This window comes from Vulpes vulpes, chromosome 15, assembly GCF_048418805.1.
Source record: "Vulpes vulpes isolate BD-2025 chromosome 15, VulVul3, whole genome shotgun sequence".
Taxonomy (NCBI): Eukaryota; Metazoa; Chordata; class Mammalia; order Carnivora; family Canidae; genus Vulpes; species Vulpes vulpes.
In genome coordinates this window covers 117441715-117657740 of record NC_132794.1, presented here as the reverse complement: position 1 = coordinate 117657740, position 216026 = coordinate 117441715, and the positions used below count along the sequence as shown (strand labels likewise).

Here is a 216026-nt window from a genome sequence, read left to right as displayed (position 1 = left end):
GTGATGGCTGCTCATCCACCTGCCCCAGAGTGACGTTCCCGCAGGAAAAGGTGACACGGCCAAATGCAGAGATCTCTGAATCCCACGTGCACCCGAGAAACGAGACATGGACGTGTGAGTTTAGGCCTGGGTCTGCCTGTGGGTGGGCAGTGCAGGACGGAGTGGCGGGACGGGGTGAGTCCTCCCCCTCTGACAAGCCCGGGTGACATCACGTGGGGCCCGTTGCAGGAATTCCTGGGAGTTACACGGGCTGTGCCTGCGGGGGGCGGGGGCCGTGCTCGCCGCCTCACCTCCACGGGTCTGGGACACGGCCCGTGTGAAGATCGGTGTGAGCGGCGGCCGGACCCCAGCCGCCAGGTGGAGGGTGAGTGCGGCCCCGTGTAGGACGCCACCTCGGGCTCTCCCCTTGTTAGCGGGCGCCGGGTCGGTCACAGTAACTAGACAGACGTAATTCAGGGCGATCTAACTCAGATCTAATTGTTTAAAGGGTTTTTTTTTTTAAAGCAGAAATAGAAAAAGACGGGTGAATAGAGTGCCCCTTGCCTCCTAACAAGACGGTCCCAAAGCCATTTCTGCCACCTGGGGGTGCTCCCCTGGTGACACCCTGGGGGTTACAGATGAGGAACTCCAGGTCAGGGCAGTTAGGGACGTGCCGGGGCCGCGCAGCTCTCGGCGAGGGAGCTGGGCTTCGTCTCCCGATCGTCAGTCACCAAAGTGCTGAGGTCCCGACAACACAGGCCATTTTTAAAACGTGGAAAAGGAAAGGACAAGGACTGTATCCAGTCACAGAGGACAAGGATGAGCGAAGGGCAGCAGCAGGTGCCACGGAGCACGGTGCACGGCTCTCCCGCAGCCCGACCACGGGGCGCCCCCGAGCCGTGTGCAGCTGCATCGTGTCGTGTGCTGGCTCTGTCTCGGGCCCTCCCAGCCAACCCTCGGTGGCTGTGACCCCAGCTCTGACAGCGTGTGGCCGCGGAGACGTCTGCGCACCAGGGCTGTCACGGAAGTGCCGTCAGCCGTCCACCCTGCCCCGTCCTCCCCATTCCCTCGTGTCCAGGCGGCCAGCAGCCCCTCACCCTGGCACCGTGCGTATGCTGTTCCTCACCCCGCAACACAGGTCTTCCCGACGTCCCCCACTATGTGAGCAGGTGGGGTGCGGGCCGAGTCCCGAAGGCCCTCGCGGACTTTGACCTCTTGCTCCCTTGTGTCCATGTGGGAAAGGCATGAGTGGCCTGCTGGTCCCAGAAGAATAGAGGCTGCAGGACACACCTGGCCCGAGTCCGTGGTCCACAGCCAGGCCTGGTGACACCTGCCAAGCCACAGCCAGCCCTGAGATGCACGAGTTAGATGCGGATTGTTGGCAGTAAAGTTAAAGTTGGGGGTGGTTTGTTATGCAGAATCATCATGGGAATAGGCAGCAGGTACAGGGTCACTCTGTCCTTCTATGTAGCCCTCGGGGACGATGACCAAGATGGCCCTGGGCCAGCTCCATCTAGTGGGCAAGCTGCGTCCAGCGTGTTCCCCTGTCCTACCCAAGGGGCCGCTTCACCCACCCTGGCCTGCAGTCTCTTTATTTATTTATTTATAAAGATTTTATTTACTTATTTCAGGGAGAGAGAGAAGAAGCAGGGGTGGGGGCAGAGGGAAACAGAGAAGCGGACTCCCCACCGAGCAGGGAGACCGACACAGGGCTTGACCCCAGGACCCCGGGATCAGGACCTGAGCTGAAGGCAGACGCTTCACCCACAGAGCCCCCCAGGCACCTGCAGCCTCCCTTAAACCCGGCCTTCCGAGGCAGCCCGGGCGAATTTTGCAGCGTGTCAGTTAGACTTTCATAAAAATGTAAAGAGAACAAACAGAAACGACAACAAGACCCTGGCGCAGCCCATCCTACAGACACAACTCAATGACTTTCAGAAAATCTCTAGGCTGGTGCGACCGGCAGCGCACTGTGGCTTGAGCACGCCTCTGTCACCCCTTCCCGCCCGCAGCCTCAGGACAGCTCTGCTGTGCCTCTGCCTCCACCAAGTTGCCTCTTTCTGGACGTTCCGTGGAAACAGAATCGTGCCACGTGCAGTTGTCCACCTGGCCTTTCCCACCCGTCCGTGTTCCAGAAGACGCCAGGGTCTGCTCCTTCCTGCTGCTGAACAGTCTCCCGTCAGGTGAATACAGCATTGGGGCACCCACTGGCCTGCGATGCTCGCTGGCCCCGCGGGAGAGGAGCAGTGACGCAGCTCTGAACACTCAGGCGCATGCGTTTGGGTTGCGACACGTTGCACGTTCTGGGGTGGAGTCCTAGGAGTGGGGTGCGGGCCCCGTGGTGAGTGTATGCCTGAACTGGGAAGGGGTCGCCTGCTTTCCACTGTAGCTTCTATCAGCAGAATGTGGGGGTTCCAGCTCTGCGGTGTCCTTGGAACCATGGGGGACGTCGGGGGGTGAGGAGCGCCCGCAGATGAGAGGCTGGTCCCAGGGGAGGGCAGCTGAGCGACCCTCCCTCTCCCTCCCGCACCCTCTGGTGCCCGGGGCAGGGCCACAGCCCCGGCCAGGAGCCTTCCTGCGTCAGCTCGTCTTCCAGGGCTCTCCCCGTCCACTCCCGATGTTCCCCGGAGCCCGCAGCACCTGTCCCTCGAGAGTCCCGCCTCTACAATCTCCTGCCTTTGGGGAAACAGTATCTAAACCCAGGACCCAACGGCTTTTTGAGCTTGTCACATCTTCTCTGTGGCACCTCCCTTGTGCAGAGAAAATAAACATTTCTCCTGTGCTCCGTGTCCTGTCCTGTGGGTCTAGTTCACAAGCCCCAGAAACTGGTCTAAGAAGGTGGGGGGACGTCCCTGCGCCCCGCCGCAGTGCTGAGCCTCTCCTACCAGCCCGGCTAGCGAGCTCAGGGTGGCTGAAACGGGCACCTGCTGACGATGAAGGCGCTGAGCGCGTTGAGGTGTGTCGTAGCCGGCCGGTGAGATGCTCAGACGCCCACCTCGTAACTGGCTTGTTTTCTTATCCCTGGGCCGTCGGAGTCCGTTGTGCATTCTGAGCACGAGCCCTTGGCCAGAAGGCCGGTTGCCAGCGCTGCTTCCAGGCTGTGCTTCCTCCCTGTCTGCTTTTTTTTTTTTTTTAAGATTTTATTTATTTATTCATGAGAGACCCAGAGAGAGAGGCAGAGACACAGGCAGAGGGAGAAGCAGGCTCCATGCAGGGAGCCCGACGTGGGACTCGATCCGGGGTCTCCAGGATCACACCCTGGGCTGCAGGCGGCGCTGAACTGCTGCGCCACCGGGGCTGCCCTTAGTGGAATCTTCAGAAGCACAGACGTCTATAAATCTAGCGAAGACAGATTTAGAGATTTTTTTTAATGGCTCGAGCTTTTGGTGCCTCACACAAAGTCGTGGAGGTTCCCTGCGTTTTCTCGCAGACCTCTCATGGTGTCAGTTCTCACCCTGACGCCTGTGACCCGATCCGAGTTGGGATTCATGTAGGAGTCGGGGTTTATTGTTCCCATATGGATATTCAGTTGTCTCAGCAAAGGCGCTTTTCTTTGTGGGAATGTTTTTAGTTATAAATTCAACTTTGCACATACATATAGGCCTATCCATATTCTCTATTCCATCAATTTTGATAAATTGTATTTTTTAAAGGGCTTCTCCATTTTATTTGAGTTGTGAATTCATGATGCAAAATTTGTGCAATATTCCCTGATTATTCTTTTTTATTATTTTATTTTTTAAAGATTTTATTTATTTATTTGAGAGAGAAAGAGCATGAGCAGAGGCAGAGGGAGAAGCAGACTCCCCACTGAGCAGGGAGCCGAATGCAGGACTCAATCTCAGGGCCCCAGGACCATGAGTCAAAGGCAGACGCTTCACTGACTGAGCCACCAGGTGCCCCATTCTGAGTATTCTTTTAGTCTTTTTTTTTTTTTTAAAGATTTTATTTATTTATTCATGAATTCATGAGAGACACAGAGAGAGAGGGAGAGGCAGAGGCACAGGCAGAGGCAGAAGCAGGCTCCATGCAGGGAGCCCGAGGCGGGACTCGATCCCGGGACTCCAGGATCAGGCCCTAGGCTGAAGGCGGTGCTAAACCGCTGGGCCCCCCAGGGATCCCCTGATTATTCTTTCAGTCTTGTCAGGCTCTGTACTGATAGCCGCTTTTCCATTTCTGATATGGCAATTTTCCCCTCTTTTTTTCTTATAAAATAATGCTAGGGTTTAAAAAAAAATCAATTTTAGTGATTATTTTCAAAGGAACAATGATTTGCTTTGTTGATTTTTTTTCTCTCACTTATCATGTTCTGTTTCACGGATTTCTGCTCCTGTGTCTTTTCTTTCCTTCTACTCGTGCTGAATTTAAATTACTCTTCGTTTTTTTAGCCTCTTGAGATAGAATTTAGATCATTAATTTTAAACCTGTCTGATTTTTTTCATATATGCTCTTAAAAATAGCTGTAACCCAAAAATGTTATTATGTTGGCTTTTATAGTCATTCAGTTTTAAATATGTCTTAACCTTCTTTGTGATTTGTTGTTTGGTCCGTGGATTATTTCAAGTTCGTTGCTTCATTTCCAAATGTGCATAGACTTTTAGGACATCTGTTATCACTGATGCCTTATTTAATTCGTTGTATTCAGTCAACATATTTTGTATGATTTAAAAACTTTGAAATTTACTGAAAATCTTTTTTTTTTTTTTTTGGCTCTGGGATACAACTTATCTCCAGGAATACCCCTTGCACGCTTGAAAGTGATGTCTACTATGTGGGGGATTTTATAGCGTTCTCCAGATGTTGGTTAGGGCACCGTGCAAGATGGTTTCCCCCAAACATCTGCATCCTCAGTAATTTTGCACGTGTGGGTGTTTATTCTGCCAATTGCTGAGAAAGGAGGATTCGAGTCTCCTACCACAGTTGGGGTTTCTCTGGTTTTTCCTTGGGCTGTCATGTGAATCGGGGTTTCCCAGAGAAACAGAACCAACAGGATCTATATACTTCAACATTTTCTTATTAGATGCACATACAGAACCGTGATGTCTTCTTACAGATCCTCTTATCACTATGGTAGGTCTCTATCTCCGGCAAGACTTCTTGTCTTGAGGTCTACTTTGCCAAATACAAATATAGTTACATCACCTTTCTTATGATTCGTAATTGTACAGTGTATCATTTTCCATCCTTTTAATCTCTTAATTTGCACATTTAATACCATTTTTATATTTAAGATACATCTTTTAAAAAAAATATTTTATTTATTTGAGAGAGAGAGAACGAGTGGGGGAAGAGGGAGGGAAAGAAGCAGACTCCCTAGAGGAGGGAGGATGACACGGGCCTCGATCCCAGGACCCTGAGATCGTGACCTGAGCCGAAGGCAGAAGCTTCACCCACTGAGCCGCCCAGGCGCCCCTAACTATACTACTTTTAAAAGTGATCGCTACACATATATGTACATATACCCCATCCTCTTTATCCTTTCATCGGTTGATGGACTCTTGGGCTGCTTCCACATCTTAGCTGTTGGAAATACGGCTGCAGAGAACATAGAGGTGCACGTATCTCTTCGAATTGGTATTTTTCTTTTCTTTAAATACCCAGAAGTGGAATGGCTGGATCACATAGCAGATCTATTTTTTAAAAAGATTTTATTTATTTATTTATTCATGATAGAGAGAGAGAGAGAGAGAAAGGCAGAGACACAGGCAGAGGGAGAAGCAGGCTCCATGCTGGGAGCCTGACGTGGGACTCGATCCTGGGTCTCCAGGATCACACCCTGGGCCAAAGGCAGGCGCCAAACCACTGAGCCACCCAGGGATCCCCTAGATCTATTTTTAATTTTTTGTGGAACCTCCGTAGTGTTTTCCATAGCGGCCACACCAATCAACTTTAAAGATAAAATTTCCAAGTAGTAGGATTTCCATTTATCTTGAACAACTTACTTTTTCATTTCTCATGGTGCTCAGTTGCTGGTGACAAATTCTCTCTGTTGTTTGTTTCTCTCAAAGAGTCTTTTTTAGCCTGTATTTTCGAAGAGTAGTCTCCTTTGTTTTTTTTTTTTAATTAATTAATTAATTTATTTTTTTATTATGATAGTCACACAGAGAGAGAGAGAGGCAGAGACATAGGCAGAGGGAGAAGCAGGCTCCATGCACCGGGAGCCTGATGTGGGATTCGATCCCGGGTCTCCAGGATCACACCCTGGGCCAAAGGCAAGCACCAAACCACTGCGCCACCCAGGGATCCCGAGTATTCTCCTTTGATACAGAATTCTATGATGGAGTTTTTTCCTTTTGGCAAAGTTAAGATGTGCTCCGTTGTCTTCTGGCCTTCATTTCTCCTGTTGAGAAGCTGCCTGCCACCTTCCATTTTACAAGAACCCATTTTATTCCAATTTTTCTACATACATAATTGATAATTTCTGTCGACCTGTCTACATGTTTACTGATTCTTTTAATTTTTCCAATAGAATATTATGGCTGTTGAAAACAATTTAAATCTCAGATATTATATCTTTCAATTCTAGACTTTCCATGTCTCACCTGAGATTACCTGTCTCCTCACCCATCACATCCATCTTTTCCTGTGAATTCTCTAACATAGTTGCGTTTCCTCCAGCAAACCTAGAATGTCCAGCTACACCGTCAAGCCCATTTCTAGGGACTCTGCGGTCCACCAAGTGAGCGTCACCATCGATCCCTGTGGTCCAATGTCCGCTTGCATCTCTGTCCTGGGCCGATGGTGGTGGCCTCACCACCTGGAGCTACTGGCTGACCCCACCCCTGGTCTCACTGTTACTGCTGAGACCTGGAGCCCAAGTCCTTTGCAGCACCCCCACGGCATCTCCAGGCATCTGACAGACGCACCTCGCCACAATGTTAGGGAATGAAGGGAGTGGGGAGGTGTCCTCACCGGGGACGGGGGCGGGGTTGGGGTCCATCCACTCCACCCTTCCTGTCTCCCTGAGCCTGTAGCCTCCTTCTTTAGGCCATGCTTCTTAAACTTTAATGTGAAAACATTCACATTTAAAAATGCATATTTTTAAAGTGTGTTTTCTGGCTCAGCAGGTTCAGGGTGGGGCCTGAGATTCTCCATTTCTAAAACACTCCAAGGGGCTCCTGCTGTTGGCCTTGCACTTTGTGGTGAGGAGTGAGGACCTGCAGGAAGCCAGGGAAGTTGTCTCATTACCTGCCACCTACCACTGAGTCCTGTGTCCTGCCTTATCCAACCTGGCTGGTGATTATTGCTGCCTCCAGGTGCTCAAATCAATATATTAAATCTGGTGCATGCAGACTGATCAATGGATTTGGCCCTCGTCAGCCCTATTTCCTCCCTCCTGGGCTGACGCCTCTAGACTCCACTTTGACGGCTGCTCCTGGCTACAGGTAGGTGAGGTTTTGTATCTCTTTGCATAAAGGCCGCCTCTTCCCAGAGCAGTCTTTGTTCTCGGCCATCTATGCTCTAGTGTCCCCTGACCATATGACCATCCGACTCTTATGGGCCTTTGGGCAATGGGGGTGCTAAGGGTGCGTCCTGAAAATAATTGGCATCAGCTCGAGAGGTACCTGCCCCAGGTACAATGGCTGAGAAGCTTCAGGGCACAGGGGAGAGAAGGGTTGGTCCTGCCAGCAAGGAAGGCCTCAGGGACATTTGGGGGTCCGATGTTCTCCACCTCACCTATGTCTGCCCAGATGTCCCCATCTGACTCTCAAGGTCCCCTTCTTTCCCACACATGTTCTACGCTGACACAGGTGTCACGGTTAGTTTTATGCATCAGCTACGCTTGGAGCTGTTGAACCAGACACTAAACCAGGTGTTGCTGGGAAGGTGTGCTATGGTCTGTGCTATGAAGGTGTGGTCAACATCTGCCATCAGTTGAGTTTAAGTCAAGTAGATGCCCCTTGATAATCTGGGTGGGTCTCACTGATGAGTTGAAATGCTCTGAACAGATATTTGATAGAAATATGGCCCCTGGGCGGGCTGGTGAGTGCTCAGAAGGAAGGAAGAGGGGCTCTCTTGGAGGGCACACACGTCACCACGCCCAGAGAGCTGGTGGAAGTGTGAGTGTTAAAGGTGGTGGCGCGTCAGTTGGAAACGTGGAAACACGTTACAGAAACCGGAGGAAAAGTGACCCTGGTTATAAAGCGGCAGGAAACTTGACTGAACGGCGCTGTGATGTTGGGCCGAACGCCTTATAAGTGACGATGAACTTGGCTGTTGGCCGAGGAGACCTAGAAGCCAAGTGTTGGGGCGTGGGTTGCTTTCCTCTTGCTGCTCATAGTGAACTGTGAGAGCACAGATACGTTGAGGGAAGTCTCTTAAGCAAAAACGAAACAGCACTTAATGGTTTGCGAGGTTCTCGGCCTACACTGAAATCGGGAAACGGACCGTTGGAAAAGCAAGTTGTGCCCGGAGGCCAAGGCTGTGGCTGCAGAGCCGCTTGCGGGAGCCCTTAGCTCGGCGAATCTGAATCCGCTTGGCCGTCTCAGCAGACCCAGGGGTACAGCTGGGGCCATGCAGGGGAGATCCAAGGAGGGCCTTCCTGTGTGATGGATTCCCCGCCCACCGCACCGGCCGCCCCTCGTGACACACGCGGGACACTAACTGGGCCTCTGAGAACCCAGCAAGTGTCCTTCAGCAGAAGGAACAGATTCAGGACACGGGGAACGAGGCTTCGGGACTCACAGCTCCACGAGCAGGACAGGGGCTGATAGGGCCGCCCGTGGGAAGAAGGAAGGATGGCCCGAGGGTGGGTGAGTGGTGACAGAGGAGTCTCCTCGGGCCTTGGAGCTCCCACCACCCTTGGGAAGGGGGCTCCTTCATTCCTTCAGCTTCTGTTCCGGGATGGAAACGTCTGTCCCAGCACCCTCGGCCCTCGGGGAGCAGATCACTTGTTTTCTAGCTGCAGGGGAGCGGCCACACCCAGAGTCTCACTCGCACCTGGTCACATGGTGACACCTGGGGCTTGTGAGCGCCTCACACTTGGGAGTGTCCCGCCGCAGTGCTGAGGCTTCGGGGGCGCTGGGGTGCCCTGGTTGTATTCCGCACAAGGGGTGGACCATGGCGGGTGTAACACTGGGCTCCCCAAAAGGTGTGTCCACCCAGAACCTACAAGCAGGGTTACAGGTTGTTTGGAACGAGGGCCTTCGCAGACGTAATCGAGGCAAGGATCTCGAGTTGCTATCATCCTGCGCCAAGGTGGGCCCGAAGTCCTACGGCAAACGTCCTTGTAGGGGAAGAACAGGGAAGGACACACAGATGAAACGTGGTGTCCCGATGGAGGGACGCCTCTGCAAGCCAAGGGACACCAAGGAATGCCGGGAGATGGGACGGCTTCTGTCTCAGGACCTCCAGAGGGAGCCCACCCTGCTAACGCCTCCATTTCAGACTCCGGGCCCCAGAGCCGAGCGAGACTCCGTTCCTGCCTCCCCTGGCGCTGCTTTGTGCTGCTCCCTCCTGGCAGCCCCGACGCTCTGGGACCGACGGGGTAAAGCACGAGTTTGTGCTTCAGACCTGGTACCACCACGCGGTGGGGTTCCCTCCAGGACCCTGTGAGGCTCTGCTTGTCGGCGGTGCATCCTCCTCTCTGGGGTCATCAGAGGACAGGCAGCCGCCACCTCCACAACCAGTACTGTCACGAGGCAACCACCCTCCCAGCACGTGAATTCCCAAGGCCCCGCCTTCCTGGTGCCCCTGGCCCCTTGTCCCAGCATGGCCGGGCCTGTTCTGCACTCCCTGCCAGGAAGGAGCGGGCCGAGACCCTCCGCCCAGGGGAGCGACCCAGGGTCGAACCCCGTCTGAGCAGTGCACACCCGTGCTTGGGCTTCAGAGGCTGAGCCTTGAACATGACATCGACCACCAGCCGTTCCGCACGTGCCCTGTCTCACCGGGCACTCACTGTCCCCCCAGAGGCACGGGCCCCTCTCTGTCCTCGTCCTGGAGCTTGTCTCTACCTCGGGGCCAGCGTCCCAGGCCCTGGGACACAGGCCTCCGAGGCTGCTAGTGCACGCTCAAGCCTCAGCGATGGTCAGGCTCAGAGCCCTGCCTGACCGCCCCATAAAGCGGCCCCGTGATCATACACCGCCCAAGACGCCGTGCGCTCCCGCGTGCTTGACGTGGCACGTGGTTACCGGGTCATTCATGGACTCCTGTCACCGGAACAGGACAGATGACACTTCCACTCTGGGCTGGCTGATGTTCCTGACCAGTGTGGGCAGCTGCCGGGGCCCCCGTGTAGGCAGCTGGGACACTGTTGGCCTCACTGCCCCCTTTCCACTCCAGTTGGCCCTGTTCCAGCCTTACTCCCTCCCAGCCTCCCCTGCACTCCAGTCACCTTTGTGGCTGCGGTGACCTGGTGGGCTCCCCGGGGGAGGCAGCCCCCAGCTTTTCTGTCTCCTGCCCGCCCCATGCACCTGCTCCAGCTTGCACACCCAGTCCTCGGGCCTCCCGGGACCCTGTGCCATGGCCAGGCACATGGGGTCTCCCGGACAGGGCCAGCCCTGAGCCCAGGGGCCAGCTGTAGGCCCATCTGCCCTGCTGGCTCCTGTTCTTTTCTGCTGGACCCTGGGAAGGACCCACAACCCTAGGGCCCTGGGGTCTTCGGAGAGGTGCTCAGTGTCCCCAGAGGAGACTCGTCCTGTGTCCTGACCCTGGGCAGGTGACTGGCCCCCAGGTCAGTGCAGACATCCTCACTCATCCCTGCAGGTCCCCTGTCTTCTGTTGGCCTGGTGCCCCTGAGGCAGGAGCCCTGGTCGCTTTCAGAGAAGGACTAGCTGTGCCCACCTGCCCTGCGCTGGGGGTCACCCTGGGCTCCACTGCCCCCCCCGCCCCTTGGCAGCCCTGCCTGCAGTATCCCCTGTTACCTCCAAGCCCCCGGGCCCCCTGTTACCTCCAAACCCTCTGTTTCTCTGACTAGGATTCCAGTAACTTTTTCAGCCCCTTTCTGAATCCATTAACATTTTTTTTCTTTCTAAAGTCTTTTTTTCTTTGTTCCTTCTCTGGCGGGGGAGGGGAGGTAATACCTCTTTACACCCCCCCCCCCCCCCCCCCCCCCCCCCCCCCCCCCGATTTAGAGGCGCTGGAAAGGAGAGCAGATAAAGAAGGCTGGTCTGCTGCACTGGACAATCCGAGGCTGCTGTGGGTTTGGGGAATTCTGATGTGCAGCCCCGGGCGACAGCAGCCGAGCATAACCTGCCGGAGCCTCCCCCCCTTCGGAAACATTCCCCGCTCCCCCCTGCGCCATGAATTCCTACAGGGCCCCTGTGCTTGGCCAGGTGCTAGGTGCCTTCTCCATGCTCCTGGCAGAGAGCAGTTGTGTGGGGGGCCTGGGACAGCGCTGCTGGGTGGAGCTCAAGGGACAGACGCTGAGCCCGTCTGGGAGGCCTGGGACTTGTTTCAGTGCCATCAAGGTCAAGTCCAGACGGGATGCTCAGGTCAGCCAGGTGGAGAGACCTGCAGTGGGTAGATGGTCAGTGGGACTAACCCAGCAGCCAGGAGTAAAAGTAACTCCCCCCATCTCAGGCGGGGCACAGGCTGGTCTGCAGGTGGTCCCGAGGGATGGGGGCGCCCTGTCAGCCAGGCCCGCACTGACCCAGGAATAACACCCGTCACCTCTGCAAGCGGGTCAAGGAGCCACACTGGGTCTCAGAGGTGCGGGTGGGTCATGCGCAGCCTACGTGGAAAGCCCCCAGGCCTGAGCACCACCCTGGGGTGGGGTGGAGCCAGGAGAGGCGCTGGGGGTCAGGGCAGAGCCCAGGGCGCTGGGGGGGTCCGCAGGGGCCAGGGGGCGGTTCCGCTGTCGCCGTGGGGAGCAGAAGGCGAGCAGAGGGGCTCCCGCTGTGACCTGGCTCCGGGGCAGAGCCCGGGGCTTCCCCAAGCCACCCCGTCCCCGGATTCCCCGCCACCAGGTCCACGCGCAGGCGCCCGCGGTACCCACGCGCCTCTCGGGGCTTTCCGCGCGGCCAGACGCGCGTCCCGGCCCCCAGCGCCCCGCCAAGGCCGTGGCGACCCCGGGGCGAGCGCCGAGGCCGCGGTCCGACCGGGCAGGGCGGGGGCGGGGGGGCAGGGACCCGGCGAGGCGACCCCGAGGCCGCGGGTGCAGGAGCGCGGGGCTGGCGGCCAAGCTCCCCGCCGAGCGCCCGCCCCTCCCCGGGGCGCAGCCGCAGGGCCCGCTGGGCTCCCGCCCGCCTCGGCCCCCGCGCGCCGTGTCCCTGCGCCCCGCCCGGTCCCGCCTCGCGACGCGCAGGGCCGCGGGGTGAAGTGTAAGACCGCCCCGCCCCGGGCGGCCGGCTGGGGGGAGGCCGCGGCGAGGGGCGCCCGCGGGCCCGGGTCCCCGCGCCCTGCAGAGCAGAGCAGGGCAGGGCAGGGCAGGGCAGGGCAGGGCAGGGCAGGGCAGGGCTCTCCCCAGCCCCTGGGGCCCCGCGCCCTCCCCCGCGCCCTCCCCGCTCCTGTCCCCGCCTCCTCCTGCCTGCGCGGCTGCAGGGTCCGGGCGGGCCACCCCCTCGGGTGCGCGGTGGGTCCTCGGCGTGACCCCCCCGCCCCGCCCCGGCCCCGCCCCCGCGCTCGCCCCGCCCCGCTCGCCCCGCCCCGGCCCCGCCCCCCGCGCTCACTCCTCCCCGCTCGCTCCGCCCTGGCCCCGCCCCGGCCCCGCCCCCGAGCTCGCCCCGCCCCGCTCGCCCCGCCCCGGCCCCGCCCCCGCGCACGGCAGTCGGCGGAGCCGGCCCCGCCGCAGGAGCCGCCAGCCCGGGCCGGGCGCTCGGGGCACCGCCGGCCGCTCCCGCTCCCGCTGCCGCTGCGGCTCCGGCTCCCGCTGCCGCTCCCGCTCCCGCTCCCGCTGCCGCCCGCGGGCGGGCCATGTCTCCGGCCCCGGCAGCCGCGCGCACCCAGGCCCGGCGATGAGGAGCGGCGCGGAGCGCAGGGGCAGCAGCGCCTTGGCGCCCCCCGGCTCGCCGCCCCCCGGCCGCGCGCGCCCCTCCGGCCCCGACGCGCCCCCCGCGCCGCCGCCGCCCGCCACCGGCCAGCCCCGGGCCCGGGACGCGGGCGATGTCCGCGCGCAGCCGCGCCCCCTGTTCCCGTGGAGCAAGTGGAAGAAGAGGATGGGCTCGTCCATGTCGGCGGCCACGGCGCGGAGGCCGGTGTTTGACGACAAGGAGGACGGTGAGCGCGGCCGCTGCGGGCGGGACGGGCGCGGGCCCTGGGCTTGCCCGCGTGGGGACACGGCGGGGGGGGGGCGTCCCGGGCCCGGTTTCCCGGGAAACTCGCGGAGGGAGGGAGCCCGAGGTGCCCACGCGCCTGCCGGGCTCCCGCCTGCGCCCCCGTGTCCAGGGCTGCAGGTTCTCCTTTTCCTTTTAGGGGCGATGTGCAGGCTCCGTGGACTCTGCACCTGTGCGTGCGCCCTGGCGAAGGAAGATGCCCGCCCCACAGGTGGCGGGGGCCAGGCCCTGGGAGCCCGGTGGCCCGGTGGCCGGGTGGCCGAGTGGCCGGCGCCGCGGGCCCAACCTTTGCGTTCGGATGTGCAGCAGAGGTGGCTTTGCCTTTGTGCCAAGACCTGCCCTCTGGGGACCCCCTTGGAGGGTTTCCCCTCAGGTCCCCTTGCAGGTGACACTGCTGGTCCGGGGGACCCGTATCTCCTGAGTGGCCATGCCGAGGCAGGTGCGCTGGGGAAACAGGTGATCGGCCACCTTTGACTCGGCGCCGACCTGTGGCACCGTGGTACAGTCACGGCTCTTTTCTACAGATGTCATGCGGATAATTTAAATGGTACGAGGATGACACATTTGATGTTTTTTTGACATTTTCTTAAAATAGTCGAAATATGCATTTTGCATTTTGTAGGCAGCCTGCAGAGGTAGGATGGGTCTTTTATAATTTTAGAGCACAGCTCAGCACAAGAGCCCAAGCTATTTATTCTGATAAATAATTTAAGCATTAGAGGAAATTACCGGAGTACGACCTCAGGCCAGTGGGGATGAATGTGCAGGCCGCGTGCAGGCGGTCACCAGGGCGATGGAGAGGCCGCTGTGGCTGCAGGGCGGGGGGTGCTGGCTCCGCAGAGCCTGGCCTGAGCATGGCCACGGCCAGCGGGCGGCGGCGGGGGGGGGGGGGCACGGGTGCTGGACTCGCCGAGGTGCCTCCCCGGCTGCCACATCGGCACGGCGTGTTCCCGGTCTGCCCGTCATCGTGTTCCGCACTCTGGGGCCGCGGAAGTCACTGCTGTGAACGTTCCCCTATGTTCCACACTTTTGTTTTTGACGTGGATATTCCGAGCAGCGACAGTGCAGGGTGAATCAGGAGCCGGTCAGGAGGCAGATTGACGTCTCGCTCCTCCGGCTGCGGGATGAGAGAATGTCTGAGAGGCGCGTGTGGGTTCGGCGCTGGCCGGTGTAGCCAAGAGCTGGCCGCCCTGGTCGTGCCTTCGCCTTGGGCTCCCCAAGGCGGAGGACGCGGAAGGAGAGAGACTGCTGTCGCCCCAGGGCCGCCTTGAGCGCTTTCGCGGAGGGTTCTTCTGTGTGTTCACAGTATGTCACGTCTCAGATTTCAAGGATCATTAAAAAGGCAAAAAGAGCACAGGATCTGTTTCCGCTGCTCACGGTCTGATTTGAGGATCCTCTCAGTCACCCCTTTACCTGCCCGGAGGAGGCCGCCGCCGCTGGAGCAGCTGCTGCGGGCGGGTGGGAGGTGGCTGCCTTGGCTACAGGTGCTTGCTCCTTAGGACACGTGACTGTCGGGGACAGGCTCATCACTCGGCACAGCGGCCACGTCCCCGGATCGCACGCACCTCGGGACTTACCTGGGCTTTGTTTGGTGAGATTGGGAGGCTGAGCCTGGCCTGGGCTCGGCCGCCCCCGGTTACCTGTGTCTCGCGTTTGCGCGGCATCGCCAGGGCACGTACAGCTCAGGCGTCAGGGCACACGCTCGCGGAGAGGGCCGCAGGTGTATCTAGAGGCGAGGACTGGGGTTTGGAAGGGAGGGGGGTCAGGGGGCGGGCCATGGCGCCTGAACCCCCAAGGTCTCCCAGGCCGGGGTGCGAAGTCACCCCTCCTCGCCCCTCCAGACAGGGCTCGCCTTACTTTGTCGGCCCCGCTGCCAGGCGGGCTTGAAGAGGCGGCGGTGTTGTGCTGCAGACGTGCATTTACTGTGACTGCACGGTTGCCATGGCGACGGAAGTCCTTCGGATGGATTTTTTGGATTAAAACTCCCAATTAATGTATCAAGTTTGGTATGCAGAGAGCAGGGAAAAAGGGAAACGGGGGCACTTTAACGCAGTGCCAGGTAAATCCCTGTGGTTGTGATGTCAAAGAGATGTCCCGGTCCCCGCCGGTCCCCGCCAGTCCCGCGGAGTGGAGTCTACAGCCCCCGGGCTGGCGCGGCAGGTGCCGGGCGCATGTCCAAGTTCTCGGTGCCTCTGCCTCACGCAGGAGCTGGGGCACCTTTCCCTCCCCCCCGCCAGCCCCGCGCCTCTGCCACGCGACCCCTCGCTGGGGACTTCAGGGGCTGAACCCGCCAGGGCACCCCAGGGCACCTGCCTTTCCTGAGGCCCTGCCCCAGAGCTGCGCCAGTGCGGCTTGGCGACCCCGCATGCGGTGAGGTTGCCAAGGGGGCTCCGGTGCCGCCTGCGGAGCAGGTGCGTGACCAGGGGGAGAGGGAGGGCCTCTCCTCCACAGTCGTGGCCAGCGCCCGAGCCCCATGTGACAGCAGCTTACTAGCGGGGAGTCACTAACCGGATGCATGTTTGCTCCCCGCAGAGCAGCCTGGGAGGGAGGGAGCCCTTGAAGGCAGAGGACAACGGCCCCGGCCAGGTGGGGGTGGGGGTGGGGGGCGCGCCAGGGCAGGAGGCCGCCAGATGCTCAAGTCACCCCCCTTGGAACTTAAAAAAAGCCTTTGTCTTTTTCTGATTATGGAAGCATCAAAATATATAAATGCATGTGCTTTCCTGTTTTTCTTGAAATTGTCCTAAATAGAAGAATCCCGACGCACGTAGGTTCAGCACCGAGGCTCTGCACAGTGAACGGCGCCGCGCCTCTCCCGCAGCCTGGTTCTAGGAATGTTCTCACACTTCCAGCGCCAGAGAAACACTGTCTTTTCCCTTCACGCAGAAATGGGATCGCGATCCATATATGGCTTGGTCGTAACCTGCTCTCTTGCTCAGCGGGGTGTCGCCCACGTGAGGGATCTACAGCAGCGTGTGGGCGCCTCACGGCCGGGCGCAGTCCTCCAGCCTGGCTGGGCGCTGGCCTCCCCGGCGCCTGGTCCCCGCCCCCTGGAAGTTGCCGTGGCAGCGCGGCACCCGGCCGGTCAGGCCCTGCTGGGGCTCCCACGGGCGGCGGGCGGGTCGCTGCCCTTCGCCGCCTCTGCGCATGTACCCTGTTCCCGTCACGTCATCTCCCACTATAGGACGCCGCGCTGTCTGCCTCCCTTCAGTATCACAAGCGGCCTGGCAGTGGGCATGTCCGCGGGTCCACGTTCCCGCACTGGGGAACGAGCTTGCTGCCCCAGGGCTGTGTCCCCGTCGTCTGACCCTCCGGCTTCCGCAGGAGCCGTCATCTGAGAGCCCACTGCTGCCCTGGGCGCTGCTTCCAAGGCGGCCACCAAGGATGTGGCTGCTGAGTGCGGGGTGACCGGACCGACGGGGCAGCAGACGGGGAGGGGCCGGGGAGGGGCAGCAGGGCCGAGACGTCCACGGAGCCTCCTGGACGGGCGGCCAGCCATCGCTTGCTCTGGGCATGCTCAGCAGTCCTCTTGCCCCGAATACTCTCCAACCCTGGCTGCTAGTGGGGTTTTAAGTTATTTTTTTTTAAGATTTTATTTATTTATTCATGAAAGACACAAAGAGAGAGAGAGGCAGAGACAAAGGGAGAAGCAGGCTCCATGCAGGGAGCCCAATGCAGGACTCGATCCCAGGACCCAGGGTCACGACCTGAGCCAAAGGCAGGCGCTAAACTGCCGAGCTGCCTGGCTGCCCATGTTTTAAGTTTTTGTAAGTTTTTGATGTATTAACGCGTTGAGCTCGTCTGCTTGCTGGTGGGATTGGTCACCTGTGTGCTTTCGGCGCTGGGGGCGTCCGTGTCCTGTGAATTGGTGGCAGCTCCCGAGCCCGGGCTCCTGCCAGGACCGTGGCTGCCGTGTCTTGGGCCGTCCCTGCCCACAAGGCCTTACCCTTGCACGGCCCCCTACATGCGCCTGTGCCATTTACCTTGCAGCACCTCTACGGGCGGGTTTTTTTTTGGTACGGATGTGTTTAATTTTTCTGTGGCCGGATCCATCAATAGCTTCCTTTCTGGCAGTTTCTGGCTTTGGTGTCGTGTTACTACCGTTGACAAACGTGCGTCGGGGCTTCCTTAGGTGTGGACGTGGAAGCTTCCAGTCGGTCGGGAGTGCCGTGTGACGCGGCCGTGAGGTCTCCCCCTGGGGCCCTCTGCTTTCTGAAGTCGAGCGCACTGGGGCTGTTTCTAAGTTTAAACCGTCCTTTGTCGCGTGCTGGCTGTGAGCGGCATCTCCGCGCCGTACTCCGCGCCGCTTAGCGCTCGGTGCAGCAGGGCTCGTCCTGGAGCGGCCGCGCCGCCGAGACCCTGGCGGGTTCCCAGAGCTGTCGGGTTGCGCTCGGCGTGGGCTTTCTCGTGCTCGCTCATGTCACCCGTCCCTTCACGGAGCTTGTGCCCTACTTTTCATCCGCATCCCGAGAGCTCGCGGGGCGGAGGAGAGCAGCTGGGTGCACGCGGGGCTGGCCCGACACTGCTACGAGGCCGTAGATTGGGGGTCAGGCCCCTGTTTGTGGGGAGCCTGTTTCCAGGGGCACGGCCTGGGGCGTCAGGAGTGGCGCGGGGCGGGGCGGCGGGCTGACCGGGGTTCCCACCCCTCCCTGCGCGCAGGCCTCCCTTGCTGGCTGCAGACCCTGGGGCCCTACCGGCCGGTGGAACCGCGCCGAGTCCCGTGAGGTGGGTGTTTGGGTTCAGGTTGGGCAGGAGGGCACGCAGGCCCCTTGGGAGCCCCCTTGCACGTCCGTTCCTGGGCTTCGGGGCTCCCGGGCCACACCCCAGCTTCCCCGAGGGCCTGTGGGCAGCCACGAGCTCGCTCGCTGTGTTTCTCCCCGCGTGGCTCACAAGGCTGGTCCTAGAATGGACTTGGGACCTACTGTCACGTCAGCTCTGCCTACCTATCCATCTGGTTGTGTGTTTTAAGGTGCTAAAAATAAGCCGATTTTCTTTTAAAAATTTAACCACCCAGCTCTCCAGCCGAGAAGTAACGTGGGAATGCGACGGGCGTGTTTGCTCGGGCTTCTCCCTGGGGGTGGCGGTCCCAGGGGAGCGAAGCACGGAGAGCGCTGACTGTGCCCAGGGTCAGGGCAGCCCAAGAGGGGTCCCCGCCCCCCCCCCCCCCCCCCCCCCGTGAGCCCGGGACTGCAGATTCCCACCCCGCAGGTCTGCGTGGGGCCCAGGAGCCTGCAGCTCCCACCAGCTCCCCCGCGACGCTGCTGCGCCCGAGCTTGGATCCACTCTGGGTGGGGAGGGCTGAGCAGGTGTGCGGCAGGGGTGGCGGTGGAGGCCGCTCTGGCCCCCGGGGCTCGGGTGGGGACCCCACGCTGCTCCCCCTCTAGGGTCATGCTGGCTCTCACCGTGAAGCCGCCGGGGAGGGCTGGCCCCGTGGCTCGGGTGCTCGTATTTCCACGTCACTCCTCCCAGGGACGGCCCGTTACACACGGAACCGCATGTTTCCACGGCCTCCCTTTATTGTGCGTGGGGACTTGGCATCGTTCCTCTGACCCCTTCTCAGGGCTGTGGTGCGAATGCCGCCAGCTGGGGCGTGTTGATGCTCCCTCCCAGAGCTGGCTGCCGGGAGCCACTTGGCTTCCCACCTGGGTGCGTGGGGAGCATGGCGGGTGGGGCCCCGCGCCCGCAGCCTCCCGGGGCGGATGGTGCTGTCTGCCCTCCTGGGGACCCGGGCAGCCGCTCTGGCCCCCTTTAAGCCACTTGGTTCCTGTTTCAAGGGCTGGTACCCAGGTCCCCGTCCGCGGGAAGCGTTGGGCAGCACCGGCCCAGCTGGCACTTTCCCCTGCCTGGCAGACACATGCGCGGCCCGGGCCTCCCCAAACCTGCCCACTCCACGGCCGCGGGTGTCGCCCTTCCTGCTGGCAGCTGTGCCCACGAGCACTCAGCCCTCCCTGCCCCTGCCCCCCTGTCTCCCCATCCCTGCCCCGTTCCTGCTCCCTCTCCCTGCCCCATCCCTGCCCCATCCCTGTCCTGTCCCTGCCCCGTCCATGACTGTCCCTGCCCCGTCCCTGCTCCCCATCCCTGTCCCACCCCTGCCCCATCCTTGCTCCCTGTCCCCGCCCCGTCCCTGCCCTGTCTCCGCCCTGTCCCTGCCCCATCCCTGCTCCCCGTCCCCATCCCGCCCCTGCCCCGTCCACTGGGTGGGATCACTGTCCCCCCAGAGCTCCTCGCGCGCGGCCTGCCCCCCGGGCTGTGAGCTGGCTGTGCGCCCGCAGGACGTGCTGGGCTACTTTTCTCGTCTCCGAACACCGGCTGGATCCAGACGCTGAATGATTTTAATGATCAGGATTTGAGACAATTTGGAAGAAGCTGTAATTAATAAAATTATTGTTATTTTTAAAATCTGGGATGCCTGCTTCATCAAAAAAAAAAAGTTTCTTTCACTGACCTACAATCTATTATTTTAAAAACCAAGGCGAGGACCGCGTGGCCGAGGGCGGAGAGCAGCCTGGGGCTCGTCCCGCGTGGCTCCGCTAGCGGCGACGGGGGCCGCCTCTCTGTCCCCGCTGCCCCCCCGCGGTATGACACGGACGGTCCCCAGCTCGACGGCTCAGGCGCAGGCCCGTGTCGCCCCTGTGAGAACCCTGTGCGTGTTATTTAGGTTCCGAACAAGGAGATGGTGTGGGTGGGAGTCAGTGTCGCCCCCAATTTATTAAAAATAGGAGCTGAGTACATTCACTTTCTCACAGCGATTTTGAAAGTTGACTTCAGAAAGGTCTCTGCTTTCAGAATTCACATCATGACTCCTCGTGCTTTGTATGCAGAAGGCACAACTTGTGGCAAAAGCAAGAAATAGGCGACTTTGTCATTTCTTTGTGAGCGTCAGGCGGGGTGCGGACGCGCGCGCCTTCTCCAGGGCGACCCCGCGGGCGAGGAGGGGGCTGCTGGGTGCTTGGTGCATCGGGCCCCCCCCCCCGGCACCCGCTGGCCACTGTCCTTCCCCGGGGCCCGGGCCGGGTCTCCGCACCCGTTTACTGCTGGGGACAAGCTGCCCTGCAACCTGGTGACGCGGCGACACCTGTTCTCGTTATTTGTCATGACTGGTCAGGGCCACCGGGGCCGGGCCGGGTCCCCCCGCCACTCCTGCCGACGCGGGGCCTGGTTCGCAGCTGGAACGCAGGCAGGTCACGTCCTGGGGTGTCGGGTCTTGGGCCCGTCGCTATTTGTTACCTTCCTGTCGCCTGTTACCTAACACATCGCCTCAAAACTTGGCGGCTCAGAGCGGTCCCCTCGGCTCCGTTTCTGCAGCCGGCGGGTGGGGAGTGGCCCTTCCTGTGCACGTGGCTCGGGGCCCCGTGGGGTTGCCGTGCAGCTGTCGCCGTGGCTGTGCCGCCCGCAGCTCGAGGGGCTGCTCCCCACACGTGGGCTTCCCCTGGGGCCGCTCACGTGGCTGTGCACCAGGCCACTGGCCTCTCCAGGAGGAAGCCGCAGTGCTGTCCGGGACACAGGTTGGCGGCCACAGCCTGTCGCCTCCCCCTTATGCTGTTGGGCCCACGTCGCTGTGTCCCGCCCACCCTCAGGGCGTATCCTAAACCACCACTTGCCCTCTGTGGTCTCAGGGCTTCTCCGTGTCCACTGGTCACGGGCGAGCGGGCCGTCCTCCCCACACCGGGCGCGCTGAGGCTGAGGCTGGGGCACGGGGTTGGCGGGGACAGGCACCGTGTCGCTTCCGCCGCACTCCGCGGTCCGGCTCTGGTCCAGGAGGGGGGTGCACGGGGCCAAGGCTCTGCACCTGGGGCGGCCGGGTGGGGGGGCTGCCAGAGAGCTGGACGGGGCGGGAGGGGGAGCAAGGGGGGGGGCTGGGGGTTGGGGACGAGCGGAAGCCCCGGCCCGGCTGTGTCACCCGTCTTCCCAGCGTTGGGCGAGTTCCCTCTTGGCCGCGTGAGGACCCGGCACCTCCCAGCACCTGTGGCTGCTGATTCGAGCCCCCGGGGACCCTGGGACATGCTGAGCTCAGTCCGGGCCTCCGAGGGGAGGTGCTGTGAGCCTGAGACCCAGGAGGCCGTGCACCTGCCGCTCCCTGGGTCCCCACCCGCTCATAGGTGCTCCCCCGGGAAGGTGGCCGTGGCCTGGCTTCAGAGTCCCCTTTGCTGCCCCGGGGACCTGCCTGTGGCCCCACAGGGTCACGTTTATCCTTTGGCGTCTCCTTCTCTTCAAGAATCAAGGTCCCCTTGTGTTCCTGACGTCATAGTTGAGCTCCGCGGGCAGCAAGGATCTGCAAAGTCAGCGCGTGACGGGGACAGTGGGGCGCAGGGACCCGGGGAGGAAGGCAGCCGCCGAGCAGGGCCCATCCCCACATGTGTGCCCGGCGCGGGCCTGGGCTGGGGGCCGTGTGGCCGCGTGTGCCGGGGGGGAACCCTGGGCCTCCTGCCTGTCCTGCCAGGTGCTTCGGGCGGCGAGCGGAGCCGAGGGGGTGCTTGCGGGCACAGGGGGGCTGTGAGGGCTTATGGGGCACGTTGACGGAGACCCCGGACCACCAGGGGCGCGTTTCTTGGGCCCGGGAGTCGGCCAGTGGAAGCCCCCGTCGGTGGCACCATGACAGCCTTTGCCCCGAGCCCACGGCGGTTAGAGTGCGTGGAGGTCAGGCCCAGTCCATGAGCGCCCCCGGCGGCAGGTTGGCACAACACTGAGCTAGACGCTGTGGGGACGGGGACAAGCCCGAGAGGGGACCCTGTCCCCGTGGCCTCCCCGCCGCTCCCCACCTGCCCCCCCGACCCAGCTCCTTCCCGGGCCCCGGTGCGCGGGGGACGCGTTCGTGATCGGGCGCGATGATTAACGGCCTCCCCGTCACCCTCAGACGTGTCCTGCTTTGGGTGACGGATTACGAGGCTGCTCATCTAGCGCCAGACACACCGCCAGGATGATCCTTTTTTTTTTTTTTAACTTTATAGCTTTTTATTATATAACCAAAAGTGACAAGAAAAAATATGAGGAAATCCAGCGTCTTATGTAACCTCAGCCCGGATACCACAGCCTCGAGCGTTCCTCGTGCCGCCCCCCCGGCCCCCGTCCACGCTCCGTGCGCACAAAGCACGTATGACTCTTTAGAAACTTTTTCCTTGATCTTTTAGATTTACAGCAAAGCCGGGAAGGCGGCGCAGCGAGTCCCCACGCCTTGTTTCCGTGCACGTCGAAGTCGGCGCGGCGCGTACGTGGGGAGCCCTCAGGGACGTGACCCCGTCCTGGCCGGGGCCGTCTGGGGACACGGATGTGCAGAACGGGTGTGTGCGGTGTGCACGCGTGTGCGGGTGTCCGTGTGCACGTGCGTGCGTGTCGGGGGAGGTATCTAGGGGCGCAGACTCGCACAGCCGAGGAGGCCAGGCGGGCGCGTGGGCTGCGGGCCTGGGAACCCGCGAGGCGATGCGCAGTCCCGGGCCTAGGGCAGGACCCGAGCTGCGCCGACCCGGGCGGCGAGGCAGGAACAAGGGGAGAAGCCCCCCTTCGTCCGTTAGGGCCCCGCTGGCTGCGCACCTGCTGCGGCGAGTCCACGGATCCCGGCGCCCACGCCACCCGGAAGCACCCCAGGCAGGGCAGGACGGCGTGGTCGGGCACCCTGGGCAGTCACGCTGACCCGGGGATTGAGGGCTGAGTACCCCAGGGCCACGGTCCAGTCCGGCTTCCTGGGTCCTCACGCACCGTGTCCGGCCACGGGCTTGCTCCTGGCGGTCCTCAGCCGCTCCCTATGTGGTGACCCGACGTTTGGGCGAGGACGGGCCGGACAGGTGCTTCGTAGGATTTGCGTGCGGTCTCCGCGTGGATACACGGGGATGGCCACGGGCTGGCGCCCTCGGGTCCTGCCCTCGGCCGGGGCATGTCTGCTGCCTGCACGTGCTGACCCTGCCCCCCGGCTGAGCCCGCGCCGCAGGGGCCTCCACGGCTGGGGGACCGCGCTGTCCCCTCCACGCTGACCTATGGGGAGGAGCCTGCACTTCCAGGTGGGCATCCTGCTCCACGCCCTTGAGGGAGGCGGCGTGTGCGTGATCGGGGACGCTGCACGGGTCCGTGTCTCCTGCCCCTTGGGACGGTGCTTGTTCTGTGCTTCGGGCCATAAGCCAACGTGGCCTCGTCCCTGTGTCTCCTGTGAGCCCAGCAGTGGCTCCTGCGTCCCGGGCACGTGCCCAGGCTGTGCTTTGTCCCCGCAGCCCTGGGTCAGCCAGCCGTCCGGGAGCTCGTGTCAGGGAGGGAGCCGGGTCCCCAGGCCCGGGTGCAGGGCCAACGAGTGTTCCCAGGAAGCCCAGGCCGACCTCACGATGGTCCCGTCGCCCCCCCCCCCCGCAGGGCACCTGGTCTGCACGCCGCAGGCAGAAGGCGTGTGATGTGACGTGGAAACTACTCGGGGGCCTCTGGGGGCCGCACACGGCCAGGCCTGGCGCTCGCGTGTCGCACGTACACGAGTCCGCAGAGCACCGGTGTCGGACGAGGCCCCGTGGCCATGATGGCTCGAGACGAGAACGAGATCCCTCCGTGATCCACCTGAACGTGACAAGGTCACGAGTGTGGTCCAAGCCCTCAGGTCAGGCGCCCCTGCCCTGGCCGCTGCTCCGCCAGCCACGCTCCCGCCCGCCCCGGCCGTCTGGAGGCGCTGCCACGACGCCCCCTCGCAAAGTCGCCTTCGCGGCCCGAACCTGCCTCCCCGTCCCCTGGGGCGCCTGCTGCTGCGATGCCCCGGTGCCCCCCGCGGAGCAGGAATCCGTGCACCCGGCGCCGTCAGCCTTTCGCCGGAGCTGGGGCTCTTTGGTGGGGGCGCCGACGCCTGCGGCCCGGGTGCGGATCCCAGGTGTGGGCCCACAAAGCGTGTGCAGCCCTGCGGCCTGCCCCGGGGCATCTCGGGGGCCGCTGAGCCCGGGCCACAGCCTGTGCTTAGGTCACGTTCGCAGCTGTTGGCTGGTTAGGCCGCGAGCTCGTTCCGGAGGGTGGACGGGGCCGGGCACAGGGCTGAGTCCCAGGGGCACGGGGTGCCAGCGTCCCTAGGGCCTGCCGCGTGTGCCCGCCGAGTGGCAACAGGCTCTACTTGTCCCTGCTGCTCTGCTCCCCTCATCCCACGAGACTCCTCGAGACCCCGTTGTCCTTGCGGGTGTCCAGCCCCCCGTGGCCCACGGCCCACGCTCCGGGGAAGGTCCCCTCCACGCGGCTGAGAGTAGTGCCGGGCCCGGCGTCCTCGTCCCTGAGCCGCAGCAGCACCCGCCCCGACCCCCCCTGGACCCCCTGCCTGAGGCTTCGGGCCGCCGCCACCGGGCCCCGGCCGGCCCTTCTCTCCCGGCTCCGTCTCGCTACACTCACGCACCGGCCGCCTCAAATGTCATCCATATGCCGACTCCCAAATTTATATCTCCAGCCGGGACCTGCCTCCCACGTTCCAGACTTTTCTGTCCAGCCTCTGACTCGACACCACCACTCGTGTGTCTCATACACTCAAATCTGGCCCCTCCCAACTCCAGTTCTGTTGCCCCTGAGCCTCGACCCCCCCCTGGGGCCGCGTGTCCTCACCCGGCCCTGGGGTCCCCCGCTCCTGCTGCTCGGCCCCCTGCACGGCCCTGCCTGCCCTCTGCCACCGTCTGCTCCCGCTGGGCGGCCACCCTCCGAGCACTGCCCTCTCTGTCCTGCCTTGCAGGCGTCCAAGCTAGTGGGATGGCTCGTCTGCTGCTCCTGGAGAGCTCGCCCCTCAGCCCCGTCAGACGAAGCGGCCCTGGCCTGGGGGTCTGGGCATGGGGGGGACCAGACACGGGGCGGGGCATGCACAGGGGGACCGGGCATGGGGGGGCCTGGGCACAGAGAGACCGGCCCCACCTCCCCAGCCGGCAGCAGCAGGGCGCGCTGGGCGGCTGGGCTCTGGCTCCTCTCCGGACGACTCTGTTCCAGCTTCTCTAGCAGGTGCTTTCTGGGCCGGGTTGTCCGCGCGGTTAGGCCAAGCCGCCTGGTCACTGGGAAAAGCCGCCCCAGGAAGCTGGGTTCTAGGGCGCGTCGGGGCCAGGGCTGCGCTGCCCCGGCTGTCGGGGAGACGGACTGCTCTTGCCTTGGGGCCACGTGTGATGGATGAGTCTCGGCAGATGCAGGTGCAAGTGTCCCGAAAGCTCCTTCCCCGAATTAGGTTGGAAAGTGCGTGTGGGCTGGTTATGAAACGCACGTCTGACAGGAGCCGGGAGTCCGCTGATGAGCAGGTGTGTGCCTCGTGTCCTGGGCCGGGGCCGCGTCCCTCCCAGGACCTCCCAGGTCCTGGCACCTCCTGGGGCCGTCACCGTGCTGGGGCGGCTTTGGGGCCTGCGCCGGGATTGGCTCGGACCACAGGAGCCCTGGGATCCCATAGGCTGGGCCGCCGGCCGCTGCCCTGCGAGAGCTGGAGCCGGGCCACCGACCCCAGGCTGGCTCCGCAGCGTGGACATCCAGGCCCAGACCATTCCAGGTCTGGGGGCCAGTCCCCTGCACTGCTATGCCCGCGGCATGCCCCCCTCCACACCCGTGACAGGCGCACAGCCAGGCTCTGCCACGTGTCCCCAGGGCTGAGAACCATGTGCTAACCCCCGGGAGCACCGAGCCACCGGGAAGTGCCACTGAGGCAAGGCCGAAGGTCTGGGGGCGCGGGTGTCGCTTCCACAGTATCCCCAGCCTGGCAGCGTGAGTGTGTGTGAGAGCCCAGCTGGCCGGGTGACGCCTGCGCCGTCCGCGTCCGGGAGGGGCCCCCGCTGGGCACACGAGCGTGCTGGGGAGTGCGTGCCCCACCGTCCCCTCCATGTGACACCTCGTCCCTGCAAGGTGGGAGGTGCCGTGCTCGGTGTGCAGGACCCTCGGTGCAGCCTTCGTGGGCCGCTGCCCGGGCGCTGCTCGCTCCTCGTGACTTTAAGAAGCAGCTGGGCTCGAGGGCTCAGGGGCAGTTGCACGTCTGCGCAGGGGGCCTTGGATCCGAGAGACGCCCAGTCCTCGGGAGTTGGGACCACGGGGAGGGCGAGGCCCGCTGGCCTGCCGCGGCGTCTGTCTGTCCAGGCCGGGAGGTTAGGAGAGATGGTCGGGCGCCCACAGCGGACACGGAGCCCGTGCTGACTGCGTCCAGCGGCGCTGCAGGCCGAGATCCCCGGGCCGAGCGCAGGGTCGCAGGGCTGCACCAGGGGGCCGGGAAGTGAGGTTTGTGCAGCGCGGCCTAACCGAGGGGGAAGGGGCTGCTGGGTCCTTGGAAGGCTGAGCCCCCTGCCCCCCGCCCAGTGGGGGACGTGCATCTTCAGACTCCGAGTGCAGAGCTGTAGAGTGACAGTGCTGCAAGCCGAGAACGCGGAGGGGACCCGGGTCACCTGGCTTCGGCCGCGCGGGGCGGTCCAGTGGAATCCAAGAAACCTTTACAAGATGATCTCAAATTCCTCTTAAAAAAAAAAAAAAAAAGAGCAATGCTCCAGGGAACAGGAGTTTGCTCATCTGCAGGCCGAGTTAATTGAAAGGCCCCAAAGGCTCCGTTAATTACCCGATGTGCCGTGTCTCAGCTTCCGACGCGGTTGCCACGGACGTCACCTTAGCGAGCGGAGGACGGCAGCAGAGCGGTCCCATGAGCGCCCTCTGACCGGTGGGGCCTTGGCCCCCGGGACACCGTGCGGGACGTGGGCAGGGCCTTGGGCTGAAGCCTCGAGGGGGCTTGCGGTTCCTGGGGCCTCGTGGAAGCCAGCCTCACAGACGGCAGCGCAGCGACCCGGCCAAGAAGACTGGCCTTCGGCCCGGAGACCATGCTCTTGCACGTGAGTGTGCATCCGTGTCCGTGTAGATGGACAGACATCGTCCCCGATGTCTGGGGAGTCTCCTGTCGCGGGAACATGCATCTCTCTCTGGCTCTCAGAGTGCACGAGGACAAGGCCATGTTGTGTCCACCCTGGGCTCCCTAGGGCCTTGCACATAGTAGGTGCTCAATAAATGCTTGTTGCGTGTCACCAAGCTGGGTGGAAGGAAGAAATGCATGAGTTGATGTGGACGTGGTCTTTCTGGCCACTTGGGTGTCACACATGCCAGGTCTCCTTCGGGGAATATTCTGGAGTGTGCAGGGGTCGAGGCCCAGACCTGCTCTCCTTTCTGGCTGGGCCCTGGGGGTGCTCGTGGGGCCTGGGGTGGAGGCCCCTGCTGGCCCACGGGGCGGCCGGCTGGTCTCAGAGGCTCTGCAGGGTCTCTCCAGCAGGAGACCCGGGGATCACGCCCTGAGCTGAAGGTGAGCCACCCAGGAGCCCGTCTGTTCATTTTTATTTAAGCTCCATTTCAAGTTGATTTTTGTGTTGATATGAAGGAAGGGTCAAGGTTCCCGCCACCCGTCCCTGCCTTCTTATCTTCCTCCCTCCCTCCCTCTCCCCACCTTCCCCGTCTCCCCTCTTCCTCCTCCTTCTGCAGAAGGGACGTCTGTTTGATCTTTAAGCCAATACCAGACCGTATTGATTATTGTAGCTTTATGATACGTCTTGGAAGCAGATGTGTTTGCCGTCCAACTTCGTTCTTTTTTAAAAAAGTTGTTTTAAAGATTTTATGTATTTATTCATGAGAAACACAGAGAGAGAGAGAGAGAGAGAGAGGCAGAGACACAGGCAGAGGGAGAAGCAGGCTCCAGGCAGGGAGCCCGATGCGGGACTCGATCCTGGGTCTCTAGGATCACGCCCTGGGCTGAAGGCAGCTCAACCGCTGAGCCGCCCGGGTGCTCCTGTTCTTTTTTCAGAATTATTGTGACGATTCCAGAGTCTTTGCCTTTCCACCTCTATGTTGGAATCACCTTGCCAGTTCCTAAGCTCTGCTGGCCGAGACACTGGTTGGGATGGCATCCGGAGACAACGGACCTCTTAAAAATCTCGAGTCTTCCAGCCACGAACATGGCAAATCACGCTGCTCACTCGGGCCCTTACTCTCGCTCTGCTTTGTTTCGTCCTGTCAGCGCGGAGCTTGCACACGTTTTGTTGAATTTATCCCCACACATTGAATATTTAGAGGCAGGCGCAGCACAGAGGAGTCAGCACTGACCTGGGAGTGCAGCCGCTGCACCGTGAGCCTCTTCCACGAGCCCAAGAGTGCGGTGACCCCAGGGGAGCCAGAGAAGGGGGAGGAGGGAGTGTGACACGGGTCGCCTCTGTGCTCACGCAGTCAGTCGAGAACAACAGCCTAGTGCTCGTCCACGGCCCCCGCAGTAAGAAGACTCTGGGTCGCGTGGAGGCCTCCGACAGGCGCTGCTACGTGGTGCTGGGGGACGCGAAGGAGACGTGGACGGAGGTCCCCGAGGGCAGCAAGGGCAGGAGGAAGACCGAGCCAGTCACAAGGACGCCATCTCCAAGATGTTCCTGCGTGGGCGCTTGGTCCTCGTGGTCCTGCAGGCCCCGCTCATCCCTGGCGAGTACAGCCTCCTCCCGGTCAGAATTCTCTCCCTCATCCTGCGAGGACCTGCCCTTTGTAATGGGAATAATAAAGCCCTGTGTTTTTTCTAAAAAAAAAAAAAAGATAGTAAAAAAAAAAATAATAGTAAAATTTAGAAAGATGAATTGTTGGGACACCTTGAGGGGCTCAGAGGTTGAGCACCTGCCTTCTGCTCAGGGTGTGACCCTGGGGTCCCGGGATCAAGTCCCCCATCGGGCTCCCTGCATGGAACCTGCTTCTCCCTCTGCCTGTGTCTCTGCCTCTCTCTCTCTCTCTCTCTGTGACTCTCATAAAAAAAAAAAATAAAAATAAATAAATAATTCTGACGCCCGTGCTCACTGGGGATATCGGTCTAGATCTTATTTTCTCGTAAAGCTCTCGTCTGGCTTTGGTATTAGGTTTATGCTGGTCTCACGATATGGGTTGGAGGGGCTCCCTCCTCCGTTCTCTGAAGTATTGGCTGGAGTCCACCCGCGAAGCCGTTTGAGCCTAGTGTTTTCTTCGTGGGAAGATTATACTTTATTTTAAAAGATTTTATGTATTTATTCATGAGAGACACAGAGAGAGAGAGAGAGAGGCAAACACACAGGCAGAGGGAGAAGCAGGCTCCACTCAGGGAGCCCGACGTGGGACTCGATCCCGGGACCCCAGCGTCACGCCCTGGGCTGAAGGCAGATGCTCGACCCAGGAGTCCCACCGTGGGAAGACTTAATTACACATTCAGTTTCTTAACTGGAGACGACGTATTTGGATTTTCCATTTCTTCCCATGTTAGTTTTGGTGATTTGTATCTTTCAAGGACTGGAAGTTGCCCGTTTTGGCTAAGTTGTCGGCTTCATTGGCATAAAATCTTCATTTTCCTTCTAACATCCGTAGTGATGCCTCCCTTCCGTTCCTGAGGTTGACGTTTTCTCTGTGACCAGGAATGATTAAACCTCCGACCCTTCCTTCCGTTGTGTCTGGGTTTGCCTCACAGCTCCTGGTCTGCTGCTGGGTGCGTGCATCGCTGGCGCTGACGCGGGTGTTCGGTGTCTGTAACCCGTGGCCGTTACGAGATGCCTCTCCTTACGCCCCTTGGCTTCAAGTCTACTTTTTAAAAAAATGTTTTACTTATTCATGAGAAAACGAGAGAGAGAGAGAGGGAGAGAGAGAGAGAGAGACACAGGCAGAGGGAGAAGCAGGCTCCATGCAGGGAGCCCGACGCGGGACTCGATCCCGGGTCCCCAGGGTCAGGCCTTGGGCTGAAGGCGCCGCTAACCCGCTGAGCCTGTATGTTTGCGTTTAAGCCTACAATTGTGCCGTTTGTCCTGTTTTTCCTTTATCCCCATGTGTTACTGGTTTGTCGATTGTTTATCAATTTCCACACGTCAGGACCTAAGGGGAGGGGAGTCTTGGTGGCCGCGGACGCCAGCACCTGAGACCTGTGACCTGAACATGTCCCTGGTCTTCGGGACATGGGCACAGGCGGCAGCGCTAGGACCATGTGTCTGGACGGTCAGCGTGGTGCCTGCGTGGGACGGCGCTGCAGCTGCCTCTTCCTGTGCCCTCTGCCGCGAGTCCCCACCCCCGTCCCGCAAGCCTGTGCTCCCGGCTCCCCCTGCGGCCTGGGGGCCCCCGTGTGCGGTCTGGGTGGTCCCAGGCCTCGTTGGTCCTGGTCCTCTCGGGAAGGCCACATGCCTGTGTCCGGGGGATGCCTCCCTCGTTGGCGGCGGAGGCCTCAGCAGCACGTCCCAGAACGTGGAGAATCCACGGCGAAGAGCGGCCCCTTCTGCGCCCGTCAGGCTCCGACTGTGCCTTGCTCTTCGTCCGTCCCGCCCCCGGTCTCTCGGGCGTTCGGGGGATGGCTGTGCCCCGTGTTTCCCTCGGGCCCCCTGGCCTCCCGGTGCGGTGGGGGCTGGGCAGGGCCTGCCGGGACAGCCCGGGAGTGCGTGGGGAGAAGTGGGAGCCATCTGGGCCCGTGGGGGCGGAGGGGTGGGAGGTGACAGCTGGCGGTTTCCATGCAGTCGCTGCCACAGAGCAGCCTGCGGGCGCCAGCGGCTCATGCCAGTCGCTGTGGCGCTGGGTCATCTCCATGGCAGCCTCCGTGGGCACCCCTCTCCCCTCGGGGCTCCCGGCCTCTGCAGCTGCCGGGAGACCGTCCCCACCCCCCGGGCGCCGCTCCGATGGCTCCAGTAGCAAACTGTGCCTTTGCCTGCATCCGGCCTCAGGCCACAGCCCCGGCCCAGGAGATGGGGGGTCTGGGTCGCCCGGCCAGGAAAGGCCGCCCGAGCCGCGGCTTCACTCGCAGGGTGGGATCTTCACCCCGTGTGCTCAGGACACTTGCGGCTTCCTTGAAACGCCCACCACAGCCTGCTGTGCTGCGGCCCCCGGCGGGCACTGCCCCTTGGGGTCGCTCGGCCAGCGGGCCCCGGGTGCTGAGCGCGGGGAGGGAAGGCCTTTCCGGGGCCGCCGGGGACGGCTTACACACCCAGCAGCAGGCTCCGGCGGGGCGACAGGTGCAGCCCCGGTCCTCCCGGCCCGCCCCCTCCCAGTCACGGCTGGGCCCCCTGTCCGGCCGCGGTGGCAGTAGCCCTTTGCGGGGGAGCCACCTCCTCAGGCCTCAGCCTCCCGGGGCCCGGGAAGGTCCGTCCTCCTCTCCTGGGCCAGCGGAGTGGTCGCTGCACCAGTCCTGGCATCCCCCGGGCGCCGTGCCCTCCCCTCCCTCTGGTGACCCCTCCACAGGATGCAGCAGGATCACGTCCACTGGTGAGCTCCGCGGAGGAGTGGCAGCTGGTGGCCGGGGCGTTTCAGTGATGCCCCGTCTCCTGAGGGCGGCTGAGAGGTTGCAAGGCCCTTTGCTGCGTCTTCCTGGCCGCCCCTGACTTTGCTGTTTCTTTCCTCAAGGCGGGGGGGGGGGGCGGGGGCTTCCCCGACGAAGCCGAGGCCCGGCCGTGAGGGCAGCATGGGCTCATGGCCGGGGGGCACCGACGGCGGCCGGCACCCAGCACCGGGGGGAGCCCGGGAGCCTCCCCGAGAGGACGCCGTGCTGCGGGCAGCGGGGCCGGCGCCTGGAGCCTCTCTGGTCCCGGCTGGCTCTCTGCTGTGCCAGGCACGTGTGGCCCAGGGAGGGGGCGGCCTGAGTCTGCTGCTCTCTCGAGCACGGCAGTGGGTGGTTCTGCAACGCCCGCGGGTGCACGGCGTCGGCGCCCCCGGAGCTCTGGCTGGATGTCCGGGGCGGCCCGAGCTCTTTGCAAGCACGTGTGGCTGGGGGGGGTGGGGCTGCAGGTGCCCGGAGCCCCCTCTGCGGGACAAGGCACAGACACGCGGGCGGAGCGTCTGCCCCTCCGGGCGGCTCCTGTCTCAGCCACGGGCCACGCAGTGGGGTTGCCGAGACTCGCGTGGGAGGAGCCCCCGGGGAACGGCCTCCCCAGCAGCAGAGGCTCCTGACCTGGCTCTGGGTCCTGGTTCCCACGGAGCTAGTGGCCCACCTCGGGCCCGGTTCTGCACCCTCCAAAGCCAGCGAAATGGGTTTCTTGCACCCGTGGGAGGGGCCGGCAGAGTAAGTTAGGGAGAGCTGTGCAGGACTTATTTTCAAGTCACATGTGACGGGGTGTGGTTTTTTTTTTTTTTTTTTGATAAATACAGAAGCATAAAGAAGAAAAGAAACCCGTAATCTCACACCCAGATAATCCCTATTGGCACGAAACTGCCCTTCTGGAGGAGGGTGTAAACGTTTCAGCCGCACAGAGACGCAGGGACGGGAGGTCCTGCACACGCGTGTGCCTCTGGGTGGAGTCGCGCGTTTACCGGCAGAAGCGGACACGTGCAGGTGCTCGTGGTTTCATGGAAACTTTACACGGTCTCTTCGGGACGTCTTCGTACAGGCTCAGAAGCCTGCCTGGGCTCTCACATCCACACAATGCTCCACTCCGCGGCTCTGCACACCCGGGGTGTCGGGGACCCTTGGGTTTTGGAATTGTGAGTTGTGAACACGGTGCTCGATGGGCCTCTGTGAGCTGAGCGGCCGTGGAACCCGATGGCGGGGGCGGTATTGCCTGGAGGAGCAGGTGTGCCCGACGGCGGGTCCCCTAGGCTGGCCTTACCCCCCCAACCCCGCCGCCACGCCGCGCCGCCTCCAGCCCTGGGGGGAACCGAAACTTGCCCTTTGGCAGGTCAAGGCACCATCTTCCTCCTCGCTGACGCTTTTCTGTCGAGAATGAGGCGGCCACGGTCTCCTGTCTGACCCGCCTGTCGGGCCTCTTTTCCCATCCGGGTGGGTTTCTCACTAATTTCTACAGGTTCATTTGCAACATGAGGAAATTAGCCCCAATTTGTCATGTTTATTGCAAATACCCTTTCCCAGTTTGTAGTATTTTGACCTGAAAAGTGTTTATTTTTTTCTCTGTATAGAAGTTTCAGTATTTTACATATAATTAAACTGATGCTTTTGGTAGTCTTTACCTTATGGTTTCTGGGGTTTGTCTCTCCTGCTGCAGAATTATGAATAAATTCACTATAACTTTCATAGAGCTCTTAGGGGTTCAGCCTGTGCACGTGTGTGTGCGTGCATGTATGTGTGTGCACGTACATGTGCATGTGTGCATGTGGATATGGGTGTGCGTGCTGTGTGTCCCTGTGTCTGCATGTGTGCATGTATGTGTACATATACACGTGCACGTGTGTGCATATGGGTGTGTGCATGCAGTGTGTGTATATGTATATATGTGTGTGCATATGTGTGCGTGTGGGTATGAACATGTGTGCCTGTGTGTGTTGTGCACGTGCACTGCATGTGTGTATATACCTGTGTGTGCATGTGGATATGGGTATGTGTGCATGTATATGTGCATGTGTGCATGAACGTGCATGTGTGCCCATATGTGTGTGTGTACATGTGGATGAGTGTGGGTGCATGTACATGTGCATGTGTGCATGTGGATATGGGTGTGCGTGCTGTATGTGTGTCCCTGTGTCTGCATGTGTGCATGTGTGTGTACATATACACGTGCACGTGTGTGCATGCAGTGTGTGTATATGTATATATGTGTGTGCATGTGTGTGCGTGTGGATATGAACATGTGTGCCCGTGTGTGTGTCGTGCATGTGCACTGCATGTGTGTATATACCTATGTGTGCATGTGGATATGGGTGTGTGTGCATGTATATGTCATGTGTGCATGAACGTGCATGTGTGCCCATATGTGTGTGTACATGTGGATGAGTGTGGGTGCATGTATGTGTGCATGTATGTGCATGTGTGCATATGAGTGTGCACACATGTATGTGTGTACCTGTGTGTCTATGTGTGCATTCACGTGCATGTGTGCGTATACGTGTGCATGTGTGTGCATATGGGTGTGTGTGCATGCATGTGTTTACCCGTGTGTGTATATGGGTGTGTGTATGTGTGCATATACGTGTGTCTGCATGTGGATATGAGCATCTGTGCCCCCTGTGCATGTGTGTGCACTGCATGTGTGCATGTACCTGTGATGCATGTGGATATGGGTGTACGTGCATGTACATGTGTGCCCGTGTGCATATATGCATGTGTGTGTGTGTGCACGTATGTGTGAACACACAGACGCCCACCTTGGCTGTTTGGATCTTATTTTGTTGTGAGGTCTGAGAAGGATCGAGCTCCGTGTCTTCCCTCTTCACGTGCTGACTTCACCCACCCGTGTCCCGCACACAGCTCTGGACTCTCGGGGTCTCTGTCCACGCACTCGGGTGGGTGACCTGGCTCTGGTTCTGCCGCAAACTACGCCCCTTGCAGGCCCCCCGCCCCCTGCAAAGACAGTTGAAAGTCGTGTCAGAGGGCAGGATCTGCGGTGAGGGTGGTGGGAGACGGGGTCCCAGGGAATCTTCCTGTGAGCGGTCGGCCCCTCGGGGACCCCCACCCCGTCTCTCCCGCAGCGTGAATGTCCGTGGCTGCGTGACTCCAGCGGTGAAGGAAGAGCCCCCACGGGTCAGAGTGCGGGCCGGCCCCAGGTGACAGGCGAGGACGGGGCCGAGGGAGTGTTGTGTTGAGGCCCCGGGTGAGAAGCCAGTTGGAAAGCAGTGTGTGCGCACACACGTGTGCAAGGGGCACGGAGGAGAAACCTGTTCCATCTGAACCTTGTCCCGTGCAGCCCCCTCCAGGTGGCGAACAGTGCCTGTGGGTGGCCCCAGGGGTCACAGGCCGGCAGGTGTTCGGGTGCTTGGGCTCCGGGACGCCCCATGTGCCGTCGGGGGAGGCGGTGGGCACGGCCCCGAGGCTGGCTGTCCCAGCGCCCCCCTCGAGGAGAAGCCGGCTCACGTTGCCGAGCCGACGACCCGCTGCCCCGGGGCCTGCATGCGGTCATGGCACAGCCCACCCGCCACCTCCGGCCCCGGGGACCACGGGGCTGACGCTGTGCCGCCCGGGCCCTTGCCCCGCAGGCTCTCGGGCACCTCGGAGGCCGGCCACCCTCGCCCGCCTCCCCTCGCTTCCCGTCCGGCCAGCACTGCGTCCTGGAGGCCGTAGCTGCAGCCCCCACGGGAACGCAGGCTCCTGGCGCCGCTCGGTTCTCCTGACTCTTATTTTTGGAAACACGAGGGAGAAAGAAGTCTTATGGTCTGTCTAGAAATAATGCCTTGCCTTAGTTCTATTCAGTTTAGCCCAAATTAGACCCAGCCTTTCCCGGATGACACTCCAACCTCTTGAGCCGCGGTGGGGGGCGGGGGGGCGGGGCTTGGGGGGCAGCGTGTCGGCTGCTGGGAGCGCGGCTGGTGGGCCTGAGGCTGCGCCCAGGCCCTGACCCCGCATCTGGCCCTCCTGGACGCCCAGGGCAGCTCAGGGTGGCCGTCCCGACCCTGCACCTGCCCCGGGACCCACGGGTGGCTGTCTGCGGGGCCAGCTGCTTGGCCTTGGGCCCTGCTTGCGGTTCACCATCCTGCGTCCTCCCATGAACGCCTTCCCTGCTGTCCTGCTGTCCTGCTGCTGCACATCTGCCGTCTGGTGTCCTGTGGCCCGGACACGTGTGCCCAGCCTGGGGGCCGTGTGGGGAGGCCCAGCGCAGCCCGTGCCGGGGCTCTTCCTGGCGGCTCCAGGCTCCCACCCTCTGCCGCCAGCTCTGTCTCCACTGCTCCCCCCGCAGTAGGAGGCCCCGAGAGGCTGGGACCCGGATTTCGCAGACAGATGGGACTTCCCTGTAAACTCCCCTTCCCCACTGGGAGCATCTCTGCTTCCTCAGAGAGGTGCTGGGCTGGGGGGAGGCGCCGTGCCTCCAACGGAGAGGGGTTGTGTGAGGGGTCAGGAGGGGTGGCCTGTGGCAGAGGAGGGCAGGCGGGCGAGCTCCAGGGGGCAGGTGTGGGGTCCGGCGGCCCTGAACCCCTGGCTGGTCAATTTAAAATCACAGGTGTAGGGGCGCCTGGCTCAGTCGGCGGAGTGTCCGAGTCTTGATTTCAGCTGAGGTCGTGATCTCAGGGTCGTGGGATCGAGCCCCACATCCTGCTCCACGCTTAGCGGAGAGTCTGCTTGAGAGTCTCTCTCCCTCTGCCCCTCCCCCCAAATCAGTAAATATATCTTTAAAATCACGGACGTGGATGGTTAGCTCTGGGCTGCGTGGGGCTGGCCACGCTGCGGTCTGTCCGTCAGCGCCGGGAAATCTCGTTGCTGGAGGAAGCGTGTGAAGGAAGCAGGTGGAGAGTCCAGGACGGACGCTGGACTCGGGGGCGGCCCCGGGCTGTGCTGGGGCCTGAGCTCACGGCGCCCGCCAGCCTCTCCGACAAGCACGGGCGCCTTCCCTGTTGCTCACCTGTCTCTCTACTGCCCGTGGGCACCAGCCTGTCCTGCAGGTCACCCCCTGCCCCAAGGGCTTGCACGAGCGCCTGCGGCCGAGGCCGGTGGGCATGCGGGGAGTGGGACCTGCCCTGGCGGCTGTAGGGCAGAGCCAGTGGCGGCGTGGCAGGTGCTGGGACCGCTCCCTGGGCCCGGGCCCCCTTTAGGGCCTCAGGGATGCCCTATTGTGTTCGGGGCTCGCGGGCCGTAGGCTGGTTCCTCGGGGTCCTCTCCCTGCAGTGGGAATGTCCTGCAGAGCGTGGAGGAGGGAGTGCCTCAGCCCCCACCAGTGCCCCTGGGTGGGGAAGGCTGGTGCTGGCCAGCGGGTGGCTCTGAGCTGCCGAGGGGGCATCACGCCGGGAGACGCAAGGCCCTTCCTGCGCTGGGCCCGTGATGCTCAGGGTCCTTGGGTGGACAGGCCAGTGGCCCGACGACTGGCCGAGCCTCCCCCTAGACACGGGGCAGGAGACAGCTGCATGGCCAGGCTCCCTCGGGTGCCCAAGCCTTGGGTAAATGTCAGCCTGGCAGGAGGGCCTCTGGAGCCTGGTAAAAGGCTTTGTCAACACTCATTTCCTGTAAAACAAACAACCATGTGGTTTATTAATCTTTAAATCCCGACTTTCCATCAAAACCATGTGCAAATTTCCTTGCAAAGAAAAGGCCTGACATAAAACCACGCACTTACTGCGAGACGGAATTTAAAATAGCATCTTTGCCTTAACGATGCTGCGTTGCTTCTGTTGATGTGAACGCAGCGTGGGCTCGGCGTCACTGGGGCTGGGCCGCCCTCCCCGGAGCCCCGGGCCAGGCCTGGCTGTCGGCCGCTTCCACACCTCGGGCCCGGGGAGGCGGGTCCCAGCTCACCCCCTGGCCCCGGGGACGGACTGTAGCTGCGGCCAGGCAGGCTGTGCTGGGGAAGCCGGCCCCGGGACCCCCGGCAGAGACGTGCCTCCCACTCACCCGCTCACGGTTCCTTCCACCATTCACTCCGCAAGCCTCTTGGTGCAGGGGACCGGGCTGGGCGCTGTGGGATAACTTGCTGGTGGCACCAGAGTCACCCCTGGATCCGCCAGGGCCGTGGAGCAGAACCTCGCAGCCCCTTTGGGACAAGCTGCTCCTGTCTTGGCTGGAGGCTGCCCTCTGGGTGAGGCCGTGTGGTGCCCACGGAAATCGCCGTCGAAATCCCACCGGACTGTTTGAAAGCCTGGGAAGGCCGGCTGGCCGCTGATTCTTGGGGAGGCTTAAGCAAGTCGTAGGATGCTGACGGGAGTGACCCAGGGCAGCCCCACCTCGGCCTGGGGATGGCTCGGCACCCCCAGGAGATGGGCCCGGGGGCAGCCTGGGCAGCTCCTACCGTGTAAGCAGACGCATGGGCCTGCGACTCGTGAGCCTTGGGGATAAATCCGACCTCGGCCAGCCGGAGGCTCACAGCTCATTAGCGCGCGGCGGGGGTGATAAACGGCCGCGAGGCCTCAAGCTCCCTCCAAGTTCCCCAGGCCCCGCCCTCCCCGCTGCGGCTCCAAGGGCTTCCCGAGCTCCCGGCTCCGGCTCCAGCAGGTCTGGCTCCGCGGGGTCTGGCTCCACCAGCATCTTCATCCTTCGTCTCCTTCCCACCGCGGAGAACAGGCGTCGCCAGGATCCCAGTGCAGCTGCAGGCTCGGGTGCATGTGTCAGACCTGGGGCCAGCTGCTCAGTAGAGCCACACTCAGAGCTTGTGCGGGGCCTCCATGCACGCACATGCACACCCACACGTACACAGGTGCATGCATGCAGGGAGCCGTATCCACAGACACACGCATGCCTGCATGCATGCACACCCAGACACGAGCACACACATACACTCGTGCAGAGAGCCATAGCCACAGGCATGCGCATGCCTATGTGCATGCACACCCAGACACGAGCACACATGCACACACACATGCAGAGAGCTGTATCCACAGACACACGCATGCCTGCATGCATGCACACCCAGACACGAGCACACATGCACGCACACATGCAGAGAGCCATAGCCACAGACACACGCATGCCTGCATGCATGCACACCCAGACACAGGCACACACACGTTCAGAGAGCCATACCCAGAGGCACGTGTACACACAGGTGTGATCTGAGGTTCATCATTGGGCTCCAGAATAAAAATGAATTCTGTGCTGTGCAGACTTCTCCCATTTGGCCAGCTTTCAAAGAACCTCTAAAGGAGACCAGCAGCCTGCACCCAGCACCCCGCTTCTGGAGAGGCAGCCCCTGGTGCGCGGGGGGAGCTCTGTCCAAGCCGGGCCGGGCACATTCTGTGGGCACAGCCCCCGGGGGAGTGGCTCTGTGCCGCCTGCTGCTCCCAGGGCTGGGGGGTTTGCCCCGGCCACCGCTGACTGCGCAGTCTCCGGAGTAACCGCCCCGCCGAGGCCCTGCAGCCAGCTGGTCTAGCTGTGCCTGCTGCACGCCAGGGGGGTCGGGGAGGGCGTCCCGCACAGCGGCCCCCACCCAGCCCCCTCAGAGAGGGCCTCGCCCCCAGCGCCCTCCTGGGCTCCCACCTCCGCCCCAGGCCCCAGGGCAGGCAGCCAGTCTTCCTGGTTCACCCTCTGGGGCCACCCCACCACCCCTGCTCCCATGCCGTGGCCTCCCGTCGCCACCCTCCTTGGAGCCCCTCCCCACCAGCTGAGCCCACTCCAAATTCCCGAGTCCTCCAGGAAGCCTTTCTGATCCCCTCCCCACCCTCTGCTCGGTGTCCTGGGTTTGGCCCAACCCGTCTGCCCCCGGGCACAGGTGCATGTGGCTCCTGGAGACTGGACTCTGACCCACTGCCCCGTCTGCGGCTGTGACCGTGGCCAGGTCACTTAACGTCTCTGACCCCGTTCCCTGCACTCCACGCGGCGAGCGGTTCTCTCCTGCAGCAGAGCGGCCTGGATACCTAAAGCACCTCTGCAAACCAGCCATCGGCGCTTCCTCGCGGGTTTATGTAAATCCAGAGACCGGAAGGTTTGACAGACGTGTGCGCCGTGTAACCAGGACCCCAGAGGTCGGGGCCCGCTGCCGTCACCGGGAAAGCTGCGTCCCGGACTGCTCGGGGTCGCCCCCTCCAGCCCGGAGGCCGAGCCGGTTCTGTCCCCCTGGACTAGCTTTGCCGGTGCTTGGCCTTGCGTGATGCCTCCACACGGTGCGCGCTCTTTGCCATCTGGCTTCCTCGTTGAACGCGGGGCTTTGAGAACCATCCACGTTACGTATCAGTAGTTGGTTCTTCTTACACGAAAGCCTCGGAGGAGCGCTCGGTTGTACGGACATAACACAGTGTCTCCATCGCTCTCCTCTGGTGGGCGTGGGGTTGCCCCCAGTGCGTGGCCGTCCGCGATACGGCTGCAGGGGACGGTGCCGTGTGGACACCTGTTCGGTTTCTCCCGGGAGGCGTCTGGGAAGGCGGCGTCAGGCGGCGCAGGAGGTGCACATTTGGGGCTGTGAGGGGCGGCCGAAGCGACCTGGCCGTGTTCCATCCACACCCGCCGTGGGCCCGCCGCGCCGCCTGCACGCGTGCCGACACTTGGCGCTGTCAGTCTAGCGCCCGGGCTGTGGAGTGGACCTCGTTGGGTCGGACGTGCGTCCCCCAGCCCCGGCGACTGCTGACGCTGACCGTCGTCCCCTGTGCTGGCTGGCCTCTCCGACGTCCTCCTTCTACCTGCCTGTCCAAGACTTCTCGTTTTTCCAATTAGTATTTATTCTAATGACTCTGATTGATTCGCGGGCGTCCTCTGTGTAATCCGCTTACAGGTCCTCGGTCGGATCTGGCCCGTGTGTATCTGGACGTGGTTCACTCTTCAGCTTTTCAAGGTGTCTGTTGAAGAGTGAAGAGCAGACATTTTTTATTTGGATGAAGCACAATTTTTAAATTTCATGTTTAACATTTCTGGCATCGCTTCTGAGAAATCTTTGCCTGCCTTCAGGTTGCAAAAATATGTTTTTTTCTTCCAGGAATTTTTTTTAGGAGTATGTTTGCAATCCAGCTAGCATTAGTTGTTGGTATGACATGGGGTGCAGCCACGGTTAGCGTTGGCTGAAGGCCCCCGTCGCCGCGTACACTTGTGTCTGTGCCCTTGTGAAACCCAGCAAGAGACGTGGGCCCATTTGTGGATGGCCTGTGTGTCGCACGGCCCTGTGCCTGTCCCCACGCTGCACAACACCACGCGGTCCTGATCACTGAACCCTTATATTAAGTTAAAATCAGGTACTGCAAGTCCTCCAACTTCACTCTTTTTTGGGGGGTTATATTTTTTACCATTCCAGGTCATTTACATTCCCATATACATTTGAGTGTGTGCCCACCCATTTCTAGCAAAAAAAAAAAAAAAAAAAAAAAATCCACATAGGGCTTTGGCTACAGCCAAAAAAATCAATTTTGCATTGATTCTACGGATACCTTTGGGAAGATGTAGCAGCTTCCTGTTCACTGTCCCCACCTGGGGACCAGGTGTACCTCCCACTCACCTGGGTCCTTCTTCCTCCCTGTGTTCTGCAGTGTAAGGTGGATGGGCCTTGCACCCGTACGTGTTCCTACAAAGGTGATGCCTTTGGTATAAGTGGGATTTGGAAAAATCTCATTTTTCAGTAGTTTGTTGATACTATGTTAGAAATCCAAAACACTTCGTGTGTAGACCACGTGTCATGCGACCTCACCTAATTCACGTGTGGGCTCTGGGAGTGGTTCCTAGAGTCCTCAGGACCTTCTCCAGAGACCCTGTGCCATCTTTCCTGTTTATTTTTAGCTGCTGCTGCTGCGTCGCCGGCCAGGGCAGCATAGCGTCAGGCAGGATGCTGAGCGTGCACAGCCTCACCTTGCTCCCCACGCGGAGGGAGAGTGTTCCCTGCACACAGTTACACGTGGCCTGAGCCGCAGGCTCTGTCGGGGCCCCTAGGACAGGGGAGAGGTTCTGTTCCTGTTTGCAGGGAGGTCTCACTGCAGGGTTGCCCTTTGTCGTCCAGTTAGGGAAGTCTTCACGGTTAAGCCAACCTTGCCTTCCTGGCAGGGACCGCCCTCATCAGTCGTGGCGATTAGCTGCTTACGATGCTGCTAACCTGCTAATACTTTGTTTAGGAATTTTGCATCCATGCTCGTGGGAAATACCGGTCTGTCCTTGCCCTTTGTAACGGCCTGATCAGGCTCTGCTCTCAGGCAGACGCTGACCTCACAAAACAAGTTAGAAGGTGCTCGGTATCTGTTTCCTAAATGAGTGTGTGTGAGATTGGTACTGTTTCCTCCTTTAAAAATTCGATAGAATTCACCAGTGTAGCCGTCTGGGCTAGAGATCTTTTTTATACGGTGGTTTTTAAAATTATTATTATGGGGATCCCTGGGTGGCGCAGCGGTTCGGCGCCTGCCTTTGGCCCAGGGCGCGATCCTGGAGACCCGGGATCGAATCCCACGTCGGGCTCCCGGTGCATGGAGCCTGCTTCTCCCTCTGCCTGTGTCTCTGCCTCTCTCTCTCTGTGTGACTATCATAAATTTAAAAAAATAAAAATAAAATAAAATAAAATAAAATTATTATTATGAATGCATTATTACTGAAAAACGTACCTGAGACTGTTCGGGTGGTGCATTTCTGTTTGTGTCAGTTTGGTGGTTTGCGTACTTCAAGGAATCTCTCCATTTCATCCACATACTGTAATTTGTTGACATAAAGGCAGTTGTTCATGATTTTTCTAAATTATTATTTAGATGCCGGTAGGAAAAATGATTCCTATGATGAAATACTGAGATTGTGTTTCTGAAATTCTTAATGTTTGTGTTTTCTCTTTTTTAAAAAAGTTGGTCTCGGGGCTCCTGGGTACCTCAGTTTGTTGTGCATCTGACTCTTGATCGGCTCAGGTCATGGTCTCGGGTTACGGGATCTCGCTGTGGGGCGCCGTGCTTGGCTGGCGGGGAGCCTGCTGGAGTCGGCCTCCCTCTGGCCCTCCCCACTGTGCGCTCTTGCTTGCTCGCTCGCTCTCAATAATAGATAAACGAGTTTTTTTTTAATTTTTTTAAATTTTTATTTATTTATGATAGTCACAGAGAAAGAGAGGCAGAGACACAGGCAGAGGGAGAAGCAGGCTCCATGCACCGGGAGCCCGACGTGGGATTCGATCCTGGGTCTCCAGGATCGCGCCCTGGGCCAAAGGCAGGCGCTAAACCGCTGCGCCACCCAGGGATCCCGATAAACGAGTTTTTTAAAAACAATTGGTCTTCCAAAGGTTTGTCAACGTTACAGTCACAAAAATGACGTTCTGTTTTGACGACGATCCTCTATTACGGGTCTTTATTACTTTCTTCTTCCTACTTTAGAGACACTTTGTTCTCGCCTGTCATCTCGACTCCTGATATAAGTACTTAGAGCTGGAAACCTCCCTCCTCCGACGCTGTGGCCCCATCATCCTCGGTAGGCCTTGTCCTCAAGTGGGAATGCCCCCAACGAAACAGCCTCGGGAGCCATGGACGGCGCAGAGAGCAGTAGATAGATCCAGGGCCGTGGCAGGGGTTTCCATCTGTCTGTCCCTGTGGGGCAGGGGGACCCACCCAGCCAGGGAACAAGAGACGTGAACTTTAGGGCGAGCGGTGGACACGTGCACAGTTCTGCTGCCAGTAATTGAAAAATGCACGTTTCTTAAAACAAGGAATGTCTACTAAAGTTTAGCTTCACGTAAGTGAAATCGTAGAGCATCTGCTGCTCTGCGACCGGCCCCTCTCTCTCGACGTGTCGAGTCTGCGAGATTGGTCCAGGCCGCGGCTGGAACGCACGCATCCTCGCTGCCTGGAGCTTTGTGTGGACAGATCTGTCACCTGTTCTGCGCGTCCGAGCGTCTGGGGTGCTTCCAGTTAGTGGCCGCGCCACATTTCCTGTGCACGTCTTTGGGGGCGCGTGTTTGTACTTGTCGGTGTGGACTGGCCCGCGTGCAGTGTCGTGGACGCGAACTCCAGCTGTTCGCATCCCAGCCAGCTTTCTGGTCGATCATTCTAGTGGACATGGACCAATTCCTGCTCCTCTGAGTTCGTTTCCCTGGTCACCGAGACCTTGAGCTCGCTCCCGCATCTCGGTTCCACGTCTCGGCACTTGGGCATCTCTTCCGAGGTGCCTCTTCACGAACTTGACCGCTCTCTGTTTTCTCTCTCTTTTCCTTATTGGCCTGTAGTCGTTCACCGCCCCGGGTGTCTGTCGTCTGTGTCCCAGACGTCCCCTGACGGGGTGCTGTGGCGAGCGGCGCCTGGCTGTGGGGACGAGCGCGGGCGCAGACGTCACAACCCATCCGGTCCTACGCTTTCCCGTTGTTCGCCTTCACCACGTGCCGCTTATGCCTCGATGAAGCTGTTAAAACACCTTGTAGGGTTAGCAGGTGCGCAACATCCAGGTGGAGAATGTCCGACGTGGGTGAGCACACAGCAGTTCAGCGGATGCAGGTGTCCTCAAAGTGTCAGTTTTCTCAAGGGAGCGAACAGCCCTGCAGGGATTCTGTGGGACCGGACGGACCCGTCGACGTGGGTGCAGAAGAACGAGGCCCCTGGCACCGGTGTCCACCGTGACGCCTCGTGGGGGCAGAAACGCAGGACGCCGGAAGGCATGGACGGGGGTGGGGGGCTCTGGTCCGAGAGGCAGCCTTGCCTGGGAACCCAAACTCGGGGGGGACTTTAGTAGGAAGAGACTCTGTCAACCAGAGGAACAGAGGCTCTGGGGGTGTGACGGGAGCAGGCTCGGGTGCGGCCGGCCTGGACCCCGCCCTCTCCGCTGGCTTCCTGTCCCCGCCTGCCCCTCCTGGCTGCTGTCCCCACCCCCTGCCCCCGCCACTGTGGTGGACACTCCTCCCGAGCTCCAGAAGCCCCCGGCTGGCTGCGGTCGATGACCAGGGCGGATGCCCAGGGAGCCAGGGTCCCCGCAGACGGGGGCAGAGGCCACCTGGCCGCCCAGGCTCCTTGCAGAGGCTCTCCTGTCCCCCCAGACACCCCGCGGCTCTGCTGCCCTGCTGGCCAAGGAAATGCGGCGCTGCCTGGAATCCTTTTTTCGAAACTGGGCTGAATATAAATAAAATACAGATTTGATGGTGGGGCTTGGGTTTGCATGAATTTAATGTAGTCTAATGTGGTTTGGAAGCAAAGGGGTCAAGACGGAGCTGCCTTAGCTGTGCACATGGTTTCGTCGTCTCCCGTGAGCGGAGATAGGATTAACGACCGTCCCTCCCTCTGCCTCCCACGGGGTGGGGGTCGCCTTGAAATAGCAAACTGGCTGTGCCCGTTCACATCTGACTGGTCCCCCGGCCAGCTGTGCCCCCGCGTCCTCTCCCTCCCTCCCTCCTCGGGCCCCCCCACCCATGAGTCGGGCTCTCCCGGGTGCCCCTCCCTTGCACAGGCCTGCCCTGACCGCCGACCCCCACCGCGGGGGCATCCGCATGGGGCCAGGCGACGGCGGCCCCCTCCCATCTGGCCCCAGCCCACATGCTAGTGGCTCACTTTCGAAAATTATTATTATTGCTACTTATTGAAGCCAAATTCACATAACAGAAAATTCTCCACTTTAAGGTGAGCCGTCGGCAGCACCACTGCAGCCTCTGTCCAGTCCCAGGACGTCTTCCCAAGGACGCGCGGTACCCCTGGAGGCCCCTGGCCACCACCGCCCGTGTCCTGGGTGTCCCTGGGCCTCGCCACCGCGGTGTGGGCTGTTTGTGTCGGGAGGAGCACCAGGGTTTCCAGGTCTGGCCTTGGTGCCGCGGGTGTCAGAGCGCTGCTTGCTCCGTGGCGCGGTGGCATGTGTCGTGCAGCACAGTGTCCTGCGATCCCGCGCGTGGGCTGCGGGGCTCCGCGTGTCTCCACCTCTTGGCTGCATCGAGGGTCCCCTGTGCGTGGTGCGCCTCCCCGGAGGGTGCCCCCAGCCGCTCCCACCGCCCCCGCCCGGCAGCATCCTGACCCCCCCGCCCCCGGGGCCGCACCGTTGCCTCGGGTGAGGGCGACCTCCTGAGGTGCATCTCCTGGTTTTCCCCGTGCCTCGCCCACACTGTGGGCCCTGCCCCGGGTGACCCCCTCCTGTGCTGCTCTCGAGGTGGCCGCGGCTGGACTCCGTGGGCTTTTAGACACGCTTCCCCGCCCACGTGCCTGCGGGCTGCAGCCCGTGCGCCTCGCCGTTGAGCTCTACAAGGAGACGGTCTGCACTGCCTCGTGGGCTCGCTTCAGCGGGCTCTGGGGGCCCCTTGGCTTGTGGGGTGGGGTGGGGTGGGGCCAGCCCAGGGGATCCCGTCCGGGGCCTGCGCCTGCCCCACACCCTGCGCACAGACCCCTGCAGGGTCTGTGGCCGGCCTCAGGGTCGGGGTGTGGGGTGGCCTTGTGTGGGGCTGACCTGCTGACACCAGCCAAGCACCGGGACCCCCACGGCCCTCTTTCTCTATCAGTTTAAACAATAGGACTTTGTAAGCAGAAGCTTCTGGAACATTGTGGGTGGGGTGACAGGCTGTTCTTGAGGTGGATGGGTGGGCTGGGGAGCCGACAGGGACCTTGTGTGCAGTGTCCTCTCAGAAGACCCCGGACCCCTCCGGCAGCCCTGTTTCCTTCATTCAGGTGCCTGGATATTCGGGAAGTGGCCTGCGTGGGCTCCGGGTCAGCCATGGGCCGGCTCTGGCCTGGGGGGCCTGCGGCAGGTGTGGGCCCCAGCGTGGGCGGAGGCCAAGGGCAGATGGTCGCGCCCCAGGAGGCTCCCCAGGACCGGTGCTCCCATCCTCGGGGGCTGTCAGTGTGGCCACGTAGGTGCCAGGCTGGCCTGCCGGCTCCCAGAGGGCGGGGGGCCCTGACCGTAGTTTCAGGGTGTGTGTGTGGTGCCCCGAGGCCGCAGTGGTCTCTGGGGTCATGTGCGGCTGAGCCTGCCTCCCGTCCCCCACGTGATGCCGAGCCCCGGGTCCCGGCTTGAGCTGTGCCCCTGCATGTCCCGCGGGCTCCCGTGGCGCCCTAGCAGCGGGCCTGGCCCTTCCGTGACACGTGGTCCCGGCTGAGGGCTTGGGAAGTGGACCCCACAGCAGCCCCGGGGACTGGCCAGCGGGGGGCCCTGCGCCCACCTGAGCCTCACACACACCCCGTGTGACCTCCTGGTTCTGGAAAGGCTTGGGCTCCTGTGCGCTGGGGTTCGGCCTTGCCCGTGGCACGGGAGCCTGTGTTCACGTGTGGGGGGGTGGGAGTGGGGGGTGGAGCCAGGGGGCAATGGCAGGGGGGATGATGGGGGGTGATGGTGGGGGGCGATGGGGGGGATGAAAGGCGGTGATGGTGGGGGGATGGCCGGGCGGATGGCGGGGGGAGGGAGGGGGGATGGCCAGAGGATGACGGGGCCGGGCTGCGAGTAGAGACAGGCCGCCCGCCCCTCCCAGGTGGTCGGCAGCGCTGGGCCGGGAGCCCTGCTGGGGCCAGTGGCCATGCCTGCAGCACGGGCCGCGGAGGACGTGCCTCCGTCAGAAGGCCATTTCCGGGGGTGCCTCTGATGCGGGAACCCCCGCCCCGCCTGTGACCCCGTCTTTTCCGGCACCAGTCCTGTGCTTTCTTCCTTGAATCAGACTTAATGCTGTTCGTGTGGCGACGAGCGCGGCCCTGGGCCGTGGGGACGTGGGCCCCGCCCTGGTCCAGGCGTCCCCAGGCCGGCGGGCAGGCTGGTGGCTAACCGGCTGCCACCGAGTCGGACGCTCTTCGGTGCCGGAAGGTGCTCGGCTCGCTCGCTGAGGGGGCCGTGTCCCAAGCCCACAGGGAGCATCTCAGGGAAACTGCGGGAAGCGCCCCGTGTGCCTCCAGCTTGGCGCAGGGAGGGACGCGCAGGGAGGGACACAGGGCCGGTGTCCCCCCCGCGCCAGGGGCGTCTGGGGGGCTGGCTGGGAACGGGGCCTCCTCAGTTCATGGCTCCGTGGCCGGAGTCCCCCGTGGGCTTCTCCGGCGAGGCTGGGTGGGCCGCCTGCCCGGATCGTGTGCCAGGGGTGCCGCTTGGCAGCTCCGGGTGCAGCTGGGTGAGCAGCGGGGTTAGCGCCCCATCAACCTGTGTGGCCTCAGCCTGTGACCAGGGGCCCCGCGTCCTCAGGGCAGCTGACAGATACCCCAGGGCCGGGGGCCATGACTTGGGGGCCTCTCCTGGCACCGGAGGAGGAGCTGGGTTGACGACGGCTGGGGGTGGGGGGTCGGGGGCCTGCGTTGCTGTCCCAGCTCACGCTGGGAGCCCCAGGGACCGAGGTGGGGGTGGGCCGGGCGGTGGACAGGAAGGGACCTGACACCTCCCGCCACCCTCTGCTCCGTCCAGCGCCGGGGAGAATTCTCACCGGGGCAGTTGCAGGCGGGTGTGCTGGCTAAGGCAGCGCCTCACCTCCACCCCCGCCCTCACTCTTGCTCCCTCCCCGGGACCCCCTGGGCCTGCAGACCCCTTCTTGGCACTGCTGCCTGGGGGCCGGGGGCTCCCGCCTCTGAGGTCCACCGCCTCCTGGGAGAGCCCTGTCTGCGGGGGAGCGCGGGGGCTTGGCGGGGCTGCACCCGGACAGCGGGACGGGGCTTTCTCGCGCCCTCAGCCTCTTCGAGCATCTCCCACCAGGTGTTCACCTTGTATCCATGGAACCCCTCGTCCTCTGGGGGACTTGGGACCCCCCTCATGCCTCCCCTAGGACCGACCTCCTGGTAGGCTCCCCGCGTGCGGTCCGGGCCCCTCGAGTGCAGCTGCCGCCCGAGGACGCGGGGCTGGCCCTGACCGTCAGCTGGGGCCTCTCCCTGGCTGGGTTGGACGTGGCCAGCACCACCCGGGGGGCTCCTTGTCCTCCAGAGCTGGCCTCCCTCTGCGCCTTGCCCCCGCCCCCTCCGAGCAGCCGGAGGCACAGGCGTCCCCACCCCGGGGCTCCTGCACGCTGTGGGTCCCGACAGGGCCGAGGAGGCAGAGGTGCTCAGAGGACAGAGCCCGGGCGGCGGCTGGAGTGTCGGTCCGCTCTGCTGGGTGGACCTGCGGGGGCTGCGGGTCAGGCGCCCCCAAGGTCTGCCTCTGCCCTTCCACGTCCCCCAGCCTGAGCCAGCGCGGCCTCACCCAGGCCCTGGGCCCTGCAGCCGAGCGGGGAGCCCCCGTGTGTTTCCGAGGGGCCGGAGTGGTGGGTGCAGAGGCGTCCCGGGCGGAAGGAGGGGCGGGCTCCGAGGCCTGGGTCTTAGGGTTGGGGTGCTGGCCGCCTTTCTCTCCGGCCCCGAGCGGCCCTGTGTCTGCCGGGATGCTCAGCGGTTTCCTCGCCTGTGAAAGGGGAGTGTCCGTCCCCTACCAGGTGGCGGCTCAGAGCTTGCAGGCGTCAGGACCGGGAGGGCCAGGCAGCGTCCAGCTCGAGGCGTGTGCTGCCCCTGTCGGCCCCGCAGAGCTGGCGGCCTGGGCGGACGGGGCCCCAGTGCCGCCTTTAGGTGCCCACCTGGTGACCGCTGATGTGGGCCGGTCTGTGTGCCCTGAGGAGCGCGGTGGGGGCCGGGCCGGGGCTCCCCCAGAGGCCACGCAACCTGCAGGGCAGCCGCCTAAGCTGGACCCCGTGGTTCTCTTCGGGAGTTTTCTGGGTCGTAGATTTGACAAAATGCCATCCGCTTCTGAGTGGATTTCGGCAACTGTGACGTGTGACTTAGGGCCACAGCTTTCCAGGTAATCCCCACTTCTGGTGTGGGGCTCACCCGGAGCTCGGGGGGCTGGGCCTCCCCTGGGTGCTGGAAGGCGGGCTGGGGAGGGGGCTCATCCCATGGCCGTGGGCCTGTCACCCTCCACGCGGGGCCCATGTCCCGGGCCCTGAGGGCGTGGAGACCTGGGCTGGGGCGTCAGGAGCAGGCTGGCCTCCCCCTCCCCCACCATGGCGTGGGCATCCCTCCCCCCAGTGACTCAGGCACCCCCCCACCCCCACCCCGTGGCGCGGGCACCGTGTCACCAGTAACAACCGCGGTGACTCAGGCTCTATTTTTACGTTCCCAGGGCTCACCTCCTCTCTTGCTCTCCCGGCCGGGGCGCCGGCTGGTGGAAGGGCTGCGTTTTCAGCCCGAATCTCACGGGACTCACGGGTCCCCTACGAACTTGCTGTCGGGCGCGCTCCTCTGCCCACGGAGGGCGAGCGCTGAGTTCAAATCAGCAGACCGTTGTTTTATTTTTAGGGGAAAAGTTCAAATATTACCTGACCTGGGCTCTGGATTCTGGGGCGTCTGCACAAGCGCCACCTGTTGGCTTCTCGCCGCCTTGTCCTGCGCGAGGCCAGCGTGGGGATCTGGGAGTGACGCCGGGCAGCCCCACGGTGGCCAGAGGGTCGGGTGGGGTCGGGTTGCGGGGAGATCAGGGCAGTGTGCCTGCCTGCGTGTCGCCGGCACTCCCGGAGGAGAGCTCCTGGCTTCTCCCGGCGATGGTCCGGCTCCCGGGGAAGCCGTGAGAACCTCGGAGAAGGTGCGAGAGCCCCCGGGGAGTTCTGTCCGGTGCTGGGGTTCCCGCCTGGGCGAGTGGGGAAAATCCCTCCAGGACCCCGTAGGTGGGGCCCGGGCACCCGCAGCCCTGGGAAGGACCCTGCCAGCTCCTGCACCTTCCTGGCCCCTCGGCGTCAAGGTGACCTATTTTCGTAGCCGGCTGTGCTGTGATTGCCGGCTCCGTGGAATAAAAGTCTTCCTTGAAGAATAAATATTCTTAATCCTTTGTGTTTTATTTTTTTTTATTTATTTTTTTTTTAATTTTTATTTATTTATGATAGTCACACAGAGAGAGAGAGAGGCAGAGACACAGGCAGAGGGAGAAGCAGGCTCCATGCACCGGGAGCCCGATGTGGGATTCGATCCCGGGTCTCCAGGATCGCGCCCTGGGCCAAAGGCAGGCGCCAAACCGCTGCGCCACCCAGGGATCCCAATCCTTTGTGTTTTAAATATTCATCCGTCCCAGGGAGAGCCTGTGCCTGTGTTGCCCGCGCCTCAGGAGGGCCCTGGGGACGGGTCGGGGTGGCCCAGCCCAGAGCGGCGCCTCCCGGGCACAGCTCCCTCCCTCCGGCTGCGCTCAGCTTCCGGACCAGGAGCCACAGAGACCACAGGACCCTGGGGCCACGTTACCTTTCCTTCTCCTGGTGACGTGGCGGTGTCTCCTGGGGGAAGTGGGCTGATGGTGTCCCTCGGCCACGGAAACCCCGTGCAGGGCCTCCGCGGCCTGGCGTAGGTCAACCAGCATCCTCCCCCACGGAGCTGGGCCCCACCCGTGTCAGCAGGCCCCCGGGGCCCACGCCCTGGGTGAGGACCAGCCTGGCCCCCTGCCCCTCCCACCTGCTGGCCCCACCTCGTTGCTGTCGCTGAGGGGTGGGTGTTGGGGGGCAGGGGTGGAACTTTACCCAGAAGTGGGGCCGAATTCTGTGCAGCAGCTGGGGATTTGGGAGGAAAGTGCAGGCAGCTACGTCAGGACCCCCGCGCCCACCTGGGCCCCGTGGCCAAGCCCTGGGCACTGTGCTCGTGGACCCGCCCCCCCGCCTCCCCCCCCCACCCCAAGCCTCCCTGCGGCTGGCTCAGAACCCAGTCTGCGGTCGTGCCCCCCCAGCCCTGGGGTCTCAGAACCACAGTGGGGTGCACGTGCAGCGGGTACATGTCCTCCCTCCCCTCCCCGGGAAGCAGCCCAGGAAAGGCCACAGGGCCAGCCAGCGTGGACGAGGCCGCAGCTCCCTACTTCCGTGCCCGGCAGACCTCCGAGTGTCCCTTTCCCTCGGACCTTCCGTCCGTGACATCCTGGCTTCTCAGGGTGTGAACGTGGGGTGAGGCACATGGTGCGCGTGTCCTGTGCTTCTGACCCGTTGTCCGGTACACCCTCCGTTGCCACCCTCCCTGCCCCGCAAAGACCTGCAGTCCGGCCTCCAGCCGGGCCCCGGGCCCACTTCCAGGGCACAGAGTGTGGCTGGAGGGCTGCCGGGGGGCGGGGGGGCTCCCTGCAGTGGTGGAGGCGGCTCCCGGGCGGCTACTCCAGCTGGGGGCTTGTGGAGGGTCCAGGGTCTTGCTGCCACCTCACCTGACGTCCCTCTATTTCTTCCGCAGTGAACTTTGACCACTTCCAGATCCTTCGAGCCATCGGAAAGGGCAGCTTTGGCAAGGTAAGGTGGAGCCAGGAGGGCGGCCGTGGCGGGAGCGTCCCCGTGGCCCCCAGCTCTGAGGAGGCCAGCCCCACCTGTGCCTGGGGGGCTGGTGATGGGGGGTCACAGTGGGCCATCAGCCTGCTCGGGAGCGCTAGGGTCTTCAGTCCAGGTCTCTGGGGGTCCCTAACTCAGCTGGGAGCCTCGGGTGCAGATGGCACAGCTGCTGGGCTTTGCGGGACCACGACCCCAACACCCACCCACTGGAGACACTGGTGCCCGCTCAAGTCCTCGGAGGGAAGTGTCTCATGGCGGGGAAGGGGTGGCAGCGGACATTCAGTGTGCGGGGTCGCTGTGACACTCGGAGCCCAGAGGGCAGGCTGCCCCTGGTGCATGTGGGTGGCAGGGCCGCGGTGCAGCTGAGCGGGCGTCCTCATCCCGGCACCGCGCTGCTCCGGACCGTCACCGTCCCGCTCCTACAGGCTCCTTCTATCTCTCCCATCCACATCTAACTTCCTGATTGCTGCCTTGTAGTGTCTAGAGACTGGGGGTAATTATAACTCAAAGAGGCTTAACGAGCACTCTGAGGAGGTTAAAATTAGCTCCGGGGCGCTGCCTTGAGGGGTCGGCTGGAGATGGATCACTTCTGAATGGAGAGTTTCTCCTGAACAGAGAAGAGGCCGGAGGGGGGGTGGAGCTTTGCTCCTGCTCCCTACAGCTGTCAGGATGCCGGGATGCTGGGACACGGTGCCTCAGCTCCCCTGAGGCTTGGGGACATTCTAAACCGGAGCAATTAGCGCCTTTGCAAGAACTCCCTCCAGCACCCTTTAGTTAAGGAGAGTATTAACATCTGCGAGTTGCTGCCCTCTGCCCTCCCTGCCTGTCCGGGCTGAGGGTGAATTCTGTCCCTAGGGCCACAGAGGGTGTGGGCAAGGTCTGGGGCAGAGAGGGTGGGGCTTAGGGTTCGGGTCGGCACCGGAGGGCACCAGCCCTGCCCTGGCTTCAGGAGGAGTGGCTTGGATGGGCAGCCAAGGACGCCACCCAGACGGTCGGAAACAGGCCGAGGAGCAGTGCTGGGGCTGAGCTGGGGCAGACACTTCACTGTCCCCTGCCTCCTCCCCATCCCCACCGTCCCCCTCTTGCTCCTCACGCCCTGCTGGGCAGCACAGCCCCCCTGCCCCACCCCCCCAACGTCTGCAGAACTCCAGGGTTCTGGCTCCTCTGACCAGTTCTTAGCTTTAAAAAGCCAGCTGGCCACAGGGGCCCGGAAGCAGAGCTCCGCACGGTGGGGTGACCGTCAGGTCCTGCTGGGACTTTATCCTCGGATGCAGGCTGCCTTGTAACTGCTCCTAACGAGGCCGCCTAATTAGGCCTGCGGGGCCTCCGGGCTGGGGCTGCAGTTGCGGTGTCTGGACCGTGGAGGCGCCAAGGGCCTGCCACAGAGCCCGCTCCCGTGCGTGGGGCCGAGCCCAGAGGTGCCTCTGCCCAGGGCCTCACTGCAGGAGCGGGCGCGGGCGCGGGCGCGGGCAGGCTCTGGAAGAACGTGAACCCCGCTCGGTGCGGCGGCCGCGCAGCCGGAGCCCACGGACGCCCCCACCTCCCGAGGGGCCGAGTGCCCCGGGCGCCAGCGCCGGCTGTTGACCAAGTGGCCGCTCACCCCAGGGCCAGCAGCGCCTGGAAGCGGTTTCTGGTCCTTGGGCATGAAGGCTGCTGACTGGTTGGTTTTTTTTCCCCAATTTTTTTTTTATTGTGATGCAAGTACCCAAGCCCTTGTGATCCCCTGTCGGTGCGCTGCTCGGGCCCAGGACGTCCCGCAGCTGCTGCCCACGCCCGGGGGGGAGGGGAGGGGGAGGGGGCGTGGGGAGGGCGGGGGCGGCCCGGGATCCCGGGGCCTGCGTCACCAGCCCGGGCGGCCCCGCCCCCGCGCGCGCGCCGCCCTCTGATTGGCTGGGGGCGACCGCGGGCTCCCGCCCCCCGCCAATCACGCGGGGTGCCGCCCCCTGATTGGCCCGGGCGGGTCACGTAGTCGGGGCGGGCGGGGCGGGGCTCACCGCGGCTGCGGAGGTTCCCCCGGGTCCGCGCCCCTCTGCGGAGGCTCGGTCGGCGCCCTCCTCCGCCCTCCTGCGGGGCCCGGCGGGGCGCGACCGGCTTCCCCGCTGTGCCTCCCGCGGGCGCCGTGAGAGGCGGGGCCGGGCGCTCCGCCCAACGCGGGGGGGGCTGCGGGACCCCGGGCCTCCTCCCTGCCCCCTCTCCCCGCCCCCCACCTCCTCCCCGCCCCCTCCCTGCTCCCCGGACCTCCTCCCCGCCCCCTCTCCCCGCCCCCCCCCGCCCCCGGGCCTCCTCCCCGCCCCCTCTCCCCGCTCCCCACCTCCTCCCCGCCCCCTCCCTGCTCCCCGGACCTCCTCCCCGCCCCCTCTCCCCGCCCCCCACCTCCTCCCCGCCCCCTCCCTGCTCCCCGGACCTCCTCCCCGCCCCCTCTCCCCGCCCCCCCGCCCCCGGGCCTCCTCCCCGCCCCCTCTCCCCGCCCCCCACCTCCTCCCCGGACCTCCTCCCTGCCTGGCTGCCCCCTCTCCCTATCCCCTCCCTGTCCCCAGGCACCCCCTCCCTGTCCTCAGCTGCCCTCCCCCTGTCCGTCCCCAAGTGCCCCCTCCCTGCCCCCTCCCTGTCCCTGCCGCCCTGTCGGCCTCAGCTCCTTGCGCCCTTGTAGGACCAGGAGCCTCCCCACCAGCGCGGTCACCGCCAGAACAGAGCAGGGAGGGAGGGGGGGGAGGAATCCTTTAGCGCCTGGAATTGCGCCCCGCGTGGGCAAGCCCGCTGCGCCCCCCACCCCGCGGCCACCCCGCGTCCTGCCCCCGCGCCCCCCACGCCCTTCCAAGCTGCTGGCTGTCCTCACGTTTATTTTTTCACTTGAACTTTCAATGAATGTTGTCAAGACCAGAATAAACTCACGGAGTTTGGGTAGGAATCACACTTAAAGGTTAAGAGAAACTGGACATCTTACCCAACTAGGGACCTAGTACTATTTTATTCAAATATTATATTTTCGCATTACTCCTTAACGTTTTATGTGTATTATAGTTACTACTCGTTAAACTGTCGTGCACGTTAGCGGTTTCTGTTATTGCGAATAGCAGATTTTATTCTCTGGTTTTCCAATTTATTAGGAACTGTGACGTCTGTCACCCTGTGCCCCCACCCCCCAGCCCCTGCTGACCCCTGTCTGTGTTCCCACCGCCACTGTGGCCCATGCGGCCCAAGGACCTGGGCATCAGCCCGGCAGGGAGCAGTGCTGCAGCGGGTGTGGCCGGAGGGTGGGGATCAATCCAGCTTTGCCGACCTGAATGTCCTTCCTGCTGGAAGATCCAGGCCCCAGGGGATGCTGTCCCCGGGGCAGAGGCGGGGTCTCCCCTGGGGACTGGGGTCTGCAGAGCCTCCCCAGGTGGGCACCAGCTCAGGCTGCCAGAGCATCAGGAAGTGAAGGTTGAGGCAATAGAAGGTCACAGCCCTGGAGGAAGCAAAGGCCTGAGCCTTGGGGCTGTGGTGTCCCCCTGTGGGTCCAGAGTCCCCTGACCCACGTGCATTTTCAGAGACGTGAGTGGCTTTTGCAAAGGGGGCGCGATTTGGTGATAGAGTGGGACCGTCCTGACCCTGGTCCTCCACCTCAGCTCCTCTTGGCCTCTGTGGCCCCATTTGACGCTGGGTGGGTCTCTGCTTGTCACTGGCCAGGCCTCCCGCCACTGCCCTGCATGCCCTGCCCCCCAGGGCACCCTCTTCGCCTCTGCACCTATGGAAAGGCGCGGCCGGAGGTCCCACGGAGGCTTCTGGGCGCGCCTGCTGCTGCCGACTTGCAGGTGGGCAGGCGTGTTCCCCTTCCGTCCACTAGCTGGCCCGGACCCATCAGGAGGCCATGGGGTCCGAGTCAGGGCGCTGCTGTGAAATCCGGCAGGGATGGGGGCTCCTACAGCTGTGCAGCCCGGGGACCCCCCCTTCCCCCAGGTCCAGCTCTCGGGGGCTTATCTGTGGAGACGAGGAGAGCACCGGCCAGCCGCCGGGGATGAAGCGCCCAGACCAGCCTGTCTTGCTTCTCTCCAGTTCACGGGGAAAGGACCGGGGTGATGGAGTACAGCGCGCCTTGCCACAGACCCCGACAGCCCTGAGCACTCGTGACCCCACTGCCACCAGCGGATCCTCACATGGACCCTGGAGACGAGGCGGGAGTGGGGAGGTGGGGGCCAGTGCGGGAAGTGCGGGCCTGGGGCTGGGGGCCGTGCGTCTTCCCTGGTGGGCCCCGTGTGCGGGGACGCCCAGCGACGGCCGCGGCCACACCTCAGGACGCAAGTGACCAGCACCCGCAGCTGCACCAGAGCCCGTGCACGGCCCCCTCCCCTGAGACGCCCGGGGCACCGGATCTGACTCTGGATCTAGAAATCCGGGTCCATGCGCTCTGTTCCCATCGCGTGCTCAGGTGTGACCCGACCACGCCGCCGGCCTTGGGGAACCTCGGGAAGCACTGCTGAAGGCAGCCTAGCAGCGGCGCCAGGACTCCGCGTGTCCAGCAGTGTCTGTGGGAGCCGGCGGCCTGGCACCGGCCACCCTTGGGCAGAGCCACTTGTCCCCACATGTGCCCAAGCCCACAGGGCTCCACCCTCAGAGCCACACAGGTGACACCAGGACCCGCGGCGGTGAAGAGCCTCATCCCATCCCAGAGAAGCCGGCGCTCGAGTCTGCGCACTCACACTCGCACACTCACAGGCACACTCGCGCACACAATGGCCCAAATCAGCAAAACCCCAAACGAGACCAAGCAAAGTAGAAAATCATCCAAGCTGATGATAGAAGTTGAAATCCTGGATAGCCCAATGCACAGAAGAGATTTTTTTTTTACATTAAAACTGTGCCATTAAAATATGACAAGGTACCGTACGGTCTGTCCATCCCACCGCCGGGCCCCCCAGGACGGGGCAGGGCTGCATCACACACTCACAGGCGCCCAGAGGGGGCGGGGACCCGAGTGTCCCGCACGGACGGACAGACAGAGGAACACGGCGGGTCCGGCCACGCAGCAGAGCATCTCACAGCAGGGAGAGGAGGTGTGGACGTGCCCCGAGGGCCCTGAGGACTCGAGGACCCTGAGCGCGGCCTCCGTCTGGCCCGGGGTCCCGGGCGTGCTTGTGCTCCAGCCCTGAGCACCCGACACGGGGGGCGGCCTGGCCCGGCGTCAGCCTCCCTCGGGGAAGCGGGGGGCTCACAGCTCTTGCTCCCTGCGCTGCTGCCCCGCCCCCCGCCGGCTCACGGTCACGTTTTGCTTGCACGAGCGACCTTGCACGCAGCTCCTCCTTGGGCCGCCCTGATGGGAGGCATTTGGCCACAGAGCCAGCAGTCACGTGGGGGCCTCTACCCAGCTGACCCGTGTCCATCCCCTGTCACAGAAGGGGCCCTGCTGGGCGGGGGCTCCCACAGCGAAGGTTTGGGGGCACAAGACGCTGGCCGGAGAGCCAGAGGGGCACGTGCATGCCGCAGCAGAGGTCAGCGCCTGGCTACAAGGGGCTGGACGGCAGCAGCCAGGGCAGGGCTGAGGGCACAGTGCCCCCCCCGACCCACCACGGGGAGCCCACTGGGGGAGGGGTCTGCCCTGGACGCCGCCAGGCAGGGGGCCGAAGCGAGATGGGACCCACAGGTGCCCGGTGCTCTCCCAGCGGTCGCCGTCTCCTGCGGACGTGCAGACCCAAGGACGTCCAGGGTGACGGCCTCCGGGAGCAGCGGCTGGCAGATGGCTCATCACCAGCTCCGAAGTGGCCCGGGGCGCCGCGTGACCTCGCTGGGTTGGTCACTGGGTCCCCGGGCTTTGCTTCTGTGCCTCTAGATAGCCGTCTCCCTAGGGAGTGATTCCCGAGGAGCACGCCCGCACCCACTGGCTCGTTCTTGCCCCTGGACGGCGTTGGGCGTTGGTGTTGGGCGGACGGCCGAGGGGGCCCTGCAGCCCCCACAAGTGTCCCAGCTGAGAAGGAGGCTTCCTCTGCGCGGCCGGAGGCGGCCTTCAGGGCTGGGGGCAGGGGTGCTGCCCTGGGAGCCCCGAGGGTCCATCTCCAGCCAGGGTATCCGCCAGCCTGTCGGTTCTCAGCCCACCCTCAGCCCCCAGGATCCCCCCTCCAGGCACCCCAAGCACTGGCACTGACCTGGGCCCTCAGGGGTCCCCGGGGGCTGCAGGGCTGCTGCCCTCCCCCCCAGGCTCCACACTTGGGGGGGCGGCCTCGCATCTTCTTTCACTTTTAATGTCGGGAAACTTCAGGCATAAACACCCGTTCCCAGTGGCCAGCCACCGTGTCTCCGCCGCTGCCCACGCGGGGGGGCTGACCTGCACCCCCAAGGCTCCCGTGGTACCTGCGAACGTTTCCGAGTGTGCTCCCACAGCGCCGGTACCAACCCCCCCGGGGTCGTGGGCGCGGGTGGTTCGTGCAGCAGGTATCTGGTGGGACACACACCTGCCCACGGGCTCACAGATGTCTGGTGACAGTTTACACAGAGGCTCAGAAGGGAGCCTGGTGCGGTCAGTCTGGCGCCGTCCGGCGGGCCCCTGCCCCTTCTCCCTGCGTGTCCGTCCTCCGCTGACCGTCCAGGTCGTGATGTGTTGGTTGCAGACGGGCCCCACCTGCCCTGCCCTCGTGCAAGCTGGCCGTGGTGTAGACCTGCGGGGTGGACGGGGTTCCACGAGCCGTGGCCATGGTCCCCGTCGGAGTCGGGCGGCCGGTGAGGACGCCGCTCCCCTGATGCGCCGTGAGGCTCACATGCCAAGCGGTTTGGTGCCAGTGCCCCCATGTGACCTTCCTCTTGGACAAGCGGGTCTTGTCTGCGTGGGCTGAGGGCAGCTGGGGGAGGATCCGGGCCTCGCTCCCCTCCCCGGGCAGCTGACTCCCTGCCGTCCTCCCGCGGCTCGCAAGGCAGTTCCCTCGCCAGGCTGTGACCCCGGTGAAGACACTTCCACTGTCCTCCATCCTCGGCGCCCCCCCGACCCCCCGTTGGCCACATCACACTGGCTCCTGGGCCCTCTCGACGCGGTCGCTGTCCTGAGGGGTGTCATTGTTTGCAGCTGTGACGTGACGCTCAAGCCCCCAGGGGCACGGCCTCAGTTTCCCGTGGGACCCCCTGCTCCTCCCGGCGGAGGTGACACCTACAAGCCACAGCCTGGGCACTCGGGCCGCTCGCTGTTCCTGCACTTGGCCACTCCCGACAGGCCTTGTTGTGTCCAGAGCCGGGAGGGCCACGCGGGGCATCCCCTCGGGGTCCCTTGATGTCGTTCCTCTGTGATGAGGGTCCTGCCTCCTGGATACACACCTAGTTTTTTTTTTTAAGATTTTATTTATTCATGACAGAGAGAGAGAGCGCGAGAGAGAGACACAGGCAGAGGCAGAAGCAGGCTCCATGCAGGGAGCCCGACGCGGGACTCGATCCCGGGTCTCCAGGATCACGCCCTGGGCTGAAGGTGGCGCCAAACCGCTGGGCCACTGGGGCTGCCCCACACCTTGTTTTATAGTTTATTTTGCTCCCAACTTTTACGGATTTCCCTTTGCATTGACTGTAATGCTCGTGGAGGTGACTGGCGTGGGGCCGGGTGGAAATCTGTCAAGTGGTCGCTCCGGAAGGAGGGGCCTCTCCTGCTCGTCACCCCGTTTCCTCTTCCTCCTGTAACTATCCCGTTGGGAATAGTTGGGTGTGTACGTCCATGCGTGTCTCTGACCCGTCCACACGACCTGCGTCCGAGGTCAGCGCTCAGGTCCCTGAGCCGCCCGCCGAGCCTTCGTGCTTCGCCCCTTCACTCACCGGGTTTCAAAACGTGACGCCCTGCCCGCCGACCCTGCACCAACGCCCCGTTTCATGGCAGCAGGACGCTGGGCGGACGTGCCGCGGCGAGTCCTGTGGCCACACACGCATGTGTGTCGTGACTCTGGTGCTGGGAACGTATTTGGTGGCCGTGTGGGTGGCGGGAAGCCCGATGCGGGGAGCCTTGGGCCGGGCAGGCCGAGGGCAGGCTGGCTCCTGCCGGGGGCTTCGGGGGCAAGTGCCCACCTTCCAGGGGAGCCCGCAGGCCTGGAGGCTTGGCCCGCGGCCCCGGCTCCCCCAGAGCCTCCTCCCCCCTCCCTCGTAAGGCCCCTGGTGATGACTCGGGCCCGCCCCGTGCTCGTGGACGGTCCCCCATCTCCGCATCTTTCACTGAATCTCACCCTCGAAGCCCCTTTGCCAGAGGAGGTGACGTGAGCGTCAGCCTGTGGGTTCCGCTGACCGTCCTGGCTCGTGGGGAGCGGGAGGCTGTCCCCAGCCCCGTGCCTTACCCGCGGGGCCGTTTGCACATGAGCCTCCGCGTAGCTCTGCCCGCGTGACCTTGGCTTAGTTCCGGGGCGTGGACGCGGGGGCCGGAAGCTGAGTAAACGCTCCTGTGAGTGAGTGGCTGGACGCGGCCGCCCCGGGCCGGCCACCACTCCGTTGGCCTCCGCAGCGCCCGCTACTCAATACGCAGCCAGAATTTGGACTCGCACCGGCCGACGAGCCCCGGCGTCTCGGGGGGCCTCCCTCTGCCTCCTGCGCTGAGCAAGGGGGTGGGTGCATCATGTTACGTGTTAGGAGGCCGTTTGCACATCCTCTGCCTGTTTTTCTGGGGGCTTTTAATTTTTTATTTTTAGCGGCTCGTTAGGAATCCGGGATTCTAACGTCTTGTTTCTGATATAAATTGCAAATATCTTCCGCTGGGTTGTCTTTAGACCTTAGGTGTTTTTTTCCATGTAAAATATTTTTTGTGTATAGTGTCTTGGTTATCGATCTTTGCCCTTGTCGCCGGGGGTGTCATGTCACAGGACTGTCATCCGGCCTCGGGTCACGGAGGCCCCCGTCACGTTGTCTGTGATCACATCGGCGTGTCAGCTCTCAGGGTAGACCTCGTGCGCCCGCGGTCTGTCCTGGCTTGTCACTGTCGTCGATGGATCCAGCTATACCTTTTATTGTCAAGCCATTCGGTGATCCCAACATCGCTTGTTAAAAAGTGCATCTTCCCAGGAATTTGAGATGCGGCCTTTAGGATACATCCTCGCCTGCTGGGCCTGTTCCTGGATTTTCTCCCCGTTTCCCGCGGCCTGCCGTCTGTCCTGCCCCAGGACCACGTTCCCCGAGGAAGCTCCCGTGCCCGACGGGCAAACTCACTCCTTGCTCTGCTTCTGCGGGACTTTTGCTGCCCGCTTGTGCTTGAGCATCTTCCCAGATGACCGACTCGTCAGCTCCAGGAGGAGGCAGACACAACACAGCAAAGAACCAGAACCACAGTGAACCGCGCCGGTGGTGTTCCCGCTGCGCTGATAACCGCGTGGGGAGGCCCGCGGGCCGGTGAGGCGCAGTCGCTGGTCGGGGCCTGGTGCCGCCACCTGCCCGCCCACGCGCGTGCTCGCTCGCTCCCCGGGGCTGACGCTTACCCGACTCTCAAATCCAGAGGAGAAGCGCGTCGTCTGGCAGCCGAGGCGGTGTCATGTCTCGTGTCTCATTGTGGTTCTGGCCCCGACCCCGGGCTCCGTTGCTGGCCGGGATGGGGGCTTCGGGGCCGCCGCTCTCTCATCCCGCCTCCTCGTCCACAGTCCTCCTCCGTGAGGCGGGGCCGTGGTGGACCTGCCGCGGGGTCGCTGGAGGGATGGGACGAGCCAATGGATGTGAACCCCACCCGACCCCGGTGCGCAGGGCCTGCACGATGGCCTGTGGCGGGCGGTCGGGGGGGAGGCTTGTGCACACGTCTCCCCGCGGTTGGCTCGCTGAGCATCCTGGGGCCCTGGTGGTCCTTCTGCCTGGAAGGAGGCTCCTCTGGGTGGCACTGGGACCCTCCTGCTTCAAACGTCTACTAAAATACTCATGACCGTGAGCCAGTCCTGCTCACGCGCTGGCGGGGCATCTGGCAGACAAATCCCTGAATCCCGGGGCCAAGGGGCTGCTGGAAGAGTGGCCGGGGCCGGGCAGTGAGGCAAATGGTGAGCAGGACGAGGGGTGGGGCTGAGGGACGTCGGACCCCGGGGCCCGGGGCGCGCAGGTCCGCTGCCTCCACCTCTCGCACACTCACTGCGTGGACCGGCCGCTTGGCCTGGGAGACAGCGCCCCCAGCTCCCCGGGGCCCTGGAGGGCGGCCCCACCGCGGCCGGATAGCGAGGGAAGGCGGTGCCGTGGCCCCTGATCTCCCCTCCCTCCGAGGGCGCCCGCCTGCCCTCCCAGGCTCCAGACCTTCCCAGGGGGCCCAGGAGGCACTTGCCTTATAGGCTGGAGGCTTTAAGTACCTGCTGTCAGGCATTTGCTTTCTGGGGAACAGAAATTACTTGGGAAGGAACAGAGCTTGGGGTGAATCACTAAATCTGCCAAACACGCCCACGGCGTCGAATCCAAATGGCAGCCACCACGCGTCACCCAGCACGCTCCTGGGCCGCCCCTGGGTGCCCCCTCCCGCCCGCGGAACCCCAGCCGCCCTGGCGCCGGGTCACAGACCTCGTTCCTGTCCCTGCTTCACCTCGAGATTGGGGGAAGTGGCTCAGGAAGCCGAGAGCAGGGCGCTGGGGGAACCGGCGGGGTGGACAGCCTGCTTCCCGCCTGGGGGTCCGAGTCCTAAGAGGCTGAAGCACTTCTACTCCCCCGTGTACACGCCGCCGCCTAAGCAGGGCTGGGGAGGCTGGGAGGGAGCTGGGGGGCTGTGGGAGCTGGGGGCGCTGAGAGGCTGGGGGGCTGATGGGGCTGGGGGGGCTAGGGGGCTGGGGAGAGCTGGGGGGCTGTAGGAGCTGGGGAGGCTGGGGGGCTGATGGGGCTGATGGGGCTGGGGGGAGCTGGGGGGCTGTAGGAGCTGGGGGGGCTGAGGGGCTGGGGGGCTGATGGGGCTGGTGGGGCTGGGGGGGCTGGGGGGCTGGGGGGCTGTAGGAGCTGGGGGGCTGTAGGAGCTGAGGAGGCTGAGGGGCTGGGGGACTGATGGGGCTGATGGGACTGGCTGGGCTGGGGGGAGCTGGGGGGCTGTAGGAGCTGGGGGGGCTGAGGGGCTGGGGGGCTAATGGGGCTGATGGGGCTGGTGGGGCTGGGGGGAGCTGGGGGTTCTGGGAGGACTGGGGCACTGGCTGGCTATGGGAGCTGGGGGACTAGGGGGACTGTGGGGGCTGGGGGACCTGGGAGGCCTGGGGGACTGGGGGGAGCTGGCAGGGCTGGCAGGGGCTGTGGGGGCTGTGGGGGAGCTGGGGGTTCTGGGAGGACTGAGGGGGCTGGGGGTGCTGGCAGGGCTGGGGGGCCGGGGAGAGCTGGGGGGCTGTAGGAGCTGGGGAGGCTGAGGGGCTGGGGGGCTGATGGGGCTGATGGGGCTGGGGGGAGCTAGGGGGAGCTGGGGGGCTGTAGGAGCTGGGGGTGCTGAGGGGCTGGGGGGCTGATGGGGCTGGTGGGGCTGGGGGGGCTGGGGGGAGCTGGGGCACTGTAGGAGCTGGGGGTGCTGAGGGGCTGGGGGGCTGGGGAGAGCTGGGGGGCTGTAGGAGCTGGGGAGGCTGAGGGGCTGGGGGACTGATGGGGCTGATGGGACTGGCTGGGCTGGGGGGACCTGGGGGGCTGTAGGAGCTGGGGGGGCTGAGGGGCTGGGGGGCTGATGGGGCTGGTGGGGCTGGGGGGTCTGGGGGGAGCTGGGGGGCTGTAGGAGCTGGGGGTGCTGAGGGGCTGGGGGGCTGATGGGGCTGATGGGGCTGATGGGGCTGGCGGGGCTGGGGGGAGCTGGGGGTTCTGGGAGGACTGGGGCACTGGCTGGCTATGGGAGCTGGGGGACTAGGGGGACTGTGGGGGCTGGGAGACCTGGGAGGCCTGGGGGACTGGGGGGAGCTGGCAGGGCTGGCAGGGGCTGTGGGGGCTGTGGGGGCCTGGGGGACTAGGGGACTGGGGGAGCTGGGGGTTCTGGGAGGACTGAGGGGGCTGGGGGTGCTGGCAGGGCTGGGGGGCCGATGGGGCCGGAGGGGCTGTGGGTGCTGGGGGTGCTGGCAGGGCTGGGGGTTCTGGGGGCGCTGGGGGTTCTGGGGGAGCCAGGGGGCTCGGGTGCTGGTGCCTGTCCACAGCTGCAGACCCCGCCCCCCCCCCCCCCCCCCGAGCTCTCTGGTCAGGGGCCGAAGCGGAGCCTTTCCACCTGCCGGGGCCTCCAGCCCTCTGTGCCCCCCACTGCCTCCGCGGGAATCCTGGCGCCCCGCCCCGCAGCCCTCGGGCCTCCCAGAGTGGCATGGTCAGGCGGCCTGGGTTAGGGGACGAGGGGAGCAGGAGGCTGGGCTCTCCGAGGAGGGGCGGCGGGCGGCGGGCGGCCGAGGCAGGGGCGGGCAGGCCGGGGCTGTGCGCAGCCTGCTTCGCTGGAGCCCTCACCCGGGATCTCAGATCAGATGCGGCCCCTTGAGGCCCAGATGCCGGGTCGGGAACTGGTCTCGGGCTGGGCATCAGGACCTTCATGTCGGGGTGGACCCCTCTTGCCAGGGGCGCACGGCCTCCTGTGATTCCGGGCCCGCCGGGAAGGGGCCTTCCCTTGTCTGCAGGGCCCGGAGCCCCGAGCGCGGGCACCCGGCTGGCACGTCCTTGGGCCGCACGGGCTCCCTGCTCAGCGGCCGTCCGAGGCACACCGGGTGTCTTACGTCCGGGAACCCAAACGGCGGAGAGCCAGCAGTGCTCCCAGCCCAAGGTGGCAGGAGTGGGTCTTACCCACGAGGTCACCCAGTGCCACGCGATCGAAGCCGTCGGCTTCTCCCTCAGTGTTGGAAGGTCTGGTCTGGCTCCGCGACGCGATTTCAGCGACCCCGACACCTCCCCAGGTCCCCGCGGAAGCGCTCCCCTGCCCGTGGGCGGCCGAGGATGAGCTCGCTTGTCCCCTGGCTCCGAAGACATTTCAGCGAAGCGTGGGAGGGCGACAGTCGCCGGCTCCGAGGGGCGAAAACCGAAACAGCTAAAGAGCCGGTGAGAGTTTATTGCAAAAATGACGCAGCCGACAAGGAAATTTGGTTATTTCTGCAGCACGTGGCATTTTATGACCATCGTCGGCATGATTCTGATTCTACGGACGCTAAGGATGTTGACGCTTCTGGCCGTTTTACACGATTTCCGAAACACGCGTGTCAGTAGCCTGTGTGCGGACCGTACCGGGGCAGCGTAAAGAAGATTTAGCGAACTTGTAACTTCACCGTTTCCCCTGGAACGTGACGTGTCAGAGAAGCCTGATTAGTTTAACGTCTGTGTTTTTATAATGAGAAATGACAAATCTTACCCCCCGCCCCGACCCCAGGACCCTCTGAAAACCCCAGAGTTCGTTTGAGGTCAAAAAGACTGTATTAAATTTGACTTGGGGAAGTTTGTAAAACATGTCAGAAGGTTTAAAACCCTCGATTAAATAAGATTGCAGATCACAACGCTTTTATGCAATATACTTAACCAAAGGAACAAAGATTTAGGAAAATCTTTGAGGGGGAAAAATACTTTGTTCTTTGAATACTGAAAAAGCTGTTTTTAAAGTAATCTAAGACCTGATCAAGACAATGTGAAACACGGGAAATTATTTTGCTAAGTCACAGAATCTTTGTTCTCTAGGTAGATTACTCAAAAGGTATTTAAATTTAAAAAAAAAAACCTTTTATGACCTTTTTTCATGAATATGCCATTTCAGAATTTTTAGAGATCTGGTTTTTTTTCATAGCACCGTTTTTCTTAATGTGGCAAATGCAGGTCTCGTAACAGACCCAAGTCTCTTCAGCCTCTCTACATCCAGACATAAGCCAAACTAATACAAACCTAAACTTACATATAATAATGAACATTTCAGTACTTTATCTAATTTGGAAATGATCTAGATTTTTAACAAATATGTATTAGTTAACGTGACTTACTATAATTCTAAGGCTTCGAGTTACCTAGAAAACTATTTCTAAGTTCATTTACTTTTATCCTACTTATATCTATTGAATTTGGGTGTTTTTTTTTCTTTTTAACAATTATGCTTAGATCACTTCCGAAAATTTCATGAGACATTAAACAGCTACCCGTCATCTTTTTTTTTTTTTTTTTTTTTTTATTTATTTATGATAGTCATACAGAGAGAAAGAGAGAGAGGCAGAGACACAGGCAGAGGGAGAAGCAGGCTCCATGCACCGGGAGCCCAACGTGGGATTCGATCCCGGGTCTCCAGGATCGCGCCCTGGGCCAAAGGCAGGCGCCAAACCGCTGCGCCACCCAGGGATCCCTCTACCCGTCATCTTAAGTCATTTTTTTTTTCTGGTGCATTTGGGAGGATGGAGATAAAATGAGCTTATTTGACTAGTAAACCCGGGGAGAAAGCTGTCCGTGTGGACGACTCTGAGGACTCCCCGTTCTAACTAAGCAGCGAACTTAGACCAGCTCGTGTCTCCCGAGGACGATCCTCCATCAGAGGACTTGGGACACGCACGATTCGGGTCCGTGTTTCTGGGAGATTCACAAAAATACGTTATGCAACACCCGCTTCCCGGGCCCACGACGCAGCGCTGAGCACGGGCAGCCCCTCGGAGGCGGGGGGGCGGGGGGGAGGTCAGCGGGAGCAGAGTGCGTCCCTGGGGCGTGAGGTCCCCTGTCCCGTGTCCCCCCAGCACCGTCTACCGGTCCCTGTGGGAAGTGCTCCTCAGGGTGTCCCTTGTCCGCGGTTCCCATTGCTCCTTCAGGAGTCCAGTGTCCCCCGAGGTTCGCGTGGCAGTGAGCGCGCCCTCAGAAGGAACCTGCATTTTCTTCAAGGAGTTTGGGACGTATTTTCCTATTTTCGGGGATTTGGGATCATTTTTAAGTTCTTCTTTTCCCTTTTTCTCCTTAACCACCTTTTTGTGGTGGGGACCCAAATAACGGGGCGTGAGGGGGCCTGGTCACAGGGAGCCGGGCCATGCACCCAGCCTGCACCACCTCCAGCACCAGGGTCGGGGGCACGGGGTCAGGTGCACTTTGTCGGGGGGCACAGGGTCAGGGGCACAGGGTTGGGGCACAGGGTCTGGGGGGCACAGGGTTGGGGACACAGAGTTGGGGGCACGGGGTCAGGGACACAAGGTCAGGGGGCACAGGGTTGGGGGAGCACAGGGTTGGGGGAGCACAGGGTCAGGGAGCACAGGGTCAGGGACATACGGTCGGGGGCACAGGGTAGGGGGCACAGGGTCAGGGACACAGAGTTGGGGGCACAGGGTCAGGGACATAGGGTGGGGGGCACAGGGTTGGGGGGCACGGGGTTGGGGCATGGGTCCAGGTCGGGGCACAGGTCAGGGCAGGTTTACCCCGGGCCTGGCCCTCACCCTCGTCTCCGTCTTACTGAGGCGGCTCTAGGAGCAGAGACATGCTCCGTGGCCTCTGGTGGGTTCACCCCTCGCAGGGGCTCCGGCGGGACGTTGTCTGGGACGAGAGCTCCCTCGACAGTCCTTCTAGGTGGAAAGTCTGAATCTCAAGGTGCACCCGTCTTGACGGACTGGACATCAACCACCCATTTTATGAGCCTGAGGGCAGAGCCTGCTTGGCTGGACTCAGTGTCCCCCCAGGCCCCCGACCCTGCGCTGAGCTCCCCGCAGACGGGCAGGAGGGACCGGCGCCCCCGCCTCCCAGCCCCCAGCGACCGCGAGCCCTTCGGAGCCGCTTCAGGTGCGCGGGGCGGGAGGACGGTCGCTCCCCGCAGGTTCTGCGCACAGACCGCGCCCCGTGGCGGCGTCATGGGCTTTCCCTGCCTCCCGCGCTGGAAGCCTGTCTGTGGGATGTCACGGTTGCTTGGAACCTGTTAAAAGCTGTTTGCTCGGCTGCGATGAACGTCTTCTGGGAAATCACCTTCATTTCTTCGGACGCGTCCGCGGGTGCGGGGACGTGGGCTTCACCCAGCAGGGCTGCATCCGCGGGTTTGGCCCAGACTCCGATGCTCATTGAGACTTCTGGTCGGGCCCAGGCCCCGGGACTGTCTCCCGCCCACCTCGCGTTCCAGAATCTTCCACCTTCACCCCCCCGCCCCACTTCCTTTCGGAGACCTGTGTCCTTGGTCGCGAGCGATGCCCGTCGGCCCCTGGGGCCTGCCCCAGCCGGGTCTGTGCTGCTTCTGTGCGTCTGTGTCCCTCCAGCCTGACGCAGACGCTTAGCCAGCTGAGCCCTCCAGGCGGCCCCCTCTGAGCACTTTTAGCCAAATCAGACTTCTATGCATATTGGTGAGATTTTTATTGAATATTGTATTTTCATGCATAATTCCAAGTATGAATTTTGAGTTTTTTAGCCAACTATTTTGAAAAACTAGCGTGAGCTCCGCCGGCATCGCTAATGGACGTTGCAGGGTGGTGTCCCAGGGGATTGGCACGGAAGCGCCGAGCAGGGACCCTGTCATCACTGGAGGGGCCCCGTTGCGAAGGGGACGGTGGCCCGGGGTTGTTGAGGACAGCAGCTCTCACACACGGGGCCTTCCCGGGTGCAGGGCTCTGGCTGAGGGGTCTTCCTCTGCCCCCCAGCAGCCCTCCCAGTCAGCTGCTGCTCCGAGCCCCGGGAAGGGGTGCCAGGTCATCGCGGCTGAGGGGCCTGGGCCCCCGCGCCATGCTCTCGGCTGGGTCCTGCCTGCTTACGAAGGCGCCTTGCACCAGGCCTTGCAGTCCTTTCCGAGTCACGTCTGCGCGGCCAGGGTGGGGGGCCGGCGTGCTGGCACCTACGCTGAGTTCCCTGTGCCCTCCAGGTGTGCATCGTGCAGAAGAGGGACACAGAGAAGATGTACGCCATGAAGTACATGAACAAACAGCAGTGCATTGAGCGGGACGAGGTGCGCAACGTGTTCCGGGAGCTGGAGATCCTGCAGGAGATCGAGCATGTCTTCCTGGTGAACCTATGGTGGGTGACCCGCCGCCCTTCCTGCCCCTGGCCCCCCTCGTGCTCCCTCCTCCCTTGCCTCCGGGACGCCCACAACCTGTCCCCGACTCCCCAGCCACTCACCTCCGGTTCCCGGGGCCAGAGCTGCCGGGTGTGCAGGGCGCCCTGTGAGTGCAGGTCTGCCCACGCACAGGGAGGCCGGGCGTCCCCACAAAGGAGGCCTGTGGCCCTTGGGGAGGGTTTTGGGGCCTGAGCTCCTCCATGCAGTGGGCCCCACGACCACCCCTGGAGAGGAAGGACCCCATAAGCTGCAGTGAGATCACCGTCCTCCTTCCTCCCTGGGATCCTGCTATGCAGGGTCCTCCCTGAATCCTCCCTGACAGCGTCCCGTCCTGGGCTCTGGGCTCCCTGATGGGCTCCCAGACTAGGGGGCGTTCACAGGGGCCCGAGGTGGGCACAGCGGTGCAGGCAGCTGGGGAGGCATGTGACAGACGTGTCTGGTCCTGGTGGTGCCGCCTCAGGAAGACTTAAACATCCCCAGGATGAGCCGAGGGTCCATTAGCCGAACACGGAGGGAGAGGCGGCCCAACCAGCATGTGGGGACGGACGCGTGGGACAGGCCGTTGTGGAGAGTGACCTGGTGCCAGCTCCTCCAAGGGACACACTTGGGGCTGAAGGTCCCCCTTGGGTCATTTACCTGGGGCCACCACAGGTGCGGGAGGCACTTCACCGCGGCAGCTCAGCTCTGTTCATGGGGACGTGGTCCTGCCTGGTTGTGCAGGAGGAAGGAGCTGGGGGGTGGGCCCTGCCCGGGGAGTAGAGGGAAGGGAGCGAGGCGCTGAGCCAGGCCTGCAGGGCAGTGGAGCCCGGGGCTGCCCAGGCCTCCTCCTCCTCCTCACCCCTGCACGCAGCTCCTGGCCTCCCTCACTGGCCCCAGGGCCCTCCGGTTGTCCAGGCCCCACGCAAGCAGACTGGCAGGGCCACACCCCGTCCCTGAGCTCCATGGGGTGTGCTCAGCATCCTGGGACTGTGGTTCTAACACTGGGGGCATCCAAGCACCCCTTACACCTGCCCCCTCCGCCCGACAGCCAGGGTGGGTCAGAGCCCTCGTCCTCAACAGCGGTGACTGCCTCCCGGGGTGGTAGTTCAGTGGGTGGGGGAGAAACGGCCTCACCGAAGCGGGGCCTGCTTGCAGCCTCACGGGAGCGGGCTGCCTTCTGTGGTTGACCCTCAGCCATGGCACTGGCACGGGGCTGGCCAAGAAGGAAGGCCCAGGATTTCCCACCTTGGGGGCCTCAACTCCCCCCAGTTCCTCTGCCTGGCGGCCCCCAGCCCCCCCAGTGCTCCACGCTGCTACACAGGGGTAGAGCGGCCCCCAGTGCAAACTACAGATGCGTCTATACCCGCAAAGCGCTCCACATAGGCGACTCGGGCTGTGAGGCATCGTTAGAGTCAACGTCTTCCCGTCGTCCTGCAGCCAGTACCGCCCCCCAGGCTGACCTGCCCCCACCGGCCCGGGAGCCGGGCAGTCCGGGCTGCTGCAGCCTCGCCTCCCAGTGTGACAGGCCATCTGCTCCCGTCCACTGCTCCCCAGCACTCCTCCGGGTCCTCGGGCCTGGCGGGCCAAGTCTCTGCTCTCCGGCCCCATATTCCACTCCCCCGGCCACCGGCTCCTGAGATGAGGGGCAGGGAGGCTTCTGGTGGGCAGGAAGGGGAACACCACATGAAAGAGTAAATCCTTTGTAACGTTATTCCTAAAAGAGTCAGTTGCTTAACAATGAGCATTACCTCGGAGAGCTCACACAAGACGTTACTAAGTGGAAGGAGGTCTTTATTTTATTTTATTTTATTTTTTAAATTTATTCATTCATGAAAGACAGAGAGAGAGAGAGAGAGAGAGGCAGAGACACAGGCAGAGGGAGAAGCAAGCTCCCTGCTGGGAGTCTGATGTGGGACTCGATCCCGGGACCCTAGAATCACACCCTGGGCCGAAGGCGGCATTAAACCGCTGAGCCACCCTGGGATCCCCAGAAGGAGGTCTTTAAACTGTTGTTTCATTACTGCCGTCGTCATCATCATCATCACTGTCATCTTCATCATCTTCATCACCATCACCATCATCACCATCACCACCATCATCGTCGTCATCACCACCACCATAACCACCTTCACCTCCATCATCACCGTCACCATCACCATCACCGTCACCATCATCACCACCATCATCATCGTCATCACCACCACCATAACCACCATCACCATCACCGTCACCGTCACCGTCACCGTCACCACTGTTGCTGGAAGCCGGCCCCTTGCCCAGCACTGCCTGAACATTTTGCCTTGTGGCCTCCATTCCTTAACACCCCTCCACGGCAGATGTTTTTATCCCTTTCTAGAGAAGAGGAGCAGCAGGGAAATGGCCAAAGGCAATGCTGTGTCCTCTCCCCACTGGCCGCTCCTGCATCTCGGCCCCTCGCTGGGCTGCCTCCCATCAGGACAGGCTGCTCTGTCTTTCCTGACGGTCCTGGCTTAGAGCAGCTCCTGAGCAGCGGTAGAGTCAGTGCCTTGGGCAGGGCCCTGCTCCCGGGGAGTGACCGTGGGAGGCGAGGAGGGTGCCCAGGCTCTTAGATGGGGGGGGGGGGTCATCGGGTGTGACAGGAGCTGTGACCCCGGCTCCCTAGCACGCATGTGCCATGTTCTCCCCTGGCACCCATAGGTACTCCTTCCAGGATGAGGAGGACATGTTCATGGTGGTGGACCTGCTTCTGGGCGGAGACCTGCGCTACCACCTGCAGCAGAACGTCCAGTTCTCTGAGGACACGGTGAGGCTGTACATCTGCGAGATGGCGCTGGCCCTCGACTACCTGCGCAGTCAGCACATTATCCACAGGTGTGTGCACACCTGCCGGTGGGGCGCCTGCCTGGGCCAGTCCACTTGCAAGGCGGCCACACTCCTGCAGAACCCGGACAGGCTCCTGCGTGCTCTGCCCCCCCCTTGCCTACACACCTGCCCCCAGGTGTGGCACCTGGGCCAGTCAGTGCCCCACAGCTGAGCACCCGATGTCCACCGGGGGGTGGATCCCGTGTGAGCAGCCCCAGGTGGGCCAGGATGGGGTCCCTGGTCTGTCCAGCCTCTGAGCCCTGCCGCCCCCGGCAGAGTCCATCTGCTCCTCTGCCACGCTCCAGGGGAACTGAAGTAAACTTAACATTAGCCAAGAGCAGATGAAATTAGGATAAAGTTGTATCTGCAGAACCACAGGTAAACAGGTGTATCATCAAGTCCAATAGGTGGGCTCTGTGTGTTTGTGCCCCGGGGGAATCTGCTACGTGGCCTCGGCTCAGGCACCGAACAGTCACTGAGCACCTCCGGGTGAGGCCAGGTGAGGCCCAAGGCCAGGTGGTGGACGGCAGGGACCCAAATGGTCAATCCTGCGCAGCCCCAGGGCTCTGGGGGAGGGGCCAGCCTGCAGGTCCCGGCGAGGGGGCTCGGGCCCCGCGTGTCCAGCACGTTCTCCCGTCTGGCCTCAGCAGGTGGGGGGTGAGAGGCGGCCGCGACCCCAGGAGCAGAGTAGCTGCCTTCACCTGGCTCCGTCAGAATGTTGCCGGGTGGCACCTTCTCAAGGCCCACGCGGGTCTCTGGGGCCTCCGCCTTGAGTGGGGAGGGGCCCTCGGGGGACCCCCGCCCTGCCAGGGACCACGAGGGATGACCGGGGCTCCCGGACCATGTCCCCGCTTCCTGCTTCCTCAACAGGGACGTCAAGCCTGACAACATCCTGCTGGATGAGCAAGGTGAGCCGAGGCCGCGTGAGGCTGGAAGTGGCTGCGCCCCGCCCGCGGCACGTGTCTCCGGGCCTCGGGACACGAGCAGTGTCTTCTCTTCTCGCAGGACACGCGCACCTGACCGACTTCAACATCGCCACCATCATAAAGGACGGGGAGAGAGCCACCGCGCTGGCCGGGACCAAGCCGTACATGGGTGAGCCGCGGCCGCCGCCTGCTGCGGGGTCAGGCCTGGGGGCCCAGGCGGTGTGGGGCGGGGCGGGCTGCTGAGAAAGCCGGTGTGACCCCACTGCCCACACCAGTGGAGGGGGACCCCCGAGGGTCAGGGGGGTCATGGGGGAGGAGGGGCCCCAGGGGTCTGCAAGGGAGGGTCATGGGGAGGAGGGGCCCCAGGGGTCAGCGGGGGAGGGTCATGAGGAGGAGGGGCCCCAGGGGTCAGCAGGGGAGGGTCATGGGGAGGAGGGGCCCCAGGGGTCAGTGGGGGAGGGCCATGAGGAGGAGGGGCCCCAGGGGTCAGCAGGGGAGGGTCATGGGGGAGGAGGGGCCCCAGGGGTCTGCAGGGGAGGGTCGTGGGGGGAGGGGCCCCAGGGGTCTGCAGGGGAGGGTCACGGGGGAGGAGGGCCCCCAGGGGTCAGTGGGGGAGGGTCACGGGTGAGGAGGGGCCCCAGGGGTCAGTGGGGGAGGGTCACAGGGGAGGAGGGGCCCCAGGAGTCCGCAGGGGGGCGTCGCCGGGGCCTGTGCGCCGGGGTTCTCAGCTGCCCGTCCCTCCCTGCGCAGCGCCCGAGATCTTCCAGTCCTTCGTCAGCGGTGGCAGCGGCTATTCCTTTGAGGTGGACTGGTGGTCAGTGGGGGTGCTGGCCTACGAGCTGCTGCGAGGATGGGTACGGAGCTCCCGGGGCTGGGGGCTGGCCCGCACCTGGGCTGGCTGTGTCCCCAGGGTGCCCGCGGGCCGGGAAGGAGGAGGCCGCCCCACCCACCGGGTGCTGGGGGACAGCCCCGCACTCCTGGATGCGCACTTTGGGGCGTCGGCGGGGGGAGCGGGCTGAGCGGGTCGGGAGGGAAGCTAAGCCGCCGCGGGCTCTGGGGCCTCCTGAGCAGAGAGCAGAGAAGTGACCTTCCTGTGGGGTCCCCGCGGGGGCCCCCACATTCCCACCCCAGCGGCCACAGCCCGGCCCACCCTCCGCATCCCTCTTGGGGGGCACCCTCAGCCCCTCCTCGGGGGAAGGTGCTTCCTTCCCGGCCACACGGGCCACGTCTTCTGGCCAGTTCCCGGCCTCCAGCAGGCAGGGCCCAGGCCCGGGCTCTTCCGGGGAGCTGTGCGGGTGGGGGGGTGCCCCCGGGTGTGGGGCTGAGGCACCCGGTGCAGCGCTGCCTCCCCCGCCCCAGAGGCCCTACGACATCCACTCCAGCAACGCCGTGGAGTCCCTGGTGCAGCTGTTCAGCACGGTGAGCGTCCAGTACGTCCCCACCTGGTCCAAGGAGATGGTGGCCCTGCTGCGGAAGGTGAGCCCCCCGCCCCCCCTGCGAGGAAGGCCTCTGGGCCCTGCGCCATGTGTCCGTGTCCCCCGACGGGGCTCACAGCCCGTCTGGCCGCGGCCTCTCTGGCAAGCGGTGCCCCGGCTGCTCGAGCTCTGGCTGTGAGCTGAAGCCACGTGGCCCTGGGCTAACCGAATCCCCACGGTCACCCCCCCACGCCACAGATGCCCAAACCTGGGTGCCCCGGGGCGGGGGCGGGGGCTGTGGGCTGGCAGCCCGGCCTCCACTCGCTCCGGCCTCCTCTACCCCGTCCTTCTGTCTGAGTCCGGCGGCCACCAGGCCCGGGGGGGCTCGGAGAAGACCCCAGCCCCCGCCCCCGCCTCCCACTGCCCGAGCACGTGGCTGCAGCGGCCGGGGGTGGGGGGGACAGCCTGGCGGGGACGGGGCCAGCTATTGCTACCAGTGTGCCTCCATCGGGGCCCGGCCGGGCTGGCCCCACCGCTCCCCACTCAGGGACCCCCACTTGGTGCGCCGGGGTCTCCGGGCTCAGGAGCCTGCTGAGCGCTTCTAGGCCAGGCTGGCTCCCGGCTCCCGGCCCACAGGGCCCTCCCCCGCGTGTCCTCACCCCTGCTGGAGGCCTTCGTCCCTGGAGCATAGCCAAGCAGCTAACGGCCTGTCCCAGTCCCTGGGAGGCTCCGGGCCCAGCGTCCATGACGGAGCTCTCCCCCAGTGGGGCCGTGGCCTCCGGACGCCCGGACGGGGAGTGGGGACCGTCCACATGCCAAGACTCAGGCCCTGGGCAAGCCTCGGAGAGGGTCTGCTGCCTTCTGGCTAAGAGGAGGGACGGCACGCGGGGGGCGGGGGGGATACCCAGCCTCCGTGACCCGGTCACACAGGGCGCCCTGGGGGTCCCCGGAGGCTGAACCCAGGGGTAAGTCCTGGGCCCTCCCTGCCGCTGGCCAGGCCGAGGCTCAGCAGCCTGTCCCTGGGGCCCCACATGCCCTCCGGGCCCGGCCAGACCCGTTAGACCAGGCCGCCCCCTTGGCCTCATTACGGCACGACTGAGGTCGGCGCCCCCTTTCCTTGCCTGTCCCTTGAGGTCCTAGCGGGACCTCTCTGGGGTCCCTGGCGGGGGCAGGTGGCCAGCCCTGTGCAGCAGGGTCACGCCGGCCCGGGCGCCGTCTGACGGGGGCCTCGTTTCAGCTCCTCACGGTGGATCCCAAGCACCGGGTGTCCAGCCTGCAGGACATGCAGGCGGCCCCGTCCCTGGCCGGTGTGCTGTGGCAGGATCTGAGCGAGAAAAAGGTGACGCCAGGCTTCGTGCCCAATGTAAGCCTGGCAGGCGGCGGGCGGTGGCTGCGGGGGGCACGGGGTGACCCGCGGGCGGGGCTCAGCTCCCTGTCCCCCCTCCAGAAAGGCCGCCTTCACTGCGACCCCACCTTCGAGCTGGAGGAGATGATCCTGGAGTCCAGGCCCCTGCACAAGAAGAAGAAGCGGCTGGCCAAGAACAGGTCCCGGGACAGCAGCAGGGACAGCTCTCAGTCCGTGAGTGGGCGGCCGGCACGTCTCCTCCCCCGACCCCCCGTCGGGCCCTGCGCTCCCTTCTCCCAAGCGGGAGGAAGTCCCTCTGCTGCCCCCGGGCCTGGGGACGCCTCGCGGGGTCACGTGCGGGGTCACATGCACACTCCTGTGTGCCTCCTCTAGCAGGGTCGCCCCTTGCGGGGACCCAGGGGGGACCCTCTGTTAGCCCGACTCTGTGTCCCAGGCCTGGGAGTTAGGATGCCAGCTGGGGGGACACCGTGTCATGGTGTCCATGACCCCTCTCCAAGTCGCACGGTGTCTCCCGGGCAGGTGGGGGCGCCCCTGGGGAGGTCTCATGAGCATGAGATCAACCCTGCACCTGTCCCCGGGTACACCTGTCGCAGAAGCGCCTGGGGGTGCAGGTGTGGGGGTCACAGCCGTGGCACTGAGAGTGATGGGTGCCCCCCCAGGCCTGTCTGAGCCCCGGTGCCTGCTCCCTGGTACCCGCGTCAGGCGGAAGCTGGGCACCCCCCCACGTGCTGCGGGTGCAGGTTTGGGGCCTCCCCGCGGGCCTGGATTCTGGGGCGCAGCGCGGGTGGAGCTGCAGGTGCGGCCCCCCCACTTCCAGTTTGGGGCCTGGGCGCTGGGCGGTGGGGTAAGCCCCGCGCCCGCCCCTGCTCTGGCCTCCGCGGTGCTGAGACCTCGTGCGTTCCCGAGACAAGCGCCTGTCGGGGAGGGTCGCCGTGGGTCTGCTCTCCTCCTCCGGGACGCGGGGTGTGCGGGGCGTGGGCCCCGATGACGCGCAGCCCGTGTCCGCTCCGGTCCTCGCGCTCGGGCTTCCCGCGTCTTCCCGGGAGGCCAGTGCCCGACCCAGGGCCTCCGAGGTTTACTTCCGTCTCTCCCGAGCGTCGCCGTCTCCCTGGGTTGACCGTCGCGGCCGCGTGAGCTCGGGTCCAGGCCCCGCGCAGCCCCGGCCGCGCTCGCTGTGTCGGGACGGCGGCTCTTCTCGCGGCGGAGGCTTGGCTGCGTCTTCAACACTTAATCGGCCGAAACCAAGGGCTTATTCGTGTCCCCGTCTGTCCGTCTGTCCTCGGGCTAGCGCGGCCCGGTCCCGACGCCCGGCGCCGTGTGCGAAGTGCCGTGATCAGGCCCCGAGAGCCCTGCACCCCGGCGCCCTTTAGGCTGCTTGGCGGCCCTGGGCCCTGGCCCTCGGGGGAGCCCCGAGTCTGGGAAGCGGGTGGGGGCCGCTCAGCGGGTGTGTTCCTGGCAGCGCTGGGGCGGAGCCTGGCTCGGTCGCCGTCGCTCTGGGGGCCCCCGGGGTCCGATGCCCCAAGGGCCGGCCTTGCCGATGAAGGCCCCGCAGTCGTCTGGGGGGGAGGCGAGGATTCATCCGAAGGGATTATTCAGGGAATACGTGGGGGGGCGTCAGGGGGAGTCTCGTGGGCGGTGGCCTCAGCCCCACCCCGCGGGGACCCTGGCGTGTCGGCCCCGCCTCCAGGAAGCCGCGTCCACCTCCCGCCCCCAGCAGCCACCACTAAGGGCCGGGGGGCACGTGGGTTTTCGGGGCCTCCGTCTCTGTGCGTGTGTTGGCCAAGGGCTGAGTGGTGCCGGTGCGGGCGTCGGAAGGGGAGCACCCCGGGGCCGGCCGGCCACGCAGACGCGCACCCCGCAGCCGGGAGCGTGGGCGCCTGTGCGCATGTTCCCCGCAGGAAGGCCGGCGATGCTCAGACACGGGCGTGGCCCAGAAGCCCGTCTGTGCGGCGGCGGCTCCTCTGGGCGGCCACGGGAGACCATGGCGCCGCGCACGCCAGCCCGCCTTGCGTCTTCCGCGGGAGCTGACCCGCCGGGTGAGGGGCTTCTGGGGGGGCCCCGGGGGAGCAAGCGGAGCCCACAGGGCCGGGCACGGTTCACCGGGTCCCCCATCGTGGACGCGCGTCCCCGGGACATCCAGAGGACGTGCCACGTCCCGCCCGCCACGTCTCGTTAGCATCACGCCGCCAGCATGGCGCGACCCCCGACGTCCAGCCCAGCAAGGCTTTCTGGCTCCGTCGTGACAGGGAAGGGGCGGGTGAGCGCGGCCCGGGGCCACGGCCACGGAAACGCCGCCGTCCACCCGGGGTGAGCGCAGACCGGTCCTCGTCCTCCCGGGGACACGGAGGGGCCGCCCCTGTGGAACCAGAGCTCTGGGTGGCCTGTGCCCCGAAGGCCTCTGGCTCTGCCTGTGCCTGGAGCTGCCGCTGGGCTCCGTGTGCCGGGTCCCCACCGCCCGCCACGAGCCCCGGGCCGGAGTGAGGTCATGGGGAGCAGCATCCCTGCGCCCTCGGTGTGGATGGTGGCACTTGTCACCGCCGTCCCAGTCCTGGGGCCGGTTTGTGTTTTATTTAGGATCCAGGCTGCTTTGTTGGGAGGGGCTGCGGTTCCGGGAGCTTCTCTGCCTTTTCCACCATAACAGCTGTCCCCGTGGGCCCGGGGACGGCACGGGGCCTCTGCTGCACGTGACTGCGCCATGACCATGCCGAGCGCTGGCAGCGGGGTGCAAGAGCCGCCGAGTGGGGCTGCAGATGCCCCCCCACTGTAGGGCAGGCGTGGCCAGGCGTGGGTGCAGGCCCTGGATCCACAGGCCTAAGGCCGGGCGTCCCCGTCCCCCAGGTGTGCCAGGGAAGGGCTGGGACTTCCCAGCAGGGAGGCTGGTGACAGCCTCTGTCCCTGTGCCTGGGCCTCACCGGGGTGTGCCCCGTGCCCGGGCCATGCACCACTGTGGCCCCATCAGGCATCACTAGACCCCGGGGCGCGGGGTGACCTGCTTGTCACTGCAGCCCTGCTGCCCGAGGCGGTGGTTCCTCCCGCCCGGTTGGGTCCAGGCTCAGGCTGTTGCGGCCTGTGGTCGTCGCCGTGGACGCCCCGGCGCGGGGTCCTCCTGCAGAGAACGGGCAGCGCTGAGCTGCTCATGGCGCCCGCCCCCGCCAGCTCATCCCCTAGCGCCTCGCAAACAGGGGTGTCCCTTGGGTCCTCCCAGAGAAGACGGTCACCTGAGGGGCCCGAGGTTCTTTGACCTCGTTCCAGCTGCCAGCTTGAGACTGAGCCCCCCGGGCGTTTGTCCCCCGCTGCTCTGGAATCTTGGCCGGGCCATGTCCTCCACGGCCCCGGGAGCCACCCTGCCGCACGGTGGACCCCTCCCTGGCCAGGGAATGAGCTCCCGGTCACGGTCACGTGGGGCCGTGTGCCCCGCCTCTCCCCCCGCCTCCCCCCGTCCCCCTGCAGCAGGTGGAGCCTTTGTGACCTCAGCAGGTCGTGCAGGGCCGGGGCCCCCTGGTGACCGGTACCGATCGGAGGCCGGAGGGCGGGTACAGGCCGACGTCGGGGAGCCTCTGTGGCACCTGCAGCAGCCCCGAGCGCGCACTGCTCTCCTCTCGTGGGCAGGGCCCTCCTGCAGGTGGGAAGGGGCGAGCACGTGGCAGGGCTCCTGTGCCCACGTGTGTCCCCTCGGAGGCCGTCCCAGGTTCCGGGGTCCAGCTCCCTGCCCCCCACAGCCTCGGCCGTGGAGCGTGGAGGGGAGGGAGCCAAGCCACGTGCGGTCTCCGGCCACATTTTGTCCTGCAGACATGGCCCCCGGGTCAGCGTCCGCCCTGAGCAGGGGCTGGGCTTCTGCGCGGGCGTCCCCTGGTCCCTGGCTAAGGGTCACCCCACCCAGGAGGTGCGAACCCCAGGCCCTGTTTGCCTGGGCAGTGTCTCCAGCAGCCCAAAGGCAGGTCTCCAAAGAAAACCAGAGGTGCAGGCGACGGGGTGCAGGAGGCTCAGGCCCCCACCTGAGGGATGCAACGGGGCCCAGAGCATCCACTTCGCTCATTGGTATGTTTTTCTGACTAACAGGAGAATGACTACCTTCAGGACTGCCTTGATGCGATCCAGCAAGACTTTGTGATTTTTAACAGAGAAAAGTGAGTGTGTGTTGAGGGGTGGGCAGCAGGGCCCGGCGGGGTGGGGGGGCTCTCTGGGCCATGCTCGTCCTGACCCCCGCAGCCATGAGGCATCAGGGGCCCGGGAAGCGGATGCCCACCCCCCGGGGCGTCGGAGCAGCAGCCCTGCGGGCAGGGGGTGGGCGGCCCCGGTACAGCCTGTGGGGGGCTCTGTGGGGAGGCACTGGGCGGCTGCCCGGATGGGGTGATGGCGGGTGGCCCTGCAGAGTCCCATGGGCGGCCACCCTCACGCCCCCGAGGACCTTCACTGAGTGCCGGGGACCGTGGGCTCGGCTGGTTGGTGGGAAGGCCCCACGTGGCTAAGACACCTGCTGCGGGGGAGCAGGCCCAGCGTGGGGGGCCCAGGAGGGGAGAGCAGGTGAGGCAGAGGGCTTCCTGGAGGAGGCAGCTCTGAGCCCGGCCTGCGGGCAGTGGGCAGTGGTTTAAGGCCCGGGCTTCCACGCTGGAGGCCAGCGGCGTGGGCGGGACAGACTCGTCAAGGACTTGCGCTTGAGCGAGGCGTCCTCAGCAGCCCCCGCTCTGGCCCGAGTGGTCACCTCGGTCACTCTGCTCCCTGCGGTGCCTGGAGGGGCACGAGGGCCAGCCCTGCCCCCGGACACGTGGGGGTCACCAGCACGCCCTGCGGCTGCTGCTGCGGCTGCAGGAGGCCCCGTTGTCTCCCCGCGCAGGCTGAAGAGGAGCCAGGACCCGGCCAGCGAGCCCCTGCCCGCCCCCGAGGCCGCAGACGCTGCCGACGACGCGCTGCCCGTGTGCGGCTCCATCTGCCCCTCCCGCCTCACCGAGACTTAACTCCGGTCGCGCTGGGGACTCAGTCCGCCCGGAGGACGTAGGACGGGCGGGGGCGGCGGGCAGAGGCCAGCGTGGACGTGCCCAGCCAGGCAGCCCGGCTCCTCCCGGCGCAGGCCCGGCGGGTGGCCCCGCCGCTTCCTGGCCGTCCTCGCGGGGACGGGCCCACTGCGAGCTGCCCGCTGGCCCTCGGGGCGGACGGCCACCGGGGACGGTCGGTGCGGCCGAGGACGGTGGGCCAGGGGCTGGGGGCGCCTCCCCCGGCTGCTCGGTTCCTGCGGTTGTGGCCGGAGGCCTGTGGCTCCCGGTGGCCCTGACGCGCTGCCGGTGGCTGGACGTCGCACGCTGGCTGCCCACGGCCCACTCGGGCTTGTACGTTGGGGGGAAATGGAGTGTTTTTATAGATCCACACTGTTCCGGCGACTTCCGTGTTTCTGTAGATTTCTCACCTCTGAGCATCACGACATAAGAGCTGCTCGGTGTCCCGTGTCGTGTGTGCCGTGTGCCCGCAGCGGCTGTGTAGATGCTGCCGGGGGTGTACGGCGTCTGTCCCGCGGCTGCAGTGGGGGCGCCCTGGGGGGTGGAGCCTGCCGGACCCGGACCCGGACCCGAGGCGCAGGCCGTGTGAGGACGAGCAGCCCCCCACCCCACTGGCTGCGGGCGGGCCAGGAGGACCCCAGCCCCACGAGGTCACGCGGGGAGGCAGGGCCCAGAGCCGGGCAGCGGCGGGACGCCCCGTGAGGGGTTCCAACCCACCAAGGACGTTCTAGGTGGGGCCCCCGTGATGTCAGAGACGGGAACAGGGGAGGAGGTGTTGGGTTTGTAAAACGTGTATGTCCCGGGCGCCTCGGTGGCTCAATCGGTTCACCGTCCGCCTCGATCTCAGTTGGGGTCCTGCTCTCACGGTTCTGAGTTCAAGCCATAAACCCCAGGGGATGGCCGCCTGTTTCCTGCGTTGGTGGCAGGGGGGGTGGGTGTGGCCTGGCTCGTGACCTCCTGTCTCCCCGGGGCCTGACACTGTCCCTGGCGGGGCCCCAGAACCCTGGGTGCGAGGCCACGATGACCAAAGGAATCTGGGCCAGAGGGACACGGGGCCCACCGGGCTGGACCTTCTCCAGGGGCCGCCCTGCACCCAGGCAGCTTCTCCAGGGGCCCAGATTCCAGGCTGCGGCTGTTTCAGTCCCCGCAGAGGACCCGCCACTCGGGGCGGACGTCTGTGCAGTGCTGGAGCCCCGGGCAGTGCAAGGTGCGGGGCCGTCCCCGGGCCGTCCACTCGCCTTCAGTGACCATCAACGCCCTGCTCTTGGGGACACACGCCCTTCTGGGCACCTCCCACCGCTGGGGGCGCACCTGGCACCACTTCCATGAAGCAGGTGGGGCGCGGCCAGCCCGGCAGTTCCTTCTGGGTCAAAATCCCGGGCTGCTCCACCTTGAGGGCGCAGGGCCAGGGCTCGCGTCTGTGGGTGGGGCCCCTGCAGCCCCAGCCTCGCCTCTGACCCTCCGGCCGGGGTCACCCCAGCAGCCCCGTGGCTGTGTCTGGCCGGCTGGCCTGGGGCCCCTGCGTCTGCCCTGCCCAGAGCCGGACCCGGGCCATCGCTGGGGGGCCAGCCGCGCAGCCAGCCCCGGTGTTCCCGAGGTCACTGAGCCCCCCAAAGTGTCCCCCGCGCATCAACCCCTGGTGAGAAGGCGGTGCAGGGGCGGAGAAGTCAGGGGCCACACGCCAGCGGCTTCTAACGCAGACGCCTTTAATTGACCCGCCTCGGGCCGCCGCGCTGTGGGTGGCATGCAGGTTCCTGGCTACAGGTGTCCTCGATGCACAAACTGCTGCTCTAGTCAACTACGGGGCGCGGCCTAGTAGAGGCGGCATCTCCGCTAAAGGATCTAAGGCTCCCCCGGATGCGGGCTACTCGGGAGCGGGAGTCTGGTCCTCGGCAATCGGACAAACGAGGCCGCCTTTCGCTAAGTTCCGAGGGTCCCTGACGTCACAGCGGCTCTGGGGCAGGGGCCAGCTCCCGGGGGCTCCCCATGCTGGGCGGACGGGGGCGGCGACCACCGCGGGGAGGGGCGGCCGGGCCTGCTGCACACCCGGTCCTCTGGGCCCTGGCCGGGCGGCCGCCCTGCCGACCTGCAGCCCCGGGCTGTCTTGAGAGCCGCCGGTGACCCGCCACCGCGTCCAGCCTCCTCAGCCTGGCAGGGACACCCCTCTCGCTGCACGGGCTCCTCCTACAGGACCGGGGACCCCAAAAGGGGGGGCTCAGGGGGGGAGGGAGGCCAAGCACCTTTCAGGTAAGTGTGACAGAGGGAGAGCTCCGTGAGGAGCGGGGTCCCCCGCAGCCGCTGCCCCGAGCCCCGCGGGGCCCCTAAGACAGAGACGTGATGTTGGAGCGTCCGCCGGGGGGGGCCATGATCTTCTGGGCCGTGCGCCGGGCAATGTGGTCGTCGGCCTGGGACCCTGTGAGGAGGACGCGGACGTGCTGGCTACACCCGCAGAGCCCCCCGCCCCCCCCCAACCCGTGACGGCCTGGCGCAGGGACGAGGCTGCCCCAGAAGAGTGGCAGGGGCCAGGCTGCTCCCGCCCGTGGGTCCTGGCCCGTGACCGGAGAAGGCTGCCCCCCTCGTAAGAGGACCCTGGCTTTCAAGGGGACCGGCTCCGGGCCTGGGTGTCCCGGGGGTGAGCGGGGACTCTGTCACTGCGACGCAGAGGCCGGGCCAGGGCAGACGCTGGGGCGGGACGGGGTCTCCCCACTGGCCCACACCCTGGGCCCCACCCTGAGTCCCCACACCGGGGGCCCTGGTACCTGTGAGCCCAGGGGAGCCCCCACCAGCCCCACTCACCAGACAGGCTGAACCCCGACCGGTGCAGGTTGCGCACGGGGGGCACCGAGACCTTCCCCGGGCAGGACGCGCGGGCCTGGGCACTGCCGCCCGGCTTGGCAGGCAGCATCACCTCGTGGACGGGCCCGTCGTAGAGGCCGCGGGGCACACCGTGGATCTCCGCCAGCTGCGGGCCGAGGGCTGGGCGTGAGGGGGGCCGGGCTCCCCCAGGAGCACCTGCACGTGCCGACACCCCCCACCTACACGTGTGTGCTCACAGGTGCGCAGCAGGCGGGGCCGACCCGGCGAGAAGCCTCGCGGGCACGACCAGGCCCAAGAACTGCAGCCTCCGCCGCCTGCCTCAGGCTCACCCGGTTGCGCGCCTTTATCCTCTTGTAGACGAAGTCGGGGAACGTCTTCCGGGGGATGAAGCGGCCGGTCCCCGGGGTGACGAACATGTTCCCGTCCTCCAGCACGACCCTGCCCTGGCTTATGACCACCGTGGGCGCTCCTCGGCACTCGAGGCCTTCAAAGATGTTGTATTCCACGTTCTGGGGAGACAGGGCGCAGGGCCTGGCACCGTGGCACCGAGCCCGTCGCCCCTCAGCCCACGGCAGGCCGCCCGGCGTGCTCGGACACCCGTCCTAGGACCTCCGGCCAGAACTGGTCACCTCGGCGGGGCCGGAATTCAGAAGGAAGTGGCCACAGCCCGCAGTGCGGGTCCCTGAGCCCTGGTGCCCTGGACCGAGGGCACTCGGATGAGCCTCTACCAGGGCGGAGTGTCCCGCGAGGGGGGTCAGGTGTGTGGCAGGTGTGCGGCAGGTGTGCGGCGCATGTCCCGAGGGCTCTCGCGCGCTGACCCTGACCCTGACTTAGGGACCAGGCGTCTCTTACCAGATTGTGAGTCTTGGCGGAGATGATTTTCGTGGCCTTGGGGTTCCAAATAACCAGGTCAGCATCGGAACCCACAGCCACGCGCCCCTTCCTCGGGTACACGTTGAAGATTTTGGCTGCGTTTGTACTGGTCACAGCCACAAACTCGTTCTCGTCCATCTTCCCTGAGGCCTGGGAAGCAAGACAGCCAAGCTGACGGGGGGCGGGTATCGCTCGTCCTCACGACCCCCGGGGGCCGGGCTCCAGGCTTCTGTGTGGACAGCGGCCACGTCCCCCTCGCAGCAAGAACCGCGCGCCCACGAGGGCGCCACCGCCTGGGAACCCAGGGGCCCTCTCAGGCGTGCTTGTGGGCGAGTCGGTCAGCGCGGACGTTTTGACGGTGCTGGTGTCCCCTGAAGGACGGGACGGTCCCCCTGGGGGACCCGGGGCCAGGGCTGGAGTTTGGGGGTACGGGCAGCCTGGGAAATCTCTGGCGTTTCGGGGAGCCTAGGGGACACAGGGGCCCCACCTCCCGGGTGCCTCCTGCAGGTGACGGGAATCGGGGGAGGGCCGGGGCCTCCTCCAGGGGCACCAGGACCCAACGTCTGGGGAGCCCTGGGTGGCAGGGCTGGGGGAGCCACGCCCGGGGCCACACGCGCTGCCCTCTGTCCCACGTGTCTGCTGGTCAAGCGGCCGCCCCTGCCGGCTCCCCACGCTGCTCACCACACATTTCTCCCAGACCACAGACATGCGCTCCTCGATGCCGTTCGTGCCCTCGGGGATGAGCGTGAAGTTGTCCTTGCCCACGGCCTTCTGGGCAGTGGTGAAGGTGCAGTGGGCACTGCCGGTCACCTGCAGGTCCCCGCTGAGAGAAGCCAGGGTCAGACGAGCGCACGGTGGCCTGACTCTCCGGAGCCAGCAGAGGCCGATTGGCTTTGTCCCCCCCCCCGCAGGCCAGCACAGCCCCCGGGTGGGGGAGTCCAGGAGGGCAGCGCGGCCACCTCGGTGTGGGGCACGGGGAGGGGCCGGTGCAGCAGGGGCTTTGCCCAGGAGGCCCTGGGCCTGGGTTTGCACAGAGGCCGGGGCTGCCGGCGGGGAGGCTCACAGGCCAGGGCGGGGGTGCCGGGGGCACCGGGGACGGCTCCTACCTGGACAGCAGGGAGGTGAGGTGGTCGGCAGTGCTGGGGTCCGGGCTGACCGGGGGGGACGTGACGAAGGCCGCGGCCTTTGCCCAGTTCTTGCTCCAGTAGTGGGAGCCGTTGCTGCCCAGGCTGGCGGTGATGGGCTCCCCGAACACCACCACCCCTGCAGGGAGACGCGTGAGAGGCTCCCCCGAGCCGCCTGCCTGCCCCCCAGAACCCGGAGGTGGGGACCCCCAGCCACCACGCACGTTCCCGACCCTGGACAGCCTGTCTCCAGCTTCCGGGGCGCCTGGACCTCCCCAGGTGGGGGGCCCTCTGCAGACCCCGGTCCCTCCCATGGCTGCCGGAGGTCAGGCCTGCTGGGGACGCAGCCAGGCCGTGGCGGCAGGGCGACGGGATCAGCTCGGCCTGCCTCTGCCCTCTGAGGCCCGTCCCCTGGACCCCAGGGTCTCCTGTGCACCCTCTGCTCCCCAGCCTGGGCTGCTCTATGGGCAGAGGCCCCCCAGCCCACAGGGCGTGCACCCCAGCTCCGCAGGCACAGAGGCGCGCGGCGAGCAGTGATGTGGGGCTCCCGCTGGGGGCCAAGTTCCATGGCACAGAGTCCGGGGCCCCCTCACACGCACAGAGACGGCACAGGTGCACGTACGTGACACACACGGGGACCGGCCGCCACGTCTGAACAAACAGGGCTGACAGGCCTCTTGCTTCAAGGCACCTGGGGAGCAGCTGCTACCCCGACGAGACAGGAGACTGGGCCCCCAGAGAGGGACCGGCGCCTGCACCTCCCAGAGGCCACGCCCCTGGGGCCCTCGCCTGTGACCCCCACCACCAAGAGGCCAGGTGGGCCACTGCCTCTGTCGAGCCTGCCCTGCGCTGAGCCTCAGTTTACCCAGCCCAGCTCCTGAGAGCGTGACCCCTGACCCCCAGAGAAAACTACCCCCCCAGCAAGCGTCTGGGGACCCGGGCCTGGCACTCACCCTTGCGCTTGGCTTGGGCGACCACGTCGGCCGCACCCTTGCTCATCACTTTGGTGATGTACAGGGGGCAGTTGGCCTGCTTGGCGACAGTGACGGCGCGGTACACGGCCTCGGCCTCCACCTGGGGACAGGGGCGCTCAGGCCGGGCCAGGGCCCCGGGGCCTCCTGACCGCCCCCCAGGGATTCTGGGCCCAGAGGGGCCGCCGTGCGTGACGGAGGACCCAGCCCGGGGCTCGGCCCGGGTGCTGGGTGGACCCAGAGCCCGTCCCTCTAGGCAAGGTCTGGGGGCCACCGTGGTCGTGGGGACCGAGCCCAGTGGGGGTAGGGCCCGTTGCTTCGCGCCTCCCATAGGACGAGTCACAGCCCCGCCCCGCGCGGGTCAGGCTCTGCCCAGGGCAGCGGCCGCCTCCTACCTCCTCGGGGCGGCTGAGCACGTGGCCCTCAGGCCCGGTGACGCCGAGCTCCAGCAGCCGCTTCTGCTCCTGCATAACCCGGGGCCACACGCTCAGGCGGGCGCGGGCGGGGTGCAGCACCTCCGTCTGGGTGTGATGCAAGCAGACCTCGCCCCGGGATGAGCCCTGACCCCCCGCCTCCCGGGAGCCCTGACCCCTCGCCTCCCGTGAACCCTGACCCCCCACGAGTCCTGACCCCCGAGAAGCGCCCTGACCCCCCACCACTCCCGTGAGCTCCGACCCGCCCCACCCCTCCCGTGAGACCTGACTCCCAATCTCTCATGTAAGTCGGGCCCCCAAGATGAGCCCTGACCCTCCTACCTCCCGGGAGCCTGACTTCCTCACTTCCTGGAGCCCTGACCCCCGAGAAGCGCCCTGACTCCCCAACTCCCGGAAACCCTGACCCCCCATCCCTCCCATGAGTCCTGACCCTTGGGATCAGCCCTGAGCCCCATCTCCCGGAGCCCTGACCCCCCCACATATCCCATGAGCCTTGACCCCCAATCTCTCATGTAAGTCCTGCCCCCCAAGACGAGCCCTGACCCCCCACCTCCTGTGAGCCCTGACCCCCCCATCTCCTGGAGCTCTGACCCCCAATCTCTCACATGAGTCCTGACTCCTGATCTCTCACGTGAGTCATGCCCCCCGAGATATGCCTTGACCCCCCACATTTCATGGGAGCCCTGCTCCCCTAAACTAAGCCTGGGCTGCCAGGCCCCCCAGAATCACCAACCACAGAGAACTCAGGGTGCAGGAGCATAGTGGGTCTGGTCAGGGGGACCCCAGCTCCCTGAATCACAGGTGAGGTACGGGGCTGGACACAGCACCCTGCCGGCCGCAGTGTGTTCTGCTGGGGGGTGGGGGTGCGTCCGGGGAGTGCTGGGGGCCCTGCCCCCTCCCCCAGGTTTTGCCCCGGATGACCCTGAGCCATGACCCTGAGCCACCTCGTGCATAAACGAAGACGTGGATGCCAAGCTTCCCGGTGAAGAACAGGGGAGAAGCAGAATGCTTCTGGGCCCCAAAGACCCGGTAACGAGACCCCCAACACTGGGGGGTGTCTTCCTGGCGTGCCCTGTGCACCGCCTGCGCACTGAGCGGGACCCACTGCGTCCTCCTAACCACGATGCCCTCGTGGCGGGGTGGGGCTGCTGCTGTGTGAGGAGCCCCCAGCCCCCAAGGTACCCCGCAGCGCCTGCACCTGGGGGTGTCCACCCCACAGGCCAGGGCCCGAGGGCAGGTGTGGGACCAGCAGCTGCGCTCAGAAGGAACAGCCTCCGGGGGCCCCATCCACAGGGCAGGAGGACCGGGAACCCCCATCTCAGTCCCCCCAAAAGCAACGCTTTGGTTCTGGGGGGAACTTCTGATAAGAAGCGTGATGATCACGGAAAAATCTGTGTTAGAGCCAAACGCCCCCCGGGCTCCCCCGCTCGTGCTTGCTCGACCACTGACTCCGGACGCCGCTCGCCAGCCCGTGTGCACTATTCCCTCCCTCGGGCGCTCACACCTGCGTGTCTGCACACCAGCCCCGCCCGCCCCGCAGGCAGCCGGCCCGGCACCTCCTCCACGATGTCCCCATTCTCTGCGTGCACTTGGGCCAGGGCTCCCAGGTCCCGGATGATGCTGAAGATCTCGTACATCTGGGAAGACAGCGCACCAGGCGCGTGGGGCCGCGTCCCCCGGGCCGGCAGCCTGAAGCCCCCGGGCCCCTCCTCTCACACCTGCGCTCACCTGGCCGTCCGTGCACTGGCACCTGTCCTTGTACGCCATGAACACCAGGAAGGAGTTCACACCTGCAGGAGAGGCGAGAGGGGCCCGGGCGCTCGGCCTGCCGTCGGTCAGACACCCGGGAGCCTCCGCTGCTCCCCGAGCTCCTGGCCCACGGGTGTCTGGTCCTAGTCACTAGCTCGTGTCCGCTCTGCACCGCTATGAACCGCTCAGGACTTTGGCTGCTAGAGTAAGCCCTGGGTATAGGCCGGCTTGTTCCAGCACAGGCCGCCCCGAAACCCGGGTTTGAGAGCGTTCTGCTCCTAAAGAGACCTTCAGACGCCAGGACCCGGGTGGCCCTCGTCCTTGGCCCGTGGCGGGTGACGGGACTGGGACACGGCTAGGGACGGTTATGGGGCGTGTCCCTCACACAGAGGCCCGCCACCTCCTCGCCTGGGTCCTCTGGAAGTAGGACAGACCTTCCGCTTGTCCAACCTCTCCGCTCCCAGCCACCCCGACCCCCGGGGGAGCCCGGCGCGGCCAGGGGCCTGGGGGAAGCGGGACCAGGGAAGCCCGGAGTCCCCGGCCCTCCCGCGCCCCGGCACCCTGCCAGCGTCGGGAGACGCCCTCACCTTTGTCCTTGACCAGGGCCTCCAGCTCCTCCCGGATGCTCTCATGCCAGCGGGGCACATCCACGTGCAGGGAGTAGTCACAGCAGGCCCCGCTGTCCGCGCGCTCCCGCCACTGCTCGTAGGCCGCCAGCAGGCTCACGCCCGCGTCGGGGAACACGTGGTCCACTGTGGGGGGCGGCGCGGTCAGCCGAGTGCCCCCCGGCCCCCGGGAACCACCCTGGCCTCCAGGGCTCCTGTTCCCAAGCGACCAGGAGGGGCCCCTGCGAGGCGGTGCCGGGCCGCTCCCGTGAACCTGCCCACCGGCTCTGTCCCCGTCCTCGCCCCCGGCCACCGGCCTTCGTCGCACAGCCAGGGCGAGGCAGGACTCGAGCCACCCCGCGCCGGACACGGGCAGCCCAGGGAGCACAGGGGGCGCGTAGGGCGCTAAGCTCCCGCATGGGGGTCTGTGTGAGGGAGGCGCACCTGGAGGGCCCGTGGGGAGCAGCGGGGGTGGCGGGAGCTGCTTTCCAGGGCTGGCCCCCTGCTGGCGCCTCACTTCAACAGCCCCCCGCCCGGGGAACCAGGAGGGCATGGCCACTGCACCCTCAAGTCCCTCACCCGGCCTCAGATCCAAGGTCCAAACACAGCTCACGGCCTCTCCCGGTGCAGGGAGAGAGCTCCGAGGCGGGGTGGCCAACGCGGGCCACACACACCCAGGGGTCACCGGCCAACGCTGGGCCTTCCCCCAGCGCGCCCCTCACGGGGGCCCCGTGCTTCCCGCAGCTCCGATCTCACGCCCAGGACCCCGTGGAGAGGGTGCCACCCACCCGGCCGGCTTGTCTGACGCCCCGGCTCTGGCACGAGCAGGTGACGGCCACGGAGGTGTCCCGCTGGCCTTGGCCACCAGGGATGAGCATGAGCAGCGGCCAACAATGGCCATTCTCCTTCGTCAAACTAAGAAATGGACCATTGTTGGCTTTTTTTTTTTTTTTTTTTTTGCCTTGTGGTTGAGTGAGCCAAACCGACGTACGATTCTGGCCACGGCGAAATGTCACTTGTGCAGAAGCCCAGAGTCCCCAGCACGGCCCTTCCGGTGGCAGCAGGGACAGGATGCACCGTGCACCAGGCACAGCCCAGCAACTCGTGTGCACAAACTCACCCTCACAACCTTCTGAGGAGGTCAGCAAAATGGGACCTCTAACAGTTAGCGGAGTTACCTGGAGCCAAACAGCTAGAACGGGGCGGCGCCAAGGCTCGGCCAGGTGCGTCAGGCCAGGGCTGGACCACAGCAGAGATGCCCGTGCGGCACCGCGGAGCTGGCGGCTTCAAGGCCGCGAGACCAGGGCTGGGTCAGGTCCGGGCTCTGAGCCTACCAGTTGCTCCCCACGGGCAAGCCAGTGCGCCTGGCACACTGCAGGGGGACGGGGGGCTGCCTGCCGAGCCGCACGGTGAAGGTTCCTGCGGGAACCAGGGGCAACCTGATGCGGCCACCGTAACTGCCTCTGTTGTTCTTTTCCTACAACACACAGCCCCCTTCTGGCCCCGGGCAGGAACTTTGTGCAAACCAAGCGCCAGAGGCGTGAGGCTCAGGAGCAAATGTGCCTGTTTCGGACAACGCGGCCCTCGCTTGTGCAAAAGGCAGTTTTGAAAACCTGGTCCTTGGCCAGCTGCCAGCTTCCCAGGACACAATCAGGTCCCGGGCACACACCCACGTGCTCCCGCGGAAGCCCCAGGAGCGTTCGGAGCTGGCCGCGGCAGGAGGACTCGCAGTGCGAACGGCGGTAACCAGGGAATATGCAAGGATATTAATAGGTAATAAAGGTAATAAAGGGAAATAGGCCCCCAAAACCCCCAGAACGCGTCCTATCGTCAGGCTCTTCCCGCAACACACGCACCCGGCCAACGGGGCAAGGCAGGAGGCGGACGCTCGGCACGCGGGAGACACTCACGGATCATGGTGGTCCCTCCCGCCAGCGCGGCCTTGGTCCCTTGGCAGAAGTCATCTGCTGGGGTCATGCCCAGGACGGGCATCTGCAGCCTCGTGTGCACGTCCACCCCGCCCGGCAGGACCAACAGGCCGTGGGCATCCACCATCTTGATGCCCCCAGGGACAATGAGGTTCTCTCCGATTTGTCTGAAAGCAACACAAGACTTCACTGTTTGCAGAGCCTGGAACAGAGTGCGGGCTCGGGCCCCTTGAGGGGAAGGGTGGTGGGGCCAAGACCTCCCCAGCCCGGCCCCCGGGGACAGTCAGAGAGCACGACACCCCGGCCAGGGGCTCACGGCGGTCGCGCGAAGGTCCCACCTGGGCCCGCGTGCCTGCCCCGGTGACGTCCACCTGGGCTTCCGGCTGCCGCACCGACTAGGTGCCCCTTCCAGACTAGGGGCTGGAGCCGCCTGACAGCAGCAGACGAGCTAACAGGTGCGGCCAGTAAGTGTTTATTGAGCGCCCACTGTGAGCCCCCAGTCGTCCTGAAGCTGTGATAACAAATACATGTCCTGCTTCCCGAGACCCTGCCCCTAGCTGGCGAGCTCCGTTGTCATAAAGGCCTGGGCTAGAGCTGGGTTTTGGAAAAAGGAAAAAAAAAAAATTGAGGTGGATTTTACCCAAAAGTAAACCTGTGCATATGGGGTGACCAATGTGCACACAGGTGACCTGCGCAGATATCTGAGGCAGAAACTCACTTTATCAGACCATCTTCCACGTACAGATCGGCGTAGAAGGACTGGTCATCATTGACGATCTTCCCACCTTTGATCAAAAGGCGGTCGCTCTATCGGAAACAAATGAAAAACAGAGAAGTTTTCTCCAAACTGAGTTTGTCAACATCATTCCTGTAGCTTCTGACCCGGGAATCATGCTGGAAACCCTCAGGCGCGACGTGTGTGTGTAGACGTGACCCAGGAGCCCGCGCTGTCTGCTGACCCCCACCCTGGCGGCAGAGCGGCACGTGGGCAGCTCCCACGGACCCGAGCAGGTCCCACACCCGCCGGGCAGGCCGTGCGACCCCGCCAGGTCCACAGTGACCCACGGGGGCCAACGTGAGAGCGAAGCAATGACGTGCATTCCATGTCAACAGTCAGCGCCTAAGTCCCAGAGCTCGGGCTGAGCTCAGAGGGGACACAATCACGTCATCCCACACTGACCGGGAGGGTCCCCCCCTCCGCCCACACAGGCGGCTCCCGGAGGGGAGCTGGAGTCGGCTCACGGTAGATCGTACGGCCAAACGGGGGGGTTAGAGCAGCGCCCCAGCTGGCAGGGCCCCTACCCCTGGGGGCAGTGCGCACCAGCGCAGGGAGGCAGACAAGGCCGGGAAGTCACACAAAGCCATGGCAGACCGAGACAAATCACGAGCACAAAGACGGTGACGTCACAGGGTGATGGGCGAGGAGGCAGGGCTGCCTCGGGACAGAGACGGGCCCACTGGAGGGGCTGGCTGGGGATGCAGCAGCCTGGGGCCTTGGTCCAGGCCCAGGAGCAGCCCATGCAAAGGGCCTGGGGCAGGAGCTTGAGTTGATACTGGACACGAGAGGAAACTGGGGCGGAACCTTCTGAAGGGAGGGTGAGGGGCCAAGAGCCTGGGGCAGGTGGGACGTGGTGGGATTGGGGTGCCCGTGGGCCCCTCGGGGGGGGGCCTGAAGCAGGGGCTTGAGCACGGCCTGTTCATCACATTGGTCGGTGTGAGAAGTAGAAAGTGGTGTTCAAGGATGGAAATGGGGCGGAGGCCGGGGCCTGGTGAGCCTGCGCAGGTGAGATGGGGACCTCGGGCCGGAATCCGGGGGCCGAGCAGAGACGGGGGCCAGAGAGGCTGGGAGCTGGGCAGGCAGGGGCTGCTGATGGACGGGCTGTGGGGTGAAGGGCCAGGAAGGCATCGGGGTGACCACAGGCCGTGCTGCTGCCGGGAGGGAGTCCACGTGGCTGGACCAAGCGCCAGCGAGCAAGGCCAGCCGTTGGTGGGTCACCCCACGGCATCGAGGGCGGGTGATCTGCGCTTGGCAGCCGTAAACCCACTTCTAGGAACCCCACCTAATGGCGGGGAGGGGCGGCAGCGCACCTGGAACACGGCACGGTCATGGGGGTTGCTGGTCTGACCCGGGGGAGAATCAGGGGGAGAAGAATGGAAACCGAGCAGGGATGTGGAATGCAGGACGCCCCAGATGGAACCTGGCTCGGCAGCCCTACCTCCCGGCCCCGTGTTCGGGCCTCAGACGCTCTGACCCGCCCGGCCAGGAAAGACAGGTGGGCCTCCCGGGGACGGCTGGCCCCCTGCCCGGGGCTCCCAAGTGTCCACCCGGGCCCAGGCCAGGGCTGCAGCCTGGGGCCGACGCTCCTCACACTCCATCAGCCTGATGCTGGGAGATTAGCAGGAGCCCCACGAGGCGACACGCAGCCGCTGCACGGGAGCCTTCCTGCGATGTCCATGTGCCCACTCACTAGTGAGACCATCACCCGCCGTCCACACCAGCTGACACACTGCCACAGGCCACAGGCAGCTGCCCAGTGGACCGACTCGATCTCAAATAAGCCCAAGGGAACCCCAGCCAGAATGGGGAAGACTGGGCAGAACAGACCTGTGGTCCCCGTGCCCCCCACCGCCCCCTAGTTAGGAAGAGACCTGTGGTCCATGTGCCCTCTACTCTTGGACGTTCCTCCCCTTTTCAGGCCCCTCAACTCAGACTTTGGAAACCTTCCTGGGTTTGGAGCCCAGAGAGAAGTGCAGGGGGGATGAAGTGCTATGCCCACCACGATGAGGGTGGAAGTTTCCTAAACAAGACGCCTTGGTCCGTCCCACCGACCCCAACCCTGCACGCGTGGCTGGGAGACTTCCCACATCCGGCTGGACCCTGAGACAGCCCTGCACGGAAAGGACAGGGCCTCCTTGCCCCCCGCCCCCCCAGCATCTCAGGAAGTGAAGCCACCAGCCCACCGCCCTCTCCTGAGGTCAACTCCCCAGTCCGGTCTCAGCCCGAGACCCAACAGGTGCCCCTTGCCCCCGAGCAGCCGGCGCCTGGGCCTCCCTTCCCTCCGGGCCTCCCTCTCGGCCTCCTCCCGGCCTCCCCGGGCCCAGGCCCCCTGGAAGGGGCCGCTTTGTTTCCCGGGCAGAGCAGGGTGGACTGTGACCTCCGCAGGCCCCCGCTTGTGGTTGTCGTTGGGGGGTCTCTGCTCCTGAAGCCGGGGCTGCGGGGCGCCCTCGCGGTCACCGAGAGCGCTGCCCCCTGGGGGCTCCGGCCGGCTGGGGGGTGCGGGCCTCGGGCCCAGGCTGAGCTGGGGGGGCCGAGCCGCTTTGTCTCGGACAAAGAGCTCGCAGCGCGGCGGCGGGTCCCAGCCAGGCGGCCGCGCGCGGGGACAGCATCGGGGGCGCCAGGCCCCTCCGCGGAGCCAACAAAGGCGCGGCCGCCGCCGACCCGCGGGCCCCGGACCGGGTCCCCCCCCCACCCCCGGCGCCCGTGCACCGCGCGGAGAGGCGCCTGCGCGCCCTGGGGAGGTCCCGGGGCCGGCCCGGCCGGGCGGGGTGCGGGGGGCGCTGGCGGGAGGGCGCGGGGGGGGCGCGGGGGGGCGCGGGGGGGGGCGCGGGGCTCACCGTGATCCGGGGGAGGCTCTTCTTGCCCTGGAACGACATCCTGCGCCTCCTGCGGCCGCGGCCTGGCTCCGCGGGCGGCCTGGGGGTCCCGGGCGGGGGCGCGCAGAGCCCCGAGGCGTACGCGGGGGCGCGGGGCGTCCGAGTGCGAGCTCGCCGGGCCCCGGCTCCCGCCCCCCGCCCCGCCCCGCCCCGCCCCTTCGCCTCCGAGCCCCGCCCCGGCCGCCCGCGGACCCCGCGGCTCCCCGGATCCCCGCGCCCCGGGCCCCGCCGCACCCGCCGACGCGCGCTGCGCCGGGTGGGGAGGGGCCGCGGCCGGTCCCGGGAACCAGGGCGGGAGCCCCGCGCAGTCCTGCCGGCCCGGCCTCGCCCCTGCCCCGCGGCCGCCGCCGCCTCCCGGGGGACCCGGAGCACCCAGCGCCCGGCACCGACCCAGGGGCGCGGGCCCGACTCCCCCATCTGCGTCCGAGGCCCGGGCCGCACCGAGCCGGGGCGGTGTTTGCGCTCCCGGAGCTGGCGCCGGACTCGCCTCCCGGAGGCTGCTCCCCCCCCACCCCCCAGGCCCGGACGCTGGGACACGGGGACGCGCTGGGGGGACCCAGACCCAGGAGCGGGCGGAGGACGAGGCGGGCCGGGACCCGGAGCGCGGGCTGGGGCCCGGGGACCCTCGGGGCGGCTTAGCCCCGGCCCCTCGGGGAGGGGAGAGGAGAGCGGGGCCTGGGGAGGGTCAGCGCGGCCCCCGCCCCTCCCGCCCCTCCCGCCCCCCCCCCCCCCGCCCGCGAGGGCCTGGCGCTGTCCGCGCAGGGGGTGCTGAACGCGCCGGGCCTGCGCCTTCGCCCGCCCAAGTGCAGGGTGTCCAGCTCCCGCCCTAGGGAGGGGGCAGGGGCAGGGGCAGGGGCAGGGGGCAGGGGCAGGGGCAGGGGCAGGGGCACGCACCGAAGAGATCACTGCACGTCGGAGCTCCGGGCACAGTCCCGGCCCGCAGGGGATCCCACGCCCCGCGAGGAGCCTCTGACTCCCAAATGGTTTGCAAGTGGGGAGGGTCGGTGGGGGGTGCACCCAGGAGAGCGGCTCCTGACCGCCCTTAAGGCGGCGTTCAAGGCTCTGGGGTGAGACTGGCAGAGGGACTCAGCCCGCCCACAGCCACGGCCACGCCACGGGAGGAGTCTGACCGGCTGTCAAACCGCATAGAGATTGACTTTTAAGGAAACGACAAACGACATCACAGCCCCTGAGTTCTGTCCTCTCAGCCGCCATTTCGAAATAGAAGTTTGGACAAGGGGAGGACAAAGGGAAGTTTGTCCTGGAGGACACGCGCGGGGGCCGCAGGGGCATCGCTGCGGAGCTGCACCAGCAACTCGCCGCCCGCCGGCCCACCCTGGTTTCCGCTCCCCCCCAAGGCGATCCATAAAACGGCCTCTACTTACCTGTGCGAAGTCGAAGGCAAGTGAAATGTGGTGCCAAGTGTCCTCCTCATTCATTCCCAGAAATTCTTTTACTTTTCTGAACTTCGGTGTTCTCTTCTGCTTCTCACTTGGTAAAGAGCTACAGGAGGAAGCGGCCTGGTGGCTGACCTCAGCCAGGTGGGGCCAGGCGGCTCCAGAGCCCATCTTCCAGGCGATTTTGCATGAGGCGGGAGGGGGCTGCGGGTAAGACCCCCGGCTCCCCTCCCCAGCACTCGGGAGCACCAGGTTCCCTTCCTGGTGGAACACGGCATCAGAGAACAGAGGCGGAACACAGAAGTGGCCCACGTAGCCACTATGTCCAGACCTGAGTGCCTTGGGAAGAGCGGAACTTGGATATCTTAAGATTTAAAACATTTTTTTTTTATTAAAACTGTACAACAATTTACAAATGAGTAAAAATTCTCTGATATATATCATAGGAATCACAATACAAAAATATGTGCAAAATTTTGTAGTTGACCACGATACAAACCTATTTTAGGCCTGTGAATACTGTTTAGCACGGAACAGAGTATCACATGTTTAGAGTGGGGTTAGTGAGGAGCTGCTTCAGAGGACACAGATGCTGGCTGGCGTGTTGCCGCGGTAAAACAAGTCCTAGTTCATTTTTGCATAAATTTACAATAAAGCTTTTTAAAATACAGTAAACAAATATATGATTTGATACACATATTTACAACTTGATTTTCCTGAGCCTAAATGTAAATCCATTACTGTGTTAAAACACACAATCCATCTTAAGGTTTCAGTGATGGGGTGATGGTAAGTGTGGACTGACGTCACAATGCCTCCAAACCCACTCCCGGCACCCTCCGGTTCCTGATATCCAGCGCGGTGTTGACAAGCCGTGTAAGGCACGCGGGGTGTCCCGAAGGCTACGGGTTCTGCAAGAGCAGAGCACTTTGAGGAAGAGCCACCGCCCTCCAGCAGCTGGGACTCCAGACCGTGGAAACGTGGAAATGAGGTGCACACACTCGCACATCCGTGTCAACCAGGGAGCTGCGATTTACATGGATTTCTAGTGTAGACAAAACGAAAACATCGGTGGTTCTGGGGATTGTGTACACAGTGTGATCGTGTTGATAATCGTTACGCTGCACACATGTCCACATCTTGGTTTACACAATAAACATTTCTGGCAACTTCTGGTCCCTCCTCTTGTCCCACGAGAGAGTGGCATTGACACACAGACTTCCTCTGTTTGAGGAGTTTTTGCAGTAACAGAGCCCAGATACTTTCAGGAAATTCAATGCAGCCCGCTGGCTTAGCATAAAAGGCGTGCTCCAGGGCTTAAAAAAAGCTTGTGATTTTAACACACTTGAATTCTTCAGATGCCCAGTGGACGAGCAGGAAATCAGTGGCAAACGCTCAGATTTGCTTTCTTGCTTTCTTTCCTTTTTGGCAAAAGCCCAGTCCTGAAATGCTGGATTTTATAATCGGATGAAAAGAAGGTGCCTACGACACACGAATAGAAAGAGTGACCTCCAAAGAGAGGAACGGGCATTGCAGCTACACGTGGGCTTCTTTCAGGAACATGGCAAGGGCACAAATGCAGCTTGGAACACGGAATATTAGTTAAATCGTTCGCTGAGCCATTTTCACTATGTACTTTCACACTTAACAGCTTCACACAAGCACCGGTCCAGATCTACGTGCTTCTCTGCCCCGCACAGAACACCCTTTTCAGACTACAGAGCTGTGATAAGAATGTCTGGCAAGTGTGCGGATGGCCTGGGGAGAGCTCCAGGCACATGTATGTACAACGTGCAAAATCATGATGATGCAAATGCACACAGGGGACGTGGATTTGGGTTTCAAGTGCACATCGTCAGCTCCTGAACGGCCAGCCCGTTCGGCTGCTACTGCCGGGTCCCCACAGGAGACAACCCCACAGCGCCTCCCCACACGGAGTTTCTGGACACCTACATCACACGCTCCACCCAGCTCCAGAGCCCCGCGGGGGCTTTGAGGCTCTATCAAGGCCACTGTTGGCCAGTCAGCTCCGAACACAACGTGTGCCGGGAGGATGGAGTCATTGGAATGAGACAGGACTATGCACAGAGGGTGAAACAAGATCGCAGATCTGATCTGCAAACCCCAGCAGCAGCCTCAGCTAGAGAAGCAGTGGGCCTGCCCGTATCTTGCCCAAGTGGGTGAGTCACTGCGGCTCTCGTGACCACAGGAAGGACGGTCCTTCCCGGGCGAGGGTCGGTTAAGGGAGCAATCCCCCCCTGCCCAGCAGAAATCCCGCCCCCGCTACAGAGAAGCAGACCCGTCTGACCCCGTAGGCCTTCTCCCGATTTCAGCCTGGGCCATCGAGCCTGTCTGGCGTCGGTCGTCCGCACCACAGTTGTACACGTCTTCGGACGCAGACATGAAATGAACCTGACCCCCGCAGACCAGGCGGCCCTCCCTCCAGACCCTCAGAAACGCAGTTTGCTTTCCCTTCATACTGTGCCATTCGTTGGTCACGTTCTCCCCTGGCTGCAGGTGTCCCCACCCAGCACGTCAACTTCCAGGTGTCTCAAAAGAGCTAAGATCTTGTCTCCTGGTTGAGCATGCACGAGTGCATACACGGGGACTCGCACATGCACGCGCACGCGCACACACACACACACACCTTGCACCACCAGGGTGCAGGGTCGATGGAAGCGCCACTTCCCGCCCGGGAGTCGGGCCGTGTCCGAGAGCTGGAGGACGTCCCTGGGCTGTGGGCCAGAGCACCCGGCAGCGAGGGACCTCAGGCTTAAAACGGGCTTCATCCATGCCGTGTCCTTTCTGAAAAAGAGCAAAGACAAAAGCTTTATTCTAGCGGGAGCCCTCCGAGGCCCTCGCGGGGCAAGGCTTGCAGTGGGGGGTCTGGAGAGGCGCCCCGGGCGAGGGCGCTGATGGAGCGTGGGCTCCGCACGTGGACAGTGAGACCACAGTGGCTTCAGCACCAGCCACGGTGCCTCCCTTGCCACGTATGGGGAGCTGCCCACCCGGATACCCGCTCCGCAGCCGGGAGGAGGCCTCTACTAGGTACTGATTCTTCCTTTTACCTCTCCCACCTTTACTGCTTGGAATGGGTCATGAAGGAGCAGCTGGGGCTCCTCCACACGGGGGGTTGGGGTGGGGGGGTGGGGACGGGGCCGGGGCACCCAGGGAAGGACCCCTGGGCTTGTGCATGTTAGAAACCCCACACGTTCTCAGTCTAGGAGATGCTGCAAAGGATTCTCTCGGTTTGGGGTTTCTAATCTACCTTCTAAGTAGGAAGCCCCCCCCCAAAGCAGAAAGGAAATGTAATGGGGGAGACACACACACTCATGGCCCACGCTGCACACGTCCCAGCGGGAACCTCTGGACAATTAGAGTGACGCATTGTTCCTTGTCCCTTCGATCGGATTCGTATCTAAGTAGGTTCCCTGCAAAGCACCCAGAGGTGAAGGGGCCGGCCGGACCAGCCCTCCCATTTTGCACACAGAAAAGCTGAGGCTCCCGGAGAAGAGGCACCCGCCAAGTCACAGTTCTCGGCCGACCAGAGCCAGGGGCCCTGCCCGCCTGCCCTCCCACCCCAGGCACTGCTTCTCCCAGACACACGGTAACCGGCTGCGGCATGAACCTCACACACGCAAACAGAAAACATCTCATTGAAAATAACACAGAGAATCCTAAAAAGTCACTCTCCCAAATGGAAGGAACAAGACAACGGCATCTGGTCGCCTGTGGTCACTTGATTCCCTTTCCTGAGCCGGCCCGGCCCTACTTTGCTAACATTCGCCGTTCGCTGCTCCCTCCGGGAGGGGTGACTCTCTGCCCCCGTCCGGGAGCACAGCTCTGCGCCCACACTCATGCGCACGCGCGCAGGCACGGATCTGCCCTCGGGATTCCAGGCTTCCCAAGTGCCTCCTGCCCCCAGGCCCAACTGCTCGGGGGGAACGGTGTCCCCACGCGTCCCTTCTCTGGCTGGGACCCAACTTCCTGACTGTCCCTGCAGCCCACGAGCTCATCGAAGCAGGAGTCATAGAAGCACAAGACACAAGACAGGTGAGTGTGAGATCACCTCGTGGCTGTGACCGTCGTCTCACGGCCCCACGGGGCACTGCCCACCAGGCCCCCAGCCCAGAGTGAGGGCGGAGCAGGGGCAGAGCCTGCAAGGTCAGCCCTGGACGGGCCTTGGGAGCCTCGCCTGTGAAACTGTCTCCGGGTGACAAGGTGGTGCTAGTGGACTGGCCTTGACGGCTTGTACGAAAGGGCGTACTTTGTGGCAAACACCTGTTTCCTCCTGAGGGCCTGACATTTCCACGCATGGGGGCTGCCCAAATGGGTGGCCCCAACAAAACCCCTAAACTCTGAGTCTCAAACAGATGTCCCTGGACAAACGCTGCACACAGACGGCTGCAGCGGCCCCCGTGGGAGGCAGAGACCCCAGGAAATGTGCTTCTGGATCCCCTCTGGACTCTGTCCGGGTCCAGCTGCGTATCCTGATTACATCGCTGACCTAAATCTCAGCCACGGTGGCTCCGGTGCTGGGACCCGAGCATCCTGGGAGTCGCAGAGCACGTGGGTCCTCCTGGAGACCCCGAACACTCTGCTTCCCACCCCCGGGGACCGAGGGAGACTGGCCTCCATGAGCAGCCGTTCATTTATCCGGTTCTTCACGCGGCCAATATGTATCTGAGTGTGTCCTGGGGGCCAGGTCCCCCTTGAGCGTCTACACGGGCCACGCGGGGGTTCCACAGGGAGCCAGCCGGGACACCTCTGCCACGCGCAGCTCCCCGAGGGGCTCACAGGTCACAGAAGAGCCCGGTCCAGGGACGGTAACGCGGGTTAGACCGGGTGGCAGGAGAGACGGGGGACGTGGGAGGCTCTCGTAGCACAGGGTGGGCCCCCCCAGCAGCTCAGGGCCCGGGGGGCGGAGTCTGGTGCACAGACTGCGATGGGGGTGATGGGGGTGATGGGGGTGAGGAGCCGACGAGGGAGACATGGACTGAACCTTCACATCGGGCCGCGCTGAGGGTCAGCAACGAAACACAGGAATGAGCTGATAACGGAGGTCACGAGCAGCATTCGCTGCGCAAGTACGATGATGAGCACGGGACGGGGGAAGGACACGAGGGGCCCCGCGGGCAGCAGGGCACTGGCACGGGGGCACCCGGCCGACAGCCGCGGAGCGGGCCCAGCGCTGGGGAGGCCGCGGCAGCGGGACCCCACGGGGGACGCCACCCGGAACACGGTTAGGAAACAGCATCTGACTAATGTCAAAACAGCCGCGGAACAGGCTCCGCCATCTGTGTTTGTGCCGGGAGCTCCCGCCGGGATCCCCACTGTTGGGAAACAGAAAGCTGTTGGCAAAGGAGAGACGACGTCTTCCTGGGGTCGGAGGAGCCCCCTGGGACGGGCGCCAGCCGCAGATGGCAGCGCCAGGGGAGGGGCCCAGGCCCGCGCAAACCGCACAACCCAGGAAAGCCGGGCCGGGGGGTGGGCGAGCGCCGGCCCACGGCCACCGGGCGGCCCGGGCCCTGCTCCCTGGGCCGCAGACCAGAGTGGCCCGCGGAAACCAGAGCCCGTCCACGGGAGCTCGGAGCTCACTCTGCTCGGGGCCAAGGTCTTCCCCCCAAAGCTCCGATGGGGGTAAATATCGAGACAGACGCCCTGGCCAGGCTCCCCTGCTCCCGGCTCCCCGCAGGGCCTTCCCGTAACCTCGCACACGCGCCCGGCGCCAGCCCGGCTGTCCCCCCACCCTGGCCGCTCTGTCCCCTCGGAGACCCCGGGCTTGCCCTCGGGGGCCGCCCACACTCACATGGCGCCCTGCTCCGGGTGTCCTCCTGCGGCTTTGACTCCGCGGCTGCCTGGTAAGCACACGAGGAAGGCAGCGGCCCTGTGACAGGGCGGGTCCCTGGTGAGGGGCGGCCCCAGGGCTCGTGAATGCTGTGGGGGTTAATGTCACGCGTGACCTCGGGCCACCGGCGCCCAGACATTTGCCGGCATTACCCGGGGCGTGGCAGTGGGTGAGGGGGCTCCCGGCGGAGACGAGCATCCGAATCCACAAGCGAGTAAAGCCGAATGCAGCCCGTGCGGGTGGGCCTCGTGCGATCAGTCGAAGGCGTGAGGAGCTCGGAAGTGCTGAGTAAGAGGGGACCTCCTGCCCTGAGCCGGGACGTGGGCCTTCTCCCGCCCTCAGGCGTGGGCCGACCGGGCTCCCCGGACGGGAGTCTCCAGCGTCGGCTCTCTGGGCCCTCAGGCCTGTGGACTCGGGCGGCCTCTGCACCCGTGGGCCCCCTGGGCCGCAGCCTGCCGGGCGCGGGTCTCTGGACAGCTCAGCCCCGCAGCTGCGAGACCAGGCCGTACACTCATTCCCTCTCCACAGACGGACAGACACACGGACACACACCTCCTGCCGGGTCTGGGGCTCCGGGGAACCGGGACCCGTACAACGCGTCACCTGACTCCCCCGCCGCGAGGAGGCCCAGCTGGACAGAGGTCACCTCACCTGCTGTGGCCGTGCGACTCAGCGCAGCGGCGGGACCCGACCCGGGCCTGCTGGGTCTCCTGAGGGCAGCCTCCCCCGAGCCCCTGCAGACGCGCTGGAGGCCATAAGTCCCAGAGCACGCCACAGTGTCACTTTAGGAAAGTCAGACCCAAGACGACGTCACACGCAGCCAAGGTAGAAAGGGGTCTGCTCGCAGCCCCAACCCCGGGGGCTCAGCGGTACCCGTGGAGGCCCCTCCCCTGCAGAAACTCAGTTCTTAGCGTGGGCTCCGAGGCCCATGGGTCCTGACGCTTGTGGGGTCCCAGGTCTGTGGGCTCTGAGGCCCATGGGGTCTGTGGCCCGTGGGGTCCAAGGCCCATGGGGTCCTAGGTCTGTGGGGTCCCAGGCCCGTAGGGTCCCAGGTCTGTGCAGTCCCAGGCCCGTGGGTCCGAGGCTCATCGGGCCCCAGATCAGTGGGGTCCAAGGCCCATGGCCTCAGCATCTGTGGGACTCCACCCTGGAACCGGGCACTCCAGGGTGGGCTGTAGTCATGGGTTCCCTCAGGCTGGGAGGTCATTTCTGGGGAGGCAAGGTCCTGCCTCCTCTCCAATGGCCTCAGTCTGCTGGGCCCGACGGGGACCCTGCACCACTGACCCCGAGGACCCTGGCAAGCGGGCAAACCACACCGACTGGGCAAGGGGGGCCCGGGTGCAGAGCCAGCAGAGACGGATGGCGCAGCCAGAGTGGAGGCAGGCGGGGAGCCAGGGGGCACAGGGGACGGGACACCCCTCATCTGGGGTGTCTGGGACTGCCCTGGAACTACTTCTCACCCCCGCCCCCTGCTCGGTCCACCCTGCACATCTGGAAGTGGCCCTGAAGCTCGCGGTGGGTGTGGGGGGTGCACGGCAGGGGCTCCACTGGCCACAGACCTGAAATCACAGAGGAGCCCTGCCAGGTGGCGGGGCCCTGGCCTCACCGTGTCTAGATCCTTCCTGTCTCCCTCACGGGCTGGATGAGGCCAGAGGCCCCAGAGGAGCCCCCCAGGCCACCCCTCATCTGTCCACACTGGCCGCGTGTCTCGGATGGAGCCTCTAATGTACGTGAGGCCCCGGCCTCTCAGGACCAACCTCCCCCAGTCGCTGGGACCCTGAGCCCCAGCCCAGTGCCCGGGGGTGAAGTCTGGCCGTGGAGGAGCATGCAGGGCAGCGGCCGAGGCAGTGGAGGGGCCGTGCCTGCCAAGCCCCCTTCTCCAGGGAGCCAGAGCATCGGCCCGGAGCCCGCAGGGCCGAGGTCCCTGGGCGGGCAGGTGGGGTCCCCTGAACAGGCCAAGCCAGAGGGAGCCCTGGGGGGCAGAGAGGGCCATGGCCGAGCCGCCTGTCAGGTGAGAATAGGAGGCGGGGTGGGTGCTGGGGGCAGGAGTGGGGCCCGTGGAACCGGCGTGGGCGGCAGAAGGACAAGGGGTCAGGCAGGCTGGCCGGAGGGCGCTGCTCCTCCGCAACAGCTCCGGCTGGCTCGGGCTGCGGGCAGCAGGCGCAGTGCTCTCTGGTCCCCCGACACCCGGCAGCACCCGGGAACGGCCCCTGCGGCCCACATCCGGGCAGGTGGGCACGGGGCGCTGGGCTGCAAGGCCCCGGCGCTCTGCTTCTCACCTCCTCCTCCACGCGGCCCGCCCAGCCCCTCGTGGCGTCCGTGGCAGGGGGGCAGCACCGGGCTGCTGCAGGGCGCCCGGTCCCCAAGCCTAGAGCGGGTGCCACGAGGGCGCTGGACCCATAGCCTGGCTACCGAGTTCTCAGGGACACACGAGGATCCGGCCTCGGCCCTGGGGGGGGGGGGAGGGTGGAACTGGAGGGTGACAAGGCACCACGGTCCCCAAGTGCCGGGCTTTCACCCCGCTCAGCCGGTGGCCCCCCCATAAGGCCCTGCCCCGGTTATCACACACAGTGCGACAGCTGGGGGTCACGGCGGGGAGGGGCACAGCGCAGGTGACTTCCAGGGCTGTGGTCACGTACGGGGACCGGCCAGGACTGCACGGACAGCACCGCCTGCCTTCCCACCACCCGAGCACCCAGGGCCCCCCCAAATCCACATCAGCCCCAAGTCACCAGGGCCTGGAGCGTGGCCCCCAGGGAACGGCCTGAGGCCTCCTAGAAGCCATCCAGTCCCGCCCCTGCCGGAGAGGAGGGTGCTCGTCCACACGCACGAGCTACACAACCTGTACACGCACCCTGCCCCTGGGCCACCCTCCCCGCTGCCTGGGCTCCTAGGTCTCCGCCCGACCACACGCTCACCCAACTGCACAGATGCACAGACACACACACACGGTGCACGCATGGAACACACTCGGTGCACACCCACAGTGCACACACGCAGCATACACAGTACACACACAGTATACACAGTGCACACACGACACACACAGTGTACACACACTGCACACAGAACACGGTGCACACTCAATGCACACACAGAACATACACGGTGCACACTCAGTGCACAACTACACACAGTGCACGCTCACCGTGCACACACACCACCACACGCAGAGTACACAGGCATGCACAGGGGCTCACACCCGTGCACACACTTCATGCCTCCTTCTCCATCGATTCTCAGTTCGTTTCCAATCGAGGCCAAAGCAGCTGCTCTCAGCCCGGGAAGGAGACCCCCCCCGCCCCCGACGCTGACTTCGCTATACCGGCGTCTGTTCCTAATGGCTTCACGGCCGTTCCGGTGAGGGATCCGTGACCGCTCTCCCTGAGATGGCGACATTCCGGAGGACTGGCCGGCTGGCTGCAGGCCCGGAGCCGGCGGGAGGATTGGACGGGGCAGCAGAGCCCCGAGGGGAGCGGGGGGAGGCCGCTGGCTGCTCGCCGCCTCTTCAATTTCCGCCTCAGATGGTCAGAGAAAACCTTATACAACGCGGTGAAGACGGATTCTGAGCGAGGAGCAAAACAAACTGCTCTGAACCCAACCCGAGCCAGGAGAGAGTCGGGCAGGGCCTCCTCAGGCTGGGCATCTGGGCCCCGCGGGCCCGGCGTCGCGACTCCTGGGGGGCACCCCGAAGCATCTCCCACAGTAACGAGCTGCACAAGAGCAAGCGCCAAGCGCCCCGGAACGACCCAGGAAGGGGTCAGACACGCACAAGCGGTCCCGCACGCGCACACGCGTGGGCCCAGAGCACAGAGCGCGTCCACACGACCGCGGGAAGCACGATGCCTCCCTGTGTGAGGACTTACAGGACGGCCACGAGGCCCTTTCCAAACACACGTGTCTGCCTCAGCGCCGCGCAGGGCAGCACCCCCCCGGGCACGCGGGCCGGGAGACCCGGGCTGTGGCTGGGAGTCCGCGTGTCCGCAGACCTTACAAACCACGGAGCACGGCCGGCCCATCCCCAGACCCTGGCCGGAGTGTGACGTGAGCCGGTCCCGGGCCCAACACGACTGCAGCAGCAGTGACCTCCACGCGGGCTCGCTCTGACACACGAGTGTGGCCACGCCGTGGCTTCACGGGAGTCGGAGGTTGCACACGTCCGACAGGCACACGTCTGACTGCGGGCTCTGATCCTCCTTCATTTCAGGCTGACGAAGCTCCCGGGGGGTGGGCTGCCCAGGAGGGCCCCGCAGCGCGCGGCAGGTGCCAGCGTCCGCGGCCCCACCACCGGCAGGCGCCTGTCCCTGCCCCCCCGACAGACAAGCAGCACCCGAGGACAGCAATCCTGTGAGCTCAGCCACCAGCCCCGGGACAAGAAGCCTCAAGGAGCTAGCGGCTCACTCGGATGAACCTTCTACGGGGAAACATGAGCATCTTACCTCTTGCTCCATAAACAAACACATTTGAAAAAAGAAAGTTCCACTGGGTTATGATGGAGAAATTATACACATATTTTTTAAATGAAGTTTCCTGCCCACATGTGCACAAGGCTCGGGAACTGTGACGTATGTGCTCTGAGCGACAGCGGCTGCTCCCGGCTCCCGGCACCGCCACTCGGCGGCCTCCGAGGCCCACGGGGGAGCCGCGCATGAGCGATGCACCACCGGGCGTGGGAGGTGCGCAGCTGCTCGCCGGCGGCTGTAAATCTGGGTCTGCTGACAGTTAATGTCACGTGTGTCGCCCCACAGCCCCGGAGGGGTGGACGGAGCAAGGGATGGACGACCGCGGGCAAAACGTGTGCTTTGACCCAGCCCGTGCCCCATGTGCAAAAATAGACTCGGAACCAGTCTTGGATAGAAGTGCCAGACACCAAGTCACATGATTCTAGAAGGAAACATGGGAGAAAACAGTTGTGATTTGAATCAAAGTTTCCTTAGGTCCAGCACTAAGGGCTGGGTGGGGTGGGGCGACTGCAGGGTGGGGGTGCCTGCAGGGGTGGGGGTGGAGTGACTGCAGGGGTGAGGGGGGATGACTGCAGGGGTGGGGGGATGACTGCAGGGGTGAGGGGGATGACTGCAAGGGTTGGGGAGGGTGACTACAGGGGTGGGGAGAGACTACAGGGGTGGGGGTATGACTGCAGGGGTGGAGTGGGTGACTGCAGGGGTGGGGGGTGACTGCAGGGGTGAAGATGGGTGACTACAGGGGTGGGGGGGTGACTACAGGGGTGAGGGGGGATGACTGCAGGGGTGGGGGGATGACTGCAGGGGTGAGGGGGATGACTGCAGGGGTGAGGATGGGTGACTGCAAGGGTTGGGGAGGGAGACTACAGGGATGCGGTGGGTGACTGCAGGGGTGGGGTGGGTGACTATGGGGGGATGACTGCAGGAGTGGGGGTGGAGTGATTGCAGGGCTGAGGGGGGATGACTAGGGGTGGGGGTGGGTGACTGCAGGGGTCGGGGTGGGACAGGGTGCCTGCAGGGGTGGGGGTGGTGCCCGCAGAGGGCACAGAGGGAGTTGAGGCTGCGGGGATGGCGCTGGATCAGCACTGGGGGCACACGCGTGTGCCAAAGCCCCGAGAGCCGCAAGGCCCAGACCCGAAGCTCACGGACTTAGAGCAGAAATCAGCTGCGGGGCCTGAGCGCTGGACAGCACGGCCACCGCGGGGGACAGAGCCAGGCTGAGTCGGAGACGGACCCTGTGGGGACCCAGGGCCAGCGAGGAAAGGGTCGTGTGTGGGGTCACCGGGTCGGCAGAGCCTCCTTTTGGGGCGAGCGGTGAGCACACTCCGTGCACGGGCTGGCAGGCGTGTGCACCGTGGGAGGCCAAGGCAGGAGTTACAGATGGGGCTGGAACGGATCCTGACTGGTCGGCCTGGGATTGGGGTGACCTTGTGGACTCACGGCTTCGTCCCAGGTGACGGACGATCCACAGATAGATGATGGATCGATAGATGATGGACAGATGGACGGACGGATGGATGGACGGACGGATATGTGACAGATGCAGAAATACGCACGGGCGTGGGGGTGCCTGAGTAGCTCCACGCTGCGCCCCCAGGGCGGCCTAGACATCATGCCCCGCCCCCCGCTATCCAAGGGGTCGGCTCCCAAACACCCCCCGCACCCCGGCAGCTGGAGGAAGCGCTCCTTGGGGCAGGGACGCTCGACCCGGGAGAACCCTGGGGGGGGGGCAGGTCAGGAGGTGCTGAGCCGCGGGTGGGCGGGTGCTCGGTGGTGCAGGTGGGACAGTAGCCACGGTGGGTGGTCACCCAGAGAGTGGATTAAAGGTGCTGGCGTGAACACCTGGATGGAGGAAGCGATGGCCGGACGGGCACGGGCTCCCCAGAGAACGGAACGGAGCAGCAGGAACGGGCCCAGGAGGCCCGTCGGGGAGCCACGGTTACTGGGACCCGGGGAGGCCCGTTGGGGAGTCGCGGTCACTGGGACCCGGAGAGGCCACTGGCAGGCGCCAACCACTGTGCACGGAAGCACATGGAGAAACGGGACACGCGGCCTCGGGGGCCTCTGCTCCACGTGGTTACCAGGGGGACGCGGCCCACGGAGGCAGAGCCCGGCAGGTGCTCCGTCACCAAGTGCTGGACGTTACCATCCCCCGTGATGAACGTATGATGTCATCCCACGGGGTGAGTGACCCTGGGCCACAGCGTCGCCCCAGCCCATCCGGCTCCTTCCCGCCATCAGAGAAAGGGCTGGCCCTGGGGCCACCGCTCACGGGATCTCGGAGGGTGGGGGTAGCGTCACAGCTGCTGGGCCTCTCGGGGCTCACGGGCCAGCTGCGGCGCTCAGAGCCGGCCCTGAAGGCAGCCCGGAGCCGCGGCCCGCAGGTGTCCAGGGCAGGTGTGGGTGGGGTGCAGGTGTAGCCCGGGGCGTCTCTGGGCCGGGGCTGCTCACCCCACGATGCCTGAGAGGTCGCTCTGTAGCCCGTGCACCCCTGGAGGGCCCGGGGGCCACGCGTGTCCTGGGACCCGCGGCAGGCTGACCACGTGCCTCTTCAACAGAATATGCGCCACCCGTACTACGTGAGCGATAATGACCGTCACCGTCCCCTTTCTGAACAGGCAGCGGAACAGCGTCCGTTGTCCCGGCGCCCCCTTCACCCCGGCGTCTGAGGCCCAGGGACCCCGACAAGGAGGGGCTCCCCGAGCGGCCCCAGGGGGCCCAGCACCTCGCTCAGCCTCCAGCAGCACCAGCAGGCCCCGTCAGCACCGCGGCTCAGGAGACTGCCGGGAAGGCAGCCTCAGCCGTGCAGCGCCCTCCTGGAAGGCGGGGGTGGGCAGCGCCGGACAGGGGACCCGCGGGGGCTGCTGCCCTTGGGACAGCCCTTCACGCCGGGAGATGAGGCCACCGTCGGACCTCGAAGCTCAGGGATGTCCGCTGGCACACCCTCGGGGGCCTGGGGGAATGTCCTGGGTCCGGGCAAGGAGGCCCCCCAGGGTCAGCACAGGAGGGACCCTGAGGACCCGCCCAGGGATGCCCTCGGGGTGGGGGGGCAGACTCTGGGCAGGGCTGGTGGTGGGACGTGAGCCAGCCCCGCCGGTCTCCACTGGCTGGACAGACACCGGGGCTCCCACTGCAGGCAGGTCCCAGTGGAGCACCCCACATCTCCGCCGGGACCACGCCGCCCTAAGCAGGCTGACGAGGCCAGAGGCGGTGCGGCAGTGACAGGCCAGGGCCCCGAACAGCGGGGAGGGGAAACCCGGCCTCCCGTGGACGGACGCGGCACTTACCTGCGTGTCACCGGGATGTCGGGCTCCCTTCTCGTGTCTGCAGGACACGGTGCGTGGCTGCCCTAGCCTCAGGGGGCAGCGCGGGCCCCCCCAGCCAGCGGCAGCCCACGGCCTCTGCGGTGCCTGGGGCTCTGCATCCCAGGACAGCCCGGCCTCTTGTCCCACCGCGCTGCTCCGGGCGGCTCAGGCTGGCCTGGAAGGCTGGGGTTGACGCCCGGTGGGGCAGCAGCCACCGCTGTTCCCAAGCTGACAGCGTCATAAACCAGGCAGGGACACGTTGGCCAGCAGGTGCGCAGGACCCCAGCGACCGGGTCCTCCTAGGCCACCCGAGGGGTCGGGGGAACCATCCTCGGAACATCCTCCGTGACCCGTCTGGGCTTCCCTGAATGAAGGTCGCCTCTGCAGCCACAGGCTTCGGGGTGTCATTTTGCGGGGTGCCTGCCTGCGTCCTTTCTGACCGGTCCATCCGAGACGTGTGCTGCGCTATCAAGGGGCCGTGAGGTGGGAGTGTAGGGCTGTGGACGCTCCTGCACAGAAGCGGCTCTTTGCACCTGCTCAGCAGGGAACTTATGCATCCCTGTCACCGGGATCGGGAGGCTGCGTCCCGAGGAGGGACCCAGGGTCCGGCAGCCGAGACCAGGCCTCTTCCAGAGGAGCCCTAGTCAGAAAACTAGTTCTAAAACTGGCTCAAAAGAGGACAGTGGCCCGCTCAGAGGTGCTCAACGCCCCCCTTTCTCCCTCTTCTTCCTCGACAGGACGGGGTCCGCAGACACCAGATCCTCTTGGGGCTTCAGGGACGAGACAGGGCACGGGATCTTGCCGGCCAGGCCCCCGCTGCTCTCTGGTCCGGCTGGGGGCAAGGGGTCTGGCTCCTCTGGGGGCTGGAAGAAAGGAGACGCAGGGCACACGTCAGGGAGGCTCCTCCGGACAGGAAGGGGCTGGAGGGGGGCTGGGGGGGTGGGGAGGTGGGGTCAGGGGAGGGGGAGGATGCCGCTGCCCCAGGGGAGCCTCTCCCGCAGCCTGGGAAGGGCCGGGCATGGGCCGAGCCTGTCGGAGAGAGGCAGCGCGTGGCCCTGGCAAAGCCACAGTAACGACGCCACGGGGAGCACGAGCGGCTTCACGGCGGCCCGGGCATTGCTGGGCCAGTGTTAGCGCAGGCCGCAGCGGAGCGCGACAAGACAGAGAGGGCCGCAGGGACTCGGAGCACATGTGGGCCTCTACCCGGGGAAGGCCCCCTCCGGGGTCCTCTCCTTCCCTCGCACCCTCTGACCCCCGAATCCTGGCCCTGGGGCCGCCCGAGGGCTCTCAAGGCTGCAGGGGGGACCGTGGAACAGCAGCCCTGCGGGCCGGGCGGGGGGAGGGTTAGATGGGACCGTCCCCAGACAGCGCCAGCGCCAGCCCAGGACATACTCACCCGGTCGGGGCCAGGCGAGCTAAGACCACAGAATGAAAGCTAAGGAGAAAAATAAGAACAAAAATAGAAACTGAAAAGGGATGGGGAGGGCGGGGACGTGGAGGGGAAGAGAGAGAAAAAGAGTTTGTAGAGCTCTGGCGGAAGGAGACAGACAGAACAAGACGCCGCCCCGGCTCGGAGCCTGGTGTGCTCGCCGGGGGTGTGGGGTGCTGGGGGTTGGGGGGGTGTGGCCTGCTGGGGTAGGGAGGGTGTGGGGGTGCTGGGGGGGCCCCAAGAGGGTGCTGGGCATCCTGGGGGGACAGGCCAGAAGGGTGTGGGGCATGCTGGGGGGCGGGAGGGTGTGGGGAGGGTGTGGGGCACTGTGCTGGGGGGGTGGGAGGGTGCTGGGCATCCTGGGGGCAAGGCCAGGAGGGTCCCGGGTGTGCTGGGGGGCAGGAGGGTGCAGGGTGGCCTGCTGGGGTAGAGAAGGTGCGGGCATGCTGGGGGGGCCCCGAGAGGGTGCTGGGCGTCCTGGGGGGAAGGCCAGAAGGGTGCGGGGCATGCTGGGGGGGCGGGAGGGTGCTAGGGGTGGGGAGGGTGCAGGCATCCTGGGGAACCCCGGAGCACAGGGCTGCCCCACGCCCCTTGGGCACCATCCACCCGCCACCCCTGCTCCCTCCTCTGCGGAGCTGAGGCTGGGGTCTGGTGGGGGACGTCGGAGGGCCAGGCTAACCCAGCGCCCCGACAGGCCTGGTGCCCCAACCGGCGAAGAGCCGGCAGCCTGGAGAGATGGGAGCCCGAGGCCGCCCCTGGGTTGTGGGGTTGGGGTGGGGAGGGGCGCCAGCCCACTTGGGGACAGGAAGGCAGAGCCACGGGAGCCAGGAATTCACATCAAAGGAATTCACGTCCAGGGTTTAAAATCCAAGGGGGGCTCTTGCGTTAAGACGCAAAGGGAAACACGTTTATTTGCGGGGGAGAGACTGCATGTGCCGTGAGGCTGGCGCCCTGAGAAGAGCACCCCCACCCGCCCCCCAGGGCCCAGTGGAAGCTTCCAGTGCGTCAGCGTCCACAGGGAAGCAAATCCTATTTGCAGAAACAGCTCTCTGCTTCCTCCCTGCAGGGTTCTAGGGGCGGCTCAGGGCGCTCCCCGCACCCCAGGTCTGCACCGTTACCATGATGACCGCTGGGCAGACACTGCAAAGGCCGGGGAAGGGGCAGGGGTGGGGGGGGCTGCCCCTGGGGGGGCCTGGGCTGAGCAGGTGTAGCCCTGGGGGCTCCTCGGGGAGACAGGCAGGGAGGTGCGGCCTCTCTCGGTGGGGAAGGCAGCTGGTCATTTGGGGAGATCCACCCACAGGCAGGACCGACCCAAGAACCGGACATCAGCGTGACCACGGAGATATTAAAACACCCCTAAATCTGCGATGCCTGGGGGGCTCCACGGTTGAGCGTGTGCCTTGGGCTCAGGGCGTGACCCCAGGGTCCTGGGATCGAGTCCCACATCGGGCTCCCCGCAGGGAGCCTGCCTCTCCCCCTGCCGGTGTCTCTGCCTCCGTGTTTCTCGTGGAAACATCCGTAAATCACAAAAAGAACTGCCCCAAACTGAGCGAACCCCACAAGAGGCAGGGTTCCCTCTGGGGCACCTGAGTTTGGGGAGCCCCACGTCGGGCTGTCACCGTGAGTGGACAGAGCAGCTGTGACTCCACGCCTGGCAGCGCTGGGGGTCCAGGAAAGGCGCCAACCAGCCCAGCCCCGAGCCCCAAGCTGCGTGGCCCCAAACTCACTGCACGCGGCGCTGAGCGTCCTAAGCCCCCAAGGAAGTGCGTTAAGGACCGGAAACCAGAGACGGGGCTGCACAGACGGCTCTCAGGAGGGCAACCCAGGCTTTCGGGAATTTGATTTTTAGGCCCACTGCTTGGTGAAGGTGGAGAGATCCTGTACTCCAGCACGGCCACTAGCACGACAAGGACCCGAGGTCCCTGCGCAGTTCCCAGGGCTACAGCGGGGAAATGAGTCCGCGAGAGACGGGACGCGGCCCCTGCGAGGTGGCCCGGCGGGGCCATGGCCTCGGTCCTGGAACCGCTCCCCGTTGGCCAGCGCCCCCGCCCCAGGGCGCACCGACGGCCACGCAGGAGCTCTCCGCGCACCCAGGAGACAAAACAAGCCCCCAAACCCGCGTGTCTGTTACCTTTTCTTCCAGCTCCTTTATTTGTCTCTTCTGACCTTCTATTCTTTCCTCTAACTCTTTAATTCTCTGCAACGGTAAAAGGGGGAACATCAGAACCCAAGCTGCTCGCTCACTTAGGCGGCGGACGACCGTCACAGAGCCGCTGCCACGCCGGCCCCGAGCAGCCGGAGGTCTCGGTCTCCTCTCCCCGCCAGCCATGGCTGAGCAGGGTGGCAGCCTGGCTCGCCTCAGTTTCCCTGCTGGACACAGCCTTCCCCGGCCAGCCGCTCTGCTCCTCCCGCCCCCTCCAACCTCAGATCGTAAACCACGTGCTGGAGCCCCAAGGAACCGATTCACGCCCTCCCCAAATGCCACCACAGCAGCACCGAGAGCTGCCACGAGGGTCACGAAGCCAGGCCCAGGGAGGACTTCACGGTGTGTGACGCCAAGGCTTCACCTCTGCATGCCGGGCCCACTAGATGCCCTGTACGCGTCCCCTCTGGACACACATGCCACGCCTGGACCCTGGAGGCAGCCGAGCTCTGGCCGCAGCCTGGCTGATGGGAGGACGCGCCTACGGGTAGCAGCCCTGGCGCTGACCCCCTGAGCCTGGCAGCGAGTGTCCGGGCAGCTGACTGGTCTCCGGTCAGACGTCCCCCACGGATGCTCATGGTGAAGCTTGTTTTGCTGATTTATCTGACTTTGCAAGCTGAGCTTTGTGCGCAGAGGCCCCCTCCAGGCCCCGCGGTACACACGGCGGGGGGGGGGGGGCAGATCTTCCACACCAAGGCTGTCTGGTGTGCCAGGGTCCCTCACCTTCTGTTAGAGATGGTCAGGCCGCACGGGCCTGAGGTCCTAAAGTGCCCAACGTCAGGGCAAGGCCAGCGGCTGCCCCCAGCCCTGGAGCTGCTGCTTCCCAGACCACACCTTCCCCTTGTCCTAGGAGGGCGCACTTCAGAGACCCCGCGGGCAGGGGTCCCAAGAGAGGGGATGTGCCACCCAGAGGCTGGTCTGCTGGGGCAGGTAGCCTGGCACAGAGCCCGCTGTGGGGCGTGGCTGCTGGCGAGCACACCCTGGAGGGGTGGTCATCGGAGGGTACATCGTGGGGACGTGGGGACGTCACCATTAGAGGGTACATCGTGGGGGCATAGCCTTGGAGGGTATATCATGGGGGTGTGGCCATTGGAGGGCATGTCCTGGGGCGTGGCCGCTGGAGGGCACCCCTGGGAGGGCGCGGCCTGCGAGTCTGGGATGCAGCGGCCAGCCCCCCTCGGCCCCCACCCCGCTGACCCCAGCCCCGACCCCCGACCCCCACCCCACTGACCCCCCCAGGGCGCACCTGCTGCGCCAGCTGTAGCAGCTCCATGCGCTCCCGCAGGATCTGGGCGTCCCGCTCGCGCAGCTCGCTCATGACCTGGCGCTTCCACTGCTCCACGGCCACCTTGAGCTTGTCCCGCTCCTCCTCCGACAGGATCTCGGCCACCTTGGCCCCCGCCTCCTGCTGCAGGGCGTCGTACAGCATGGCCTCCAGCTCCAGGATGTGCTGGGGGCGGGAGGGAGGCGTTAGTGTGGGCTGCGGTGAGAGGACGGCCTGGCCTGACCCTGGGGCTCGGGGGCTGCGGGCCGCCCCACAGAGGCTGGTTCCTCCTCGACCCGCTTACCCGCCCGCCTGGAGAGCGGAAACCCAGTCCCGCGGTAATTAGGACAAGAGCGTTCACTTCTAACGTCTGCGAGTGCAGTGACCCTTCAGGGGCAGGTTCCCGGCTCATGCTAACGCTGGGGAGACCGGGGACCAGAGTAGGGGGCGGCCGAGGGGCGGCGGAGGGCCCGCGGGGGGAGGCCTCTTCCTCGGCTCTCGGCCTTCCTCAAAGCCTGGGGCTCTGCGGGAAGAGGGCAGCGCTCACAGGGGTTTGTCTGACCTAAGGACAGAAGTGGGGGGTCCTGGACTTCCAGCGGCTCCCCGGGGGAAGCCAGGCCACTCTGGGGTCCTCAGTGCCACCCGCGGTGGGGCAAGAAGGTAGGTTCAGGACCTGGTCCCTGGAACTTGGCCTTATTTAGAAGGAGGGTCTGCAGGGGGAATGAGGCTAGGAGGAGGTCGTAAGGGATTGGTTCCAGTCCCTACAAGGAGAAGGAGCTGGAGGCAGTCCCAGAGGCCGGGGAGGGGGGAGCCACGTGAGCAGGGAGGCAGAGGCGGGGAGACACCTGGAGCCCCCAGGAGCTGGACAAGGTGGGAAGGACCCTCCCCTGGGGCCTCGGAGGGAGCGCGTCCTGCCCCCACACCTGGATTTCTCCTGGCCCCGGCTCTGGGGGAGCACCCCCCTCTGGCGGCTGCCCCCTGCCCCCTCCGACACGGCCTCACCTGCACCGGCCGCGGGCCCCGTGTGCCTACTGTGCTTGCGGCTTCATCACTTCCACCGTCCGGGTGATAAACCCCCAGAACACCTGCACTCCTGGTGCCGGTTCCTTCGGCCCAACCTGGGTTAAGACCCCCCCCCCCATGAGGCAGCAGCTCCTATTAGCCCCAGGTCACCACACACGTTGGTCAGTTTGCACAGGGTCCCGCTGGGGACAGCCGGGGCCCAGACCCCGCAGGGGGCTCCAGAGTCCAGGCCTCACACGGCCCCTGGAGTCCTGCTGCCCCAGAGCCAGGGACCTCGGCGCTCACTGCAGACTTAGGGGAAGGACCCCAAGTCCCACAGATCCCCCCCAACAAGAACACCCCAGAGAAGCTGACCAGCCGCATGGGAGCCGGGCCCTGGGCACCCCCCACCCCCACCCCAGGCAGGGGCAGAAGGCGGACGGGGCCGCGGGCCGTGAGAGGGCCGCTGACAAGGAGAGGGCTGCGGGGGGCGGGGGGCTCCCGCACCTTCGGGAAATCCAGTGCGCGACCCCGAAGCCACCAGGAACCAAAGCCAAATGACCCCTGGGCTGCAACTGAGCCGCCCGCGTGCTGACCCTGCTATAAGCTCCTCCGATTCACCAGTTTGGTCTGGAATAGACTCGGAGCTCTTTCCTCGGGAAGTTTCCCTGATGGGGCCCTTGGACCAACCACAGTCTTAAACTACAAGAAACCCAACCTCCCGTCGAGCGATGTAACCGCTTCAGGAACGAAGGGGCTTTTTCTTCAGGCAAAATGATTATGAAAAGTCCTTTGAGCTTTAGTAGACATTTTAGGAAATGAAAAAGAAAAAGAATGAAGGCCTTTCGACTTTAGATTTTATTGTCCTTGACAGCCACAAAATCAACTGTCCCAGCTGTCACAGCCAGCTCACAACTCCTCATCTGAGCCACTTCTTAGAGCAGAAGATAAGCCCAAGCATTTAAAAATAAGTAAATGCGGGGGGTGGGGGGGGGCTTAGCCTGTAGCATCAGCATCAGCAGCACAAAGGCCTCACAGGAAGCTGGAAGCAGGTGTCCGGCCGACCTGCCCCCACCCTGAGCCCAGCCGCTGGCCACCTGCGGGGCTCCCCTGGGTGCACAGCCTCGCCGGAGGCCTCGGGCAGGAACAGCCAGGTGGCCACCCCAGGGCGGGACCATCGTCTCCCCTTGACGCCCCAGCCCTGGCCTTGCGTCCACAGAGCAGGGAGGGTGTGGTGCCTGCAGCAGGGAGGGTGCGTCCGCAGCCCTGCAGCCCCCCAGGGCGCCCCACTCTCTGGGATGCGGGTGCGAGTGTGTGCCCTACGCGGCCCTCTCCCCGACCCCCCACACCGCCCCATCTCTTCTGCACTGACGCCACTGAGCTGTATCCTGAGTGGGGCCCTGGGCCCAGCGGGGAGCCGTCCCCTGCTCTGTGCACCTGTCTGGGATGCAGGTCCGGAGCACGGGGAGCATCGGTGGGGGCGCTCAGGGCTGTCCACCTGCCCCCGGATACTGCGAGCATCCTCGCCCCCCACACCATGGGCCAGAAATGTGGGTCTGGCACACGTTTCTGGGAAGGCCCGTGAGCACCGGGTCGGCTCTCCGAGGCCACTGCCCCCCACCACCCCCTGGATGGCTGCTCCCGCAGGTGTCCCACGGCGATGGCTGGCAAGTGGCCACCGTCACCGCCACAGTCACCAGCAGCAGAGCCCGCCCTCAGTGGGGGCAGAGCCTCGCCTCTCAGGGCCCGGGTGCGGGTCACAGAGACCTCACGCTGCCCCCCTCCAGGCTGGGCAGCCCCCCACGCCCTCCGCACAGCGACCTCGTGCTCTGAAGCACCCAGAGGGCGGCGCTCACACCCCGACTAACCACACAGGCCGTCCCTGACCTTTTAGCCGATCCTCGGGCCGCCCGTAGGGGCCCTGGACGGCTTCTCCTGAACTGCGCCCTGACACGCTCTGCTCTACGGACCGGTGGCCAGAGGGAGACAAAGTCACGCGGGGCAGCACCGCGCAGGGAGGTGGCATCGGCTTACGGTGTAAGTGATGCTGTTGGAAGGGGGCTTCCCGCCTCCAGGGGGGCTCCCTGCCGTGCACCTCCGCGGGGTAACCTGAGCCCGGGACACTCTTGAAGCCGAGCCAGCCCCAAGCGCAAACGAGAGGTCACTTCTCAAACCAGTATCAGCGTGGACCATGTCTTAGCGACACAGACGTGTCTACAGGGACTCCAGATCCCCGCGCTAACCCCCAGTGGGGACACCCCCAGGTGTCAGCGGGGACAGCGGCTTCCCACAGCCAAGCACGCGGGCAAAGGCGGGTACAACTTACAGGTGGAGCAGCAGGTGCACACAGGGGAAGCCCCGAGAACGTCTCTAACAAACATTCAGCTGTGCTCGATTAACTCAGGTGCGGGACGTTTCAACGAATCCTATTTCTTTTTTTTCTTTTCTTTCTTTTTTTTTTTTGAATCCTATTTTCTCAACTCATTTTAAATATCCATTTGAGCCCTGCCTTCGCGGGGCGAGGTGCTTGCTGCCGGCGCAGTAAGGCCTCCTCGGACCTCGCCGACCCGGAGGCAGAAAGGCAGGCCCGAGCCCCCGAAGACGCGGCCGGTGTGTACAGAACTTTCCCCCATTTCTACCCCAAATCTGAGGCCCCCCGCCCCCGGCCCGGCCCGGCCGCCGCCCGTGCTGACCTTGTGAGCCTGGTCCAGGGACTGCTTCCTGTAATCCAGCTCCTCGTCCAGGTAGCCCTTCTGCTTACTGAACAGCTCCTGAAACACAAGAGCACCTGCGTCTCGGCCTCGCGCACCCACCTGGCGACGCCCTGCTGCGGACACAAGGCGGGCGCCCACCAACCTTCTCACTCTCCAGGTCCACCATCCTCCGATGCAGGGCCGACTCGGTCTCTTCGATCTGCTGGAGCCACTGGACAAACCGAGAGAGCAGGTGACGGTGACCTCTCGGGTGGCCACCAGAGCCACCCCACCGTCCCCGGGCGCCACGGACGGCCCAGGCGTGGGCGGGGTGGGCGCTGTGCGCTTGTGTGCTGGCGGCCGGTGCCCGGGCCAGGGGTCGTGAGCGGGGTTCGGCGGGAACAGGTGCACCTGAGCACTCAGCCGCGGGCCCATCCCCTGCACCCCTGCCCCCGGGACGCCCTCTCCTTCCTGCTGGAGGTCCAGGCGCTGACCGTGGGCCACCCAGGCTCCGGCTGGGGGTGGGGGGCCGGGGCCTGCTGTGGGCAAGGGGCCTGGGTGGGCCGGGCAGCCCCCAGGGGAGGGTCCTGGTGGGGTGAACAGGAAGCCAGTGGTGCACAGCCCCACTCCATTGCCTGGCCTCGGGAGAGGGAAACTGAGGCAGGGTTTGCCTTGAGATGAAGTCTGGTTGCTGTTATAAACACGGGTGGCGGGTGCCGTGTGCCCCGCGTGGGTGGGACCTCCCGCAGCCCACAGGATTCATGGACCCCCCACCCCACGCCCCAGGAGCCCCTCCTCCGAGGACGGCGCCCTCTCCCAGGGGAGCCCAGCCCTGTCCCCAGAGTGGCCACCTGCTGCCATTACCTTTTCAGCCAAGGTCAGGACTGTCCTAGCTTGGATGACGACCACTTGCTCCTCGTTGGTCAGATTCTGCACCCAAAGCAGACAGGGGTGGTCAGGGGTGGGGCTCGCAGAGGCACCCAGATTGAAATGAGGGTGTGAGGAGGGGTGCCGGGGGGGGCGCCTGGTGGGGGGGAATTGGGGTGCCTGGTGGGGGTGGATGGGGGTGCCTGGTAGGGGGAGAGTGGGGGCACCTGGTGGGGGGAGTGGGGGTGCCTGGGTGCCGGATGGGGTGAATGAAGTGAGAGTGATGAGGGGCACAGGGGTCACAGGTAAGGTCACTCTTACTGAATTGGCCTCCTGGGCTCTTCAATCCCCTTTACTCTCACCTGGTGACTCTGATGTGCCCCCTCCCGCCCTCCCACTGCAGGTGCTCAGGACACCGTGAGTCCTGCTGGGGCAGTGGGGAGGGGCGGCGTGAGACAGGCCGCGGGGATACGGTGTCCCCAGCGTCCCTCGCCCACATCTTCGTGTACGCCAGCCCTCTGCCTACGCAGCCTGCACTAGTACTGGTTAGAATCCCGCTTAGGGACGTGGGGCGGGGACCTAGTATTCCTGGCTGTGAGACGCCTCGGGTCCCTGGCATCCTTGCCTTTTCTCTGCATGTTGTATTTGTGCCTCTTCCACGGGGCCCCCCGGGTGGTCTGGCTGAGTCTGGCTTTGGGGCCCACGAGCATCTCGAGGCTACAGGCACTTCACCTGCTCAGACCCTGACTCCACCTGCATGAGCACCGGGCGGGGCCCGGCTTGTGGGGAGCTGGGGGGTGCGGAGTCCTGGGAAGCAGAGAGCAGAGTGGGGCAGAGCCTGCTGGATCCCTGAGGTGGAGGACAGCCCCCTACAGCCGGGGACCCCCTGGCTCAGGGCCAGTCTGCTCAGCCCTCCATCTGGGGTGTGAGCTCCCCCAAAGGCAGGGTCTCTCACTGAGCCCCACCCCTGTAGCAGTCAGCAGAGGTGGGAGCCAGTGACCAAGCGCTGTAGGCACAGAGGCAAGCTCTGCCCTGGGGGCACAGGGCACCCCGACAGCACAGAGCGGGGCTGGCAGGCACCCCTCACACCCCCGGCTCCTGGGAAAGGCGGTCAGGTGTGCTCCCTCCTCCCAAGGCCGAAGGGGACCAGGGAGGCCGAGCCAGTGGCTTCGGGGAGAACCTCCCGGGACAAGGTTACACTGGGCTGGAGGACCTGCAATGTCCCACTGGGTGAGCAGCCTGGCCAGTTGGTGACGACACCCCGATGCCCCAGCCTGGGCAGAGCGCCTTCTGCTCTGCCTTCTTGGCCTCTGCTCCTCTTTCCCTGGGTGACCGGTGCCTCTGCGGCCCAGGGACAGTGGTGGTGAGTGGTGTCCCCTGCGGGGGAGGATGGGCGACCACTCTGCCCTGCCAGCCCCTGCTCAACTCCAAGGGCCCTGACTCCTGAGCAGACCGAGGTATGGGGTTCAGGTACCCACGTAGCCAGTTTGGAGGCTGTGGCCTCTCTGGGGCGGTCTGTGCCCAGCAGCCACAGGACTAGTACGCCCTGGCTGTGAAGGTAGTAGGGGCCAGGCTGTCTCTGTCACCTGCTTCCTCAGCTGGGCCACTCTGAGCTCCAGGAATGAATCTATGGGCTCAGGCTCTATGGGGCCCAGTCCTGGGTCATGACATGCATGTGAAGTGTGCCCCATGCTCATCTGTGACCACGGAAGGGACGTCCTCTAGGCCCGTCAGTCAGTAAGAACTGCCGAGCTTTCCGCAAGGTCACCTGAGCATAAAACCTGAAGGTGTGTCCTCTGGTCCCTGAGAGCCTCTGTCCCCATGCTCTGAGGCCATGTGATGGTTCCATAGCAGTCCTGCCCACTGGTGCTCTTGAGTAGGCAGCTACAGGGCTGGGGAGGGGCCCTGAACTGAACTGGACAGAGCTAGGCTCATCCTACATCAGCTCCGTGACCTGGGCAGGTGTCCTCTGGGGCCTCAGTTTTTCCAGCTGTGAATCAGAAGGTTAACGTACATGGTTCCCAAGAGCCCATGATGGGGCCTGATAACTCAGGGCTGGACCCCATCCCTGCTATTGGCTAATGCTACCTCCACCTACAGCCCAGAGAGAGCTCGGGGTCTGGGAGGGGGCAGATAGCACCAGTGGAGCCTCCTCCCCACGCTATTAGTGGGTAAGGGGAGAAGCGTCCCTGCCAACTCAGGGCCCTGCATGTCACAACTGCCAGCAAGAACTACGTGGCCCGAGAAAATGTGTGAGCACCTGGGTTTTGGTGTGAGTGTGTGTGTGTGTGTGTGAGTGTGTGGAGGGGTGTGTTTGCACGCATTTTTTTCTCTTTTTTGTCATCTTCTACTTCATGAAGTGAATGAATTTGACTAAGTGCCTGGTTCTTTCTCAAGAGTAGTGACCAGGACGGGAAGCCCAAGGTGTCTTAGGACGAGCTGTAGACTATACTTATTAGTATACCTTGGGGGAAATGTTCTGGGTGGTGGAGTGGGGCTGCCTTCTAGCGCAGATGAGCTGCTTGCTGGGCAGGGGACTCAACAAAGGCAAGAGGATGGAAAAAGGGCTGACAGAAGATGGATGGTGGATGGATGGATAGTGTAGAGTGGATGGAGGATGAAAGATGGATGGAAGATGGACAGACGGTAGATGGATGGATGGAGGGTGGATGGATGAAGGATGAAGGACGGATGTATGAATGATGAATGAATGGATGGGGAATGGATGGGGAATGGATGGGTATGGATGGAGGAGGATGGAGGGAGGGATGAAGGACAGATGGAGGATGAATGGAGGATGCATTGGTGGAAGAAGAATGGAAGATGAAGGGTGGGTAGATGGATGGATGGAGGATGGAGGGAGGATGAACGGATGGAGGGATGATGGTTGGAGGGTAGAGGGTGGAGGGAAGGACAGACGGATGGAGGACGACGGGGCAGTCACTCCGTAACCAGCAGCCTTCGAGGAGTTTGCTGTAGAAGTTGGAATTGTGCCCGCAACAAGATTGGCAGATTATTTCTGGTCTCCACCTCTCCCCCCAAACCAAGGACATGGGAACCCCTGAGGTCTGGGATGTCTAAGATACCGGAAGGAGCTGCAGCCCCACCCCCATCAGGGTGTGGAAAAGCTTGACGACTGGCAGGGATTCCGGAAACTGAGAGCGTGTCCAGAAGCAGCATTGCTGGCGGAAACGGGTGTGCACAGCAGAGGCTTCCCCATCCTGCAGCGCGGAGGCCCGGAACCCCGAGCCCAGGGTGCTAGTGGCCACCCAGCCAGGCGAAGGAACAACATGAGAAAGGGGCAGGACCTCCCGAATCCAGGGGCCGGCCCAAGCAGCTGTGGCCGCAGGGGAGCGCAGGGGGCGCGGGCGGTGGCATGCGCAGCGGGACTCATGGGGGTCCCCGGCCCCGGGGGCTGGCGAGGGCGAGGGCTGGCGTGAGGAGGCATGCACAATTCAGGAGAGCGACATACACTTACGGCGTTATCCCCCAGGATGTCCAGCTGCTTCATCAGCTCTGTGACCAGGATGTCCTAGAGCAACCACAGGGGTACGGGAGGTGAGCGCCAGCCGGGGGATGGGTGCGCCGGGGGGATGGGTGGGCGGAGGGGGATGGGAGGGCAGAGAGGGGATGGGTGCACAGAGGGGGGAGGATGGGTACACGGGGGGGGGTGGATGGGAAGGCGGGGAGGGGAAGGGTGTGCAGGGGGAGGATGGGAGGGCAGAGGAGGATGGGTGGGCGGAGGGGGGATGGGTGCGCGGAGGGGGGATGGGAGGACGGAGGAGGATGGGTGGGTGGAGGGGGGATGGGTGCGCAGAGGGGGGATGGGAGGGCAGAGGAGGATGGGTGGGTGGAGGGGGGATGGGTGTGCAGAGGGGGGATGGGAGGGCGGAGGAGGATGGGTGGGTGGAGGGGGGATGGGTGCGCGGAGGGGGGATGGGAGGACGGAGGAGGATGGGTGGGTGGAGGGGGGATGGGTGTGCGGAGGGGGGCCCCCGTTTACCGTCACGCCTTCGGCCTCGCAGTAGGCCTGGAGGGGGCTCTTCCCTTCCGCGAAGGGGGTGTGGTGGAAGTTGATGGCCGGCGACTTCCTCTCCCTCTCCTAGGACAGAGCAGGAGGCTGGGCATGGGGACGACGCCTCTGCCCCGGCGCCCAGCGCCCACACCCCTGCGCCCCACACCCCTGCACCCTGCACCCGCGCTGGACCTCACCTCGAGCTCCAGGATCCGGAACTCCAGCAGCTCATTTTGGTCCCTCGCATCCTGGACCTCATGTTTCAACCGACCCTCTTCTACTTCCATTTGTTTAATCTGTAAAATAAGGCAGGTGAGGTCACATGAGGGCGACTCCTCCTCGGCCTCCCTGACGGCTTCCGGCTCTCGTGGGGACAGCTGACCCGCCGCGGCGCCCAGGGCCCGCCCTCCAGCTGGAGTCCACGTGGGTCCATCCTAGTGGGAAAGGGCGAGTCCCCACCCCTTGGCTAATCGGGGTGTGGGCCGGGGGTGAGGAGCCCTGGAAGCCCCCGGAGAGGCGCGGAGCCCGGTCTGAGCAGAGGTGGGAAGAGGAGAGGCCCGTCGAGGGAGAGGAGGTAAGAGGCCCCCGTGCGGCCCCGCCGTGGCCAGAACCGTGCTCAGAGCCCAGGCTGGCCCGGGGCCTGCAGGCGCTTCGCTGTCCGACGGCGCGGCCACGGTCTGCGGCTGCCTGGGCCCTTCCAGAGCTGACGTTACTGGTGAGGGGCTTGTTTGAACAGAACCAGAAGCAGGTAAACCTGACGTGTGAGACGCCGCACGCCTTCCATAGGGTAAGCGCAACGCATCCTGGGGCACGTGGCCCGGTGAGGCAGGGAAGGGTGGGCCAGAGGGGCGTCCGCTGGGGCATGTGGCCCGGGCCATCCCCCCCGAACTGAACGTGGGGAGCTGAATGCCCTGCCTGGAAGCTCAGGGGCGCTCAGTGGAGACGGATCCAGAGGCTCAGCACCCAGCAAAGTGCAATTAGGGGCAGGTCCCTCCCACGCGGCACAGCTAAGGCCATGGGGCAGCCCCCACCTGAGATGGGACCCCGTGTCCACGGTAGCCAGAGAGGAGCACAGGTTTAAAGTGTGCACCCGGGGCACCTGAATGGCACCATCGGTGTGAAGTATCTGCCTTCAGCTCAGCTCATGTCATGACCCCAGGGTCCTGGGATCGAGTCCCGCATGGGGCTCCCTACTCAGTGGGGAGCCTGCTTCTCCGTCTCCTCCCCACCCGTGCTCGGTCTCTCTCACTATCTCTGTATCTCTCTCTCTCCCAAATAAAGTGTGCACCTAAGCATTGTAAGTGTGCACAGTGTTTGTACCGTACATGAGCATCTACGTGTGCACACACATGTTTAAGTGTGTGTGGACGTGCGTACCCGAGTGTCTACGCACGGAGGTGCTGCAGTGTGCATACAAGCATTTATGTGTGCACACAAGTGTGTGTGCTCAGAAGCATGTAAGTGTGCACAACAGTGTATGATGAGCATGTGTGCACACAGATATTTATGCAGGCGTGTATTTTCGGGAACACAAGCATTTATGTGCGTGTGGGTGTCATGTGTACAAGTGAGCCTTTAAGTGTGCTCAGGGTGTGTACAGAAAACACGAACACACGTGCACACGGGTGAGTATGCATGTGAACGTTATGTGTGCACACGTGCATTTCCTTGCACACAAGTGTACGTGTGCACGAGAGCACCCCAGGAACAGCTGTCCTGATTCAAGACGGACCCGGAGGGTCCACGGGAAGCATGCAGGTGTCACTCATGATTCAAGACCTAACGGCAGCCAGAGCCGGCCCTGGGCGGGACCGATGGCTTCAGTGGGGGGTGACGGGCTTGGCTCAGAGGCTGCCGCTGAGTGGGGAGCAGGGTCGCGGGGTGCCCCTAGGGCTGGTGGGGACGCACTAGCCGGCTCCTCTCTGTGAGCTGTGGCTGCCCGTCCTCTGCCAGGCCGGACGGGTGGCTGGTGGCGAAGGGCCCTGCGGTGTGACGACGGCGTGACGATGGCCACAGCAGCCAGAGCCCTGCCGGCCTTTCTGCCTCGGACACGGCGCCCCTGCTCCAGCCCCATCCCCAGCTGCCCGGGGGCCATGTGATGGCCGAGCACCGTCTGCGGCCTGTGGGCTGCCAGCACCGCCCTCAGCGCAGCCCCAGGAGCGGCGGAGGCGGGGTGGCGAGGTGGGGGAGGCCCCGAGTGGACGCTCAGCGCCGGGGGGCAGCGTGGGCCGGGCGGCACCGGGCAGGGGCTCGGGCCCCACGGGAACGGCCAGCAGAGCCTCAGCGGGGCGCACAGACTCGGGGCTACAGCGTGTGGGGGCCTCCCGTGAGCCCGAAGCCAGGAGCGCCACGGCCGGGGCCACCGCCAGGATGCCCTGGTTCCGCCGCACACCCTCCGCTTGCTCGGCGGTGCGGGAAACTGAGGCCCGGCGCCCGTGACCCGCAGCGGACCTCTCCCCCGACTAGGGTTCCCGGGCTCACCGAGGCCTCTGGGGGGTGAGGCCAGCGCTCTCGAGAGGGCAAGGCTGCCCCGGCGTCCCCTGGGCCCCCCTGGGCCTCGGCGGCCACACGAGCCCAGACGCGGCCGCACGCGGGGCTGGCCGGCTGCAGGGGCGGAGGCGCAGGGCTCCCCGCTCCGGGCCGCGACCTGGGCCCTACCTTCTCCACGAGCTCTTGGTTTCTTCGATACAGCGCTTGCTTCTCTTCAATCCACTTCATGTCCTTGAAAACAGAATTAAATTGGAGAAATAAAGGCCCGCCCGGAGGAACCGCGAAGCCAACGTTTGAACCACAACCCAGCAGAAGGGAGGATTCAACGAGAGGACCCGCCCCCGGCTTCTGCAACGGCCCCTGATGACGTCCACGCCGCGCGGGTGAAAGCCACCACCTCGCCCTCCGTTTTCTGGGAGGGGCCTGGACAGGGCGCCGGCGAGCAGCCCCGCTCCCCGTGGGACCCTCACGCCACCGCGTGGATGGCACTCCCGGCCCGGGCCAGCCCCGGCCAGGCACGGCCTGGTGCCACGCGGATGTCCTGGGTCCAGGGACCTTGGCACGGAGTCGGCAGGAGCAGGTTCCCTCGGGGGCTGTCCTGCAAGGTCAGACCCCGCTGGGAGCGTGTCCTCCTGCATGTGTCCGGCCGCCCCGCCGCTGCGCTCCCGGGCACTCATCAAGTCCAGGCGGGGTCCACGAAGGCCGTGCCCAGCCCGGCTGCCGAGCGCGGTGGCTCTGGGAGTGGGCGGAGAGGCAGCGGCGTGGTGGGGCACGAGCCAGCCTGCGTGTTTCAGGGAAAGGGCCGCAGGTGCCCACACAGCATCCTGGGCCACACGTGCTCAGGTGGAGTGTTGGCAACGTGACCCCGTGTCATCTGGGTCCTCCCCTTGCCCATCCTGCCACCTGCCCACCAGTTACCACACTGAGGACCACCGTGGGTGTGCACACGGCTTGGTGCTGAGCCAGGTGCTCCCCCATGCACACCCTCCCGGCCCTTCACGGACGTCCCCCAGCCCCGTGTGGGGTCCAGCTGGGGCTGCGCCATCCAGCAGGTCAGAGGCCCATGGCCACGGGCGAGGATGCCCTCCCCCAGTATTTGAAGAGCCCAGAGGTGGTGATGGCCACGGCGGTGGGGTCGTGACCGGTCATCTCCAGGGGTTGGGGGGGACACAGGGTCCGCGCAGGTCAGGCCCGTTGGAGGAGGCGTTGGCCCTTCCCCTGATATCTGTCCCTCGCGGTTTCTGCATGTCTCACTGGGGTGCCAGTCTTCAGGGTGAGCCCCACGCACACCCACAGACAACCCCTCGTCAAGGGTCTGTGCCCCTCAGGCCCCCTCCGTGCTAGTGGGACTCAGCCCCACTCCAGCCTCCCGGGACCGGGGCTCCACGCCCTCACCTGCCCCTGCTCGGCCAGGGTCTGCTCCAGGTCTTCGATGCGCGTCTGGGCCCTCTGCACTTCCGCTTGTAGCTGCTCACGGGTCTGTAGGACGGGAGGACACATACGTCAAACTTTCTTTCCGAGCCAGGGCGGCCCACAGGGACGGAGGCCCCCAGCCGGCCTCCGCCTCTGCCACCACTAACGGCAGGGGCCGTCCCCTGGCGGGCAGGGCATGCTGGGCAGAGGGGAGGACGCTGGGGCTCGTGCGAGACAAGCAGCCTCAGTTAGGTTGCGGGGTGGCCCTAAGATTCACTCTCAGAGGTTATTAGGGGAAATCTCCGCTGACAGGATGGAACAGCTGCCCAGGGCTTGTTCCTGCCTCGGGGCGACACTGAGGACACAGGCAGGGCTCAGCCACCTGCCCGGCACAGCCCGGCCGCCCTTCCCACCCCACACTGGCGCCCCTGCCGGTCCTGGGGCCCCTCGTGCTCCGCATTCTGCGTGCACCTGCCTTCCTGGCCCACCGGCCCCTGCAGACGCCCCGCAGTGCCCCCAGAGGGTCCGAGCCACAGGGCACTTCATTCCGACCAAGCTCTTGCTCCCCGGCGCCCACAGAGCGTTTGGGCCAGCTGGGCCGGGGTCGGGGTCCCTCAACTTGAGGAGGGCAGGGTATCCCCCCGCCCAGCCCTGGGTTCCTCTCCGGGTGGCTCCACGGATCCGCTCTCCCTCTCTGGCCCACATGGCCCTCCTCCCCCCAGGCCCCTGACACCCCCTCACCCAGGGCCACAGTGACAGAAGCGAGTCTGGAGACAGTTCTCGGCAGTCTATTTGCCAACAGGGAGTTGGCCCAGGGGCTCGGGGCAGCGAGGAGTTGCAGAGCCAGCCGAAGGCCCCTCGCCCTGTGTGGCTGAGGACACGGTTGGTCCCAGACCCCAGGGCAGCTGGGCCGGGAGCCCTCCAGTCTACAGGGACGCAGCCCATCTCCCTCTGCTGGGCATCCTCTCTGAGCCACAGGGCAGGGGCGAGGGGGCTCAGGGAGGGAGGGCGCAGCCTAGCGAGGCCGGCCGTCGGCCCCATGTCCTGCCTCTGGTGGCCGGGGCATGAGCACCGGCCCAGGGTCCAGGGAAGCAGGGGCAGGAGGGGGACACGTACCTGCTCCCAGCAGGGCCTGCCTGGTGAGGCTCAGGGTCAAGGTGGGGACAGCACCCGAGCTCGGAATTTATTAGATGAATGAATAATCTCAGCGAATTTCAAGAACCGAGCTGCCGTGCTGGCCCTTCTCCATCTCTGCACCTCGACTACACGAGAGCTGCCCCGGGCGCCACTGGCAGGCCTGCAAGGGGGCAGGCTTCACCTTGTCCACCAGCCAGTCCCCGGAGGGGACGCACACGGCTCTGGGGGGTGGGGGCCGCCACTCACACCCGACCCGGGCCCGCCCTGGCAGGTCCCACCCCCGCCGGGCCGACCGCCAGCGCTGCTTCCCGACCACGGGTTCTAACTGCCTCAGCGAGCAGCAGCAGCCCCGACAATAACCGTGGGAGAGAGGGCTCGGCCCGGAAGGTGAGGCGATGCAAGTGTCCCTGCCAAGGCCGGGGGTCAAGCGGGGAGGAGCCCAGCGGGAGCCGGAACGTCGTGGAGTGGAAGTCACTTAGACCTTAACTTCTCGCTCGGCGTCCAGCGTCCCTCCGACCTGCTCCTGCAGCAAGGCGTAGGCCCGCTGCAGAGCCTGGTACTCCATGGTCAGCTGCCGGAACCTCAGCTCCGTCTCCTCCTTGGCCACGCCCTGGGCAGGGGCAGAGAGACGCGGCGTTACCTGCGCCCCGGAGCTGAGCCCCGAGCCCCCAGGCTGAAAGGCCCCTGGCTACACGGAGGCCAGGGTGAGCCGCACGGCCGGCAGCCGGGCCAGGGGCTCCGCGGAGGGGGTGTCAGGTGAGCCCTGGGCCTGCGAGTGCACGTCCCCGCCCCACCTCACACTGCAGGCTCCCTTCCTGCCGTGAGGCCCAAGTGCCTCCTCCGGCTACGAGGACACCTGCTGCCCCAGGGAGACGGGGTGGGGGGGGGGCTGCCTTCCCAGGGCCCCACCGCACCCCGACGTGCTGGCTGCTCCAAGACCTAGGCCTAGCTCTGACACGGAGGGTGGCTGTGTCCCAGAGTGGCCTGGCCCCAGCTCCCCCCGCGCCCCGAGGCCACTGGAGCAGCTGCGCTACAACGTCTGGTCTCCAAGCAGGTGCATGGCCACGGGGCCACCCACCCGCATCTGCCAGGGGAGGCCCCACCCTCCAGCGCCTCTGGGCCTGTCCCGGCCGTGGACTGCCGGCCACTCCTTGACCTTCGGCCCCAGAGGCCGAGCCGGTCAGACCCAGCCAAGCACAGGCCTCCCCCCATGTGCAGGGCTCCGACGGCCGCCTGCATTTGGGGTGGTCCCTTCCAGAAGGACCGGTGGGCAGGACGGGCTGGTTGTGCTTTCGTCAGAGGCAACGCTGCTCCACACCGTTTGGTGGCCCTGACGTCCACCTCGGCGGGGCCCCTGGCGTTGGTGCCGAGCTCCCCACACGGCGTGGTTCAGCCCCTGGAGGGGCAGGGAGGCCCCGTACCACCGTAGGACGGGCACGGGCTCAGCGGCGGGGTGAGGGCTGAGCACGTGCAAAGGGACGGACGCACGGGCGGCCAGCAACGGGGAGCCCTCGTCACGTGCGGGATCCCAGGCCTGGGGCGCAGCAGGGAGGCCAGCCAGCCCACCCCCACGCCCCGGGGTCCCCGCCCCGCCCCCGCCCCCGCCCGGCCAGAAGCCCCGGGGGAAGCTACCTCCTCCAGGTCGTCGTCAGGGGTACACGGGGTCTGGTCCGTCCTGTCCGTTTGGTAAGAGATGGAAGAGCCGTCGGATTCCAGGGAGGCCTCTTCGTCATATCCGAAGAAGGTCTCCACCACCACCGGCTTCTGACCGAAAGGAACCGAGTCAGCCCAGACGTGGCCCCGCGTCCCCTCCTCGCCCCACGTCCACCTCCTCTCCGTCCAAGTCCCTCCTGCCGGTGTCCCTGACACTCGCCCTGACTCCTGGCCCAGATGGTCACCGGAGCCTCCTGGGTCCTCCTTCTGCCGAGACCCCAACGGGCCCCTTCACGGTCCAGCTGTGCAGGTCGTCGGTCACCAAAGTCAGAGGGGACTGTGGCCGGCGCCCCACGCCTTCGTCAACCAACATCCTGCCCTTGGCCACTGGCCCGTCCTGATGGCTCTGGCCTTTGTCGCATCACCTGGCGTCTCCTCAGTCCTGCCTCACAGAAGCGCCCGCCCTCCTGGGCCTCCCCCAGCTGGTGCCCTCGGGCCAGGCTCCGGCCTCCAGAAGCTCCCTAAATGCGCTGCAGTAACCCTGAGGGGAGAGAGCGCCCAACGCCCGTCCCCCTTCCTCGGGCCTCTCGGGACCAGCTGAGCGGCACTGGTGGCCCCGGAGCCTCTCCAGCCTGCGTGACGACACCCTCGAGCGTTCAAAAGCCAAACAAGAAAACACACGCATTTTGCATAAAGCGGAGAGTTCCCAGGAACATCTCCTGAACGTTCTCTAGTGAAGAGCTTACAGCTGTCGGAAAGGATTCTGGGGCAGCCCGGGGGGCTCAGCGGTTTAGCGCCGCCTTCGGCCCGGGGCATGACCCCAGGGTCCTGGGATCGAGTCCCGCATCGGGCTCCCTGCGTGGAGCCTGCCTCTCCCTCTGCCTGGGTCTCTGCCTCTCTCTCTCCCTCTCTCTTAAGAATAAATAAAATCTTTAAAAAAAAAATAAAAGGAAAGGATTGTGCTTCACACTCCCGGGGCGCAGGTCTGCCCGAGGGCCGGCGGGGGGCCAGCGGACACTGGTGCAGCGGAGGCCGGGACCTCGGCCCCAGGGCCACGGGAGTCTCACCCCCACGCGGGCAGGGGAAGGCCGCCCGGGAACCCTCCTCCCCGCTGTCAGGAATCCCAACCTCTCTGGGAAATTTAAAAAAGCAAGAAGGTAGGAGCGTTAAATCTAAAACCACAGAGTACTGATTTGGGGCTCGTTCTGGTTGCTGTTCGGTGGCAATTTTTAGAAATAATGAGGTTATCCTCTCTTCACCTCCAGAGAGAAACTCAGTCACGTGAAGTGGCTTCTAAAAACACACTTTGCGCACGTGTACGTCGACTTCGTCTACTTTACCTTGGGGAGTTTGGCCATTTTCTTTCTTTGCTTCCGATATCTTAAAAGCTTGTCTCGCTCCTGCAAAAACCGGAGGAAGAGATTTCCTGAGTGGGCGAGCAGCCCTGCTGATATTCCCGCGTGGGCGTCGGAAGGGAAGGGACCCCGCGGGCGGTTCCTAGGTGGCCGTGCTGCCTGCAAGGTCACGACCTGCGGCGCCGCTCGCGGAGGGCCCTGGGCTCTGACGGTGCAGGGGGCGCGTGGTGCTGCGGGGCTGTGGCCCACATGGGGGGCTGTCGCCCCACCACGCTCAGGGTGCTCCAGCCTGTCACAGCGTGTGGCTCGGGGTGGGCGCTGAGCCATGCACACAGAAGCAGGCTCCAAGCGGATGGAGCCCACCCTGCTCCGTACTGTCCGAGCAGGTGTCTGGGGACGGTGTCCCCACGCAGGTGGAGACGGACCCTGCAGACACGGAGGGAGACCACACACCCGTTTCTCCCCAGGGAGCTCCACTGCGTTTCCATGGCCCTGACCACGCAGCAGCCACGACCACGCGGGCCGGGGAGAAACCGTGTGGGGGTGAGAGCCCCAGGGAGGGCCGCGTCCCTGAGTAACGAGCCAAGCTGGGTGCTCCTCCTGCAGGTGTCACCAAAGGCCCCGAGGGGCATCTAGCTGACGCTCAGGGGTGGGCGTCCCGGTCACCCCTGCAAAGCCTCTGGGCAGGTAGCGCCTCTGTGTGGACGAGCAGGAGCCACCAGCACCAGGGGCCCGGGAAACGGGTGTGGACGGAGGGAAGAATCACTTACTAGCACGCTCTTCACGTAGCCGGCCGTCTCAAGCGTCTAGGGACAGAACAGCGTGTTAGGGAGCTGGGAGCACAGCCTGCTCCCCAGGGCACCCAGGGCGCCCACCGCCTCCCACTGCCTGCCGAGGGCCATCTGACGCGGCCTCATGGTCCTGCCTCCCTCAGCTGACCTCCCAAGTCACCGTGAGACCTGCAGAAGCCCCCAGGGTCCTGGGCTCGGGCCCACCCTTCGGCATCTGCAATGGCGGACAACGGCGATGGACCAAGGCCTCTTCCTCTTCCCATCCTCCCCCCCGCCCCCCGCCCGGCCCATAGATTCTTTTTTTTTTTTTTTTTTTTTAATTTTTTTCGGCCCATAGATTCTTAGACACGTGGGGACTGACGGTCACTCTTGGGCCAGTCGGGGAGGGCTGTGCTGATGGGACCCCGTCCTACAGCCCGTGCTGCGCAGTACGATCTCCTGGTACTCTGGAGGCCACTTCAATCATCACACGAGACAGGCCCCGGGCGCCAGGCTGGCTCAGCGCGGAGCACGTGGCTCTTGACCTCAGGGTCTTGAGTGCAAGCTGCACGTTGGGCATTAAACTTACTAAAACAAGAAGCCAGGCCACCCCAGCACTTCTGGGCCATAAGCCACACCAGCAAGGAGGTGCTGTTGTCCCTTCTGCTGCCCCCCAAAGTCATAGAATGACCAAGGCGACGTGCAGAAATGATCCCAGTGGACCCCAACAAGAGGCAGAAGGCCCCCAAGCAGAGTAATTGGAGGAGGATTTGATGCAGGACTACTTGCAAAACTGGTGTAGGTGTAGGGACAAGGACAGGCCAATGTAGAGGGGGAGTAGGGACAGGGACAGGGCATGTAGCGGGGGTGCAGGGACAGGGACAGGGTATGTAGAGGGGGTATAGGAACAGGGACAGGGCATGTAGAGGGGGTGTAGGGACAGGGCACATGGAGGTGGTGTAGGGACAAGGCACGTAGAGGGGGTGTAGGACACGGATAGGGCATGTAGAGGGGGTGTAGGACAGGGACCGGGCATGTAGAGGGGGTGTAGGACAGGGACCGGGCACGTAGAGGGGGTGTAGGACAGGGACAGGACATGTAGAGGGGGTGTAGGACAGGGACCGGGCAAGTAGAGGGGGTGTAGGGACAGGGATAGGGCACATGGAGGTGGTGTAGGGACAGGGCACGTAGAGGGGGTGTAGGACAGGGATAGGGCATGTAGAGGGGGTTTAGGGACAGGGACAGGGCACATGGAGGTGGTGTAGGGCAGGGACAGGGACGTAGAGGGGGTTTAGGACAGGGATAGGGCAAGTAGAGGGGGTGTAGGACAGGGACAGGGCATGTAGAGGGGGTGTAGGGACAGGGCACATGGAGGTGGTGTAGGGACAAGGCACGTAGAGGGGGTGTAGGACAGGGACAGGACATGTAGAGGGGGTGTAGGGACAGGGCACATGGAGGTGGTGTAGGGACAAGGCACGTAGAGGGGGTGTAGGACAGGGACAGGGCACGTAGAGGGGGTATAGGGACAGGGACAGGGCATGTAGAGGGGGTATAGGGACAGGGACAGGGCACGTAGAGGGGGTGTAGGACAGGGATAGGGCATGTAGAGGGGGTACAGGGACAGGGCATATAGAGGGGGTGCAGGGACAGGGACAGGGCATGTAGGGGGGTGTAGGGACAGGGACAGGGCTTGTAGAGGGGGTGTAGGATAGGTATAGGGCTCGGACAGGGCACGTAGAGGGGGTGTAGGGACAAGGAGAGGGCATGTAGAGGGGGTGCAGGGACAGGGACAGGGCACATGGAGGTGGTGTAGGGACAGGGCATGTAGAGGGGGTGTAGGGACAGGGACAGGGCATGTAGAGGGGGTGTAGGGACAGGGACAGGGCACGTAGAGGGGGTGTAGGGACAGGGACAGGGCACGTAGAGGGGGTGTAGGGACAGGGACAGGGCATGTAGAGGGGGTGCAGGGACAGGGACAGGGCACATGGAGGTGGTGTAGGGACAGGGCATGTAGAGGGGGTGTAGGGACAGGGACAGGGCATGTAGAGGGGGTGCAGGGACAGGGACAGGGCACGTAGAGGGGGTGTAGGGACAGGGACAGGGCACGTAGAGGGGGTGTAGGGACAGGGACAGGGCACGTAGAGGGGGTGTAGGGACAGGGACAGGGCATGTAGAGGGGGTGTAGGGACAGGGACAGGGCACGTAGAGGGGGTGTAGGGACAGGGACAGGGCACGTAGAGGGGGTGTAGGGACAGGGACAGGGCATGTAGAGGGGGTGTAGGGACAGGGACAGGGCACGTAGAGGGGGTGTAGGGACAGGGACAGGGCACGTAGAGGGGGTGTAGGGACAGGGACAGGGCATGTAGAGGGGGTGTAGGGACAGGGACAGGCCATGTAGAGGGGGTGTAGGGACAGGGACAGGGCAGTGTAGAGGTCCTCATGCCCAGCACCTGCATGTGGACCTTATTTGGAATAGGGTCTTTGCAGATGTGACTGAGTGAGGGGTCAGGAGGTGAGCTGGCCCTGCAGTGGGGTGGGCAGGTGTGCTCAGGAGAGAAGGGGACACAGAGGGCGGGCTCCTCGGAGACAGCAGGAGCAGGTGTGAGACGCCCACAGCCACCAGAAGCCTCCGGGGGCACAGGATGGCCCTGGCCTAGCACCTGAGGAGGCGCCGCGCCCCTGCTGGCACCCGCGGATTCCCACCTCCACACTGACAATGGGGGACTGTGTGCTCAGCCCCCAGGTGACACCCCTGTCCCCAGGGCCAGGGAACCAACACCGCGGCGGCATCGCTGCCCTGGATACCCCGGGGCCAGAGTGATGAGGAGACCACACAGTTCTAGAGAGGGCCCCTGGGGCCTGATCCTGGTGGGGTCCCCAGGGAGGGGGGGAGGGGAGGGGAGGGAAGAGAGGGGCGGGGGAGTAAGGAAGGGAGGGGAGGGAGTGGCAGTGGTGGGGAAAGGGGGGGAGGGAAGGGAGGAAGGGGGGCAAGGAGAGGGAAGGGGTGGCTAGGGGAGGGGCGGGAGGGGCAGGGGAGTGGGGAGGGGAGGGAGTGGGAGGGGAGGGGCTGAGGGGCAAGGGGCGGGGCCGACGGGCGGGGCGGGGGAGGTGGTCGGACCGAGGGAAATGGGAGGGGAGTGGTGGGGGCGTGGCTGAAAGGCCGCGTGGGCGTGGCCGAGGGCGTGGCCGGCGGAGATTGAGGGGCTGATGGGCAAGTCAAAGGCTGGAGGGGCGGGGCGTGAGGCAAGAAGGGGAGGGGCCAGGGTGGGGCGGGGGCGAGTCCGTGGCCGGAGGGGCGGGGCCCATGACGGGAGGGGCGGGGCCGAAGGCGGGACGCGCGGCCTAGGGCGTGGCCGGCGGAGATTGAGGGGAAAGGCGGGGCCGAGGGCGGGGTGATGGGCGGAGTCGAGGGCGGGCGGGGCGGGGCCTGGGCGGGGCGGGGCCGGGGAGGGGCGGGACCGAGGGCTGGACACGCGGTCGAGGGCGTGGCCGGCGGAGATTGAGGGGAGGGGCGGGGCCGAGGCCGGGGGGGGGGGGTGATGGGCGGGGCCTGGGGTGGAGGGGCGGGGCCTGGGGCGGAGGGGCGGGGCCTGGGGCCGGCGGGGCGGGGCCGGGCGGGAGGGCGGCAGCAGGCCCAGGGCGCTGGCGGAGGCAGCGCGGGCGCGAGGGCACCACCCCGGGGGCGCGGGCACCTTGGAGAGCTCGTCTATGAGGTTCTGCTGCTCCACAATCTGAAGTCTCAAGAAGTCCACTTCTCTGTCGTCCTGACTTTGGTCCAGGTCGTTCAAGGAGCTGGGTCTCCGGATGATCCCTGCTCTCTGTCTCTGCAAAGCCAGCCAGACCCTCACAGGGGTGCAGGGAGGGGCTCTCTGCCCGTGGCTCGCGCCGGGGCGGGGGGCAGGGGCCCCTCTGCAGGGCCCTGGGGGCGCGCGGGGCGAGCCTGCACCCCGGACCTGGCGCCCTGACCCGGCGCACCCCGCCGGCTCCTGGGGGCTGAGCCTGGGAAGGAGGCATTTCTGCAGCAACGGGGCGGCGGGAGGGGGCGAGCGGGGTGACCCCCGCTACGGTCGTGCTGAATTACTGTGGCCGAACTAAGAAGGGGCCCGGGGGCACCAGCTGACCTTCCCACACCCCACTAGGGGACCCTCCCGCAGCTGGGGCAGGCTGCTGGTCTGCGAGCCCCTCCCCTCCACGCAGGTGGGCTGCGCTCTTCCTGGGGGTCCGCAGGTGCCCCCGGAGCTCTGGTGTTGGTGGGGCCGCAGGCCTGGGGCTGACCTGCTCAGTGACCTCCCTGCCGGGATCTGCCCAGGCGGTGCCCACGACCTCTTCCCTCCAGTGCTCTCCTCTCCCAAGGAGGCTCCGCATTGGTTCCCGTCCCCACAGAGTATGTGAGACCAGAGGCCTGATGGGGACCTTATTATCAAGTCTTGCAGGTGACAAGTTGGGGGGGGGGGGCTGTTGCTCATCACTGGGGAGCCTGAGCGATCCCACGGGCCGGTCGGACCTGTCAGGGCCCCTTACCATTTCTATGTTCTCCTGCGTGACAAATTTTAACTTGTTTTCCATCCGACGTAAAGTATGGGACAGATCTTCATTTTTCCGGGTAAGGCGTTTGTTTTTATCCAGCAAGGGCTTATACTGGCTCTCAGCTTCCCTTAAGCGCTTTAACTGAAAGACCAAATTAATCACTCAGCATGATTTTAAGTGTGACTGGAGCCAACAGTCCCTGTACAGAGTCGCAAACTGACCAGAACAAGCTTTGGCTACAGCAAGGGAGGGGTATGGGGCAGAGGCTCTGTTTTGCCAACAAGAGCTGCCACGAACTGGCCAGGCCCTTGGAGAAGCTCCCACGCAGGCAGAGGTACCTGGAAATTCCAGCGCCTGCCAGGAGCGATCGGGATGGCTCCACCGCGGGGCGAGGGCCTCACTCACCCCAGACAACCCACAGGACTGAGGGAACTTTTTTGCTCAATAATATGGAACGGGCATTAGCCCACCCGTGCCTGTGGCCCACATCTGGCCCCCCCCCCCCACCAGGTTTTGTTCATAAAGTTTTATTGAAACGGCTGAGAGGCCTGCAGGCAAGCCCTGCCCTTGGCACCATCACTCCTTTCCACAAGGGAATTTTGGAGGTGGGCGCCCTCTGCCCTCCCGCCCTGACCCCAGACCTATAGGATCCAGATCCCCCGTGCCCCTGCCCCATTGCCACTCACCAGCTCATTCCTTTCTTCGGACAGCAAGGCGTTTCGGTCCTCCAGCTTCCGAATGATCGCACTCAGCTCTGCAATTTTAAGTTGGAAGCGCCGAGCATCCTTTTCATCCAACTGCTGTTCCTAAAACAAAAATCAACTGCAAATAACTGTTCGTAGGCACAGGCATAAAAACCTCTGCAAATCCCAGCACACCGTGGAAAACAAAGCAGCTCTGTGTCATGATCGCCCGTGATTGCACATGGCGGGTGGGTGGGTGAGTGCCGGCTGGCCACCACGGGCACAGCAAACCGCACATGGGGACAGAACAGAGGAGCAGAAATGTCCATGAGTGTGCGGAGGTGGAAGGCAAGGGCGTGCAAATGCAGGCACCGCAGGTGTGGGTGCTCCGGGCCCCCTCGGGGTGCTGCTGGTACGGCGCCGGGCAGGGGTCTGCCCTATGCCAGAGGTGGGGATGCGGTTTCCCTAGTGTGATCCTGTGAGCACGGGAAAAGATGTTCAACTTAAGACTTTCAAAAGGTGACTTCCCAAGAAGTGTGCTCCCTCACACTGGGGTTCTATAAGGTCACTTTGGAAACCTCTGGAAACTCATTCAAAAATCAATGAAAACATTTTGATCCAGTTTCAGAATCTCTCTGGAGTTAACACAATCTATCGAGCGCCAGAGCAAGATTTAATTCAGTTAGGCCATTTATAATAAGATTGTAAAAATCATTTTCTATTCTTGAAATGTCACTGTCCTCGGGCTGGCTCAGCTCAGACATTTTGTCCTTAAAGCAAACAATGCACGTCCAGGAAGGACAGAGGGAGGGTTCCTCATTCAGCAGGTGCAGGAGAGGCTAGGGAGCGGGCCCCACAGGACCTGCGTTGAGGGTTCATGGAATTTAGAGTCCCCCCACCCCAGATTGCCCAGAACCACTCCAGAGGGCTCTGAATGAGGAGCAGCAATGAGGAATGAAGGATGTCACAGCCCTGTGGCTGGTGGCAGCCCCCACGCTGTCACGGCAGCCTGAAGAGGAGCAGAAGGGTGGCATGGTCACACAAAAAGCAGGTGGGGGTGACTGGTGGGGATGTGGGCGAGCAGAGAGCCAGGAGCTCGTGCGCACGGAGATGGAGGCCGTACGGCCTCATCCCGCCAGCCCGCGGCAGGAACCGGTACCAGCAAGCAAGGAACCTTAGCCCCCTGGGGGCCTGGCAGCTGCAGGTGGGCTCCAGCTGGAAGCCCGAGGCCTCGGGGGGCCGTGGGAGGGTGGATGGAGTGAAGGCCAGTGCCGTGCCCCGTTAGCAAGGGGGGAAGGACACAGAAGCCTGCTTGCCCTCCCAGCCAAGCCAGATAAGCCGAGGGGTCCGGGGTCTGGCTGGGGGGCTGCAGACATGGTCAGCATCCCCAGGGCAGGAGGTTCTGGTTCTGGTCTCTGGACCTAGGCTCTCAACTCCCTGGGGAGCTGCCCGAGCGGGGCCACATAGCCGCGTGCAGCGCTGTCTGTGACTCTGGGTCACCGGGCAAAGCATGGGGAGGTGCTTACAGGGCTTCCCGAGTGGTCTGAGGCGTCTCCTGCACCGCCTGCATAAGGAAGTTCCCGTCTGGGGCTGCCCAGGTGCCGATCAGCCTCTTTGACCTGGGACAGCTGCTCATCTAGAGCCTCTTTTTGGAGCTGCAGTCTCTGAGCATGCCCGGCTTGAACCCCTAACTCTCTCTCCAGCACGAAGACTGCTCTGTCTTTAAATTTTATCTCCTCCATCTACAAGGAGAACAGAACACAATCACACAGGCAGGCAGAGTACAGATCTGCGGTTACCATAGAAACAGAGGGAGCAACCCCTGGAACCCGCGTCGGGAGGGTCCCCATGGCAGCAGCCCTGCCGGGACAGAAGCAGGGCAGGCCTGGCCGGACGAGGACGAGGACGGGAGCCCCAAGGCTCAGGCCGCAGCCGGAGAGACCCCCCCCCGGCCCCCCGCGCCCGGCTGGCCTCTGCTCTGCTGCTTCAGTTCAAGCTGGAGCAACCGAGGCTCCTTCCTGGAGTCCGCGCAGCCCTCCCGGTGTCCCTGGGCGCCCGGCGGGCCCACCCCGTCCAGCGCTGGACCTGGCATTGGCGGGCAGGCCCACAGGGGCCATCTGTAGCTCCTGCCTTCTAGTGTGTTGGGCAGGGCAGGGGTACCCCGAGTTCCCCGAGCCCCAACCGTGGGACGGTGTGAGGAGCAAAGTCCGCCCTCCACAGGCAGGCTGCGGGTTAGAGAAGCAGAAGTTTCTCGATGCCCTCCTCTCCTCTCCGAGGGGACCGGCCCAGGGAGCTGGAGCCAATGCTCGCGTCCTGCAGCCTGCTCTCCTTGTTGGACATGTGGACGTGGACAGACAGCAGAGGCGCTGCCCCGTGGCTTGCGGGCAAAGCTACGTTTTTAGTTAATCTTGGTTTGAACAAAGTCTTGGAGGAGGGGGGTCTCCAGACAAGTCGGCTCCAGAGTGGGGGACAGGAGCACCCGGGCCACCCAGGCCCCTGCAGGCCACCAGGTCCACAGCCTCCCTGCTCTCCCTGAAGCACTCAGCCCCCTGACGGCCGCCAGGAGCCCTCCGCACCAGCCACCAGCTGCCTCCCAGCCCCGCATCTGGGTTCCCCCCACCCAGCGGGGGCAACACAGACCCTCTCCGCCCATTCTTCAGTCGGGTGGGCCAGGGGCCCTCACTACGGTGAACGGCCCCGGGTTTACGAGACGCCTCTGTTTAAAACATAAACAACAGGACAGGGCGGGATGTCTTGGTGCTTCCCCTGCTGTTTAAGGGTCGAATAAGCTAATAAACCAGCCATGTGCTGAAGTCAGCGTGGAAACAGAGAGGCGTCTCATTAGCCCAGATCACAGAATTCACAGGCCAGTGGTGAACTGAACAGAATAAAAGAAATCCTTAATTGCTAAATTCCCAACTACCCGCGCACACGGAGACGCTGGAAGAGACAACACGGAATTAGTGAAAACAAAGGGGCCGGGGAAATACAGTCGTATCACCAAGGAGCTCTGCTCCGGGGCCTAACGTTGACGCTCACACGCAGACGCTCCGGAAACATCGCTGTTCCTTCAGCAGGAAACCAGAAGATGAGCGTCTCTGCGCAAAGATCCCACCAAAATGAGCTCTTTGAGCAGCTGGTTTGGACCAAAAGGCAGACCTCCCCCCCAAGAACCAGGGGAGGTGTCCTGTCCTGCGGCCAAGGGAGGCGACCCGCCCACAGAGGAAATTACAGGAAAGGGGCTTCCACGCGGGGGCAGGATAGGATCCTGTAAAGGTGGGGAGTCACTCCAAGGTCAGTGACGGCGTTGCCAGGGGGTCCTCCTGAACCACAGGGCTCTGCACGCAGCAGTGTCCACGCAGGAGACCACGACCCTACAGCTTCCACCTGGATCGCCCATTTGTGCAGGGGGCAGGCCTGCAGGTGCACGACACAGGTGCCCGTTGGAGGGGAGAAAAAGCTTCGTCCGGTCCTGTGGGGCCCCCACTGCACCTACAGGGGCCTGCTTCCAACTTGGGGCACAGCCGTGCTGGTGGGGAGATCGCTGCATCCCATTAAGGGGATCCCAGGGGCCCCGAGCATGACCAGCAATGCCAGTGAGGTCCTGGTGACGCCGTGACTGGGGACACGGGGCTCTAAGGTAGAGCTCCATTGCCTCAAACTACCGAGGGGGTCCAGGCTCCCAGGGACGGGGAGAACCAGGCACGGCCCCCCACACACCCGGAATGTTCTCTTCAACGGCTTAGCTCCGGGTCTCTGAGGACATTGACTCTGCGGTGACAGCCACCGGCAGTGGGTGTGACCTGAGCCACCCTGACGCCCCAGATGAAGCTGCGGCACTGGGGCCATTCCTGTCCTGACAGGATGGCAACTCCCTGCGGTCCAGGCGGAGAGGGCGCCTTCCCACGTGGCCCCCACATCAGGATGGCCTCGGGGCCCCGACCTTTCCCCGTGGGCCTCCTGGGCTCACCTTGCTGCACCTGGGAGCTCCCACGCCCCACGTCCCCGCCCCCAGAGCCCTCCTGTGCACCCCTCGGCCTGGAGCACATCCCAGGCTGCGGATCTCCTGCTCGCACTCCCCATGTCCCCCTGCCCCCCAGTGCCCCCACCCCCAGTGCCCCTCCCAGGAGCCCCCGGAGCACATCCCAGCCTGCAGGTCTCCCTCCCACGCACCCCACCCCGCGCCCCCCAGCACGTACCAGCCTGCGGATCTCCCGCTCGCACTCCTTCTTGATGCGGGAGATCTCCTCCTGGTGGAGGTGATACACGCTCCGGATCTCCGCGGCCTTGATCTTGTCGGCCTGCACCGCGATGGTCAGCGCCTCCTCCACCTGCTTCTTGGCCCCCTTGAGCTCCGAGATCTCCTGCTGCATTTTGATCTTCTCCGCCTCGAACCCCTTCTTGGCCTCCTCCTTGGCCTCGGACAGCAGCACGATCTTGGCCTTGTCGGGGGCGCCGTCGCGCAGGGCGTGCAGCAGCGCCTGCAGCCGCTGGTTCTCGTTGTCCTTGATCTTAATGACCCTCAGCAGCTCGGCCTCGTGCTGCCGCAGCAGCGCCTCGCGCACGGCCTGCAGCTCCTTCATCTTCTCCTCGTGCAGCTTCGTCTTGAGCTCGGTGAGCAGGACGGCGTTCTTGTGCTGCTCGTGCTCCCGCACCTGCCTCAGCTCCTGGTTCTTCTCCCTCTCCACCCGGCTCACCTGGAACACAAGAGCCAGCCCGTCGCTGGTGAACCGCCTCGGCCCCTGCTGACGCCGAGGGACCGCGTGGGCAAGCTCGGGGCTCCTTCCGCGAGGCGGGCCGTCCTCCCCCGAGAGTGGCTCCTTCTGGAAACTGAGTCAAGCCCTGTGGGTGGAGAGCACGGACCTGCGCGCCCAGGCGTCCGCGGGGCGCTGGCGGCTGGAGCCCCCCGGGCCTGGGAGGTGAGATCGCAGACATGGGGTCCACGCAGGTCTGCCCTGCGCCTCGCCCCCGACCAGGACCCACCGTGCCGGGAACGCCCGCCGGCCACCTCACCAACGAATCACCGGGAAAAAGGTGCGGGTGCCTCGGGCACGGATGACAGGCTGTCGCACTCACCTTCTGTGACGTTCTGGGCCATGGGGCGGCCACTCTAGGCACTCGCTCCCTAGGTGACATGTAATGTCTAGATCTTTGGAAACACTCAGATTTTGGTCTGAATCTCTTGTTTCCATCTAGAACTTCCACCTCGGCAGAATGACCCCAGCACCTGCACGTGGCACCGAGTCGGTGCTCAGAACCTAATACGGGGTGAGAGTGTGGCTCACCTGCCCCCGGTCCAGCACTCCAGGTGGCGCTTCGCCTCCCGCCTGCCTCTGGGCTCCCCGTCGCCGTCCACGGCACCTCGTGTGGGGTCACCATCTCCAATCCCATCCTCCCCTCATGCACCCCCCAAAGCCATCCCACCCTCACACCCAGCTCCGGAGCTGGGCCCCGCTGCTCCCCACTGCAGGCAGCCCCACCTCGACTCACCTGCCGCCACCCACTGTCCACGGGAGGAAGTCTGTGCGGGTCAAGCCCTGCCCAGCCCTCCTCTCTGCACCCGGCGCATTCAGAGTAAAGGCCCAGCCAGGGGCGTCACCGCCATGGACCACACCCACTGTGCCATCTGGGGAAGTGTCAACCCTCCCTGCCAGGGCTGCTGGCACCCCAGCTAGCAGCTCTGGGGTCCTTTCCCCAGGGTGATTGCTTGGACCCCCGACCCCGGGCAGGCCCACTGCCCACCCCCTGCCCGAGTGCCCGCAGACCGTGGCCGGTGCCCCAGATGCCCAGCCCTGCTCCACACGCTGACCCTGCCATGTCGTGCCCCTTCCTCACAGCAACCCCCCCCCCCCAGGTGCCTTATTCATTCCTGTCTCCGGGCCTGTAGTGTCTGCCCCATCTGAGCAAGCATCCCCGGGAGGCACGCACAGCGGGGCCATCCTCCCATTTGGCGTGGGCTGAACCGTGAGGCTCCCCAGGTGGGGGATGCGGGAATGGGGCCTGGCCTGTGGCCCCGAGCTTGCAGGTGGTAGGGGGGCAGCGGGCGGAAAGCCTCGCAACGGCCGCGGGAGCGACTCAGGCTCCTGTCCCCAGACGGGCCGACAGCAGTGGAGGATGTGAGGGGGCCGCACGCGGAGCCCCGCTGCCCCGCGTCCCTCAGCCCTGCTTCAGGAGCACACGGCAGCTTTGTAACAAGCAGTTAGGAATAATCCCCCTGAGACCCCAGCTGCCTCCCCACGGACCGCGGCCTCCGGGGACCTCGTGAAAGTCTGGCTGACGTGGCCACACGCTGCTGGCGGCTCAGCGGGCCGGGCTCTTGACCAGCGGGGCCGCGGCTTTGCCTTTCAGGACGTCGCAGGGCTGAGCGGTTCCTGCATCCGGGGTGGGTCTTCCTTCGGCACCAGGGGTCGTCGGGTTGCTGGGGGGGGCAGGGCAGGCAGGTGTCCCTCTTCATCGCCTCCATTCACCCAGTTTTCAAGGGACTGGCGGGCTCCCGGGCGGCCCGGCAGGAGCCCAGTTACTTGTTTCATTAGGAACGTGTGGGTTTAAGCAGAGTGGCGGGTTTGGCGCCTGCTGGTGTCATCCTCACGGAGGCTCAGAGCGTCCATCTGCGGCCAGCGAGGGGGCTGGGGCCTTCGGACGCGCCGTGAGCCTGCCTGTCTTGCTCTCCGGCAGGTCGGGCCTCACCGGCCCGTCCACTCACCTCCTGCCCCGACTGCTCCCCAGGCGCCCTGACTTCTTTCGATGGGAAGCAGTATTTCGGGGTCACAGCTGGTCCTCCCCGTGGACGAGACACGGCGTCTGCCTCCCCGCGTGTGAGAGGACATGCCTCTAGGTTCCCGTGGACGTTTCCAATTTCCAGTGTGTTTCCGACCCAAAACCAGGGCTCCCGTTCAAGTTTCCCTGCGTAGCTTCTGCGCCCCCGTCCCCTCCCACGGAGGATCTGGTTGTCAAGGAAACCGAGGGACAGGACGGGAACACCCCCTAACTACTCCTTTACCTGCAGGAGACACGCCATCGGGGGCATACAGGGGCCGCGGCACTCACGGCCCCCCCAGTTCGGACTCCCCAGTTTCCCTCTTCCTTTCCCAGCGGTTGGCTGTGAGGCGCCTCCCGCGGCCATGGGGGCCCCAGCCCGCTCTCTGAGCGCTTGATCTTCCCTTGAGGAATTCCGGGGAGTCTCCCCCTTCTCCGTCTGCTTCGCCCGACAAGGCCGACCAGGCCACAGCACAGGCGGCTCCCGCGGCCTCACCATCCTCGGGGTTTGTTCAGAAGGAAACTACGTTCAGCGCAGCCCGCAGTCCTCGCAGGCACCGTGGAGCTGGGGACGACGTGGACACCGGCAGGACCCCCGCCCCCAGCCGGCCATCCAGGTGGCCTGGACCCGCTGTGGACACAGAGGGCCCACGGTGATGGGCACGACCGCCAGACCTCGGCCCCCGAGGACGGCCCCTGCCCGTGACCGGCACAGGCCCGGCGGCAGGCAGGCGCTCCCAGGACGGGGTGGCCGCCGTCCGCAGACCTGATGGGACGTCCCTAAGAGGGATGACAGGCTGGAGCTGCAGACCCACAGGTGCCCGGCCGGGGCGCCAGGAGACCGTCTCCTCCGGAGCAGGACGGGAGGCGCCTGCAGTCTTAGCAGCTCATGCCGAGGAACGTAGGCCTGCGACCCAAGGGGTGCGTTAGGGGTTGAGATCGTGTTACTGGTTAAAATTGCAGAGAAACGGGGCGCCCGGGGGCTCCGTGGGGGAGGCGTCTGCCTTTGGCTCAGGTCATGATCCCGGGGTCCTGGGATTGAGTCCTGCGTCGGGCTCCCTGCTCCGAGGGGGAGCCTGCTTCTCCCCCTGCCCTTCCTCCCGCTGCTCACGCTGTCAAATAAATTAATAAAATCTTTAAAAATAAATAAATGAAGCAAAGGCCCCTGTGAAATACGCCAGCAGCGTCGCCCCGGGCTGCGCGGGGGCCTGCGCTCAGGCCAGGGGCTTCCGCACTCGGGCCCCGGCCCGAACCCGTCCGTGGACCGAAGCAGCCATAACCCTTTATGACGCCACAAAACCTTACGGCTCTCAAACACGTTTGCTCAGAGGTTTATGGAATTTTAACTCAAATGGGCCAATGGCGCCGCTGGGACCCGGCCCCCCGGCTTGCGGGCACCTCGGGTCATGCTCGTTTTCTGCCGGGAGGGAGCTTTTTCTCTCCGGTCGTATTTCCAGGAAGTAATTCGGGGTCATCCTTAGAGACGGTCGAGGTCCTGGGCGAAGCCGGCAGCAGGGCAGGTGCACTCGCCCGCCTTGTCCGCAGAGGCCCGGGCGCTCACCCAGCCACCAGCAGCCCGGCGCTCCCTCCCGACGGACACACGCGGTAGCGGGCCGCACCCCACAACCCCGCTGCTCCCGTGAGCTGCTGTGGCCTCTCCCTGGGCTGGGCCGGTTTCCGGAACGCTCCGTCGTCGTGCCTGTTCTTTCAGGCACTGGCACTCCTTCCCCGGCTGGGGGTCCCCTCCTGCCTTGCTTCTGTCTACGACGGCCGGAGGCTCTACGCGCGTGAGGTTTACGTCTGCGTCTTGCCCCGCGAGGACAGGCCTGCAGCTTCCCCGGGACCCCCTCGCCCACGGTGCTGGGACTCGCAGGACAGAAGACTATTGCCCGCCGGAGGTCTGGGGTGAGCCCCACGACCCACCCCACACCTTCGTGGGCGACACCGATGCCATCCCTGCCCCCGGGCCCCGCCTGCAGCCCCTGCCCACCCGGCATCCTGGCCCTCTCCCGACCCCACCCGCATGGCCCTCCGTGGCCTGGTCTCGGGCCGCCTTTCCTGCCGCTGCATCACGTGTGCCCTTACAGGGACCCACCTTTACCGGCCCTTCCAGGCATCAGGATCTCCGTCCAGGGCCACCTCTTCTGAGAGGCCCTTCCTGATTGCCGCATGGACTGATGGTACCACGGCCAGCGCAGCGGTCATGTGGCTCTATGTGCCCCACCACCTGCTTCCTGTTCCTTGTTGTGTCCTCCACGGGGACAAGGCCTGGGGGTCACGCAGGTGCCTGGCGCTTCCCGAGTGGCATCCTGTGGGCTGGAGCCGCTTCCCGACAGCAGGCATGAGGCTGGTGTGTCCGTTCCTCCCGCCGGCCCCTGGGGTGCTCACGAGCTGGGGCCTGGCTGTGGGTGGGACCCCGAGAGCATGGGCAGCAGGGGCGGCTCTGTGCCCAGACGGGAGCCGGAGCCTCGCGTCCTGGTGGGAGCTCGTGTCCACCTCAGTGTCCGCGTCCGGGCTCCCAGCACCCGGCCCCACTGAGTTCATCTCCACGCAGCTCCCCAGAGGCCTCCCTGCAGAGCCGGCTCCCTCCTTCCAGAAGGTTCTTCACCAGAGACGGCTCCGCTTCAGTCTCCCGACAGAGGGTGGCAGCGGGACAGGCCGGTTTTTATTTAAATCACGTCATTCCTCGCTGTCTTCATTCACTCAAGTGTCCCTTGGTGATAAAGGAACCATCGAGCCGAAATCCGAGGCGCTGGGCTCATAGCTACGTTCCTGGCGCCTTTCCACGCTTCGCAGGCACCTGCTCTTGGGGGGGGGGGGTGCAGCCTGGCTGCGGGTCCAGGATTCTGCTGGGAATTCCCGAGGAAGGTGGGCGCCGGGCGCCGGGGGCAGGATGGGGGGAGCACCTCACGGCCTGCCTGGCTCGTGGCAGGGACAGGGTCCTGCTGGCGTCCCCACTGCCTCCTGCGTCCGCCGTGAGGTCGGGACAGGCCCTCCGCTCCTTGGCCGCTTCCACAGCATCCCCCAACCCCACTGTCTGGTTCCGTTACGCGGATCCATCCCGAGGCCACAGCAGGGATGCGCACTGCAGGGGTGGGGGGGGTAGAGGTCTCCGATAAGGACAAAGCTGCTGACAGTCGTGATGACTGAATTCCCGCCGCTCCCCATGACCAGGGTGCGCACGTTGTGGCCAACGCTGGCGGCATTTCCGAGGGTCGCTGCGCTGGGCCGAGCGTATGGACCACGGGCTTCCCAGGGCCTTGACTCCAGGGGCCGGGGCGTTGGCGGGAGACACCTTCTCAGGATCCGACGTGAGTTTTATTTGCCAAACTGGCTGCTGGGGGCGACGGGAGAGCGCAGGTGGGACCTGGGAAGAGGCCTGAGCGCCGGTCCAGCCCCCGGGGACGTCCTGCTCCCAGCTCGGCGCCCGGGCAGATGCAGGACACACGGGTGAACCTGGGGGCCTGGGTGGGTTGCCGGTTAAGGGGCCGACGTTGGGGTTCAGGGTCCTGGGATGGAGCCCGCGACAGGCCCCGCGCTCAGCGGGAGATCGGCTGGTCTCTCGTCTCCCTCTGCTCCCCACCCCAAGCGCCCTCTAAAATAAATAAATAAATCCTAAAAATAAAAAGAGCGAACAAGCCCGGGGACCCCGCCGGCCTGCGAGGGGCGCTGAGCAGCACCCAGAGCTGAGCGCAGGCTGGAGCCCCCGTAGGAAGTGCAGCACTGCCCGCGACGGGCACCCCTTGGTGGGGCCGTGGGGCGCTGCTCCCTGCACCCGACACTGCAGCTCGGCCCCGAGGCACAGGGGCAGCAGGCAGGACCATGAGGACGGGCCGAGCTGTGAGGCCCAAAGTGCGGGCGCCCCAGGTCCGGGTGAGGCTGACGTGCGGCCAGGTCTGGAAGCCGCAGCCTCAGAGGCCTCCCCGCCGGTGGAGACGGGATTTCAGGCCTCTCCCAAGCCAGGGCAACTGATGTGTGTGGAGCGTGTGCTCCGGGGGGCATGGGTGTGATCCCTGCACACGCACGCACACCCGGGCCCGGCCCGCCCACTCGCAGGAGAGTCTGCGAGCCTCCCTGCTGGCGGCCTCAAGTGCAGACAAGGGTGCTCACCGCAGGGCTGCGGAGTCGGCCGACCCCTGGGAACAGCCGGGATGCCGCGGGCGGAGGCCGGACCCTGGGCACGTCCGCGTGCTGCACGCGGAGCCCCCACCAGTCGGCGTGCGGTCCCGAAGGGAGGCCAGAGGCCGCGGCGTGTGGCCCGCTGTCATCTGTGCCCTGGCAGGTGCACTGAGGACCCAGAACACAAACCCTCCAGAGGGGGGACCAGGGCCTTTCCTTCGTTCCTTCTGAATTTTGTACCAAGGGGTACATATTTCCAAAACATGAATAATAACAGGGCTGGGGCTGGGGCTGGGGCTGGAGGCCCTCAGCAGGCAGCCCCAGGGCCCTGGCCCGGCAGCGAGGGGCAGGAGCTGGAGCCCGTGTACCTTGGGGGCTGACCACGGGAGCCCGCACGCTCCCCGCACCCCCACCCCCGAGCTGCGGGGCTTTGCTAAAAGCGCCATGAAGGTGTAGGCCGCGGGGGCACGGGCAGGGCCTGCAGGCGGGACCAGCACCACAGTCTCACGTCCGCACTTCGGAGCGCTGGAAGGACCACACGCTCACCCAGTGGGGCCAGGGGCCCGTTGTCCTTACGCCGGTGCTGACCCTCGAGCACTGTGAGGCCCGGCCTGCAGCCGCGGGTGGGACGACCTCTAGGAGCACGAGGCGGACTCCGAGGTTTGTACCTTCACCCTGCTGCACCCAGCTGCACCCCGGGGGCTCCTGACACCCCCGGAGGCCCTAGGCCAGCCTGTTTCCTCCACGCAGAGGGGCCGTGCAGGTGAGTATGTTTCTGTGACCGTCAGCGGGAGGGACACTTCCCCAGGAGGTGCCACCTGCCGAGGTCCCTCTGGCCCAGGCACTGGAGCAGGGCGGTCACCACCCGTGCATGCCCCCTTCCCAGAGCTGCCTGTCCCCCAAGCTGCCCTAGAGCCCCTGGCCACCCCGGGACCAGCTGGGCAATGACCCCACAATGCCCTGTCCTGGGCAGACCCTGGGGCCCAGGAAGCTGTGGGACGGTGGGGGGTAGGGGGTGGGATGTGGGGAGGGGCAGGTGTGGGACGCGGGGAGGGGCAGGGGTGGGGGCAGGGGAGGGGACAGAGGGCCTGGGGGGGCCCACCTTGCTTTTCTCCTGCTGCAGCTCGATCTGGATGTCGGTGAGCTTGGCCCGCAGCTCCTCGTTGGCGGCCTGCAGAGCCGCGAGGACCTCCGCCTTGTCCCCCTTGCCTCGGCCGCCCGTGCCCTTCTTGGACATGGTGAGGGTGGCCCAAGGGGTGCCCGGGGTGGGCCACTTGTCTGGGCTCGGCTGTCCACAGCAAGCTGGGGCAGGTAGCGCCTCGCGGCAGCTCTGCTACATCTTCTCGCTCACCTGGAGGGAAAGCACACCTGGTGAGCAGGTTGGCCTCCCGCCCTCCGTGGGAGGTGGGCTGTGTGTGGCCGGGGCCGGGGGCACGGCTGGGGTCTCCTGCCCCGAGGAAGCCTTGGGGACTGCACGCCGCGCCCCCAGCCCCAGACCGCAGAGGCTGAATTTCACACGTGGGTGTGTGGCCCTGGAGGTGCTGGTGGGTGTGAGCCAGGAGCCCCTGGGGTGGTGGAGTGGAGGCCGGGACCTCCGGACCCTTCCCGGGACCCGAGATCGTCCCCCTGGAGGACGCGCACCTTCACCCTGAGCCAACGTAGGAGGCAAACGCGCACCCTCCCCACCCGGCGCATGGGCACCCTGCCCGGGGCAGCATCGCCCAGCACCATGGGGGGACTCCAGCTGCCCCCCAGGCCGGAGGCTGCTCCCCGCCCCGGGTGTGCGAAGCAGGCCCACCAGGCGACCGCGTAGACAGTGTGGGCCTGTTCCACAGCAGGAGGCGGGCTCGGGTCATGCTCCACAGTTCCGACCCAGGAACTGTGCCTCTGTTCCCGCACAAACAGGGGGACAAGGCTGTCCCTGGCCCCCAAGGCTTCCTTCTTACACCTTAGACACCAGGACAGGGACCCGAGCCACAGAGGGGCCTGTGCCCCGCGCTGCCCCAGCTGACAGGCCAGGAAGGTGTCTCCGCGACCTGGGGTATCAGGTCAAGGTGCGTCTTTCAGAGCGTGGGCCTGGACGCAGGCTGGGACGGTGTCACCTGTAGGGAGGCGCCCTCCAACTGAGTCCCCGCGGCCTCTGGCCTCCCTCCCGGCTCAGTCCCTGAGGCCTCGGGACACAGAATGGGGTCAAAGCCCCAATGGGCATACACAGGGAAGGCCGGGAAGAGGGCTCCCGGTCGGCCTGGGGTGCGGAGCCAGGGGAGGGACGCGGGAGGCAGCTGCCTTCCAAGGAGGAGGGAGACTGAGGCCGGAAGGGATCGTGGAGACGCAGCTCAGCGGCCGCGGCCTGAGAAGAGATGCCCGCACCCAGGCCCTCTGCTCACAGCCACCTGCCCGGGAGACAAGAGCACATTCCCCAGAGCACGGGGCCCGAGGCCTGGCTCTCGGTTTGGGGTACACGTTCTGGGTCGCCCCGGGGACCGTCATGCAGATTTTCCAGCTCGGCACAAAAGGGTCCTCCGCCGGCTTGCAATGCTTCCCTCCTGCCTTCAAGTCCCCACGGGCGGCGGGAGAGGCCCCTGGGCTCCTGCCCCCCCAGGCGAGGCCCGCGGCTGCCCCTGGAAGAAGCGCCGCTTTAACGGGTCCCGGCGGCTCTGGCCCGGCAGGTGAGCTGGTGCCCACGGTCCGCAGGCCGCCTCCACTGCGCCTGCGGCGGGTCGGGGTGTGCAGCGCGGGTTCGGGTGGGGCAAGGCATAGAGAGAAGTCTCGTCCCAACAGGAGGAAAAGCTCCCCAGTTCCTGCTTTGGTCATGGAGACCTCCTGGGTGGGGGAGCTGGGGTGGGGGGCGCCTGGGAGGTGCGGCGGGCTGAGGTCTGACTCTCAGTTTCAGCTCAGGTCATGATCTCAGGGTTGTGGGATCGGCCCCCAGGCTGGATGGTGGCACAAGGGTCTGCCCCCGCCCACCCCGCACCCTCCACGCCTTTCCTCCGTCAGGAACACGCTCCCGCGAGGCTCAGCACAGACCCGGTCGGCTCCTGCCGGGGCTCAGGGTCCTGCCCCCAGCCCCCACCCAGATCCCCAGGAGCTGGGTTGCCTCCTCCTTGGTACTGAGCACCCTGCACTGAGAATTTTCAATGCACCAGGAGGTCTTGAGCCCTCCCTGACTCCCCAGACTTAGTATCTTTCCCTGACACCAATTTGGGGGCAAATAGGATAAACACGTTGACTTTATTATTATGTTGATGAGTAGGAACCAGATAAATCCTGGCCCCTCTGAGGGCACCCTCGCCCACACCCAGCGGGGTTTCTGGAGGCCTCCTCAGGGAGCGCTTGATGGGATTACTGCCCGATGGGAAGGGGATTTTCACCCCTGACCCCAGATCCTATTTGTGCTAATGAATCAGCGTTAAGCCTTCAGGGGATGAGAGTCTGGTGGAAGGAAGCGTCTGTGTTACGGGGACAGACCCACGTGGACGGCAGAGGTGGCACCAGGCAAGCGCCGGGTCTCCTGCTCCGAGCCAGCCTCGTCTGTGCGTCCCAGCTCTCCCTCCGTGCCCACACCGGGAAAGCACCAGCTGTGAGGAGCACGTCCAGGTCACGGATGCCCCGTCGTTCCTGTCACCCTGGGGGACAGAAGGGGCGGCCGGAGGGAGACCGGGGCCTGGGGAGGGCGGCCTTTGCTGGGTGCTCCGGGCTGAGCACTCGGCCCTGCCTGGAAGACTCAGCGACCCTGGAAGCAGGGTCTGGGGGTGGAGGGTGGGGTCAGAGCAGGTCACCCCAGGGTGCTGCACCAGCCCCCCACCCCGGTCATGGGCGGGCCCAGCCAACACTGCTTGAACCCCAGACCCCTCAGGCCTCCGGCTCCCTGTCGTGTCTTGGAGCTCAGCCAGCAGGTGCTGCAGGGGTGCGGGGAGGGGGGCACTGAGGAACCCGCGGCCACAGGCCATGGGGGCAGGATCCGCGTGACAACACTGTGCATCCCCAATATTTGCTGGACTGACTAGCGCCCCCCCCCCCCCCAGTCAGAGTCACGAACCTTCTTGGGAGACCCCGGCTGAGCGGAGAAGCGGGCAGGTCACGGTCACGCCTCAGGCTCGCGCACGGACCGACGCTGATTCGCCGCCAGCACGTGTGTCACCCTCTGTCGGGAGGTCGTTACGTGGTCAGACTGACACCGTCCGCCCACCTGCGCGGGGTCTCCGAGGACGGAGTAAATAGGGGAGCTCCGCTCTCCGAGCAAGTGCTCCCTGCCCGCGCCCGACAACCTCCGAGCCGCCGACCCGATAACGAGGAAGCCGCCCGGCTGGCCTCCGGGATTTCCCCAACGCGGAGCCCACGGTTCACGCTCCACACCGTGTGGGCGGAGGAGCCCAGACCCGGGACAGCCTCCCGCGTGCACACCCGGCCGTTGGCCCGCGTCACGAAGGGGCTTCGACCTCCTGAAGCCCATGGTATGGGACTCGGGTCCTTTCCCGGTGAAACCCTTTATCTACCGAGAGGAAGGGAGGTGCCGATGCTTCCAGCCCTTATCACGTCCACGGGCTGCGAGGTGCGGCAAGAGGAGGTGGGAGGGCCGAGGGCCCCGTCCAAACCCACGCGGACAAACGCTCGCGGGAGCAGGCCCTGCCGGGCTCTCGGCCCCAGGGCAGGCGTTTCAGGGAGCCCCCCCTCAGGCTGGGTCCCCAGGGTGAGCCGGGGGGAGGCCGGGTGAGGGCCTGGGGTAACCTCGCGACACCCAGCTCCCCCATCAGAACTCACTTTTCCCGGGAAATGTGAAGACCCCCGGAGAGGGGGTCAGCGGCCACACGGTGCCGGCCGCGTGTGCAGACGCGAGTCTGATCCACACCTGGAGACCTGGAGGCTCGAGTGGCACTGGGGGCGGGGGGTGGGGAGCGGGGAGCAGCCCTGGGGTCTGGGCCGGGGGTGGGCAGCGGTGAAGGAGCCTGGGGTGCACCCACCGTCAGCGTGGACCCCGGGACAGCCCCGGACCACGGCGGACCCTCAAGCAGGGGGGCCTGTCCCACTGCTGACCACGGGGCGGCCACAGGACAGACGGAGGGTCTGCGGGGGGCGAGGGCCAAAGAGGCCTCAGCCTGACTCGAAGTGCGTCTCTAGAAGCTCGCGAGTCGGGGTGTGCCACGAGAGGTCACGGGCTGGGGGCGTCCCCGACGGCCGAGGGCAGGACCCCGCGCACCTGCCCCTGAGCCGCCACCTGACCGACCCCGATCAGGATGGAGACGGACAAACACGGGTCCCCAGCTCACGAGGGAACCTCCGGATCGCCCGCCCAACACCAGCTCTTCGGGGTGAGGAAGCCGGGGTCCGGGGAGCGCGTCCTGGGGGGCCCGGCGAGCGCGTCCTGGGGGGCCCGGCGCCACCTCCCGACAGAGCCCAGGCCTGGCGAGCCGCGAGGATGGTGAGCGCGGACGCCCTCGCTGCGGGGCTCGTGGCCCGGCCCCCGGGGGCCCTGCCTCAGGCGCGGCCAGACTCTGCTTCGTCCGGGGCCTCGCGGCCTCGCCCCTCACACGAGGCGCAGCACCAAACCCCAAAACATTTACAGGAGGGGCGCCCGCCTGGGAGGCTCAGGGGGGCTGAGCCTCCGACTGGGTTTCGGCCCAGGCCGTGACCTCGGGGCCCGGGGATCGAGCACGGCTCCACGCTCCACTCGGGGCCTGCGGCTCCCTCTCCCTCTGCGCCTCCCCTGCTTGTGCTCCCTAAACAAAAAACAAATAAACAAAATCTTTTCTAAAAAATTTAAATAATAAATAAAAAAAATTAAAAATTAAAAAATTAAAAAAATTTTAAAAATTAAAAATTTAAATAATTAAAAAAAAAAATTCAGCTCTAGCCATATAAAACTCACAAGGTTGGGCGTCAATCAAAATGACCGGCCGTCGATTATCACTCAATTAAACTGCGGAGAAAACACGCGGCAAAGACTCGGGGCAGCAGGACTCCAGTGACGGGGAAAACCAAGCAACACTTTAAACAAGCGCAGCCGCAGGTCGCAGGCCCCGCAGGCCCCGCAGGCGCGGACGTGAGAGCACCGTGCCGATAGCACCCCAATAACACCCACGGGCCGGCAGGGGCGGGAAGCACGAGCACGGGAGGAAAGATCCAGACCAGGAGCTCGGGGAGGAGAGCGCGTGTCTGAGCCCAACCGGTGCCACCAGCACCACCACAGCCCGGAGGGAGGGCCCGAGAGCCCGAGGCCGCAGGAAGCGCAGCCCAGACAGGATGAGGACCTGTTCCGTGGAAGCTCACGAGGTCCGCCCCTCTCTCATCGACCACCCCCAACGTGAAGCTTTTTTTTTTTTGCTTGTTTTATTTTATTTATTTATTCATGAGACACAGAGTCAGAGAGAGAGAGAGGCAGAGACACAGGCAGAGGGAGAAGCAGGCTCCACGCAGGGAGCCCGATGTGGGACTCGATCCCGGGGCCCCAGGATCAGGCCCTGGACCCAAGGCAGGGGCTAAACCGCTGAGCCGCCCGGGCTGCCCTTTTTTGCTTGGTTTAAACTCTTCAATTAATCACTCTTCTTACATCTTTACGACAAAATACATATGAATGGGAATGTAAGTTTTTACGGCAACCGAGGTTGCGGTCACGTCTGGCAGACTGAGTGGTCGCTGCAGTGGTTACAGCTGTGCGCCGGGCTCAAGCCGCACACGTGCCACAAACTCCGATCCATTAGCAGATATAAAAAGTAAAGTCGCATTTGAAAGGCACCTCTGCGTCATCTGGTCGGACCGCCGGGGTTTCCCTGTGCCGGGCGCCCAGGGGTCCCGGGGGCAGGGGTGGGTGAGGCTCGGGGCAGGGCCTGGTGGGCGGGCGGGCTCCACTGCAGGGAAGCTCGTGACTGGCGCCGGACGAGGCGTGCCCCCTGCCCCCCACAGCCTTCCAGGTTCCCCCCGTGAGGACGTATCTCACTGTGTGAAGACCACCGGCCTCCTGAGTAACGGGCCCTCAGGCTGAGCTCATACCTCGCAGGGTTCCCTGTAAAATGGGCCAAAAACGGGATTTCAGGGCAGAAAACAGAAACCCACCGTGTGCCCCGCTCCCTCCGGGCAGGGCGGCCGGGCCTGGTGAGCGGGAGCGTCCCCGGGGCTGCGTCCCCAAGCTCAGGCCAGGCACCCCGAGGGGAAGGCTGCGTCCCTGCCAAAGGAGTCAGGGCGACAAGGAGGACGGGCCGCCCTGGGGCCAGCTCCCTGCAGAGCCCCTCCTGCCCCAGGAGCCCCCTCAGCCGGCGGAACTGGCCCCCGGGAAGGCCTGGGCTTGTTGACAAGGAACGTCCTCTCTCGGGGGCCTGGCGGTCCTGGCGGGTCGGCGGGTCAGGAACGTGGTCTGCACCCTGCTCCGGAGGCCACCCCGAAGCCTGGCTCTCCCCAGTGGGTTGGGGATGCCACTCCCCTCGCCCGGTGGCATCTGTCCTCATCACACCGGCTTCTTGCATTATTGCTCCAAATACAGAAAGAGTTTAAATGAAAAAATTAAATGTTTTCCAATCTTCGTGCTCATTTACAGCTTCTCTGGCTCTGAACCCCAGCAGCCACTGAACTGAAGTGTCAGGTTTTCAAAGCACGGTGTCGGGGTGGGGGGGGGGTGTCCGCCGGCGTGTTAGCACCCGAGCCGGGTGGAGGCTGGTGGCCACTGCTTGGCTCGGGGCCCTGGGGGAGGCCTTGGCCCAGGATGGGACCCAGCCTCTGAGCTCCCAGTCCCAGCCTGAGACCAAGACCACAGTGACCCCCAAACAGGGCAGTCGATCCTTACAGTCAGAGAAACAGCCATAGAAACTGAGGCTCAGGCTTGCTCCCCCCATGCTCCGGGCACAGGGACGAAGGCCGAGGATGCAGCAGGTAACTAGATAGATGCTAGACGGGCAGGTGCAGGAGAAGGTGGTCACACAGAGGGACAGTCAGCGTTCCTTCTCGTTCCCAGCAACGAGGCTTCCTACCGCGGCTGGAGGGGCCCTGGCGGTCGGGGGACACCCAGCTGTTTCCAAAGAGGTTTGCGTTTTCTTGTGGAAAAGCACACATGAGCCCGCACCCTGGCTCTGAGTCCTGCTGCACCCCTGCCCGCGTGTGTCCCCGGCGCCAGTAAAGGTCACACGGTCCACGGAGGCTCCAAAGGGCTGTGGTTAGCGGCCAGGACCACGAGTCCCAATGGGGCCTGGCTGGTCCCGGGAGTCCTGCACGGTGCCTGGAGGGCAGCCAAGGGGACCTGGGGGCTGCGCTCGTCGGCGTCGGCGCCTGTCCAGGGCCGCAAGGGCCAGAAGGACAGCAGAGCACGACCGGGCCGGCAGGCCCAGAGCAGGGGGCCCCGTGTGTGGCTGTGGACGCGTGACCCAGGGTCAGCGCCGAGTGCGGGGACGGTCGGCTGTCTACCCGCGTGTCCACAAGGGAAAACTCACCGCGGACGAGTCGCTGTGCAGGGGCTCCGGAGGTAGCCGTGGAAGGTGGGGCCGCAGGCCTCAGGGGAAGAGCCAGAGCTCCAGAGCCCGGGGATGGCCGGGGCCTTGAACAGGACACGAGCACAGTCCCCGGGAAGGAGCGCCGCGGCCACGCGACATGAAGAAATCCCAGCGCCCGAGGGACCGAGGGGTGCGAACAGGCTCGTGTCAGCATCGGCGGAGGCATCCAGGATACACCTGCACGAGGGACAGTGCCCAGGACACACGGAGAACGCTGGGAGGCCGGGGGAAGGCAGACAAGCCAGTGGGACACGGACACACGAGTCCAACGAGCGCTTCACACCAGAGGACACTGGCCGGGCACAAGCCTGGGACAATGGGGGCCCCCTTGTCCTGCAGCGGGTGACCCTGCCGGGCCCCCGGGAACCTCACCCAGACTCCCAGGCTCCCCCTGCGTGGCCCTCACCCCCGCCCCGCCCCGGTCCCTGCCCCACGACAGGCTGGCACCTGCGTCTGAGCCCGTGTCCATCCCCGCAGCGGCCAGGGCGTCACCACGGGCTCCCTCGCGCGCTCCTCCCTTCGCGGGCTCGCAGTTGTGCGCCGTGGGGCCTACTGCCTGACGACGGGGCTGCCCTGTCACCTACCCCCTCGCACGTGGAGAACCCGACCGGTTCAGCGCCGGTCCGCCTGTCGCAGCCAGAATTGAAATTCAGGAAGCACATCGCTCACGGAAAAGGCCTCAGAACGAGGGTTTTGCAGATATAATTTAGGGGGAAACGCTGCAGTGGTTGCTGGCGTCCGTCACGGGTGGAAGAACAGATCGACTGAGGGCTGTTAGCTTGTGTATGATCGTGGGGGGGGTCTGATGGAAGCCGAGAAATGAGGGGGGAAGAGGCCGCGCAGCAGCGGACAAGGATCCGAGCGGGCGCACAGGTCAGCTCTGCCCTGAATCCGCGGGGGCTTTACTCCAGAAATGGCTCTTTGGGGTAAAAGGGAAGTTGTTCAGGGAAGCATCCAGAAACCTCTGTGCTCTGGTGGGAGTCGCGGTGGGGATGCCGCGGGCGGGCCACCGCTGGCGCTAGGAGCTCCCGTCCTGAGAACGGCGTCCCTGAGACGGCGAGGCGTGTGGCGCAGACGCCAGGCAGACGAGCTGTTGGGTGCGTGGAGGGCTCAGCAGGGGCCGGCCGGCCGCTTCCACCACTGTAAAGGCACCTGCACTTCCCTGGAAGGTCCCAGAACTTCCCGCTACTGACATGGCTCACATTTAAGTGAGATTTTGTCTACCTTGATTAACCAATATACACTGCGTATCTGTCACCTGAGGACATGCTCACTGGGCACTGGGAGGCTCCGTGGGTGAAGCATCTGCCTTCAGCTCAGGTCATGATCTCGGATCCTGGGATCGAGCCCCGTGTTGGGCTTCTGCTTGGCAGGGAGTCTGCTTCTCCTCTCCCTCTGCCCTACCCCACCCTGCTCATTCTCTCTCTCTCTCATGAATAAATAAAATCTTTAAAAAATAAAAATAAAATAAAAATACACCTATAAAGTGCCTTTTTTAGTGGTTTTTTGCAGAATATTTACATTGTGTAAACCTGAAATTTTCAGCTCCTTGCCATTTTATCCATGGAAACAATTTTTTTTTTAGATTTTTTAAAAATAAAACAAGATTTCTTAGAAACATGACTAATTCCATCCAGCAGAACTACTGTGTTGATTTAGGAAAGAGGGTCAGTAGTTAGCCTGTGAACACACAGGGAACCCTCGGCGAGGGGGGTGTATACTGGTCCCCCAATACTGTCTGCATCCTAAGCCTGGAACGTGTGAACATGGGACTTGATGAGACAACGGGGATTTCACAGGCGTGTTCAGGTTGAGACTCTGAGACGGGGTCTGTGGCCCGATCCAATCACACAAGTCCTAAAGGCAGAGCCCCTTTCCCGGGGAAAGCCTGAGGGGCGCGGCCTGAGGAAGATGTGGCCACCACCACTGGCCTGAGATGGTGAGTCAGGGGTCGACACCACCACTGGGCACAGAGCCTTCAGGTCACATGGCACAGGGACATGGACCCCAAGGTCCCATGGTACAGAGCTGAGCTCTGCTAACACCAGGGAGCAAGGAAACAGACCCCTAGTCCCCACCCTGAACCCCCAGAAAGGACAGCAGCCGGCCACACAGCTGCAGCCATGAAGGAAGATGGACCCACTCAGTGACACCCTGAGACCCTCGTGACTGAGGTGCCCAGAGACAGCACTACACGTGGGACTTGCAGAAATATAACTTTTGGTTGCTCTAGTCAAAGTCATGTCATGTTGCTAAGCAGGATAAACCCCAACCTCGCGAATGCCCATGAATGAGAAAGATCACACGGTTCAGAAACAGGCCCCACATTATAGTCCACATTCGTGATGTTCCACAAGAAGGGGAAGGACTTCACTCATAAACATTAGATTAGTTGGCTAGTTGTCAGAGAAAAATAGGTCTACGGATACTGTCTTCCTAATGAAACTCTAAGTGGATTGAAGAGAACTGAGGATGAAAATCAAAGCAGGGAAAGTAGAAATGAACATTTCTCAAATCTCGGGAGAGAGAGGCCTTCCTAGGCTTAGAGGAGATAAAAGGAATTTGTAACAGGAAAAGCCAACAGATTCCACTACATTAAAAATTTACATCTCCTCATCACAGATGTTGTGCAATTAAGGAGCTAAAAACAAGCTGAAGCAGTATTTGCAGTAAATTCAATTAAAAAGTTAATAACTATATCAGGAGATCATGAAACTCACTGATAAAAACTAAGATCTCACAAGAGAAGTGGGTAAGTACTCAGATAATTTACAAAGAAAGAAAAAAAGTGAGTTTAAATCACAAGAAAACCTCCTCTATTTACAATGTAGAAAAATCACAAGAGAATGACTCATTCATAATCTACAAAATCCTATCTTTCCTTAAGCCCATTGGTCCTGGGATCAAGCCCCGAGTCAGGCTCTCTTCTCTGTTCAGCAGGGAGTCTGCTTCTCCCTCTCCCTCTCCCTCTGCCCATCCCCCTGCTCGTGCACTCTCTCTCTCTCTCTCAAATAAATAAATAAAATCTTTTAAAAAGAAGAAAGAAAGAAAGAAAGAAAGAAAGAAAGAAAGAAAAAGAAAGAAAGAAAGAAAGAGAAAGAAAGAAAGAAAGAAAGAGAAAGAAAGAAAGAAAGAAAGAAAGAAAGAAAGAAAGAAAAAAAAAAAAAGAGCTGAAGTCCCAAGGCAACCAAGGCACCAAATTCCAAGGGGTCACCTGCCCGTCTGAAGGGAGGCAAGCACAGGAGCTGGCTCACCGCTGGCAGAGCTCTGGAGAAAGAAATAGGTAAGAAGAAATTAGCTCCCATTTTAACATGATTCTAAGGGCTGGATGTGGGCTGGCAGCTCAGTTTGGAATCACTGGAGCCCAAACACAAGAGTGGTTGAGGGCAGGACAGAGCTGGAAGGGCTCCCTACGGGGTGCAGATGTGCAAGAGGCCGTCTGCTGCCTGGACAGGTACGAGACTCTCCCTCCAACAGAACCCATGTTGCACGCAAAGCAAAAGGCCTTAAGCCAGTGGGAGAAGGTCAGCAAGCCCTCCTGTCCACAAGGTCACTGAGATAAGGATGAAACTAAAATCCCTCCTTCCTTCCGGCCACAGGATCTAAAAAAGAATCCCTACCTCTAGGGTAAGAGTCGAAACCCAAAATGCCTGCCCCTGGGGAGGAAGACAGAGGCCCCCTTGGGCTCAGGGTCCTGCACTGACACAGAGCAGAGCCTGGCTGCTGTGGAGGGGGGCAGGGATCCTCAGAAGGCCGACCGCCCAAGTTCAGGCACATATGCTTCTACGATCTAAGGCTGCCCAGAAGAAACTGAGATCCACTTTCCTCAAAACAAGCTTCACACTGAGTAACAAGCCACATCAGTCTAGCTGGGTGAGGGGCAAGGCTGCAGAAAGGGCCCCTTCTGGGGAGCCGGTGAGCAGGGAATGTTGGAAGCTGAGGCTGCGTCAGGAACATGGAACAGAGTCTGCGGCACTCCAGGCACCAGACTGAGCAGAGCGTCGGCAGCCTACCATGAGGAATCCGAACCCCGTGCGGGACTGGATGTGATGACAGAAACTACAAACCCCTAACCCAGTTCAGCTACTTCCTGGGTCGATTCAAGCTCACACATTAACTCAAGACGTGTCCGTATCTGTACTTAAAGATTATTTTCTTCAAATATTGTTTCCTGTTCCTCTACAGACAATATCTGACATTCAATAAAAAATTACAAGACACAGGGCACCTGGGGGACTCAGTCAGTTGAGTGTCTGCCTTCAGCTCAGGTCATGATCCCGGGGTCCTGGGATCGAGACCCATGTCAGGCTCCCTCTCAACAGGGAGTCTGCTTCTCCCTCTCCTTCTGCTGCTCCCCCTACTTATGCTCTCTCCATCTGTCAAATAAATAAATAAAATATTTTTTAAAAATTATGAGAAACAGAAAAAGAAAACAAAAACCAAGGAAAACAACCCACTGTCAAGCAATCAGAAGAACTAGACTCAGAGGCGTGGAGCTGTTCCAGCTAGCAGACATAACATTTAAGTAACTAGGACTAATATGCTCAAGGGTCTAATGGAAAAGATGGACATCATGGATGAAGCAGAGAAATGGGAACTATAGGAAAGGCTCGAGCGGAAACATTAGAAACAATGATCATGACATCAGAGGTGAAGAATTCCTTCAACTGGCTCAGCAGAGGAATCGACACGGCTGAGGGAAATCTCCATGAACCTGAAGACAGGAAACTGTCCAACATGAAACACGGGAGAAGAAGAAAGCAGAGTCTCTAACAGTGTCAGTCAAAGTGGAGCCACCTGAAGGAGGAGGTGGGGGTGGAGTCTCAGAGTAAAATGAGAACACAGGGAGGAGAAATATATAAAGAAATAAAACAACAGGGGATTGTTCAAAATTAGCCAAACACGACAACTGACAGATTCTAGATCCACAAACAGGAAGAGGAAATGTAGACATGTTATAGGCAAACTGATGAAAACCAGAACTAAAGAAAAAGTCTTGAACAGAACCAAAGAACTTGGTTCTTCTGTAAGAAGTTTTTAAAAATAAATATTTTTTAAAAACCCAGAAAATAACAAGTCGAGTCGTGGATAAATTGGAACAGTCATTCATGGTTGGCGGGAATGTAAAATGGCGCAGCTGCTTCAGGAAACAGTCTGACATTTCCTACACAGTTTGATAGTTACCATATGATCCAGCAATTCCATTCCTAGGGATGTACCCCGGAGAGATGAAAAACATGTCCACACAAAGGTCATGGCAGTGTTATTCACAGTAGCCAAAAAGTGGAGATGACACAAATGTTCATCAACTGACAGGTGGACAAATAAACATGGTGTAGCCATATGATGGAACATCATTCAGCAACTAGCAGGAATGTCGTACTGATACAGGCTACAGTAGGGATGGACCTTGAAAACACGACATCACATGAAAGAAGCTGGACGTATGAGGTCATATACTGTATGATTCCATTTTTAAGGAAATGTCCAGAAAAGGCAAATTTAGAGAGAAAGAAAGTAGATGAGTGGTTGCCGCAGGCTTAAAACAGGACAACTAAAGGTACAGGGCTTCTTTTTGGGGTGACAGAAATGTTCTAAATCTGTGGTGACAGCTGCATGACCCTGTGAATATATTAAAACCCCGTGAATTCACACTTTCAGTGGGTGACTTCCATATTATTAAAGCTGTTACCAAAAAGGAGGAGAAATAGACTTTTTCAGACAAACAAAAGTTGAAAGGATTTATTGCCAGAAGATCTGCGCTACCAAAAAAACATTTAAAAATTCAAGGAAGTTCTTCAGGCAGAAGAGATAATACCAGACGGGATACTGACCGACATAGAGGAAGGAAGAGTGCTCAAAGTATACAAATGATAAAAATGAGGGAGTATACAAAAGACTCTTTTCTTATATGTCATCCCTTTAAAAGATGACAAATTATCCACAGCAAAACCAGGAGCAAGTGCATTGTGGAGTACAGAGTACATGGAAGTAAAATATCTGAAAACAATAGAAAAAATGGGAAAGAAAATGAAAGTCATTAATTACACAAGAACTGGCACAATATCAAGAAGGACCGCAGTGAGCTAGAGGTGATTTGGGCCCCTGAAGCGAGCACCGAAAATTCTACTGAAGAGAAGGGCAATGAGGAACCTACAGGTATGTGGGGTCATAAAAATACTCAATCCCACAGAAGTCAAGGAAAGAGGAATAAAGAAGAGTTAACACAAGTGGAAAATAAAGGGCAGGAAGCTAGGTTCAAATCCAATCGTGTCATTAAATACTAAAGGTAGATGGGAGGAAAAACACAATTTAAAGGTAGACATTTTCAGATGAGATTTTTTTTTTAAAGGCAAGCACCACCTTTACACTATCTACAAGAAACTCATTTTAAATAAAATTATGGCATAGATGAGTTAAAAATAAAAGGATGGAAAAAGCTATAATATCTAGCAAGCTCTACACTAAAGAAACTGAAGAGACTGTATTCATGTTACATCATGTAGATTCTCAGAGCAAGGAACATTACCAGGGATTAAGATGGACATTACATAATGAGAAGATAGTTGATACATCGAGAAAGCACAGCAATCAAACAACAGAGCTTCAAAAATACATAAAACCCGGAGGCCTGGAGGGCTCAGTGCATTAAGCATCTGCCTTTGGCTCAGATCATGATCCTGGAGTCCTGGGATCGAGTCCCGCATCGGGGTCCCTGCTCAGCGGGGGGCCTGCCTCTCTCTCTCCTCCCTGCTCGTGCTGTCCTCCCCACTATCTCTGCCTCACTCTCAAATAAATAAATAAAATCTTTAAAAAAATAAAAATTACATAAATGGAAATGTAAGTATAAATAAGAATTTTCACACCTAGAATTGGAGACTTTAACACTCAACCTCTCAGGAAGAGGTGAAATAAGTGCACAATAGACCAGTTAAGAGTATAGAAGATTTCAGCAAGACTATCAACCTATTTGACCCAACTGACATTTGTAGGATAGATACATCGTCTAACAACAGAATATGTAGTATTTTTAAGTGCACATATGATATTCATCAAAACATACTACATGCTAAAACATATCACATCAAAGTTAAAATAACTGAAATGATCCAAAATACATTCTCTGTACCTTCCCCAAGAAAATGAATTAAAGATATGTAATAGAAAGATATCAAGAAAACATTTAAGTACTTGGAAATGTTAAACACACCCCTAAATAACCAAACTGATGAAAACCAGAACTAAAGAAAAAGTCTTGAACAGAACCAAAGAAGTTGGCTCTTCTGTAAGAAGTTTTTAAAAATAAATATTTTTTAAAAACCCAGAAAATAACAAGTCAGGTCGTGGATAAATTGGAACAGGTGAAACAGAAATTGAGAAACTATAAATAAACTAGAAAATATTTTGAACCAAAATGGAAACAGAGGCACAAATACCAGAATTTGTGGATCATAACTGCAGTGGTATAGAGAGGGTACTAAGGACAATAAATGCTTATACTGGGAAAGAAGAAGGTCTCCGATCATCATCTAACCCTAGTCTAAGCTTCTACCTTAAGAATCCAGGAAAAGATAAAGTAAATGTAAGGAAAGCAGAATAGAAATAATAAATGTTCATAGAAATCAATAAATTTGAAAACAATAATAAAATAAATCAATAAAAGTAGAAGTTGGTGTTTTGAAAATATTAATAATATTAATAAATCTCTGGAAAGGCTGATCCAGAAAAAAAAAATGAAGACATACATACAATATCAGGAATGGACAAGGGGACATCACTATGCGTCCTACAGATATCAAGAGATAACAAATGAAATGGATAAATTCCTTGAAAGACACAAACTAACAAAGCTCACTCATAACTTGGGTAGCCTTTTATCATTAAAGAAATTGAATTTGGTAAGAATCTTCCAACATGGAAAATCCTAGGCAGAGACAGATGCACTGGTGAATCCTCGCAAACGTTTCAGTGAAGGAATAATAATTCTCCATCAACTCTTCCAGGAGAGAAGTGAATGCTTAACTTATGTTACGAGGCCAACCTTATTCTGATGCCCAAACCACACAAAGACATCACAAAAAAGAATATCCTTCATTAAGATGGATGCAAAAATCTTTAACAGAATCAACCACTCCAATCCAGCAATACATGAAAAGGATAATACGACGGATCAGATGGGACATGTATAAGGAATGCAGAATTGCTTTAATATTTTTTGAGCGAGTCCCTTTAATTCACCATATTAATACATTGAAGGGAAAAACAAGTCCTCGTCTTGAAAAATGCAGAAAAGCCTTTTGACAAAATTCAAAATCCATTCACAATAAAAACTTTCAGCAAAGCAGTCATAAAAGGAACTTCCTTGACTTGATAAAGGCCGTCTATAGAAGAACACTTGCCGCTAATGCCATACTGGATAGGGAAAATCTTACCGTCTTTCCCCTAAGAGAAAGAATAATGCAAACCCCCCACGCTCACCACTTGTATTCAAAAGTGAACTAGGAAAAGAACCAGAGGCATTTTTTTCACGTGTGACACGATCGTCCATGTAGAAAATCCCGAAGAATCTACCTGGAACACGGGAGGTTAGCAGGTTGACAGAATTAAAATTCCAAAGAGAAAAATCAATTATGTTTATTAGATATAGTTCTTCATACTAGCAACAAGCTATTTAATCACAAAACAATACCTGTTACAACAGCACCAAAACAGTATGAAATACCTAGGAATCAAGCCAACAAAATATTTACAATATTTGTATGCTTGAAGACTCTACTCGTTCATGAGAGGAAATTAAAGACCAACTAAATGGAGAGATAGCCAGTGTTCATGGATCACAAAACTCAACACTGTTGTGATGTTAATTTTCCCAAAATTGAAATTCAGATGAAACACAGTCCCAACCAAAATCCTAATGGATCTTTTTTTGGATAGACTGACAAGTTGTTTCTAAAATGGCAGTGGAAAAAGTAAACCATCTAAATTCAGCAATTTTGAAAAATAACACATTTGGAGTTGGAAATCACTACCCAACTGCCAGCTCACGATACAGCTACGGTGTGACATTGACGTAAGGACAGGCATTTGGGCGCCTGGGGGGCTCAGTCCTTTGAGCAGCTGCCTTTGGCTCAGGTCATGATCCTGGGGTCCTGGGATCGAGCCCTGTGTTGGGCTCCCTGCTCAGTGGGGAGTCTGCTTCTCCCTCTCTCTCTCCCTTTGGGGTCTCCCCACCCCCCTTCTCAAATAAATCAAAAAATCTTTTAAAAAGAGAAACAAAAAACACAGATCAATGAAACAGAAGAACAGACCCGCATAGTCTATGGTCAATGGTTGTGAAACAAAGGATCCAAGAAAACTCAACGGAGAAAAGACGTTCTTTTGAAGAAATGGTGTTGGAACATTCACACGTCTACATGCCCAAATGAGAAAGCCCCAAACACCCACAGCTCGGCCCGTACCTCACATCGTATTCAGAAATCAAGTCGGAAGGGGTCATGGAACTGAATGAAACACAAACCCACAAAACCTCCAAGTGAAAACACAGGTACAATCATCATGATCTTCGGGCAAAGAAGCAGAGACCATATAAGAAAATATTGACAAATGGGGCTTTATTTTAAATCTTAAATTTCTTGTCCTTGAAAGATGCCGTTAAGCAAAGGAAAACCGGGCAGCCCGGGTGGCTCAGTGGTTTAGTGCCACCTTCAGCCCAGGGTGTGATCCTGGAGACCAGGGATCGAGTCCCGCGTCAGGCTCCCTGCATGGAGCCTGCTTCTCCCTCTCTCTCTCTCTCTCTCTCTGTCTCTCATTAATAAATAAAGAAAAAGAAAACCACTTTTGAGAAAACAAAAGTGCACATTGAGAAAACATATTTGCAAAACACACACCTGATGGAGGACTTGTACCCGGAATACGTAGATATATACGTTCCAAAACTCTCAACGTTCAATAACGAAAAACAACCCAGTTTAAAAACAAACAAAAGCTTTGAAAGACTTGTCACCAAAGCAAGGGACCAGGCAGCAAAGAAGCACATGAAAGGAGGCCCCAGCGATCGTCCGATCGTCCGGGGAATGAGAATAGAGCAAGGTGCTCCCACCCACACCTGCGGCACGGCTGCGGGGGGAAGGCCGGCCACGCCAGGCACTGCGGGCACGCGGGGGAACCAGAATTCTCACACAGGGCTGCTGGGAACGCACAACGGTGCAAGGCTTTGTTACTTCCTGAACAAACGAACCACACACCTACCTAGGATCGGCCTTCGGACGCGCCCAAGGGAAGTGAAAGTCACGTGTGTACAAGGCCGGGACGTGGATGATCCTCGCAGCTCCGTCCGTAACAGCAAAACCAGAAGCAACCCCAAACCCATCAACCGGCACCTGGAAAGACCAACGAGGGCGTAGCCCCACGATGCCAGGGCGGGGGGGGGGGGGGGATAAAAACCCAAGGAGGATTCCGGAACGGCACGTGCAACAGTAAGTCTCAACAGAATGGCGCGGAGAGCAGCCAGAGCTACAGCATTCACACTACACGTCCGCATCATACCCGATTCTAGAGGAGCGGAGGCAGCGACAGCGGCCGGCGGCCTGCGGAGACGGGGCGCGGCCGGGAGGGGCGGGAGGCAGGGATGACAAGCCTGTAGACACGGCGGTTACGTTCCGTGACCGTCCGCTCAGAGGCGTTCAGTGCGCCGCCGCCGGTGACCGTCGGGAGCCTGGGCCCAGCCTCCACTGTGGGACCAAGTCCTGCGCAGCGAGATCCGGGCGGCTCTACAGGGAGGCTTGGGGGGCTCCTCTGACGGGAACGAGCGGCTGGCGCGAGCAGGAAGACCTGCAAACGGGAACGGATAGAAGGGTCCTAACGACGCCCCCCCCCAAAAAAAAAGGAAAAAGAGGATATTTTAAAATTTTAATATTTTATTTTGTGGGTCCCTTATCATTTTTTCCTTTTCTAGATTTTTTTAACGGTTCTGTCATGAGAATGCATTCACTTTGTGATTAAAAATCAACCCCATATTTTAAAGGGGAAGTGCAGCCAATGACCTGTTAGAAGGACCCTGGTGTCTCGCCGGTGCCCGGAACAGGTCCGTGAGGGGCTGCACAGCTGGCCGTCGGGTGCGGGGACCCCGCAGGCCGAGCACACTGCGCCCACGTGTGTCCATGGAGGTCGTGAGCCGAGGACACGGCAGGGAGGAGGCTTTTCTTCTTTCTTTCCTGAGTTTGCTCCAGTGGTGGAGACATGGCCCCAGCCTGCTGCCCCGGCGCCGGCCAGGACGGGGCCCCACAGGCCTTTTAAAAGCAGTGCCACCTGGGCATCCCCTGGACGGCACCTCGTGGACGGTTCCCCTGGATGGCACCACCTGGACAGCATCCCCTGGACGGCACCTCCTGGACGGCACCTCCTGGATAGAATCTCCTGGATGACACCTTTTTGGACGGCACCTCCTGGACGGTACCTCCTGGATGGCACCTCCTGGATAGAACCTCCTGGATGACACCTTTTTGGACGGCACCTCCTGGACGGCATCCCCTGGACGGCACCTCCTGGACGGCACCTCCTGGATAGAACCTCCTGGATGACACCTTTTTGGACGGCACCTCCTGGACGGCACCTCCTGGACGGCATCCCTGGACGGCACCTCCTGGACGCTGCGCAGTCTCACTGCGGAGACGCTGCGTGCGAAGCGGAGGCTTACCGAGACTCCAGGTGTCTGGTCTTGAACATTCACGGCCTTCCCTTTGGGTCAAAGCCCTCGTCGCGGGCAGAAGAGAATCCCTGGCAGAGGCCCCTTCCCATAGGCTTGGATCTGGCTGCACGTTGAGGCCCAACCATCTGCGGCCCAGGTGCGGGTCCCTACGCCCCATCTCGCCAGCGGTGCCGGTCCCTGAGCTGTTGCTAGTGCTGGCCCCCCGGGGCCCCGGAGAAGGGTGCCGGAGGGGCGACCATGGCCCAGAACACCTGCCCTGTGCACCCAGAGAGGGCCGGCTCCCCTCACCGTGCTCCTCGAAGCCCACGCTGGGTGCTGGACCAACGGTGCCACGTCTGAGGTGGGACTCGGGCGCCCATGCGCGTGTGCAGGAGGACTGGCAGGGGTTGGTTCCAGAAAGACCGCGGCTCTGTGGCCTGGGCCTCCTCAGCGTCTGCTCGACACAGGGCTGCACCAGCGACCATGCGGCTTGCGTGTCTGGAAACTGGGCAGGAGGGAGCACACAGATGTGGTGGCTGTCCTGCGTGGATCGCCGTGTCGCCGTGACGCCTCCAGCAGCTCACGCTTCAATCAGAGCAGCCGGTTCCACGGTGCGTGGGGACCGACGGTGTCGTCTCCCTGGGGGCGGCCCGGCTGCGGGAACACCTCCCAGCTGCTCAGATGTCAGCGGGCCTTAACGTGCTGGGCCCACCAGGGCGTCCGCGTGGCCCCGGGAACCGCGCTCCCTGCCCGCGATCCGGGGGATGTGCCCGAGGTGAGCACGGAGTCACGGAGACGGAGACCGGCACAGACGTGCCGCCCCCGGAACCTGGGACTCAGGCCGCGCCCTGGCCTGACCTGCTCCTCTGGGACGCCTGCCGCTCACCCGTTCAGAGGCTCAGGCCTGCTGAGAATCTTCCAGGTCCGCAGCTCTGGTCCGGGCTGCAATCGAAGGAAACCCTGCTCTGGCTGTTACCCGCTCCCCGCGCTGATGGAGCCGAGCCGAGCGGGGGCAAGCGTCCACACCGCCAGCCCGCGTCCACGCCGCCCGCCTAGTGTCAGGGTCCCCGTGATGCTGTCTCCACCACAGCCCTGCCCACCGCTACGCAACCACCGGTTCCCCTGAGCGGCCAGAGGGACCGGGCGGGGGCTGGAAACCACTTAATAAGCTGTTGTTTCCCCCAAAACACAATTTCCTCAAATAAGGAGTGTGGTGTCCGAGGACAAGACGTGTGTCCTGTTAAGTGTCACAGAGAAGAGCCCCCCTCAACCAGGGGCAGGGGCGGCCGATAAGGGTGAGCGAGAGCCATCCACGTGCCCGTACTGAGCAGCCAAACCAGGCCCCGAGGAACCCCCTGCACCGCCGGTCCCACTGGGGGACCAGGGAGCCCCAGGGCCTGGGGCTGGTGCTGCGTTCCGGGGTGCCCAGCAGCCCCTGCACGCGGAGGGCCCGGCCTGGCACCCCCGCACCCCGCGGCTGCCGTGGGGACGCGCTCCAGCCTGGGAAGCTGTGGTGCCCGGCAGGAGAGGCCCACTGCCCACGGGGTGCCAGGCCCCACACCCCGATGCGCTCGGGGGGCACAGAGGGACGCCGTCCCCGGCCTCCCGGCCCGCATGTTCTCTGCACACCCGGAATGACAGTCCACGCTGCCGGCTCCCAGCTCCGTGGGTCTGATGCTAAACACAGACGCGGACTCTAAGGGAACAAGCGTGTGCACAAAGCCCCAATGCCCAGGCGGAGGGCAGCGACGCCCCTGCCGGCCTCAGCCCCCCGCCCCCGCCCCGCCCCGCCCTCACCTCCGCGCTGTCTGACCCGGATCCTCGGCGCGGGGACTCAGGCCGGCTGCAGCCCGCTCCCAGGTTCTATGACTCAGCAGAGCGCTCGGCTTTTATCTTTCAGTTGGAATTTGCCAGCCGCGCATCCAGGGGGAGGGACGTCTCCACCGCGTCTCTAAGCAGATGCCGAGCGATCCCCAGCTCTGCCGACCGCTTCTCAGGAACGCCCAGCGCCGCTCAGTCCCCAGACCGCGTAGACGGCTACGGGCGGGGGAGGAGGCGGGCAGGCAAAGGCAGGGCCCCGCAGCCCGGCCACCGTCCCCGTCCCCGTCACCGCGTGCGCACCCGGCAGGATCCCGGAGCCAGGGCTGCTCCGCCACAGCCTCACGGGGACAAGGGAGAAAGGCGGGCCGCTGGGCGAGGCCTGGCCGCGGAGCTCGCCTCGGGGTCCAGCTGCTCCGGGAGGGCGGCTCCGTCCTGTCCCGGGTCCTTAGAAAATCCCCTCTGGACTTGAAGGGGCTCGGAGGCCAATAATCAGAAGGCACTTCCACTCCAAAAGGAAGCTTGATTTTAAGTGGTGAGGCGCTAGGATTGGGATCCATCAAACCCTGAGGAATGAAAACAGAATGAGCCCGACAAGTAAGACGGGCGCCAGTCGCGCGCCCGTGGAGCGGGGATCTCCTTGCAGCCAAACCCCGCGGGAAAGCTCCGCAGAAGCAAAGTGAAAGGGGGGAGGCTCTCGGGGAAGAGCAGGTCCTGCAGGGTCCGGAGCTGGAGGGCACCCGGGACAGCTGGGCGGCGCGATCCGGAAACAGTCACCACCCAGGATGCAGATGCCCCCCCACGCCCGGGACCTCGGCCTCCACTGCCCCCGGGTCTGGAACCAGGAGGGGACTGGGCTCCCCGCCGCGTAGGGCCCGATCCTTGGCCCGTGAGGGTGCTAGGTGCCCCTCTGCGCCCAGCCCGCCCCGCACCCACCCTTCCCTTGCACCCCAGCTCTTCAACGTGGGCACAAATGTCCAAATTTCACCCCATCCCAGACCCGGCGGGCGTCTTTCTGACACGAACCCACAGCGCGGTCCCGATAACATCCGGCACGGCGATGATAATGCGGGAAATGGCAGGTGTGGGTGATCCTTGTGCTCGTCTACACCCGGGTAAGCAACACATTGGAACAAATGGCCAAGCTAAGGCTGGGGCCGAGCCCTCCACGACGGGGACAACACCGTCCTGGGTGCTTCACGGCCGCTAATCTGCGAGAGCCCCACCGGCTCATCATCACTGCTGTCTCTACAGCGCAGGTGGGGAAACTGAGGCCTGGAGAGGCTTGCCCCGGGTCACACAGCTGATGGGGGCTGGAGCGGCGTGCACCGGAGCGGGGCGGGGGGCAGGGGGTCTCCGGAGACCAGGTCCACACCGCAGGGCGCCTGAGATGAGGACGGTTACGCGGGGCGGCGGCGGGGGGGGGCCCGTTCCGGTCACAGGGCAGCTGCTGGCCAGGCCGGACGGAGGGACACAGCAGGTGCGCAGCCGTGAGCCCAGCAGTGACGCCTAGAAATCCGTCCCAAGGAAACGACAGAGTAACGGCGCTCGGGCCGGTGCGGTCCGACAAACACCCGGTGGCACCCACCCTGTCCCCAGCACGGCCCTCGCGACTTCATAGCCAACTCACTGGAGGATGATCGTGGTAACGTTGCCCGTAGCGTGACGCTGACACCTGGAAGCACCCTCGGTGTCCACGCAGAGACGACTCCGGGAACACGGAACATGCGTGTGCCAGAACACAGGGGCACCGTCGGACACGCTGGTCCATGCTTGCTGCCATGGAAGGAGGCGAACACCACACTGAGTAAGGTCTTTCAAAAGCCAGTGTGTATGGGGACGCCTGGCTGGCTCCGCGGGTGGAGCGGGCAACTCTCGACCCCCAGGTTGTAAGTTCAAGCCCCGTGTTGGGTATAGAGAGGACTTACAAGTAAAATCTTTAAAAATCGTGATAAAATCGTGATAATAGGGGCGCCTGGGTGGCTCAGTGGTTGAGCGTCTGCCTTGGGCCCAGGGCGTGACCCCGGGGTCCTGGGATCGAGTCCCGCATCGGGCTCCCCGCAGGGAGCCTGCTTCTCCCTCTGCCTGTGTCTCTGCCTCTCTCTCTGTGTCTCTCATGAATAAATAAAATCTTTTAAAAAAATCATGATAATAAATATATAAAAATTTTAAAGCCGGTTTGTATAATGCGATCTTTGTAAGCGTCTGCATGAGACACAGACACAGAGACCAACAGAGTAGGGTAGACAGCCAAGGTAGCAACCCTTGCATATGTGGCCAAGGATTTCTGACAAGGTGCCAAGAGCACTCGATGCAGAAAGGACAATCTTTTCAACAAATGGTGCTGGGAAGACGGGGTGTCCCCACGCGAAGGGATGAAGCTGGACCCTTCCTAACCCCACACGCTGGAATGAGCTCAAATGACATCAAAGGTCTAAATGCAAGACCTAAAACTACAAAGACCTTTATAAGAAAACGTAGGATCAAAGCTTCATGACGCTGGACATGACAATGATTTCTTGGACACGACGCCAAAGGCACAGTGAGCAAGAAGTGGTCGAACTGGGCTTCATGAAAATTTTAAAATGTCATGAATTGGGGTGCTCAGGGGGCTCCGTCGGTGAAGCATCCACCTTCGGCTCAGGTCACGATTCCAGGGTCCTGGAATCGAGTCCTGCGTCGGGCTCCCTGCTCAGTGGGGAGTCTGCTTCTCCCTCTGCCTCTGCCCCTGCTTGTGTTCTCTCTCTCTTTCTCTCTCTCTCAAATAAGTAAATAAAATATTTTTATTTTTTATTTTTTTAAAATAAAATATTTAAAAAATAAAATAATACATAAAAATAAAATTTTTGTGCATCGAGACACACTATCCACAGAGTACAAAAGGCACAGAACAGGGAAAAAAATGTTTGCAAATCGTGCATCTGATGAGGGATTAGTATCCCGAATACATAGAGAACTCCTACAACTCAACAACAAAGAAAATAAACAAAAAACGACTCTGTCTTCCAATAAACTTAGGCGCGTGCACAGACCCACCTACAGGCCCCTCATCACTGTCGCCAGCATGTCCCTCGCAGAGGGTCCTCGCACAGACGCCCGAGGGCGGGTGTCCGTCCCTTCCAAACCCCCCGGGGGGCTGGGGTGGGGAGCGCGGGGCGCACCGAGGGCCGTGCTGAGCCCCAGAACTTGAGGAGCAGTTTGCTCATTCAAGTCACGGCTGTTTTCCTGAGCCAGGAAGCGGCGCGTGCGCCTTGTAGAGAATGTCGAGAAACCACGGGGGCTCGCCTACGAAGGCCGCCCCCCACCGCCCGCCGGGAGACCTGGGAGGAGCGGGCCTCCCTTCCACCCCGGCCCCGAAGGTCTCGGAGGCCCCGCTGAGCGTCCAGGACGGATCCCCGCGGCCCGACGGCACCGAGGAGCTGTGGCAAGGGTGGCCCAGGAGCACCGCGCAACCCCCAGGCATGGCCACTTTCGTCTCTGCAACCGGTCGCTGTCCGGAGGGCCCGGTCTCACCTCTGCGCCCGCCCCACCCAGGTGTGACGTCTGCGGCTGCCCCAGGCCTCCTCCCTCCCGGAGCCTGGCTGTGCCCCAGGCCGCTCCACACGCGCCCACTGCTGCCCCAGGGCTCCGGGTGTCGGCCCCCTGGGAGGGTCCATCCCCGGTTACGCTGCCCCCTCCCCCAAGGCCACCCTCTCCCGCCCCAGGGCATGACCCCACCCTACCGGCCACCAAGCCTGACCATGGTCCCCGCTCCCAGGCCCCTGCCCTCAGGCCCACGCCTCGCCTCCCGCCAGGACCCTCTCTGGGCTCCCCTGGGTCACACTCAGCCCCCGGTACCGCGGCTCTCGGCTCTCGTCACCCAGACCCACCCAGGCGTGGACGACGTGTCTTCATTATAATTTGCTTCGTTGGTCTTGAGAAACAGCAGAAACGCTGTCACTCCACACGTGTCCTTTGCATTCGGCTTCGCTCGAGCGACACCAAGTCCTCCATGTCTCGGCTCACGGGTGCTCGTAGAGCCCGTCGCTCTCAGCTCGCTCCCGCGTGGGTGCACATGTCACGTGTCCGTTTCCCGCCGCCCCTCCCACCTTCACAAAGGACGACGCTGCAGTGAGCACAGCCCCGCACGCATCTGCGTCTGCTCCGAAGGCTCTGGGCAGGTGCCCGCCGGGGACGCTCTCCAGAGCCGCCACCAGGGCCCCGGGACGTGCCTGTGCCCCCCCACAGCGTGATGCCGGCCCCTGGCTGGGGGGCCCTGCCGCAGGCCCGGCTGCAGCTCTGACTCCCGACGAGGCGGCTCATCTTCACTGTGCCAGTCGCTGGCCGCGCTTCTGCCCCCGCCATCCTCCGTCCCTCCCGTCACCTTTGTCACCTTTGTCTCTGTCGCTTACTTGTCCTTCGTGGCTGCAAAGGAGGCCAGGATATAGTCTGGATGTTAACTTCTGTTGGTAAAGTCTTGGCGAGTCTTTCTCTCTCTCTCTCTCTTTTTTTAAAGATTTTATTTATTTATTCATGAGAGACACACAGAGAGAGGCAGAGACACAGGCCGAGGGAGAAGCAGGCTCCCGGCCGACCAGGGAGCCCGATGCGGGACTCGACCCCGGGACCCCGGGATCCATCTTTTCCTCTGTTTTATGATGGTTTGTTTCTTGCTTAAGAAATGCTGCCCCGACGCACCAAGGCACCCTCCGAAGTTCGTTTTCGGGGATCGTCTCGCGTGGAAAGCCAACGTGCCGTCCCCCTTAGCGAGGATGCCGACCGTCCCTCCGCCGTCGTGGTGCCAGTGGGCCCTGCTCACCTCACACTCCCGGGGCTCCGCGCCACCTGGTCCGTCCTCAAGCTGCACCAACGTCACACCGCTCGGTTACACGGTTGTCAGAAGTCTTGACGTCTGGCCGGGCGCGTCTCCTTTGCCCTGTTGCTTTTCGAACTTGGCTTTTTTTTTTTTTTTTGACATTGATTCGTCTACGTCAACGTGTCCAGAGCAAGGAAGCCCATGGGGATCCTGAGGGGAATGACACCCAACGTACCCGCTAACTGGGAAGCGGCTGACGTCTTCTTGAGACCAAGTCTTTCCGCGACCTCGTAGAGCTCTCCATCCATTTAGGATTTTTTTTTTATGTCTCTCCACGAAGCTGGACATCTTCTCCCAAAGGGTCTGCACGCCGTCTGCTGTGTCTTCCGCCGGAGCCTCACGTCCGCGCTACCATCACGCGAGGCGCGTCGAGAGTCGCTGCCGCCTCTCCTCGCTGTCACCGGCGGCGAGCTGCCGTGGAGAAACAGTGTCGATTTTTTTTTAAGATTTTAAGTCGCGTCCACACCCAACTGGAGCTCCGAGTCACAGCCCCGGGATCGAGAGTCGCCCGCGCCACCGCCTGAGCCCGCCAGGCGCCCCGTAATTGGTGTCTCTCCACTGACCCTGTGCCGGCAGCTTCCCGGGTCTCTTAGCCCCGCGGCCCCGGCCTGCCTTCCCCGGGCCGCGGTTCTGCTGCGCCTCTGCGGTTCGTGGGTGCGAACTACCCTCCTGCGCTCCGGGCTGCACGGGACCTGCCGCGCGATCCGAGGCAGGCGCGGGGATTAGCATCCTCCTCTCAGGCCGGTCTCGAAGGGAAATGCTCCGCGTGGCCGGCCCCCGCGCATCACGTTTGCGGCAGGATCCCCTCGGCTTCTGCTCCTCAGGTTAGAGACGCCCCCGTATCCCAAATTTGCTAAGTGCAGGGTTTTAAACGTCTTGCGGGCGGCTGTTATGATTTATGAAACGCTTTTCCTGCATCTGTATCGCCCTGTCCCCATCCCTCGGAGCCACCCTTGCGTCCCCGCCCGCGCCCCAGGGTCGCCTGCCTAGACCGTCTTACCGTTGCTCCTGGTGGGGGGTCCGGTCCCATCATTTCAAGCCCCGAACCTGGGAGAGCACAGGTTGGCTCTTGAGTCTCCCTGACACGCGTCCCGCCCCGAGTGAGTAGCGAGCGACAAGGTCACCCCTCAGGCCTGCTGGGCACTTGCAGCCCTCCTGGGGTGGGGCATTTAAGGGTCCGAGCACCCACCGGGTTTGTCTCCGCCTGCCCCCTCCCCGCCCCTCCCCTGCTCTCTCCCCGCAGCCCCTTCCACCCAGCAGCCGGGGGAGGGCGTGGAGGAAGGCCTCCCACCCTCCCGCCGTCACGGCCACCTTGCCAGCAATCCCATTTACGTCTGACGCTGCAGCTCCATCGCCCTGACACGGAAAGCTTCCAACACGAGGTCAACTTCCCAACTCCCGTGTGCTCCTCCGCGGCGACGTCGGCCTCGGGACACCGGGAGCCCAGTGGGTGCACGTGGCCCAGGGCTGGGTGGGCCCAGTGACCCCGGCTCTGCCTGGCAGCACCTCCCACGGGTGTGCCGCTGTCCTGAGCTCAGACACCCCGAGGGACTGTCCTCTGACCCCAAGGACAGGGCAACGCAGACCCACTGGCACGGACACACGCGGCGGGGCCGGAGCCTGCAGGACAGCTTGGCCGTCACACGTGGCCACAGGTACCACGTAAAACACCGACTTTCCTCGGAAATACACGCACCGTGTGTGTGAAGGACCCTCCCGACCCAGATGAGTGAACGATTCCCGCCTCCACCCTCCGGGCAGTAGCCTTGCTCCAGAAGATTCCTGGCCAACCTCAGCTCCTACGAAGACCTCAGACAGGCCCTTCCACCGCGGGAGGACCAGTGTCCCCTGGTGGGTGCAGCACGGAGACCATCACAGGGGCTTCATCGCACCCCCTTCCCTGGGAACCCGGCAACCCTGTCGCCAGCACCAGGCCCCACGGAGCTTTCCAGAAGAAAGCCCCGCCCCCGCCCCGTGGCCTGTAGCAGAGACACATGGAGGAAACGGGGCCCCGAGGCACGGGCGCCGCTCGGCATCAGACAGCAGAGCACCGTTGTGGGGTTCCCTCCCCGCCGGGGCCGTCGTGTGCAGGGAGCCTGGGGACAGTCCCCAGAACAGAAGGCACAGGGCCCCCGGGCCCGGAGACAGAGGCCCCGCCCCTCAGGCTGGAGGCGCCTCGAGATCCAGAGCCAAAGCCTGTAGGGTCAGTAGTCCCTTCCGCCGAGATCATGTGCGACTCTGCAACCACCCGGGGCTGCACTCACCCCTGGTCACGGTGCCTGTGACACGAGCACCTGGCGGGGACGCAGGCTGCTGCATCCTGGCCCGGCCCGGAAGGTGGGCTCTCCTGCTGGGAGGGGCGGCTCACACCCACACCTGCTCCCGTGCCCCTGCGCCCTCACCCTGCGCCCTCACCCCTGTGCCCGCACACACGTGCCCTCACCTGTGCTCACACACCTGCTCCCGCACTCCTGCACCCTCACCCCTGCACTCACATCCCTGTGCCCGCTCTGCAGGGACATGACCTGCACCCTGTGCACTGGCTGCTCCTAGAGCCCGCGAGCCAGCCTCAGACGCCAGCTCCTCACCCGGACTATTGTCCCCACAGGTGCCGCGCGAGGCCTTCACCCGACGGAGGCAGCCCCGCCCCTGGCCTCACACAGCCCGTGCCCCGACCGTGCCCACACCCACAAGGGAGGCCCGGGGACGCAGCCCACTACCAGCACCACTGACCCCTGGGGTCAGGCTCCGTCATGATGACGGGAGCAGGTGTGCACGGCCCCTCCTGGCCAGGAGCAGCCCACCTCCTGCACTCCCCGGGGCCCTGTCCGTGCCCTGCGCCCCGTGTGCCGCGTGGACACGGCCCTTTTGTGCCGGTGCTAGCGAGTGTGCTTAGCCCGGAGCCATAGCACAGAATAGCCCCATTCACGCTGGCGCACAGGGCTGCTGTCCCCGGGAGGACGGAGACAATGGCCCTTTCACGAGGGTCATAAACACAGGACACTGCTGCCCTTCTTCCAGGCCAAGGCCTCACTGGCCGCTGAGAAAGAGGAAGGTGACTCGGGCAGAGGCATCGAGCAGGACACCCAGCACCTCCCCTGCTGCAGGGCTGACCGCCTGCCACACCCCGAGCCCGGGCTGGACACCCATGTCCTTGTCCCACCTGCCCCACCACCACCCCGCAAGGCAGTGCTCGGGTGTCCCACTGTCCTGCTGCACACCCTCGGTCCATCCATCCTCCCGCACGGCTCCCGTGGGATTCCACCCGGAGGGGGTCACTGACCGGCAGCTGAATCAGCCCATGACCCAGTGTCCCTCCTCCCCTGCTCCCCGCTCCCCTGGCTCGCTCCTCTTCCCCCTCCCTAGTCCCCAGGACCCACATGGGCCATTTGTTCAGGTTGGCCTGGGGGAGGAGGGACTGCGGGTAACGAGCTGAGGAGGCCAGTGCCAGCAGTGGCCGTAGAGACCTGCCCCAGGGAGGCGTCTGTCCCCGGGGGAGGGGCCTGTCTCCCCGGGGAGGGATTTCTCACCATCAAGCTGGGTGGGGGTCCTGCTGCTGGTGGCAGTGGCTGACGTACCCCCGGGATAGGCAGCGGCCTCTCGGGTGGTGGACAAGGACGGGGGCAGGGGGAAGGCACTTTGTGTGAATGGGTCAACGTCACTGTCTGGACCTGTGGTTGCTGAGCTTGTGTTAGCGGCCCTGGCGGCCCTGGTGGCCCTTGCACAGAAGATGGCAGCTAGAGCGGCCGAGCATCAACCTAAGGCAGGAGGACCCCAGGCCCCGGACCCCGACCCCTGTGCCCTGTGTCCCCTGAACATGAGGCCCAGGAGCCGACGGCTAAGGCACGAGTCCACCAAGTGGACCACCACAGGCAAAGTCAGGGCCTGGGAGGAGGAGACGACCGGGGCAGGGTGTCGGGGTGACACTCCGTGCCCTCCCCCCATCCCCACAGCACCTTTGTCACCTGGGGAGACTCAACGCTGCGCTGAGCGGCTGTGCCCCGATCCAGGCTCCCAGCGGGGTGTGTGCTGCGTGACGCAGGCCCCGAGGGCTGTGTCCACCTCACAGTGTTCAGCCTCAGGCTGTGTGGCCGCGGCACAGCCCAGGGAGCCAGTGGCAGGCGGCCGGGGGTGCAGGCGAGGGGCTGGGGCCCAGGGGCATTTGGTGGCATGCACCCCAGAGTCACACCCCGGGGGCCACAGGCCTGGGGCCACACGCCCGGGGCCACACGCCCACCCAAAGAGGCTGGTGGCCGGGACCAGGCAGCCAGATTTTGTTTGGAGCTTGATCCACTGCTTTTAAAGGGGGGCTTCCGTGAACCCCGCTGCTCTGAAAGAACACGGACGCCAGAGGGGCCCTTTCCACACCCTGCTATTGGGGGCTCCCCTGGGGGTGGCTGGGGCACTGGGCACTTGTGTTCCTCGGCCACAAGCTGAGAGGATGTGCCCAGGGTGTGACAGAGGGACCCGGCGTGCAGGGCAGCGGGCAGGGGTGTGGGGGTGAGAGGCTCCCACAGGTGCAGCGCCCAGGGCCTCCCTAGCCCCACGGCCCACGCTCGAAGTGCCCCCCACCCCCCGCAGAGGGGAAGCTGGGCTTGGCCCCGCGAGGAGTCCCAGCGCCACCAGGACCAGGAGGTCACACTGGACTCGGATTTCTGGCTCTGGAGCCAGGCAGTGGGAACAGGCCCCGTGCGACTGCAGCGGGCAGCTGACAGCACCAGGTCTGTCACCAGGCTGCGCCACGAGCCCGGGTGGGGCCGGGGGCAGGGTCTGGCCGAGAGGAGGCCGCAGCTCGTTAGCCTCCCGCTGACCAGGCGCCCAAGTTGACACAGAATTTAAGATGGAAAAACAAGCAGCCCAGTGAAGTGAGAACGAGCATTAATTAAAAGCACAGCGTGTGGCGAGCCACGTCCCCAGGAAGGACAGCGGCGCCACCGCTCAGGCCCGCGGGCCGCTTCGGGGCCACGCCGTGCGGCCTCCCGCCTCCTTCCCCACTCGGGCTCATCGCGGCCTACGGGGTTTTGGCAAGGGCCGCTTGGCTTTCATTTCCTCCCAAATGTCGGGAAAAGAAAGACGCTGAACTCTAATTGACTCGCCATCTCCCAAGCCAATTACTCGGACTCGTTGTTCTCAGTCACCAGGTCACGCCCGGGGCCTACGTGAAACAGCTGTGTCCACCACACACGACATTTTTGTCATCGATAAACCCCCCTCCCCGCCGAGAAGGAACTTGCTGTCGACTCCGGGTCAGGAGTCCGGCCTCCAGCATTGCTGCTCTGGCTCCGCAGGAGTCAAACCCACAACACGGGCGCCAGCAGTCCCGACGAGTCCACCCCGAGGAGCCCCCAGCACAGCCCCGGTCCACCCGTGGGGTCCGGCTGCCTCCCTCCCGCAAGCTCAGGGTGCAGAAGCCCCGTCCCCCGCAGTCTGCGGCCCGATTCCTGCCACAGCCTCTTGGGTGCCGCCTCCCAATTATGTTCCTGACTTCGGCTCACTGACTGCACCTCAGTGGGGCCCCAGAGCTGACCCCACTTAATCCACGCTGCCCACCCATCTGCCTCTCCCCGACTCCTGACCCAGCATTTGCCATCAGCCCTGCAGGGACAGCCCCTTTGTTGGACTGCCAGTGGTGGCTCTGGTCTAGGCTTGTGCATGCTCCACCTGCCCACACCCCACCCGCCCCAATCAGCACAACCACTCACCTGCTTCCTCCTCTGCCAATGCTCCTAACCTCTGGCAGAGCCTTGGTGCGTGCCAAGGTGAGTGACCTGAGAAACATTAATCCAGGAGTCATTCCTTGAGCCTGCCCACAGAGAAGCTACCTCGTGTCTTTCACACACACACACACACACCACTACCACCACCACCACCAACACCACCACCATCACCAACAACACCATCGCCTCCATCACCATCACTGTCATCATCATCTCCACCACCACCACCACCACCATCACCACCACCACCATCATCACCACCACCACCCATTTCTAAAATTCTTGGTAAACAGAAGTTGTTGGAAAAGGGAAGAGGAGCCAGGCCTTTCCCAGGCGTGTCCCTTATGCTAACTGAACCCTCCTAAGTCTGCTGGTTTCTCCAAGCCTGGTTGACAGCAGCCCCAAGCGCTGGGATTAGAACTTGTCTCATGATGTGGATTCCCGATTCCATGTCCTCTTCCAAGTTCACAGAGTAAAGCTCCCTGGCCCACCCTCCGTCATTCCAAAAGTGTACGTGAGACCACAACCACGTGACCTCAAGCTGACAGCCCTGTGGCCAGCCGTTTGCTCCCGGATCCACCCAGACAGAAGCCAGCACCCCCAGATCCCCTCAGTTCTCCATGGGGACAACTTCAGAACTCTTTCTCGGGTGGTGGTGCCGCTCAGTTAGGTCAGAACTCACCTTCCACTGAGGACAGCAAAATGCCAACAGGACTAATCCCAGGGGCCATTCCGCACTAATTACTGAAGAATCAAGGCAGTTTTGCCAAAAAGTTGGCCACCGCCTTGTACTTGGACCTCTGCTTCTTAGCCTCTCAGGGGGAGGAAGGCAGGAGAGAACCCTGGTACTCACTCCAGGGGGGGGTTGTTGGTCATCCACACCATGCCTGAGCCCTTGGGGGTGATGCCAGAACAACATGCCCCCCACACTGCACCCCGATTTCAAGGGGTTGTAGAGATGGCACCCTTGGTCACAGTGGGGAGCCCCTGCCCTCAAGAGTGGTGACCACAGACTGGTCCTTGGATAGCAGGTGACCCGAGTGGCACCAAGGACTCCAGGCTAAGCTGGGTCCTACATGGTCCCAACTAGGTGCCCCAGCTGCCTGGCAGGGGCAGACATGACCTCCTCTGGAGAAGGGCACATCCGTGTGAGGTGTCAGAGAAACCCCACAAGCAAATGTTCAAGGACGGAGGCCGACATGCAGCTAATGAGAGCCAGGAAACCAGGAGGCGAGGCAAATGAGCAAGAACTGAGTCTAAAAAAATAGAAGAGACCCATTCAGCCTTCAGGCATTAGAATTAACAAACACAGGTTACAAAAGAACAAGTCTTTCTATTTTTTAAATAGACTGTATTTTTAGAGCAGTTTTAGGTTCACAGCAAAATTGAGCAGAAAGCAGAACTCCCATACACCCCTGCACAGTCTCCTCCTATTTTATTTAAGGAAATAAGTTACAAGCTTGACAATAACGTCAGGGAGCAGAAAACTGTAAGAACTGATACGTCTAAGCTGAACAAGGAGAGAGAACTTCATAAAAACAAATATAATCACTGAAATCAAACACCCGATGGATACTTTTGGTGGCAGATTGGGCAGTGGAGCAGAGAAGTGGTAAATGGGAAGATAATTCAGAAGAAATCACCTAGAATTAAGTGAAAAAGATGAAAAAAGAAAGAGAGAGAGAGACAGAGAGAGAGAGAACGCACAGAGTCGGAGTAAGAAAACAGATGGAATGAGAAGCTCTCTCAGAAGGGAAAATGAAGGGGGAAAAAAACCCCAGGAGTAGAATCTAGAGATAAAATGATCAAGAATTCTCTGGAATCGATGAAAGACAACAACTCCAAGATGCAAAATAAGCCAAAACCTCGACATACAATAATGAAAAACGAGGGGAAAAAACAGCAGAAACAGTCTGCCCGAGGAACAGAGCTCGCGTTCAAAGGCAGGATGGTCACGCGGACTTCTCATCAGGGCAGTGGGAGCAGGAGGGCAATGGAATCGTGCACTCCATGTGCTTTCAAGATACTGGCTGTGCAAGAACCCCGTGCCCAGGAAGAGTATTTTCACGCTCACTCGTGAAAGAAATAAATTTTCAGACGTGAAAAGGTGGGAGAGGGATCCCTGGGTGGTGCAGTGGTTTAGCGCCTGCCTTTGGCCCAGGGCATGATCCTGGAGACCCGGGATCGAATCCCATGTCGGGCTCCCGGTGCATGGAGCCTGCTTCTCCCTCTGCCTGTGTCTCTGCCTCTCTCTCTCTCTCTCTTTCTGTGTGTGACTATCATAAATAAAAAATAAAAAATAAAAACGTGGGAGGGACAGAGAGTAGGAAGCGAGTTCTGAGTAAAGGAAGCTCTGCAGGCCGTGCCTCGGGTGACAGGGTGCTTCCACACGCAAGAAGAGACAGAAAGCAGCAAAAGTGCTAAATGTGTGAGGAAACCTAAACCAGGAAGCGACGGTGCAAAACTAACAGTAGTTTCCGGTGGTGTTAAAAGGGAAGCAAGATAGAAATGAAATGCCAACAACACAAACATAAAAGTTAGAACGGGGATGACGTAAGATTTCCCAAGTTCCGCTGTCTCGTCTAGGGGGAGGATCTGGATTAGGGTTGGCCTTCAGTAGGTCGATGTTTTCTTGCTACTTTTTATCACGATCACGAAAATAACAGAAAACATAATATATACCATTTAGATAGAAGAGAAGGGGAAAACGCCTCCACTAATGCGAAGGGAGGCAAGAAAGAAGAAAAATAGGAACAACAAGTAGAATAACACAAAATAAAACAGATTTCAACCCACATACATCAGCAGAACCATCAAGCAGAAACTAAGCAATGTACTTCTCGGGTAGAAGCAAAACGGCAGCGAGGCGGTCATAAGTTTTGAAACTCCCCAGATTTCCTCTCCACACAAAAACGGACCAGTCAGCACAGCGAGACGTAGAACAAATTAAAAACATCTTCCGCAACAGCAGGTGACAAAGCCCTGCCACTCCTGCCCACCGCCTGGTGTTAACAAACTGCCCCGACACTCACAGGCTCAGAGCCAGTGTTTTATTTTGCTCCGGGACGCAGGTGCATCGGGAACCTGAGATGCAGCTGCGGAGCGGGGGCTCCACTCCAGGATGGCTTCCACACCCACGTCTACACAGGCAAGGTGGCTGGGGCCCCAGCGTCCTCTCAACCCCCGGTGGTGGTTGTGTTCCCGACAGCGATCTCTCCGAGAGGTCTCTACAGAGGCTACAAGGCGGGCGCCTGGGCATCAGCACTGAGAAGAGGAGGGGGGTGGGCCTGCCTGACGGGGGGCAGGGGACCAGACACCCCCACCTCGGATCCCCACATGGTGTGGGAGCCGCGCGCAGTCAGCAGGGCCTTGGGGTGGCTCCACGACGGACAGAACCCGGAGATCACGAAGCATCTACCGTGGAAGGAGGGTCCCTGCTTGAGGCGGAGGCTTAGCCAGACAAGCGGATCTTGTCAGAAGATAAATGCTTACGCGATTTTTCCTGGGAAACAAGGAGGAAACTTAAAGAAACTCTACCCTCAGCAAAGTTAAATAAGTGACGAAATGGGGAAAATACATGACACTTATATCACAGTAAAGGATGAACATCCCTAAACTATAAGAAACCTCCAAAATTGGGGCACCTGGGGGGCTCCATTGGTGAAGCATCTGCCTTCGGCTCAGGGTGTGACCCCAGGGTCCTGGGATCGAGTCCCACGTCGGGCCCCCTGCTTCATGGGGAATCTGCTTCTCTCTCTGCTTCTACTCTTCTCCCTCTCGTGCTCCCTCCCTCCCTCTCTCTCTCAAATAAATAAATAAAATCTTTAAAAAAATTTTTTTAAAAGAAACGCAAATTAAAATCACACTGTCTCTCCCCTCTCTGGCAACCCCCCCCAGCAATAAACCTGACGGTACCACCGTTGGGGTGGAGGGAAGCGTGAGGCCCACATGCTGCTGGCAAAGCGACGCAGGGGGCGCCTCGTGCCGGGACTGAGTGGTCCACACAGTGGAGTCGCGCTTCCTTTCTGGTCTGGAAGCGCCTCTTCTCATAATCAAGTGAAAGATTTGCTGAAACACATGAAACCATGTACCCACGAGGTTCTACTATGTCAGAGTAAAAGTACTTCTAATAGCAGGAGACTGGAAACAAGCCAAATGTCCGCTGACGGAGACGGAGCTGCCGCCGGGGCAGGACGGCGCCCCGGCACAAGACGGGGGGGACAGGCTCTTCCCGGGGGCAAGAGGGAGGCCCGGGGCTCGGCTTTAAATGGGGCAAAGTGGAACCAGGTCACGGAAGGCTGCCTTTTGCCTAAGTCGGGAGGAGGCACACATATGGAAAGACGAATGCATTTGCTTAAATTATGTTTAAACGGAAATATGAACTAAAAAAGGCTCAGAAAATATTGCTGGCAGCAGAGAGAAGAAGATTTCAACAGAAGGATGAAGCTGCTCTTCCCAGAACACACTCTGAGCTGCGCTCTGGATGCTCCAACGTAGAAGTGACACAGAGTCCAAGGGGGCCCGACAATCCCTAACAAGTGGGAAGTGAAGTAAAACAAATGAGCCTCGCGCATGACACCCTAAAGGCAGGTGAGTGCAGGGAAGCTGTGAAGCCTTGTCCACTAGCCACGTTGTCATTACCTTGACGCTACCGGGCATACGGCGAAGCAAGACGCAGTCCTAACAAGGTCACTAGGAGCCACGAATTCCAGCCTCAGGAAACAGAGAAATGTAAAATCAGAGAAATCACGGTCTTACATTTGAATTGAAAAATATCAGAATAAAGGGACGGCCGGGTGGCTCAGCGGTGGAGCATCGGCCTTCGGGTCAGGGTGTGATCCCGGGGTACTGGGATCGAGTCCTGCATTGGGCTCCTTGCGTGAGGCCTGCCTCTCTCTCTCTCTGTGTCTCTCATGATAAATAAAATTTTTTAAAAAAAGAAAGAAAAGAAAAGAAAAGAAAATATCAGAATAAAACGATGATGTATTTCTCTTAGAATTTCTTGTAATAAATGAATAAATAAATAAATAAATAAATAAATAAATAAATAAATAAATATTAAAATAAAATAAAATAAAAGAATTTCTTGGAGCTTTGTCTGACAGTCAGGAAAGTCACACCCAACCAAGCCGGCAGCCACAGGCTCCCCCAACGCGGCTCTGTGGGGCTTTCCTGCTCCGCAGACTCGGGTCCCCAGGGGACGGGGCCCACTCCGGGCCCGCTCAGGACCCCGGCGGGGCGGGCGACTCAAACCAGAGCACGAGGTCGCGTGAGACCCAGGAGAAGACCCAGGGCCCCGGGCCCATCGGTGGAGGCTGCGAGCGCCTTGACGAGACACAGGAACGGTGACCACCAAGGAGAAGCCTGAGACGGGGACTTCACCCAGATGCCAGACTCGGCTCCGCGGAGAGCGTGCTAAGAGCATGCGTGGGCCCGCGCGGGACCGGCCAGCAACGCCCTGGCGCCCACCACCCAGAGACACCACCCAGTGAATGAGACACTAGTGATTTGAACGCGTACGTCACCAAAGAAGATGTGCTGATTCCCGACGGACGTGCACACGTCCTCAACACAGTCAGTGAGCGAGATGGACCCGAAGCCCCACGGGAGGCGACACAGGCACGAGTTGCCAAGGACACGGGGTGAATGGAACTTTCACACCAAGTGTGCGGTCATCTGGGGGAAGTTCTGGCAGTTTCTCATCAAATAAATAGTAGACGTACCCTGTGAGGCCCCCATCCCACTCCTAGGAATTCCCTCACAAGAAACGGTGCGTCCAGGATGCCTGGGGGGCTCAGTCGGTCAGGTCATGATCCCGGGGGTCCCGGGATCGAGCCCCGCTCCCCGCATCGGGCTCCCTGCTCGCGGGCAGCCTGCTTCTCCCTCCGCGCCTCCCCTCTGCTCATGTGCTCTCACTCTCTCTCAAATAATTAAATAAAATCTTAAAAAAAAAATCCTCAAGGCTGCAGACAAAAAGGTCAGTTGCCTTCCAGAGTCAAAAGAAGCCGACGATAGTCAGACTTTCAAAACCCACACAGAATGGGATCCGTGGGGGGCTCAGCGGGTTAGCGCCTGCCTTCGGCCCAGGGCGGGATCCAGGATCGAGTCCCACGTCGGGCTCCCCGCAGGGACCCTGCTTCTCCCTCTGCCTGTGTCTCTGCCTCTCTCCGTGTCTCCCATGAGTAAATAAATAAAATCTTAAAAAAAAAAAAAAAACTCACACAGAAGCAAGGAAACAATGGAGAAACATTAAAAAAAAAAAAATCTATGAGAGAAACCATGAATCAAGGATTTCAGAAGCAGCCAAGTACGGCACGTCCATGGCTCCAGAAACTAAGAAAGTGCTAAATTAGTAAGGATAATGACTTTAATAATTTATAACTAATAATAATGTAATAAACTTTTTATAATAGCTAATAATAATAACTAATAATAATATAATAAAATTTTGAAAGAAAAGGGAGCTTGTTCCAAGAACACAGGAGCCGAGCCCAAGGCGGTCCTAAGGCAGAAAGCTGGGGCCGCTCGTCACACGGAACACACGGGGTTATTACCGGACGTTACCAGGGACGAGTCGGTCGTCCACGTGTCCGCACTGACGTGGAAATCAGCGGGCAAATAACGAGGGGCAGGCACGGCTCTTCCTGATGGGAGGATTCCAACCAGCGACGTGAGCCGAAGAAGGGGCTCGAGGGCCACAAGGCAAACAGCACAGTGACCACCGTGGGGGGCAGGACACGCAGGGGACGCTAGGCCAGCGGGGGTGACCGGAGAGGCGGGGTCTCCACAGGCCCCCCGAGACACTGGCCGGCTGCAGTGCAGAAACCTGGCCCCCAGGACGTCCGGACCAGTGTCACCGTCGACAGGACAGGGACACGGACAGCTCGGGAAGCAGGACGCAGAGAAGGGGCATAGGCGCTGCTGTGAGCTTCCTGCCAAAGACACGTAACCTCGTTGTGGTTTGAGAAGAACTCAATCGTGGGCATTTTACCAAATAACGAGCCAGTAGTTTGCAGCATACCAATGTCCCAAGAGACCAGGCAAGGAATTATGGCAGGTTGGAGGAGACCAGGGGACCCCAGCACAACGCGGGGTCCGGGCACGGCCCGGGGGCGGAGGAAGGGCCTTAGCGCTAGCACAGCCCACAGCCGGGGAGGCCTGAGTAGGGTGGGCGGCGCCGCAGCGATTCCAGTGCCTGGTCCCCTAAGCTGCCAGCGCTGGGGGGCCCGGGCGAGGGGTCAGCAGAGCTCTGGGCCGTAAGCCTGGAACTAGCTAAAAATAAAGCTTTTAAAAAATAAACACATTAAAAAGATGCCCAACACCACTAAAGGGAAATGCAAACCAAAGCTGCAGCGAGGCTCCGGCTCACATGGACGTAAGTGAGGAAGGGCGGCAGGTGCAGGGGAGGATGCAGGGAAAGGGGCGCCCACGGGCCCATGGGTGGATACTCGCAGTGTGGACCGTCGACACCCGGGAACGGCATCAGGCCTTGATGAGGGGAGAAGTCCTGACACCTGCCACAACGCGGGTGAGCCACGGAGACATCCTACCGAGTGGAACCAGCCAGTCCCAGGGGACAAAGACCGTCTGACTCCATCCCGTGAGGTCCCTGCAGGAGTCACACGCGTGGGCGCCAGGGGTGGGAGGGGACGGAGTTCAGTGCTATTCAGTGCCGCGAGCTGACAAGCTCCGGAGATGGCCTGCGGGGGCCTCTGCAGCAACGGATGTGCTTAATGCCACTGGATGCACACGTACGCGGCCAAGGCCATCAGCGCTGTCACCCAGGAGCTGACCTCCGCCGCCCGCCCGCGTCCACCATCCCTGGGCTCTGAGGACCAAGCCACCCTAGCAGCCCAGCCTGGGAGCGAGCGTCCACGGCCACGCGGCCTGTCCAGCCTGCTCCTGGCCCGCAGACCCCCAGCGTCCCCTCGCCGGCTTCCCCCCGGGCCTCTGGCAGCTGCCGTCTGAGCAGCCAGGGGACAGGCCAGGTCGTGGGCTCCCGAGGAGTTGGGCAAGGCCCTGGACACTGAACACGCGCTTTCACAACGGCTGCAGGCCTGTGTTTCTGGCCACCACCCACTCCCGGAGGGCAGAGACCGTGTCTGCCCTTGGCCCCGCCTCTCCTCCGCAACGAGGGCCGGGGTGTCTGGCCCAGAAGAGGTGACCCAGAAATGCTTGGCAGGGAGGGAAGTGTGGTGGCCCCGAGCCATGAGGTGGGGCCAGGAGGGGACGGTGCTGACCCACGCAGAGGGTCTCGGCGTCCCCAGGCACAGCTTGCAGGCTGCAGCTCCCACCCCGCGAGCATCTCCGCGTGTCCCCAGACGGGCCTCTGCTGTCCCACCCTCTCCCGAGAGGTGCGTGGCCACGCGGAGATCAAACGTGGGCGGAAGGGGCAAGAGGGGAGGTCTCACATCTCATCTCTCAAAGGGGAAAAGCCCTCAGCCTGACCTGACCTCCTGGCTTAGGCACCGGAGTACCTCATTCTTCTTCCAGGATCTTCGCCGGATGTCCCAGAAAACCAGCCTGGAGAGCAGGTGCCCCGGGGGGGGGGGGGGGGGGGTGAGCGGGAGGCCTCCCTGGCGGCTGGGCTGCTGCAGGGGAGCCTCGCCCGGAGCCTTCTTCCTCCCTCTCCGGGCCAGTCAAGAGCAGTCTGCCTCGGGGTGCCCGGGGGCCCCGTGGGCGAAGCGTCTGCCCTCAGCCCAGGTCACGATCTCGGGGTCCTGGGATCGAGCCCGGCATCGGGCTCCCTGTTCTGCCCGCCCCTCCCACTTGTTCTCTCTCCCTCTCTGTCTCTTGAAAAGATAGATAAAATCTTAAAAATAAAAATAGATTATAAATTTAAAAAAGAACATTCTGTCCGCCTCCGGCCCTTCCTCACCGCCTGCGCTGAAGACCCCAGAGTCCCGAGGACCTTTGGCCTCCAGGTGCTCCCGTAAAGAAACGCTTTGGGCCCAACAAACCCCAGCCCCGTTCTCCTCCTGGAACCACCTGCACTACCCTGTGATTTTGCACCGAGGCGCCCAGCCCAGGAAAGCTTGGATTAGAAACCGTAAACCAGGAAAAAAAAAAAAAAAAAGAAAAGAAAGAAAGAAAAGAAACTGCAAACCAGCAGAATCGCCGTTTCCGGTACAAAAGACTCGACACAGGGGCCTTGGGTAAGGCAGTTCCAACTCCAGAGGCCGCCGCGGAAGCCGGGACACAGGCTCACCAGAGCCCGCGACGCAGCAGCGCAGAGAACGAGGGACCACGCAGCTCCCCAGAGCTCAGGCTGCCGCGGCACCAGGCGGGGGCAGCGGCGGGGCCACCTTCTGCTCGTCATCGCCAATGTCGGAACGATCCGTGGAAACCACGCTGCAGAGGCGCCGTCCCACCCCGAGAAGGCGGGCGGCCGGGGCTCAACCGCTGGGCAGGTGGGACTCCCCCGGCTCCTCTGCCCTCCACGACCCGCGTCCCCGCCACCCTGGGCCGCCTGGGGCATCGCTGGAAACGTGCAGGCACCGTGTGCTTCACCCCACGAGGCCCCCCGCACCCCAACCCCCTGAGAGGGCCCAGCCATGGGCACGTGTGACGCAGGGTCCACCCCCCCCGCCCCGAGACCCTGAGCCGACACAGCCCAGAACCGCCCTCCGTGGCATGTGTCCCCAGCTCGCGCGTGGGTCCTGCCCCGGAGCCGCCCACCCTCCGCCCACTCGGCTTCCTCGTGGCATCCACACATCCATCCCGCGCGCCTCGATGCCCACGCAGCTCTAGCTTCCCTGGAGCTCACCTGCACCTGCGCTACTCCGCCTGCCCCGCTGTGACGCCCTAAGACAACTACACACGTTAAGGCAGTTACTGGGGGCCACGGACTCTCGGAGGCCAAGGACGCATCGGGCCCAAAGCTCTGATCATCAGGACCCAGTTCAGGAGACGGGTGAACGTCACGCAGACACAACAAATCATCTTTTCACTGATTTTTGAAGATACCCATGAATATGACACATAGAATCACAATAGCGTGATGCAAATTTTGCGGGGAGGGGGCGTCCACCCGCGGAGTCAGGAGGTGACGCGGCAGCTGGAGACGTGGGGTGCGGGAGCGGAAGGCCCCGTGTCAGGGAGCGGGGCCCCGGGCCGGGCGGCTCTGCAGGCTGAAGTCCCAGATCAGGGTCCCTGCGCCCCTGCGTGGCGCGGCTCTGACGGGCGCCCTCCTCCCGGTGCAGACAGCCGCCTCCAGCCGAGCGCTCACCCGCCCAACACGGAGGGCAGAGCGAGCCCTCTGCGGGCTCCTCTCGGCCGCCCCCCGGGACCTCACGCAACCCTCATCACCTCCACAGGCCCCCCTCCTCACACCGTCCCAGGGGCGCAGGGCTCCAACACGGGAATGTGGGGACACACAGCCTGTCGTGACAGCACCTAACCTGGCCCTGTGCCCAGAGGGAGGGCCTCCCGTCGTGGGGTCCCCGGGGTGAGGCCCACGACTGCCTCCCTGGGGCGCACACACACGAGGCTGACCTGAGAGGCCTCTAAGAGGCAGACCAGCTGGGGAGTCTCGGCCCTTCCCTGAGGTCAGCCACAGCAGGGAATCTTTGGGGGGAAGTCCTGGCGGGGGGGGGGACAAGGCCCCATCACTCCGCCCTGGACTGCGGCACAGCCCTGCGACCTGCAACCCGTGGTCCAGGCCGAGCTCTGGTGGAGAGGGCCTGCTCCCGCCTCACCCGGGGCCTCGGTGAGTGTGGAGGTGGCTGTTCAGACCGAGGGGCGGGCAGGACAGAGCCGAGGGTGCCTCCAGCCCCCGGGAGGGTCCGCAGGTGCCAGGACTAGGGGCACAGATCCTAATTTGGGACAAGACCCTGCCCCATCCTGGGTCTTGGGCTCCCCACTTGTAGAGGAAGCTCTGTGATTCCGTCATCTCGTCCTCTGCAGGCTCCTTGAGGACGTGGCCCAGCCTGGCCCCACGGTGGCACCGCCTCCCACCCCTCAAGATCGGTCCCGGGCCTCCTGCAGCCCGTCCCGTGTCTCGAGGCCCACCTGTGCACCTTCACACAGGTGGAGAGAGCACAACACCGCCTGGAGCACGTGGGTTTTTATCATCACCGTTTCTTTTTTATAATCGTTTCGGCTCACTAGGCCGTTGTTCTCAACCTGTAGATCTTGGCAGTATCAGGAGAGCAAACTGCTGTTACTAGAAGCCCAGACCCGGGAACTCTTGCCTCTGAGGCCCCCAACTGCCCCCGGCTGGGAGCAGCAGGCCTGCGGGAGCGCTGCTGTGGGACCACGCGGGTGGCCCCGGGCGCCTGCCGAGCTGCCGGCCCCTCCCTCCCACGCTCCCGCCCCGGATCTCAGCGGCCACCGTCACCACCGACAATAAACGCCGCAGTAAACCTTTTCACTAGAAATAAAGTTCCCAAACAAGAAGCCTGTACAGTGATGCATCCGTTTGCTTGAAAACCCCATTTAGAACAGAAACTGTAACTTCCATCATCCCCCAACCGAAAGGCACCATTACCAACGTCCCTGCTTTCCAACCAGATTCTTTCTGGGAGAAAGCAGGTGCGTCCAGGTAAGATGCTGAGCCGCTGAGTCCCTTCCCCAGTAACCGCGAGGGCTCCGCCTGCCTGTGGCACTGTCCTTCACTGCCCCGGGGCTGGCCCAGGTCCCCTGGAGCCCGAGACGCACGGGGCTGGGCCAGGGTTCTTGCTCCTGAGAGCACAGCCGCGTTCTGCTGACCGATCCCAGAAACCCTTCTACAGGGGACACGATCCTCCTTGGGGCTGAAGAGGACTGAAGCTGACACGGAGGAAAACAGGTCTCTGTGTCATGAATGGGGGCGGGGCGGGGGGGCACTGCAGGCAGTTGCCAAAGCCAGTCTTAATGTACCGGCACAAATCAGCTTTCAGAGAGGCCGGGAAGGGGTGAGGAGGGTCCTGAGCCCCTCCTTCTAGTCCTAGACCCCCCTCCTCCCCCCCGGCAGACACAGGGCCTGGAGCCTTCTCCTCCCAGCCCACCCTAAGGAGGCAGGAGCCCTCGGCCTCCCTCATGGGCGCTCCCCCACCGGCCAGCACCCAGCTCTCGGCCCTGGGCAGGGAGGGCGCCTCTGACTCCCACTGCCCGGCCGGTCACCCCCTTCCTGGCACCTGCAGACACGCAGCAGAGCCTCTTAAGGTGTCCCTCCCGCAGGAAGGGAAGACTGAGCCACACCTAGGTCGGGCACCAGGCCTGCCTCTCCCAGGATGCAAGGTCAAAGGGACGGGCGGACAGATTCCCTAGGAAAACCCCGTCCAGGCCCCGCGGCCCCGCTCGGCCTCTTCATTCTGCCGCTTCCCCTCCGGGGCCCCCCCGCAGCTCTGCCGCCCCTCCTGGAAGCGGGAACAGGGAATTAAGCCGCTGACACCGAGGGGGAGGGGCGGCCCAGCCGGATGCGGAGACGCCCGCGGGGCGGTCCGGGCACCTGCGCCCCACCTGGGGCCGGTCCCTGCGCCCAGGCCTGTGCACCTGCCGCGGCTCCGGGGCTTCCCTGGGGGCGGGAGGAGCCGGGCCGCAGCAGGGGCGCCCCCCCACCCCCGCCCCCGCCCCCGGGCTCCGCCCCCGGCCGCCCCCCGCCCCCGCGCAGGGCCCCGGCCCGGGGCGCACGGTGCCAGGCGCGGGCGCAGCGCGGAGGCCCGGGGCGGCGGCTCCCCCAGGCCCCCGCCCCCGCCCCGGCCGCCCCGGCCCGGCCCCCCGGCCCCCCCCCCCCGCCCCGGCCGCACCTCCTTTCCTTCCCTGCGCAGCGCATCCTCGCCGAGCGGCTGGCGGTGCGGAAGCCCGGGCCGCGGCCGCTGGGATCCCGGCTGCTGCGCAGAGCGCGGGGCGGAGGCCGCGGCGCCCTCGGACCTGCACCCGCGCCCCCGCCCGCCCCGAGCCCCGCGCCCCGCGCCCCACGCCCCGCGCGAGCGTGCTCAGCCTCGGCCGCAGCTCGGGCTCCCCGCCCCGCCCCGCCCCGCCCGCGGAGCGCGGCAGCCAGGCCCACAATTCACCGTCAGGCGGCGGCCCGGGGCTCCCTGCACCTGCCGCCGCCCGGGGCTCACCTGCGAGGGCGCCCTCCTGGAGGGGCTGGAGGGGCCCCCGAGCCCCGAAGCGCGGCAGGCGGGGTGATGCGGCGTGAAAACCTGCGCGCAGGGGGAGTCGCCCCCCAGGGAGGGCGCCCCCCCCCCCCCCCCGCGCACCTGCAGGGCGGGGAGCCCGGGGTCCTGTGCGTGGGCAGCAACATGTTTGCAGGTGGATCATCTCGAGGTGGGGAGAGGTGCCGGCCCCTGGCTGCCCTTCTTCCCGGGCCCAGGCCCTCCCCCCAGGCCCTCCGGCCACAGGTAAGCCCGAACCACCTGTGGTTCCTTGATTGTTGGCGAGGAAGGCATTCCACAGCCAGAGACTCAGGGGCAGGGGTGCCCTCCCAGCCGACCCCCGTGGCACCTTTCACCGGCCCATTCACCATTCTCTGCCATCCAGGGTGGTGGACACACAGGGGGACCTGGAAGGCCCACAGTGTCCGCCCGCTGCTGCACTTCTTCAGTCCTTGGTCAGAGCCAAGGACCTGCGGTGGGTGGCTTAACGGGAAGAGGAAAAGGAAGTCTCTGGAGGACATTCCTGGGAAAAACCCAGTGGACCCAGGAAGGCAAACCTAAACCCAGGTAAGTCTTCCAGAGGGCTGGCCGGCCCCAGGCTGTGCAGTGCGGCTCCCCAGGGTCTCAGCTGCCGGGAGGCGGAGCGGCAGGCACTGCTCCAGCCTTGGTTGGGTGCTGGAGGTCCCTAAGCCCGCGTGGGACCACCCTCATGCTGCCACTGCCGCTTCCTCCATGAGCTTTTGGTGCAGACTCAGGAAGCACTGGCTGACTCTTTGGAATGGGTCTTCTGCACCTGTCAGGAGGAGCATCTGCTGAGCGTGCATGTGGGACACAAGTATTCTCACATCTGATCCACTCCGGAAGGTCCACACACCCGCCTGCTCCTTCCCAGACCTCCTTAACCCTGATCCTCCGGGGCTGCTCCTTATCAGCCCCTGGTCATGGGGATGGGGGTAGATGAGTATCTCAGCTCACGCTCCTTCCACGGAGAGCGGAGAGCCAAACACGCTGCTTGCCGATGCCCATCGGGTGGCCCTCCCTCCCTATCAGCCCCTCCACCCCCATTAGGGCTGGTTCCTCCCATTAAGGCTGGTTCCAGCCCCCTCCCGCCCGGACCATCAAGGCACCGGGTCAGGTGCACACCAGGCTCTATTTCCCAGTCATTGGTCAGCTGGTTTTAGGGAGCTTCCCATGAAACTAAGGATGCCAGTGGAGGGAAGGTGCCTTCAGAGGATCAACTCTCTGCTCAGGCAACTTGTTTACATGTTTAGAATGTGCTGGAGGACAATCTTGTGTCGGTCTGCTCACGCCACCATAACAAAATCCTCCAGATAGGAGGCTGGAAGTCCAAGACCGAGATGCCGGCAGGGCTGTTGTTTCAGACCCAGTGTGCAGGGATCCCCTAAAGGTCTGCATGTTCCCCTTTCCCAGCACACAGTCGGGGAGTGTGGCTGCAGGTCCTCTTCAGCCCAGGAAGAAATGTTCGTACTCACGGGGTGAGGCCAGGATCCTTCCCAGAGACACCAGCTCTAACTACAAGGATGTGGGTGTGTGACCTGATTCAGGTGTGACCACCGTGTGAGGGCTGTGACTTCTGGGACTGTGACTCAAGTCTGGATCTCCTCCCCGTCTCTTCGGTCAAAGGAGTCAAAGGCGCACAGGGGGCTTCCATCTAAGGATGGAGGGAGACAGACAAGTTGGAGGGGATTGATCATGTGCACCCTACCCACACCCCTGGCTGTTTCCCCCAGAATGGCCCAAAGCCTCTCCCTGCTCCAAGGCACTAAGGCAGACGTGGACGAGGCAGGCGCCCGCATCCAGGGGAAGCATTGTCCTGGCTCTTTCCTGTGTGGAAGGACAAAGGGGCCACCATGGAGTGGGCAGTCTTGGACGAGGGAACAGCATGAGAAAGGTCACCTTAAATACAACTTCTCAATGCATTTGGGTGTTTTTCAAAACCAAAGTTAAATGCGTATGTGAAGGTTATATAAAGTGTAATAACATTTTATGACATAAACTTGTACCAATTCAGTGTCACTAGCAGCAAATTAAAAACAGAACATAAAAACACTTCAAATGTATGTGAGGACTTACCAGGCCAAAAATGTAAATAAAAGGGGAAACTCAGCTAGGGTTGGAAAAATACTCATCGGAGTGTTCTGGTTCTGGGTAAAATGGAGTAAGCACATTCCCCAGCAACCCCCACCCCTGGCCATTTCTGTCCAAATGCCGCTCTAAAATCTGAACAGAGGCATGGAGTAGCCATTTGAGGATTCTGGAAGGTAAATGGTAGCAGGTAGATTGGGGGGGAAGATTAGAATTTGGAGCACCACCAAGCTGGTGGTGATTGCTCTTATTTCCCAGCATGGATTAAATCCAGCCCCAACCTGGAAGCGGCAGGGGCATGAACGGAGATCATTCCAGGAGACACCTTCCAATTCCAGCTCAAGAAATAGGAAACGGCTCCCCTGATGCTTAGTGAGGGGGGAGTACATCTTCCTTCTATTTTTGTCCTTTCTTTGTTCCCTCATGGCCACCCCCACATAATCCAATGGTGGTGACAGCAACCGCAGCGACTACAGAAGCCTAACACTCTACGGGGAGCAGCTCCCTCTCTAATTGAGGGACTCTGTTCCCACAAGGGTTGGGCAAATTGCTGTTGTTTTCTGTCCTCCACCTCCCATGTGGCCCCAGATACATGTGCTGTCATCAGAAGTACATACAGAGTTTTCTAGAAAAATGCCCAAAAAGAGAACCTTCAGAAATCTGGAAAGCTCTAGGGAGACTGCAGAAAGGGGGTGCCTAAGAAAAGCGATGTGAGAAAATTGTGTGTGGTCTGGCATCACCCCTGGGCTGCCCAGGCACGCGTCTGGCCCCAGCAGCCTAGCACCGAGTGCGAGAGGGCACAATGGGCTGGGCCACTGCCCTGGTCCTACTGGCTGGTGCACCCAGGGGACAGACCTGAATAGCACTGCACAGGTCGGATGGCACATTTAGCAAGAACTCAGGTGCGTCACATGCCTGATACAACAAAGTATATCAACATTCTCCATAACTTGGAAAGTACCAGAGTTTCATAACATGGTATTCAACGTGTGCAAGATACAATCCAAAATTACTCAGCAAGCAGAGGAACATGAAAATCTCAACTGGAATGTGAAGAGGTAACAGTCACCGATGGGGAAACAACAGACGTTGGGATTACCTGACAAGGCAAGTATTATAGAAATGCTCCAACCAGTAAGAGTAAACACTCTTGAGAAAGTGGAAAGCCAAGAAATAAAAATATAGGGGTGCCTGGGGGGCTCACTCAGTAAGCATCTGACTCTTTGTTTCGGCTCAAATCATGATCTTGGGGTTATGGGATCAAGCCCCACATGGGGATCCTCGCTCAGCGTGGAGTCTCCTGGAGATTCTCTCCCTTTCCTTCTTTCTCCCCATCTGCTCCTCCCTCCCTGCCCCCCCAAAATAAATAACTAAAATATTTTTTAAAAAGAAATGGAAAATATAAAGAAGAATCAAATGGAAGTATCAGAACTAAAAAATATAATAACCAAAAAATAAAATAAAAAATAATAACCAAAATAAAAACCTCACCAGAGAGACTCAACAGTGGAATGAAGATGAGTGAGGAAGGAGGCAGTGAATCTGAAGGTCGAGCAATGGAAATGATCCATTTTGTATTACAGAGAGGAAAAGAAGATTGAAAAACAAATGACAGAGACTCAGGGACCTGGGGCACAATATCGAAAGGGCTCACATTTGTGTTATCCAACTCCTGGAAAAAGAGGAAAGTGTGGTAAAAAAAAAAAATATTTGAAGAAATAATGGCTGAAAATTTTTCCAATTTGGTAACTAAGACAAAGAAAACACTCCTAAAAGTAGCCCAGGGAAAATGATGAATTGTGTATAAGGAAATAATTTGAATTTTTGCAGGGAACATGACGGATAGAAGGAAGCGGAGCAGAATTGTTGAATGCTGAAGGAAAAAAAGCCTGTCAGAGTTGTGTGTGCAGAGAAAATACCCTTTAAGAATGAAAATGCTGTAGACTGTGTGTGTGTGTGTGTCCTCTCCAAGTTCATGAGCTGACATGGAATCCCCAGTGAGGTGGTGGTGGGAGGTGGGGCCTCTGGAAGGTGATGAGGTCATGAGGTGGGGCCCTCATGATGGGATTAGTGGCCTTGCAAAAGATACAGCAAGGAGCCCTCTTGAGCCTCCACCGCCGAAGGACACCGCGAGACGGCCATCTAAGAACCAGGGAGCGGACCCTCACTCTTGGATTCTCAGCTTCCAGAACTGTGAGAAATAAGTGTCTGTGGTTTATGAGTATGTGTTATTCTGTTATAGTAGCCTGAAAGGACTAAGACAGAAAGGGAAGTAAAATATTCTCAGATGAAGGAAAAACATCAGAATTTGTTGACAAGCAGACTTGCCGGAGATGAGAGGCATCACAAGGAAGCAATCAACTGAGCCTAGAATATGGGAAATTATTTAGGAACAAAGACACATCCTCAAACTTGAAAATAGAGATGACTTGAAAGTGAAAGGATGAGGAAAAAGCACAAATGTCACTGCCACCCCAACCGACCCCATTGCTGACGTAGCTATACTATTATCTGACAAAATAGACTTTACGGCAAAATGAAGTCACAGAAATAAAGATGGTCACTTATAATAAGGGGTTCAAGTCATTAGCAAGATACATCAATTTTAAATGTGTACGCACATAATAACTTAGGCTTAAAATATATAAAACAAAACTTGACAGCAGTATAAGGAGAGGGGCACCTGGGTGGCTCAGTCGGTTAAATGTCTGCCTTGAGCTCAGATCATGATCCCAAGTCCTGGACCCAGCGTGCTCAGCGGGGAGCCTGCTTCTCCCTCTCCCTCTCCCCTCCCCCTGCTTGTACTCTCTCTTGCTCTCTCTCTCTAATGAATAAATTTTTAAAAAATCCTTAAAAAAGTAATAATAAAAACTAAAGAAGTATAAGGAAAAATATAAAAATACATAACCATAGTGGAAGGAAATAACACTTAGCACAATAATTATTAGAATAAACAGAAAATTAAGCCGTAAATATTTAAAAAATCTGAACAACCTCATTAACAAACTCGATCTAATGGACATACATGCAAGACTGTGTTTAAAAAAAAAAAAAAAAAGACTGTATTCAAAACACACAATGTTTTCAAGCTGAAGTGGTTCTGGGCAAATCCCAAAAATTTTTCAAGAATTAAAATCATACAGAGCAAAAAAAAAAAAAAAAAAAAAAGAATCCTACAGAGCATATTCCCTGACCGTGACATTAAGGTGGAAATCAATAACAAAAAGGTAACTAGAATATAGCCATATGCTTGGAAATTAATAAATGCTCTTCTAGATAATACATGTTGGTCAAAGGATAAACCATGATAAAAATCAGAAATGCTTTTAAATAAGCGAAGGTAAAAATAGTAAATATCAAATTTGTGGAATGCAGCTAAAATATACTCAGTGTTGTTATGCCTGAGTGTATACAGCAGCAGAAAACAGCAGAAAGTAGGGAGCTAAGCACCTACCTCTAGAATCTAGAAAAATGCCCAAACCAAACCTGAATGAATAAAAGGAGAAACTAATAAATATAAGGCAGACATGATAAAATGGGGGAAATAAACAGGATAAACTAAGCCAAAATGGGTTCTCTGAAAATACCCATGTAATTCACAAGCCTCTGACAAATTTATGAAAACCCTTCAGATATTAAAATAATAATATGTAAATTCTGTGCCAACAAATTTGCAGGTTGACATGAAATGTACAAATTCTTAGAAATGTAGCAAAATTAACTAAAAAAACCCATGATTTTTAAAGACATTGAATCAGTAGTGAAAAAGTTCCCCAAAATAAAACTCTAAGCACAGATGGCTTTATTGGCGGTTTTCACCAAATGTGCAAGGAACAAAAGATAAAATCTGATACAAACTGCTCCAGATAGAAAAAGGGGTAACAATCCCCAACTTATTTCATGAGAATAGCAAAACCCCTTAAGAACAGTATGAGGAAAAAGGAGTCATTGGTCAATCTTACCTTAGAAAACGTGTAATTGATAAATGTGAGTGACAAAATGAATGCAGGAAAAACAAGCAGATAAAATTCAACATTGATTCATGATTTTTTTTAAAAAAACTAAGCAAATTTGGAATCGAGAGGAATTTCTTAAATCTGGTGAAGGATTTTTTTTTCTTTTTTCTTTCTTTTTCTTTTTTTAGACATTTCACTGAGGGGACGCCCGGGTGGCTTAGCGGTTGAGCATCTGCCTTCGGCCCAGGGCGTGACCCCGGGGTCCTGGGATTGAGTCCTGCATCAGGCCCCTGCATGGAGCCTGCTTCTCCCTCTGCCTGTGTCTCTGCCTCTCTCTTTCTCTTTCATGAATGAATAAATAAAATCTTAAAATAAATAATAAAATAAATAAATAAATAAAACCTTAAAAAAAAAAAAACCTCGATCCTGAAGTTTTCTTTCCCTAAAGATTTTATTTATTTATTTATGAGAGACACAGAGAAAGAGAGAGGCATCCCAGGGTCCTGGGATGAGCCCCCCATGGGACTCCCTGCTCAGCCGGGAGTCTGCTTCTCCCTCCCCCTCTGCCCCTCTCCCTCCCCCTGCTTGTGCGTGCTCTCTCTTTGTCTCTCTCAGTGTCTCTCAAATAAATACAATCTTTAAAAAAAATGAAAATTCTAAAAATGAAAAAGGAACCATTTACAATGGTATAACAATTGCAAGAATTTTTTTTAAAGACTTTATTTATTTATTCATAGAGACACAGAGAGAGAGAGAGAGAGGCAGAGACACAGGCAGAGGGAGAAGCAGGCTCCAAGCAGGGAGGGAGGGAGCCCGATGTGGGATGCGATCCAGGGTCTCCAGGATCACGCCCTGGGCTGCAGGTGGTGCTAAACCGCTGTGCCACCAGGGCTGCCCCAATTGCAAGATCTTTATAGATAAAATCATGAAAATGTATCGAGAGATGTTAAAGATAAACATAAAGAATGTAGAGTTATTTGCCTGGAAGACGGAGCTGCGATGAAGAAGTCGATTCTCCTCAAAGTGAGCTAGAAGCATAACACAACCCCAGTAAGAATCCCAGCAGTGTGTGTACCCATTGTGTATCGATTGCTACGTAGCAAAGGACCCCAAAACTTAGAGGAAAACAGGACACCCTCATTTATCTTGGGGTCAGGGCCCTGGCGACGGCTTTAGGCAGGTCCTCCTTTTCGGGGTCTCTCACGGAGCTACAACTAAGGTGCTGGCGGAGGCTGCTGGCTGCGGTTTCATCTCGGGCCGCTGGACGCGGGGCCTCATCTCCCACTTTGTTGCCAAAGAGGCTGCTCGGGCAGACGGGCCGGCATGTGGCTGCTCCATCAGGCCCGGCTCACCAGCAGACGCGAGACCAAGTTGCCGTCGTGTGCGGCCTCCCCGCAGAAGTAGCTGCCCCAGGCCGTGTGCACTCTGCTCACAGGACACAAGTGTCCCGGTCCTGTCCACGCCCACGGGAGGTTTCCACATGGATGTGCACATGTGTCTGAGTCAGATGGGAAGGCGAGAAATGCTGGCAAGGAAAAATACATCCAAGATTAACTATTTTGTGGGATTACTGACACACTGAACCAAGAAGAGAAAACTGACAAAGATGTGTCAGTAGAAATCATCTGCACTGGGAACACAAAGAAAAACATAAATGGAAAATCATACCCAAGGGGCTCCTGGGAGGCTCAGGTCATGGTCCCGGGGTCCTGGGATCGAGCCCCGTCTAGGGCTCCCTGCTCAGCGGGCACCTGCTTCTCCCTCTGCTTCTGTCCCTCCCCTGGTTCCTGCGCTCTCTCTGTCTGTCGAATAAATACATACAATCTTAAAAAAGAAAGAAAGAAAAAGAAAATTACACCCAAGATCTACGGAAAACTCAAACTGCCTATAATGCATGTTAATGTATACAGATGGAGACCCGGAAGGACAAGAGCGAGTGAACAGGATGGACTAAATATTTGAGGCTAAATAATAGCTAAGATGATCCCAAATTAATGAAAGGTATTAATCACAGATCCAGGAAGCTCAGAGGACTCCGAGGAGGGCACGTGCACAGAAAAGCGTGCCGAGGCACATTGTGACCAAACTGAAAATCGAAGAGGAAGACCAAACCTTAAAAGCAACCTGGAGGAAAGTCAACACAACCCGCAAGACAGAACAGAGAAAGAACAATGCCGAGTGTCCTCAGAAGCAACGCAGGCCCGAAGACACTGGAGCAACAGCTTTAACACGCTGGTGTGCAATCCCGTGGACTCCGAACTCCACGTGCAGCAAAAAAAAAAACCTTCCACAAGCTGATGGGAGGGACCTTTTCAGGCAGATGAGGGCCGAGAGCATCCTCGGCAGACCCACCTGCACACACAAGCTCGAAGGCGAAGCGAGGTCCTGGAGGAAGGAGACGTGATGAGACCAGATAGAGTCATTTGGGGGAAAGAGAGGGAGAGGGAGGGAGAAGCACGAGCGAGGGGAGCAGCAGAGGGAGAAGGAGAAGCCGGAGCCGGATGCGGGACTCGATCCCAGGACCCTGAGATCGTGACCGGAGCCGAAGGCAGACGCTTCGCCGATGACCCAGAATCTTCATTCTTAGGCAGCAGGTGACATCAGAGATGGTAAATCACTTACGTGTGTTGGTGAATAGAGAATCCTACGCAGAACCCGCAGCGCCGCACTCTACTGCAGACCCGGACCGGGTCACACAGGAGGGAGGTCCCCGCCCGTGTAGGAGAGTGGGCGGCGCAGCTCGAAGATGAGGCTCCGGAAACGGGCGGAAACCATGCTCAGCCTCCTGCCGCTCTCTTTGCTCAAGGATGCGCCGTCCTTGAGTTTTTGATGACTTGAAGGCGTGTGCGCGCGTCTGCGGATCAACTTCTGAAGTTGGACGCGGTCACAGAGCACGTGGGCAGAAGGAAGGTGCCCGCGACTCAGTGGCAGCCCAGTCCCGAGCCGGTTGGGTCCAGACACATGGGTGGTGGAATAAACGTCGGGGCGCCGAGCGCTCCCACTGAGGGGGACGGCGAGGGCGGGGTAAGAAGTGACGTTTATGGGCGACGGATCCAAACAGAGAGGGAAAGAACAAGGAGGAGAAACGACCCGTGTTGGTTCTGACGTGCCGCAGACGTGAGACGACGCAGCCTGCGAGAGACACGGGGCACCCAGAGACCACGCGCCCGTCGGGTGACAACAGGGCCGCTCACCTCTGAAGGCATCGCAGGCCTGCATGTCGGCGCGTCTCAGAGCAAATCCCACCACGGGGAGCAAACGCTGCTGGAGCCGTCGGGGGGACGGGCCGCACTCGAAGCCAGCGGGACCCGCCGTCCGCCACGCACGCGAGGGCGTTCCCCAGGGCTGAGCTGCCAGGCTGGCGTCCAGAAGCCCTGAAAAGCAGGGATCATAAGGAACGTGTTCCCTGGCCACGTAGCACCAGATGTATGGACACGGAGATTTCTGCCACATAAAGAGGCTGCGTGCACAATGCCAAGCACGGGGGGACTGGACAACACGCTTCCAAGTAACGCACGAGGCAGAGAAGAAATCACGAGAGAAATGAGTGTCCTGGACGGAGGACGGTGAGAACACAGGGGGTAAAACTCGGCCTGTGGACCAGACACCCTGAGGGGCTCGGGTGCAGGCACCACAGAGGGGGGTGCACCGTGTGTCTAGACCTAGAAGCACGGGTGGCCTGGGTGGCTCAGCAGTTTAGTGCCGCCTTCAGCTTGGGGCGTGACCCCAGGGTCCCGGGATCGAGTCCCGCGTTGGGCTCCCTGCATGGAGCCTGCGTCTCCCTCTGCCTGTGTCTCTGCCTCTCTTTCTCTCTCTCATGAATAAGTAAATAAAATCTTAAAAAAAAAAAATATAGAGAAAACCAAACATTGGTTCCCCGAAAAGAAAACATGCACGAGCCCAGCAGATATCACGGGAAGACACTCGAGAAGATAAACAGGCAGATGAGGAGAGCGTGTCCGCGTCCGTCCCCTGAGCGGGGGCTGGCGTGCGGGGCACAGCTCGGTGACCAAAGGAAAAGCCACCGATAAAACCACGAACAGACTTCGGGGTGCTGGGGGGCTCCGTCGGTGAAGTGCCTGCCTTCGGCTTGGGTCACGATCTCCGGGGTCCTGGGATCGAGTCCTGCGTCGGGCTCCCTGCTCCGCGAGGAGTCGGCTTCTCTCTCCCCGTCTCCCCCACTCATTCTGTCTCTCTCAAATGAATAAAATCTTTAAAAACCAACAAAAAAAAAAAACCCAAAACCCATGAACAGACTCGAACAGACGCTTCCCCAGAGACCTGGGCAGCCAAGAAGGGCCCGGAAAGGTGCGCCGAAGAGAAGGCCCCAGAGAAGCACAGTAAGTGGGGTGAGCGGCCGGTGCGCCCCCGGGGGCCTGTCACAGGCGCTGACAGAGGCCCCGCCCTGGGGACGCTGACGGGCCTCACGGGTCTCGGGTGGGAGCACAGGACGCCACGAGGCTCCGGCCGGCGGGCAGGGTCCTGGGACCCGGGGCCGCCCTGCACGGCACCCGCCCAGCTAGGGGACATCCACGCACCCTCCGATTCGTGAGTCACACGGCGGGAAGTTGCCTCAAACAGCCAGACGCAGCCCCGACACGGAGCCCTCGCTCCACGATCCGCCCTGCGCCCTGGCTTCTCTCCGGGTCGTGGAAGGCCTCCCCCCGTGGCGACACCACAGCTGGGCCGAACCGAACGCGGCTCAGGTACCGAGGGCGACCCACGCGTGAGGAGGCCTGGAGCCAGCTACGGGCTGGGTGGACGGTGGGTGCGGCCGGGGTGCCCGCTGTCCCGGGTGGCAGCCGCACTCATCCTTCAAGCCGCATGGGTTCGCTCTGTAGACATTTCCACGATCCCCCTCAATTTTCAACGTGGCCCATGGAGAACTGGAAACCTTGCCCGTTAGCCCGCAGCCATGAGAGGAGGGCACACGGTCACCCTCCGGGGCACCCACCCGCTGGGACCAGGAACTTCCTCGCTGGGGCACACAACCCAGTAGATGCCAGGGCCTGTGAGGCCACGACCCAGTATTCAGGGGGAAGAGAGACCACGAGGGAGCCCCTGGATGGTTCGGGGACTCGGCCTGGACGTCAAGAGGCACCACACAGCCTGCGAGGGCCACAGCTCTCGGGAACCTGGGGATGCCCCCCAGCTTTCCACCCCACGGGGCCCGGGGCGCATGACGTCGGGGCGAGGTGCCGTTCCGGCAACAGCAAGCGAGCGGCCGCTGCCCGGTGCACCCCTCGGGACGCCCCCCGCCCCCCGCCCGACCCTCTCGCCTCTGCCCCCACCCCTGTCCACGCTCCCAGCTGCAGGATGACGCCCTGCGGGCCCTGGACGCCCAACACTCCTTCCCGTGGGCCCTGGGATGGCACCTTGGGCCACCCCTGAGCCCCACCCCCCGAGCCACTGGGAGGGAGAAGAGGGCACTTCGGGAGGAAGGCGGCGGAGGAGGCTGCCCGGGCAGGCCAGGGCAGCAGGGGACCCCGGGGCCGCACCAGACGACGGCCGTGCACGTGCTCTCGCGCCACCCACTAGTCGGGTCCTTCGCTGTCAGCAGCCCAGAGGACAGGGACCGTGAGCAGCCCCGGCCCACGTCGCCGCGAGGCTCTCAGGGCAGGAACACCCGATGTCTGCCCGGCAGCACCCGGCAGATGCCCGCGGAACATCCTCTGGATGCCAGACGCCGGCCCGGCCTGGGCCCCACGCAGCTAACCCCCCAGGGACGGACAGACGGACGGTTTTAAGGCATCAGGTACAAGCGCTAGGAGAAAAGTCAAGGCAGGGTGAGCAGGTTAGAGGGAGCAACAGCAGCGGGGAGAGGCGCCTTCTGTGTCATACGCGGAGGGCGGGTGACCGCGTGCTGGAGACAGGGAGCCTCGCCGGCGTTGGAGGGACAGCGCTCCTGGCGGGGAGCGGCCAACGCAGGGGCCCGGGAGTGCATGCAGCCCGTCACGGGGGCGCACGGGGGGTGGCATAGGGGGTGGACTCTGTAGGTGCAGGGCCCAGGTGGCCTCCACTGCCACCCGTCCCCCTGCCCCCCTCCCCTGTGCCCTGGAAGCACTGGGCCTCCGAGTCCCCGCCGACGGACGCTCGGGCTCCTGCCCGCCCGCTGGTCCCGTCCTTCCAGGCACAGCGTGGCCGGCGCCGGCTCCCCGACCCTTCCTCTTCTCACGCCGGTGCTCAGTCCAGCAGCAGGCGCTGCGGCCTGGTCTCCACACGACCCTGCCTTCCGATGGAAGCTGCCAGCTTTTGCACCCCGACCCCGCCCGGGACGGGCCAGCGCCCCCCATGGCTGGAGATGCCCTAGAGGCAGGCAGTTCACCCATCACCCAGGGCGCGGCCCCCCGTGCCCTGTCCACCCAGCTCTGTCCAGATGGGGTCCCTGAGGGTGCCCAGAGCCGAGCCAGCGCCTCCCCCGCCCTGCCTGGTGTCCCCCATCTAGGACGCCCCCCACCCCCCCGTGGCAGCGTGACCTCCTCCCTCACATCCTTCCAGACGAGAGGACGGCCCCCCGCGGCCTTCCCGACCCAGCCCTGGAGACAGCCCCCGCCCCCCGCCCGCGTCCTCACTACCCTTCTCCTCTCTTCCATGAACTGACCTTGGGACGGCTGCTCACTCCCTCCAGCGCCCGTTTGGCGTGTCCCTCCCAGGAGGACGCAGAACCCAGACCATCCTCGCTGCTCTTCCCCACGCCTCCCGCCAGCGCCCGGGGCAGCGCCTGTGCGAGCAGCCTCCGTACAGACACACGCCTGCCCCCTGCTTTCTCCATCCCCTCGGGGACACCACCTGGGTCCTTTGGCGTGACCTTCTAAAAACAAGTCTGGTCGCGCCCGTCCCCAGCTCCCAGGCCTTCAGCCAGCGCCGGCAGCATCTCACCGTCCCCCCTGCTAGCCCCTGACGCGTCCTCGGCACCCTCTCCTGTTGGCAAGCTCTGCTTCATGATGGGCGGGTATCTCCTCCCCAAACCCTCCTCCTTTCTGTGCCTCAGGACCTTAGAGCACAGTCTTCAGAGTTGAAACTTCCTGGGATCCCCGGGTAGCTCAGCGGTTGAGCATCTGCCTTCAGCTCAGGGTGTGATCCTGGGGTCCTGGGATCGAGTCCCGCGTCGGGCTCCCTGCCTGGAGCCTGCTGCTCCCTCTGCCTGGGTCTCTGCCTCTCTCTCTCTCTGTGTCTCTCATGAATAAATAAATAAAATATATTTTTTTTAAAGCTACTTCCTGGAGGAACTTGGGATGGAAGGATGGAGAGATGGATGGGCGGATGGTGGATGGAGGAATGGATGGGCGGATGGATGGACGAGTACATGAATAGATTAAGCTGCACTAATTACTCAGTTTCTCATAAATGCAGCTGTTTCTGGACCAGGTTTCTTGGAAGGACGCCCAGGCGCTGGAAGTCAGGTAACCACAAGTGTCCACAGAGGTAACAGCTGCCAACCAAGCCCTGAGTCGGGCTCAGGAACCCAGACCTGCTGGCGCAACCTTGCCCCGCAGCTCCTCCCCGACAGCCCTACCGACGGGCGGCTCCCCGTGCCCCGGGTCCCCCTCGGCAGTCGCTGCCACGGTGGCTTCACCAGCAGACGCACCGGCCCGGAGCCCGCGCCCAGGCTCGAAGCCCAGCTCGGCTATTTCCTTGGTCAGCGGGACGCTGACCCCCATGGTGCCGCGGATTCCTCCTCTGCAGGCCCAACGTCTACGTGGAGACACAGATGCCTGCACCTGCCTGTTCTCCCGTTGTCACGGGGCCCACACCAGACCCCTCTGGCATAAACATCAGATCCTGATTAAACCGGCCCCAACCGACCCTTCCAGCCCCGTTGCTGACGGAGCGCGTGTGTCATCCCCTCCCCAGATTCCTATGTTGAAGCCCTGCTCCCCGGGGGGGTGACGGCATGAGGGGGTGGGTCTTGGGAGGTCACTAGGGCAGGTGCGGAGCTCACGGAGACACCTGCCTGGTGGTTGTGCACAGGTATGAGTGTTCCCTCACTCAGCCAGCAAACACTAGGGAGCGCCCACCATGTGCTGGGCCCGTGCATATGGGCGCACGTCCGCCTGGGACCCCCACCCTGAGCCTCCGACCCCCGTCACTCACCCCACAGACCCGCTCAGTGCCCACCGCCCAGCCGGGTCTGGACACATCTCCAAGAGGCTCCGCGGCACTTTGCACACACCTGTACGTGGAGCACGTGCATCACACGCTATCTGTGAGCATCCTACGCGCTTCCATCACCGAACTGCCGCTCGACACCCTCCCCCACGAGACCACCTGGGACTGGGGCCCCGTTGGGGACATCGAGCCAAGAGACACAAGGAAGCCAGAGAACAGGGCAGGAGGGAGGAGGCGGGAGCTTTCCCAGAGCCGCGTCTCCCCAACTGCAGACCTGGGGAGGGTGTAAGCGAAGGGGGCGCGATAACCGCCCAGGGCCCGCGCACACGGGACCCAGCACGGATCTGGCGCAAGGGCACCGGGAGGTGACCGAGTGCAGGTCGGAGTCGGGAGCCGGGAGGGTCAGCGCCGCGGGGGCCCGTACCTGAGGGCTCAGAGGCGCACACACCCTGCAGGATGGCTGCGGGGCCAGCGGTCCCTCCGGAGCAGCCCTGGGACTGTGCCACTGACCCCCTGTCCCTCTGTGACCAGCGTCTCCCCTGCCCGCGGTGGCTGTCTGTCCTTCTCTGCTTCTGCAGGACGGCCGGGGGCCGGGAATGACTGGTGTCCAGGAAGCTGTGTCTGTCTGTCTGTCTGTCTTCCTCCGGAGACCCCTGGTCTGTGCGCACACGGCCCCTCCAGGCTCGGCTCCACCCATGTGTGAGTCTTCCTCCTCGGCCACAGCCACCCCTCGGCCCCGGGGGCCTCGCGAGGACGGACGCCGTGTGCTCAACGAGCAACCAGACCGAGGGTCGGGCAGGCCACGAGCACCCACGCCGGCGCACCCACGGCAGACGCGTCTTGTCGGGGAGGGTGTCCTTAGAGCCGCGGCGGCCCCCGGGCACCTGGCGGGCAGGCCCCCTCTGCGCCCCCGGGGGTGCAGGCTCCAGGTAGCCGTGGAAGCGTCCTCAGGTCCCCGCGCCAGAGACGCCGCCTTCCTTCCCCTTTAGGGCAAAGGTCAGTCCTTAAACCTGCTTTTCCTTCTCCCCAAACATTTTGTCATGAAAGATCCAACCCCGTAGGAAAGTTGAGAGAACCGCGGGGCAGCCGTGCGCCTGCGTCCAGCTCCTGCGCCCTGCTGGGCTGGCTTCATCACGGTCCCTGCGTGCCCGTGCCCCGCCCCTGCCCAAGCCACCCGACCTTGGGGTGCCCCCCGATACGCTGCAGACCCAGGACAGTCAGCCCTGAGCCCCGCAGCTTGCTCACCGCGCCCGGCGTCAGGACGTTTCCAGCTTCCTTCTGGGGAAGGTCCCGCCGAAGGCCTAGGTCTCGCGTGTGCGACTGCGTGGGCTCAGCCAGTGGGGCGCGTGCAGCACAGACCCCCCTGGGGACACAGTTCCTGCCGCCCCCACCTGTTCCCGCTCAGGCCCGAAGCCCGTGGGCGCTGCGCCGAGGAAGGCGGATTCCTCAGCCTCCTGCTCCCACTAACGCTGAGGCGGCCTGTGGTACGGGCGCGGCCGCGGGTGGGCGTCCTGGGCAGCAGGGGCGGCCGCCAGAGGCTGGAGGCGCAGGTGGGCTGAAGTCCAGACGCTGCACACGAGTGGACGCGTCAGGACAGGCCGTAACCCTGCGGAGGAGGCCGGACCGGGGGACTGGCGGGGGCCTTCTGTGGGCGTGTTCCCGCGGGACATCATGAGACGCAAGCGACACAGGCGGCAGGTCCCGTCAGCCCCGCACAGCAGCACCTGGAGCCACTGGGGTGGTGTCCCCGGTGCCTCGGCTTCCCCCACGGGGCTGAGCTTAGACATCTGACCCACAAGGAAGCTGCGCAAGCTCCCACCCCCCACCCCCGTTAACCTGACACCTTACGGGAGCCTGAGCCCCCCCCTCCCCCCGCGAGCCAGCAGGGGAGTGGGTCAGGAGCACCTCCTCCAGGAGGCCCCCAGGGAACATTTGGAAAAGCCCCGGTGCAGAGTGCCTGGAGGCAGGACCCGGTGTGCAGGACAGGCCTGCCCTTGGCCGCTGAAGCCCGCAGGGCGCCGTCCTCCCGGGGCCTCCACCTGCCGTCCCCGCGTCCCCCTCAGGCTGTCCCCACATCCCCCTCCACCTGCCATCCCTGCGTCCCCCGTGCCCCCAGAGGGCCTGTCCAGCCTGAGGGAGGTGTTACGGTGACTATTATCTGCGGGTGACTGACGGGAACAGTGGGGGGTAGGAATGCCCCCCTCTCTCTGTCCCCTTTATTGGCCTCAGACAGAAGCCAGTCCTTGGAGCTGTCCCCGCAGGAGGGGCTCCGGGGCAATCCCAGCCAGCTCCCTGGGGCAGCCAGGGAGGGGCCGGGTGGTGCCTCCAGGCAGGGGCGCCCAGCTTGGGAGACCCCACCTCTACGGGGCACAAGGGCGTATCCAAGGTTTCGGAGGGGCCCTGGGCCAGGGAGACGGAGAGCACCCCCAGCAAGCTCCGTGGGCCCGTGGCCGCTCCCCCCCAGGGAAGAGGAGCCTGGCGCCCACGAGGAATTCCCAGGAGGCCTCGGTCACCATGTCCCCAGCCGCAGGTGCCAAGGGGGCTCGGGAGGAGATCCAGGGGTCACAGGAGTGGGGTGGGCCGCCCACGGGGTGGGGCTTGGGAAACGCAGAGGCCGTCTGGGGGGTCGAGGGGAACGGCCGCGGGAAGAAGGGCTGGGAGCTCGGCAGCTTTCTTCCCAGGCTGACCAGCCCCCACCAGCTCTTCTCTTTCCCTGGAGGGATAAATGGTGCTGGATGCGGACAGAAGACCCCGAGGGGCACCCTGGCTCCAGCTTGGTGCAGGGAGGGCGGCAAGGAGGGTGCCAGCAAGGCAGCCGTGGCTGGTGTGGGACGGTGTGGACGGCGGGTCGTGGATGGGACGGTGTGGACGCTGTGCTCGTGGACACTGTGGCCATGGGTGGGACGGTGTGGCCGTGGGTGGGAGAGTGTGGATGATGTGGCCACGGACAGGGTGGCTGTGGGTGGGACAGTGGGGGGGGGCCATGGACGTACCCACACAGCCTTGAGTGGGCGCCGGGAGCGCCTCTGGCAGTGGGTTCACGGGGGTCACGGGCGTGAAGGCAGGAGAATCAAAGAAGGAGAAAGAAAAGTCTTGACTGGGGAGGTCACGTGTTATGGGGACCTGTGTGTCCACCACCAGCCGGTCACCTCCGGAGCCAGCAGGCCAGCAGGAGAGAAGGACCCCGGGGGGTGGGGTGTGGCCTGGGGCCGTGTGCAGGGTGCTGCGAGCAGGAGAGCTGGCTCCAAGCGGGTTCTGTGGGTGTCCAAGCCCCAGGCTCATCCTCAGCTGGGAGCAACCCCAATCTTAGTGCTCCCAGGCAGGTGGCCCTGGGCTCCCATCAGCTCCACCTACCCCAGGCCTGGGAAGGCATCTGGCCAAGGATGCAAACCCCTGGTGCCTAATTATTATCCTTCTAAGGCACTGAGGGCTTCAGGCTCAAGAGCGCGTCCCTGTGGGGAATCCTGCGCCCCAGGTGTGTGCGGCCCAGCTGCGCCCCGGGCACGCGGGCTCCCATCCTCACACCTTCCCGCCCCGTTTCCAGGGCACACGGCCACTGCCCCTCGGGCTCCTGCTGGGGAACCTGCACGGTGACTCCCGGCGGCCAGTCCCGGATGAGCCTGCTGTGCCTCCCACATCCGCGTCCAGCCGCCCCCGGATGATTGCTCAGCCACCTCCAGCTCAGGGGCGCCAGCTCAGCCCCCTACCTCCCCTACCTCCTGCTCGGTGGTTCCTTTCCTGCATCCCATGCTTGGCAAAGCACATGCCCACCTGCTCTAGCCACTGAGCCGCCCACCTGAGCCAGCCCACCTGAGCCAGCCCACCTGAGCTGCCCACCTGAGCCAGCTCACCTGGCTCTAGCCACTGAGCCGCCCACCTGAGCCAGCCCACCTGAGCCAGCCCACCTGAGCCGCCTACCTGAGCCGCCCACCTGAGCCAGCTCACCTGGCTCTAGCCACTGAACCGCCCACCTGAGCCGCCCATCCCCGCAGCCTTGGCCGGTCTTCTTCTTCTGTCGGGCATGTCACGGGCCTCCCTGCGAAGTCCACCTTGGCCCCCTCAGGCTGTCCCAGAAAGAGCCCCACTGCTCTCCTGGACACGGGGCCGGAGCGTGGCTGAGCAGGGCTGAAGCTCTGGGGACAAGGTCTCAGTGCTTAGGGGCCAGAACCCTGCCACCCTGGCTGTGGCCGGGGGCTCCGAGGAGGGGGGGGCCAAGGGCGCCACCTTGGTGTAGCCCCCCCAGCCCCCAGCCCCCAGCCCCCAGCCGGACCCGGTCTTAGTGATCTGACGTTCGCCCCCCCCCCCACCCCGCGCCCATCCGGTGGTGGCCTGACCCCGGGCACAGTGGCCATCGGCCAAGGTTGGCCCGGGGCCATCAGCGAGCTGAGGTCGCTGGGGAGCCGGCCCCCAGCCTTCGGGACACACCTGCCCCTTAGCCTCCCTGCCAAGGGCCCCCCCGCGGGCACGGCCCTGAGCTCCTGGACCTGGGCCCCAGCCGCATCTGTGCCTCCTGGCCTCTGTCCACGGCCGCCACGTGCCAGGGCCGCATGACAGTGCTGCCCTGCGCGTGCGTCCCTGCCACCTGGCTTGTCCCCCACACAGCGGTCAGCAGTCTTGGCGGAGCAGCAGCCGAGCTATTGCTTCACGCTCCGGAGGCAAATAAACAGCACGTGGCGCTCCGGGCGGCAGCTCTGGCAGGGACGCCTGGGCTCCAGGGTCGCCTTCCTGTTGTGACCATTTCCAGGCAACTGCAGCCTGGCTCTCGCCCAATCACACCCTTTCCTTTGGGGGGAAGCCCTGCTCCTTACCCACGGGGACACGGAGCAGGTGCAAGCCGCAGGCACACGGTGACGGCACGTTGTTTACGATCCGCGGGTTTCACCACACCGACTCCCCAAAATAGCCGGCGCTTGGCGCTCGTGGAAACGGTCGCGCCCTCCTGGAAGAGGAAGGGAGCGGAACGGCGCGGTCAGCGCGGCGGCTCCCGTCCCCCGAGGGCGCTTATTCGAGGGTCTAGGGAGGACGCTGGGGCCGGCACGTCCTGTCCCCGGGGTCAGCGCAGGCCCAGGCGGGGGATGACCACAAGTCGGGGGCCGCCCGGGCCACTAGGGAAACAAATAGCTCGGATGTCCCCGGGGCACCGGGGCCCAGGCTTGCAGCCACTTCCAGACCTTGCAAAACGTCCCCCTGGGCCTTGAGAACGCTGTGCCCGGTGTAGCCCTCAGGGCCTCCTCCAGGGGGCCCTGGCCCTGCCCTGCCTGGGTGGTGGGGGCCCCCCACCCCACTGTCCCCTCGGGACGCTTCCCCGGAGACTCTGGAGGCTCCAGCGAACGGGGAGCCCTGCCTCTGAGGCCGCCCTGCGCTGGTCCTGGAGGGGCACCTGCCCACTCGGAGCTTTGCCCCCAGCTGCCCCCCGCCTGCCTTCCCGGGGGGCTCCCACTAGGCCACCCCCACCCCATAGCTCCACAGGCCTGGTGATGGGCGCATGGCCCTCTCCCCCTCTTCACCCCACACAAGGCCAGGGGTGCCTGGCTCCCTGTGCTGTGAGTGGGGTGGAGGCTTGGGGTGTGAGGGGCCGTGTGGGGCCAGAGCTCCGGGGCCCAGGGTCCACAGGCCACAGTGAGACCATGAGCTGAGTGAACCCAGTCTCCGTGGTGTCTCCCCCTGCCCCCCGTGCATTCCGGATGCAGGGACGGAGCCCAGGGGGCCCTTGGGTGGGGACCCTGCAGGGAGGGGGCACGGGGGGTCGGTGACCAAGCACCCAGGGAGCTGGTGGGGCCGTGGGGGGCAGTGGGGGCCGTGGGAACTGGAAGGACGTTCACCATGTCAGCTGGATTCCCTGCGCCTCCTCGTGTTCAGGGGCTGCCTGAGTTCTCGGGGATCGCCTGCAGGGCCCCCCACCCCATGCCTGCAGTTCCTCTGTTTCCCTGGGACCAGGTACGGGTTCTGAATGCTGGTCCCTCGCCGACCCCGCAGAGCCCACGTATCTTCCTCCCGTCTGAGTCGCTTCACGTACACAGATCTGCTCTATTTCAGGAAAACAGCCTTCTTTGGAGGTGCGGGGAGGCGCGGCCAGGGCAGGCTGGCCTGCAGTCACCGTGTCGCCCCCACCGTCCTGCACGATTCGATCACTTCTCTGGGTCTCGAACGAGTCTCCCTGCGTCTGTTCGTAGGGCCCCTGTCCTTGGGCCCCGAGGAGGGAGGGCTTTCCACACCCTCCTTACTTACTGCTGGTATTTGAGAAAGATGCGGATTTTTTTTTTAAGCTCACAGTCAGCACACATTTTGCTGAATTCTTCTTTGTTCAGACTTTCTCCATTTATTGTCTTCGGTTTTCTTTCCTTGGTTGACCCGCAGGTTTCATTAGCAGCTATGAAGGCAGCGTCCAGAGGTCCCCGTTCAGCACCCAGCATGAGGCCAAAAGACAAAGCCCTGCCGTGGTTGGCGCCTGCGGGGCTCAGGGGGTTGGGGGTCCGACTCTGCATTTCAGCTCGGGTCGTGACCTCGGGTGCTGGGATGGAGTCCACGGGGCTCCCTGCTCAGGGGGCGTCTGCTTCTCCCTCTCCTTCTGCCTGACGCTCTGGCTACCTGTGCTCGCTCTCCCTCTCTCTGCGGATGGAAGGAAAGAAAATCTTAAGAAAAAAGGGTCATTAGAGTTCCTGTAAATGGGTCCTACTCGCCAATGGCCAGACAACAGATCCTTCCAACTGGCTACACTTAAAGGCAAAACTCCCTCTATAGGGAGCTCTCGATGCGTCTTATTAGTGTCGCGGCCAGTCTCGGGGATCCCCTTGACAGGGAGAGAGAACAGAAAATTGACTTAAACAAATAAACCACCACCAATGTAAATTCCTCTTCTTAAAGCAGCCTCATTTGCCTGCTTTAACTTCCGTCCCCCCGGAAGGCTTCCCGAGAGCGCTCGGGCCTACGCTCCAGGTTCAACATGGACAGTTGCTCCAGGAAATGCTGGAGGCAGAAAACGCACCTAACACAGGCCCCGGGGTGGCGCCGCCCTGCCTTCCGGCCGCCGCGTCCCCGTGAGCCTTCCTCCACCGTGTGTACCCCGGGCCCCCTCCACGTCCCCCGTGGGCCGTCCCTTACAGGTGCCCCTCGCCCCCCGCCCCTCTGCCCGAGCAGCGCGTCCCCCGGACAGCAACCGAGCTCTTGAGAAGCCCCTGCACCTCTGCTACCAACGTCAGAGGGAAATTCGACGGGTTCATGACTAGTCGCCAAGCCCCTGCATGGAGGGAACGGGAGCACCACCTCCCCCGGCCTCCTGCACACGGTCTCCCGAGGCCACTGACTCAGAAACTACCAGAAGCCAGAAAGGAGGCTGCTGTTAAAGTGCTTCGTACAGACCTCACGCAGAGATACGGCCTTCTGGGCCGCCTCCGTCGGAGCCTGCGACCACACTGGGTGCAGACATTATTTAAAAAACCAAAATCTTAAAAAAAACAAACACATAAAGACAGAAGTCTTTTGGTTTTCATTTTAGCTAAAACATCTCCCTGATGTAAAAACAAAAATTAGTTAAAAAGACAGGCCAACCTCTTGCTATTGGGGCCGTAACCTGGTTCCTCCGGAATTTGGAGACAAGGCCCCCTGTGCCTCGGCTGGCGGAGGCAGGTTTGCTGACGCAGCTTCCAGGCCCCAGAGCCTTTCTTTGAGATGCAAACTCCAAGGAGAGGGGTTCCTGGGGGGAAGACAAACGGAGGAGGCCTCTGAGGCTGGGCCGGCCTGTCCACCGAGTAGCAGTGGGCGCCCTCTGCCCCCCGCTGGGGCCGCGCTAGGTGTGGGGGGGAAGCAGGTGCGGCCAACACGGGCCCCCAAACTCAGGCGGAGCCTGGCGGGGCTTTGTCTGGAAGGTAGCGGGGCTAGCGCACAGTCACTTGCTGGTTTGACGAAGTGCGGAGTCAGGGCCCGGGGCCGAGGCCAAGAAGGAACCCCTGACGCGTCTTTGGTCTCAAGACCCAAATGCTGGTTTTCTCGGAGCCCGGGGATGGGACGGTGGCGGGCAGGGCGGCCGATTACACACCGGGAGTTGGGGCCGATCCCCAAAGGGCTTCCACCTGCTGAGGAGGACCTACCGCCTCCACCGCCTCCGAGGCCTTGCCATTGTCAGGTTAAAGACCGCTTTCCCCTGCGCATCCACACTGCGACCCCTGGAGACTTCCCGAAGAACGTCCCGCGTGTGCACCGGGTGGGGTGGTTGGCGGAGTCGGCGGCTGCGTCCCCCGCTAGCCCTGCTCCCTCGTCAGGCTCAAGGAAAACAGATGTGTCCTTAGGACTCCCAGGTGAGGGGCGCCTGGGGGGCTCAGGCGTTGGGCGGCTGCCTTCAGCTCAGGTCATGACCTCAGGGTCCTGGGATCGAGCCCCGAGTCCGGCTCCCCTGCTCATACTCTCTCTCTCTCTTAAATAAGTAAAATCTTAAAAATAAAAAAAAAGAATTATCAGCATTAAATAGAAGACTTTGCTTCTGCTTCTGCTGACCCGAAGTCAAATACATTCACGTTGTCTCCTGCAAAATTTGTCAGGAAAAATAAAAACGGTATGGGGAGCGGGAATGTGTTTTTTTGTTTAGGGAGAAGAAAGGTGGTTTTGTCCTAAGTGAGTCTGGTTGTTTGCGGAACAAGCTTAGCGCTGAGGAGCCCAAGGCGAGCTGAGGACAAAGCCCTCGCTGACACCCCTCACCCCCACCCCACCCCACCCCACCCCAGGAGGGATGCCTGGACCGTCCTCACCCCCTCCCGCTGCCCTAAGGCTAAGGGAGGGAAAACGCCGGGTTAATTTACAGAGATTTACAGTCCTCAAGACCGGAGTCTTAAATCTGTTGGTATCAT

General features: G+C 62.7%; 3 protein-coding genes and 2 long non-coding RNA genes across 55 annotated transcripts; 3 read left to right on the top strand and 2 right to left on the bottom strand.

Annotated features, from left to right (window-relative positions):
• Window positions 1-12684: 12684 nt before the first annotated feature.
• Window positions 12685-80280, top strand: STK32C (serine/threonine kinase 32C). Its single transcript, XM_026010654.2, has 12 exons — window positions 12685-13134; window positions 51396-51451; window positions 68136-68287; window positions 70983-71156; window positions 72018-72055; window positions 72153-72242; window positions 72824-72927; window positions 73433-73549; window positions 74726-74851; window positions 74936-75067; window positions 78914-78981; window positions 79689-80280. The coding sequence occupies exons 1-12, from the start codon at window positions 12873-12875 to the stop codon at window positions 79807-79809; spliced, it is 1440 nt and encodes a 479-aa protein (XP_025866439.2). The 5' UTR covers window positions 12685-12872; the 3' UTR covers window positions 79810-80280.
• A 1251-nt stretch (window positions 80281-81531) lies between these two features.
• DPYSL4 (dihydropyrimidinase like 4) lies at window positions 81532-94121 on the bottom strand. 2 transcript variants are annotated; one of them, XM_072740491.1, is made up of 15 exons: window positions 93962-94029; window positions 91065-91153; window positions 90685-90940; window positions 90329-90513; window positions 88401-88565; window positions 87793-87854; window positions 87621-87701; window positions 86026-86094; window positions 85613-85733; window positions 84642-84798; window positions 84217-84358; window positions 83515-83685; window positions 82992-83171; window positions 82642-82807; window positions 81532-82258 (listed from the first exon to the last, which is right to left on the bottom strand). In XM_072740491.1, the coding sequence occupies exons 4-15, from the start codon at window positions 90471-90473 to the stop codon at window positions 82167-82169; spliced, it is 1551 nt and encodes a 516-aa protein (XP_072596592.1). In that variant the 5' UTR covers window positions 90474-90513; window positions 90685-90940; window positions 91065-91153; window positions 93962-94029; the 3' UTR covers window positions 81532-82166. The 2 variants fall into 2 exon arrangements, with proteins under 2 accessions (XP_072596592.1, XP_072596591.1); XM_072740490.1 differs by lacking the exon at window positions 90685-90940 and having other exon boundaries at window positions 93962-94121.
• A 1641-nt stretch (window positions 94122-95762) lies between these two features.
• On the bottom strand, window positions 95763-192808 carry JAKMIP3 (Janus kinase and microtubule interacting protein 3). Of its 50 annotated transcripts, none has more exons than XM_072740457.1 (25): window positions 192665-192791; window positions 151426-151530; window positions 148489-148737; window positions 140711-141208; window positions 138038-138253; window positions 136515-136634; window positions 135823-135969; window positions 134994-135125; window positions 131302-131337; window positions 130517-130576; window positions 129156-129284; window positions 128005-128133; window positions 126369-126452; window positions 125142-125204; window positions 122681-122779; window positions 122472-122570; window positions 121941-122000; window positions 118466-118531; window positions 117765-117833; window positions 117602-117679; window positions 113889-114092; window positions 112571-112636; window positions 110407-110476; window positions 108993-109873; window positions 95763-98202 (listed from the first exon to the last, which is right to left on the bottom strand). In XM_072740457.1, exons 3-23 carry the CDS (start codon window positions 148621-148623, stop codon window positions 110426-110428), a joined length of 2541 nt encoding a protein of 846 aa, XP_072596558.1. In that variant the 5' UTR covers window positions 148624-148737; window positions 151426-151530; window positions 192665-192791; the 3' UTR covers window positions 95763-98202; window positions 108993-109873; window positions 110407-110425. The 50 variants fall into 50 exon arrangements, with proteins under 50 accessions (XP_072596558.1, XP_072596566.1, XP_072596556.1 ...); XM_072740465.1 differs by having other exon boundaries at window positions 121947-122000; window positions 136515-136628; XM_072740455.1 differs by lacking the exon at window positions 151426-151530 and having other exon boundaries at window positions 192665-192808.
• LOC140595754 (uncharacterized) lies at window positions 191389-192182 on the top strand. The gene is made up of 3 exons (XR_011997632.1): window positions 191389-191478; window positions 191669-191724; window positions 192096-192182. It is a non-coding gene; the product is annotated as an uncharacterized lncRNA (long non-coding RNA).
• Window positions 192809-193094: 286 nt separating the features above from the next.
• LOC140595753 (uncharacterized) lies at window positions 193095-194675 on the top strand. The gene is made up of 3 exons (XR_011997631.1): window positions 193095-193261; window positions 193401-193582; window positions 194447-194675. It is a non-coding gene; the product is annotated as an uncharacterized lncRNA (long non-coding RNA).
• Window positions 194676-216026: the final 21351 nt, after the last annotated feature.

What these genes read in the sequence shown, in the direction of transcription:
- STK32C (XM_026010654.2), top strand. Translation starts at nt 12,873, where the DNA reads ATGAGGAGCGGCGCGGAGCGCAGGGGCAGCAGCGCCTTGGCGCCCCCC. An exon ending in AGTCAGCACATTATCCACAG is followed by an intron (nt 71,157 to 72,017) that starts GTGTGTGCACAC and finishes CTTCCTCAACAG; the next exon opens with GGACGTCAAGCCTGACAACA. An exon ending in CATCCTGCTGGATGAGCAAG is followed by an intron (nt 72,056 to 72,152) that starts GTGAGCCGAGGC and finishes CTCTTCTCGCAG; the next exon opens with GACACGCGCACCTGACCGAC.
- DPYSL4 (XM_072740490.1), bottom strand. Translation starts at nt 94,000, where the DNA reads ATGTCGTTCCAGGGCAAGAAGAGCCTCCCCCGGATCACG. An exon ending in TGCTCAGCCGCCCCGAGGAG is followed by an intron (nt 85,734 to 86,025) that starts GTAGGAGGCGGC and finishes CCCTGTCCCCAG; the next exon opens with GTGGAGGCCGAGGCCGTGTA. An exon ending in TGGTCTGGGAGAAATGTGTG is followed by an intron (nt 83,686 to 84,216) that starts GTGAGCAGCGTG and finishes CTTGCTTCCCAG; the next exon opens with GCCTCAGGGAAGATGGACGA.
- JAKMIP3 (XM_072740440.1), bottom strand. Translation starts at nt 148,623, where the DNA reads ATGTCCAAGAAGGGCACGGGCGGCCGAGGCAAGGGGGACAAGGCGGAG. An exon ending in CAGACCACTCGGGAAGCCCT is followed by an intron (nt 136,635 to 138,037) that starts GTAAGCACCTCC and finishes TTTTTGTTTTAG; the next exon opens with GAACAGCAGTTGGATGAAAA. An exon ending in CTGACGACGACCTGGAGGAG is followed by an intron (nt 128,134 to 129,155) that starts GTAGCTTCCCCC and finishes GCCCCTGCCCAG; the next exon opens with GGCGTGGCCAAGGAGGAGAC.